The 244,795-nt window shown below is 42.1% G+C and overlaps 1 protein-coding gene and 1 long non-coding RNA gene across 5 annotated transcripts; one reads left to right on the forward strand and one right to left on the reverse strand.

Annotated features, from left to right (window-relative positions):
• The first annotated feature begins 8,111 nt into the window (after positions 1 to 8,111).
• LOC142652100 (phosphatidylinositol 5-phosphate 4-kinase type-2 alpha) lies at positions 8,112 to 123,982 on the forward strand. 4 transcript variants are annotated; one of them, XM_075827561.1, is made up of 11 exons: positions 8,112 to 8,238; positions 8,415 to 8,990; positions 82,118 to 82,215; positions 90,157 to 90,253; positions 104,433 to 104,585; positions 109,239 to 109,385; positions 111,830 to 111,868; positions 116,871 to 116,984; positions 117,673 to 117,913; positions 119,869 to 119,972; positions 121,712 to 123,982. In XM_075827561.1, the coding sequence occupies exons 2-11, from the start codon at positions 8,850 to 8,852 to the stop codon at positions 121,790 to 121,792; spliced, it is 1,215 nt and encodes a 404-aa protein (XP_075683676.1). In that variant the 5' UTR covers positions 8,112 to 8,238; positions 8,415 to 8,849; the 3' UTR covers positions 121,793 to 123,982. The 4 variants fall into 4 exon arrangements, with proteins under 4 accessions (XP_075683676.1, XP_075683675.1, XP_075683678.1 ...); XM_075827560.1 differs by having other exon boundaries at positions 8,112 to 8,990; XM_075827563.1 differs by lacking the exons at positions 8,112 to 8,238; positions 8,415 to 8,990 and adding an exon at positions 9,593 to 9,685.
• Positions 123,983 to 173,829: 49,847 nt separating this feature from the next.
• Positions 173,830 to 176,907, reverse strand: LOC142653019 (uncharacterized). Its single transcript, XR_012848015.1, has 2 exons — positions 176,741 to 176,907; positions 173,830 to 173,970 (listed from the first exon to the last, which is right to left on the reverse strand). It is a non-coding gene; the product is annotated as an uncharacterized LOC142653019 (long non-coding RNA).
• Between the last annotated feature and the right edge of the window lie 67,888 nt (positions 176,908 to 244,795).

Here is a 244,795-nt window from a genome sequence, read left to right on the forward strand (position 1 = left end):
AAGGGTCCTATTACACGGCCCGATCGCTCATCTACATACATTTTCATCATGTTGGCAGCACGTCAGGGAGATGTGCTGCCGACAACGATGATTTTTAATGCGGCATAAAAGAGCAGATCAGCCAATGAACGATGCACTGATCGGGAACAAGAATTCGTATGAACACTTGTTTGCTTGATCATTGGCCCGTATCATTTTTGTTTTTATCATCAGGGATATGTCATAAATGTCAGCTAGATGTGGGTCCCACCTCTGGGACCCGCATCTATCTATAGAACGGAGCCCCCTAAACCCCATTCTACCCTTTTTTGCTCCCGCTGCCTCCCGGCCACTTCCTGACTATACGGTCGGGAGTTACGAAAACAACGTAGCCCGCTGAGCTATGCTGTTTCCGTAACTCACATAGTAGTGAATGGCAGTTACGGAAGCAGCGTAGCATTCGAGCTGCGCTGTTTCCGTAACTACCATACAGTTCTATGGGACTTACGGAAACAGAGTAGATCAGCGAGCTGTGCTGTTTTCCTTTTCATATTCGGATATCACACGATTCTTCCGCAACACTGAGCGGTAGAACGGGGTTTAGGGGTCCCCTTCTAGAAATAGGTGCGGGTCCCAGCAGTGGGACCCGAATTGATCTGATATTTATAACATAAATGTCTCTGATGAGAAAACCCCTTTAAGAGAATATTTGCCCAATAGATTTGTCCTTCTAGCTGGTGAACTGGTGGATCAAGTAAATCTGTGGATTGGATAGATCGATAAGCTTATCTCTTTCCCTTATTCATGGACGTACGTATGTAAACAAATGCAGCAATGTCTAGAGCAGGGGTTTCCCTAGAACATATTTAGGAAGTCCCCGGAAGGCAGCAACAAGACCTGTCCCTTTTACAGTAGCAATGGCAATCTGCCCAAAGATGATCGTCATGAAGGCAAAACAGGCAAAAAATCTCATCCGGAATATAAAATGATAAAATGGTCCTACACCAAGCTTTTTGAGGTAGGAATGGGAATAGGGGTTTCTTGGGAGTGAAGACATTTTTCAGGAGTTTCCCTATGGTAATAAGATTGGGAATCACATAACGACAGCATATGGACGGTATTGCTACGCAGAATTGGAGATATTTATAAATGCAATTATCACAATGTTCGGGCATTAAAAAATGGAACTTGGGTTGCGCTCTATTTATGAAGCCGTTCCACCACTTATCTGCCCAAAACAACAATTTTATTTGTGACAGAAAAAGGGTGTTTGGGTCATTCATACTCTTTGAGAATCATTGGTCAGAAAAGGTGCAGCGAACCTCTCCAGCATCATGCGGTGCATTCAATTCCTAGCCTATTCCTATTCTTTATCCCTATTCTCTTTTCAAAAACCATACTGAACTCCAAAAAATAACTATTATATTTCCTAACATTTATAAGTGATTAAAATATTACAAAGAACACAGGTTTTAGCAGCTGTGCCCATTTATAAAGCTCACTATCACTTCTTATAAAGCTGTAGATGTGTATTAGATATAGTGCAGCAAGAAATGTTGTGTCTATCCTGCATATTTTTTTCTTCCTCCCGCTGGTTTCAGTAAATGTACATTTTATCTCCATTTTATCTTCTAGCCTTAAAGGGGTTGTCCAAATTCTGACAACTGATAACCTATCCACCGTATAGGTCATCAGTATGTCATCGGTGCGGGTCCGACACACGGACCTCCCACCGATAAGCCGCTCCGGTGGCCTTCGGGCACTGGATGTTGTGGCTCATAATGCTATGGACGGAGCTTGGAAGCAGTTGGCTCCGTACATAGCTTAGCGGCTGTGCTGCAGAACTGCAGGTTTGCTCCTATTCACTTGAATAGTACTGCAGCTTGGCCGCTATTCCGTGGCCGGAGCCAACTGCTTTGTGTTTGTACGTCCGGAGGCACCGGAGCCAGCAGATCTGTGCGGGGCCCGGGTGTCGAACCCCTCCCCCCCGCAGATCATGTACTGGTGGATAGGTCATCAGTTGTCAGATGCTGGAAAACCGATTTAAACACAGGCACAGGGACTGCAGCAGCATCCCCCTCCTCTCCCTTCCTCAATGTCTTGTATTTACTGTCTTATACTAGACAGATTTTTGGTGAGATAATCATGGAAATGGGAACTATATGCTACTGGAAGAAAATACAGATGTCAGGAGATATATATACATGTTATATATATATATATATATATATATATATATATATATATATATATATGTGTGTGTGTGTGAGGGTACTACAAATGATTGCTACACTTCAAGTGATTATACTCAGATATTCTCATCATCCATAAAGTAAAGACTCAGGAACATTCTGCTACCCTAAATATCTTTTCATGTCTCATGACCGTCATGCATTGCAGCAGGGGTTAACTTTTTATCGACCTCCCTCATGGCCTTGAGAATTCTGAGCACGCTATATGATAAATGAATGCTACATAGGATTAACGATACCTGGCACTATGAATTATATTAATCAGATATTCACAGTAAGAAAAGCAATGTATTCATCATGTATGATATACAAAAGAAAAGAAAAAGCATGAATTATTTATGTTAAACTCATGACCACTTATGTCTCCTGAACAACACATATCCTTTCCCTGACATCTGATGATCTCCCCTAGTCGTCTCCTGCACTTGTTTTAACAAGTTGACATTTTACCTGAACTCGGTCATCTCATGTATAGCAAGTATATATACTGAATTCTTTCCTCCTCTAAGAATACATAATGGTATGCTATATATGACAGTGTACCATGCATGTGGAGATACTGCATACAAGGAAATGAATATAATACAATAAATATAAAATAGCAAGAAAATGAAAATAAATATGTGATACAATTTTGTCAGAAAACACCAAACTCACAGTTTTCCTTGGTGTTTCTCCCTGGCCACTGTCAGGGGGACATTGAATGAATTAGTCCCCCTTTACATCAAATGTATGCTCTACATTTATCTTGTATGTCAGGAAAACTCCAAACATACACGCTAAACATACATGCCCACAAGGCTTCATATGGCCTTCATCTGGCCGGTATGCATCTTGGAGAACTAACCGCAGATCTTCTGTAGATGTAGGCTTCCTCAAATCCCTCTGTCCCTTCATTTAATCCTAGACAGACTCGACGATGTTGAGATCAGGGCTCTGTGGGGGCCATATCATCACTTCCGGGCTCCTTGTTCTTCTTGACGCTGAAGATAGTTCTTAATGACATTTGCTGTTTATTTGGGGTCGTTGTCTTTCTACATAATAAATTTGGAGCCAGTCAGACGCCTCCCGGATGGTATTGCATGATGGATAAATATCTGCCTGTATTTCACAGCATTGAGGACACCATTAATTCTGACCAAATCCCCAACTCTATTTGCTGAAATGCAGCCCCAAACTTGCAAGGACCCTCCACCATGCTTTACTGTTGCCTGCAGACACTCATTATTGTATCGCTCTCCAGCCCTTCGGCAAACAAACCGCCTTCTGTTACAGCCAAATATTTAATATTTTGACTCATCAGTCCAGAGTACTTGCTGCCTTTTTTCTGCACCCCAGTTCCTATGTTTTCATGCATAGTTGAATCTCTTGGCTTCGTTTCCATGTGGAAGGTATGGCTTTTTGGCCGCAATTCTTCCATGAAGACCACTTCTGGAGAGACTTCTCCGAATGGTAGATGTGTGTACCTGGATCCCACTGGTTTCTGCCAGTTCTGAGCTGCTGACGCTGCTGAACATCTTCTGATTTCAAAGGGAAGTAAGCATGCTGTGTCTTTAATCTGCTGCACTAAGATTCTTTGGCCGACCACTGCGCCTACGGTCCTCAACATTGCCCGTTTCTTTGTGCTTCTTCAAAAGAGCTTGAACAGCACATCATGAAACCCCAGTCTGCTCTGAAAGCTATACTGCATCAGCATGGTCTCTTCCAGGAACAACTATCTTGTTGCTGTGCTCAGTCTTGCCATGGTGGACCTGTGACATGAAACTGTCTTCCACAACCTCACCTTTGTAGTAGACTTTGCCTGTTCCTCATCCAGGTTTAAGCCTCTTACACAGCTGTTTCTGTTACAGTAAATGACTGTGTTTCAACCTTCATATGAAATTTCTGATTATTGTGACCTGTTTGGTATAATTGGTTAATCATACACCTGTCTATAATGCTACAAAATCCATGACTTTGTGCAAGTGTACCTAGAAGAATTGATGATGTTTTGAAAGCAAAGGGTGGTCACACCAAATTTTGATTTGATTTATATTTCTCTTCTGTTCATTCACTTTGTATTTTGATAATTGATAAAAAAAAAATATATGAATACTTCTATTTTTTCAAAGAATTCTTACTTTGCAGCATTTTTCCACAATTGCCTACAACTTTTGCACAGTACTGTGCATATATATATATATATATATATATATATATATATATATATATATATATATATATATATAAAACAAAATTATATATAAAAACACAATGCACTTTCTACCAGGAATATTTAATACCTGAATAATGTCATATAATGACAGATAATATTTTCATACAATTCCCACTCTATACAGCCATTAAGTGTCAAAATTATACTGCCATACCACGTTTAAACAATACTGCCCACATAACACTGCCGTGTATTTTCTAATTCTACCATTCAATGCTTAAATAAAATGACTTCATTTTGTCTGTATACATTTCCCTGATTCATGGTGTGAGGTATTTTCCTCATGATGACATCACCTCCGGCTTTGTAGCTCATGACACATCAGCAAGTTCAGCCGTCTTAGTTACTCGTGTTCCTGGGAGATGTAACTAATCACTCACCACATTTATGATTATAGGTGAGTAGGCCAGTTCAGCATGTTCAGACATGGCCCTTGGCATTCTGCTAAAATTCATGAATTCTATGAAGACATAAAGGAAAGTTCCCACTTATCTATATTGCACCTTGTATAAACATGATAACATTTTGACCATGCACAAGGATGCAGCATAGCCTACACAGATGCAGACTATCAATACGCGGGGCCACACAGCCTACATATGATTGGGAATTGCATTATCTATCTATATACAAATTATTTAAAGACATGTCAGTGGAAAATTATATAAATGCATAAATGTATGTCAGGGCTTATAGTGACCATTACCGTTTTATATTTATTTTTTTCTATTGGTCGGAATATGTATCGGACTTACTCAACAATTCTTAAATAAAGACAAGTTGACTGAGAAATGACAGGCAGGTCAAGTGTTGTATTGTTCTGATTTTTGCTGATTTTTCATGGTGCACTGTGCGGATTGTTGCATTGCTTGGTACATGTGGGTTAGGCCTGAGAGCTTGTGTGAAAAGTGAGATCTTGTTTTGTGGAACAAATGACTTAAAATGAATTTCATACAGCTTGAAAATGTTGTGCATCTACCTGTAAATATCTATCTATCTATCTATCTATCTATCTATCTATCTATCTATCTATCTATCTATCTATCTATCTATCTATCTATCTATCTATGATCTATGTCTTATGTATCCAACGCTGCCAAATTAGAAAACTGGAGATAATTCTAAGTACAACTTTTTCACATTTTTTTTTTTCATAGATGTTTCCTACATGTCTCACTTTTGTGGTCCCATTTGTGGTCCACTCCTGGAAAAAACACTCTTGGTTAACATAAGTGCCCTATGTCCCACAAAATCTGATAATGTAGATTACAGCAGTGTTTTTTATTTTGAAAAACGATAATTTTTGAGCAAGTTATGAGCAATTTGTAGGTTTATGCTAATTAGTTTCTTAATAGGCAACTGGGCGTTTTATACCTTTTGACCAACTGGGTGTTGTACAGAGGAGTGTATGACGTTGAACAATCAGTGACTAATCAGTGACCAATCAGTGACCAATCAGCGCCATACACTTCTCCCCATGCATGTCCATTTGTACTCAGCACAGAGTGATCTCGCGAAATCATGCTGTGCAGTCACTTACTCACACATTAACGAGCGCTACTTCCCCTTCATTCCTTATCTGCTCGTACTGTGAATCACTGACACACTTCTATGGACAGTATTACAGCCCATTCACTTCAATGGGAGAAGGCTGTAAGGGTATGTTCACACGCCCTATTTACGGACGTAATTCAGGCGTTTTTCGCCTGGGATTACGGCCAAAAAAATGGCTCCAAACCATTGGCAAACATCTGTCCATTGAATTCAATGGGTCTTACGGTGTTCTGTGCAGACAGGCTTTTTTTTTACGCGCCGCTGTCAAAAGACAGCGCGTAAAAAGCCGGCCGCCTCAAAGAAGTGCATGTCACTTCTTGAGACGTAATTGGAGCCGTTTTTCATTGAGTCCATTGAAAAACAGCTCCAATTACGTCCGTAATGGACTTGTGCACTTGCAAAAACGTCCGAAATTTAGGAGCTGTTTTCGCCTGAAAACAGCTCCGTAATTTCAGACGTATTTTACGTTTGCGTGTGAACATACCCTTATACTGTGACCCACTGATACAAGTGTGTCGGCGATTCAGTGTAAGCAGATGAATAATGAAGGGGAAGCTTGTACGAGCGCTGCGGCCCCTTCGAAAAAGCTGTGCGAGGGTGCCGGTAGTCAGACCCCAACCGGTCAGATAATGATGGCCTATTCTGACCTGAGGATAGGCCATCAATTTCTTATGATTGGAAAAGCCCTTTAATTGGCTTTTTATAAAAATTGGTCCTTGCATGTGTGTTTAAAATAGGTAAAGAAGGTTGTGAGTCCCATTGAAAACAATGAATGATGACAATCTCTGTACAGTGATATGGATTATGTTGGTGCTATATAAGCAATGGAAAAAATATAATGGGCAGAACAAGCATTTGTTAGAGAGTTATTGAATGTGTATGTGCTCTGTTTTTCCCTGAATCTGATTACTGTACAGCAGCGTTCTCCAACATGTGGTCCTCCAGCTTTTTCAAAACTAGAACTCCCAGCATTTCCTGACAGCCAAGGCATGGTGGAAGTTGTAGTGTTGCAACAGCTGGATAGCCACAGTTTGGAGTACACTGCTGTACCGTGTAAAGTTTAAAGTCCAAAAACAAACACATAGGGAATTTAGATTGTGAGCTCCAGTGGAGAGAGTGAATGATGATAACTTATGTACAGAGCTGTGGAATATGTTTGACGCTATATAAAAACCATATATAAATAGATAAATACTACACTCGCAAATCACCAGAATAACCTCTGTACAGACAATGAACAAGCAGGGAATACCGGGAGAGTTCAGCTCTGAAGCCTGCATATTAATGAATGCAGCTCTGGGTGGGATACAGGCTCAATACAAAATACATATATATTTACTAAATGACAATCTATACTGTAGAATTTACCCTAGGATGAAATAATAACTTGCAGAATATAAATAATTTCTATATGTAAACTGTAACATGGTGATAGGAGGTTATTCAGCCATGAATGCGCCCAGCACGCAGCTGACCGTCTTCCAGAGCATTGAAGATGCCCGGTCACCTTTCCTGACATGTTTAGTTTGGTAAAGACATATTTCCAATGAAATAACAATTCAACAGCAACTTTTGTTAGAAATCTGCCTGGGTCCATTCCTCTGTTATTCCTCCTAGAAATGTATACATAAATTGTCAACTGAGTGTTACCATTCTTCTGGTGAAATGGGTGTGTCTCTATTGAGAGCACTGATTGGACATTGTAAGTCTGTGTAGGGCCACCCCCCCCCCCCAACTGGTAACACCCAGCTGTTAATGTATTCATACATTTCTAAGGGGAGTAACAGAGGAACAACATAGTGCTCTCCGAAAAGATGCTCCAAAATTATTATTTCATGGGGAATACAATCCTTTACTAAAACAGACATGTCAGGAGACGTGATAGAAGTGCGAACACCTTCTTATATCGACATTTAACCATTGCCTTGTTGAGAAGTCGCCTCAAAGCCAAGAATCACATGAGAATAATGATTAAAAAAAGTCTTTTTTTTTTCACGCCCTCCCGCACGTATTCTGCCTAGGGCACAGGCTGATGAAACCAAGAATCCCTCGCTCGCATACATAGATAGGCCGGGCCCGCCCGCCCCTCCTTTCTCCGCCTCCGATGCTGTCAGTCAGAGAAGCTACAAGCGGCCGGAAGCGCAGGGAAGATGCAGCCAACAGCACAGCGAGCAGCCGGGGCCGGAGGATAGACGGGGGGGACAGCATTAAATATACAGGAGAGCTGTGCAGAGCCTGGTGAGGCCGGCTGGCAGGGGGCACTGGGGGCATGCACGCTGGTCTATGTATGTGGTGTCTTCTGTGCACTGCAGGGAGGGTTCATGCTGCAGTAGGAGGGAAGATCACAGAGTATGTGGGTGTACGAGCCACGAGCAGCAGCCGCAGCCGCCTATATCTGTCTGTGTCTTTTGCAGAAGGAGCAGCAGCTGGTGCAGCATCATTTGCTGTCATCCAGCAGAGAGGAGATGGATGGATAGGAGCCACTCCAGGAAGCAGAAGGAGGGAGCTGCAGTAAATCAAACCCATCGCCTGGCATGAGAGGAAGACAAGAAGGGGGCTAGATCTATAGTGGATGTGGGAGATAGAGGGAAACGCCTACAGATCGAGGAGATCCCACTCAGACCTCTATCTCTCCCCTATAGACTCCTTCCTATCTGGGCTGGAGCTACAAAGCCTGTGCCAGGCAGCTGACGTTGGCACAATATTGTTTTTATTTGCCGTCTATGAATCAGTGCAAAACTTTGCAGGATCGGGATCATTGTGGTGCTGGATGAAGGTTGGGGCACTGCAGAGAGCCCTCTAGGTGACGTTCTTGCGGAGGACAGAGGGGTATTTGGCTGGAGAAGACCATGGCGGCAGCAAGCAGTGTAGCCGCAACGTTGGCCAGTAAGACCAAGACTAAGAAAAAACACTTTGTGGCTCAAAAAGTCAAGTTGTTCCGGGCCAGTGACCCTCTGCTCAGCGTCCTGATGTGGGGAGTCAATCACTCGGTAAGAAAGAATGGCCCGTGAATGGGCATCACTTCTATCTAGTGGCTGTCACCATTATTTCTGATTGTGCCAGGGCATCCCAGTACAGCCCAGGTCTGATCACCATGTGCTACATGTGCTATACAGTACAATAGGTGGCATGGGGCAGATGGCAATGCACGGTTAAGGGTGACCATAAACGACACAACTGTTCTTGTGCCTTTTATTAAATGCCCTTTATGTGCTGCTGCTGGCGCTGTATTGTATTTGACAAGCTTGGCTGGCATGTCTTATTGTGACTCTTGGAAGTTTGAGATCATTTGTAGATATTTTATCTTAATTGGTGGCATGTTAACCCTTCTTGTGCTAAACCACAAAGGACACCATCCTAGTGTTACAGGTTGTTAGATATTGTCCAGCTTGTCCCCTGCAGAGGTCACTGCAGAACATCATTCCATAGGACATGTCAGGAGACGGAGGTCCTCACCCTGGTGACCGCTTAGTTCTCTGTCCCTCGTATATAATGAGGCTGGTGGTTTACAGTCAAGGCCATTACAACTACTGTCTATTGTCCATCTTGTCCGAGGTGGCTGCAGTCTGGTAGAATGATCCTTTCAGCGCTTGAGGAATAAGAGAGAAGTGTCGTCACCGTGGAGAAGAATTTGTGTAAATGCACGGGATTAGTAGTAGATGGTAATGGCTGCACACAGTCTGCGGTGAGATGATTCATACCGGCCGCTTAGATGAAGATGGACCCGGGGTCCGACGCTTATTATTTTTGTTGCATTTTTCATAGTGTGAACATCCAATGTGTCAAAAAATGTGCTCCCATTTTTGTGTTTGTTTTGATGTCTTTCGATACTTATTGTTGGGCCCCAAAAAGTCATATTCGGTCATGGACTCGTCTAACTTTATCTTAATGGCAATACTTTGTCCATTTCTCGTTCCGCTGTACCGTTTTGAACGTAACCAGGACAAATCCCACTTCCCATCTAGCCCGTGTGTCTTGAAGTTGCCGCCTGTGCGTTTTAGGGGGTGTTTTCTATTAATGTCTATGAGGCTACGTGCACACGTTGCATAATTTGATGCAGAAAATCTGCATCTAAACCGCAGGTCATTTCACAGGTAAAATCAGCACCTAAGGGTATGTTCACACGGCGGGGGTCCGTAACGGCTGAAATTACGGTGATGTTTCAGCCTGAAAACATCCCCGTAATTTCAGCCGTAACGGCATGTGCAGGCGCTTGAACGCCGCGTCAATTACGGCCGTAATTAGCGCTGCTATTCATTGGAGTCAATGAATAGCGGCTCCAATTACGGCCAAAGAAGTGACAGGTCACTTCTTCTACGCGGGCGTCTATTTACGCGCCGTCATTTGACAGCGGCGCGTAAATATACGCCTCGTGTGAACAGACAAACGTCTGCCCATTGCTTTCAATGGGCAGATGTTTGTCAGCGCTATTGAGGCGCTATTTTCAGACGTAAATCGGGGCAAAAACGCCCGAATTACGTCCGTAAATAGGCCGTGTGAACATACCCTAATAGTTCGATTTTATGCTGCAGATTTTGTTGCTTTTTATTTTTTTTATTTAGAAACTAGTCCGATACAATTCACAAACCGGAACGTAAGATAAATTGACATGCTGCGAAAATACGCACCGCAGGTCAATTTCCGTGCAGAATTTTTTATTGCAACGTGTAGATGAGATTTCTTGACAATTCATTTACTTTGCTGGTACGGAATTATGCTGCGGATTTGCAGCACAAAAATACGCGCAGCAAATTCACACTTATTACGCATCGTGTGCATTTGGCCTGAAAGTTCTTATTGTTGGGTCACATGTTATACGGTAGTTTCACCTGCTGATATTTTGTCCATCTTTGGGTCCATTGTAACCATGTCGTGCCTGCCCAATAAGCCCTGCGGTGAATTCTCATTCACCACTTGTCATATTGTCCAGTACATGTATTTCCATAGGATATGTCATAAATGTCCGATAAGTGGGAGTCCCAATGCTGAGACTACGGGTCCCATGTCCTCCTTTGTCCATTAAAACCCAACAGAACATGGCTGTAAAGGGGAGGACAAGCCGGGGAGAGCCCGCTACGTCTCTCTAGAGTAAGGCTAAGGTCACACTTGCATTGGCTAATCCGTTACTCTGATCTGTTTTTAGATTAAAAAATTAGGATCAAAACAGATCCGTTAAAAATTCCTTTGAAATCAAAATAACGGATGCAAACAAATTACAATCCGTTTGTATCCGTTTTACATTGACACCAATGATAAAAATAACCATCCGTTAGACATCCGTTTCTTTGAACTCAGTAAAAGTCCTGTACTCTGAACTTTTTTCTCCGTCAAAAAAACGTATGACTAACATAACGGGCGCAAACGGATGCAAATAAAAACCCCATCGATTTCAATGGGATGTTTAACGGATCCGTTTTTATCTTTATTGTGATCTAAGAACGGCTTATACAACGCAAGTGTGAACTTAGCCATACAGAAACAACTGAGCATCTATTTATCAATATTTAGGAACATGTTTGATACATTTTGAGTCAAAAGATTCAGATGTATCTGTTTTTGTGTGCGCTTTTTCTGCCAACTCCAAACCACTGCAATTCCTGGAGTGTCACCCGTGTAATTTTAATCTGATTAGTGGATAGGAAGAAATATGATCTCTTCTTTCTGATGGCTGAAGCCATGAAACTTTAAATATCTCTGCGGGTTTTTTCTGCCCGTGCTGTGACGGACTTAATAAGAATCGTAATGTTATTGGAAAACTCAACTACGAAGTGTTCTGACTGATCATTAAATGAAGCAGATGTTCAGTTTCTAGCAAACAGAATTATTGCAAACGCTCCAAGACATTATCTTAAATTAATACACTAAGGAAAAGCCGAGGTAGGCAGGAGAGGTTTTGCTTGGGTGGAACTACAAGTCTCAGCATGTAAGTCCGAGGCCGGCTAGACAATCATTAGGCCTTTGGTTGGCAGTGTATATGCTATTTGTAACAATGTGTTCTGGCTTTTGTTAGGTGCTTTGTATCCTTGTTTTATTTTTGTATAGGTGTTTACAGTCAGACAAAAATGAATGGTTTCCTTTATTTGGGGTTACAATGTTTATTTGTTTTATAATCTACTGCTGGTTTGTTACTAGTGAAATAAAATATGTATTGAGTCTCTTTCACATGATCGTTGTGCTACTTTGGCCGTTTTTGACGGCATCCGAGTGGCACCCGATAGTCTTCACAGACCCATGCACTTTAGCGGGTGAATCGGGTCCATGAAAAATGGTCCGAGTCTACGATCCGAGGAAAGATAGAACATGTCCTATTTTTCCTCGGATCACTGACGGCGCACTCGGTCGTGCGCATGAGCCGTTACTTTTCTACTTACAGTTAAAATAAAATTCCCTTAATCCGGCATTTTATAGTCCAGACAGTCCAGCACTTGTTTCCAACATAGTACTGAAAAATAATTTAGCAGATGAACCAGTTATGAGACTTATCCAATTAAAAAACAAGCGTTTTTCACTTTAGGCCTCATGCACATGACCGTATTGGTTTTGCGGTCCGCTACTGTCTGTCGGACCGCAAGTAAATCTTCGTTGTGCTTCCGTGTGTCATTCTGACGGTATTGGTAAATCCGCAAATCCGGACCGCAAAATTACTTGTCCTGCGTTTTGGCAGTCCGGATGTGCGACCCCCGCAACGATCCATGTGAATCACGGTCGTGTGCATGGGGTCATAAAAAAGAAAGGATCCGCAATTTAACCGCAAAAATGCAGATAAATTGCGGCCACACAAATCTGATTATGTGCATGAGGCCTAAGGGTTATCTACACACAGGAAAATGTAATCTAATCTTCTATGACTTTTAGGTAATCCAGAATATGTATTAATCTGGCATCTGCCAGGCTGCATTGAAGGGGTTTTTCTGAGATTCCCCCTACAAAAAAAAAACCTAGAAAAAAAAAGTTTCCCTACTGTAGCCAACATGATGAGAAAATTTGTATTAAAAGAAATAATAATTACCACCACTCAAGTTCCCGGGCGCGCTGTTTGCTTTCATTGCTTGAAGCATTTTTGTTTACTCAGCTTCATGCTGAGACTACATGTCCCAAAATGCCTTGCACACTCTAAGCAATGTGTATTAGGCTCCTATCTCTTTTTCCTAGGGACTTCAGATGGAGAGTACAGTAGGGACCGCGCATGCTGGTTCCACTAGTATGAAAAATGGGCTGCACAGCACAAGGACCATTGGCTGGATTTTAAATTCCATTATTGTCTACAGTATGTACAGTGACTCTCTTTAAAAAAAACACCTCTCATTCTGACTGGTGACCACCCTTTTTTGGGACCCCTTTTAAGACCGCATACTGGAGGCACCAGTTACTGGAGCTCTGTGTGCAGCTATAGGCTGCAGCGCACCCTGCCACTACCTGTTAAAGTAGACGCCACAAGGAAAACAAGTAAGCCATGCTGGGTAGAATGAGAGGGGAGGCTATGCAAGGGACTGAGGGGAGGCTATGCAAGGGACTGAGGGGAGACTATGCAAGGGACTGAGGGGAGGCTATGCAAAGGACTGAGAAGGACTGAGAAGAGGGGAGGCTATGCATGGGCCTGAGAAGAGGGGAGGCTATGCATGGGCCTGAGAAGAGGGGAGGCTATGCATGGGCCTGAGAAGAGGGGAGGCTATGCATGGGCCTGAGAAGAGGGGAGGCTATGGAAAGACCTGAGAAGAGGGGAGGCTAGCCAAGGGACTGAGAAGAGGGGAGGCTATGCAAGGGACTGAGTGGAGGGGAGCCATGCTGGTTGACCGGTGAGAGGGCAAGTCATTCTTGAGACTGTGGAGAAGGGAAGTCATGCTGGGGACTGAGAGGTAGAGTAGAGCTGTACTGGTGATTTCCAATGTGGTGGAGTCATCCTGGAGACTGACCAGAACAAAAGGGTTATCCTGGGGACTGAGAAGGAGAGTGGATCCCTGCTGGGGACTGAGGGGAGGGCAGCTATGCTGCGGACTAAAAAGGAGATTGGAGCCATGCTGAGGACTAAGTACTATGCTGTGCTGTGGTGTTTTTCAACCTGTGGCTCCCTGGTAGGGTAAACTGGGAAACCACAGGCAGAAGATCACTCTTGTATACTGTTTGAAAACTGAGTTTACATGTTTCATATAAGTTACAATACTTACCGGATGCAAAGAATTCACCCCAAGGTCATAATTCAATACTATACGCTGTAGACAAAATTATTTCGGGTTGTTTCATTATGCTGTGTGTTAATTAGTGTGCTGAACATTAAACACTTCTACTCTGGACTTTTTTTCTTTGCGGGGGCCAACGCGATAAAAACACAATTTTTCTGTGCAATTTTGGGTGGTCATCACAGAGTTTTCACTGTAAAGCAGGGGTAGTCAACTGTTTTTTAGTGAAGGTCCATTTACTTGGGTCTGTCGTCAGATGAAGGTCTGAGCTGAACCCCAACGGTAAGGCTATATTCATATGGGTCGGATTTACCATAGGCAGTTCTGACCCATGGATCTGCGGCAAAAATCCGAGGCTTATCTGCCACAATGCCCCTTTATATATAGTGCCCCTGTAGATCATGCCCCTTTAAGATATTGCCAGACAATGCCTCTTTTAGATAGTTCCCCCTGTAGATAGTGCCACACACACCCCTCTTACACATGTTAGACCTGCAGCCTGTGGGACGCTGAGACAGGCCCCTTGCAGTGGCCATTGCGATGCAGTGACGTCATGGTGCCGGCCTGCACAAGGATCCTGTCCCAGCATCTTATAGACTGCAGGTCTAACGTGGCCTTTAGCCTAGTGACTGGTGGAGCAGGGAGCTGATAGCTCCCTGATCCACCGTTGTATTCAATTGTATCTGCTTACTGAGGACTCTGATACAATTTGAATGTGGCAGTTGCCCGGGGATCCCCCTGATGACTCCACTAGTCCAGACAACTGGCATCCTCGGTCCGCCAGTTGAGGACCCCTACTGTAAAGTATAGTTGTCTTGGAATATACCCATATATACGGTCAATAGGCGAAATTCAATAGTAAGTGGGTTAGGCGCTTCATTGATTTTTAAAGTGTGTTCTACTGTATATAAACGGATTGCCATCTGGAATGATGCTTTGGTGGCATGTGTATTTGTAGCACTGCAGAACTGGAGATGGAGCAGGACCACATTCCCATTTTTGCCATGCTGGCTGCCTGCTATTTTTAGCAGCTGCCCATTCCTGTCTGTCACCCTCTACACCCTATTGCCCTTAAAACATTGTTACAGCAACATATACATTAAACTCTGTTTATGTCACTTTGGATTTCAATCATTGGCTCTTAGTCCTGTATCTGCTCTGTAACCTTGTACATGTCGACTTAGTTCATAAGTATGGATTATATCTATGACTATGACAGATGTATATGTAGATGTGGCAGTGCTGAATTTGTTATTTAAGTTCTTGGGGGCTTCACTGCTTGTGAATTGTGATGACTCTCCAAATATAGATAATGCAGTACGTTTTACTGCAGTCCTAAGAAAAACCACAGATGACAAATTACAGTACCGTGAATGATATATTGTGCCAATGACAAACTTAACTCTGCTGAATTTTACAAACTCAGAGCAGCTTCATCTGTACAGCATTTTGACTCTCTAGTCCCGCAGAGGCTGCTATATGGACAAACTGTGAGATTCTGTATCCCGGTGATCGTAGATGGGCAGACATCTTTCTGACACCAGGCGAAACCCTGTTCTCCTAAACTTGCTTTCTGCTCACTGTTCCTTCCTCTTCGATCTTCCTTAGACAAGGATTTTCTAATGGAGTGTAGGGGGGGGGGGGGTTTACTGTTGTGATACAAAGCTCCCTCCCCCACTACACAGTGTGATTCTTCCTTGATCTTCAGATTCGTCCATAGGATTGGACCATGAATTACCAACTACGGAAATTGAGGAGTGCAAAGGAAAATGAACACCTTGATGACATAAATTAGGGCATTTTGTTATTTCTTAGAATTTATTTCATAAGGATTTTCCAACCTCCTTTCTTCAGATCATGACCACTAAGCATCTGTGCTGAGCAGTGTCATCTATTTATTTGTGTAGAGGACGGGTTGGTTCATAACACAACTTTGTGCAAGTCATTGGTTACCATGATTTGGGGGAAGCAGCCAGCAAGGACGTCCACAGGGTGACATTGTGACCCATGGTTGTACCAAGTCCTCCAAACAGGGCAGAGTTTTTTTGCAATGATTTTCACACTCCGCTATTTAAAGGGGGTCCGGAAACCCCTTTAACGATTGTCGGTAAACCTTTCCGACCGTGATCATCCATTTATTGGTAGAAGCGTGGCTGCTAAATCAGTTCCTGTAAAGAAAATGCACACGCAGCAATGCACATGAATGATATCTTACATATTGGAAATGGAGAATAATTCCTGTTCTTATAACAGTGTCCAGATCATATAGGTGGCAAGACTTTATCTCTAAGACCAGCCTGATTTTTGGGTAGGAGAATGATCTTCGGCCCTGTTCACATCTGCGTCAGGCCATTCTGTTCTGCTCTGTCAGAGGAGCAGAACAAGAGAATACGAGAAGCAATGGTTTCGTTACACCACCGGCGGCCGACAGAACCCATTGACATTAATGGGTTTCGTCGGTCTTCCATTGGGGTGGCTGTGGTTTTACTGTAAACAATAGCGCGGCATGCTGCTCTATTTTTTTTCTAGAAATGTCTGCCAGATCTCCAACGGAGGCCCCTAATGGAGCCTCCAAAGCAGATGTGATCAGCCCCTTAACCTAGACCGGTCATTTTTGTTTTACCCCTGATAAAGAAATGACTCATGAGGAAACCCTACAATTGCCTCATCCCTACTGTAAAGGTGATGTCTTTTAATGTCGTTGTCTTCAGAGGAACCGCAATCTCCACAGATCCCTGGATGGTAAACCCTGATCGAGACAAATCCTGAAGTTTCAGCGTTTTTTGGAAATTTCACATTAAATAGAACAAACCTCCCATAAGACTCTTTTTTTTACTTAATTGAATGAGAAAAATAAAAAAAAATGTTGCTGACAACTTAGAATATTTTCCTGGTTCTTAGAACATTTTCTTGTCTTTGTGATCTGACATTTTTAGGGCATGAATACAAAGATATTTATAGCTGACAATTGTTACATTGGTGACATTGGCTTGTACAGATTTGTAACCAAATCTTCTGTCTTTGTTTTACTTCCACAGAAATGTTTAACATTTGTATCAGTCTGTGTTTATATCTGGTTCTTTTATGCATATCCTCATCTGTTACACAGAGGTGATAATAAAAGTTCAATGTAAAGTGGTTTCTGCATTCTATACATGTCGGTCTATGGGTCAGGTCAGTGTTAGGGCTTGTCCACACGTAATGGATTTGCTGTAAAAAATTTGCGGAAAATCCACCCCATTGCATGCGTTTTACTGCAGAAAATAGTGCAGATTTTTGTTGCGATTTTGTTTTTCAAGGTCTGAGTGATGGTGATATTTCTTCCTCTTGTGATGTCATTTCCACCCCCTGTAAGAAATTCTGCAGCATTTACGCAGCAAATTACACATTACATCAGAAAAACGCAGGCAATCAGTCCATATTCCGCAGCAATAATTGACATGCTGCGGAAATAAAAATACGCACCGCAGGTGAATTTTTGGTCTGAATTTTACACAGTATGTGGATGAGATTTGTTCAATCACACCCACTTTGCTGCTACTGTAATCCGCTGCGTATTTTCCATCTGCAATTACGAATGGAGAATACGCCGTAATTCTGTTACCTGTGGATGAGCAAGCTGCAGTACTTAATGCATTCCTATAGACAGCGATTTTGCATTGATTTTTTTTTTCGTAGTGAGATAAATACCCCTAGCCTTATACATTCTTATGGACCGCGATTAAATCGCTCACTTAAAAAAAAAAAAAAAAAGTCCAGGTCTAGCCCCAGGCTTAAAGGGAAACTAATTTTTGCCAATCCATTTTTGTTAGGAGGATCCTTTGGAAATAACCTGATCACATGTTGTCCTGCTGCTGGGACCCCGAGCAATCTGTAAAATGATAGCAAGTGTTTCATTTCCCTACAGCACCACCACAGGTGAAATGAGGCATTACTTTATCCCCGTTGAAATCGATGAAGTGTCCATGTAATGTGCAGACTTGCTGGGTTCTCCAGAATGAGAGATGCTTTTTGTAGCTGTCCGCATCTGAATCCGCGTGAATTCTGCTTGTAAAAAGGTTTCAATGGGAAACCGCTCCTTTGTTCAACCGATGCGTCATTTTCAGTGGACGGACTTGCAAACCGTCTTGCTGAAAACATGTCATGACATGTCACTACTTGACGAGTTTTCCCGCTGCGTGTAATGCCCAAAAAAGTGTTGGGAAGCCACCAATTTGTGGTAGCTTTTGGGTAGGTATTGCAAAACCGCAGCAGAAATCCAAGTGTCAGCCACGTATTTTTGTAAGGGATTCATGGCTAAATCCGTCGTGTTTACACCTTAGACTCTTATTGTTTTTACATATAACACCTGCATCATATTCCATACAAATGTCCTGTCTGAACACAGCCGAATACATTCATTATAGAAATAAAATACTAGATAATGATTATTATTTAGGATAAAAGTCTTTTAAGTAAACTTTTTAGTGCGGAGAGGTGTACAGTGTAGTCATTTGTATATTGCCACTGTGGGTAATAAAGAGCATTGAAGCAGGAGACGTGGTCCTCTGTTCCTTCTCAACCATCCAAACAGCCACGATTAGTTCAAGTGAAGCAAATCGGCTCCACGTGTATCTGCAAACATCACTGCCTTTCCTCCATAAGTGGAACACTCTGCAGAGTCATTATCTACTTCTCCGTATAGCTCTAATTTCATTGAATAGACTTTTACTGAATTATCAGCGTTACTAGGTCATTCATTCATTCATTCATTCGCTGCATGACCTGACAGTAGGCCTCATGCCCACTTCAGTTATTTTCTTCAGGGTGCTATCCGTTTTTTTTAGTGATGGCACCCTGACACATTCATTTCTATGGGGCCGTGCACACTTCTGTTGTTTTGACGGTTCCGTTCATCCATTCCGTCAAAAGTAGTGCATGTCCTACTTTTGTCAGTCGTTCAGTGACCATGGGGCCCATTCAAGTCTAAAAAAACGGACGGCACACGGCAGGGCTTTCCGAAGTTCCCAGCGTTCAACACACAAGATGGAATTTAACGGACCGTTTAAAACGGAAGACAAACTGAAGCACAGCGTCCGTTTAAAACGGAGGAACGGACACGGAGTGACAACGGAAACCACACGGATGTCACAACGGACACACGGAGCCGTTTTAAACTGACGTGAAAACGGTGAAGGATGTGTGCATGAGGACTGGGCGGACATGTAACATGGGCGTGAGCTGGATGCACCATGGCTCTGCAGCTCTTGTAATGTCTGCCTATTGGGAATTATCTGGGCAATGTTGTAATCTTCTATCTCAGAATACATTATCATGTTGTTGATAAGGCTACAGATCAGACAAAAAAGGGCGACAGTACACTGCGAACACCAATGCAACCTAAACATATATATGTGTGTGACAGATGGAGACATGCACTGGTAATCCTCCACCCCATGCAGCCGTGGTCCCCAATAATAGGGTCAGGGAGCAAATTGTACCCCACATATATTAGGAATTTCTATCATTAGACGTGCTCTGTTGGTTTAACTTTTTTTACAAGGTGGTATAGATGTTAGAAGCTTAAAGAAGCTCTGTCACCAGATTTTGCAACCCCTATCTGCTATTGCAGCAGATAGGCGCTGCAATGTAGATTACAGTAACGTTTTTATTTTTAAAAAACGAGCATTTTTGGCCAAGTTATGACCATTTTTGTAGTTATGCAAATGAGGCTTGCAAAAGTCCAAGTGGGTGTGTTTAAAAGTAAAAGTCCAAGTGGGCGTGTATTATGTGCGTACATCGGGGCGTTTTTAATACTTTCACTAGCTGGGCATTCTGATGAGAAGTATCATCCTCTTCTCTTCAGAACGCCCAGCTTGTGACAGTGCAGATCTGTGACGTCACTCACAGGTCCTGCATCGTGACGGCACCAGAGGCTATAGTTGATTCTGCAGCAGCATCAGCGTTTGCAGGTAAGTCGATCTTACCTGCAAACGCTGATGCTGCTGCAGAATCAACTGTAGCCTCTGGTGCCGATGTGGCCGTCACGATGCAGGACCTGTGAGTGACGTCACAGATCTGCACTGTCAGAAGCTGGGCGTTCTGAAGAGAAGAGGATGTTACTTCTCTTCAGAGCGCCCAGCTAGTAAAAGTATTAAAAACGCCCCGATGTACGCACATAATACACACCCACTTGGACTTTTGCAAGCCTCATTTGCATAACTACAAAAATGGTCATAACTTGGCCAAAAATGCTCGTTTTTTAAAAATAAAAACGTTACTGTAATCTACATTGCAGCGCCGATCTGCTGCAATAGCAGATAGGGGTTGCAAAATCTGGTGACAGAGCCTCTTTAAGGGCTCATTCAGATGAGTGTATAACTCGTCCTTGTGCTGTTTATGTTGAAATCACGCACAGCACACGGACGCGTTGATTTCAATGGGGCCATTCACACGTGCAGGAGTTGTCACGCAGCGAGAGTCCGTTGTTTGAAACTCGCTGCATGTTATTTTCACACCCCTACATGCCCATTGAAGTCAATGGGTGTGTGAAAAACACGCACAGAACACGGATGCACACGTGATTTGCGCATCAATTCCATTGAAAAAAAAGATGTTCTTTACAAGTTCATGAAAAATACATATGCACAGATGCAATAACGCAACGCACAGGGACCAGATTTATACATGTTTTTTTACGCGCGTAAATCTGTCCCGCTCGTGTGAATGTAGCCTAAAAGCGGAAATCCAGGCAAAAATAATCTGCTGATATCTCATAGACACATGTCATTGTCATAAGACCACGTTGGGAAGTTCACACTAAGGCTATGTTCACACAGTGTTTTTTGCAGGCGGAAAATTCTGCCTCAAAATTGCGTCTGGAATTTTCAGGCAGATTTTGATCTGTTTGCCGTGGCGTTTTCCGCCCACGGCCATGGAGCACCGCGTGCAAAAAAACACAGCAAAATACGCTTTCTCTGCCTCCCATTGATATTAATGGGAGGTCAGAGACGTAAACGCCGAAGATAGGGCATGTCCCTTCTTTTTCCTGCGAGACTGTTTTTCCTCTCGCAGGAAAAAAAACTCCTCCGCCTCCCATTGAAATCAGTGGGAGGCGTTTTCGGCCGTTTTTTGGCGTGGTTTCCGCATCACAAAAAGTGTCAAAAATCTCAGTGTGAACTGGCCCTAACCCTGCTATACAAACCTTATGGAGAAATTTATTGGAAAATGTCCGGCACAACATTTGTAGCAAATCATCGATGTGAATGTGAGGGTATGTTCACACACACTAATTACGGACGTAATTCGGGCGTTTTTCCCCCGAATTACGTCCGAAAATAGTGCCTCAATAGCGTTGACAAACATCTGCCCATTGAAAGCAATGGGCATACGTTTGTCTGTTCACACGAGGCGTATATTTACGCGCCGCTGTCAAATGACGGCGCGTAAATAGACGCCCGCGTCAAAGAAGTGACTTGTCACTTCTTTGGCCGTAATTGGAGCCGTTATTCATTGACTCCAATGAATAGCAGCGCCAATTACGTCCGTAATGTACGCGGCGTTCAAGCGCCTTCACATGCCGTTACGGCTGAAATTACGGGGATGTTTTCAGGTGGAAACATCCCCGTAATTTCAGCCGTTACGGACGCCCTCGTGTGAACATACCTTGATGGGAAATAAGATGAAGAGATTTTTGTCTCTTGTTTTGGAAATTGGTGGCGGTTGGAGCTCATAGGACCCACCAATGTCCTTTCCTGACCTACTGTAGGACATGTTAGAAGATCAGCTTTAGGTGAAGTTTCTTTTAAGTAACTATTAAGGTTACGTTGAGGTTTCCGTAACCATTGTTAAGGCCCTATTACATGGACCAATTATTGGGCAAACGAGTGTTCATGTGAACGCTCGTTCCTGACCATTGTCCTTTGTAAACAGGCCAACGATCACCCAAAGAAAGAGCAAACGCTCGTTCATTGGCTGATCTGCACTTTTATGCAGCAATAATTATTTTTGTTCCCGGCAATTTATCTTTTTGGGGGGAATGCCAAAACTTGTGGATGATCAGCCCTGTTACTGTCAAAATAAAACCACCGCACTATGCAAACATACCATAATTCTTATGAACAGGGGCGTACCTTTGGGGCTGCAGAGGTAGCAGTCACACCCAAACCCTGGAGCCTAAAGTGGGCCACATAAGTCATCAGTATCCTAAATAGCTCATGGCAGGTGGGGGGTCCTCTAACAGATTTTCCATTAGGGCCCAATTACCGCGATGGATAATAATGTCAATAGTGATTCATGAGTAAGGCGGGATTCACACGACCGGGTCGGGTCCGAGCCCGAGTGCCGGCCGGTAAAATCGGCCATTCTGCCCGGCCGGTTTGCATAAAGTTATGCATCCGTGCCGGGCCGGGCAGATCCGGACAGTGACATCAGCGGCAGCTCCTGAAGGGGAATCCCCATGTGTTCGGGGATTCCGCTTCAGGAGTTTCCCCTGATGTCACTGCCCAGATATGGACAGAGACATCAAGCGCTCTGTCCAGGAGCGGAATCCCCGAACACACGGGGATTCCGCTCCTTCAAGGAGCTAAAGTGCGGCTAGCACATAGCAGAGCGGGGAGATACCTCCCTGCTCTGCTATAGTGGCGTCGCTGCAGTAGTAGCAGCCGCAGCAGCTGCTGCTACTAGCGGCGCCATCTAAGGTGTCGCCGAGCCAGGGTGCTTTTAACAAGCAGGGGAAGGGAGCCAGCGCAGCGCTCCCTCCACCTGCTGTACACCCCGGCCCTGCAACACAGTGTGCAGCGATGCCATTCGTCAGAATGGCATCAACTCCTCCTCCTCACATGCACTCTGCGCTGTGAGGAGGAGGAGATAGAGCGCAAGCCACGGGAAACCCGGCCATCACTCGGAACACATTCCGGTGATGGCCGTGTAATACCCGGCCCCATAGACTTCTATGGGAGCCGGGCGGCCGGGTGCCCGGGCAAAGATAGAGCATGTCCTATTTTTTGACGGCCGGATTTTCCGGCCGTCAAAAAATCGGTCGTGTGAATAGCCCCATTAGGGGTCTATCATTCCTAATGCAGCCGGGTGCCGGCCGATTTATGAACGGCCGGCACCCGGACGGGAAACCCTGCCGTGTGAATGAGGCCTAAGGCCTCATTCACACGGCAGGGTTTCCCGTCCGGGTGCCGGCCGTTCATAAATCGGCCGGCACCCGGCTGCATTAGGAATGATAGACCCCTAATGGGGCTATTCACACGACCGATTTTTTGACGGCCGGAAAATCCGGCCGTCAAAAAATAGGACATGCTCTATCTTTGCCCGGACACCCGGCCGCCCGGCTCCCATAGAAGTCTATGGGGCCGGGTATTACACGGCCATCACCGGAATGTGTTCCGAGTGATGGCCGGGTTTCCCGGCTCTTGCGCTCTATCTCCTCCTCCTCACAGCGCAGAGTGCATGTGAGGAGGAGGAGTTGATGCCATTCTGACGAATGGCATCGCTGCACACTGTGTTGCAGGGCCGGGGTGTACAGCAGGTGGAGGGAGCGCTGCGCTGGCTCCCTTCCCCTGCTTGTTAAAAGCACCCTGGCTCGGCGACACCTTAGATGGCGCCGCTAGTAGCAGCAGCTGCTGCGGCTGCTACTACTGCAGCGACGCCACTATAGCAGAGCGGGGAGGTATCTCCCCGCTCTGCTATGTGCTAGCCGCACTTTAGCTCCTTGAAGGAGCGGAATCCCCGTGTGTTCGGGGATTCCGCTCCTGGACAGAGCGCTTGATGTCTCTGTCCATATCTGGGCAGTGACATCAGGGGAAACTCCTGAAGCGGAATCCCCGAACACATGGGGATTCCCCTTCAGGAGCTGCCGCTGATGTCACTGTCCGGATCTGCCCGGCCCGGCACGGATGCATAACTTTATGCAAACCGGCCGGGCAGAATGGCCGATTTTACCGGCCGGCACTCGGGCTCGGACCCGACCCGGTCGTGTGAATCCCGCCTAAGTGTGTACACCTTGGCTGTCTATACAGTAATTGATCTACAGTTAAGCCATTGAAGTGTTTTTTGGAGAAAGATTTATTAAAAGAAATGTCTCATACAAAGTTCCTGTTTTAACAGACAAATAAAATCCTCATTGTTCTTTGTATCACATTTATTCAATAAGTCTTTGGAGGGGATTTTTGCATTCTAGAGAGACCGTCCTTTGGTAATGTTCATATTCTTGCATCGAGGAACAGTATAACAAGTGGTGTTCTATCCTATCTATCTATCTATCTATCTATCTATCTATCTATCTATCTATCTATCTATCTATCTATCTATCTATCTATCTATCTATCTATCTATCTATCTCATATCTATCTATCTATCTATGCTGAAGTTGCACTTGGCACACTAATTCTTGCCCTGTCACTCCTCTGCTTTTCTAGTGACCTGGCGATAACTTCCATAGAGGTCAATAGAAAAAAAAAAAGGCAAATGTTAGGCGTCCGTAGCTAATTTAAGTTTGTGCAGCCCTGCCTATTACATGCTGCACTCAGCCGCACATGTATGGGCAGGTGAAAGGTTCTCTTTAATTTTGTGCAGCAGTGCATATTGGGAACAACTTCCTTTTCAAGTAACTAGAACACCGAAAAAGGTTGAAGGTGCACATCTTGTGATGAGGGTTTATTGTGATCTATATTACTTCACATTTTAAGCAAGAGTTGCAAAAAGTTGAGACTTAATTTAAAAGGGTTGTCCCACCAATTAAATATTTATTGTATAGCTTATAAAAAATAAACAATGTCTACTATTTATATGCGGTTACAAAAATGATTCAGTGAAGATTTCTGACATTTACTTACATAGCTCGGCACCACCTGGTGTTCAAAGTGTATAGGAATGTGCACGTCCAACTAATTAGTTAATTGTTGGTGGACACACATGCTCAATCACTCTCCCCAAATCCAGTTCCCTGCATAGTGATATTCTGTTCACTGCAGAGCAGCCAATAGAAATGGCTTCCTGTCCTGCTTGTCAGGGAAGGAGCAGAGCCTCTGCAGTAGCATGGCAGTATAGCTATGGAGACTTCTTCAAAGGAAGTAAGAAGGGACCATATCGTCAGCTACCAGAGGAGAAGGAGATTAATTTTGCTCAGAGCCCCTCCCCCAGCATCACAGATTAGCAGAAGCAGCAAGGGGGACACATAGAAGCTAAAAATGATGAAAAAGGTATTTCTTTATGCTAGAAACAGCAAATTACTTTAAAACGACTTTTAACAGCATTTTAGAACTTTGGATACAAAAACGATTTGTGAGATAACCCTTTAAGATAAACTTAAAGAGGCTCTGTCACCAGATTTTGCAACCCCTATCTGCTATTGCAGCAGATCGGCGCTGCAATGTAGATTACAGTAACGTTTTTATTTTAAAAAAACGAGCAATTTTGGCCAAGTTATGACCATTTTTGTATTTATGCAAATGAGGCTTGCAAAAGTCCAAGTGGACGTGTATTATGTGCGTACATCGGGCGTTTTTACTACTTTTACTAGCTGGGCGTTCTGACGAGAAGTATCATCCACTTCTCTTCAGAACGCCCAGCTTCTGTCAGTGCAGACACAGCGTGTTCTCGAGAGATCACGCTGTGTCGTCACTCACAGGTCCTGCATCGTGTCAGACGAGCGAGGACACATCGGCACCAGAGGCTACAGTTGATTCTGCAGCAGCATCAGCGTTTGCAGGTAAGTAGCTACATCGACTTACCTGCAAACGCCGATGCTGCTGCAGAATCATCTGTAGCCTCTGGTGCCGATGTGTCCTCGCTCGTCTGACACGATGCAGGACCTGTGAGTGACGACACAGCGTGATCTCTCGAGAACACGGCTGTGTCTGCACTGCCAGAAGCTGGGCGTTGTGAAGAGAAGTGGATGATACTTCTCGTCAGAACGCCCAGCTAGTAAAAGTAGTAAACACGCCCCGATGTGCGCACATAATACACGCCCAGTTGGACTTTTACTTTAAACACGCCCAGTTGTACTTTTGCAAGCCTCATTTGCATAAATACAAAAATGGTCATAACTTGGCCAAAAATGCTCGTTTTTTAAAAATAAAAACGTTACTGTAATCTACATTGCAGCGCCGATCTGCTGCAATAGGAGATAGGGGTTGCAAAATCTGGTGACAGAGCCTCTTTAAGTCATTACTAAATGTTGCTAATTACCAGGACATTTTAGAATTACTTTATATCCGTTGTATTTTGGGTTAATACAGACCTAACAGTAGATTGGTGTTCAGGTAGAAGGTGGGATGGTGACACTGTGCAGTGGGGTCCTTTTCTGTACCTATTGCAGTTATACGGATGGCCTGTATTTACGACTTTCCTCCATCCAGCTTCCTGGATGCCATGTCAAAGAATAGTCAGAAACCTCAACCAAATAATCGTCTCGTCCGCTGCAGTCCACGATAGTCCTATCACCACAGCAAATTGGAAATATTCATTTTCAACAATGAGACATCAAGATCCTTGCCGGATTCCTTCACTGTTGGAGAAAAACAGAATTGACACAAACTTATCTGGATAACTTTGTTTCAGGACTGGGGTAAGGCGGCCATCTTTGTCCCTCTCTGAAAATTGATTTCCACAAAATTACTCATTGATGGTGGTCTATAGGTTGGCATTAAAACGCATGCTATAGCATGTTGTAAGGGTGGTACTAAAGGTTTATTAAGTGGCATAAGGCTATGTTCAAACACTTAACAAAAATTGGCTGTAAAATACGGAGCTGTTTTCAAGGGAAAAAAGCCTCTGAGTTTTAGCCGTTTTTTGATGCATTTTTTACTGTCTCTTTTGTAGCTGTTTTTATATTGAGACAATGAAAAACGGCTCCAAGAACGGCTCAAGAAGTGACATTCACTTCTTTTTAATGGGATGTTTTTTCAAACGGCCACGTAAAAGAACGCCCCGTGGGAACGAAACGCCGGTTTTCCCATTGAAATCAATGGTCAGATGTTTGGAGGCGTCCAGCTCCCGTAGTTTCCCCAAAAATGGCTGAAAATAAGCTGTGTGAACATACTCTAAGAAGAATAAGCCCTGAAAAAAAAAAATGCTATACCTTCAGCATTCTGCATTTTGATAAAAACTCTACTAGCCCCAAAAAACTCCACCAAACCACCAAAATCCAAAACGCTGAGTATATAGACAGAATAATATTCTACTATAGACTTTCAACTAATTGCTGGCTTCTGCGTTTTTTCATGCATCATGACTCTTAGGTTTGTGGGCACACCAATAATACTCTGAAAGGAACGCTCCAGTCTAAACTTTATAGGCTGTTATGTCTAGTACAGGTTCCGAGGGGGCGGAGCATGACAAAGGGATTTAAAGAGGCTCTGTCACCAGATTATCAAACCCCTATCTCCTATTGCAGCAGATCGGCGCTGCAATGTAGATAAGAGTAACGTTTTTTTTGTTTTTTTTTAAAACGATCATTATGAGCAATTTTCTATTTATGCAAATGAGCCTTTCTAATGGACAACTGGGCGTGTTTTCTCTTATTTCCAACTGGGCGTGTATTGTGTTTGTAACATCTGGGCGTGTTTACGTGTTTTACTAGCTGGGCGTTGTGAATAGAAGTGTTTGATGCTGACAAAAACTTTACTGTTATCTACATTGCAGCGCCGATCACATGCAATAGGAGATAGGGATTTGATAATCTGGTGACAGAGCCTCTTTAAAGAACACCGAATACCTGTGTCATGCTCCGCCCCCTCAGGTCCTGCAATAGCATAACACAGTATCAGTTTTGCCTGGAGTGTTCGTTTTAAGATCTGAGGGGAAATAAATTGTTTACTTTGTAGTGAATGTGATTTTGACTACAGACTGTTATAAAACGGCATATAGTCTACGGACAGATCTGCAGAGATTCTACGAGGAATTTCAATTTCCACCTCAGCCTTCCAAATTTATTATCAGGTCGCTCCTGCAAAGAAATCACTACCAATAAATAACAGGAATTGTTATTTATGCGATTCCCTCATATATTGGAATAAGCGGCTGGAAGAAGGAGTTTTCATATAATAGAAAACATATGACTTGAGAAGCATAAAGTATAATAACTGCAGTGACCACTTGGGAGACCAAAATTTTTTTGTTACTGTAGAGAATCAACATTCGGATTTGCCAGATTCTAGAACAGTGTTCGTAACCAGGATGACACACGTCTGAGTCACGGGGCTACGCAGCACTACATGGACTTGGGAGCTTACAGTCTATTGTTCACATTTCCCAGTAAAATTCTGATACTTTGCTAATTTAGCGGCAGGAGCTTCTGTTGACTTTCTATAATTTTGTCAGTAGTAAATTAAATCGACAGCTGGAATGTGACCGTAGAAATGTGCAGAGTCTACACAGGAAGTGGTTTGGTGGGCGGATTTTAGAAAAGTTTTTAAAAAAGTAAAAGTTGCTTAGATTTTTTTTTTTTTTTCAGTCTCCTATTGCTTAGATCACTCTGTAGAAATGTGTCGCATAGGCTGTGAGTCAGAAACGTATAGGGAATGCTGTAACTTGTAGTTCTACAACACCTATGGCAAGGAAATCTGCTTTTGGTTAAAGCGTCAATGATGTGAAGTGTTTCCGGGTTTGAGCGGTCATTATGAAGTGCTCCAGATTTACTATTGTACATTTATATGACCCTTCTATTACACGTGAACCATTGACTGGTTATCAGTGTAACATCAAAAGTACTATAGTCGGAAGGATTTTTATTATTTATGCTGCTGCTATAATTATTATTACTATTTAACCCAAATTTCCATATTTTACTACTTTCTCCATTACATGACCAAAACCTACACGGGTACTTACATGAATATCCAAAGGCTATATTCCTTCCAAATACAAATCCTATTAAAAAAAAATGGAGCAAACAATCCGAAATCCATAAATTAATCTTCTCTTTATTGTATATCATGAAATAAAAATGATAATGCACAATAAAAAAAAAACTGAGTTAATGGATTTTTTTTTTTTTTAAGAAGGTCTATCAACAGTCACCAGATAAGGCCCCATGCACACGACCGTAAAAATCGTAAAGGCTCTTCTATAGCAGGTCTCCGGACAGAGCAGGACAATATATTGTCTTCTAGTTTCTGCGCTTTTTTTAAAATCTGCGCTAATTACATAATATTTGTATTTCAGTTTTCCAATTATATTATATTTTCTACATAAAAAAGGTTGCAGATAAATCACGTTACTCATCTTGTACAGATCCTGCGTTCCAGATTGTATTATATCCTAGAGCTGCATTCAAAGTTTCCTAAGGTTGGTATTGGAAGTGGACAAGAATCTTGTCGTCAGACACATCCTGAACCTCTAATGCTATGTTCACACAGAGTTTTTTGACGCGGAAACCGCGCCGCAAAACTCGTCAACGGCCCTAAAGTGCCTCCCATTGATTTCAATGGGAGGTGGGGGCGTTTACGCCTCTGATCTCCCATTGACATCAGTGGGAGGCAGAGAAAGCGTATTTCGCAGCGTTTTATGGCCGCGGGCGAAAAATGCCGCAGGGAGAGGAAAATCTGCCTCAAACTTCCAAACGGAATTGATTTTGAGGCAGAAATTCCGCCTGCAAAAATCTCTGTGTGAACATAGCCTACATTGGCTGGAATAACCTGCAAATCCCCAGAAAAAGCTCTGTGCGGGCATTTAGTCAATAAGGGATGCTGGGAGATTTCAGCTCTGAAGCCTGCAGGATTGTGAATGCAGCTGTGGATCATAATACCTGTAGATTATATATATATATAATCTTGAACTATCCTATGTATTAACACTTTCTGCATCTTCTCTTGAACTGTCCTCCATCCACATAGCCGTTGATCTGAATGCTCGGCTGTCAGCGGGCCGGTCTCCTATGGTCGGGATTACTTTATGTGATGTTTGGTTAGTAGAAGTGTCCTGCACAGAGGAGTTGTTGGGGTTCTATAAATAAATACTATGCAGTGTTTGGATAACGGTTTTGGAATACAGGATCACATCTCCATGGGATTTCTCAGGCTTGTTTTGTACTTTGCATGCTTTTAATATTAATCCTTTGTTGTTCCGACATGAGCTGTATGTGCTTTGCATGACTTTTCTTGTTTATTTTGTGCACTCCGCTGCTCCAAATTAATTTAAAAAAAATATATATTTTGACCAGTCACCATACAAGGGAAGGCGCTGAAGAACGCCTAATAGATGGGAATAAAATATTATCTGCTCCCCAGTTTTCCCTCCTTCCTTCCCTGCCCTTCTGGAATGAATCATTGTATAATACGTTGCATTCCTTTTTGTAAAACTTTCATTAAAAATCAAATTGATAAAAAAAATGATATATAAGAAATAATATAATTTTTAAATAATTACAACTTCAAATCGACTCCAATCTGGTCATACATTTCTATCTTCTTCTACAACTTCCACGGCGATCATTACTCAGCTTTCCCAAGCTCCTGAACACTATGTTTGGTTATACAGCAATACTGGAGCAGGGAATATAGTTGTCCATAGAAGGCAGATTTTTCATTTAGGGGCCTTGGAAAACAGACAAATCCGAACAAAAAGCTAAATGTCTATCTTAAATGTACACGTCCAACGTATGCCCCAAATGACATGTGAACAGAGCCTTATATTGTCAACTACAGGACGCCGTGCACCGTTTTGGCCCACTTTAGTGGCTCACGGGTTGGGACCAGTTAGAAAAGTTGTATTAATGTAGACAAATAGAACTAATACTGTAACATATAGGTTGTGTAATCTTGTAAATATAATTCTGACTTTGATGGTGCGAGTTTTTGTCAGATCTGCTCCGTGAGTGCTAAGAATTTGCACAGAAATATAAACTTGTTGAAGAGGTTATCCGGATTAACTTCCCTGTTAGGGTATACTTAAAGGGGGTCTCCGATTTCGACAATCCCTACTTGTTAGAAGGGTCGCTTGACAATAAACTGATCACAAAGTGTCCCCCTGCCGGGACCTCCAGGGATTAGCTATAATCTGTCGGGATAACTTCAGTAAGTGATAAATTTCCCTACAGCGCCACCACAGGGCAATTGAGGTATTACACAGTGTCTATTCATATCAATAGGTTGTCTGTGTAATGCAGGACAGGACAGGTCCTCCAAAGCGAGAGACGCTCTTTGTAACCGCTCTCCACTCTGGCCAAGAGATGAGGATCCTGAACAGAGGAACTCCTCCCCCCCCCCCCCCTAATAACTCACAATTCCATAAAAGGGTGTATGAAAGTAGTTTTCCTGAACTGGATTACCCCTTTAATAGAGTGGCCTCCATAAATTAGTCACAGCGGCTACAAAGTGCCCATTTCACTCTCTGTACAGCCTAGCATCTCCATGCATTAGATCCATTGATTTCAATAAGAATGTGTAATGCTTCAATGTAATTGTGGGGACACGGCAGAAGAATTGAACACAAACTATCGAGATGCTCCCACATTACAGCTATTCACTGGGGCCCCAGTGACGGGTCAACCTGGGATCGGCTTATTGTCAGCGGACCTTTCTAACAAAATAGGGTTGTCCAAAGCGTATAACTTTTTTTTAAAGACGACTTACCTGACATGTCTATTTTAGTAATGTGCAATTGCCATTCCTCTGTTATTCCTCCTAGAAAAGTATGGGTTTTACCAGTGCCTTGTCAAAAGGTGATTTCCCTTCACTGTCTCACTCTGGACATTGTCAGTCTGTGTAGGGAGACGCCCCTAACTGGTAACATCCAGTTGTTAATTTATTCATAAATTTCTAGGAGGAATAACAGAGGAACAGCACAACGTAGAGCTCTAAGAAAGCATTATTGTTTTATGGGGAATACAATACAATTATTTACAAAAACAGACATATAAGGAGAGGGGACAGGTCCTCTTTAAAGCGAATTTGTGACCTCAATATGCTTCCCTAGGTAAGGGTCGCATATTACAGTGATAGATCCATTCTCCTATTAGCCAAAAACGGCCCAAATAATATTGTGCCGTTTGGCTAATACGAGCATTAAAAGAATACGCTGGACTCCTAGTGATTGACGGCCTTCTGTGTATGGACACAAATAAATTTTGGACCCTGCAGCGTAGCCAATTGTTAGTCATTGGCAGACAATCGGCTGTCACCACTTACACTCCACTCGGAAGACCCTGCCAAACATAAACTTCAGTGTGGGAGATTTATTAATACTGTTCTCAATTTAGACCGGATAAACCTGGACTAGACAGGAAGAAACTGCCATATTTATCACCATGGCGCACGCTGTATGATAAATTGGCCGCAACTTGCTAGACGTTAGACACTTTTCGCTCTTCTTACACCACCTCGTTGCTGTCGTCATTTTTACGTAATTGTTTTGCACTGAAAAATTAATAATAATTAATAAATATGGCGCATTTCATGACTCCTTTTAGCCGCACCCCTTTTTCTAGACACTTTTCTAAACTTTCAAGGAAAGTGCAAAATAAAAAATTGCTGCATGCCATGTACGCCACTTTTTGGGCACAATTAAAGTCAGAGTTTTGGCACATTTTGCTTAATAAATCTCCCCCAGTGTTTGTTTGTTTTTTAAAATAAAGTTCCTACTTTTCCACAATGCAGGTCTTCATAACAAAACACAAAGACGATGCATTCACATAAATATATTTTATAAGGCAGCGACACTTCTGCTTTCTGAGGTCCCTTTTTAACAAATAAACGGGAACTGAATGCCAGTAAAACGTACAGATCATGTGCTCTATAGAAAGATACCGGGGGTGAGAGTTCTGCATCCGCTTGGGGACCTGTAGGCTTAGGGTATGTGCGCACGATAACTGCAGTTACATCTGAAATTACGGAGCTGTTTTCAGAAGAAAACAGCTCCTGAATTTCAGACGTAATTGCATGTACTCGCGTTTTTCACGGCGTCTTTTACGGACGTAATTTGGAGCTGTTCTTCTTTGGAGTCAATGAAAAACGGCTCCAATTACGTCCCAAGAGGTGTCCTGCACTTCTTTTGACGAGGCTGTAATTTTACGATCCGTCTTTTGACAGCGACGCGTAAAATGACAGGTCGTCGGCACAGTACGTCGTAAAGCCCATTGAAAGTAATGGGCAGATGTTTGCCGACGTATTGGAGGCGTATTTTCAGCCGTAATTCGAGGCGTAAAATGCCTCAATTACGTCTGAAAATAGGTTGTGTGGACCCAGCCTTAGGCCATGTTCACTTTTGCGTCAATGATTCCATTTATCTATTCTGTCATATAAACAGAAAAATGAAAATAATGGAATTGCCGGAAGAGTCACTTGACGTAATTTTTTGTTATTTTACCGGAAAAAATAGCGCTGCATGTTCAGGATTTTTTACGGAATCTGCGATGGCGTCTCCGATGCAGATGTGAACACCATCTATAGCATGAGTAGAAAGGAGTGAGGTTGTGGTCAAAAGTAAATAAAAAAAAAAAACAATCGTGATAAAGTCTTGCAACTTTTTAATGCGGTGGCACACTTTAGGCCTCATGCACACGACCGTAGCCGTGTGCACGGCCGTGATTTTCGGGTCGGCCGGCTGCGGACTGTCAGCCGCAAATCGTAGGACATGCACATGGCCACCGTCATTGTTTTCAATGAGCCAGGACCGCAGAAGACGGCCGTAATAGGACATGCCCGTTCTTTCTGCGGTGCGGGTTCCCGGGCCGTGCAAAGACCGCAAAAACTACAATCGTGTGCATGGCCCCATAGAAATGAATGGGGCCGCAATTCTCCCGTGGATTTTCGGGGGAATTGCGGCCGCAAAAACACGTTCGTGTGAATGGGGCCTTACTCACCCATTTTTCTGTGGCTCAATGGCCTAGTCCTGCTCACATAGCTGATGAGTTGCGAAGGTGTACAGGATATGTAAACTGAACACAGCAGCAGCACAGATCTTTCTCTTGTCACAAACTACAGAATGAAAACTCTTACCTGTTTCATCGGAACAAGGGTTTCAGCCATTCACTGATGGCAATCAGGGATCTTGAAAAACAAAGTATTTCAGGAACACGCATGATTTTTCATTAATCTGAGCTGTGTAGAACGCTACTGGGTTGTAGTAGTTTACAGAATAATTACAAAATCCATAATAATATTGTGGAGCATTTAAAGGGATCGTCGTATCACAGCCAACCCATTCCATGTTGATGCTGCCGCAGCACCGTGGTTTTACGTGGCCGACATTCAGACGAAAGCTCTCCACTCTGACTTATAGGGGGGCACCTGCGCGGAGGACTCCCCTCTATGACATCCATGTGCCATAATAGGGTCTGTCTACAGCTAATGTCCTGAGAATTTTATTTTGCAACTCAGTGAAAAACAATATTTGCATCAATAATGGTAGAAAAACTATACCCTAGACCCCGGCTTTGTACCTTCTAAACCTCTCCTATTTCCTAATTAATTTCCTTGTTTACAAACAGTCCATAAGATGTACACACAGTGGGTTTATTTTGTTGTGTTGAGATAAAGTCTTATCTGCCATCCACATGCTACATATGAGATGTGCGAGTTGCGATATCAGGTTTCGTTACTGCCAGACGACTTTCATTTTCTATTAGTCCATTCTTTCCTACTTCGTCTTTATATAGTCTTCTATTTGCATGACAAAAAATACAAAACAAGCAAAAAGAAAATATAAAGTGTCTGATGAAGATAGAATCTCCTCTGGACAGGGTGAGTCAAAAATCAGGAACCTGACCTCCCTCTCACTCTGAATACAAAAGAAAGAAACCCCCCCCCAACTGCATAATTTAAAGAAATAACGAATCACTCCCCTAGAAATTCCCTAGTGCTGGGGACTAGTGGTCCTCTTTCGGTATCGGCCGACAAGTTCCAGAGGCTGTAGTAATACGTATCAATACACCCGCTTCTCTACAAATACAGATCCGTCAGCGTCACCGGATGTCCGTAGCCTCTGTTGCTATGCAATAGTCCAAACTCCATGCTGCTGAACATACCAAGTAGATAAAAAGTCTTCGATATGGAATTTGTAGGGTCCCTAATGAATTATTACAATGTTTTTTTTCTTCTGTAGTTTCCCTTCAAGATGGCAGAGGGGTCGAGTTGCGTATGGTGCACCCACTGACTAGTATGTGACATCCAGCACCCTGCAACTTCAGCTGTGATCGGCGCTGCCTGTCAGGCTGTAGACAGTTCTCAGACATTCTATGTGAGCCGTCTGACATGGAGCGCTGATCAGAGCCGAGGGTGCAGGGAGCTCAGCTAAGCGCATCTAAACCTTTGTTTCAGCGTCGGTGGGGGTCTCGGGACCCGGACCTCTAATGATCCAATGTCTCTTTAAATCACCCGGAAGCCTTCCCTTCTCTAGCACTTGCTGTTTATATTCGCTCACATGTATCCAGCTCCGTGCACCACTTTTTTGGTGCATCAGGTGTTACAAAATTAGACTTATATTATGTTTATGAAAATATCTCCCATTTCATGATGAATAGTCTCAATTCAATAGGTAAGGCCCCAGGTTTTCACCATGGTCTCACTGCACTTACAGTAAAGAATCCCTGTCTATGATGGGGAAATCTTTTTTTTCTCTAGACGTAGTGGTCGCTCCCTTGTCATTGTTACAGTCCTGGGTATCATGACAGAGATCTCTGTATTGGCCTTTGTTATATTTGTACATAGTTATTACGTCACCCCTCAGTCATGTTTTTTCCAACAAAATAACCCCAATTTTCATGATCTTTCTGGGTACTGTAGTCACTCAATTAAGTTTTAGTTGCCACCTTTGAACCCGAACAAGCTCTGCTATGTCTTTCTTGTACACCGGTGCCCACATCTTCTCATTCCCGCAGTAACAGCGCTTGATGCGGAGTATGGCTGGGTTCACACACTTTATTTACGGACGTAATTCGGGCGTTTTAGCCTCGAATTCCGTCCGAAAATACGGCTCCAAAGCGTCAGCAAACATCTGCCCATTCATTTGAATGGGTTTTACGATATTCTGTGCCGACGGTCATTTTTTTACGCGCCGCTGTCAAAAGACGGCGCGTAAAAAAGACGCCCGTGTCAAAGAAGTGCATGTCACTTCTTGAGACGTAATTGGAGGCGTTTTCCATTGACTCCATGGAAAAACAGCTCCAATTACGTCCGTTATGGACGCCGCGAAAAACGCCTGCACATGCCATTACGTCTGAAATTCCGGAGCTGTTTTCTCCTGTAATTTCAGCCGTAACGGAGGCTGCCGTGTGAACATACCCTATTTCTTCTTACATAGTGTACAGCTCTGACATTGACCGTCTCCGGCTGGGGAGAGGCTGACTGTATTGTCACTGGGATTACCGGACAGGAAGTCTCCGGCGTCTAATAAAATATCACTAATGTGACGCTCATCAAGGAGCTGTGGAATGTTTTAATCTCATTTCTGTGAATAACATTAAAAAGTCTTTTGATGTGAAGATAACTTGTGGGGTAGTCGCTCATTACTCACTTTACTGACTGCATTGTCTCTTTTGCTCATTTTTTCCGTTCTATCATCATTTCTTTCAATTGCCCCCAGGCCTCATTAGAGAGACTGAAGGTGTAAGGCCGGGTAAAACTACGCAGTGTATCAGACCTGGAACGAGCAGCACATTCCGTGGTTCAGTTTTTTTGACGGAATTTCCGCTGTGAAAAATAAATCAATTCATACCCCCCCCCCCGGCCGTTGTCATGGTGACGCGTCCCCCCTTTGCCTTCCGGTCCAGCCTCCCTGGATGACGCTGCAGCCCATGTGACCGCTGCAGCCTGTGATTGGCTGTAGCGGTCACATGGGATGAAACGTCATCCTAGGAGGCTGGACTGGAGGAGGATGCAGGGAGTTCTGGGTAAGTATACAATTTTTTAATTTTTTTTCTGACTTTTTGAGGCGGAGTTGCTGCGATTCCTCCACAAAAGTAGCAACACTTTGCTATTTGATGTGGGTTCTGCATCCCTATTGAATTCAATGGGGGAAACCCGCAACATCATCCACTTTGCTGCTACTAAAAAATGGTGCAGGATTTCTCTACAGAATTCTGTTGCGAAAATTCCGCAGAGTTTACGCTACGTGGGAACCCGGCCTAAAAAAAAAAGCAAAGCTTCATATGTACTACCTGTTATTAGCTGGGTTTTCCTTAACCTAGGTTAAGTTCATGGTCTTAGACCTGTGTCTGCATGCTCTTGCCAAGGGAGTGTCTTGTTAACACCCTCTTTCCCCCACTTGGATCCCATCACCAGGGGCACATGCCATCGCAGCCCCTACCTAGCTACGCTCCTGATGCTACCCATGTCCGACTAGCATTTCCATAGCATGTGGTATACAAAGGACCGTAAATGGCTTAAAGCACTTTCTACAATCTTGCAGAGTGTATGAGACCTTATATTATTGTATTTATATCTCTCTTCCCAGTTCTTACTTCTTCTTTATCTTGTGGTTGGCCAACCTACTCTTTATCTCTTCCTCCTATCCGCCCATTGCTTCACTTCCTTTTTTTTTCCTCTTCGTTATGGAATTTGTAGGGTCCCTAATGAATTCTTACAATGTTTTTTTTCTTCTGTAGTTTCTCTTCAAGATGGCAGAGGGGTAGAGTTGAGCATGGTGCACCCACTGACTAGTATGTAACATCCAGCACCTTGCAACTTCAGCTGTGATCGGCGCTTCCTGTCGGGCTGTCGTCGGTTCTGAGACATTCTATGTGAGCCGTCTTCTGCCTGACACGGAGCGCTGAAGACGGCTCACCCATTTATGCTCTCTTCAGTTCGGTCTGCCACCCTTTCTCTGTTTGCCATTGTCTACTCTGTTCATTCTTTGTTCTCTTAGGCCCTGTTCACATCTGCGTTGGAGGCTCTTTCAGGGGCCTCTGTTGCAGATCAAGCAGGGATTACCGGAAACCATAGCGCAGAAATCTGCGCTGCGATTTCCGGTAAAATCACAGATACCCCGACGGAAAGCTGACGGAACTCATTAAAGTCAATGGGTTCCGACGGCCACCGGTCGTGTCCGTTATTTCCATATTCTGCTTCTCTGACGGACCAGAACAACGGAACACACCGTTGCGGGTGTGAACACAGGCTTTATTTCCTGTTTCTCATATATCACCAACATTTTCGTCAGTGCTGTACAGAGATTGTCATCAATCCCTGTCCCCAATGGGACTAATACTCTCCTACACACTAGGCCAATTTCATAGAAAGTGAATTCCCCATATGGTAAGTGTGTTTTTGAGGAGTGGGAGGAGCACACAAACAAGGGGAACCCTTATAAACTGCATGCAGATGTTGCCTGCGGTCAGATTCAGACCCAGAACCCCAGTGGTAGACGGCAGCAGTCATAACCACTGAGCCATGTATGGTCTTTAATTCGCTGCATGGTCTACTATTCTTGCCCACTATTTTTCTATAAACCTAGTCGAATAGGGTTTTTATTTGCGGGACGAGTTGCATTTTTAATGGTACTATTTTGCATTAAATACCTTTTTATTTTTTGGGGGGAATTGGAAAAAGCACAGCAATTCACAGCACGGTATAAATGACTTTAACTTTATTCTGTGGATCGTTACGATTACGACCATAGTAAACTTTTATAAAGTTTTTGTACTTTTATTTATTTTGCACAATAAAAGTAGTTCTATTAAAAATAATTAGTTCTTCTAGTGCGGCTTTCCAAGAGCCATAACTTTTTGAGAATTCTGTCAAGAAAGTTTTATGAGTGCTTGTATTTTTTGAGACGATTTTGTGGTGTTATTGGATTACATAGGACTTAGTGAATAACTTTTTTACCTCCTTCTTTTTTTTCTTTTTTTTGGGAAATGGGATAAACAAAAAAAAAGGGCAATTCTATCATTGTTTTTTAGGTATTGTTTTTTTACGGCATTCATCATGCAGGATAAATAACCTGTTAATGTTATTTTTTTTCTGTATTGAATTTCTCTTATTTTTCAATCTCACGATGGGACTTGATCATGCACTCTATTGATTGCTTCTGCATTGCAGTTTATTATGCTTGTCAGTGTTAGGGTATGTTCACACGGCCGAAAAATCTGAAGCAGAACGTCTCCAAACATCTGCCCATTGATTTCAATGGGAAAACGGCATTCTGTTCCGACGGGCCGTTTTGAAAAACTGCCGTGTAAAAAAACGGCCGCGAAAAAGAAGTGCAGGACACTTCTTGGGACATTTTTGGAGCCGTTTGTCATAGACTCTATTGAAAACCGATCCAAAAATAGCCGTAAAAAATGTCTGAAAATCAGGAGCTGTTTTCCCTTGAAAACAGCTCCGTATTTTCAGACGTTTTTGAGTTTGCGTGTGAACATACCCTTATACTGACAGGCGGCAGATTAGCCCCTGCCTACAGTGCAGTACAGTGGGAAGGGGTTAAAGAGCATATGCCACATTTTAATTAATGTAATTTTACAAAAAATGTTATGGGAGGATTCGATTCATTGTGTCTCCATGGTAACAGACCACAAACAGATCCTGTGTAGTCTGATCCTGCTGTCCTAATTCATTCCGTATGTCCCATAGTTCTTCCTAAGGGTATGTTCACGCAGTTTATTTTAGAAACTGGAAAAATATTCGCCAATTCTGCCTCTAAAATCAGCCTATCAAGGCTGATTTTCGCAGCAGATTTTCGAATGCAAGATGTTTTGGATGCTGTTTTTTTGGCTTTTCAGCACAAAAAAATTGCGCGCCAGCTAGTCTGCAATGTTTTTTTTCAGCTTCCAATTTTGAGGCACGGAATCCACACCAAGATAAGTCAGGAGGCTTTTTTTTTTCCGTGAGCTGTAGAATGATCCTTGTGTGATCTATCACACTGATTCCCATTGAAAGCAATAGGGGACCAAAGTAAGGTGTTTTCAACATTGATTTGGACGCTGAATCAGAGACTAAATCGGCTTGCAAAATATGCTGTGTGAACACGGTCTAACATACATTCGATTGGTTAGCAAGATTTGGAGGAGCGATGGATGGCAATGTGACTGCAGAATCAGACTACAAAAGGTTTGTTTGTAGTCTGTTACCATGGAGATATAAAGATCTGTATAGTAGCTGTAGACACAACATTTTAGGAGATTTTTATGCTCGCGAAGATAGACCTTTCCTTTTAAGAAGAGCGCTACTTTTGTTGAGCCGACTCTTGCACTTTCCTTGGGGCCATAGCCATTAAAGGTAAGGTTCCAACATAGTTTCTAGGTTAGGAATCACTAGTCTTGAGAAACTTTCAAAGTTTTCATGTGAACAACTTCTAAATAATTCTTCCCATGCCATTGTCACACTAATTCTACTTCTCTTCCCGCAGCATTTTCACACGCCCATTCTCGCCTGTGGTTTGTGAAATAAATATTGCGGCTTTAATGCTTCTTTCAAGAGAAGCTTTTAAAAAAATGGGCTTTCAAGGACTTAACTGCAATTTTTTACCTGGATCATACTCCGTCACACATGAATAGAAGTAAAAGTGTTCTCTCTGTCTCTACAAAAAAAAACAACCAGCTATTCTCCTCTTTAATTTCTAGTGTAAACAATTGGCTTCTATTCTATTGGTTTTACACCCAAGTGTAAATATCAAGTTTTTCCATCTTGAATAGGCATTGACTGAGAGACACAAGATTCTACACACCCAGACCTGCTCGGTCTAGGATTACAAGCAATACGGAAATGAATAACATGTTTATCTGCAAACATAAACATATAAAAATAACCCAAGCCGTTTCCAAATGGGTATTTTTAAGCTCACAACGGCCCTGAGGGCATATGAAAGTGAATCTTCAAAAGGTCACGCTCCTGTGAGCTTATATAAGCCCAATCGCTACTTGTGAATGTATGTTGCGTGGAGCTCTAGGTGCAGCAGGTCCCTCCATCCATCAGAATAATATAATATAGCCAATGTCACCGGGAGTTCATGATCAATAATGCGCCCTACAGCACCCGGCCCGGTGCAGCATGGAAATAGCCATTTATAGCGCCATTGTACCTGCTGCTGGCATCACTTCTTGGACCGGGTTGGGCAATATGACTATAACAATTTTGAGGTAGTTACTGCAATGATGCCTATTACAATTATTGATCCAACATTGGAGGGAATGTGGAAAAAAAACCATTGTTTTGTAATTAAAGGGTTATTCCAGTTTCAGCAAATGCAACAATTTCACAGGACAGAGAATTCTGTTGACTAATGTAACAAGTTGAACACCTGTGTGATCATCACATGACCAGGACAGATTTTCAACCTCTGGGAGTTCAGAATGAAGGTTGCCATTCCAAGTCTGCAAGCGGAGATGTTGAAAACTTTGAGGAATGAATAACCAAAACGTTACTGCATCATATATGAACTTTACTTTCTGAACCCGGAAAAATGTCTCATATTTTTTTCTGTATTTCCTCTGATATCAGGGCAGCATTCTTTATTGTATACAATGTTTGCTGCCCTGATATCTTATTTTATATTACATATCAGAAGGAATGAGCACAGCGGTCCGATTTAGGGGAAACAAGGATTGGCAATGTTGGATTTTGACATGCTAAGAATTTGTACTCAGCACACCTTGCTTGTGTTACAAAAATATATATTTTTATTATGGATGCCAGAGGCTGCATGTGCGACGTCGACGTTTCGGTCAGACAGACCTTCGTCGGGCACTAGAGAAATGTACAATTGATTAGATCATGGCATGGGTATAGGAGAACTATCACTTAAGATTTACATGATAACATCATAAAATATGTCATATAGGTGAAAAAACAGAGCGTGTAACTGGGTCAATTCAAACAAAATATACCTAACACATAGGACTATGAAATCAACGTGAAAATTAAAATCAAAAACGAAAACAAAAATCTACCCACAGACTATCTAGTCTGGAATATTGTTATTATATCCAACCAAGCGCACTATCTACAGTTATAGTGATATTCCTCTGCCCAACACAACCATTCCCTCTGAGCATGCGCATGCGTTCCACCGACGAGTCAGTGGAACGCACGGCCATCTTGGCCGATGCATTCCACACGTCTAGACACACCCACCATCTCACACACACATATAAACCAGGAAGTGACCAGGGTATACCAGCGCCAACACAGAGCGGTAAGCCGCCGGTTACTGACCACAGCTACGCTATATACGCATCATATTTTGTACCGATCCAGTCCCCAGCACGGCTCAGGTAAGATACACATCATCTGAAGATGTTTAGGGTACTACACCCCCGCTATTTCACCTGTATCATCTATTTGTCTCCACCTTCTGGTCGCTTCTATATGACATGTCTATGTCCATGCTTTCTTCAGTGATGCATTCTGTGTTCATTTCTGCATTGTATATACCTGCATTGTGTATACCTGAGTTGTACCTCCATATTGTCCGTAAAATATGACGACCGTATCTATATTTATGCCTTAAATCAGTACCATAGATCATCATGTTATTCCACCGCGCCTTGTGCTCGCACAACGATTCGTATCGTCCAAATTATGAGTTTCCTAGACAAAAGATTTCTCTCCATAGCCATATGGTACATTCCCTGATGTGTTGCATGTACCTGGGATCTAGGTCTCTGTTTCCTCCTTTTTGTTTTCGTTTTTGATTTTAATTTTCACGTTGATTTCATAGTCCTATGTGTTAGGTATATTTTGTTTGAATTGACCCAGTTACACGCTCTGTTTTTTCACCTATATGACATATTTTATGATGTTATCATGTAAATCTTAAGTGATAGTTCTCCTATACCCATGCCATGATCTAATCAATTGTACATTTCTCTAGTGCCCGACGAAGGTCTGTCTGACCGAAACGTCGACGTCGCACATGCAGCCTCTGGCATCCATAATAAAAATATATATTTTTGTAACACAAGCAAGGTGTGCTGAGTACAAATTCTTAACCTACACCCGGGTTGGGACCCTACCTCGAGCACCCAAAGAAACCAGTGCCATCTGAACACAACCATATATGGATTTTGACATGCGTCGTCCTTTCTTCTAAGATATTAGCAGCGCAAGAGGGGTATGTTAGAATCGTGTCGCCCTCCACCTATGGCAAAAAATAGGCATTTTCTACTGTTCTGAACATCCATGTTTATGGGGGTGACGGGGTTATCTTATTATCTATATGGTTAGCTTTAGGTATTATGGACTCGTGTAGCAAAACTATCCCGCATGAATGTATGTCCTTGTTGCTGTCGCAACCAAAGGTCCGTTTTTCTAAACTGCACTAAAAAAAATGAATGTGGACTCTGGTTGGTAAGGGGAACAAAGAAATATCCCTGCTCTGATACACCAGGCCCAATATATATAATGCCTACGCATTATTCTGTGGTCTATATAAAAGAGTAGCGCAGATGTCGCCTGGCTTAGTAGGTATCCATAGGAGTCTGAATGTTTAGCTCACAGAGGATTACATAGACTAAATACAATTGTAGCAAACTCTCAGCTGTGAAAAGTATTAGTTGTTTACGTGTTTTCACCCTCTAAATATGAACAGGAATGTTCCCCTTCACTGACAACAAGCAGAGATCTTCAAAATGGTGAGGAATTGAAACCCAAAGGGGTAGATTTATTAATACTGTCTTAAGGATAGGCCGGATAAAAGTAGACCAGGCAGAGAGAAACTGCGCCGAAATGACTCAGTGGCGCACGCTGGATGATAAATGTCTAGCAATATGCACCACGTTAGACACGTTTCTCTTCCTTACACCACCTTATAAATGGCATACTATAAATCAATATATTGCAGCAAAAAACACCCCATTAACACATCTGCTTCATTTTACGACTTTTTTTTAACACAAATTTCAAAACTGACGAGAAAGGGGCAAAAAGTGTCTAAAACATAATTTGGCACACAGCAGGTACTCCAGTTTTTTGGCGCAATCTGTGCCAGAATTCTACTAAATAAATTTCCCCCAAAGTCTATTCGAAAGGTGTGGACCTTTAGGCCCCATGCACACGACCGTACAATTCGTCAGTAATTGCGGTCCGCAATTACGGGCCCATTCAGTTCTATTGACCACAGACACCTTCCCGTATATTTGCAGGAAGGTGTCCGGGCCGTAGAAAGCTTCCGCAAAAGGTAGGACATGTCTTCTCTTTTGCTTTTTACGGACCATGCTCCCATACATTGTACGAGAGCATGGGCTGAAAATTCGGGGAACTGTCCGTGGCCGGCTGTGCCCGCAGTCACGGGCAGTGATTACGGGCACAGCCCTGTGCATGAGGCCTGATTTACCAGTGTCCTTTAAAGCATTTCTAAATGCAGATTCTTGATGAACACAGACGAAAAATAACTTTGAGGGATGTTCACACAGGGCGGATACGCTGCGTAAAAGCACATAGGGTATCTGCCCTGTGCGCCGCAGGGAATTCCGACCAAAAACTGCACCAAATTGTGGTGCAGTTTTTCGACCGGAATGTCCGCTGCGGAAATCTGCACCTAAAAATAAAACCTTACGTAACCATGGCGATGCGTTCCCCTGCCGTCCAGCCTCCTGGGATGACGTTTCTTCCCATGTGAAATATGAAGAAAACACCATACCCACAGCATGTGCTGCATTTGGGAAGAAATGCTACAAGCCATAAAATTGCCTCAAAAACGGCACAAACCGAAATGCAGTTGTGTGTAGTTCATTTGATATTTTAACATAGACTTTAATGTAACACCTGGCCGCACTAAAAAATGCAGCTATAAAAGGCCATGAAAAATGCAGCAAACGCTGTGTGTGAATCTAGTCTAAGGGGTTCTCTAAGTCAGTGGTTTAACTATTGCTGCAGCGGCCTCTAAAGGGCCTGCGGCATGAGGGGGCTTGTGCTGCTCGCCGTCAGCGGTAGCGACTCCACATTCAATAGTATCTGCATTCTTAGGACGCAGATACTCTTGGTAGAGATATCTCCCTGCTCAGCTATTTACTAGGCTACAGGCCACGTTCAGCCTGCAATTTATCAGGCGCAGGGACTGGATCCCTGCACAGGCCGGCGTGATCACGTCGGCCTACGCAAGGATCCCGTCGACATTGATGGGGCTGTTGAGAAGCTACGTTCCTCGTGGGAACGGGGCCTAGGTGAGTATATATATTTTTTTGTTTTATTTGTTTGGGGGGGGGGGTGGTATATACAGGGAGTTGTATGGCACTATCTTCAAGGGAAAGGTGGGGGCCGCTATCTACAGGGGCTGTATGGCGCGATCTACAGGTCAGAGGCTGTTTGGCACTATCATCAAGGTGGGAGGTGTGGGTGCTATCTACATGGGGGGGCTGTATGGCACGGTCTACAAGTGGGAGGTGTGGGTGCTATCTACATGGGGGGGGGCTGTATGGCACGGTCTACAAGGGGGGGAGGTGGGGCCACTATCAACAAGGGGGGGTGACATTGTCTACAGGGGGGGGCTGTAAAGCACTGTCTACAGGGGGGCACAATCTACAGGGGGCTGTGTGTGGCACCCAGGGGAGGGGCGCCAGGTTAAGAGTTTGCTATGGGGCCCAGTCTTTCCTAGTTACGCCCCTTCTCCAAGTCAATGATCACTTGAATGGGATGAGCAGCAGCACCGGTCACAGTCTCTTGTATGGATGAGCTGATGGGCCTATCCAAACAATGAAGGGGATGCGGCGCTCAATATGCTGATTAGCAGTTGTCAAACCCCCACCAATCTAACATTGATGGCCTATTCTAAGGATTGACCATTAAAAAACCCATGAAACACACTGCAGGGAGACTCATGCAGTCCCCCGCTTCTCTGGTTGGCCCCCGCACCACCACATAAAAATGACAATTGTAACGAGCCATGCACCTGTGTTATCACATGACCAGTAAAGTTCTTTCAGTAATGAACAATGAGGGTTCCCATTGAATATCAGCAAATGGAGATCTTGAAAGTATTTTGGAAATTTGTGTCAGTCTTCATTGTGCAATGACTAAAACCAGAATATCCTTTAAATAAAGGAATTTCAACTGTGATGTGTTCTTATAGGGCATGTTCACACTCAGTTTTTTTGCAGGCAGATAATTCTGCCTGGAAAAATCAGCTCTAGTCTTTTTGAAGTGGTTTTGCACTGCACGTGTTTTTTGCTACGTTTTTTTTAAGTGTTTTTTTCTCTCTATTTCTTGGAGACAAAATTAAAAATTTTTGGGCATCAATAATCGCAGCAAAAAAACATGTGCACACGACCTCTTTTCAGACGTAATGGAGGCGTTTTACGCCTCGAATTACGCCTGAAAAGACTGCTCTAATACGTCTGCAAACATCTGCCTATTGCTTGCAATGGGTCTTACGATGTTCTGTGCAGACGAGGTGTAAAATTACGCCCGCGTCAAAGAAGTGCAGGACACTGCTTGGGACGTAATTGGAGCCGTTTTTCATTGACTCTAATAAAAAGCAGCTCCAATTACGTCCGTAAAAGACGCCGCGAAAAACGCGTGCACTTGTAAAAACGTCTGAAATTCAGGAGCTGTTTACTCCTGAAAACAGCTCCGTAATTTCAGACGTATTTGGCGTTGTCGTGTGCACATACCCTAATAGTGATGAGGCGTAACTTGAAGCTCCTGGACTCCAATGCAAAATCTGTAACAGGGCCCCACCTACCATATATCATTTATAATACTTGTGGATATTTATGTGGCTGAGGGACTTTTGGGCCACCTCAGGCCCCAGGGCCTGGGTGTGACTGCTACCTCTGCTACACCCCTGGCGATCGGTCTACCTGCTGCTTTCTTCTGATTTTATTATTTTATTCATGAAGTTAAAAATGTTTACGGCCTTCTTCACACGAACGTATAATACGTTCGTGCTACGCGCGTGGCACGGACCTATGTTAATGAATGGGGCCGTTCAGACTGTCAGTGAATATCACGCAGCGTATGTCCGCTGTGTAAAACTCATGACATGTCTTATATTTGCCTGTGTTTCGCGCTGCACGTACCCATTGAAGTCAATGGGTGCGTGCAAATCGAGCACGGCACACGGAAGCACTTCCGGGTGCCGCGGGTGATGCTCGATACAGCAGTATAAACTATGAATGAAAGCCGAAAAGCACCACGTGCTTTTCTGTTTGTAAACATAAAAACAGAGTGTCATAATGATGCCGGCTGCGCGAAAATCACACAGCCGCGCACCATATGCTGATGCCACACGGACCTTTTGCGCGCGCAAAATGCACACGCTCGTGTGAATCTGGCCTAAAGGTAAGAGACACTAGTGAGGCTGGAACCAAATATCCTACATGGCCATGTACATAAAGTCTGCACACAATCCTCTTTCAAGGGGTTATCCCATGAAGGACATTTATCACCTAACCACAGGATAGGTTTTAAATGCCGGATTGTTGGGGGCCCCACCCACCAAACATTAGAACGAGGGTCCCGAGCCAGTGTACTCAACGGTTTCAGTCAGCCCCATAGACATTGAATGGAGCGCAGGGGCGTAACTAGGAAAGAATGGGCCACATAGCAAACTTTTGACTGGGCTCCCCCCTTGTAGATAGTGCCCCCCATAGATAGTGCCATGCTGCCCCCTGTAGATAGTGCCCATCACCTCTCCCTTGTAGAGAGTGCCATATAGCCCCCACCTCCCCTTTGTAGATAGCGCCCCCCAAACAAATAAAACAATACAATTATACTCATCGAGGCCCCGTTTCTTCGACGAATGGATCTGCTCCACAACGCCGATGGGATCCTTGCATAGGCCAGTGTGATCCGGTGACATCATCATGCGAAAGTGGCGTGTAGCCTAGTAAATGGCCTAAGGACGCAGATACTATTGAATGTGGCGTCACTACCGCCGTAGCGGACATAGTGGCTGCTATAGGCGCCACTGCTATGGCTGCTAAAGCGGTAGTTATGCCACTGATGGAGCGGCAGGGCGCATGCTTGACCACCACTCCATTCAAACTCATCCTTACTAAGCTTGCGCAGTAAGGCGGTACGGGGGTCCAGTGGCCGGTGGTGGTCCCAGCAATCAAATATTTATCACTTATTCTGTTGCTAAATCATATGACTAGTTTTTAAAGGAACTGATGCCTAGTGCTGGGCCTGGCTGAGCGGCACTGGGCCTGGCTGGGCGGCGCGGGGCCAGGCGGAGCGGGGCCAGGCGGAGCGGCACTGGGCCTGGCTGAGCGGCACTGGGCCTGGCTGAGCGGTATGTAAGGGTCATGCACCATTATCTCAGGCCTGCACTAGGTATAATACAGAGTATCCACCGCTCCCTGAAGTGTTCCTTTAAAAACACAAAGCAGTGACTGAATGCTGCAGATATCACACTCTACACGTAATACTACCGTCATTTAGTTTTTAGTACTAAATAGTGAGTATGATTCAGGTGAGTCCTACGTAGAGCGAGCGCCGCCATAATAGAAGTAACATTGGAATAGTTCACAAATTACAATGTCAAAGTCGGGGGGGTTGGATAAGGAATTTGTTAAGTAGTCAGTCGGCAGCTGCTTTCCATCATCTCTGAAAGACGGAGCAGAAAGGAAATGTGGTCTATATTAAGCCTGTGCATGTCTTTCCATATCCTGCTCTTGCTAGCGCTCTGGTAACATATCAGCTTGTCACCCCCAGTGAAGAATTGCTGATGTCATCGTCTGTCATTTCTAAAAACCAAGCGGCTTATTGCTCATTTCAGATTGAAACGTTGTTGTCTGTGTTTTATCTACTACAGGGTGGACAATATTGGGGAGAGTTGTTCCTTAAGGCCTTATTTACACAAACGTGTTAAATGTCCGTGGGACGGCCGTTGAAACAGCGTCCACCCCACGGACCTATGTAATTCAATGTGGCCGTTCACAAATCCGTTGTTTCAACGGACCGTGTGAATGTCCTATCTTTCCGCGCGTCACGCATCCCTCCATAGACTCTCAACTATGGTGGATGCGAGACATCGCGTCCCGCAGCACTGAGCACGGATGCACCTCGGACGTGAAAAACTGCAGTTTTTCATGTCTGAGATGCGCAGCGCTCGTGTGAATGAGGCCTAAAGGGTATGATCATCGTGAGGTCCAAAACATGTATAGTTTCCAATGCAACATTGCAAGGCATTGCATGGGATAGATACACTGTGCATTCTTCTGAATGTCTAGCCAAACACTTTCCACGTAGGCCTTATTCACACAGTGAAGTTTTGGTGCAGTTTTTTAGATGCACTTTTTAGACACAGCCAGGGGGGATCGTAAAGGAAGTAGAAGTATAAATTTATAAAGTATAAATTCTACATTTTTTTTTTTATTTTTTTTTTAAATCTACTCCTGGTTGTGGCTTCAAAAACTGCACCAAAACTGCATTGTGTGATTATATCCTAAGGGTGCCTTCAGACATTGCAGTTGAGGCGTGGTTCTCGCCGCACGTCCAAGAACAGCAGGTCAAAAACCGCAAGTTTGTACAACGAATTGCTGCAGTTTATCAGCCAGGACAGATGAAGAAACATTCAACAAACTTCTGACATACCATAGTGACATGTCAGAAGTTTGGATTGGTGGGGGTCTGAGCACTGAGACCCCCACCATTCGCTAAAAAGAAGCGGCAGAAGTGCTCGTGTGAGCGCTCAGCCGCTTTGTTTCTGTTTGGCTATTTCCAGAAAGCCAATGTATCGGAGTACAGGCTCATAGACTTTCTATTGAGTCCATACACCGATACATCGATTTCCGGAAAAATCCGGATTTCTGCCGCTTCGTTTTCAGCAATTGGTGGGGGTCTCAGTGCTCGAACCCCCACCAATCAAAACTTCTGACATGTCAGAATTTTGAACGTTTAGTTACCCTTTAAAACTGCTGCAATTTGCAGTAAAACTGCTTGCTTTTTTTGGCATGCAGTTATCAACCGCGCAGCAAAAACGGCACCTCAACTGCAATATGCTATGTGATATAAACTGAAATCACAACGCAAGTGTGAACCTAGTCTAAGCAATATACACTCGGGGGAACTATTAGCTACGATAGAAGCAGGTACTGAACTTAAAAGGTTTTAACAAACGTCTTGAGCTTCAGATGGCCGAAAATACTCATTTAAAGATCTTTCTGCTGACTATATGCGCCATTTTGTGGCATGAACGAGTTTGATAGATGCAGAACATGTTACAGAGAGATGACCGGAGATGGCACCTACACCAGTTGATAACACCCTCGCTAATATTGACGGCCCTGCCTAGAGTTCAGTGAGAACAGTTACCTCTACTAAGGCCCCATGCACACAAACGTGCTTTTGCGGCCGCAATTCCCCCGAAAATCCACGGGAGAATTGCGGCCCCATTCATTTCTATGGGGCCATGCACACGACCGTAGTTTCTGCACCGCAGAAAGAACGGACATGTCTTATTACGGCCATCTACTGCGGTCCAGGCTCATAGAAAATAATGGCCGCGGCCATGTGCATTGCCCGTGATTTGCGGGCGGCTTGCGGCTGACAGTCCGCTGCCGGCCGACCCGAAAATCACGGCCGTGCACATGGCTACGGTCCTGTGCAAGAGGCCTAAGTCTGTGGCTGACCTTTCAATATTAGTTGAGGCAGCATGCCGCTCATAAAAAATGTTTCCGGGGGCCCTTTGTTTTAGCAATTTGTGAGGATCGCAGCCCATTGACCGCCACCAATACGAACTGACTTGCAAGTAACTGTAACTTGAGATCTATTGAACGATGATCATCTGACCACACTCCCAGGTATAGGAAGCCGATGTTTACATTCCAGTATGTCACAGCCTCCGGGTGAAAGGGGTTTGCTGATGGGAGGTATTAATTGGTGGGTCCCTCTTACACACTATATGGACAAAAGTATTGGGACACACCTCTTTATCATTGCCACAGGTGTATATCATCCAGCACCTCGCCATGCAGTCGCCTTTACAAATTTGTGAAAGAATGGATCGTTCTAAAGAGATCACTGATTCCAGCGTGGTCCTGTAATAGGACGCCATCCTGGCAACAAGTCCGTTCCTGCAATTTCTTACCTCCTAGATATTCCACCATCAACTGTGAGTGGTATAATGGTAAAGTGGAAGCGTTTAGGAACCACAGCATCTCAGCCACGAAGTGCAGACCACGTAAAGTTACACAGGGGGTCGCCGAGTGCTGAGCTGCTTAAAAGTCGCCAACTCAACAACTGCAGAGCTCCAAACCCCCTCTGGTATTAATATCCATAAAAATGCTGTCCCTCGGGAGCTTCATGGCATGTATTTCTATAGCCGAGCAGCTGCATGCAAACCTAACGTCACCAAGCACAATGCCAAGGGTCGGATGGAGTGGTGTAAAGCCGCCACCGGACTGTGGAGCAGTGGAAACGTGTTTTGTGGAGTGATGAATCATCTTCTCTATCGGACAGTCTGATGGATGAGTCTGGGTTTGGTGATTGCCAGGAGAACGTTACGTGCCTGACTGTATTGTGCCAGCTGTAAAGTTTGGTGGAGGAGGGATAATGTTATGGGTTTTTTTTTCAGGGTTTGGCCCCTTAGTTCCCGTGAAGGGAAATCTTAATACTTCAGCATCCCGAGACATTTTGGACAATTATAGCTTCCAAATTTGTGTGAACATTTTGGGGTTCGGCCCTTTTCTGTTCCAGTATGACTGCGCCCCAGTGCACAAGGTCCATAATGACATGGCTGGTTGGTTAGTTGGTTGGTTGGGGGAGCTCGTTGTGGAAAACTCGACTACCCGCACAGAGTCCTGACCTCAACCCCATCCAACACCTTTGGTATGAACTAGAACGGAGATTGTGAGCCCGGCCCTCTCCTCCAACATCCGTGTCTGACCTCACAAATTCTCTTCTGGATGTATGGGCAGAAATTGCCACAGACACAATCCAAAATCTTGTAGAAAGTCTTCCCAGAAGAGAGGAAGCTGTTTTATCTGCAAAGGGGGGACCAACTCCATATTAAGGCCTATGGGATGTCATAAAAGCTCCTATAGGTGTAATGTGTAGGTATCCTAATACTTTTGTCTATATAGTGTATCTAGAGAAGTCGCTAACATTTCTCAAGTTCCTCTACTACAACAAAAGTTCTGTTTTTGGTTTCTGTGGGTAACCGTATATTTTTGTGTACATAGTGATATCATGTGAGTCTCTATATGTGAGGGATTTGTGCATTCATTTCAGTGATCACTTCCAGTAGCTACTCCCTCTGTAAATGAGCCATGTAGCCTGTAGGACGATCCATAGACTTGTGTAGTGTTCAGCAATCTGTGGACAGTATGGAATGCCGAAAATCCTAAGCATCACAGCAGCTGACGACGCGAGTATTATAACGGTCGGAAGTTTAGAGACCTGGTTCTTGAAGCTCGTAATGTGAATTGATGTATTTAAGCCACAATTTGTTCCGTTTGTTCTCTGTGCTTAAGATTTGCTGTTTTTTAGGACATGCTGCGTTTTTACGCAAACTATAACTTGTCATGTCATCGATGTATTTGTGCTCTTATTTCTGCCATTGACTTCAATGACTGAAAAAAAACAATGGCCCGAAGGTAAAGCTGCAAGTAAAAACCACAGTCACAAGTTTTACATGTGTCACTACGATGTGGTTTTACGTAGCATCAATATTAAGAATATTTCCTAGCACTACGCTTTTGGCTGTGCAGTAGTAGTATTGGCACAATCTCTAGCGCTCTTTCTTTGCAGCACTTTGGGGACCAGCCTTTGTCCCATCCCTGTTTTATTATAGGGCATATGAATGTGATAAGTGGGTTCCCTATTTGGGACCCTGTTATCCAGAGCAGCACCCACATTTCCATGACCCACTCTAAGTATGACTCTGGTCGCAAAGGGGGTATGCGTGGCTGTATGAGGCCCCCTTGAGTAACGCTAGATGAAGCACCCTGTTTAACTGCACAGGTCACACACCCCTAAGGCCGGCCCTGCAGGAGGTGACCCTGACTAATGTTCCCCTTCATCCTGGAGCTAGAGATTTCTTTTTTTAACACTAAACGGTCAAAGCACAGGAGTGTTGTCATGGGGACAAAGACAATGATACTTTTCTCATAGGAATAAGCTATTTAAAAATGTTTTCCTTCTGTGCCGAGTGATCTGGAAAGAGTTTAAAAGTGAAATGCACATTGCAAGCGTTTATAGGTTAAGATCAAAAACATTTTACGTCACTGACCAGAAGCAACTTCTCATTTTTATATTCATGAAAGCATTGCTGTTAATTTTTTTTCCTCTTCATGTTACTTGGTAGAACTTTAAAATCTCTTTCACAACCGCAGCGATCAGATAAAAATCAAGTTTCGACTATAGAAGTGTTTCTATGCAAGTGTCCTGCGTACCATCAGCAGATGAGGCGTGTATTACATGGAAAGTACTTTCCACTTCACTTTCCTACTTCCTCTCACTTTATGTGCATGTCGCAGGCGCACAGTGGATTTTGGAGACTGGACGATCATTTAAAACTCTGCTCGTACTGGGCTTTGGAGTTTAGTGGGTGGTCCTAATCACTAATTGACAGCTATCTGTATTCGCCCTCCTACAGTGAAGCTTGTCAATCACTAGATAGGACCGCCCATTTCCAAAAAGGGGTCTGGGTCTTAGCGGGCCTGACAAATTTATAACCATTTACACCAGAAAACTGGTGTAAATTATAGTGGAAATCTACACCAGTCCCTAGCCGGCATAGAGTCCACACTGTGGGGCATAGCAAGGTAGAGGCATGTGCTGGGCCCGGTACCTTGCCCCCCAGATTGGACAACCCCTCCCCCTCTCCCTTTAGACAATTAAAAAGAAGAAAATTATGCTCACCTTTCCGTTCCTCTTCTTGTACTTACGCCAGGCAGCATTCGGATGTTGTATGTGACGCAGCACTGATGACGTTGAGTTCTGGATCGCATATAAGGCCCTGATTCGGCTTGGCGTCAGGACCTTGTATGAGCCGTAGCATGTGGAGGAAGGGAAGAGGAGCGGTGAGGTGAGGATCGTTTTTTTGTCTTATTGAGGGGAATGGTTGGTGCACGGCCACTATTGTGGCACACGGCGGCGGTCACGGCCAGCAGGAAGATGAGACAGATTTATTAAGAGGTGTCTACCTCTTAATAAATCTGTTGCATTTTACACCAGCAGTGCAGATAGCGAATGAAATGCCAGTCTTCGTAAATCTGCCGCAATGAGCATGAAGGAAATATGTTCCACTTTTTAGTTTTACTCTAATTTTCAGTGCATCTCTTTCTAAACGGTCTCTGAAGAACATAAAGTTCGGTGCAGGGAATGCAGCGCTTTACAGTTCCATGACGCATGTTGACCATGAATATAATCCTCCCTTCCTGCGCCTAACTGCAGCATTCTCTGGACCGAGAAGAAGGAAGAAATCTTGGCAAAACAGAAGTTTTTTTTTACTGAGTAAAGTGACATGTTATTTAAAATGAAACGTAGATTTAGTGCTTTTTGGGCTGAAAGCCAACGTAGCCGGACACCAGCGCTGTGTTCAGAACTAGAAACCCAATCCAGACCCTCCACCCACCTAAACAGCGTTATTGGAATGCAGCAAACAAACAATGACATCACGTAACTCGGAGATGGAGCTTGCAAAAAACTTCTAGCATGATGGGCGTCTTACAGGATTTAGATTCAGTAGCCTGTTCACTCTTTCTAACTTTTGTGTTCTTCAAAGGAGTTTTACCATGAAAACCATTGACGGGATATTGATTTTATATGCCATGCATCACGTTACGCATCCGACCACTAATCCTGGAAACAGAGTTGACCAGTACTCCAATTCCAAAGGAGAGTTGGCTGCACGTGTGCTGTCTTTCTATTTAGGTCTTCAGACTGGAGTGACTGCATATGTGTGACCACTTCTCCACTGAGAGTGAGGACCGGGCACCATCATTCCCAGGACCATGGCGGCCTCCGCAATATGACATTTATGGCACATCCGACTGATATGCCATGAAAGCCTCTGATGGGAAAACCCCTTCAAGATCTCAGGTGCAATGGGCGAAAATATTTTGCCCCATCCCCTTAAGATCATTTTGACTTAACACTAACAGTAGGAGCCACACCAAGGAGCAGATCTCCTATCCTAATTTGAAAGTCTTTCCCTTTACTGTCTAGTAATCTACAATGCACCCCAAGAATGAGTCTCCTGGTTGTCAATAACCCATAATGTACCCATAAGAGTTGAAGGTCATTCTAGCCCAAAAATGTATCAATATCATAATATGCATGAATTTAGTAGACCGCTAAAATGCACCAGTTTATCAGGATGGCACATGTATTATATTTTGGCATATTTTAGGGCTCCTTTTAGCCATGTTTTTTTTGTCTGTTTTTCAACGTGGAGGTTAAGTTAAAATTTGTTATTTGTCAAACAGATCATATATTTGGCGCACACCATATACGCCATTATTACACAATTTTCTTTATGACTTTGCCGCATGTTGCTTATTGAATGGGCTCAATTTACACATGTGGCACAAACATGTAAAATACAAAGATTTATGGAAAACCAACACAATGCCTTTAACAGACAAACCTCGTTTATTGCAAATAGTGAAGAATTAAAGGGGTTGTTCAGGTTTAGTAAAAAGTCCGATTTTTATTTAATTTTTAATTTTTTTGTTTTACTCCCAGAAACAGCGCCACTTTTTTCCAAAAGGCTGCGTCTGGTATTGTAGTTCAGGAGAATGGGGTTGAGTTTCAATACCAGACACATCCAATGGACAGGAGCGGTGCTGTGTCTGGGGGAAAAAAGTAAACCTTTACTCCTAATCTTGAACAACCCTTTTAAATACCATAAAAGGCGGGTGCATTTTGAGCAATTCTTTAATAATAACTTCATTGCTCACAATACAATTCCCTAATACGTTAGAGCTTCCCTTTGAATGTAATAGTTCTTATATGTGTGGCTACGAGTATTAGGGCTCATTCAGATGAGCGTGATTCTCGTCCGCGTGCTGTGCGTTGAAACCACGCACAGCACAGGGACCCATTGATTTCAATGGGGCTATTCACACATGCGTGAGTTTTGACGCAGCGAGTGTCCTTTGCGTGAAACTCACTGCATGTCCTATATTGATGCATTTTCACGCACCTACGCGCCCATTGAAGTCAATGGGTGCGTGAAAACCACGGACAGCAGACGAACGCACATCCGTGTGCTGTCCGTGTTTGACGCATCAATTACATTGAAAAAAAAAAAAGTGCTTGCAAGTGGGTGAAAAACACATGCCACACGCAAAGCACACTGATGCAAAAACGCAACGCACATGGACAGATTTCCGCACGTAAATCCATCACATTCGTGTGGATGTAGCCTTAGACATGTGAGATCATATGTGAACTTACTGGACCAGTAAACTTCCCCCTACAGCGGACCTTTCATCCACGGTAACATTTTGTTTAATAACTACCACAGTTAAAAGGTAACTAAACGTTCAACAAACTTCTGACATCTCAGAAGTTTGGATTGGTGGGGGTCCGAGCACTGAGACCCCCACCAATCACTAAAATGAAGCAGCTGAAGTGCTCGTGTGAGCGCTCAGCCGCTTCGTGTTTGTTCGGCTTTTTCCCGGAAATCAATGTAGCGATGTACGGGCTCAATAGAAAGTCTATGAGCCGGTACTCCGATACATCGGCTTTACGGAAAGAGCCGAACCGACATGGAGCAGCTGAGCGATTACACGAGCGCTTCAGCCGCTTCAATTTAGTGATTCACTCAGTGCTCAGACCCCCACCAATCCAAACTTCTGACATGTAACTATGACATGTCAGAAGTTTGAACGTTTAGTTACCTTTTAATTTCACCCTTTCTCTGATTTTTCCGTGCTGCTGCCTTTGTGGTATGTTTGAGCTCAGAACTGGAGAAATATTAGCTAAAGGCATAGAATGACAGTGTTCTTAATATTTCACTGTTACTTGTACGATAAGCTCTGAGAGAGAAAGCCTTGTAGATATTGGAACAACACTTTTGTGTACCTTGGAAAGTGGCTGTAGGCGAGGCCAAGATAAACATTGTTCCTGTTTAGAGATCTAAATTAAGCGTCGACTCTGTAGGTCTTACGTTAGTAATCTAACTTTGCTAATTTCCCTCCAATTTTCCAGACGTGTTACCTTCGCTTACATTAAAATTTGTTTAAAGAGCATTTTCCAATAAAAACCTGGGAAAATACGTTTTTCTAAATTTTGTTCTCTTTTGGGAAATCTTTTAAAGTGGTGTTTTTTGTTTTCATTTTAATTTTTTCCTTGGAAAAAAATCCCACCAATTCTTCCATTGTTTTTTGGGTTTTGCTCTTACGGCGTTTACTGTGCAGTAAAAATTAGTTAAAAGGGGGTGTTCAGGGTAAAAAAAAAATGTTTTGTTCCTTTAAATGACAAGTAAAGACTACTTACTTATAGACGGACGCTGCATCGGTAACGCGACCCCCTCAACGCCCACAGTTCATTGGTAGTAAGTGGTTACGACATCCTGTCACCTACATCACTCGGCTAAACACGCAGAGTGAGAGGTTCGGGGAGCGTGGATATAGATGAGGAGAAGGAGGGACAGGCGAATAAAAAAAAACTCCCAGTTGCCCGAAACCGAGAAGCAGAGTTGTATGTGACCGCCACTGAAAACGGTGGAGCGTCGGATTTAAATCCGCACATTTTTTTTTTCCTACCTGAAAAACCACTCTAACTTTATTCTGCGGGTCGATTATGATCAGAGCGGTACCAAATGTGTAAAGGATCTGCCAGGCACAACTTCTGTGTATACGCACATAGGTAATCAGTCTGCACCTGAGTCTATCTCTCTGAGACTGACTCCATCTTCCACCACTCAGGATGGCAGGCTTAGGAGTGGGAGAGCCTATCACAGCCTGGCCAGACGGAGCTAGCTCCCGCCCTCTGTCTATTTATACCTGCCTTTCCTGTTCCTCCTTTGCTTGTGATTCTTCTCGTTTGGTTTCCTGGCCCTGCTGCGGCTTCTTGTACCATTGTCCTTGCTTCATATTGACCCCGGCTTGCTGACTACTCTCCTGCTCTGCGTTTGGCACCTCGTACTCTCCTGGTTTGACTCGGCTTGTTCACTTCTCTTGTTGCTCACGGCGTTGCCGTGGACAACTGCCCCTTTCTTCCCCTAGCTCTGTGTACCCTTGTCTGTCGTGCACTTATTGAGCGTAGGGACCGTCACCCAGTTGTACCCCGTCGCCTAGGGCGGGTCGTTGCAAGTAGGCAGGGACAGAGTGGCGGGTAGATTAGGGCTCACTTGTCTTTCCCTACCCCCATCATTACAAAATGTATATAGTTTTCTACCACTTTTACAAAATAAAAAAAAATAAAATATATATATATATATATGCGTGATTGGTCTCCGGATATGGAAACACAAAACAAATTATGTATGCGTGTGTATGTGTATATATATTTGTTTTGTGTTGCCATATACTGAGACCAATTACTTTTTTATTTTTATTTTTGGAGCTCTGTGAGGGCTTGTTTTTTGTGGGGAAAGCAGTGACACGCCCCCTTGCCAGTTCGGCAGAAGATTGATCTTGACAGCTGAAGAGTGAGAGCGCTCTCCTGTCTCCTCGCTCTTGCTGTAACTGTCCGTATCTGATTGGACAGTGTCACAGCCATAGTAACACGCCCCCTTGCCATTAAACTCTTTATTGACAGTTCAGGGGGTTATTTAAATATTGGCGCCAAATAGAACGGCACAGATGTCTAAATAGAGAGTAGAATTTTTTTTTTTTAAAGTGCCCCATGGTTTGTCCAGCCCTCCCCATTACATGCTGCACTCAGCTGAACATGTATGGGGAGGTGAAAGGTTCTCTTTAAATTTATTGTTAGAAATAAATCTGCCCCTCTGGGCAGGAAAATCATTTTAAATGCATTTAGGATATCAATGGATATATCTCAAAATGATAATATCCTGGTATTCATTTAATACCACTTTTTATTCAGGTATAATGAGATTATGGTTTAGCAGCTTTTACTGGTCTGACAATTTACAGATACTTTATGCATTAACAACTATATAATGAAAAAAAAAATGAATTCTCTCAATCCCTGAGGGACCTGTAACTGTACCTATATTGGTTGCCATCCAGAAACAGATGCAAGTGGCTAAGTTGTATTAATAGAATTTGTTGTTTTTTGTTTTTTTCCAATAATCCTTAAAGGGGTTTAATACTTTTGGTAAGATGACCCTTTTCCATAACCCCTATTAGGGCGTATGGACGTCATAGAGGTGGTCCATTTGAATAACCGGAATGTAAAACTACATTTTCCCTGTAAGGCCAGATGAAACTTTCCCTTCTATAACATCTGATCGCCAGAACTTCGATATGCCGGATCCGTGGTGATCACAACCCCTTTATAAAAATGTTCCTGATGTCTTTCCCTCTTCTTGGTCATAGAAGGATTGAATACTTGGATAACCCCCTCAAGGATTACTCCCCCCCCCCCCCCCCCCCCCCAGGACTATTCTCTTCTTGAAATCCAACACAGCCCTATTCAATTCAATCAAGTTGTTTCCCTTAGATTTCATAATCGGTGAAGGTCAGACCACCACTAATCAGAATGTGATAGCATATTCTAGAGATAAACCATAACATTCTTAGATGGGAGTACCCCTTTAAATCTATGGAAAACATATAAATAATTCATTTCAGCCCTGAAGACTCATTGAATAATATACTAGTCCTACTCAATGAATTAGAATATCATCAAAAAGTCAATTTATTTCAGTAATTCAATTCAAAAAGTGTCTCTCATATATTCTATAGATTTATTACACGCAGACTGATCTATTTCCAGCATTTTTTTCTTTTAATGTTGATGATTATGGTAACAGTTAATGAAAAACCAAAATGTAGTGTCTCAGAAAACGTGAATATTATATAAGACCAAATTCAAAAATAATTTTTAATACCGAAATGTTTTCCTACTGAGAAGTATGTCCAGTATCTGCCCTCAATACTCAGTCGGGGCTCCTTTTGCATGAATTACTGCATCAATGCAGCGTGGCATGGAGGCGATCAGCCTGGAGCACTGCTGAGGTGTTATCAATGCAGCGTGGCATTTAGGCGATCAGCCTGTGGCACTGCGGAGGTGTTATCAATGCGGCGTGGCATGGAAGCGATCAGCCTGTGGCACTGCTAAGGTGATATCAATGCAGCGTGGCATGGAGGCGATCAGCCTGTGGCACTGCTGAGGTGTTATCAATGCAGCGTGGCATGGAGGCGATCAGCCTGTGGCACTGCTAAGGTGTTATCAATGCAGCGTGGCATGGAGGCGATCAGCCTGGGGCACTGCTGAGGTGGTATGGAAGCCCAGGTTGCTTTGATAGCGGCCTTCAGCTCGTCTGCATTGTTGGGTCTGGTGTCTCATCTTCCTCTTGACAATACCTTATAGATTCTCTATAGGGTTTAGGTCAGGCGAGTTTGCTGGCCAATCAAGCGCAGTGATACTGTGGTTATTACACCAGGTTTTGGTACTTTTGGCAGTGCGGGCAGGTGCCAAGTCCTGCTGGAAAATGAAATCGGCATCTCCATAAAGCTTGTCAGCAGATGGAAGCATGAAGTGCTCGAAAATGTCCTGCTAGACGCTGCGCTGACTCTGGACTTGATATAACATTAATAAATTAACTTTTTGATATTCTAATTAATTGAGAAGGACTAATATATTCTGGCATTGATCACGTCTGAGTGAACTACCTGGCAGTTACTGGCATACTGGGCAATGTAGTTTAATGATGACATCATCAGGAGAGGAAGTTACTGCATGTAGGGGATTTAGACTCCTCCTCCTTTTCCAGAAGGCAATGAAGTATGCAGTTTATGTGCAGCCTAATGCATTCAAACTTGCAGACATTATTATTGTGGGCCACATGACACATGCCCAGAATATTTTGGAAATGCCCTTTAAATTTTCACTACAAAGCATAAGATTAATAACCCTGAGAGAGAACAGTCAATGAATAATTGAGAATGGTCTTCACCACTAGTTTTGTAACGTTTTGCTGAGTAGTCTATGATACGCAATGTTTGGGGTGCTCTTCTCAGCAGTTCCTCTGTCGTCTGGAGACAGAGAGTCTGGGTGGGTTAGTTCTTCTTGACAAACTGTCTGCTCACAGCAGCTCATACTGTCCAGAAGAAGCTTTTTAAAAGGTTTTGTTTATCTTGAGAAGACAAAAATACGGATTTACAAGCCCGTATTAAAAACACTGTGGTCCAGATGTAACAATAAGTGATCATTTTTCAGACTCCATTCCAGCATCCAGGAACGCGGGACACCTCAGTAATACTGAATTCCATACAATGTCGCACCATCGCCCTTGTGTCTGTGATTAATCGCTGGCTCCGCACTCACACAGCAATCCTGGAATTACATTATTTCCTATTTTCATTAGTTTTTTCGACACTTGCATTTAAGTCCTAAGAATTCCATCAGACACTCGCAAATCTTTGGTGTATAATCTCCTCATGGAACATGACATCCAAACGTGACTTGGATGTGAAAATAAAGTAAAAGTAATATTTTGTGTTATAACGTGTGCACCATCCCCCACTACCTTTTATAAGGCTATGGCTATAAGGTGACTCTGACCTTTTGTGCGTTTTCGCTCTGGTGGCCACATTGCGACCTGCAGGTCGCTGCGACATGACAGTCACAAGAAATCCTTCAATTTTGGATTTCTTGCAACTGTAGTACCGCAGTCGTGGCAACCTGTGGGTTGCAACACGGCCACGTTCACTTTAATTACTGCACGTAGTGCAACACAGCGATCCAGGCCAAAGTCGTTAACTCCAAATTCAACGTCCTCCGCCAAACACTTATGTCCTGCCTATAGATGTCCTGGAAACTGAGATATGAGGAGTTGATTGGCAGGCTCCCCACCAGGGGCGTAACTATAGGGGCTGCATAAATGATATGCAACAGTTGAGGGGCTCCTGGTACAGATTTGGCATTGGGTGCCAGGAGCTTCAACATATTACTTGGTCCTCACCTTGGAAAGCTGGTGGTCCCTGGAGATTTTCTTTCAAATATCCTACTCCCTCCATCTCTTATGTCATGCCTACAGGTGTCCTGGGAATTGTTTGGCAGTCCTCACCATGCAGAGTTGGTGTTCCATAGTGATTTTATCCCAGTATGGCCTCATTCAGACGAGCGTGTGTTCCGTGTCTTACACGTTTTTGGCATCTGTCATCCGTGTTTCTCGTCTGCTTTCTGGTTTCACTTTTTTTTCCCTATTTCCTTAGCAACGGTCTGTGAAAAACAGACAGCACACAATGGTTCATGAATGACTTCAATGGACGAAGTGGTCAGCAATAACAGACCAGAATAGGACATGCAGTGAGTTTCTCGCAACGGACATATGCTCTACAAAAAAACACGGATGTGTGAATAGCCCCAGGGCCGGCGTTTGCACCCGACGTAATCATCTGGGTGACTGCACCGCACCACTTGTTATTGTGGATGCGAGCGGCGCCAAGTACCAGTAAGAAAACAGTGACTGGACCATTCAGCTCATCATGGGAACGTGTTAGGTGAGTTTTTTTTAAATTTTATTTTTATTGGAGCAAAGGGACCAAACTGCGGGCACAAACTTGTGACCTAAAACTTTTACAAGGGGGCACAAACTGGGGGCCTAACTTTTTTATGGGGGCAGGGCAGAAACTGGGGGCCTGACTTTTACATAGGGACACAAACTGGGGGATTAGCTTTTATATGGAAGCACAAACAACAGACCAACTTCTATATGGGGGCACAAACTCGCGGACTAACTTCTATATGGGGCACAAACTAGCGGAATAACTACTATATGAGGGCACAAACTAGTGGACTAACGTCTATATGGGGGCAAAAACTGGTGGCCTAACTTCTATATGGGGAATAAAGGGGACCTAATTTCTATGCAGGGGCATAAAGGGGGCCTAACCAGGTTTGACGTGGTGCCCCGGATCCCCGGGCGACTGCCACATTCAGTGGTGTAGCTACAGGGGTCGCAGCAGTCGCAATTGCGACCGGGCCCCTGTTACTATAGTAATGACACTATACTTACCCTCCTCCTTCCTGAGCGCAGCGGAAGTCCTGACGTCTTCTCGCGTCATAACACCAAGACATCCGCTGCACCCAGAGCTGAAGAGGAGGGTGAGTGTAACATTACTGTCTGCTGGGGTCCTGTATCTAAGCCTTCCTTGTTGCAGACTTGGATACAGGGTCTAACAGACAGTATCACACATGGACCCCGTATCTAAGCCTACCACGTGGTAGTAAAAAATGACGTGGGCCCCCCACCCCAATTTTTCATAACCAGCCAGATACAACATAGCAGCAGGAGGCTAGCATTACCAGGGTGGGAAGGACCACCGTTTTTGGCCTCTCCCAGCCTAGTAATACCAGCCTGCGGCCGCCCCACTACCCGACCATCACTACAGATGGTCGGGTACTGGATCGTACTCTGCTCTTCCTGGCAAATCTAGTGGTGGTGGGTACCGGGTAAAAGAATGGGGGTTAGTGTTAGCCTTTTCACTGGCTAACGTTAAGCCTTGCCTTAGTAATGGATGCTGTCAATCAGCCAGCGGCCATTAATAAGGTGGTAGTAATAAAGTTGAAAGAAATACAAGGACATAGAAAAAATATTTTCTGAAATAAAAAAAAAACCCTACACAACCCTCATTAACCATTTTTTTGAGAACAAAAAAGTCATCGAAGTAGTTCTCGAATCCGACGCAGTCAAACAACCAAACCTGTAAAAAAAACACACACAAAAACAATTACAAATGTTTTGCACTAGTTTTTTTTTTTCAAAGTTCACGTCTTTTCAATGTTTCCAAATAAAATGTTTTCATATTGTCTAGTTTCTGCCTTTATACTGCCGCCGCTGAAGTTGCACCGCAAAGGGGCCCACTAAGGCTCTCTCGCCCAAGGGCCCACATAAACCTGGAGCCGGCCCTGAATAGCCTTATTAAATTGCATTGCTCAGTGTGCTGACCGTTATTTACATGGACAGCACACGGACAAGAAATACATTTGTGTGAATAAGTCTTAACAAAACTGTAGCACTGCATTGTAAAAAAAATATATATATTTTTTAACCCTGCAAAGCCACTAGTTTTTTCAGAGAAAACCATTAGATCAGTGACCAGCTCCCCAGTGCCTATACCTCAGCTTCCTTGAATTTGCGATTATGACAAGGAGGAGATGTCTTGTGCCGTAAGCAGCAATTACACTTGAATTTTTGAGTTTTTGTATACTTTATATATAGTTATAATTCTAAATGCGTTCCTTTGCTTATCTTATACGGATCATGATTTACAGCCTGTTACAGCCCTATCTCATCCACAGATGCATTTATATTCTGCCCGTTGCGGTGTTTAAGCTTCCCGGAATTCCTCTCTTTTTAGGCATCTATATAGGGTGTACTCTTATTTTTACACCAACTTCTGCTGCTCCATTGGTCGGAACAATTACCGTTTCTTTTCAAATCTTAGCATTTGAGAAAAATACATGTGGGGTTATGTAAATTTTTTAATCAAAAATATATATTTCCAAAGCGACCATGATCCTATTTAATTGCTAGAATGAATGAGCATTGGCACTGTGGTCATTCGGCGTGTGGCTTGAAAATCTTCCATTTCTGAAGATCTCCAAGCTTGGCATTCATAGATTTAAATGGGACTGTAATGTACATGGATGTCTCTATGACGTGTTAGAAGTTTTCCAAAACCAGAAGTACACTTTAAGGGGTTAAATACGTTCTTTTTATATAAGCCCTTCTTATGGTGTGGCTAGCTATGATATTAACTGATCTTAAAAGTCATTAGAGTCAATGGCAATAGTGAGGTCCTCAAGTGTTGAGAGCCCGGTGAATATGGTTTTCAGCTATAGCTTATAGGGGTTTGAAAAAGCGGGACTACCTAAGCCGTAACCATAAAGGTTTTTAGAGGCCCCAGAGCAAAAAGAAGTTGGTGATTGCCCCCCCCCCCCTTGCCGATAACCGTTATATAATGTATGGATAGCTTTAGCTGGCCATACACATTGGATAATTGTCGGCATATGCCTCTGAAATCCACAGGAACTGCTGACAAAATAATGTGTATGAGGCCGGCACCTCCTGTTTCCTGATCTATGCTGTTGGGGGAAACAAGGATCAGCATGCTAGATTTTATCTCCGAGAACACGAGGTGTATGGTAGGTGCTTATTCCTACCTCCCCAATAAACATTGTGCCGGTAGATTGAACATTGTAGCTCTGAATGAGGAGAAAGGAGTTCCAAAATCTAATTTTCTGCCACGTATTAAAACTTTCATTTTTATACTTTTTGTTATTGGAATACCTAAAAAATGGTCATACTCTTATGTTTTTGCTGTTTGCAGTGTCTGGGAAGCACTGTAGGGTACTGGGAGGTGAAAGCCCCTGTGCAATTGCCCCTTTAGTTCTCCCTATAATCCTGCCCTGAAGACCAGTGGTGTAACGATTGCGGTCACAGGGGTGCGACTGCAACCAGGTCCGGAGGGAAAGGGGGCCAAACCCAGATCCCCACAGGCCCACTGCCACGTCGCAGAAAATGTCCTGACACTGCTTGGCATCATGAACTTGTATCTGCTGAGGCAAATACCTTGTGTACCAGGCCCAAAAGATAAGAGTAGCCCGTGGCGTGGACAGTAAATTCCTGTTGTTTTTTCTTATGTCTGATCTGGGGGGGGGGTCCTTCTTGGGTGGGCCCGTTTGAAAGTGTGACCTGGGACCCAGCATGCTCTAGTTACGCCCTGCTAGGGAGGTTTCCTAAATTTGTACTATTAGAGCATAAGGCAGTGGGTTGCCTTTAAAAAAAAGTTCTCCTTTATTATCTTTTTTAAAATTTTTGGACAGTGACTTTCCTCTTGTTCTGTAGTGAATTACAATTCGTAAAGTCGTTGCCTCTGTGCGAAGTGTATTACTTTTCTTTTTTTCTTTGACAGATACTTTAATATGTGTTGCTGTTTTTTCTCTTTCGAGGTCCTCACTAATCGCACATACTGATCTGAATTTGAAATGTCAAGAAAATAACGAAAATGTCAAATGCGAAAGAGAATGTGTAGAAAGAAGGATGAGGATCAGTGGAGCGGGCAGGATGTTATTCTTGCATGTCTTTAGTGTAGGAATTTACCGAGTAATTCTTTATTCCTTGAGATGTAACAAAGAATGTGTAATACATAAATGATCTCTGTTGTGTTACAGCCTGGAAAATCGGACTTAATTGTGCATGAAAATGCGGCACTGACATTTATACGGTAAATTTGACATACTTAATTTAATATAAAAAATATGATCTAAAAATACAGAGAAAGCCAAAGTATGATAATGGAGGAAGCACGGACAACAGCGCCATGAAGGCCTATTTACACGTAGTGATCATCGGTAGAACGCAAAACGGAAATGACCAATCGCTTTGTGTGAACTGGGTTAAGGGATGAACAATAAATTTAACATTTGACCCCTTAACAACTAATATTCCGGCACTCTGATCGCGCAGGGACTGTTAGGCTATAAGCACAGTCTGCGTATTATGTGCGAATCTTCCACGCGGATTTTCCTGTCGCAAATAGACTACATATTAGAGTGCAAACTAAATGAGATTTCAAGTACTCTTTTTATGTACACGTTGCTGAATTTTTCACAGCTGTGTGAATATAGCCTTAGTGTAAAGGATCTGCCAGGCACAGCTTCGGGGTTAACGCCCATAGATAATCAGTCTGCACCTGCTTCTATGTCTGTGAGACTGACTCCATCTTCCACCACTCAGGGTGGCAGGCTTAGGAGTGGGAGAGCCTATCACAGCCTGGCCAGACGGAGCTAGCTCCCGCCCTCTGTCTATTTATACCTGCCTTTCCTGTTCCTCCTTTGCTTGTGATTCTTCTCGTTTGGTTTCCTGGCCCTGCTGCGGCTTCTTGTACCATTGTCCTTGCTTCATATTGACCCCGGCTTGCTGACTACTCTCCTGCTCTGCGTTTGGCACCTCGTACTCTCCTGGTTTGACTCGGCTTGTTCACTTCTCTTGTTGCTCACGGCGTTGCCGTGGACAACTGCCCCTTTCTTCCCCTAGCTCTGTGTACCCTTGTCTGTCGTGCACTTATTGAGCGTAGGGACCGTCGCCCAGTTGTACCCCGTCGCCTAGGGCGGGTCGTTGCAAGTAGGCAGGGACTGAGTGGTGGGTAGATTAGGGCTCACTTGTCTGTCTCCCCACCCCCGTCATTACACTTAGGGTATGTTCACACGGCTTATTTACGGACGTAATTCGGTCATTTTACGCCTCGATTTACGTCCGAAAATGTGCCTCGATAGCGTTGGCAAACATCTGCCCATTCATTAGAATAGGTCTTACGATGTTCTGTGCACACGGTCATTTTTTTTACGTGTCGCTGTCAAAAGGCGGGGCGTAAAAAAGACGCCCGCGTCAAAGAAGTGCCTGTCACTTCTTCAGACGTAAATGGAGCCGTTTTCCATGGACTCCATGGAAAACCAGCTCCATTTAACGTCCGTAATGGACGCAGCAAAAAGCGCCTCAACGTGCCATTACGGCTGAAATTACGGTGCCATTTTCTCCTGAAAACAGCCCCGTAATTTCAGCCGTTACGGACGCTGCCGTGTGAACATACCCTAACTATGCAGCAGGAGATCAGAGAAACCTCCGATCAGCATTGTTCAACCCCTTGCATGACACAACCAAAGCTGATTGTGGCATATAAGCGGAAAAGCAAAGGGGGGTGTCCTATAACATGATCTATACCTTTTACCTTATGTGGGTAGGTAGCTCAGGGTCCATTAACGGGTGAGATCAATATGGCAGCCAGCAAATATACCTACTTTTACAGTGGTATCCTTTTCCCATATCTAGGAAGATTTAAAGGGGATCGCCGGGACTTTAACATTGATTTCCTGTCCTTAAGACCATCCTTTGGGATCAGCACAATGATGAAGGGGCCGCGTCACTCCTGCAAGTGCTCTGTCCCCTTCATCGTTTACACAGGCACAGCGACTCATCCATACCGGTGGCTGTGCCTGGTACTGCAATCCCTGGTGGTCGCACATTTCCCCTGCAGCTCTCTGTGTAGTTTTTATGCCCTTTTATTTTTCTTTCGGCCCCTTTTTTCTCAATTTATAAATCTGCACACTTGGTATTATTTACTGATATTTTATGAAGGTCTGCAAGCCACTTGTAAGATCTGGACTTAAAAGAGGAAAATTTCTGCAGCCTATAATTATATTCCTTGTACGCAGACCTGTTTGGTTTTTTTTCTAGTCCTCATCTGGACTGCTTTTATTAGAGTTTTTGAAGTTATTTCTATGTTTCAAAATGTATGTGTACAAAAATCCTAATCATATGATCTGCAAATCTTTTATTTAACCCCTCATGTCATCTATCTATCTATCACTCAATCTATCTAATCTATCTATTCCTATCCTATCCTAATCTATCCATCTCTACACATACAGTGCTGTGAAAAATTATTTGCCTCACATCCTATTTCTTCTATTTTATAATTTGTCACATTTAAATGTTTTAGATTAAGACAACACGAGTAAATATAAAATGCAAGTAATTGCTGGCTGTGCCACCATTTTCAGTAACAACTGCAATCAAACGTTTGTGATAACTTGCAATGACACTTTTTCATCGCTATGGAAGAATTTTGGCCCACTGTTTGCAGAATTGTTTTAAATTCGGCTACATTGGAGGGTTTTCGAGCATGAACTTTCCACGTTTAAGGTCTTTCTGCTCCATCTATATGGGATTCAAGTCAGGACTTTGACTCCACCCCAAAACTATAGGGGTTATCCGGGATGTGAATTTTTTTTTTAGTAGGGTTTGGAAATTAAATGAAATGGACCAAAAAAAGCAATACTTACCTATTCTTGCCCCCAGCAATCTAGTGCTGTTACTCCGGCGGCACTCCCAGTGGTTGTAAAGGTTTGTGTGAAGGCAGCCTTAGGCTGGGATCTTATACACACATTTGTATGCAGTTTTTGGCTTATTTTGATGAGAAAACAAAAAACTGCATCAAAACTGCGTGTGTGTGATCCTGGCCTTACACTGGAATCACACGTGTAGTGTTTGAGCCAAACACAGGATTGGATCCAAAAAGAATAAAGGAAAGACTGATGCACCTCCTGTGTTTGGCTAAAAAAATTGCCTCAAAAACTGCATGTGTGATTCGGGCCTAAGCCTTTACGATATTGAAGTACATATTGGGGGAGGGGTTGCAGTACGTGGCGGCAAATATACAGATGAGAGATGTCAGTACTGTTGTCTTTTTCATAAGAAATTCAGGCCGTTCCCGTTTTCTCTCCCGCATGAATTTTTCAGACAATTTTAACAGCATAAAGCGAGGACACAGAATTCTGTATAAAGTAGATCACTAAATTAATTATGTGGATCTATGGATACATGTATTTTGTGGGACAATCCCTTTTAAGGCCCAAAATAGGCTGGTCACTTGAAGGGTTAAAGGAACAGGTTGCGTTTTTTTGTTTTTTTTAGGGGGGGGTTAAATGGGGAAATTCTTAGTCACTAAGCTTTTCTTTCATTGTGTTTAGATTAGACCGGAGTTTCACCTGCATCAGCTAAGTACATTTTGCGGTGAAGGGACATTACCTGGTATAAATTACATAACCGAATACCTGCAGCGACAGCCCGTCAGACAAGCAGCTGGGCCGCCTCATCCTCTCATTACTTTACAATAGTAGTGCAACTGAACACCGTGTTCGCCGTCTGTCAGCTTATATCTGCAATCTGATTCCTTTATTTTAAATATAAACATGTGGCACTCGCTTTAGTACAGCCAAGGTCACACGCTGCCAGGGCATGTCAGTGTACCCGTCTCTTACACGCCGTGGAAGGCGACATTTAGTGGACTGGATCAATATTTATGAGGCTGCAGAATATCGCTTATAAGTACAGATGTCAAAGAGGCATGAGTTACTGCGCGCCTCGGTGAGGACACTAGCACCTACTGCATTGATTGGCTGAATATTACCGCAGCCTACCTACCAGATCATTGTTTTTACTGACCAATAATTTTTTAATACATTACCTACAAAGAAATTGTTATTTATTATTATATATTAATATTTGTTAATTACATCAGTATCAAAACCAATCTGTGATGGAGGAAAATGGTGCCCAATATGCAAAACAGGGCCCTATAGGGTACTGAGGGCAAAGGCTTCTACTGCCAACATAGTGACATGACTCTGACACCCACTAAATATAACTATAGACTTCAAAATTTTGTTTATGGATCCCGCCAATTTTAGGCAGGACCCATTGTCAATTTTATGTCTTGGAGAAAGCCCGACCTACACCGGAGGTCTTTGGTCGTGTGAATTGAGTCAATAAGTTGGATTCTAATTTTCTTTCTTTACGCTCTGAAATAAGTGTCACCAGAGGTACCTGTCAGACACTTGGCTCCCTAACTCCATAGAAATACCATGACCATTTGGTAAACATAACTGTCGGACATTCTTTTAGCCAACAATACTTTCTGTCTAGAGTGCCATAGGGAGAGGTGCTACGACCAGCACTGTCAGCTGTTGCAGAATAAGAGCCCTACACATTTTCCTTGCATTGGGGCCCTCTACTGTCAGTTTCCATTTGTCTGTTCCTTGGGAAAAAAAATTGAGAATCGACCATAAAAATTATATATTGAACTGCTGATGCTTATAGAAAACGGCAGGATCTGCTGAAAAATGGCTAACATCTTTGGTCGGCTTTAGGTTCCATGCACAAAGGTTGGACGGACCCATAGGAACTGCTCCGCTGTATGGTGCCTCCGTACTGCACTTTCTAATACAGCATAGACCATGAGACAAAAACATCAGTGTGTCTCTGTATCAATTCGGGGCACATGGAGGTATAGTATGGTCCCATATCCGGCTTTGAGCAGCACAGATCCATACCATAAAAGGCCGGTTTCAGGTGATCGTAATACAGCTGCAACAAACGGAACTCGCACAGCGTCATCAGAGGGTTCTATGGTGATCTAAGTTTTGTTCATTAGGGCCAAGCGTGGTCCGGATCTTGCGGCCATTATGTGGATGCTAAAATGTGACCTTGTTATAACCTTCTGAAACCATCCTTAGGGTGGTAATCCTAGCCCAACCACAAGTCTAATTACCCAAAGTAATAGCATTATGGGGATCTAAATCGTCCATATTGTCATACATTACATATTGACTCAACCTACAAAACCACTTATGTATGTAACTTTTTTTTCCCCCAAAGATGGCAGCTTAACTTACTATTGTACGTGGTCCCCACTTATATATCCCCCCCCCCCAAAAAAAACACCATGTAGTGGCAGCAGGTTCATTATAAGGCCATTTTCGACAAGCGTAATATGGGTGCATTTCTGTGCCCATAATACGGCGGTAAATGCCGGCCCGACTGCGGGTCTAGTGACCCAAATAATCAGCATCATAAGTTCATAGGTGTAATATAGATGCAGAAATGAGCCAGTATTACGCTCATGTGAAACGGGCCTCAGGCTGGATTCACACAAGCATGTTACGTCCGTAAAGGACGGAACGTATTTCGGCCGCAAGTCCCGGACTGAACACAGTGCAGGGAGCCGGGCTCCTAGCATCATAGTTATGTACGACGCTAGGAGTCCCTGCCGGCCGAAATATGTTCCGTCCTTTACAGACGTAACATTCTCGTGTGAATCCAGCCTTAGTGTGGGATCTCATGGCGCTGCTTAATTTAGTTTTTTTGCCGCAATTTGCAGGAAAGACGCATCTAAACAGCGCCGTCCAATCCGTGCCTTAGGCCTTGTTCACAAAGTGTAGATTTGCTCCAGATTTTGCCTTTATTTTTCAAGGCAAAACAAGGGACGGAACCTAAACAGAAGAAATATATAAAGGAAAGCCTTACACCTCTTGCAGACGAACGAGATTCGGCTGGATTTCCCGGCCCGACCGCGGTATAGGTTAACGGGACTCCTGGCATCATAGACATTTTATGGTGCTAGGAGTCTCTGCCTCCACGCGGAACTGCTGTTCCATACTGTATCATTTTGTTTAGTACGGAACAGTTCCGTGGGGAGGAGCGACTCCTAGCATCAGTCCCGTTCACCTGTACCGCGGTCGGGCCAGGAAATCCGGTCAACACACTGACCATTTTTCACGGCCTGAATTCGGTTGTGTGCAAGAGATGTTATAGTGCCTCCTCTCCTGGATTCAATTCTGGTTTTGGCTTAAAAAAATGCATACAAAATCATCAGCTAATCTGCACTGTGTGAACAAGACCTAAGACTGGTTTTCGAAATTTGCATCTTTCTTTTAATTCGCATCATCTGCAATTACTTTCCAGTTATGAAGTTTATTGAAGCGTGGGGACAGTAAAAGTTCAATGATGTGTCCAGCAACTGTCCATAACTGTGGTTATACCTTCTTCAGCGATTAACATTGCAGCAGGTGCTTCTTATAAGGACACTCCAAATATGAGATTCACTATAGGAACATCTTGTGGTACGTCTCCGTTTATCTGTTTGCCTTAGTAAGCCTCCACAGTGATGACACGCGTCATACAGAATAATGCATCACTTCTCGCAGTTCTCCTTAATGGCAAAATTTCAATGTGGTTTTATCACCAGCAAAAACAAAATCCCTCCGCCTGCTCCTCTGGTGCGCAGCCACGCTGACGGTATTTTCTTTTTTGTTAATTAGTTAAATGACAGTTTTTAAAGGACGTAATTAATCATTGCAGGAAAATAAGACTAGCAGTGATACAGCTGCTCGGAGATTGGCACTACTGAGCACTAAGTGGCACATCCAGGGTAATTCCAGTTCATTGTCTTTCAGTTATGCAAGAAGGGTCTTCTTTCAACATATCGGGTTCATTCAGATGTTTCTTTTATTTATTTACAGATTTGTTTAATGAAATTTGAGGCCTGTTTCACACGAGGATATTGGTAAACGTCCGTAATACGGACGCATTAAAGATAAAATTGCATCAGTGTGTCATCAGTATATCACCAGGACTCCAGCAGTATTACTGATCAGTAAGGGTTAATTCACACTTCCATATGACTTCTATAGGCTAAAAGCGGTACTAATACGGATCCATTGGAGTATTATTAAAAAACTGCCATGCGCGTAAAAAACCGCGAATGGGAATAAAACTATTTCAATGTATTGGCACCATTTTTCATTGAAAAAAAGCAGAATTATTACATATCCGAAAAAAATAAACTGTAAATGAGCCCTTTTTTAATATTCTGTTTCAGATTTTGGGTCGTGACCACTAATGGCAGCCATTATAGCATCATGCAACTTTCTTGAAGACCCTACATGTACACATCTCTCTCTCCTGCCCCCTCTCTCCTAAAGCTTTGGTATAAGTGTCAGTCTTCACCAGAGTTCTGGCATTCTATTCATCAACCAGACAGATCAGGATGAACAGAGCTAAAGGTCACAGCAATTATTAGCAGATCTTTTTCTAGTGAAATGACAACTCTAAAAGCTCACTCAGACCTGAGAGTTTTTTCTGAGTTTTGATTGTAAATTGAAAAGAACTAACTATAGTAGAAGATATGTTGAAGAGAAGTTTAGTGGGAGAGCTAAACATCATCATATTATTCTCAAAAAGCACTATGAACTGTGATGGGATTGGTTAGGAGTGTATACTCCCTACTAAAGTTTTAAGTTGGCCTATCACTATTTTGTATTTTGCTTTGTATATGTACTATTGTATATAGTGCATTGCATTATGCCTCCAGCCAGTAATGAAAAGGAATCCTTATGTACCCAAGACTTCATGTCACCATTTTATCTTTCAATGGGCTAATATCTCTGTCACACGGTCACAAGCAGATCTAACAAGTCTTTGTCTGTGTAAACACTCCTAGCTTCTCCTCTACACTCCCTCTTTCAGCTCTTCCTGGCAAACAGTCTGTAATGTCCGTGACTGCAGGCTGTCAGCTCCAATCCCCTCCTGACAGCCGCAGCCACGAGTCGGCAAGCGCTGGCCCCAGCCTCCTCCTCAGGAGATGCCAGCGCTCGTGTCCACTCACCTCAGCCGGATCCTGTAGGACCATTTCATGAACTTTGACCCGTGAGTACCCTGGACTATAAGAGGGGTCCAGCCCCATGCTTCTATCCCTGAGCGTTGTTGATGTTTCCTAGTTTGTCTATGTGATGGCCTCCTAGTCTGTTTCCTGTTCCTGTACCTGTTCCTGTTCCTTGCATTCCATACCTTCCTGGTCTAGCACTGTGCTGTGCCAAAGTCTTGTCGTGCTGTATCCACGTCTGACCTGCTTCACCTCGACTGACATCTACCTGCTGCCTAGTCCTAGCCGACCTGCCCTGCTGCTGTCTTAGCTGCCACAGGTACCTATAGAACTATAGACTTTCACCTGCTCCCTGTTGGCCAGCTGCCTTACCGCCAAGGCGGTACAGCCCAGTAGGTCCACAGACCCTTCGTCACACAGTCACAATAAGAGACCCTCCTCTCCCTCCCTTTTGTGCAGAAGTAGTCCTACATTTTCAAGTGTTGTGAAAGAAGCCTAGAGTGTGTACCAATGCAAACTTCCACAGAAAGAAAGGCATATGCCTTTATATATTTAGATCAGTGGTTGGGCTAAGTTTGCAGACTGCCATGGTAAAAATATGAATATAACCCTAATCCCATAAATAATGCATGTGAGTGCTGTTTCAGGCCTGTGTTTTAGGATGTAGATTAAAATTGCTACATTTCTTAACAATTCCATGTAAAAAAAAAATCATGTGTAAATTTGTATACGCATGTATATGGCTGCCAGCTATATTGATTTCTGTGGAAATTTGATTAGGAGGAGAAGCCAACTACTTCCTACCTCATTGATCTCAACATTGTACTACACTTCCCAGCATTCCTTGCTTTTCAACGTTTAGGCTATAAATTGGGTTATAGTCACTGGTATATCTGACTTCTTCTGAATAAACAAACATTTGGTCACTGATACCAGCTCACTTTTCCGACTCAACACACAAAGATTAAATCAAGCATGGCTCGGAACAGTGAGATGGGTGGAAGGAGTTTCCCTCACTGTTATTTACTGCCAGGGAGTACTGAGAGAATAAAGGGATGACCCTCCTGGTGACCAGGTGACAGAAACAGCAGCTCTATGACTGACAATGTTAGCTACTTCCTGTCCCGTAAAAGCTGAAGGCAGGCGATGTCTGGGACACAAACTCTTAAAGGGGTATTCCCACTGCTAGTATATTCCATTACATAATGAATGGTGATTCGTTGACCAGAGCCTACACCAAAACAGGGAACTAAGGGACAGAGCGAAGGGACTGATTTCCCTTACACAATGACACTTCTGGCCACCCACTGTGCAGTGAACGTCAATACCGCTTAAAGGGATTATCCCAGAATCGACCATTATTATTTAACCACAGGATATGTGAGAACTGTCCAATCTCTTGGGGCCCCACTGCTGGACAGTGGTCCCGAACGCCACATGCTTTTCACTGCACCCCCCCCCCCCCCCCACACAGTGAGGAGGGGCTTGACTGGAGCAGAGGTTGAGCATGCGCCACACACTCCATTCATTGTCTATTGGACTGACGGAAACAGCTGAGTCCTGTACTCGGCTGTTTCTGTGAATTCCAGAGTTTGAATGGCGTAGCAGCACGCATGCTCGACCTCCGCTCCATTCAATGTCCTCCTCACTGCAGTCGAACAGAAAGGGGAATAGGTGGTTCAGGACCCTCGTTCTCACGATCGGTGGGGTGCCCTAGCAATCAGACAATTATCACCTATACTGTGGATAGGTGATAATTGTCGATATTGGGACTTTAGTCCAATTGACTGGATCTGTGTTGTAGTTCCCTGCACGTCATTGGAGCATCACTGTGCAGGGAAATCGGTGAAGGAGCTGCAACGCTTCACTATTGCAGCAACCTCTTCATTCTAAGGATCAATGGGGTTCCCGGCAGTCGAACCCCCATCAATCAGCAGGTGCCGGCCTATCTCAGCGATATGCCATTACTTACTTTAGTGGTTAACCCCTTTAAATATAATTTGTGATCCTCCCTGTGATATTATTCGGTATTATCCTGTTTTGTATTCGGGTGGAATGCTTTTACTGATGTAATACAGGGGACGCGGTCGCTTTTGATGAACTTATAAGAGACTTTTTTGATTGAAGATGAATGTACTTTTCATCTGTGTAAAATCAGGGAGTTTTGATATCGTGTCACTGGAGGGAAATGCTTTTGAGCAGTTTGAAGTCTACTTGGCAGAGGGCATGCATCTCCGGTTTGATGTGGCCCTGTGGCAGGGTTAGTTATCACTTATCCTGGGCAAGGCTATCCAGTGAAGTTTCCATTGCTAATCTGATATCTTCTTTTGTTACTGGATTTATAATTTGTAGCTTGAAAGTGCTTTTCACAAAATCATTTTCAAGGTGAGGGGAAAACCAGTTCTGTTTTAGCATCTTAGTAATCCATGTATTTAAAATATTGCTACTACTCCTAATATTATTTATATACAGTTCTTTTTGTTGCTTGTTTAGATGGATTTATGGATGTATTTTATGGGAAGAGGTTGTATGTTTCAAGGGGTTGTTCAGAATTTGCAAAAAGGATCTGTTCATTTTCCCCAGAAATAGTGCCCCTCCTGGGCAGTGTCTGGTATTGCAGCTTGGCCACATTCAACTGAATGGGGATGAGCTACAATTCTAGACACAGCCCATGTTTGCTCAGGAGTCTTGGTAAAATTGCAGCATTAGGCCTCATGCACACAACCATATTTTTGCAGCCGCAAGTTATCCGGATCAATTGCGGACCCATTCTTTTCTATGGCCCCATGCACATGACCGTGATTTACACAGATCAGTGCGGGGCCCTAAAACACAGAACCAGTCATTTTTACCGTCCGAAATTGACGATTCACCAATACTGGTGAATTGTTGTGGATCCGTGAGTCCAGATGATACACTGATGCACAACAAGGTTTTTTTGGACCTGTAGATTTGCGTGCCGCGAAAGCAATGCGGTTGTGTGCATGAGGCATTACCGTGACTCACACACAACCTCAACGTTTCCCTTTGGGGGAAAAAGTTGTGCAACAGTCTCAACTGCAACTTTTCCCCTTATAGGAAAAAATGTAAGTTGGATTCGAGGCATGCGTGCAGAACTTGTAGTGTCATGATTTTGTCCTCGTCAATGAACATGGGGTTGTTCATTTACATACACCTTGTTGGCAAAGTCTGCCATATGAATGGGACAGGTGCATTGCTATAGAATGTACCCACATAGAATGTACCCCACATCATTTCTGAATATATTGCCTATATATGACATATCGTGTGGTCCCGGAGTACTGACCAAGACCAAGTTTTAACATAATACGGTAAATGTCTAATAATCTGATATCCAAAAATCCTGGTAATCCAGTCTAGTGCTATCTTCCTTCCATCATCAATAGGACATGATCGGTACCGGATTATCGGATATTTTGGATTATTGTGCATTCATTAAAAAAGTTTATAAACCTTAACGACAATAATTGTTACCATAACTTTGTTGACCGCACATACAGTGGAAGTAGCTGCTCTGGGCTCACATCCCAGTTATTAAGGAAGTCCAATGATGTGGGTTTCACTGTCTCACAATTATATTGTATCCTGTTTATCTTTGCTACATGGGATGACCGGGAAATACGGCTTCAGAGGAGCCTTACATATTAAGCAATGAGTAGCTCTAAGCCATTTTTCTATAGGGGGTATATTAGTGATACACTATGTTGTTAGGTGTAATATCTAAAAATTGCTTCTATAGAAAACTCTAATATGGTGCTGAATGTTTGTAACCGTAATAATATATTTTTGCCTTCAGTTTTTAACCGTTTTGCTGCCATGGGTTTTTGCAACATTTGTTCCCACTTTTGGCATGCGCAAATAAGACCTAAATTACAAAAGAAAATTAAAAAATCATACTAAACCTCCATTATTGTGTTTTTTGGAAAGTAGACACCTGGAACATTGTCAAAATGTTACTCAGCACTTTATACACACAGGCACCGACATGCAATTTTGTATCAAAGTGCAATTTTTCATAAAAAAAATGCATAAAAAATTATATTTATAGTTAAAAGTGTGATTTTCAACCAGAAAATCAGATGCACCACACGTCCAAAATATGTGCAGTTTATCCACACCATTTATGCCTATGTCTACATGTACACATCTTCATAAAATCACCAGAATTAAGCGATCATGAATCTGTTTTTAAACTGTAAATAAATTTAAAAAAGTAACAAATATATAACAAATATCGATACTTGCGATGCCGTTCACCCTCAAACGGTTCAATACCGTTAAATCGTGTATTTCGATACACTGTAATACATGAATTGGAGCTGTGTTTGTGAAATACAGCCATTGCCCTGTTCCTGACAAGTATGCGCACGCGGTCAGCATGATATGTTGCGGCCGGCGCTGCACTAATGAGCACTGCCACGGAAGACAGAACATGGCGGGCGCACTGCAAAACACCCCCATGTTCTCTGTCTTCAGTTTCGGCGCCGCCACTCATTAGTGCTGCACTGGCCGCATCACCTTGTGCTGACCACGCGCGCACACTTGTCAGGAGCAGTGCAATCTCAGTATTACACGGCCGCAGCCCCGCTCTAACGGCGGAGATCAGAGAAACCTCTAATATCAGCGGCCGCAAAATTCATCACACCTCGCGCCTCACATCAGAAAATGGAAGAACTTTTTTTTATTATTATTGTTGGCAAAGTATCGTTTTGGTGTTGAATCGCAATACTACACAAAGCATCTGCATCGAAGTCCAAATTCTGGTATCGTGACAACCCTAGACTCCACACCTTAAAAAGTTAGCGCATCCCTAAACCCTATATGTTTCCTGAAAGTAGACAATCTGACGATTACAATTGTCTTGACATGCTGTTGGCAGCCATGTGCATCTTCATGTAACTTTGTGACAAACAGGAATTGTTTAAATTAAATAAATACATTATAACATACATACGCGCCTAAAACTCACATAGAAGCAGAGGTTTACACACAAAAAACAATGTCAAAATAATAGATCAAGGTGTGCAAAGTTCATATATACCACAAACGTCGACATCAACAAGAGCTTGTGTTCTTAAAAACTCTAAAACAGAGGCCATGCAATATTTAGCCATTATCCATAAATATGACAAAATATATACTACACATGACAAACCGCTACTATGCTACCAAAATCTTAATTTTTGGAAAGCACACAGCATACTGTGTAGGAAAATACAACATAATCCTATATACACACAACCACCTTCACACAACTTTGCATCAAACAGTAATTATAAGAAAAAATTGCATGAAAATTCTACTTTGTGCCCAAAATGCGTACTCAAGAAGACCCCTTATGCAAATGAAATGTACTCAGCACGGAGCTGTAAGATGTGAGGAGTTCATACATACCCCACATGTTTATGTTCACAGGTGTGTGTGTTAGGGCTTGTCCACACATAACAGAATTGCTGCAGAAAATAGTGCAGACTTTGCGGCGTTTTTGTTTTTTTTTCAAGCCTGTGTGATGGCGACATCTCCTCTGAATAACGCAGGAATTGAGTCCACTCTCCTCAGCAGGAATTGACATGCTGCGGAACGAAAAATACACACCGCAGGTGAATTTCCGGACTGATTATTTCCGCAGCGTGTGGATGACGTTTGCTCATTCACACCCACTTTGCTGCTGCTGTATTCTGCTGCGTATATTCAGTCTGCAATTCCGGACAAAAAATATGCGGCAATTCCGTTACGTGTGGAAAAGCACTTAAAGAGGCTTTGTCACCAGATTTTGTAATCCCTATCTGCTATTGCAGCAGATCGGCGCTGCAATGTAGATTACAGTAACGTTTTTATTTTTAAAAAACGAGCATTTTTGGCCAAGTTATGACCATTTTTGTATTTATGCAAATGAGGCTCGCAAAAGTACAACTGGGCGTGTTTAAAGTAAAAGTACAACTGGGCGTGTATTATGTGCGTACATCGGGGCGTTTTTACTACTTTTACTAGCTGGGCGTTCTGACGAGAAGTATCATCCTCTTCTCTTCACAACGCCCAGCTTCTGGCAGTGCAGCACTGTGACGTCACTCACAGGTCCTGCATCGTGTCGGCACCAGAGGCTACAGATGATTCTGCAGCAGCATCGGCGTTTGCAGGTAAGTAGCTACATCGATTTACCTGCAAACGCCGATGCTGCTGCAGAATCATCTGTAGCCTCTGGTGCCGATGTGTCCTCGCTCGTCTGACACGATGCAGGACCTGTGAGTGACGTCACAGCGTGATCTCTGGAGAACACGGCTGTGTCTGCACTGCCAGAAGCTGGGCGTTGTGTAGAGAAGTGGATGATACTTCTCGTCAGAACGCCCAGCTAGTAAAAGTATTAAAAACGCCCCGATGTACGCACATAATACACGCCCAGTTGGACTTTTACTTTAAACACGCCCACTTGGACTTTTGCAAGCCTCATTTGCATAAATATAAAAATGCTCATAACTTGACCAAAAATGCTCGTTTTTTAAAAATAAAAACGTTACTGTTATCTACATTGCAGCGCCGATCTGCTGCAATAGCAGATAGGGGCTGCAAAATCTGGTGACAGAGCCTCTTTAAAGAAATTCCAAAACCAAAGGAATGCATCATCCAATTTTTGCATGCAGATTCAATTGGGGATTACAAAATATGTATTTTATGACCGAAGGACATTTTTCCATTCATCATAAATGTATTAGAGATTTCTCTCCTAGTGTCCTAAAAACATACAGTGTTATAACATTATATTCACTACAATGGCACATTTAGCCTGTGTGGTAAAAATATTGCTGCAGCAAAACCGCTGTGTGCAACTTTAAAGAGTCTCTGTCACCAGATTATAAGTGCCCTGTCTCCTACATAATCTGATTGGCGCTGTAATGTAGATAACAGCAGTGGTTTTTATTTTGAAAAACGATCATTTTTGAGCAAGTTATGAGCTAGTTTAGATTTATGCTAATGAGTTTCTCAATGGACAACTGGGCGTGTTTTTACTTTTTACCAACTGGGTGTTGTACAGAGGAGTGTATGAGGCTGACCAATCAGTGATCAATCAGTGTCCTGCACTTCTCATTGTTCCAGCCCAGCATGATCCACAGCACAGTGTGATTGTGCAGTGAAAGAAGCTGGGCTGGAACAATGAGAAGTGCATGTCACTGATTGGTCACTGATTGGTCACTGATTGGTCAGCGTCATACACTTCTCTGTACAACGCCCAGTTGGTAAAAAGTAAAAACACGCCCAGTTGTCCATTGAGAAACTCATTAGCATAAATCTAAACTAGTTCATAACTTGCTCAAAAATGATCGTTTTTCAAAATAAAAACCACTGCTGTTATCTACATTACAGCGCCAATCAGATTATGTAGGAGATAGGGCACTAATAATGTGGTGACAGAGCCCCTTTAAGGTAAATCCACATAGGTCCGATTTGCAGTGGATAATTTGGTCCGCAAACCCGCAGAAATTTTCAGTGGCAAATCCACACCGAATACTGCAGATTTCCTACAGTGCAAAAAAAAAAATCGTAATTAATTTAAAATCCGGACATGTGGATTTTGCGGCGGATCCGCAGGTAATCCTCATCAAAATCTGCAACACTAGGATTTGATTGCGGATTTTAACTTCCCCATCGGTATAATCACCGAACACAAATGTTCAAAAAATCTAATCCTGTTACTTGGTCGCCTTCAATTTGTGTTTGAAGTTTGGAGCACTGAGATCAGAGACATGTAAATGTCAGAATCAAATCTTTAACCCGATCCCATCTTCGTAGCGCGGCATACGTAACAAACATTGGATATTATTTATTTCATGTTCTGACACGCCGGCTGCCAGATGGATCTTACTTATATTTACATTTTTGTAGCCGGCTTTTGTGATGAAAAAAATAAAATCTTCAATCCGGAAACTGAGAATCCAGGAGGGAAAGTTCTGCTGGATATTTAGTAGTGGCCTGTAATCTTATTATCCGTGTTATTCTGAAATGTCTATTTTATTTTTTCCTTTTATTACAGATCAATGAACTTAGCCACGTCCAGACTCCCATCATGCTCATGCCGGACGACTTCAAGGCCTATTCTAAAATTAAGGTGGACAATCATCTATTTAACAAGTAAGTTTACATATTGTTCGTGCTAAGGGCTTGTTCACACATAGCGGAATTGCTGCGTTTTTTTCCGTCCGGATTTGCAAATCTCATCCACACGCTGCGTAAATTCTGTGCGGAAAAAACGCTCAGAAATGGACCTGTGGTGCAGAATTTTATTCCGCAGAATGTCAATTGTATTTGCGTAATCGCTGAATATTTGCTGCGGTTTTTCACCATTGAATTCAATGGGGAGGTAAAACCCCCAACAAATAGCAGTTGTTGCGTTTTTGCAGTGTTTCCGATTTGCGATTTGCGATTCCGCCGCAAAAAACGCAACTCTGAGAAAAATAAACTATCTATACTTACCTAGGAGTCTGTGTTTCTTTCTCTAGGCCGGCCTCCTGGTTTGACGTTTCATCCCATGTGACCGCCGCTGCAGCCAATTACAGGCTGCAGCGGTCTCCTGGGATGAAACGTCACCCTAGGAGGCCGGCCTGTTAGCAGGTAGATTAATGCAGCATTTATCCACAGCGGACATTCAGGGCGAAAAATTGCACCACAATTTGGTGCGCTTTTTCGCCCGGCATTCCCTGTGGCGCACTGGGCGGATACACTGCGTGCTTTTATGCAGCGTATCCGCCCTGTGTGAACACGGCCTAATCCTGTCTACACACTATAGATGAACTACCTGGTCGTAATGACTGAGATTCCCCATAAAATTTTATGTTAAAAGGGTACCTGAACTTTTAAAAAACTTCTGCCATGTCATAGTGGCATGTCAGAAGTTTTGATGGGTGGGGGTCCGAGCACGGAGACCCCCACCGATCGCTAAAATTAAGCAGCAGAAGCGCTCAGGTGAGCACTGATTTGCTTAGTTTCTGACCGCCTTTTCTCGGAAAGCCGAGCAATTGGTATATGGGCTCGTGTACTTTCTATTGAGCCTGCACACTAATTGCCCCCACCGATCAAAATTCTGACACGGCATTTTTTTTTTTTTCAACGCCGAAATGTGCACAATGTTGGATTGTCCCACCAGAGGATCCACCACTGGCCCCAGCCACAGCAGGGCACAAACCCAACAGTGGGTATTCCCATGGGATTACAAATCATACTTCACTAATAAACCCATAAATAATTAAATACAGAGGATCATTTTTAGTTTTTTCATTATTAATCAAAAAGCAGCCAAATGCTGATTAAGTTACCAAATTGAATCCCTTTTTCTTTTCGGTCTTTTTAGGAAAATCAGGGGCAAACGCAGGAATTATAAAGGGGGTTTTAAAGCGCATTGGTGTCCACGGTGGAGGCGGTAAAATGCCCCCCTCTCCCCCTTATCCCATAGTGACTGTCCAGGAATTTAGACCAGTACTTTACACCTAATATTCCTGCTGGTTTGGGATAGTGCAGGGTATAAATGAGGTGGTTTGGGGTATATTTCTCTATTGGGGTCGGATCTCTTTTTTTTTTTCTGACACAGAGCTCCAGATCCCCTGCTTCCCTTTACACAGCCACAGAGCTACATGATCATTTTATTGTTGCCTGCAACCACCACTAGGGGGCGAACTCAATAAATCTATTCAGTGAGCTCCCCCTAGTGGCAGCATACAATTTTTTTTATTTACCCCTGCTTCTCATAAACTACTAGGAAGGGTGTTCCTAGTACCTGTAACACCCCCCCCCCCCTAGTGGCAGCATACATTTTTTTTTATTTACCTCTGCTTCTCATAAACTACTAGGAAGGGTGTTCATAGTACCTGTAACCCCCCCCCCCCCCCTTCTAAGTGCTTCCCTGGCAATAACGTGGAACCAGTTAAACAGACAAGGTCGTGTTTATTTGTAATACACCATAATCTGTGTCCTTCACCATAATTGACTAAATTAAATATCATCCAAAATGACTAGATGTGTTTCTTACTAAAGTTACAAAATGATTTATCTGCAGTTTAGATACTTGGTGGCTTTATTAGCGCTCGGCTGAGATTTACATTTCAAAGGCTTTTTCCGTCAGTATAAAAAAGCTGCTTGATCCATAATTTATGGCTTTAGAAATGTGCCTGTGTGGTGGAGTCTTCGGTTTGAAGATCGGGCCTGCATATATGTGTATATATATATGTGTGTGTGTGTATGTATGTATGTATGTGTGTATGTGTATATATATATATTTTATAAAACACATAAGTGAAAGATGAAAAGCTGGGAATTGCGCACCCGCGGCTCGGTATGGATTGTTTCAGCAGCAAATGATCGCTCGATCTGAAAGGCAAAGACACCGGATTGTGTTTGCGTTAGTGATAACAAACAAAAATGTCTTTGTTCTCCTATATTATATTGGTAGTTATTGTCGGAGTGTAGCGATTGATAGGACTTGAGTTATGAAGGGCAAATCACAATGGGTATATTCATTTTTCCACTAAGTTTTGATTTTTACGAATTGATTTTCATTATGTTAGGATTTCTGCAGAAATGAAGGCGTACAGGTGATATAGCTTAAACTGCGACTAAATAATGACATAAGTGTCTCACGCAAATCCAATAGAAGTCAATGGAAATGTTGAGCGCAATAGTATCACTTTCCATTAACCTTAATAGGAAAAAAAATTGCGTTACATTTTTTGGGCAGCTGCTGCATCTTAAACATTGTGGGAGTAAATTCATTCCGATGTAATATAACCATTACATAACTGTATTATGTAATATTACATTGTGCCTATTGAAATCAATGGGTGACCATGTAATACATATTTACGTCTTGCCCCACAGAGCGAGGGTTGCCCCTGGCAGTGACTTTCCACTGGGCCTATAGAAGGGGTCCAAAGCAGGGGAAATCCCTCACCCACATTGTTTTTATATTATTATTATTATTTCGTTATAATAATAATATTATTATTTCATATAATAACAAAACTTTTGACCACTATCCAGTACATTGTTTTAGGTCAACGGATCTGAATGCAGCTGTACACTCAGAAGTAGTTTAATTGCCTACTTGACCACTATGTGCAGTAACCCGTTTGCGCAAATGGGCATACCATTACATCCTTATTGCGGCCCAGTCGATGTGCCCCCGTCATCAGCAGCGGGTGCTGGCTGTAATATATCCTGTGGATAGGTGATAAATACTTTTTGGTGGGCCAATTCCTTTAAGCACTAAACTATATATATTTCTAGACCACCATTAATAATGAACATCAATATTAACCTCTTCATTACCCTAGACCATGAGACATACTAGGTATTAACTGCAAAGCTACTCTAGACCACCGGCGAAATTGCAGAAATACCATCACTAACCCCTAAACTAAAAATATGTGGTGTAGTGTAATCAGGGGTCGATGGGAAAGGAGGACAATTTTGCAGTCTTTGTATGCGGTACCAATGCACTTGGAACTATCTATAGTATGTATATGTGTTACATTATATGTGTGTGTGTGTGTGTGTGTGTGTGTGTGTGTGTGTGTGTGTGTATATATATATACTACCGTTCAAACGTTTGGGGTCACCCAGACAATTTTGTGTTTTCCATGAAAACTCACACTTATATTTATCAAATGAGTTACAAAATGACTAGAAAATATAGTCAAGACATTGACAAGGTTAGAAATAATGATTTTTATTTGAAATAATAATTTTCGTCAAAGAATGCTCCATTTGCAGCAATTCCAGCATTGCAGACCTTTGGCATTCTAGCTGTTAATTTGCTGAGGTAATCGGGAGAAATTTCACCCCATGCTTCCAGAAGCCCCTCCCACAAGTTGGATTGGCTTGATTGGCACTTCTTGCGTACCATACGGTCAAGCTGCTCCCACAACAGCTCTATGGGGTTGAGATCTGGTGACTGCGCTGGCCACTCCATTACAGATAGAATACCAGCTGCCTGCTTCTAGTGACCCTAAACTTTTGAACGGTGGTGTATATATATGTGTGTGTATGTATGTATGTGCATATATATATATATATATATATATGTGTTTAGGAATATGAGTTGTGTGGGAACTGAGAGACTGCTTGGTTAAATTGCACGTAATGATTAAATATTAGTGACCACCAGTGTTTGCTGAAGGCTTCCTACCATTTTTGAAACCTACAGCAAACAGGAGACACTAATCCATTAGTCACACCCATATTTCAATAGCCGCAGAGCTGACTGTCTAATTTCCACCGTGTTGTCGTTTCTTCTGACGTGACTGGTGGGGATCTGCTTTGGAACATCTGGTGTAACTGTAGGTTGTATCTTTTTCTGTTCCATTGACCACTTCTTGTACATTTTTATTTTTCTTTTGTGATATCTTTTGTTGCTTTCTTGGTTAGTGTTCCAGATTTTGTATCTACTCTTTGTTTTTCTGTATACTGTTATTCTATATCCAGTAAAATTCCATAAATCCAGCATAAAATAATTCTAAAAGTCTGTTTGTCTGGCACTCATTTCCAACACATATCTACACTATATTAACTACACTATTAAGGCCTCATGCACAAGGCCATGCCCGTAATCATGGTCCGCAGTTACGGGCAAGGCCGGCCGTGGACAGCCACCCACATTTTCGACCCGTGCTCCCATATAAAGTATGGGAGCACGGTCCGTAAAAAGCAAAAGATGGGACATGTCTTATCTTTTGCGGAGGCTTTCTACGGCTCGGACACCTTCCCGCAAATATACGGGAAGGTGTCCATGGTCAATAGAAATAAATGGGTCCGCAATTGTGGACCATAATTACGGACGAAATCTACGATCATGTGCATCCATAATTGCGTACCCATTCATTTTCATGGTTGACTGACACCGTCCTGCAAATATACGGGAAGGTCTTCATGGTCAATAGAAATAAATTGGTCCGCAATTACGGACGAAATCTACAGTCGTGTGCATGGGGCCTAATGTGCATTCATTTTTATGGTCGACTGACACCGCCGTATAAATCTTCTGTACAAAAATAGGAATAGGACATATCCTATTTTTTTTTATTTTTGCAAACTATGCTCCCATACTTTATAGTGGGAGCACGGCCCGCAAATGCGGACGGCTGTTTGCAGCCGGCCATGCCCGTAATCACGGACCGTGATTTACGGGCAAGGTCATGTGCATGGGGCCTAAGGTGGAATTTCAGGGATAAGCAATTAGCAAATATCTCTTATGACAAAACACTAATATTAGCATATTTTCTCAACATTTTTGGGGGCTTTTTTGTGAAGGTTCTCCATCCTTGAAAGTGATTTTTATTTCTATGCTTATCTTTGACTTTGCAATGATCTATAATAAATAAATGGGAATTCTGCAAAAGTTACTATTTTCTTCTGACTGTTAGGCTTCATTTAAAAAAGTATATGAAAAACATGGTACCATACAAAACTATTTACAGATGTGCAAACTGCAGCTCTGAAGCTCTGTGTGGTATAGCCTTTGTTCAATATGTGTTCTGTATAGGTAACCATATAAATACACTAAAAACGAATCATTTCAAGCTGTTTTTCCCAAGTTTTAAAAGGCTTTATTTACAAAACGCGTACAATATACATTAAAACCATCCAGACAAACAGAAAGGCATTATCACAGTGAACAAACATCAATCCAAAGCAGATAAATTGCATACACAGGACAGATAAATAAATAAAAAAAATAAAATGTAATAAAAAATGTACATGAGTTTAATGCCTGACTGAGACAAACTAACATCCAGACACATTCATCCTAGTGCTCTGACCCTCCCACCCCCCAACCCCTGCCAATGCGATAAGTAACAATTAGACCGCAGATTCCACAGTCTCTAGCCACCTTGACCAAATTTTACCAAATTTATCTGGGCATCTTCTGCGAAGATATCGTTTTTGATACACCAGGCAAAGTTTTCGAATGGATCTGTATACGTGGATCAGATTTTTCAGTCTTCGTTGAATACTAGTGTGAAAAATCATCAGGCGCTTGTACAGCATCTAGTGGTACACAGACTGAAAAAGAACTCTATGGATAATATAGTTGTGTAAATGAGACCTCCTTGACTGCCAAACAAACATTTAAACTCGTGGAAAAATCCCAAATCTTCGATCCTGATAGAGATAAAGCCTGCTGAAAATAATTGCCTGCTCTGCTGGGAGTCCAGGAGGTTTCCGCTTATTTTGGGAGTCTCTTAGACATCACATTGGAGTAGACAAGTGTGCACAAACATCTATCCGTACTAAGTGCTCAGCCTTGTCTATAACCTCTGAGATGTATGAAGTCTATAGGGCGATACTGCACTCGTAGAAGTCTATAGGGCGATACTGCACTCGTAGAAGTCTATAGGGCGATACTGCACTCGTAGAAGTCTATAGGGCGATACTGCCCTTCTATATGCCTCCGATTTCATACTAAGATTCATACAGAATCCAATAGAAAAAAAATAGTGTCATGCTCCATCGGATGCCATATTACAGAGCACCATACAGTAGCATGCAGAGTGCCTACGGACCTGTTGGGCAATAGAAATATTCGGTGGCAGTGACTTTTCTACGATTAGAACAATTTTCCTACTGGGAAGTCATTTTATGTGTAGCAATATAACTTTTCATGTATGGACTTGAAGTTGTCCATAGAAATAACTATTATTAACCTGATTTAATTGATGACAAGTCATTGAAATAAATAGTTTTGAGTATTGAACAAATCATTCAGATTAAATTCTACTAATTCTACTATTGTCTGAACAGTCAGAAGAGGATTACATCTTACTGCAAAATATCACTGCCACCTCACAATGACTGTTCTGATCGATCTGTGATAAATTTCTTATGTGTCTAGATGGATTATAGGTTAAAATTTCAATATCGGAATATTTTTCTGATTGTGACCATCTCTATTTCTATGATGAATTTATTTTCCCTGATATGATGAGCATTCTTACGTTTTTGCCTCATTCATTGCTAGGCCTAGTGTCAAGGTGCCCCCCCCCCCCCATAACCATGTCTGTAGCTCTACGGTGGGACACAACATGTGGTAATATGATGCTTTTATAAGAGACAGCGATACTGCTGCCATATTGTGAAAGTCTAGGGTTGGGGGGTAAGGGAAGACCATACATATAAGCTCAGGCTGAGAGTCTTCTACAATGGCAGTACCACCCATGCCCAAAAGTCTCGAACGCTATATTGTATATATTTTTTTTAATTGCAATTGTTCTTGATGATTATTATTATTATGTTGCTTCTTCCTGATGATGTTTATAGATATGTTATTATTATTATTTTATTACTATTTATTATTATTATTATTATTATTATTATTATTATTATGTTGCTTCTTCCTGATGTTTATTAGATATGTTATTATTATTATTTTTATTGCTACTATTATTATTTGCCTTCCTATTTATTATTATTATGTTGTTTCTTCCTGATTATTAGATATTATTATTATTTTTATTACTATTATTATTATTATTATTATTATTATGTTGCTTCTTCTTCCTGATATTTTTTATAGTAGTCATGTTATACTGTTGTTGTTGTAGAACATGTCTACTATACAAAATCAGGAAGAAGCAACATAATAATAATAATATGTTGCTTCTTCCTGATGATGTTTATAAGATATTGTATAATATTATTATTATTACTATTATTAATTATGTTGCTTCTTCCTGATGTTTATAAGATATTGTATAATATTATTATTATTACTATTATTATTAATTATGTTGCTGCTTCTTCTTGATGTATATTAGACATGTTATACTATTAATTAATATAATTATTATGTTGGTTCTTCTTCCTGATGATGTTTATTAGATATGTTCTATTATTAGTTGTGGTTATGATTCTAAGGTTAGCAGTTATAATAATTATATGCTACAAAATCTATTTTTGCTAAAATTCCCCAAATGCTTTGTAATATTTTTGGTGTACCTTCTGAATACATTTATAAACTGTCCACCCATTAGAGAAGTGAACTACTTAAAATGTACATTTTCTAACAAAATCCTATTTACATTTCAGAGAAAACATGCCTAGCCACTTTAAATTTAAGGAATATTGCCCCATGGTCTTCCGAAATCTGAGGGAAAGGTTTGCAATTGATGATCAAGATTTCCAGGTAAGATGATCTTACAGAGAACATCATGTCTCATCCAGACAAAAGCTTTTTCTTTGCACATTGTGAATGAATAGCTGTCCGAGAGGTTACATATTTACATAGTTAGTGGGTTGAAAAAGACCAAAGTCCATCAAGTTCAACCTTTGATTCTTACAAACCCCGGCTAAGTTCCCCAGTGGTGTTTTATAATGGGATTATAATAGGATGGTTTTGGTCAGTAATTTGAGGTCAGGCATTCCCGATTTATTCTCAATGGTACAGTTATGGCCCTAAGAAGAGACACTGTAAACTGTAATATTTATGTTTATTGTAAGGTTGGTGATAAGTCTTTGCTGTTTTAGTGCTGACTACTTATCTATTTCCACCTATGAAATGTCCTGGTTAGGCATATGGAAAAGGAGAAAAATTCTGACAAAAAATACCATAATATTTATAGCAGCAAGAGATGGGGTCTGAGAACTCTGATATACGATTGCGGGGTAACTTTTTGTCCAGACAAATTGACGTGGTACTAAATGACTGGACGACCATACAATACATGACCGGAAGCCACTCTTGAGTTATATTCACACGTAACGTAATTGCTGTGGAATTTACATCAAGATTTGCGTTTCGAAAAATCTGCAGCGTATTAAATTAGCAACAAAATGTATGAGAATAAACAAATCTCAGTCATACACTGTAAAAAGTTTCCATGTAAAAAACGTACCGGCGGTGCAGATTGAAAAAATCTGCAGCATATCAATTCATGCTGCAGGATGATTGCATATTTGTTGCAGATTTTCCACATTGAGTTCAGTGGGGATGTAATAATTTGCAACAAATGTCATGACTAGAAGGGGAAAAAAAACTTTTTCCCGCTTTTTAAAGTAAAATGTTAAAAAAGACCATACTCTGCTCCTATGGCGAGGCGTCCCTGCTCCTTGGGCCCGCCTGTGTGGAGCCGCCCTCCTAGGATGACGTTTTGTTAGATAAACTCAAGCACTCCTATACGCATACCCCTGGTACTAGCTACTAGTTTATTAACCAGCGGTGATCGAGTTTAACAAAGGCCGGATTGTGGCCGAAACGTAACTTTTTTTTTTTTCTCTCTAAATATTGCCTTATTAAAATAAATCATCTTTTGCATAGTTCATCTTAGGCTATGTTCACACGGAGTATTTTGGGGGAGGAATATCTGCCTCAAAGCTCCAAACGGAATTTTGAGGCAGATATTCCTCCCCCAAAATACTCCGTGTGAATAGCAATGATCGCGCCGTTTTTCGCCCGCGGCCATTGAGCGCCGCGGGCAGAAAACACGCTTTCTCCTGCCTCCCATTGAAGTCAATGGGAGGTCGGAGGCGGAAGCGCCCGAAGATAGGGCATGTCGCTTCTTTTTCCCGCGAGGCAGTTTTACTGCTCGCGGGAAAAAGACGCCGACGCCTCCCATTGAAATCAATGGGAGGCGTTCTCGGGCCGTTTCTGCTGAGTTTTGCGACGCGGTTTCCGCGTCAAAAAACTCGGCAAAAGACCCCGTGTGAACATAGCCTAAAGGAGTTCTTCAGTTTATTTTTCTAAATATTTACAGGGTGGGAACCCCACCTACAGCACCCAGACGACCTGCAGAGTTCCACAGATTTGATCTACGTTTTGTCACATGTGACCACTGCAGCCAATCGCAGGTTGCTTCGTCATATGGGACAAGACGTATTCCCTGGGAAATTGGGTCCAGATTTGCTGCGGAGTTATCCGCAGCTAATGCGATTTGTGTGAATGTACCCTTACTCAGTAGTTCTTTGCTTTGGCGAATAAAGAGTCAGAGACATCCTATGCCCCAATAGGGTATATGGACAGGGGCTTTAATAGTGGTGGAGAATTCCTCAGAGGCGTACAGTCATACAGTAAGGGCTCATACACCTGTATGTGTCATTTAAAAAAAAAAAAAAAAATGATGACATTTAGACATTGTCACGAAAGGGTTAAATGCGTATCTGCTGATCTCTGTGTCATCTGTTTAGCACAAAACTGAACCGTTATTGATATCAATTGTGACAATTCTCCAAGGACGCTGGAAACAAGAAATCAGAGCTCTTCTGAATTTACACTTTTATAAAGTTTATATGGAAATTATCAGCAATTCCACCATTCCTTTATCTTCATCCTTCCGACTTGTTTCTTTTCCTGTTTAAATTGTGCAGACGGGAGGAAAGAAAATGTCACTTTTCCAGAATAGATTTCTAGCTTAGAGGACAATAACAAAGACCAAACGAGTTACAGATGTCACCTGACATTCGGGCAGAAATTTCCGTAAATACAGTGTTGCGTAACCGTCAGATCGAAATTTATGTCGTTATTGTCTCCAACTAAACGCGGTTATATGGATCAGCGAAATTAACCGATTTTATTTTCATAAGGGTTGTTTTCTGGTTTCAGAGTCCTGTATGGCAAACCTCCCTATAAGTGGTGCAGTGCTTGAACATGGTATTCGTCTCTGCATAATTGGGCAAATTTGACATCCAGGACCCTGTAGCAGTTTTTTTGGTGGGTCTATTGTCACCCAGAAACCAATGGGTTTGTGTCACATGGATCCTGAATGTAATGCCTATAGAATTCTATAGATTGTATACTGCACCTCCACATGCTGCCAATTTTGCACAGAGGCACATGGAGTTAGTGAGAAAAAATGTTTGCCATTGGATGCTGTATTGCAAAGGTATTTAAATTTTCCCTAGAAGCCACCCTTAAGGCACCCCGCAGCAGCACGGAGCACTAAAAAAAGACTTCGGGATATTGGTGGAAATTTAGCAGCCAGTGCCAGGCAGCTGCTGCCAAGGCAAATAAAATCATGGGATGCATCAAAAGAGGCATAGATGCTCACGACAAGAACATCGTTTTGCCTCTATACAAATCACTAGTCAGACCACACATGGAATATTGTGTAAAATTTTGGCACCTATGTATAAGAAGCACATGGCTGAACTAGAACGGGTGCAAAGAAGGGTGACCAAGGTTATTAAGAGAATGTGTGAATTGCAGTACCAAGAAAGGTTATCAAATTCGGGGCTATTTAGGTAAAAAAAAACGGCTAAGGGGCGATCTAATTACAATGTACAGATATCTAATTGGACAGTACAGAGATCTTTCCAAATAATTTTTTACACCTAGGCCTGTAACAGTGACGAGGGGGCATCCTCTACGTCTATTTGGATGAAATAATATTTCAAGGTGTTCTTAACTCTCTGTAGTTTATCTAGTATCATCAAATAATGTGATAAATAAAGAGTGCGAAGAATGACAACTGGAATCTGCTTCATTGCTGTGGGATACATAACTAGTGTTGAAAAGGCCCTAGGAAGTTTGCCTAGATATTTTTGGAAGGCAGATCTCAATTGTATCCTACCAATATGCTATCATTTTCGATGATGGAAATAACCTCAGAATATCCTAATGTTTATTTGTCCAAATGATCAGGTTCACCCTGCCATAAGGAATAACCAATATGTTCGCGCTATGTAAATAACGGGTGATTACACATGTATGCTTCCTTACCTTTTTCTCTTCTCTCGAAATGTGTGGTGCAAGATGAGCTTTGAAAAAAATAAAAGAAAAAAGATTTCACGATACTCTGTCGCGAGATGTCTATTATGTGTGTCTGTGTGGCCACCCAGTGGTTGTGATGTGAGTTGCAGTCAGTCAAGCGTTTTGTTAACATGTCATGATACTGTATTGAGTTTGTTTCATGAGAAATTGAAGTCTTTAACCAAATTCACTCAAAGGTAAGGGAGGACACATCTGTATAATAATTTTTTCTATGCCAGGACAAACTATAAATGCCAGGTAGTCCATGTGCATAGAGACTTGCTGTTGGCACCTAGTTTTTGTTGGTTGCCTTATTTCCACCACCTGGACTGGTCTGATGGGTTGCCCAAGCCTGCAATGTGTTTTCTATCCCTGATTTGCTGCAGTAAAGCAATTGGGATACATTAATTCTTCCAGAAGTTGATAATGGTTGGCTTACTAAGAAGTCACTGAACCGACTTTTTTTTACCAAAATTAATGGAACAGCGTGAAATTCCAGATAACGGAAATTAAATTCTAATTTGCCACAGTGTTCAATTATTTTAGTGTCAAGACCGCATTTTTTTTTTTCATGTTCAAGAATGAAGCCAATGGACTCCCTTTATGATGGCAATACATTACTACCCTTTAATACATTGGTGAATAAATACAGTCTCCCCAAACATGACCTGTACAAATATTTTCAAATTCCCCATATTTGAGGTATTCCCTATTAGCGCATATACGGAATTTTACTCCGGCATCGCCGAAATCTAAAGGGATCTCTTTGCTTTATTCTGGGGTCTCCAGATCTCAGGCATTGATCGAGCCAGGGTACTTGCTAAAGTGGGAAGCGGATTTGCAATTGGATATTCCGTTGAAAGAGTGGTATACTGCCAGACACTGGGTTTCCAGAATCTCCAGGGGTGATAGCCATAGAGGAACTGCGCAAAAAAATATTACTCAGATGGCCCAGAACTCCTTCCCAAATTGCCAAGTTTAATGCTACTTACTCTCCTCCTTGTTGGAGAGGATGCGGCACGATTGGTAATTATATGCATGTGTGGTGGAATTGTCCTTTTGGTATTTTAATTTTTGGAAATCAGTATTCACATTTCTCTCTTCTGGTTTCAAGTTCACTTTTTCCCCATCCCCCGCACTGGCACTATGTTTTATTGGTCTTGCTGATATCCCTAAAGAACTCTGGTACATTGTCGGTCATGTCATTATGGCGGCTCGACTGTACATATCTAGATCCTGGAGATCCCTTGATCCCATTACTTTAGCGGAGCTATCTAACTCGGTTCAGTTCGACTATATTATGGAGAAGATAGCTGTTTGTTTGAATGCATATGACAAATTTCAGACACATTGGGCAATATGGTCTGAATATATAATGTCTGCAACCCCCCCCCCCTTCTGTACCGCAATTCCCGTCGGAACAGAACGCTGTATTTCCCATTGAAATCAACGGCCCCAGAAATGGCAGAAAATAGCCCATGTGAACATACCCTGATGTAGCAGCTTTCTGATTGTACATTATACTGTTACCAACGTATAACTATAGTGATTTTGGAATTCTTTTGTGTATTGTACATGAATATGTCTCTTTGTTATAGTAAATATGCAATAAAAATTTATGTTTAAAAAAAAAAAACAAGAATGAAGCCAACGCAATGTTTCTGCACCTGCGTGTTACACAAGGGATGAAGTCACATTCAAATTTACAGGTTTCACGGTTGTAAAAATGACTTTATGAAATGTTCGTTTCGTTTAAGAGTTATCTGAGTATGATAAAGCATTTTCGGTACGTATAGAAGCCTAAATGCTGTACGAAGATTGGTGCACCAGATGAGCGGTCCACCAGTCTGAGGGAGCATCATAGTATGTATTCCCCATAACAACACACGACTGTTGGGAAATGCGGCCAATGTGCTAAACAATACTCAAGATTTAGGGAATCCGTCATAATTTGTAAGACTAGAAGCAAAAAAAAAATTAGACAAAATTTTTCCTGAAGCCCCTTTTTGTATTACAGTTAGGACCGGTAATTGCCGTGGTTTGGAGACTGCAAATTATAATCTCCGTGGCATATGAAAAGGTTTTTTGTTTATTTAAGGTGAAAATCCCTTAATGTCACTATAAAATGCGTTCTTTTTAGGTGCATTTGTCATTCGACAGAAGATATTATCATGATAGGTTTCCCCTTTAAATCCGAGCTTTATTTTCACCGCCTGGCGTACGTGCCCAGCAGGAAGCTGGTGCTTACATGTTGAACGTTGCAGCCAATATAAACAATGCTTTCCTGTTATAATTATACAACCTATAAATGATTCTGTAACATTATAGATTATTTTTATTGTAGACCCTGCGGCAGATACCACATTGTTGAGGTCTTCCTTTTAGTTGTCGGTAAGGCGTTCCACGTGGTCTATGCCTAAGGGGGCAAATGTTTTGTTCAATATTTCTATGGATCTGGCTGGTAAATATTATATTTGATCACGGTTGCCTCTCCCTTTTTTTGTAGATATTAAATTTTATATGTCCCATTTTTTTTATATTTTTTATTTTTTTTGCTGTAGGTCGCTTGGCATTTAGAAATGTGCATGTTAAAAATATGTGTAATGCATAGACTGGTCGAGAGGGGATGTTATCACACGTGCTCTTTTTACACTTATTACTGTGCGTGGTACAAATATTATATAATACACATTATTTTTTCGGCCTCATCTGTCATGTATCAACAGAGGATATGTATGGGGATGAGCGCTCGTTACTACGAACATATCCATCATGTCGGCAGCACATCTTGTTTTGCCGACAACGGTAATAATTTATGCTACCTAAACTATACAATCAGCCGATGAACGAGGGTTTTGTGAACGCTCATTTGACAGATAATTGGCCGGTGTAAAAGGGCCCTAAGCGTAATCGTTCTCGGCACCACATCTCCCTGTGTAAACTATGGATGTGTTGCATGATTGGTTCATGTAAATGGAGATAAACAAGTGCTGATCTACGTGCTCTATCTTCAATCGGCGCTTGTTTACCGGCAAATCTGCCCGCGTAAAACCAACCTGAGGCAGGGGTGGACTGACCATTCGGGCATTAGAGCAATTCTAAAGGGCCACTGGCCAGAATGGGCCCATTTCCCCTTAGTCACATACACCAGTAATTACAGTTTTAGTGCAGGTCCTGTGCTGTAAAAAGGATAAAAATGCAAGAAATAAGACTATGATGGTTGGTAAAGAGCCATGACCTATATGATCCGGGGGCCCAGACCATTCTCAGTCCACTCCTGGTAACAAGGGCCAAACATTTCCACTGTCTATGGAATGAATTTGTCTATTTTTTCCATAGCAACAAATTAGAATCTAGTTACAATTCCAAATGACCCATTTGTCTCGGCACTATTGTTGATAAATAAGCCCCTCAATGTCTATTATTACGTCAAGTATCCCACATGTTCCTATTGTGAAGCTAAGACGTCTCGCATGTTTCTTCTTGGCGGCAATGTCACTTGATGTATGTTGTTCCCAAGAAGAGCAAGAGTCTTTAATTGGTTATTCCCTTGTGTTATTACGTTGCCTGTAATCCCCTAGAGTCTGCCAGACTGATACTAAGAAAACCACTTACCACTTGTATTCATCTGCTGTCTGCTCGTAGGTAAAGAATGTAACGAGGGAAAAGATTATTGACATCGTTTCTCTGCCTTTTTTTTGTTTTTTTATTTTCTTTCAAAATATTTTTACTAGTGGCACCAAGACAAAAATCTCACTGTATACTATACTAGAAAAAAAATAATTTGTGCGTATACATATATATATACTTGACAGCTTTCAAGGTTATGGGCTAATCTTCTTATTCCTATATGATGTCTTAAAGAGGACATGTTCGCTCTCCTGACATTTCTGTTTTAGTAAAATACAATTCTTGAGCTTTTTTTTCTTAGAACTTTGTGCCGTTCCTCCGTTATTCCTCCTGGAATGTGTGAGTAAACTGACTACTGAGTGTTAACATTCCCATTGTCATTTGGATGTATCCCTACACCGTCTGATAATGTGCAACCAGTGCATTCATTTACGCTATTGACAAGAGGAATGGTAGCACCCAGTTGACAATTTATTAGTTCATTTTCAGGATGAATAACAGAGGAACGGCATAACATTGAAAATATTACCAGCATATTATTATTTTATGAGGAATACAAGTATTTACTAAAATACACGTCAGGAGAGGTGACCGGTCCTCTTAGAACTGTATTCACACATCTCGTATTTGTTGCAGATTTTTATGCGGCAGTGGTTTTTAATAGTAACGGGAAATATAAAAGAAGAACTCTTACTTCTAATTCTGCTTGGATCTACTTCTGACTTTGGCTCAAAAATCTGTATCGAAATCCACAACAAATATACAATCTGTGAATCTAGCCTTAGGGCCTGTTCACATCAGCGTTCGGTTTCCGTTGATGGGTTTCGTCTGAGCTTTCCGTTGGAGGAACCCGTCAACGGAAAGGCAAACGGAAACCATAGTTTCCATTTGCATTACCATTGATTTCAATGGTAATACTTCCGTTGCTAATGGTTTCCGTTTGTCTCCCTTCCGTAACGGTTCAGTTTTTTCAGCGGAAATAATAGCGCAGTGCATAAAAAAAATATATCAATGGTAATGCAAACGGAAGCTATGGTTTTCATTCGCCTTTCCGTTGATGGGTTCCTCCAAAGGAAAATTCCAACGAAACCCATCAACGGAAAGCAAACGCTGATGTGAACTCATCCTTAAATTGGTTGTCCGGCAATGGGGCCTGATTTTCATACTGATGACCTATCCACAGGATAGGTCATTAGTATATGATCGGTGGGGGTCCAACATCAGCACCCCGCACCGATCAGCTGCCTCCGGGCACTGTATGTTATGCAGTGTTCAGTGCCGGAAACAGTTGGCTCCGGTCAAATTATAGTGGCCGAGCTGCTATACTGTGACCGGAGCCAACTGCTTCCCGGCACGGACATCCTGTAGCCGGAGCAGCTGATTGATGCGGGTGTCGGACTTCCACCGATCATATACTGATGACCTTTCCTGTGGCTAGGCCATCATTATGAAAAACAGTCCAGTGGCCGGACAACCCCTTTAATATACAGATAGGGAGATTGTGAGCTTCACTGGGAACAGCAAGTGAGGATAGCTTCTGTACAGCGCTGCGGAATATGTTGGCGCTATATAAGTAACAAATAAATCCTAAAATAAATGCTCCGATCAGTGTATTACCAGTACATAATACTTTTTTTTACTGCATTCCCTGGATTTATCTGTTCGGTAAACCGTTCCTTGCGCATGTTTAGGTTAGGATTTGTGCTACAATTATGCACAGGAGTCATATAATATACATAATATACATCATACAGCGATTTATTGAGACGTTTCTTTTGTGCTTAATGCTCCATAGCTGCTGTATCTCCAGTCTCAGATGAATTATACTATTTATATTTTATTCACCTCGAGCCGTTCCAAACTATCCAGATTGATTATCGGCAATAACCACATTTAATAATTGATGTTGTGTAATAATAACATATGATTCAGACTGTAACTCCGTCATGTAAGATTTTTAGTTTAGCTTAGAAGGCCATAGAATTTATCATTTAGAGCAGTGATCGTCAACCTGCTCCGTGATGGGGCACACAGATGTGATCCTTGAACCTATCCGATCCAGCCACGATGTTCCCCCATAACAGATCCAGCCACAGTGCTCACACATAACAGATCCAGCCACAGTGCTCACACATAACAGAGCCAACCATAATCTTTCACCATTACAGAGCCACAGATGCCGTTTTTGCACCATTTTTTTGTGTTGTTTGGTAAAAATAATAGAAAAATAAGAAAAGGAAAATATGCTAAGGTCATTTTTACAAAAAACACACACAAAAAAAGCAACAAAAGCACCATGTGTGAACACTGGCAGCATTATTCTTGTATGGCATACTGGATTTGTAAAAGAAATTGAGGCATAGAGGGGTTTGTAGTGTCTCTATCGCACAAGGGCCCACATAACGCTGGAGCCGGCCCTGCCACAGTGTTTCTCCAATACATAGCCAGACAAATTGTTCCTCCATAATATAGCCAGCCACGGTGTTTCCTCACAACATTACCAGCAACAATGTGCCCCCATAACATAGTCACAGTGTGCCCCATAACAAATCCAGCCGCAGTGTTCCACCATAACAGAGCCAGCCGCAATGTTCCCCATAATACAGCCAGTTACAATGTCCCCATAACATAACCAGTCACAGTGTACCCCCACCATATAGCCAGCCACAATGTTCCCCCATAACATAGCCATTTGCCCTGTTCCCCATAACACAGCTAGCCAGAATGTCCCCCATAACAGTCAGCCGCAGTTCTTCCCCTGTAAGAACTAGCATGGCAGTGCCAGCAGCCATATAAACTTCTCGCCTACTTCCCGCAAGCTTCCACGCGGTTTTGTACTCGGCTAATGGTAGTCGGTTACATGTGAGTGGACAGGGAAGATGAAGACAAAGTGTGAAGAGATGAATTCATTGTTTCATAAAAAAAATTGTTACATACATTGAAGTTGCTCCTTTTCTCTTCAAAGTACCCGAGCTCTTCTCAATATGGAGGTCATTCACCGTGACCTGTGAAAAACCCACAATTCCCGTTAAATAGACCTGATTGATCTCATTGTCCGCTCTTTTGGCCACATTACCCATGTGTCTATGGAATCTGTAACCCCCCCCCCCCCCCTGTCTAGTGAGATCAGATGTCACTGGTTCCAGACCTTGACTTTGAAGTTGAAAATGTTTATTTCAGGGTCATTTATTGCAACTATCATACGAGATTGAAAAGGCTTGTGGCCTCTGACTACCTCGTATGTTCAGCATCATCTACATAGAATCCAGAAAATTCTTTATATCTATTTGCTTTAATCTTACTGAAGTGTAACTTGACCTGTGCATTTATCTGGCACTGGATTCCTGCTTTCATCTTCTTCTGTGGATTATGGACTCACCTGCCACCTGGTGGACATCATAGGACAAGTACTTTCTGGTCACTCGCTGCTGTCCCCAATAAGATCAGTCCGCACATCTGGCTTGACGCTGCACAGTAGACTGTATGAAATGTAGCAGCTTATGAATATGTATGAGTCTGATAATACAGCTGTGTAAGTAAATAAACCTAGCGTCTCGTATACGGAAATGGTCAAACGCGAAGCAAGTAATGGCTAGAGGGAGATTAACTGGTGCAAAATAATAATATGAGATGTTGCTTATACAACTGTACATTACAGGAAAATACATACACTGTGCCGATCACCGATCTATCTAAATATCATAACTATTATTTTTTGGAATTGTAGCATGTATAGTCATCATATGCCATGGATTTATCGGTTGCTGTAAACTGGAGACAAAAGAATTTAGGAATTTTTCAGTAAATAATGTTCCAGTTTTTGAATGGTTATTGAACAAAAAATAATGCATGTGTGAAGACGACTGAGTAAAAAAAGATATTCTATTAAATTAAAGGGACACTCCAGGAAAATCGGATACTGTGTTATGGCTAGTCCAGGGCCTGAGGGGGCGGAGCGTGACACATGCATTCTAAGAACACCAAAGAGAAGTCATGGCCCTGCACTAGGAATAACAGAGTATCAGGTTGTTTTTTTTTGTGGGGTAATAATTTTCTGGTGCGTTCCTTTTAAATATTAATTTACTAATTAAAAATATGTTTATTGGATTTTTTTAAATCATTCAGGAAAGAGAGAATTAAAGAGGCTCTGTCACCAGATTTTGCAACCCCTATCTCCTATTGCAGCAGATAGGCGCTGCAATGTAGATTACAGTGACGTTTTTATTTTTAAAAAACGAGCATTTTTGGCCAAGTTATGACCATTTTTGTAGTTATGCAAATGAGGCTTGCAAAAGTCCAAGTGGGTGTGTTTAAAAGTAAAAGTCCAAGTGGGCGTGTATTATGTGCGTACATCGGGGCGTTTTTACTACTTTTTCTAGCTGGGCGTTCTGATGAGAAGTATCAACCACTTCTCTTCAGAATGCCCAGCTTCTGGCAGTGCAGACACAGCCGTGTTCTCCAGAGATCACGCTGTGACGTCACTCACAGGTCCTGCATCGTGTCGGACACATCGGCACCAGAGGCTTCAGTTGATTCTGCAGCAGCATCGGCGTTAGCAGGTAAGTCGATGTAGCTACTTACCTGCAAACGCTGATGCTGCTGCAGAATCAACTGTAGCCTCTGGTGCCGGTGTGTCCTCGCTCGTCTGACACGATGCAGGACCTGTGAGTGACGTCACAGCGTGATCTGCCAGAAGCTGGGCGTTCTGAAGAGAAGTGGATGATACTTCTCATCAGAACGCCCAGCTAGTAAAAGTATTAAAAACGCCCCGATGTACGCACATAATACACGCCCACTTGGACTTTTACTTTTAAACACGCCCAGTTGTACTTTTGCAAGCCTCATTTGCATAACTACAAAAATGGTTATAACTTGGCCAAAAATGCTCGTTTTTTAAAAATAAAAACGTTACTGTAATCTACATTGCAGCGCCGATCTGCTGCAATATCAGATAGGGGCTGCAAAATCTGGTGACAGAGCCTCTTTAAGGTATGTTCACACGGCAAACTAAAAACGGATATAAAATACAGAGCTGTTTTCAGCCGTTTTTAAAGCATCAAGCTTTTTTTGATGCGTTTTTTACGGACGTTTTTGGAGCGGTTTTTCTATTGAGACAATGAAAAATGGCTCCAAAAACAGCTCAAGAAATGACATGCACTTCTTTTTACAGGGCGTTTTTTTAAGCGCCGTTTTTATGAATGGCCGTGTAAAAAAACACCCCGTTGGAACAAAACAGCGGTTTTCCCACTGAAATCAATGAGCAGATATTTGGAAGAGTTCAGCTTCCATTTTTTCAGCCGTTTTTAGGGCGTTTACGGCCTGAAAAACGTCTAAAAATAAACCGTGAGAATATACCCTTAGGCTGTTACAACTTTACAATTTTTATTGAATGTTGGATCTGCTTTGCGAATTTCATAACATTTTTATTTTTTAGTATTCAGAGATTGCAAAAAAAATAATAAAAAATCTAAAACTTTTGCCCAAAAAAAAAGTCGTTCAGGATCAATTGTTTGTAGTCTGTGGTTTGCATTACGGCTTGCAGTTTTTATTTTTTGCTAAATATTTGGTTTAAGAATTGAAATGATCACACGTATTGTGATTGATCTTCCCTACATTTTGAATTTGAGAAATTTTAAATCCAATAATGAATTATAAAAATGTATCACATTAGTATTAGAATTTTTGCAATATATACAGTGACAACTCTCCATAACTCCACCTCTTTGGGAAGAAAATGCCTAATCTAGACCAGATTTATTTTAGTGAATTTTAGTTCGTTGTCTCCCCCAAAAAAAATTTTTATTTAATTGTTTGTCAACTACAGCTCCCAACATCTTATAAGCCGCAGGTTGCCTGGTTTGTCTTAATAAATATTTTATTATTGAAATCCGAAATGTATTTGTGTGTCCTTTTTTTAATTATTTTTATGAGAGACATCTATTTATATTAATGTGAGTCATTTGTATATTTGATTTATGGCAGCTGCAAAATTGTATTAAGACTTTAGCATGTACAATAACAGTCATCATAAGAGGGGTTTTATAGATTTATATAGATAATCTCAAAATCATTAGATTAACCTTTAGATTTATCCATAATCTCCGCTCAATCCATGGATTTTCAGAGAGTTAAAGTGGTATTCCAGCCACAGACATTGAATAGGTGATAATTGTTAGATCAGTAGGGATCTGACCGTCCTAGTGATCGTTTTGGGGCCCCATCAGTCAATCGATCTTACATTTATCAGCTGTTCAGTGGACAGATGATAAATGTTTGGGGCTAAAATACCTCTTTTAGCAAGGGCCATTGTCACCCAGATGGATTTGTCCAGGATTTCTTTGTTTTATCCACAACAATGTTATGGTGAAGGTCACATTTCTCTTCTTATTCCAGTAGAATTCCTATACTCCGGTGCCCCAATGTCTGGAAACCTCAATAACCCAATTGTAAAAAATAAACCCAAAAGCCTGTTTAGTCATGAGACACCTTGTAGGATTAGTGGCAAAAAAATTTGCGTACTCTTGGTACCAAGTGTAGAAATTACGTAGACTATATCAACTTGAATCTGGTTAATTTTATAAATAAAAAGGAACACAGATAATCCCAAAAAATCTGTTAATCTTATTGCTTTTGGGATTTTAACATCCCAAACATTCAACATATTTTGGTGTATGGACCACTTGAAGGATAACCCTTCATGCAGTGGATAAATGGGGGATGGGATAACTTCCACAGCAGATGTCGTCGTTAGGAGTTCTCCAGAATATTTTTTTATTTAGCTATTATATATATATAAATAAAGAATAACTGGGCTTTCTTGAAAATTGATTGAAAAGTCCTCTTATTCTTAATGAAAGTCTAAATGAAAAAAAAAAATCCTGGGGAACCCCTTTCATCCTCAACGTCGATGAGCATAATTACATTATAGTTTTATTTGTGTTTTTCAGTATATCGTGCTGTTTTTTAAGTCATTATTTCTTTTCATTTACAGAACTCCTTGACAAGATGTGCCCCTTTGGCTAATGACTCCCAGGCTCGCAGTGGAGCAAGGTTTCACACTTCTTGTGACAAGAGGTATATTATCAAAACTATTACCAGTGAAGACGTGGCTGAGATGCACAATATACTAAAGAAATACCACCAGGTAAATCCAGGATGTTTCCAGGAATATGAGTCATTGTTGCAGGATATGCTGCACCGACTAAAAAAGAAGTGCTTGTCTGCAGCTAACTGGGACTAATTTCTAATCACATCCTCTCATTTTCCATTGCAATTAAAGGGGTTGCCTCACAATGACAACCCCTTTCCATATGACCTATTAGGGGATATGGACATCATAGAGGTGGATAATCTGCTTTGAACCCCCATTATTAGACCGCGTAGTACTTCTACAAACAGTGGCTCTCGGTCTGGTGGACCCGTCCCAGTTCTTGTATTACATGGTTGGCCATTTATTTAAATTGCCGGTATTCAATACTTCTTCGTGACTGCAGGAGAAATGTATGGCCAATACTATTGAGGTGTATTGTATTGCTGCTCAGAGATAGAAATGTTACAAAAGTTGGCACTGTAGAAAGTAAGGGCTTTACTGACGGACTTTGTAACCAAAGACAAAAGTCAATCAATATAGTCTTATATCTTGGCACACTTGTGAAGTCAGCAGCTTTTGGAAATTCACTATGTGCGATATTCGCATTTCCAACCCTGGGAAACACTTGTTAGGGGATTTAATCGTAGAAGAGATAATCTCGGGTTAATGCCATGTCTCTCTGGGCTTGCTGGGTAAGTGGGCATCTGGGTAAATATAATTTACACTTTTAATGCCAAGATTGGGGTGTTTGCCAATTTCCCACATACACTTGGTGCCAGACCAGGATAGCACATGGCTTTGGAAAATCATACAAAATTAGAAGGTGTTGCACAAATGATTATATAGAACTTATTGATTAGTTAACAGGATCGAAACTGACACAAGTTCAACCTATTTTCTTGCTATCTTCGTCCAGCTGATGCAAATATATACCTCCTGTGGGATACAGACGTAGCAGAGCGGAGATTGTCATATAACTGCTTACTTTTTTTTTTTTTGCAGAGAACGCTGTAAGTTTACATTGTGATATAAGATAATTGAAAAAAATGTAGCTCTCCTGCGTTGATAATGTCCGCTCTACTAGGTCTATAGTTGACGTCCTTATAAATCATTCCTGTATCTAATTCTGGACGTTTGAAATTTAATAGCCATATTAATGCTATTATTGGCGGCATCCAAACAGGTTTTAGATTCATTTACCAAATAACCATCAACACTTCCCTTGAGACATCCCATATCACATAGATTTTTTTCATGCATGCAGGACTATCTGTGCAGATGTTAAAGCCCCTTGTTATGTTTAGAGGCCGGGGTATGAAGAGCCTACTACACGGATGCGTCTTTGTTGTCGTCCATATATTATACAATATTTACTATAAAATGATACTTTAGCTGTAGAGATATGTCAGGTTATATTTGGAGAGTATATGTTACTGTGTTAATAGCAAAAATGTATCTTTTGTTGTTTTTTTTGGGGGGAGGGGTTCATTGTATTAGCAAATGTCAAGGATCATCTTAAAATCACCACTTACCAGTCATATGTAGAGGCGTAGCCAGGTTTTCCTGCACCCGGGGCAAAGATTCAGATTGCCCCCAGCCCCCCCACTTCTTTCCCGACATCTCCTTCCCCCTCGACATGTTTGCTTCCTCTGCCAATCAATGAGGTGTAATTTTTTTTTCACTTTTTTTTTATGTAACTTGAGCATAAAACCAGTTTTACATTTTACAAGCAATATAGTTATATAACAATAAATTAAAAGAAAATAAATTAGAAAGGCCGCACACAGCCCCCTATAGGTAGCGCCACACACAGCCCCCTCTAGATGTTGCCACGCCGCCCCCACTTGTAGATGGTGCTACACAGCCCCCAATGTAGATGGTGCCACACAGCCTCCCTTGCAGATGGTACCACCCCCTCCTTGTAGATGGTCCAACACAGCCCCCCCCCCCCCCCGTGTAGAAACAAAAATTACTTACCTAGCCCCGCTCCCTGCGCCACGCCAAGGCTGGACCCTTGCGTAGGCCGGCGTGATCGAGTGAAGTCATCATGCAGGTCTGCGCTGGGACTCTAGGCCTGCAGCCTATAAGATGCTGGGACAAAGTGGCCTGTAGCCTAGTGACGCCACGGGGCATGAGGGGTCCCATGCCGTCCGTCCATAAATGTAATGTTCCGGCCGGCGCGGACCCAGTAGCAGCAGTGGGCCCCGAGAGGTTGGAACCGCCACAGAGCAGCCGTATCAAAACCGCTGATCGCTGCTGATAGGCGCCCTGTATGCCGGACGGCTGCAGAAGCGATCAGCTGTAGTGTTAAGCGGCAGCGTTACCAGCGGCGCCCCCTTCTTTACATCCTAGTTGCCCCCCCCTAGCTACGCCCCTGTCATATGTTTTCATAAAGACTCACTTTGTTGACTTGTTGTCATTTTATCTTTAGATAGTCATAGGTTAAGTTAATAGGAACATTTTGGGTCAGCTGGGCTAGAGCTGAGAACTAAAGTAGGGAAATAAATAATTTGCAAGCGTGTACGTACCATAGAGGCAGGCCGTGTGACAACTATTGTTGGTCCCATTCCCTCAGGTGACAAGTATTTATGCAGAATTCGCTTCTACAGAGGAACTGCATTGTTAACAAACAAGGGGGTAGATTATTGGCCCAAGGGTCATGGGAAGGGGAAAAACTATAACCAGGCCTTGCAAAAACCAGCAACAAAATTGGGGCCAGGTTTGATCTGTGCTATGGTACCCTCTCTCTTGCATGTAGGCTACTAATACTCAAATGAGTTGTACAGGATTAGAGAAACATGGCTACTTGGGTTGTGTCCGGTATTGCAGCTCCGCTCCATTGAAGTTAATACGTATGAGCCACAATCTCACACACAATCTGTAAACAGGTGTTGAACTATTTTTTTTTTTTTTAAAAAAGGCATCCATGCTTATCTAATACTGTATAATCCCTTTAAAGGGTCGGTACACATTCACAATCATTCTTTTTTTATTGTCTCCATGCATCTGAAACAAAAATTGAAGAAACTTTGTAAATGATCCTAATTAAAAATCTCCTACCGTTTAGTGTCACCACCTCTTGTGCAGACCTATGCATCTCCATGGTAACAGAATACAAAGAGTGTGTAGCCTGCAGTCATACTACTTCCATCTTTCCACTACTTCTTGCTAACATACATTTAAAAAGAAGTAGGGAACAGGGGAAGAGAGTATGACTGCAGACACAGACTACACAGGTTGTTTTTTTTTTGTAGTCTGTTACCATGGAGACGCATAGGTCTTCACCGGAGCTGTGGACAGAAAACAATAAGAGATTTTTAATGAAGACTATTTCCAAAGCTACTTAATTTTTGATTGGAAAAAAAAAAAAAGACTGCAAAAGCCTCTAACTAAAATGGTGGTGTTTAATGGACTATCTAATATACTCTGGGACTAAGCTATAAATGGGAAGTTACAATAATTCTGCTAAAATACCGGAACAAACTACTTGGGGATTTATGAATCTGGAATTAGACTTGGGAAAGTGAGACCGGAGCAAGACTTCGGGATTTATAAAATCTAGTTGAATTTAACAATCTCTTCCTCAGTCCATGGAGTTGCATTCGTTTATGCCTTGAAACATGTATCCGGATAGATGTAAATCCCTTTCCTGTATCTGCAGTAACCTGGATTTTGAGAAAACATTGTAATTCTTTCAGTTCAGAAGTAGTCATTTGTTTCATGGGCTTGGACAATGTTCTCTTGAGATATAAATAATGTATGTAAAAGGCATCTATATATTCAGAGCAGCTAAGCTTATTGTGTGCAGGTCTGTGCAGTGGAAAGTCGTCCGCGCTTAATAAACTCTCAGAGCCCCCACTGAGCGCATTTAGGATGGAAAATGTGCTGAGTTCATCATCTGCTGCCTGCACTAATATGATAAAAACAGACCGGAGCACGCCAGAGGTCGTTCATCACGCTAAAGGTTTAACACGTGTTTTATGTGTGCTTAATTGCTTGATATATTATATGCAGTTTAAAGGGGAGCTCCGCTTGTAAAGTACTATTATGTATTTACAATACTAATGAATTCAGCTCTTGAGAAAAAGGGTGCAAGTCCAGTTGTCAGGACTTGTGTTGCTAAATATTCTAAGCAGTATCCGTACATGTAGTGGGGAGTGGTCAATCAAAAATTATAATAAGTATATATTAAACTATTTTGTGTACGTAATATTATGTGAAAGACCCAATTCCGGAGCTTAACTTTCAATATGATCCTGAGTTACAGTCTGTATTCTACTCCAGAGATGACAATTCTGCGATCTTCAGAGCCAAGGAGCTCACCTAAGCTGTTAGGGGGCGTGTCTGACAACAAGCTTGTCGACTGTTTCTAATGACAACTAGCAGAATTGTGAATGCAGCTCTGGACTATAGTATAAGATAAGTAAAGCAATGTATTTACAAGTTCATCCAGTCTGAACTCCACTAGAGGTCAGGAAGACATTTTCATTGCCCTTTAGTGCAAATTGGACCTTGCTTTGTTACGTTTTTTGGCCTCTCGAACATCTTAATAAATTCCATTGTGTATTCTTTAAACTTTGAGCACGGTTTTAACATAAATTTAATAAAACAGACAAATTTTAAGTTGTCTTTTGGTAAAATGCCTTAAAAGTAATGTTTTGTGTTTTAGACTTCGTTATAATTTTTATTCTTGTGTTTTGTACTTAGTTTATTGTGGAATGCCATGGAAACACTCTTCTCCCACAATTTTTGGGAATGTATCGACTAAATGTGGATGGTGTAGAGACGTATATGATTGTCACAAGGAACGTTTTTAGCCATCGACTTTCTGTGTATAGAAAATATGATTTAAAGGTAAGTACAATGTATATATTCGTATATTGATTACATATATTGTGTAGGTCACTAGACTATGTAAGTGTCGGTTGTGACTCTGTGGTCTTATAATTGTGACAAATCTGTTCTACTTTAAAACACCTTTGCCTGTGAAGGACATTATCAAGGTGACGCTCAATGTTCGTGGTAATTGGGCTCACCATTTTCTATATGGGCATGTAAAACAATCAGAATGATTTTGCTGTAGGGAAGAAAATGATCCTGGTTGTAGTGAAACATCTAAGAAATAGAGAAAGGTAAAGTATGTCATGTCGAGCCTTCTTGTCGAGTTTCTGCATTCAATTCAGTTTTAATTCTGCCTTGAGCTGAAGACCTGAATAATCCAAAACAGACTAGTTACTAGGGATGCACTGCCTGGTAACCCCACTGAGAAGACTGTGGTTGTTAAGCAGTGTATCCCTAGCACCCAGACTGTCAGACACAACACAACTCGTCAGTTCTAAGCTGTATTTGGAGTTTACTTGCAGAGGACTACTTGGCAGCACAGCAATCAACCCCCATCTTAGGCTGCAGTACCAGATTTTTCTAACTATAAATTCTAAATTTATTTGAAATCCCAGAAATCATATGGAGAAATACAGAATTCAATCTTGTGGCAGTTCTGGTGGAGTGTATCTCGGCGCACTGGTCCTTCTACTGGGTCTTAAGAGTATGAAGACCCTGTAGCGGCACCCCTTAACCGTGACCCCTGTTGCTAAGCAGTGACCCACACTTATTTGCACGGCTTAGCAGGCAGTTCAGACTTAAAAAAATTGAGTGGGGCGTCAGTGATTTTACCAAAGTGTCTCTTTAAAAAAGTATATGGCAGTTTTACTACCTGCATATAAACTTTATCTCAAACAGAAAAGGATCATTGTGGCAGAGTTTTAACTACCCTGGCCGAGGCAGAGTGGCGTATTGGCAGACCCCCTGGTACCCGGGACACATGCCCTGCCCCCCTTAGCATTTTGTTCCCATGTGTCTTTATTTATTTATGGCCACTCTATAATCACATGATTTCCTATCATTCCATTAAGTATCTGGAAAAAAATAAATCTTGCTGATTAAACACTGATCAGAACATAGAAAAATCAGGCTTCTAGAGATACCTCCTATACAGGTAAGTTTCCTATTATCCGTCCTTGTGGAATTTTTCTGCAATCAAGCCGAGACGTATTCCTCAGACAGACGTCCGACACACTGGGATTGTGCTCTGTAAGTGAAGGGGACGCGGGACGAGCGTCTCTTATCCTGCAATCAGCACACAATCTTCATTTCGACTATTTTGTGAAGTTTGTGAATTATTAATAGCAACTTTCTCAAGTCTTGCCCCACAAATAATGATTTATTCTATTGATGCTCAGCAATAACTTGTATATGTTGAATAAAAGCAAAATGGAATTAACCTTTGCAATTAACTCATGGAATACTGCGACTCCCGTCTGTCACAGAGGGAACTATACAAAACAAGGGTTCACATTGAACATAATTTGGAGAATATTTTAAAGAGGTATTCCCATTTTAGACATTTTTGGTATATCCACAAGATTTGCCATGAGCATCTGATATTTAAAGCCTAGACTTTAATGAAGGGAGACGCTCCCATTTGCACAGCCACCTTTCCATTCATTCTTCTGCTGTATGTGCCCACCGCCAACCCCCTCAGCTGGCGAAACAGAGGTCAGGGGAGCTGAGGCTGTGACCCCTGAGGGCAGTTCTCAGGGAATACATTTTGATCGCTTTTAATATTGTAAAACTTGAACAGAATAGTTTCTACTTTACTATTATGGAATAATTCTTTCCTCTTCATTCCTCTGTGTTCTTGCCTTATTCTGAAGAGGTGCTTGAAATGAAGAGGTGCTTGGAATTCTAAGGGTATGTTCACACGCTGAGAGGCAGTTACGTGTGAAAAGACAGACTGTTAACAGCTGCCTCGTTTCACACGTAAAAGCTCCTCCTCGTAATTTACGAGGCGTCTGAGACGCTCGTAAACCTTGAGCCGTGCTTCATTGATTTCAATGAAGAACGGCTCAAATTACGTGGCAAAGAAGTGCCCTGCACTTCTTTGCCGAGGCAGTATATTTACGCGTCGTCGTTTGACAGCTGTCAAACGACGACGCGTAAATTACATGTCGTCTGCACAGTACGTCGGCAAACCCATTCAAATGAATGGGCAGATGTTTGCCGACGTATTGCAGCCCTATTTTCAGACGTAAAACGAGGCATTATACGCCTCGTATACGTCTGAAATTTGGCCGTGTGAACATACCCTAAGAAACCCATCCGTATCCGCTTAAGCAGTTTTTATTTTTTGTAATTGGAAGTAAATTTGAGTGTATTTTTCTGTACAGTATATGATATAGTTAATATTCTAGGATGAAAACTATCAATAATGTTTGAACCAATCCCCTTCTACTTCATAGGGATCCACTGTGGCAAGAGAAGCCAGCGACAAAGAAAAGGTACAATGCTTAATTATTATTATTATTATTATTATTATTATTACAAAATCCATTGCTACCAGAGTCTGTTACTAACGTTATGTGAACAGTAAAGTGCTTTGATCATGTAAGAAGAGAATAAATGTACTAAAATGTTCCCTAGAATGAAGGGGAAGCAGCGCTAGGTGAACTGCAATACCAGACACATCCCACGGACTGACATGGCGCTGTTTCTGGGAAGAAAAAAAAAAAGATCCTTTTTTCTAATTCTGGACAATCCCTTTAAAGGGGTTATGTGGGGTTAAATTATTAGCAGTGTAATCCCTGCAGTATGTGAGTACACTCACTAATTCCGGTCCCCCGTCGTGCTGATTCTGAGATTTTCATAGATATTTATAGCGCTGCCGGTGGACCGGAAGTCTAGTTGCACAGCCTTCTTTGATGACGATACGACTCTTTGTCACGTGACCGACCCCGCTGTACTCTATGAAATCGCTGTACTCTATGAAATCGCTGTACTACTGCTACTGCTTGTACATGGAGTACAGCGGGGACGGTCACATGACGAAGAGCCGTATCGTCATCAAAGAAGACTGTGCAATTAGACAGCCGGTCCCCTGCCAGCGCTATAAAAATCTATGAAAATCTCAGAATTAACGTGATGGGGGAACGGAATGTATAATCGCGAGTGTATCACATACTGCAGTGAGTACACAGCTAATACTTTTTGTTCCCCACATAACCCCTTTAAATCCCTCCTGGAAAAAAAAACAAATACCCTGTTCTCTGCCTAGTGCAGAGCCCAAGGGGGACTTCTCTGTTTGACGTTCTTTGAACCCTGTGTCCTGCACTGCCCCCTTAGGCTTACACTAGGCATAACACCGTGTATCAGTCTCGTCTGGAGTCTTTAGAACTTATAGAAGAAAAGCTGAAAAAAAGCAATTATCTGTTTTAAACAATTAGAAACATTCTAGCGTCGGAAAAATAAGACGGTATTTTTTTATACTTTGTGGTATCCCGGCATGATCCAAGATGAACGTGGATATCCATGGAGAATTATGCAAACCCTCAAAAATACAATGTACATTTCCTATTCTTTAGGGCGCATACGAAAGTAAAAATGAATCTGCCGTAACCCATCCAGCCCTATCATATCCACATTTTCTTGTCATTCAGAAAATGAATATGTGATTGGTTGATTCAGGTTGTTGAATTGTTTTCCTGCGCACATGTTCTCCTGAACTCGCCCCTATAACGTGCCACATTGTATTAAGTATTTATAGCTGATTGTCTCAAAATATGTTCCTCGGCAGCCGTCCTCCACTTCATCTTAGCCGACCTCCTACAATTGACACATTCTTGCATCTGTTTTGACTTTTTCCCTTCCCCCAGAAGATTCATTGTTCGTTGATGGGACATCACTCAGGAACCCATTGCTCAGACAGATTAGTCTTCTCCACGGCATGCGAGGAAGCACTTAGCTCCCCGGTGGCCTGTCTTTTCAGAGAGGAGGTGCAGCGCCAATATGGTATAAAATTAGTGGTTTTAGTTCAGCTTACTTCTTTTTTAGTACTGACAGTCTGGGCACTGTGCCAGGACATAAGAAGTCAGCTGCTCGGTGGAGAATTGAAAATGGATGAAAGAGTAAAAAAAAAAAAAGCCGATTATAGGCAGGACACATTCCCCTGGGATGGAACATCTCACTAGATTCATTGTATTGCGCTTCCGAACGGTTCAAACACATATTTTTATCCAATCAGTGCGTGTCATTGCTTGTAAATTGCTTGTTTCTCCGCAACATTGCCCTTGCATATTGTTATTGAATCTAAATATGTAAGGAAGAAAACTATACACACAATGTAAAGATAAATTCATATGCGCATTACCTTTACAAATCATTTAAGATTTTGAAAGTCAGCCTTAAAAGGGGTCGGCCAGGATTAAAAAAAAAAAAAAATTGCTTCTTTCTTGCCAAAACAGTGCCATGCCTGTCTACAGGCTGTGTGTGGTCCTCATTCACTTCAATATAGCTAAGCTGCAATACCAGACACAACCCAAAGTCAGGTATGGTGCTGTTTTTGAAATAAAGAAGCCATGTTTTTCTAATTCTGGACAACCCCTTTAAAGAGAATGTTCATCATTAAAGACCAGTTTTTTCTATCCTTTACTTAAAGAGATTCTGTCTCCTCCGAAACCCCCCAAAACGACAGAAATCCGTAAATAGCTTAAGAGACGCTGATTCTGAATCTGCAATTTTAATCTTTCTACTCACTTGAATTCCCCCGCTGTAAGCCCGCAAACGAGCCGTGTGCTGCATGCGGATGACGAGTCCTAGGAGTCCTCTGCATTACATCGCTGAGCTTAGTAGCCCTCTCTATGCATCAGCATGCAGCGCACGGCTCGTTTGCAGGCTTACAGCGGGGGAATGCAAGTGAGTAGAAAGATTAAAATTGCAGATTCAGAATCAGCGACTTTTAAGCTATTTACTGATTACTGTAGTTTAAGAGGCTTTGTGACAGAGTGTCTTTAAGGCCCAGTTCACACTGTGTTTTTTGGTGCTATTTTTGACTCAGAAGCTGCGTTGGAATCAGCGCCCAAAGTCCCCCTCCATTGATTTCATTGGGGGGGGGGGGGGCAGAGGCGTTTTTTTTTCCTCTCACGGAATAAAAAAGGAGCTTTCCCTATCTTGGAGCGGTTTCCACCTCTCAACCTCCATTGAAATTAATAGGAGGCAGAAAAAACGTCACCGTTTTGTTGGAGCTGGTTTTGACGTGGCTTTTCACCAAAAACTTTTATTCCATTTGCTAACATTAAAAAACCGCCTCCATAAAAAAAAATGTGTTGGCAAAAAAAGCGTCAAAAAACGCTTGCATTTCAAAATCTGCCTCAAAAGTCCAGAAGCAATTTTGAATCATATTTTTTCAGTGTGACAAAAAAAGCTGTGTGCTCATGCCCTAATATATCTTTATCGCAATGTTTTTCTGATACAGAGCTTTAAATAGACATAGATATAACAGATAACAGGCTGACTACCTGCAGACACCACAAGAGGGAGCTCAGGAGCTTACTGCATACATTGAACCCAATAATAACAAAATACTGTAAAGTCCCTCTAGTGGTAACTTCCGGTAGCCAGCCTGTTCTCTTTTTTAAATCTGTTTCTATGCAGGAGACTTGGAGCTCTGCTTCCGAAATACTGAGCTCCAACAGCTATTCAAATACCGGATATTAAGAACTTAATCAGCACAGAATTTTCTACCTAAAAATGACGTGCTAGTAAAAGGGATTGACTTTAATCATTACTATGCGTTAATTTCCAAGGCAACTTTTCCTGAAGTCTCTTCTCTAAAATAGTTCATGACAGTTACCTAGTTCAAGCTTTGCAATCACTGAGGAGCATAACTTAAAGGCATTCTCCACCTACTGACATACCAAATGTATATTAGTAAGAATTAGGGGACGGAAGGAAGAGAGCGTGACTGCAGAATTCGACTACACAGTGCTTGTTTGTAGTCTGTTACCATAGAGACACATAGGTCTGTATAGGAGCTGTAGACCCAAAACGATAGGAGATTATTAATTAAGACTATTTACAAAGTTGGCTCATTTTTCATTTGATGCATTGGAAAAAATGGTTGCAAAGGTGGACATTCCAACCCCTTAAGGACCCGGCCAATTTTGACCTTGAGGACAGAACAATTTTTTTATATCTCCCTTTGCATCTCGACGCTCATAACTCTTTAATTTTTTGTACGACGTAGTTGTATGAGACTTTATTTTTTGCGGGACGAGTTGCACTTTATGTAGGTACCATTTTTTGGTACAAATACATTATCGTTTAATTTCTATACATTTTTATTTGGGCGAAAATGCAGAAAAAAAGCAGTTCTGCTGCAGTTTTAATATTTATTTTTTTTACACCATACACTGATCATCATAACTAATGTTAGACATTTGTTGTTACGGTCATGGCGATACCAAATATGTCTATTATTTCATGTTTTGGGACTTATATTTTAAAAAGTTTATTTATTGTAAAAAATGTATATTTCTGTGTATTTTTTTTTTACATTACATTAATTCAACTTTTTTTTTAAATCCCATAAAGGGTTTTTTTTTATTTAGATTTTTTTAACGGTAATGTACCAGCATATATCTATATGACAGTACATTAGCCTGTGTACTGATTGTACACAGGCAGTTGTTAGGGCATACCTTAGTATGCCCTAACAACAGGGAATATGGTCAGACAGCACTGAGGTCCTTCAATGGATCCTGGGCTGTCTGGCCATACAAGTTATGGGCTTTGATCGCGTCACAGGGATTTTCTGTGACGTGATCAAAGTGCAGTCCCCCCTTCTCTTATTTACTTTGAATGCTGCGATCAGCTTTGATCGCGGCATTCAAGAGGTTAACAGTGGAGAGAAGAGGTTTCTCTTCTCTCCGCCGTTAGAGCGGGGCTGTGGCTGTGTATTACAGCCGTTGCCCCGCTCCCCATCGCGCACGGACACAGGCTGTCACACAGGACGAGAATGCTCGTCCTAATGCGCGAAGTCCCCGCCGCTCAGTACGAGCATTCTCGTCCGGTGTCGGCAACTAGTTAAGAACATAAAAAGGAAGAGAATACATAATTGCCAACTTTCTAAAATAATTTCTCAGAACCCTTTGATGTTGAATTGCTGAAGGAAAGCTATTACGCCCAATGCTGTTACATAAAACCACCCACCATCACATTCCACATCATGAAATGATTACTGAAGAACTATCTAATTATAGACATATATATCCTTAATTAAGAATATGAACGGTCACCTAGAGAAAGCGGATGCCTCCATACTGTGATCTCTTGTCCTTGTAAAAGCAGCTAATTATATTGAATTGGTCACGATATGTTATAGCCAGGAAACCGGTGGCTAGTGAATTTTTAGTATAGAGTATTGTTACTGTTGACTACATGGCAGATCATACTCATTAATACATCAATTCCACATAGACTCAGAGGTTGTCTTGCATTTTATTTTAGGCCAAAGAGCTTCCAACATATAAAGATAATGACTTCATAAATGATGGCCAGAAAATCTACATTGATGACAACAACAAAAAGATGTTTCGTGAGAAGCTAAAGAAGGATGTAGAGGTAAGACTCATGGTTGTTTAGTCTACACTACATCAGGTACTGGACGTATATTGAGTCCATTGAAACCTGCAAATGGAGTGGAAAAGAAAGAAAAACAAAAATGTGGATCAACCACTAACAAGTCACCGCAGATCCCCGCCGTTCTAACCTTATTTTACTTGAAGGTGTTGTCTGGTTTAGAATGGGTTAAAATATGGGTCAATACCCTCATCTATTAGCCAGAATAAAAAGCAGTTTCAAATATCGTCTTTCCCTCTGGAGGACCCGGCACATCATTGATTGCTAGGAGAAATGTGTAATGCCTAAACTCCCCTGTGGTGGCGCTGAAGGAAAAATTGAACACTGGTTGCTGGGTACCACCATAGATTACAACGGATTGCAGGGGTTCCCAGCAGTGGTATACGTTGAGATCATCTTATTGTCCAGGGACATTTAACATGAAGGCATTGTCCAAAGTGGACAACCCCTTTAAGCTAAAAGATCCCTATTTGCAGTGCTATTGAACAGAACGCAACTCCGATATTATATATCTTGGTCTCTTTTTTTTTTTTTACGGCAACATGTTTAGAAAAGCTCAATTTCTTGGTTCCGCATCTATTCTGATCTGTGACCTTACAAATTGTGGATTATCTCCACTTCACTTCAGTCATCTTAAAGTTTAATTCGTAATTGTATTTTCTTCCAATAGTTTTTGTCCCAGTTGAAGCTTATGGACTACAGCCTCTTGGTGGGTATCCATGACGTGGAAAGGGCAGAGCAAGAGGAAGTGGAGAGTGAGGACAACGATGGTGAAGAAGAAGGGGAAAGTGATGGCACACACCCTATTGGCACGCCACCAGACAGTCCTGGGAACACATTGAACAGCACAAGACTTCCTCCTGGAGAGTTTGACCCAGCCATTGATGTATATGGAATTAAAAGCCATGAAAGTAGGTTCTCCTAATATCACATATCGTTCTGATTATTCCATATATAGGACATCTGATGTATGGGGAGGCAGTGTTTGTGGATCAGGAGCTTTCCAGGGAGCAGTTTGCGTGACTCCACCAACTACGAAGCTCCACCTTGAAGTTATTAAAATTATTTGGAGGAATCCTTTGTATGGGATTTTCTTATGATGCAAAACCCCAATATAACATTACATAGAAAACAGAGCCTTCATTTTTGGCTTGTTACTGTCCTTTATTTGCACTTTTTTTTAAATTCTCGTTCTCCATTCTCCCTCAGTGAGTGGTCTCCTCTTGATGTGATATAAGAGCTGTGTTGTATTCTCTCAGCCAGTCCGATGTTTCCCCCTGCTGTTACCACTCCGCCTCCTGCTGTTTTACTGCAGCTGCATCCCCCTCCTCACCTCTTATCCCTAGACAGATTTTTAGGTGGCTGAGGAGGTTTCTGAATATTTACAGAGAGCCTGGAGGCAAAGGAAAAGGGATTCCAGACTGCTGGACTTTTACATCTGAACTTATTTTTAATTTGTACATACAGATGTGTCCGCCCTTAGTCTAGCTTCACACTGTGCGTTTTTTGTTTTAACTGTGCATTTTTTTATTTTTTTTTGGTAGGTAAACTCCCATGTTACTCAATGGGAGTTCATCAACCAAAACAAAAAAAATATATGCATAAAAAGGAAATCGAAACACAGTGTGAACCCAGCCTTAGTTTATCTAAATCCAACATAACTTGAAATGTATGGCATGAGATGTTAAACAAACATAAAAAAGTATAAACCTCCGATAAATGGCATCCGTCAGCCGTGTGTTTCCCATAGAACTCCCATGTTAAAGAAAAAGAAAAGCATACGCCACAGCCATCCAGTAAAGAATAAATTATATATATATATATATATATATATGTGTGTGTGTGTGTATATATATATATATATATATATATATATATATATATATTATATATATATATATACACATACATACATACATACATTAAATGTATCCTTTTTTTTTTTTAACATGGGAGTCTATGATAGCATCCATCACAGACATCTGCCAGCCATCAGTCACCACATAGACTCCCATGTTAATAAAAGTAAATCTTTAACAAAATCTGCCTCAAAATTCCTTCAGTAATTTTGAGCCAGATTTTTTCTGCCTGCAAAAAAACTCAGTGTGAACTAGGTCTAACAGAAAAACCCCCCAAAAAAACACTTAATATGTTCTTGAGACATCCTCTTCTGTCTTATAAATATTCTCTTCATCTATTTCTTGGGATTTTTCGGAGAAAGCCGAGTGACAACCAGTACTATTGTCAACATCAGGGTTTGTATATCGGCTTTATCAAACACCTGAAAGGCAGATCTGCCTTGTTTTGCCTCAATATGTCCATATCCTGTATCATTATGTAATTGGGTGTATTTGCTTTTCACAAGTCTGAGGCCCCATGCACACGAACGTGTTTTTGCGGCCGCAATTCCCCCGAAAATCCACGGGAGAATTGCGGACCCATTCGTTTCTATGGGGCCATGCACACGACCGTAGTTTTTGCGGTCCTTGCACGGCCCGGGAGCCCGGGCATGTCTTATTACGGCCCTCTTCTGCGGTCCGGGCTCATTGAAAACAATGGCGGCGGCCATGTGCATGTCCCGCGATTTGCGGGCGTCCTGCGGCTGACAGTCCGCAGCCAGCCGACCCGAAAATCACGGCCGTGCACACGGCTACGGTCGTGTGCATGAGGCCTAAGAAAGCCTGGTGGCAGAGGTGTAAGATCGGCCATATTGGTTGTCACCCATCTGTACCAGAAACAAATATAAATAAGATCTCAATGAACAGAATTTTTTGGAATTTGACATGAGGACTACTGTGGGCTTTATATTTACTGTTGATTTTTAGGTGAAAATGCTATATAATAATTTTTCTGTCTTGGTTTACAGTTGCACCCAGGAAGGAAGTCTACTTCATGGCCATTATTGATATTTTAACTCACTATGATGCGAAAAAGAAAGCCGCACACGCAGCAAAAACTGTTAAACATGGAGTAAGTATCAAACCTAAATCCAATGGGGATCCTTTCTCATTGGCACAACCTCTATATTTATATGAGCTTGTGGTCCTACAGAAAATTGTAGAGCACACAGGAGAGCACACTGGACGTCTTACTCCGTTAATACCCTCCTACCGTATGTGTGATGCGCCTATGTTATAAGACACCACCTCCTGCATGAGATGTAGAGGGCATGCTCTTCTACAGCGCCACCTACAGCAAACCCCACTATTGATGCTGGGAGGCAGAATATGAGCAGGTGGAATATTCGAGAATTCCTCCCCACACAATTACTGCCCATGGTGCATGTTTTTTGTTAAAGTTCTGTACTCTTTTAAGGCCTCGTTCACACGCACATTTTAACTTTGAAACATTTTAAACATGCTTTTTATCTGCCATTTTCTTATAGATAAGAATATGGGAAAAACACCATACCCAGATCATGAACCCAAAAATACCACTGAAACTTTTCTATATTTTACTATAGACTTTAAAGTTACATCAGCGTTTATGAAAAACGCCATAGAAAAAAGCAACAAAATTCTGTGTGTGATTCCAGCCTTAGGCTTCCTTCACACAGTGTTCTTTTCTGGCTTTTTAAAATGCATGAGAAAACGCATTTTAAAATGTCAGCGTTTTAAAAAAAACAAAAAAAAAACGTTTAAGCGTTGTTCTGCCGTTTCTAGTGGCATTTTTTAATTAGGGTAATCTTGTGCATGTGTTTTTCCTGGCAATTTGCTAGTCCTATAGAGAGGCCAATGGGAAAAACATCAGAAAAAAATGCCGCACCCAGAGTTGACAAAAAAGCGCCACACACTGACCACAAAACGCAACAAACCAATGCCACAAACTGAAATGCATTATATGTAGTATTTTTTTTAAAATATTTGACTTTAGACTTTAATGTAACATCTGATCACACCTAAAAAACAACATCAAAAATGCAGCATAGCGCTGTGTGTAAATACAATTTTAGGGCCAATGCAAGATTTAGGATTAATGCATACAATATACTGTATATGTTTGCTGGTTGAGGTTTTGACCATTCTAACTATTATCTAACTATGATCACAAAAAGCGGTGGTCCTGGGTCCTCTGTTGCACACGTTGGTGCTGAGAAGAGAGAACTGCAGAGCTGGCCTTGCGTGAACTTCCATTATAGTCTATTGGAGATTGCAGAAACAGTCGTGAGCACACTCGGCTGATAACATATCCCCCATATGTGCAGCCCGGGTCTTCTCCTCCCCGGTCTACTCAACTTCTATGTGTACAATGGGGGACATGGGACTCCTGTTCTAGTGATCGGTGGGGTGCTACCAGTTGGACCTTTTACCATACAAACATTTGTAGTCTGAAAACCCCTCTAAGGCTCTGTACACAGGCAGAAAATGGAATTTTGAGGCAGATTTTGATCTGCCTGCACGCCGTTTGCCGCGTTTTTCGCCTGCGGCCATTGAGCTCCGCGGGCAAAAACGCTTTCTCTGCCTCCCATTGATGTCAATGGGAGGTCAGAGACGTAAACGTCCGAAGATAGTGCATGTCGCTCGCGGGGAAAAAACGCCTCCGCCTCCCATTGAAATCAATGGGAGGCGCTTTCCGTTTTCTGGCACGGTTTCCGCATAAAAAAACTTGTCAAAAAACTCTGTGTGAACAGGGCCTTACATTGCAGTCATGGAAGAGGATGTTGTAGTGATACAAGTGTTGTTAAAACTGTAATATTCTTTTGTTTGCAGGCAGGTGCAGAGATTTCCACTGTTAATCCAGAACAGTATTCTAAGCGCTTCTTGGACTTTATTAATAACATCCTGACGTAACCTCTTCCGACACCAAGAGAGTTCTAGGAGACGAGACAGACGTTGATGCAATATGGGTGGAAAGACAGACAGACCGTGCTGTAACTTATGCTCACCATGCAGACAAAGACCCCAGCAACTTCCATCTTCTGGCAAAGATGACCTGTGCGGGGAATTGCTAATATCCGTCGCTTCCTGACATAGTCCTAGTTATTTTTTACTTTTTTCATGTTTTAATTGAAGAAGGAAAACTGAATCTGCTTTACAAAGTTGCACAAAAAGCAAAATAAATATAATGCACAGACGCCAGCCGCATTAAATCAATGGATGAAGAATCCGGAACCCTCCAGAGAAACGGGCATGTGTCCTTTATGAAGATGGTACAGTAAACTGTGGATCGGTTTATTTTATTTTTGTTTTGTTTTTTATTAGATTGTTGAGTCAGTATTTGTTGCAGATAATAAAGGAAAGAGAGAATGTTTTAAGATCTGCAAAATATCACTGAAGAGACCTGGTGCACATGCAAGAACCGTGGTGGCGGGGAAATGAGATTCGGGATGGAGCTAATTTTTTTCACGGACAAGAGACTGCTTAATGTCGACACATTGGGAGCATTGATGCCATAACGACAATGTACACAAGTCTTTACACTTTTGCCACAATAATCTGCACTTCACTTTAACAGGGATTGCATTGTCATTTTTCGGATGAGTCGCTGTACCATCCACTTAAATGTTACTGAGACATATTTGCTTGCATAGACTTAGACAAGTACCAGTAACCTGTTGATTGTTCTATTCTTCTAGCTTTCAAACAGACAAGGCCATCTTGGAGATTGATAAAGAACAACCGTTTACATTGTAACTCGAGGGCATTTCTATTCATGTTCTCATTCCGTGATATTCATGTCTGTATCCAGTATGTTCAATAGACTTTTTCAATTTATGTGTTACAAAAAAAATACAGCATCGAACAATGAAGTGGACTCGGTGTCCTGGCGCTTGCTAATTTTGTCTTTTTGGTCCTTTTAAAAGGCTTACAAGGTTACATTTCCATGATTTCTGTTACAATATTACCAGTAATTAATAAAAACACATTGAAACGGTATAAACACCCCTTTACCACGCATCTGGATTGTTAAAGCTTAAAAGTGTTGCCCACTACCGGACAACTGATGACCTATCCAACAGTGCAAGTCCAACACCCGAATCCCGCACTGATCAGCTGCTTCGGTGGCATGCGGGCACCGGATGTTATGGCCCATTATGCAGTGTACGGAGCCGGAAACAGTTGGCTCTGTACATTGCATAGCGGCCGTGCTGCTGAACTGCAGGTCTGCTCCTATTCTCTTGAAGTACTGTAGCTCAGCCGCTATTCCATGACCGGAGCGATCTGCTTCCGGCATGGACGTCCGGCGGCAGCCGGAGCGGCTTAAAGGTGCGGGTTCCAGGTGTCGGACCCCCACAGATCATGTACTGATGACCTATCCGGTGGATAAGTCATCAGTTGACCGCTAGTGGACAACCCCTTTAATTTCATCCATTATATAATATATATTCATACATGGTTGTCTGAGTAGGACAGTGGTCTCCGTCCTGTGTCTCTATATTGTAAAACTACAACTCCCAGCATGCCCTACCAGCCTGTGGTTGTTCGTTCTTGCTGGAACTTGTAGCTTTACAATAGCTGGAGAGCCATCCAAAAGCCATAACTTTTTATTTTTCTGTAAGCATAGCCGTATGAGGTTTTGTTTTTTGCGGGACGAGTTGTAGTCTTTAATGGCACCATTTAATGTACTGGTAAACTGAAGAAAAATTCTTTGTGGGGTGGAATGGGAAAAAAACCTGTGATTCCTGCATTGCTTTTTGGGTTTCATTGTTACTGCATTTATCTTATGGTAAAAACATCATGTTAACCTTTTTCCGTGGGTCAATACGATCATGGTGATACCAAATTTATATATTTTCCTTATGATGTACTACTTTTACAAAGAAAAAACAATTTGTTCAAAAATATATATGTTTTGTGTCGCCATATTCTGAAAGCCATAACTTTTTTTAATTTTTTCATTAATGAAGCAGTGAGGGCTTGTTTTTTGCAAGGTGAGCCATTAGTACCATTTTGGGGTACATACAACTTTTGATCACTTTTTATTCCATTTTGTTTAGTAAGTAAGGCGACCATAAAAAAAATAAAAGCAATTCTACCATTTTTTTAGGGTTTTTTTTCCGAGTTTTACAGACATGGCAATACCAATTATGTTGCGATACCTATGTAGTGTATTGTCATTTTTATTGGCTCCTATTAAGCGCTGGCTTAGGAGCAAAAATATGGCTGACCTGGTGGGTTTTATTAGGCCCACAGGCTGCCCCGACAACCCTGCAACCGCATCGTGGGGGACGACGATGGGGTGACTGCTGCATCTAAGTGCTTAAACAGCCTGGATCCGAGTTACAGTGACATGTTGGCTGTAACATATGAGTGGCTTGTCAGCCTGCTCTATACTCGCCCTTCCCGGCCATGATATACAGTTACTTCACAGGTCATCAAGGGGTTTATTGAACGGGCACCATGTAATACAATGTACGGCTGTCCGTAGCTTTCCCGGGGGCTAACAGCTGCCAGCGGTTCAAGCTGCTGGACCCACGACAATCGGTCGTTTGCCAGAGGGTTCTCATTTAGAGAAGGAATTATCCAGATAGGACTACCCTTTTACATTTTTTCAGGCTCTTAGGACAATCTTTTTTTGTGGGATAGCTATGCATATTGACTCACACAGACAACGGTGGACGATTTCTTCCTCACTGCTGTTCTAGACACCCCAAAAATACATAGGTATCTGTCACTTTTTTAAGAGTCCATACCATGGAGGGAACCTGCAATGCATTTTTTTTGTTTTCTTTTTTCATCTACTGGTGGAATGATGCCTTAAAGGGACTCTGTCAGCAGTTTTGCGGCCTCAAAACTGACAGAGCAATGTAGGGGAGCGGGAGATCGCTGTAAACATATGTTTTGTCTCAGCCATACAATTTACATGACAAACCAACGTTTTATTTATTTCCCCGGCGCGGCGGCCAAAAGTGCCACTCTCTGCTCTGAGTGACGGCTCTACCGGGCAATCAGGAGACCACTAGAGCTGTCACTCAGAGCAGAGGGACGGGGCTGGCAGCGTGCAATGCACATGAAGTCCCGCCTTAGTGGCACTTGCGATTGGAGCGCAGATGGAATGAAACATCGTATATAATACAGCACCAGGTAAGTGAATACAAATCTAAATAACACTACATTTCATTTGCAAGGGGGGGGGGGGAATCTAGAGTGCTTCTTTCACACTATAGGCTCGAGGTTCAGTTATAAAGGGGAGGTCTTCTCAAAGAAGTGGTCTTTTAGAGAGGTTTCAGCGTATATATAATTTTTTATTTTTTTTTGTAAATTACAGGTTAATTGGTTGTTGTAGGTAATTTCACTTCTACGATTTACACTTTCCTCCACAACATCTGTAAGTACAAAGTCATGGTGGTATTTAAAAAGGATAATTTCCCTTCCGTACAGGTCTTATCTGTTTTACAGAAACCAGCTTATTATAAACCCTAGACTTAATCCAGAATATTCAGGAAAGAGATTCGATGCTGTATTAATATGTCTTCAACTTTATCAACACATTTTTCAAAATGTCTCGTCTTCACAAAGTGAAGCTTTAAATACTGTAGACGGGTCTAAAATCGGCATAAATTTTGTTTGGATACTGATAAATATGGCAACAACTGACTATTTTGAGGTTCATATCGTAAGACAGAAGTAACTAGCGTCATGATATTTTCTGTAGGTGGTGCCGGACATCATAAACTAGATTTTATTTGACTATCTCATTAGTCGTTGGAATTGTTTTTCAAACCATTATTATATTTCTTTTTGGAGGAGGGGGGCCAGCGCCAACAAATCCTCTTCAAAAACTTCATTCACAATTCCGAAATTGGTGCTAGGAGGAGCCGAGGCTCCAACTAATGACCACAACTCTTTCCATCTAGTAATGCTGCAGAGGTTAACACTGATCTTGAAGGAATGGAGTCATCGGACATGAATTAGCTGCATAAGTTAGGAATTCTATTTAGGTTTCGCTATTGAGCCCCCTCCTCTGTGTACAGCCTTGCCTACTGCAATAAAATTATGCAAACAATGTACCAAAGAGTTCCATGGTCTCACCTCTATTACAGTAAAGAAATCCTCTTTTATGATCTCAAAACCTTTTTTTCTTTATATGTAGTGAATGCCCCCTTGTTATAGTCATAGGCCTAGGATTAAAAAGATCATTAGACAGCTCTCTGTACTGTCCGATAATGAGATCGACCCTCAGCCGTCTTTTTTTCCAAAACTAAGTAACCCCAATTTTTATAATTTTTCTTGTTACTGCAGTTTACCCATTTCAGTATTAGTTGCCCGCCTTTGAACCCGCTCAAACTCTGTGTCTAAATGTCCTTCTTGAACACTAGTGCTTACAGCTATACTAGGCAAAACCATTTTCTAAATATTTGTTTCTATTCTTCTTTTGATGCATACCATTATTTTGGCTTGGCAGCAGCTGCCTAGCCCTGGTTACTAAAGTTCAGTTTACTGTTCACCAATATCCAGTGGAGGATTAAGTAGACCATAGGCCCTGGGCTGTCCCACAAACTTGGGCCCCCCTTCCCCACCGCCGCTCCGCTGTGTCTATAGTGAACACCTTTTTGTGCGAGCATTGACAAATGGGTCTTACTGTCCCTACATACTTACTCTCCAACCATCACTGACTGTATAACGCTGTGTAGGGACAAATCCTCTTGACAATGGGAATGGTAACACACGTTTGTCTATTAGTCCTGGGTACACAAAGATTTTATGTGGAATACCAGGATTTCCTACAGAAGACATGTAAGGAGAGGGGACAGATCCTCTATGGATCCAGTGACTCACAGGTGACGTCTTCTCTATTGGGAATCGTCTTTTCTTCTCCATCTGACATAGAGCAGTATGGCGTCTTCTCCTGATGAGACATCTTTGCTCATCATTTCTGCAGCCATTTCCAGCCTCTATAGAAACACAAAAATTCAGACAAGAAGGCCCAAGACCATACATTAAAGGGGTTGTCGGGGCACAGACCGTTTTTTCATACTGATGACATATCGATGTGCCCGGACAACCCCTTTTACTCAGACTAATAAATTAGAATGCATACAGACCCCAGACCTTCTAAACTATTGCCGTCTCAACACCAGACCCCTCTAGGTAGGCAAATACAGACACCAGAACAAGCACCCTAAACAAATACAGACCCCAGAACAAGCACCCTAAATACAGACCCCAGACCAGACCCCTAAATACAGACCCCAGACCTGACCCCCTAAACTAATACAGACCCCAGACGAGGCCCCCTAAATATAGACCCCATACAAGACCCCTAAATATACAGACCCCAGACTAGACCCCCTAAATATACAGACCCCCAGACCTAATAAATACAGACACCAGACCCCCTAAACATACAGACACAGACCTCCTAAATACAGACCCCTTAGACTAATACAGAACCCCAGACCCCCTAAATACAGACCCCTTAAACTAACAGACCCCAGACCAAACCCCTTAAATACAGACCCCAGACTCCTAAAACTAATACAGACCCCCTAAATACAGACCCCTTAAACTAATACAGACCCCACATCAGACCCGTTGAATACAGACCCTAGACTAGACCGCTTGAATCCAGACCCCTTAAACTTATACAGACCCGATAAATACAGAACCCAGACCACCTAAATACAGACCCCAGACCAGACCCCTTGAATACAGACACCAGACCCACTAAACTAATAGACCTCCTAAATACATACCCTCTAAATACAGACCCCAGACCTCCTAAATACAGACCCATTAAACTAATACAGATCCCCTAAATACAGACCCCCTAAACACAGACCCTTTAAATAAATCCATGATCCCCTTATACTTACATAGCAGCTCACCTCACGGTATTCTCTCTTGCTGCTGTTGTAGGAGCTGCGGTCATGTGACCAGCAGGTCTCTAATCAGTAACAAGAACTGCAGACATAAGGTCACGTGACCTTTATGTCTGCCAGTCCTTTACAGGACATACACAATGCCGTTTTGTCGCGGTTTTTGCCGCAATTCGCAGTAAAACCGCTGTAAAAATGCATTGTACTTGGGCCTCTGGCCCCGGGCGGCCGCCCAAAATGTCCAATGATGATCCGCCATTGCCAATATCCTTTCCAAAAGTCCCTTCCAGTTTCAGTTCATGGTAACTATTTCCTCCATCATGCCATCGTATCTGCTAAAGTTAGGAACATTTTTGTAATCTCACTAGTTATTGATACATTGTACATTTTTACTAAATTTGAATGACGTCCTTTAAAAAGCGGTAGCGTAATTATAGAGGGTGCAGAGATGACCTCTTCTGCTAGTACTATAAATTCTACATCAGGGCCCAGGAGCTTTAATCGACACCTCTGTACAAAAGATCGCGAAATTGGAGAAAATTCTTGTGAAATTGTTAATTGCAAATATGTATTAACAGCAGTGTAAAATCTAGAAAAAGCAGGATTTAACCCATTTTATCAGTCTGCCTAAGAAGTGTCCCCATGTAGTATAAAATAGACTCTAATAAAATGGTACAATGTGGTAAAGTTGCTTTTTCCAATATTTAAGGGTCTGTTCAGCTTAGACAACGTGTTGCTTTGTGTTCTATTACAAAAAGTGGAACTTTTCTAGAAGCAAGGAAGTTAGTTTCCGCCTCACGCTACGTTGTCTATTTTATTCCTCAGTTATTTTCTCGATGGACAATCATTCATTGTTCTTATAAAAGGAGGAAGTTGGAAAAGGAAGATTTTTTTTCTAGGAATCCGACACAATTTTGGACATCGTCCCTACAGTAGTAAACATATAACTGAAAGCTTTCATTATTATACCAATACTAATTTACTACAAGGAGATATTTGTTGGGCTGTTATGAGCTATAGCAACTCTTTGTTGTGTATGGCATAAAATAATTTTAACGACCTATATGCTACATATTGCCCTGTCAATCAAGTATAGGACATAACATGGTACCGGCCATAACATGGTTTCTCAGAAATCCTGCTGCTCCTACTCCCTGGTGTGGTCCATACATTGTCCTTTCTGTCATTCTGGTGTCCGTTGTTCTGCTTGCCGTAGAGAAAACTTGCTTGAGCTGTTTAAATCCAGTAGGGGGCAGTGGACAGGCTACATACTGAATTATTCTCACTTTTGGAATCACTCTTCTAGTACTGGAGAAGTCCTATGTACACACTGTACAGTCTAGTAATGAGTAAGTTACACAGTGTAGTCGTCCTCATCCAGTAAAAAAGTAAATATCCATAGGAATATGTTGCATATTAAAGGGCCTGTCAATAGACTCACTGCGGACATCTATAATAGGCTCTAATAAATACAAGCTCGTGAGTAATACTCTACCAGTTAAACAAACATTCTTCTACAAAATCCTCTAGTCATGGTTCTGCAAATTTTGTTATATATCCCATTGCTTAAAGGGGTTTTCCACCTTGTGACAACTGATGACCTATCCACCGGATAGGTCATCAGTACATGATCTGTGGGGGTCCGACACCCGGGCCCCGCACAGATCAGCTGGTCTGGTGCCTCCGTGCGTCGGACGTACATGCTGGAAGCAGTTGGTTCCGGCCACAGAATAGCGGCCGAGCTGCAGTACTATTCAAGTGAATAGGAGCAGACCTGCAGTTCTGCAGCACGGCCGCTAAGCTATGTATGGAACCAACTTCTTCCGCCTCCGTACGTAGCGTTATGTGCCATAACATCCGGTGCCTGCAGGCCACTGGAGCGGCTTATGGGTGTGGGGTCTAGGTGTCGGACCCGCACTGATGATATACTGATGACCTATCCAGTGTATAGGTCATCAGTTATCAGAAGGTGGACAACCCCTTTCTGGCCAATCAGATGCACCGAGAAACATCATAAGCGTGTATATTCACATGGAAATGGATTGAAAAATAAATTCTATACATATAAATGGGGTTGTTCCTGCAGCATATGCATGGATTTCTTCAAGCCCCGTTCATATGAATGGGATTTTGCCCAAAAATCTGCAATGTGTACATAGACTAAGGCAGCTTCTTCCAGCTGTGAAAATTTATTTAATCTCTTTGCGAGATCCGATGTACATGTACGGCGAATTTGTGTTACCCCAATATGGTGCAGGCTTAGGAGCTCAGCTGTTAAAAACCTCAAATTCTGCCATGGAAACTAAGTGGTTAGACAGGGGGAGGGGGCTCCCTCTGTCTGCCAATCGCCCCTGATCAACAAAAATTTCAGGGTCCCGTTCAGCTGCCATGGCAGCCAGAGGCCTGTTGAAGGCCTTCAGGTCTGCCATCAGGGCTCTATTAATAAGCCTTGCGAGAGGCAGGGCTTAATAATAGAGCACAGATAAATGCAATACAGTGCAATACATTAGTATTGCATGAGCGATCCATAGATCAGATTGGATGGTAAAGTCCCCTAGGGGGGGACTAAACAAAATGTTTAATGAAAAAAGAAAAAACCTTAAGGCCCCATGCACACGACTGTAGATTTCGTCCGTAATTACAGACCCATTCATTTCTATGGCCGACTGAAGCCTTCCCGTATATTTACGGGAAGTGTCCGTGCCGTAGAAACGTTCCGTAATAAATAGGACATGTCCTTTTTTTTTATTTTACGGACTGTGCTCATATACTTTTTAATGGGAGCACGGTCCGCAAATGCAGATGGCCGGCTGTGCCCGTAAGCACGAACCGTGATTACGGGCATGGTCGTGTGCATGGGGCCTTAGAGTAAAAAAGAAAAAACCTTTTCCCATTTTTCACAAAAAATAATGTAAGCAATTAAAAAAGTAATCATAATTGCTTTAATATTCCGTTATTTAACCCGCTGGTTGAACGCTGTAGGAATTTATTTTTTTATTTTTTTACAAAGCCAGGATTGCTGTATTTTGGTCACCTTGCTTCCCAAAAAAATGGAATAAAAAGTGATCAAAGTAAAAAAAAGTTCTCAGAATATGGTGACAAATTTTTTTTTTTTACTTTGGAAAAGTAGTAAAAGACCAAAAAATCTATACATTTGGTATTGCCTTAATCGTATAAAGTTAAAATGTCATTTTTATCGCACAACGAATGGCATAAAAACAAAATCCCAAACAAAAACTATGGCAGAACTGTTTGTTTTTTAAATTCTACCTGACAAAATATTATTTTAAACTTTCTCAGTACATTATATGGTAAACTAAATGATACCATTAAAAAATGCAACGCGGCCTGCCTCAACAGAAAAATAAAAAGCTATTGATCTTGGAATGTGACAATGGAAAAATGAAAAATCTAAAATGAAGGAGCTGACGTGTGTCTTCTCAGTGCATCTGATTGACAGATCTATAGCATAGCTCCCAACCGTCCCGGATCCGGCAGGACAGTCTCGGTTTCTCACCGCTGTCCCGGGCTGTCTGAAAAATGTCCCGCTGGGCGCTGCAGCTGTATCAAAACAGAATGAGGCAGGAGGTCTTGCGGCAGTGTTCTGACTGGTGTTGATGCCGGCCCGGGAGTGGACCAATCCAGCCACCTGACCTGTCATCTGACCTCACCGGTCAGGTGACTGGACTGGTCCGGTCCACTCCACTCATGGGCCAGCATCGACACCAGTCAGAACGTCGCTGCAAGACCTCCTGCCTTCTCCTAACGGTGAGTGACGTGAAGGCAGAGTGGAGAGTGGTAGCAGTATGTTACCTCTACCGCTCTGACAGCATTGTGACACAAGGTATAAGGGGGAGGGGGGTTGTGTGGCATAAAGTATAAAGGGGAGGGGGAGTTGTGTGGCACTATGTACAAGGGGGAGGCGGTTGTGTGGCGCTATCTACAAGGGGGGGCTGTGCATGGCGCTATCTACAGGAGGGTTATGTGTGGTGCTATCTACAGGGAGCCGTGTGTGGCGCTATCTACAGGGGGGCCTTGTGTGTGCCGCTATCTACAGGGGGGCCTTGTGTGTGCCGCTATCTACAGGGGGGCCTTGTGTGTGCCGCTATCTACAGGGGGGCTGTGTGTGGCGCTATCTACAGGGGAGCTGTGTGTGGCGCTATCTACAGGGGAGCTGTGTGTGGCGCTATCTACAGGGGAGCTGTGTGTGGCGCTATCTACAGGGGAGCTGTGTGTGGCGCTATCTACAGGGGAGCTGTGTGTGGCGCTATCTACAGGGGAGCTGTGTGTGGCGCTATCTACAGGGGAGCTGTGTGTGGCGCTATCTACAGGGGGGCTGTGTGTGGCACTATCCACAGGGGGGCTGTGTCTGGCACTATCTACACACAGCCCCCTTGTAAATATTACTAACTTTAGTTTTTTGTTTTGCAGCTTCTGCTGGACTGTTTGGACTACTACAATGGTCTATTACTAAGGTGGGGCTTAGTTTTAGCCAGTAAAAAGGCTGCAACTAACCCCCCCATTATTACCCCTTTACCCACCGCCACTAGGGGTGCTGGGATGAGCCGGGTATGATCCAGTAACTGACCATTTGTAGTGATGGGCGGGCACTGGGGCGGCAGCAGGCAAGTAGTTTGAGGCTGGAAAGGGCCAAAAACCGTGGCCCTTCCCATACTGGTAGTACTAGGCTGCTGCCGCTATGTTGTATATGGCTGGTTATGAAAAAAATATTTTACAAAATGAAGAAAACGACATTGTGTCACCCCCATTTTTATAACCAGCCAGATACAACACAGCAGCAGCAGCCTGGTATTACCAGAGTGAGAAGGGCCACTGTTTCTGGCCTCTCCCAGCCTAATAATGCCAGCCTGCGGCCGCCCCAGTGCTCGCCCGTCACTACAAATGGTCGCGTACTGGATCGTACCCGGCTCTTCCCAGCACCCCTGGTGGTGGTGGTGCGTACTGGGGTAATGGTGGTTAGTTTCAGCCTTTTTACTGGCTAACCCTAAGCCCCACCTTAGTGATGGACGTGGTCAGACAACTGCCATTACTAAGGCGCTAATAAAGTATTAAAAAAAAAACACAGACATTATTTTTTATTGAAATAATAACTCCCTTACACAATCCTCTTTCACAATTTTATTTAAAGAAAAAACTTAGCTAATCGCATTAGTCCAACGAGTCTACGACATAGTCCAAACAGTCCAGCGGAACCTGCAAAACAAAAAAAATAAAGTTAGTAATATGAAGACTAAAAAAAACTTCTCCTCGCCTCAAGCAACTTCTGTCTTCTTCCCTGCGCTGCAATAGAAGCTAGACATTAATGAAAAATGATTCCCCTTCATGTGACTCTGCTACCTGTCAGCTGAAAAGTCATCCACCACAGGGAAAAATGTTTCCCCATCATGTCGGATTCTCAGGTGTTTCTCTGTGGTACTCCGCCATGGGGAAACATTTTTCCCTCTGGTGGATGATTTTTCCATTGACCGGTAGCAGAGTTACACAACTGGAAATAAAATTCCCCATCATGTAACTCTGCTACTTGTCAATTGAAAAGTTACCCACCATAGGGTCTCATTCTTGACTTTCAGGCTGGATTCACACGAGCATGTTCGGTCCGTAAAGGACGGAACGTATTTCGGCTACAAGTCCCAGACCGAACACACTGCAGGGAGCCAGGCTCCTAGCATCATACTTATGTACGATGCTAGGAGTCCCTGCCTCGCTGCGGGACAACGGTCCCGTACTGTAATCATGTTTTCAGTACGGGACAGTAGTTCCACGGAGAGGCAGGGACTCCTAGCGTCGTACATAAGTATGATGCTAGGAGCCCGGCCCCCTGCAGTGTGTTCGGTCCGGGACTTGCGGCTGAAATAAGTTCGGTCCTTTACGGACCGAACATGCTCGTGTGAATCCAGCCTTATTGTTCTCAGCCTTTTGGTTTGTCTTGCAGCTGCTGCCGTGATGAGCAAATGTTATACCCAAGTTAGGAAAAGTAACAAAAGACGACATAACCTGATCCATAATATCTGTGATATCTAGACAGTCTAGAGATCCGCAGTGAGAATGTGTGCTTGTTATTTGAAGAAGGATCTGGTCGTGATTTGAAGTGCTTATGTGGTATATTGGGGCGTGGTTAGGGGCGTGGTTTAAAACTGTTCCTCTTTTCCGAATTCAAAAGTTGGGAGGTATGCTATAGACTTGTGGTTGATCTAGAGGTGCCTAATCCCACTAACTTTTTTACAGCATTTCATAGATGTCCTAACAGTACAATGTCTTTCTGGTAACAAAACCATTATTAAAGAGGCTCTGTCACCAGATTTTGCAACCTCTATCTGCTATTGCAGCAGATCGGCGCTGCAATGTAGATTACAGTAACGTTTTTATTTTTAAAAAACGAGCATTTTTGGCCAAGTTATGACCATTTTTGTAGTTATGCAAATGAGGCTTGCAAAAGTCCAAGTGGGTGTGTTTAAAAGTAAAAGTCCAACTGGGCGTGTATTATGTGCGTACATCGGGGCGTTTTTAATACTTTTACTAGCTGGGCGTTCTGACGAGAAGTATCATCCACTTCTCTTCAGAACGCCCAGCTTCTGACAGTGCAGATCTGTGACGTCACTCACAGGTCCTGCATCGTGTCGGCCACATCGGCACCAGAGGCTACAGTTGATTCTGCAGCAGCATCAGCGTTTGCAGGTAAGTCGATCTTACCTGCAAACGCTGATGCTGCTGCAGTAAAAGTAGTAAAAACGCCCCGATGTACGCACATAATACACGCCCACTTGGACTTTTACTTTTAAACACACCCACTTGGACTTTTGCAAGCCTCATTTGCATAACTACAAAAATGGTCATAACTTGGCCAAAAATGCTCGTTTTTTAAAAATAAAAACGTTACTGTAATCTACATTGCAGCGCCGATCTGCTGCAATAGCAGATAGGGGTTGCAAAATCTGGTGACAGAGCCTCTTTAAGATATATATTATATGGTGGATCATTGAGGGCAGCAGAGATTGGTGTTTGTCTGTGTACACATCCGCAAGTACCTACCGGTTTCTTTGTCTTCAGACGGGACAGACCCCGATCCCTGCTGCCATTACTGAACCACAAATTGCGTCATGATCGCTCCTGATAACAGATGGCAGCACTGTAGCTGTTTTTTTTTTTTATTATTTGTGAATTAACCCATAAGAAATAGATCCTAGTGGCAAGTCACTGGCTCCAAAGTCTCAAAATGGGGTTGTCTTCTGCTGGACCTTTTGGGGGAAATAATTGTATGAATATTTTTTTCCACTGGTACACAAGTGGGTCAGACGACTCAGTAACCTCTAGGTTTATATTTTAAATTAAAATCAAGAACTTGTACCCCTGGCCCCCCTCCCTTCCTTTCTTCCCAAATGACTTGACCTAGGAAGTAGATCTAGAATGCCAAGAAGTCTGAAGCTTCATATAATAAGTAGACATCGCTGCTCACAAAGCCGATATCGATACTAGACGCCGACTGACCTCTACACAAATCTTCTCACAGACGGGTGCAAACCCTGGAGAGGCTATTGTAATGTGAAGGGGACTCACGGCCCTTAATGGTCCACCGGAAACGACCTATTTTCCATCTATGGCCGATAAGTTCCCCACTGCATCTTCTAATTGCGTTTTCAACAATTTGACGTAACACAAAAATTAGAATGATTTAGGAAAATGATGTGTTATGCTGTTGTTTTTAAGTTAAGAATATGCGAGGACAGAATATGTGTGTGTATAGAATAAACTGCTGTGTGCCATTTAGTATGTATTCTTCTAGTTTTTCCAAAAATTTAAATTGCCACGATTTTATATCTCCTGTGTATAAAAATGTAACTGCTTCATTCGAAACAATATTTCTTCACATAGATTTACATACGTTTGTTGTATGAGGTGGGTGCATAGGTATGCATTGCACTATATGGCATTCGATCAAGTGATGGGAAAGACAAAAAGGTAAGAAAAAAAATACTTTCTCTAAAAAATATTCTGGAAATAAATGTCAACCGAAACCAAAAATTGCTATGGCATGTTGGTCTGGAGTAATTATTACAGCACGTTTGGCCTTTGCCTGTGATGGGAAAAAAATGCACCTGGCCACTAGGGGGAGACAAACGACTTATCCAGAAGAAGATTCTCATGGTGACACTGGTTAAAACAAAGATTAGCATTCTCTATTTAGATAATAGAATTATTGACACAAATCTGTATGTACATTTTTGTGAATTTTTTTTTTTTCAAGCAATTTGAAAACTAAATGAGAAAATTCACATTCTAGCTCATAATGAAAAATATAGAAAATGTTCCTAGAAACTATCAATAATAATACTATATTGTCACGATTACATTATTCTCGTATGCTGACCTGGATTTATTCCTAGGTTTATTTGATTTTTATTAAATTGGTCCTATATCAAACATGTATAATATTAATACTGTACCTTTCTTTTGAATAAGCACACACACATAGGACCTTAAAGGGGTTCACCCATTTGATCGTCGAGGGGTCCCACTGCCGAGACTCCTTTGATCGCTTTTAACATTAGGGGAAGCAGCCAGCTACAGCAATGGTGTCGGAGAAATAAAGCGTAAGATAGTGCTCATTTGAATCAATAGGCCGTCTGTGTATTGCAATAATGAACCGTGTCCTCTAGAGGGAGCTTGTCATTTCAGAGACTTCACTGGCTAATAGAGGAGGATCCTGAACAATATTGATATAGGTAAATGTGTCAACATTTTTTTACTGGTTTGTCATGTGGACTATGCAAAAATTGTGAAAAGAAAAAAAGTTAAATGAGGACCTCGGAGCAACTTTGAAAAAACCCACAATGTGTCTACTGAGACTTTGCAATTACTGCATTGGTCTCCATCCAGAAGTGACAAATTAACATAAGACAGTAGGTTTATCTGCAGTCTTATAGACAGCCCAGAAATAATGCACCCTGATATCATAAGATGCTGTGTCAAATGACAAACCCAACTCTGCTACATTTGCATAATGACCAAAATATCACTGTCTGAAGTGCAAAAATCCATGTCACTGCATTCATCATTAGTCAGCGATCAGCTGGGTCATAAATGGCCGCCTGTCCTTTAGGCAGCTAATCTTGTGTAGCATGTCAGTAGTTTACAGCCGCTCAATCACCAGCCATAAACTTGTCAGGCCCCAACACCACTGATGGCCGATAAGATAACACCTTTTGTGTTTAGCCCATCACATTAACTTTACATAAGGCACTAATGTCTATTCAACTGTTTTATTGTTCTGACCTGACTTTTGATCACTTTTTTTTTTGCCCCTTAGAGGGCCCAACAAGGGGCAATGAGGCACTAATTGTCACTATCTGTAGTCAATCCAAGTTAGACTTCACGGAGTAGGTAAGATTTATCCCTATACACCGTTCACTCCTAGGCAAATAATCATAGAGGGTGGGGAAATGTTCCTTTGTGCCCAGTGGCAGGGGCGTAGCTAGGGGGAGGCAGACGGGAAATGTGCCCTGGGCGCATTTAGGATTTGAAGACGGGGGGCGCCGCAGGCACAGTCTGCAAAAACAGGTGTTTTTTTTCTAATTCTCCCGAACCATTGTACTGTGCATACACAGTGCAAAGGGAAGAGCACGCGGCCGGGGGCTATGTATCACCATCTACAAGGGGGGCTGTGTGGCACCATCTACAATTGGGGGGGGGGGGGGGGAACTGTGTGTGGCCTCTTTAATTTATTTTCTTAACTTATTATTATAAAACTATATTGCTTGTAAGATGTACAAAAGGTTTTATGCTCGAGTTACATTCAAAAAAATGTTTAAAAAAAATTACACCTCATTGGTAGAGAAAGCAAACATGTCAAGGGGGAAAGAGATGTCGGGAAAGAAATTGGGGGCACGGGTTGCCAATCTGAATCTTTGCCCCGGGAGCAGGAGAACCTAGCTACACCTCTGCCTGTGGTCTACTATGCATTCGGAGCATGCCATTTATTTTCACTTGCATACAACGTTTTCAAACTTGTTTCCCTCATCAGTGCAAGATATGGAAACTTGCAGCACTAGGACACTAAGACAACCCCTTACCTTATTCCCTAAAAGGGCATATGGATGTCATAAAGTGGGGTTACCGGCTTAGGACCCCTCTCTATAAGCCAGTGTAGAGTCACAAAGTATCAGCACTCCTGCTCCGGAAACCCGTCCTTACATTGGGGTGGATTCACACACAGGGTTTTTAGGAAAAACACCACTTTTTTTATGTAGTGTTTTTCCTGGCGTTATTTGCGGCATAAACCACAGCCGCCAGATGTTAGCTAAGAGTCAATAGGGAATTATTAAATACACCATATTTTTTTTTTGGTCTTGTGTTCTTCGGGTCAGAGGCGTTTCTACAAAATCACAGCAAACCTGGTTTTAACAGGGTTTTTTTTCTAGCATTTAGTGGCGTTTTCCCCAATTGCCTTCTAAAAAAAAAATGCAAGGGTCAATGTGTGTGGCGCATTTTTCTACCGTTTTTGGTGGCGTTTTTTCTGAATAAATCGTGTTGCAAAGAGGAATCTTTGCATCGAATACTCTTTGACAACATGTTTTGCAATGTGAAAAACGACACCTAAAAAATGCAGGTAGTAAAACACTCTATTGGCAAAAGATGCTGCAAATCTACACCAACTACAAACTAGAGATATGCGCTATAACTTACGCCGGTTTCTGGCACAAACGATAGTAAACTTGTGGGGCGGCTGAAGGCTACACCACTTATGTTAAGCTCTGCCCACTTTAAAGTAAAGAGCCGTGAGAGAGGTCCTTAATCCTGGACAACCCCTCTAAGTGATAAAAATCTCCTTGTTTTTGGAGGTGTAATGGAAGTGAGCTCTGTAATTACCTTTAGTATTGTGGATGTCTTGCGGTGTCTGTGATCAACTTATAAGCAAAATAATTATTATGTTATATAGTTTTTTATTTTCACAAAAAAAACTACTTTTTACTAATGTTTATGTGGTTAGCCATATTATCCATATATCCGTGGAGATGATGTTCAGTGCTGTGAGCAGGATTAGCCATGGACATACCTTTTGGCAAGCACAGAAAATAAGAGGATTAGGACATAGAACGCGTCAACCTATTGTGCATTTATTAGCCAGTGTGAGAAGTGTAAAAAAATTAATTGGCCAAAAATTTTTAATTTCCCAATATATGTATTCTTTTTTTTTTATTGCCAATTGGTCACGCTGTGCTTGTACCATGTAAGCAATTGATGGCCAAAAACTGCTATCTCAGTGCATAAGAAGAAGCTTGTTTGGCTATGGTGGGAAACAAAAATTTGTTTCTAGTGTTGCAAAAAATAAAATAAAATGAATCTCTAGCTCAGTTATGACCAATGTCCTCATATTGCAGTAGTCATAGGTTGGTCAAAATCATCCAATTAAATTGGGTCATTACAGATTAATTACAATTCATTCCTATGCTAGAATGTGAAATAGTTCTCCAGGCCTTAATTTATAAAATATTTTATTCTTTTTAGGAAATTATTTTATTTTTGATCACTAAACAAAGGGAGAGGTCATAATCAATCCCAAGGGCATACACACTATAGAAGTAGAACATGAGGCCTTTGGAGGAAGGTGTTTTTGCCCCTGGTTGTTCCATGGTAGACTAAGGCTGGATTCACACGAGCACATTACGTCCATAATGGACGGAACGTATTTCGGCCGCAAGTCCTGGACCGAACACAGTGCAGGGAGCCGGGCTCCTAGCATCATAGTTATGTACGACTCTAGGAGTCCCTGCCTCACTGCAGGACAACTGTCCCGTACTGAAAACATGATTACAGTACGGGACAGTTGTCCGGCAGCGAGGCAGGGACTCCTAGCGTCGTACATAACTATGATGCTAGGAGCCCGGCTCCCTGCAGTGTGTTCGGTCCGGGACTTCCGGCCGAAATACGTTCCGTCCATTACGGACGTAACATGGTCGTGTGAACCCATCCTAGGAGTGAGAACCTTTTCAGAACTCTCTTGACCTAAAAAAAAAGTTTGGGGTAACAGGCCCAAAGGTCATGAAAAAGGTAGGGAGGGGGTAACAATTTTCAGACACTTCTGTCCTGAGTTGCAAACAATAATGGGGGACCCATGTTAATCTTTGCTATGGTCCCCCTTTTTTCTATGTACGCCACTGATTATCCTCGTCACGTAATATTTTTGTGGGCCAGTCGTAGCTTTTTTAGTAAATGTTATGTATAAGAGCTGCATTAATATTGTGTATCTTTATTATGGACCGTTTTACTATATTATAGTGAAAGTTCTTTAATTCTGCATCTGATCATCTAGAAGTTATGATAATCCAGCATTTATTTTTATCATAGATTTGTATTATAATGTGGAATTTTCACAAGAACAAAAGCAGAAGACTGAGCACAGAGAACCATGGATGAACTTCCTCTAATTAAAATGCAGAGTTATAGTAGAAGATTTTCACGTTAATTTGGGTTTTCTTCCTGAAATGTCCCAACCTTTACAAGTGAGTTGTGAGTTTTATATATTTTGCTATGACTGCCCGATAAATGATAATCCGGCACCTATCAGATCCCAATGATGCTGGATTAGAAGAATTTTACTGTTTTATTTTTAGGGCTAACATTATAATTATTTAGAAGCAATTTTGATCTTTTTTTACAAAATATTTTACTGATAATAAAAAAAGTTTTAAAATTGACTTTCTAATCACTAAATATTCTATACCAATAATAGCATATCTTCAATAAACCCTTATTCACATAAAAGTGCATAAACCAATAAAAAGAACAAAAACTTAAACTTTCATGGTAAAATACATTTTGTTCTAGTGATGCTTTTTTCATCATTTATTATGCACTTAAAGGAAATATTTGTATGTGGTTTACATACACATTATATATATATATATATATATATATATATATATATATATATATATATATATATATATGCAGCCATTTCCTAGTCTGCAGAAATGTATCTATTTTGATTGAAATGCATAGACAATAGAATATCTAATGGTCCCATGAATGAAATGATTATTTGCAAAAAAGTCTATCCTATCTATCTATCTATCTATCTATCTATCTATCTATCTATCTATCTATCTATCTATCTATCTATCTGTCTGTCTGTCTGTCTGTCTGTCTGTCTGTCTGTCTGTCTGTCTGTCTGTCTATCTATCTATCTCTATCTATTATCTATATCATTTCAAATTTGTATACCATTGGCAAGCCATATACTCTAAATACAAATGTATATTTCTGTAATTGTATACATAGTTATAGCCAGTTTTAAACCAGCTTTTTCTAATATGATAGAACAAAAATTTCATTTATATCTAGGTTTGGAGAACCACATAGACCACCCAGGACATACCAGGGGAAATGAATATGACTAGGACTTCCTGGTGAATGTGTTTCTTGACTCCATAAATTAAACACCCAACTCACCTTACAGTGGTATGAGCAGCAGCGTAAATCAGCCACCCCGGGGCCCCATATTTTCACTGCTACTCTTCTAATGGATAAAACATAACTGGAATGTCAATAAAGTTATTACATGTGTACGAAAATATAAGTAATTGTGCGATAAAGATTGAATTTTAAAGATATTTGCCTGGAGTTTCCCAGGAAATCAGCCAACATTCCAGGCTTCCCAAGATGTGAGATCCATTAAGGAAAGGGTTACCAGTCATTTATTGACAACTCAACCCTAATAAGTTCCATCCAAGCCCTCGATCATAAGTTTTTAACCCTGTCATGTGTAGGAGGGAATGTTCTCCTAATAGATCGCGTGTGTGTGTGTGTGTGTGTGTGTGTCTGTGCGTGTGTGTGTGTTATGTTTATGTATGTGTGTGAAACAAGGAGAAGTTTACAAAAATATATGTTTCCAACTGAACACATCTCCCTCGAGGTTGTACTTTGTGGTGCCCAGTTATCAGTGATACCACACAACAGAAGTACAATTAGTTCCAGTTATTTCTGCTGTGTATGGTAATTACAAAAAATAAATATGTTATATCGGCATTTTATCAGCTATTATAACTGGGCTTATGTTTTTGGAAAATGCTTTAGTGTTTGGATTCCTCTTTTTTGCAACATAATCTTTAGAACTTGTATGTGTCTGCATCAGAACAATAGTGGTATATAGTACAGGTTCTCATGTATTTAATTATCTATCTTTCCATGATCTATATTATCTATCTATCTATCTATCTATCTATCTATCTATCTATCTATCTATCTATCTATCTATCTATCTATCTATCTATCTATCTATCTATCTATCTATCTATCTATCTATCTATCTATCTATCTATCTCATATCTATCTATCTATCTATCTATCTATCTATCTCATATCTATCTATCTCATATCTATCTATCTCATATCTATCTATCTATCTATCTATCTATCTATCTATCTATCTATCTATCTATCTATCTATCTATCTATCTATCTATCTATCTATCTATCTATCCCATATCTATCTATCTATCTATCTATCTATCTATCTATCTATCTATCTATCTATCTATCTATCTATCTATCTATCTATCTATCTATCTATCTATCTATCTATCAATCCAAATTTGAGGCAGACCTCCATTTATAGTAAAAAAGTGATTGATCCTTTTATTCAATACTCAAATGCAGCGTTTCAGCAATTTTGTCCCGTGCACCCAGCGCGCATCAATGAGACAGCTCGTTGATCGGCGCTCGTTGCCTCCTTTTACAAGGTGCTAGTACAGGGACAAGCGCCCGTTACTCAGATCGCTCATCCCCATACATTACTATCATGTCGGCAGCACGTCTCCCTGTTTACACAGGACAGGAGGTGTGCTGCCGAAAATTATAATATTTTGAGCATTTAAAATTATTTAGTCAGCTTAACGCTCGTTTGCTCGTTAATTGGCCAGTGTAAAAGAGCCTTTACTCTATGGGGACTTTCTCAAGACGGAATAAGACTGCAATGTTGCATTTGAGTAGATAAAAGGATCATTTACTCTTTTCATATTTGGATTTTTTGCTGCTATTAAGGGACACTAGTCCAATGCCTGGTGAGGATTTGCTCCTACTACAATAGGTTTAGCTGCTATCTATCTATCTATCTATCTATCTATCTATCTATCTATCTATCTATCTATCTATCTATCTATCTATCTATCTATCTATCTATCTATCTATCTATCTATCTTCTGCCTAACGTATTTTTATTGTTGCAACAAAATGCATAACACAGATGACAATCCATAAGGCATTGAAATGCAATCACATTTATCAGTATAAAACATTGGAATTTATTAATATTAGGAATAAGACTCTTGCTGTCTAATTAAATTATTTGTCCATATTAATAGTATACAATTTTTTGGGATGCAGCATTTAATTGATTGTCTATATTTTCTTATCAATTATTTGTATAAGGATTACTACAAAACCCAAAATTTATACATATGTATGTATATATATATATATATATATATATATATGTGTGTGTGTATATATATATATATATATATATATATATATATATATATAATAGATTTACATTCTATATTTCTAGATTTGTAATGATCTTGTTATGGATGGTTATACTTAGTTAAAATTAGTAAAAATGTTAATATAAGTTTATTATGGCTGTCTTATTTTTTTTTAAATCTTCTTTATTTTAAATTTCTAAAATATATTCATTTATGATAACAAGAAAAATACAATCCTGATGTGTTTTTTAATTTAAATCTAATTACAGACATTAATTTCTAGTTATATGAGTAATTATGTTACTTCACTTTTTATTGAAAAAAATTTCATTTAATTTTAATTACAAAAAAGTAAAAACAGCCTATTTTATTCTTATTTCTTCTGTATCGAAATGAGCTATTCTATAATGTCTTGCTCAGAGGGAGAGACTGGTCAGAGAAATGAGGAGAAACTGCTAAACACATGGGGTTTTCTATGTGAAGAAGCTGTACACTGGCTACATAAAGCCTTTAGTATTTGTAATCCCATTCACAAACAATCAGTTGCTTATTGGTGGAGAGAAGTCTTGTGTCTTCTTTTGCCCTCCCGATGACCCCACTGGGAAACCCTTCAGGTCTAACGTGTAAATCAAAAATTCAGTCCATGCAGAGTTTACAGCTCATCTGTTGCCCAAACCCATGACACAGTTAACTACCTTCACATTATTTGCATACATTTGGAAAGAATGTTAGAAATCAAAATGTGTCCACATTTCTATGTATTTAGTCAAGAATTTGCAGATTTTATGACTTTTCCTTTCCTTTTTTGAATTTAGAATATATATCTAGACCACCAATCTAGGTCCATCTCCATTCTCATGGTGCTTGATGCCCTTATAAATAAAATAGCTATAATGCTAGTCATTTGCATTATGTGGAAAGTCTAGCAGCTAACAGACATTGAGCTGACAAAATGAAACATCTGTAAAACTGTGATGTCATGCCATGCAGCTAAAAAGTTTCCACGTTATTAGGTGTGAATAGATTTGTCAGATTACTGACAGTGAAGAAACATGTCATGAATTCGGAGGATTCAGACTCAATCATGAATGAAACCATCTTAGAGGAACACCTATCCACTAGCCCACAAAATGAATTTACTAAGTTAAATTTTATGGAACAATTAACGATGATGACACTACAATCACTTTGTCAGGACGATACTACAAACAGTGTATATATACAAGGAGATCACAGACCAGCCAGAATCCCTAATCCTTCCTCCTAACCAGTGAACTCTAGATCCACAGCTATGGAGGACTTCCAACATTTAGTGGAAAAAGCTTTATCAGAATTGCACAATACGAATGCAAATATTACAGTCAATTTAACTAAAGGGGAAGAAAAGGCTCTGAAACAGCTACGCAACAATGACAGTATTGTGGTCCGGGACTCAGACAAGGGAGGATCAGCAGTAGTTCTGGATGCCACACTATATGTTCAAGAAATGTTGACTATGTTGGGCGACAGTTTAACATATCACAAATTAACTAGTGATCCCACCAATATTTTCAAAAATAAACCCACTAAACTCCTTGAAGAAGGTCAATCCATGGGCATTTTCAGTCAAAAAGAAGTTGAATATATGAATAAGGGTTTTCCAATCGTACCGACATTTCATGCTCTACCTAAAACTCACAAGGATCGATTCCCCCCGCCACTGAGGCCCATAGTATCCGGCGTTAGATCGCTTATGGAAGTTTTGGAAGCCTGGCTAGATAGGAAACTACAGCCACTTGCCAAAAGGACGCCTAGCTATATTAAGGACAGTACAGCTGTTCTAAAGATGATGGACCGAATCTCGTGGCAGGAAAATGATACGTGGCTGACGTGACATCATGGCACTATATACCTCAATATCACACGAGAATGCCTTAACAGCTTTGGAATACCATCTGTGCAATTGCACCGCCTATGAAGACCAAATGAAGCAATACATCCTACTAAAACACAATTATTTTTCATTTAATTCTTATTTTTTTTTACAGTGTGTAGGTTGATCTATGGGAGGCAAATTTTCCCCATCACTAGCGAACATCTACGTAGGTTGCCTGTAGCCATTCTCTGTGGTAAGGGCAGAAGGGCAAAGACTATACTTAACCTCATTCTGTGGACCAACCTGCTAATATTTTTGAATGGTTGTGCTGAGAGTCTTAGCAGTTAATGAGTTGGTGGAATATGGATTTAACAAAGTGTGAATAAGAAATAGCAAGTCTACTTGAAGTAATGCTGGTGCATGAAACCCACTCCACCATTCCAAGACCGGAAGACTCAAAGCTTGCTGACCCTCCTTCATACCTCCCAACTTTCCAGTTTTTAGTGGTGTTGTCCAGTGAAAAAGACCTTGAAGGGACCTGGTACGGTTTCTGCCAATTCCGATTGGGGTGGCTTAAAATGTCCCGCAATTGGGGATTCAAAAGTTGGGAGGTATGCCTCCCTCCTCTTATCACTTGTAGGAAATATCAAATATTATCCATTTTCTCTACCCTGATACTCTATTCTGATCCATCATTTATCTCCTTGAGAATTGAAACAGCGCCGGAGAACTGTTTTAGGTGGTATTATCCTTAACCCCTTCTCGCAAACTGCCGTACTGCCACAGGAAAGGTGTCCCCGCCATCACTAATGGGTGTCAACTGTACGATACAGCTGACATGGCAAGTGGTTTTCACAAAATCAGGGGGAACCTTCTGCCAGCCCATCGGCGCCCCTGTGACACGATTGCAAGTACTAGATGGATTGCTCTGCCTCATATGCATAATATATAGCAATACAGTAGTATGCCAATGTATTATTTAAGCGATCAAAGTTTAGCAAATTCAAGTCCTCCAGTGGGACTAAAAAAGGTTATAGAATATGATAGAAAAAAACAAAACAATTTCTAAAGTAAGAAAATTATTATTTTTAAAAATAAATAGTGCTTTTATTGTGTAAAAAATAGTAAAACATTAAGAAAATATATTTGGTATCACCGCAATCATAACAAAGCATAGAATAAAGTTAACATATTATTTATACTGCATGGCAAATAGCGTAAAAAAAACAAAAAAAAAACAAACAATTGCGGATTAGGTTGTTTTTTTTATTCCCCCCTCCAAAAAAATGTTTTCTAAAATTGAATCCATAACTTATAATGTTACTATTAAAATCTATAACTCGTCTTTCAAAAAATATATATATATAATTTATATGTCTCTTACTTTTATGATTGGAACTAAATTCACTGGACAAAAATAACTATTACTATTAAACCGTTAAAAAGCAATTTTACTCTTTTGCATTCATTTTCTTTTTTCATTGAATGTTTTAGGTGCTTCTGAACATTTTTAAAATTAATTTCTATTAAAAGGACCCGTTCTCAGCAGAGCTGACGGTTCAGCTGAACTGATGGTATCGACTCAGAGCAAACAATACAACTTCTATGTATAGAGGACACGTAGAAGCTTTATCGGAAAAACGCTGAAATGAATTATTAAATGAATCATTATTTAGCATCGCGCTATAGAGATATGGAACAGGCGCTATTGTTGTACTTGGTGAACTGATGTCTCCTTGTTTCCTCAGGTAAAGGATCAGTGTGATGATATAACCTTTATTTTCTACTTGCTTCTTTACAAGACGGGACATGCACTGGAGCACGGCAGAGAGCCTCGCCACTACTCAGGCTAGCTTAGATCTGTCTGAGGAAACGTCTGAGCGCAGCTGAGAAAATAATAGGCACATAATTCTTCTGTAATGTCAGCCAAGAATCCTAGACATTCTATGTGTCCCTATGTGTCAGCGGTTGCAATGATCACGGCGGCCTCTCTGGGTTTTCTACCATATTTGAGGGTAATTTACTAATAGTAATGGACATTTCTGTACTCTTACATTTGCATAATTCCAGTTATGGTCAATTACCGCAAGAGCTTGATATGTAATCGTCTGGAAATAATAATAAAACCATAAAGGGGTTGTATGAGATTAGAACAACATGGCTGTTTTCTTCCAGAAACAGCGGCACCGAATGGGTCTAAGCTGCAATACCAGACACAGCCCATGGGCAAAAGTGGTGCTGTTTCTGGAAGAAAGCAGTCATGCTTTACTGATCTATTAAAACATATTTAATAATTAATAGTAACTTTTTTTTATGTCTATGATAATTGTTCCATTGGTTTTCCCAATGTGTATATGAACAGCAAAACTCAGCCATAAACTCACACTGTATTTGTAGAGGGGGATCTTTACTCTTTTGGCAAGTATAAAATGGGGTGCATTGTTTAGGTTCCTTTTTTCTTAACCAAAAGAAGAAACATGGATCCCGACAGGGAAAACTTCCCAAACTTTTTTTTATTCCCTTACTGGGATCTGTTTCTTCTATGGTTCTAAAAATGAGAAGTGAGAACAGCCCTCCCAGATAATAGTGCAAATTGATCCTAAATTAATATAGTACAGCTATTATATTACATCACCCCTCCCCCCTTTAAAATGTCTGCAAACACAAAATGAATATCAACCCTCCAATAGTTTAGCTTGGCTGCCTCTCCTGGGACTCCACCATTCCCACATTGATATTGATCACTACTATCCATGGTGGTCTAGGATGGTTATGGGTTAATATTTAATATCCCTGGAGGTCTTGAGTGATATTGACCCTAAGGCCTCATTCAGATGGGCCTATTATACCATGTTTAATTGTTTATACTCGTGATGTAACACTCTTCCCGTGTTACTACTGGCCTAACAAAAACAAAGTTCCCCACAGTTCTGTAAGTTCAGTTCTGTAGAACCAATGGTGGAGGGGCATGGGTATAACATCCAGAATACAGATATTTAAACATGGTACAATATGTCCGTTTAAACAAGACATGGTAAATACATCTTGAAGGAAATCAGTGACTGCCAAGTACTAACTTTATTTAGCATTAAACAACTTTTTATGCCCTATGGGCAATGTTAAATACTTGTGTGTCAAACAAGACAAAAGAATTGTAGGTGCCCTATGGGGAAATTGTGAAGAATTAGTAAACTTTTGCCCACAGTTGATCTGTATCTGAAATCAATGTGCACAGGGGATCTCAAAGTCCTGAATTTTACAAGTTATTTAGGGTCTATTTGTCCCTATCATGAACAACAGTCGTAACACATCCTCCGACAATCATTTTATGCTTTTGATTATATTTTATTTACCATCTTATTCTGCAGTGCTGGACAGAGATGCCACTTACATTATTGGCCCCTCAGTAAGGTTCACAAACTAATATCCTCTGTCAATAATTCACTTTAATAATAGGGCCAAATTTGCAAAAAGACAATAAAAAAAATAATAATGTTTTTAATACGGGAGGAAACCACAAAAACACAAGAAAGACTCAAACTCCAAGCTAGACCATTATATTTAACACAAAGGACTTTATTTATATACTGCTGGTGGAAAGGAGTTGGATGACACATTCATATTACAAACTTTTGGGTTTTTCTACACAGTATTAAGTTGAGGCTGAAAAATCAGAAGCAGAATTTGCCTCCAGAATCAGTGTTTTCCACGCTGATTTTGGATGCTGATTTCCAAATACATGTGGATTTTGACCCATTTTTTTCATCACAGTTTTTTAAAATCAGCCCACTAGAGGTTTTGATTTTGAACAGTGAAACTAGAGCGCGATGCTTGGCACTTTTCAGAGCACAAAACAGTGAATTTTTTCACTAGATAGGTTAGAATACTTTTTTTTCACCACCGCTGATTTTGATTCAGCAAGCGGAAAATTTAGTGCCGTATGAGCGCCAATTCCTATTGAATGTGATATAATTTTCCATGCTATTTCTAATGTAAAAAAAAAGCACCAGAAACAGCGTGCAAAAAACAGTGCGTGACTATACCCATACTTGCTATAGAATTGATTATAAATTATTTTAAAAAAATGCACAGGAAGAACATCTGATAATCCAGAAGGTGAGCTGATCTGGCACTTGGTTTATATTTACCATATTAAAGCACTATTCCCCCCATAATTTTTTTTTAGGTAGAAATAGAACAAATTGAAAAATTCTCTGGACTCAACGGCATCCAAAGCCCTTGCTGACCCTCTAGTTATTGAAGGGTTAAAGGACTGTTTTCTCTTTCCATCAGCACCTAACTTTGAAAAGAGGGTGAAGTCAGCAGTCCTCCACCTGGACTTTACTCTGAATAGTCCTTCGAATAATTGCAGAAAAAATATGATAAATCCGGAGTTTTTTAATAAAGTATAACTTTTATTTTATCATTTAACAAAACAATTTTTTGGACAGACATATAAAACAATTACGTAATCATAAATCCAAACTTTATAGATTTGTGTATCACAATAATTTAATAATGAGTTTCAAATAGATTATGTTGTGTCAAGAGACGCTGCACGTATAATACGACATACTGATGAGGTTTTGTACGATTTTACAAGTTCCTGGTATCTCTATACGCTGTTATTCTAAGGCTGGGTTCACACAACCTATTTCCAGATGTAATGGAGGCGTTTTACGCCTCGAATTACGTCTGAAAAAACTGCTCCAATACGTCGGCAAACATCTGCCCATTAATTTCAATGGGTCTTACGATGTACTGTGCCGACGACCTGTCATTTTACTATTATTATTATTGCAGTTATCGTGTGCACATACCCTTAGTATCAACTCCGCGTGTCTAGATAGAGTTGGACGTCAGACACTGGAAATTAAAAAATTGTTCTTTTAAATGATAAAGTAAAAGTTATATTTTATTAAAAACTCTGGATTTATCAGATTTTTTTCAACAGCACCTAATGCCATATTTATAGATGGAGGCTGATTTATATACAGGGTGTGGGTGGAAACATCCCATGGAATTTAAAAATCTGAATCACAGGATACCAATATGTGGTTAGTTCTTATGAAGATTTGCTTTAGAATTGACAATTTTAACCAACAAAAAGATAAACAAGAAAGAAAAAAATAAAATTGTTTTCTCTCTAAAATTTTAACTTCTAATTTTAGAACTGCTAAAATAGTGATTTGTTCATAAAAAGTCTATAGAGTCTCCAAAACTTAAATTGAACACACGAGAACTGGTAAATTTTTACTTTGCAGAACTTTACCCAGTGTCTTTACCCAGAATGTGTTGGGTAAGTATTTAACTAACAATTAAGATTTATTTTATTGACTTTGCTCCCTCCATTATCCTGTCCTATCTTCTAATTAGTTGTAAGGTAATGAGGTGGTGTTTATGACCCTGCTGCCGCCTTGTCATTAAGCGGCCCATTCTCTACAGCACAGTTACTGCTTTCATTGCCATTAGCTTTGAACAGCTGGGAAACTTTTAATTAATGCCCCCAGCCCATTAGGTCTCATAGGGTCTAAAACTTTCCCTACACATAGACTATTTGAGTTTTTTTGACCAAGCACCTAACTTTTTTTTAAAAGAGCATTTCCACCTGTAAACAAAAGATTACCAATGAATATACATATGCAATATAAGACCTTCAGTGGTTCTAATCCCTAAGGTTTTTAAAAATTCTGTTTAGCCTTTTAACCTATAAGGAATAACAATAAATGACAGCTGTTACAGCTCCTAGACTTGTCTCAATACTTCTCCTAGACAGGATAAATCTGGCTGGTTATGAATGAATGTATTGCTAGGCAGATTTGGCATTGAGGAGCCTCAAAGGTGTAGCTATAGAAGGTGCAGGGGTAGAAGTCGCCCCTGGTGTCTGAGTGGGCTCAAACGTGAGAACCTGGGTCCACCATCATCTGGTTGTAGCGAACACCACCGTACCTCTCTCTCCTCCACTCATACTCACCTCTTCACGGTACCGCTCCATTCACTCCAGGCTGCGGTCTGGCCTCCGTCCACGCAGTACGAGCCCTGGTATTGCTGAGGACAGCTCACACTACTAGTTACTTAACTCTCTGTACCTGCTGTCCTTGGCTCTGGAGTAGCAGCATGCACTGATTGGTCATCTTCAGCACCTGTTGCTTTCCTATATAAAGCCCTCACTCTTAGGCCGGATTCACATAAGCGTGTGCATTTTGCATTTTGTGTGCGTTTTGCACGCGCAAATGGTCCGTGTGTCATCAACATATGATGCGCGGCTGCGTGATTTTCGCGCAGCCGGCATCATGATGACCCTCTGGTTTTATGTTTACAAACAGAAAAGAACGTGGTGCTTTTCTGTTTTCATTCATTGTTTGTAGTACTGTTGCGCGAATCACGCGCGGCACCCGGAAGTGCTTCCCTGTGCTGAGCGCGATTTGCACGCACCCATTCACTTCAATGGGTGCGTGCAGCGCGAAACACGGGCAAATATAGAACATGTCATGAATTTCACGCAGCGCACATACGCTGCGTGAACGCGCGTGAAAATCACACTCATAGCACGGACGTATTATACGTTTGTGTGAATACGCCCTAAGTTTAACTTTAAAGCCTGGTTCTCTCTGCGGTTATTGATCTATTGGACTGTACCTTAGATTATTCTTGTTTGCCTCCTACCTACCGACCCTGGAATGTGACCCCTACTATTCTTCAGTACCACTGCTTACAACTACCGCTACGGATCCGCACTTGAGACTGTACACCTAAATAGTAAGTGTGCCATTTGTCACTTCTATTTCGTTGGTTATTTATTGGCTGTTGTATCGGGAGACTATTTTGGGGGTTCAGTGGTCAGTGAATTCCTCGCCCTGAATTCCAAGACCCTAAACAAGGGTTGGAGGGTAAAAAACCGAGGGTCGCCCGGAATCCGCTCCCCGGTCTAGCTACCAGAAATCCCGTACGACACGATGTGTTCACTATGCCCCCTGCCGTCCAAAAATATTATTAATACGCTATATTGGACGGAGACCGTCATACTGGTACTCTGGTGGGCCAGTCCAACCCTGAATTGCGGTATTTACTGTTGTGACATTTGCAAAACACAAAAGGAGGGATGAATAGACAAGGAATTAGAATTAAATGCAGCAGTTAAAACGACAGCGTACCATATAGTGAATAGTGTATTGTTAGAAGTTCTCACAGGATATGATATAATGCTGCGATAAACAGCCTGGACTATGTCTGGACTTATTGCCTATGAGTTCCCATTAAATGTCTTATACATCACACTGTACAGGATCGATATCTAATACAGATATTGCTTTTTGATTGATATGTCATCACTACTTTGGTGCATGGTTTTTATGTGCCAAGGCGACATACGGTCCCATTGCTGCCTCTGAAATCCTTATAGCTACGCCCTTCATGTTGCCTCTTTTTGAGTGACAAATGTCTAAAATCTGTAGAAAAACCCCCCACAAACTTTACGGATTCTAAGGTCTATGTTAGGTGCCCCACACATTTTTAAAGTTTAATACTTTCTAATGAACAGTATCTTTTGGTGTTCCCAATGGGAATGGGAATATTGTAGCTTTTACATAATGTCTCCGACACCTCAGTTCAAAAGTTTAAGATGTATTAGATGGCACTAATCCATGTAACATAATTAAAGGAATTTTCTGTTTTCCAGACACTTTCAATTTATTTGCATACATGCACTTAATGCATTCCTAACCTTTCATGTGATTGTCAGAATAAGCTGTCATATGTGTGTACACACTATTTCTGGCTATTAAATGACTTGTATTCTCCAAAGATTTATCCGTTTTCCCATCTGGCTCTAATTCTCAGTTGTCTCAGATCTAGTGGGTGAAGCCTAACTGCTATCATGTCCTCTATACACAGCACACAAAGAGGAGGATAATTCTGCTCTCCTATTTCTATCGATTATATATATAAAAGCTTCAGCAACCGAACCAGCACCGGGATGACATATAACACTTACCAGAAGCTGCAGTGTCTTTCTGCCTCTCTGACTCTGCTCCTGCTCCCTCCTCCCTCTCCATAGACTTTTATGGCCAGCTGTAACCTGATCAGATGGTAAAAGAAGTAAATTCAGAGTGAGTGAACAGTTAGAGGAGGGGGGGGGGCTGATAAGTGAAGAAAGAGGCACTTTTCTCTAATAAGATATATTACAAGATTTCATATATTCGCTTGTACTATTGATTTATGAAAAGTTAGTGACCTAAAAAACAAAAAGCCACCAAATGTGGAGAAGTTCCTGATTTGGTCCAGTCTTTAAAACTGGAAATCAAACGAATTAGAACATGCTAAGGTATTTCCATTAAGCATTTTTGAATAATTTTCCAGGGATACTTTTTAAGACCTGAACCTGACAGTTCAATGGACAATGGTTTCTATTTTAACCCCTTCCCGACATTTGACGTATCTATACGCCAAAGTCAGGTAGGGGAAGTATGGAACAGGCTCACGGAGTGAACCCGCTCCATATGATTCCGGTGTCGGCTGTTTCTTATAGCCGACACTTCAGAGTAACGAGCGGCATCGCGCTTGAGGGCGATCCCGCTCATTTAACTCGTTAAATGCCGCGGTCAATAGCGACCACAGCATTTTAATCGTTAGAAAGAGCGGGGCGACCCCCTCTAACAGCTCATCGCACCCCCTGCAACGCAGGGCTTAATAGAGGCCTGTCAGAATCATGATATACTGCAATACATTAGTATTGCAGTATATCGTGCAAGCGTTCTAACGATTGCTGGTTGAAGTCCCCTAGGGGGACTAATAAAAAAAAGTAAAAATAAGTAGAATAAAGTTGTTTTTTTATGTAAAAAAAAAATACAAATTAAAAGTTTCCCCCTAGAGCATATTTAAAAAATAAATAAATAAACATAATTGGTATCGCCGCGTCCGTAAAAGTCTGAACTATTAGGCTGGGTGCACACAGAGTTTTTGGACAAGGTTTTTGACGTGAAGACCGCGCCGCAAGACTCGCCAAAAACCGTCCGAAAATGAGAAAGCGTATTTCACTGTGTTTTATGCCCGTGGCGCTCTATTGCCGTGGGCGAAAAACAGCGAAAAATGCTGCAAAAAACGCCGCAGGCAGGCAGAGGAAAATCTGCCTCAAACTTCCAAACAGAATTTTGAGGCAGATTTTCCACCTGCAAAAAACTCAGTGTGAACCCAGCCTTACAATATATCATTATTTAACCCATACAGTGAACGCCGTAAAAAAAAAAAAAATGATAACGCCGGAATCTCTATTTTTTTGTCACCTCATCGCCCACAAAAAATGTAATAAAAAGTGATCAAAACGTCGAATGTACCCCAAAATGGTATCATTAAAAACTACAGCTTATCCCGCTAAAAATAAGCCCTCATACCACTTAATCGGCGGAACAATAAAAAAGTTATGGCTCTCGGAATTTGGCGACACAAAATAAATGTTATTTTTTACACAAAGGTTTTTACTTGTAAAATATAGAAAAAACGATATATATTTGGTATCGCCGTAATCGTATTGACCCAGAGAATAAAGTTAACATGTTATTTTAATTGCTAAGTGAATTTCGTCAAAACGACGCGCGAAAAACAAAGGAGGAATCGCTGTTTTTTTCATTTTCTACCCCACAAATATTTTTTTTTCCCGTTTCCTAGTACATTATATGGCACAATAAATGGTGCTACGAAAAATTACAACTCGTCCCATAAAAATCAAGCCCTCGTAGGACTAGATCGACCGAAAAATAAAAAAGTTATGGCTTTTGGAATGTGGGGAGGATAAAACGAAAATGAAAACCTGAAAAAAGGGCTGCGGCGGGAAGGGGTTAAACTTGGATAGTCTCTGGATCAGGAGAACAGTTAGCAGGTAGGTCAATGATAAAGGAGAATAGGAATATACTGTGGGCTGTTCATAACTATGCAGTCAGAGGCAAAGCGTCCTGCTCCTTCTACTAGGCGTCTTTCTCCAGCACTGCAGCCGGAGCTGTGGAATCAGGTTACATTCTACATGGCTAATTCCTGTATTGGGGATGGTCGTGACTGGTCCGTGCTGCTATAATCCTTTTTTACACATAACTGGAGGTACTACCCGTTCTCATCACGTTTGGTTTGAATTTAGCATATACACCGGGAAAAGCTCCCGACGTGCACGTTAAACGTAGGCTGCGACAGATGCCTAACATTGGCATCCGTCACCTATAGGCTGTTATAGCATCCGTTTAAGGTAAACCCTAAGAAGTATCATGACCTTTTCTGTTAAACATATGTCATGAGATTTTCAATGGTTTTCATGACGTATATGTTAAACGGATGCCATAATAGTCTATGGGTGATAGGTGCCACTGTTAGGGCCTGTTCACATCACCATTCGCTTTCCGTTCCGGGGTTCCGTCGGAGGTTTCCGTCGGGTGAGCCCGCAACGGAAAGTGAAATTGAAACCACAGCTTCCGTTTCCGTCACCATTGATATCAATGGTGGAAACATTGCTAATGGTTTCCGTTCATCACCATTCCGGGAGGTTTCCGGTTTTCCGACGGAATCAATAGCGCAGTCGACTCCGCTATTGATTCAATCGTTAAAACTGGAAACCTGCCGGAATGGTGATGAATGGAAACCATTAGCAATGTTTCCGTCACCATTGATATCAATGGTGATGGAAACGGAAGCTGTGGTTTCAGTTTCACTTTCTGTTGCGGGGTTCACCCGACGGAAACCTCCGACGGAACCCCGGAACGGAAAGCCAACGCTGATGTGAACAAGCCCTTAGGCATTTGTGGCAGGCAGTCACTCACTTCTTGAAGCTTTTTACAAGCTGGTTTTCCTTTGACAGTAAAAAAAGCGCTTAGAAAATACGCCTCAAAAACTATTGCAAAAATCACAAACGCTTTGAAAATCAGCTACAAAAATGCCCGGATTCAGAGGCTGTTTTCTTTTTAAATCAGCCTCGTATTTTTCTGCCTCAAACATATGTCATGTGAACATACCCTAAGGGTATGTTCACACGGCCTATTTACGGACGTAAATCGGGCGTTTTTGCCCCGAATTACGCCCGAAAATAGCGCCTCAATAGCGCTGACAAACATCTGCCCATTGAAAGCAATGGGCAGACGTTTGTCTGTTCACACGAGGCGTATATTTACGCGCCGCTGTCAAATGACGGCGCGTAAATAGACGCCTGCGTCAAAGAAGTGACCTGTCACTTCTTTGGCCGTAATTGGAGCCGCTATTCATTGACTCCAATGAATAGCAGCGCTAATTACGGCCGTAATTGACGCGGCGTTCAAGCGCCTGCACATGCCGGTACGGCTGAATTTACGGGGATGTTTTCAGGCTGAAACATCCCCGTAATTTCAGCCGTTACGGACCCCCGCCGTGTGAACATACCCTAAGTGTGTACGTCTGGAGCTTTCCTGGCATATTTGCTAAATGTACATCACAAACATGATGTGAACAGGGCCTAAGGGCATGTTAAAATGTTTCCGTTTAAGTAATTCTCTGTGGGCTAAACACTGCACCTCTCTCCTTTTCTAGACTCTAACCTTATACAATGTAACAAACCCAGTCAGGATGTGTTTTTAACCTCTGAATGTAAATATGAATGATTCCATCCACAGGCAGCAAACAGAGATCTTGAAAATGGTGAGGAATAGAAACAAAGAAGAAAGTATATAAGAACTTTTCACTACACAATTTACATACCACTGGACAAACATTATGATATCCCATTGAACTGTCCCAAATGACTCTCTTGGCTCTGCTGCATCTGACAAACATCTGTATCTCCTCAGCAGCTCTATCTAGATATACAAGACTCCTGTCCAACCTGCTGGGAATGTCAAGATGAAGTTAACACATGTTTTTTAGATGTTATATTAGATGTTGGTATTGTTAGACTGTTAAGCTTAATACATTGTGTTGTTTTAAATGATCTCAGATGATAGAGTGAATATTATAAGGGCATATCTGGGTAAAGCGGGCAGACAGGTTGGGCATTGTTCAAACACCTGTTTAGAAAGCTTGCCAAACTATTTCAAACATCAGAAAATATATCAGAGGTGTAATTAGGAGTAAGCAACAACGAGGAACCAAAACCATGTGTATTTTATTTAAAGAGCAATCCAGTCTGACTAATAAAAATCATATATTTGACCATAGGTGGCAGTATATAGCCATCGCTGGCAGAATGAACATATTAATTTTAGCACTTCAGGAGTCAATTGCTAATTTGGGTTTTAAAAGTGGCAACCACTTTTATGTTACAAAAATATGCTCAGAACAGTTGTCAGTTCACTTGGCTTGGCAGGTCATACAAAGTGTATAACTCAGCAGGGGGCAGCAATGAGCAAAGCAGAAAACACCTCCCATAGTACAGAAAATTGTGCTATTTGGTCATGGGAAGGAAATACTATCCAATTTTGATGGAAATATTCCTTGTGATTGGATACAAGTTAGATGTGGAATATCTACCAACCATCTGGAAGTTTAGTGATGTGCCAAATCCCAGGTAATATTGATAATTCATATAGATACTGAGGAATTGACATCTTCCCGCAACACTTGTTACATTTTGAGTATTTGTTCCCACGGGTCATAACACAGAATATATTAAATAGAATAATTGTTCACTGGAAATTTATGAACAGTGCTTTTATATATTTTATATGGTTTTATTTTTTAATTCTGTATCCTCAATATTTAAATGGGATATTCATGTTGAATCATATATTAATATTCCACTGCAATATGTCAAAAGTTGTTAATGGTGCAGCGATATGCAGGGATCAGTTCAGACTTCTCAGCCAGACTGAGTGTGCCAGACTGCTGATATAGGGTGCGGTCTAACCAATACAAGAATATATAATGATCTTCTGGGGATGGTCAAGACAATACATCCAGAAAACTTTTATTTTTTAATAATAAATTAGTTGGTTGCTACATGACTAGATGTGTAATCTGGAGCTCCCCTATAACAGCAGTCTAGATGTGTAGTGTGGAGCGCCCCCTATAACAGCAGTCTAGTTGTGTAGTGTGGAGCGCCCCCTATAACAGCAGTCTAGATGTGTAGTGTGGAGCGCCCTACAACAGCAGTCTGGCTGTGTACTTTAGACATACCTCTATAATAGCAGTCTAGATGTGTAGTGTGGAACGCCCCCTATAATAGCAGTCTTACTGTCTAGTGTGCAGCTCCCCCTATAATAGCAGTCTTACTTTGTAGTCTGGAGCGCCCCCTATAACAGCAGTTTAGATGTGTAGTGTGGAGCGCCCCCTATAACAGCAGTCTAGATGTGTAGTGTGGAACGCCCCCTATAACAGCAGTCTCGCTGTGTAGTCTGGACCTCCCCCTATAATAGCAGTCTAGATGTGTAGTCTCGAGCTCCCATATAACACCAGTCTGGCTGTGTAGTCTGGACCTCCCCCTATAAAAGCAGTCTTGCTGTGTAGTCTCGAGCTCCCCCTATAAAAGCAGTCTTGCTGTGTAGTCTCGAGCTCCCGTATAACAACAGTCTGGTTGTGTGGTCTAGACCTCCATCCATAACAGCAGTTTGGTTGCATAGTCTGGAGTGTGCCCTATAACAGCTGTCTGACTGTGTAGTCTGGAGATTTTTTCAAATTTATACCCATTTTTTTTCTTGGGTGTGTTTTCTCCACACCCAAGTATCCACAGCTCCAAGCAGTCAGCTGCTATTGCCAGGGAAGTTTCCTCCAGCCACATGTCACCCATTTAAATGAATAGACGACCATGTAAAAAATGACTTGGGTGAACCAGCCAGAACAAGAGCTACTCTAACTTCGGATCTCAACACTCTGACTAATAGTGGGGAATCTCCAGTGAAGGACCCCCTCCCCGATGTCCATTTCCACTAAAGTGGAATTTGAACAGGGTTTGGCTTCAAGAGAATTTTGCTGAATTATCTTCTGCTTCTCGGCTGGCAACAAACAGGCAATAACCATTGAGTTCTGGCTGATAATAACACTTTTGATCCTACTTCGGCCAGTCTTTTTAGGGATAAAACTTCATCTATCTTCTTTTTCTTTGAAAAACAACCATGGATTATTGTCTTACCTCTCAATTACCGTGAGCTCAATATCTCCTACACTGGGGTAAGATGGCAGTCTTTACTTAACAATCTCCTGCAGTTTTCACAAATCCTCTGTTAGGATTTTGCAGCATCTGAATGACAGTTCCGTCCCGGTATAATAAGTGATGTCTTCACCTTACGGACACACCCTAAATAAGTCTACCACCCACTATCAGGTTCTGCAAGTTAGATGCAAAGGTTTTTTTAAATTATATTCTTGTCTTATATGGCAGCCATGATGATATTTGATTAGTTAAGACTAATCTTGATCTTTTTTAGGTCATTGGGAAGACTACAATTAAGTTTTAACAGGCTTATGAATAGGCTCATTACACAATGACAGGGTGACATGATTTAATGGTGCTCGACACCCTTATGTTGAAAGAACTGATTATTTAATCTATTGAAGGAAGATGCATTTTTATGTGTTGGGAAACTATAGCAAGGGCACATTTAGAAAAATAAAAATACTTTTAAGTTAGAGAGTTTCCAATAGGCTACATGCACATTTAACGATTGGTGCTCATTAAAGCTTGCAGGCAAAGGTGGATATGGCGTAGCTAGGGGTTTAGCACCGGGGGGGGGGGCAAAACATATCTGAGTGGGCCCCAACCAGTGGGCCCCCCAACGCATGTAACATGCAGGATCGAGCTGTTACCGATCGCATCTAAGGCTTTGTTGATATCTGTGTCGGGGTTCCGACCATGGGAATATACCAGCCTGGCTGGTATATACAGGGATGATGGTTGGTATATACATGGATGAGGGCTGCTATATACAGGGATGATGGCTGGTGTATACAGGGATGATGGAGGTTATATACAGGGATCATGGCTGGTATATACAGGGATCATGGATGTTATGTACAGGAATTATGGCAGTTATATACAGGGATCATGGTTGGTATATACAGGGATGATGGAGGTTATATGCAGGGATGATGCTGGTTATTTACAGGAATGATGGTGGTTATATACAGGAATAATGGCTGGTATATACAGGGATGATGGCTGGAATATACAGGGATGATGGGGGTTATATACGGGGATGTTGGGAGTTATATAAATGGATGATGCCTGGTCAAGCTATCATCACTGTATATAACCCCCATCATCCCCATATATAACCTCCATCTCTATATATAACCCCCATAATCCCTGTATATACGTACCAGCCATTATTCCTGTATATACCAGCCATCATCACTGTATATAAACCCCATCACCCTGTACTTACTCACCCTCTCCTCACACGCAGGCTTCTTCTGCTCCTGACAGGCAGTGTCAGAGGCGTGCTCTAGCAGACTTGCCCAGCGTGTGGCAGGTCTGCTAGATTGAATAATACTGTAGCGTGGCCGCGCTGGTCATAGTGGGGGCGGCAGAGCGGTGGGACCCACCATCTCAGTGGACACTACAGAATTTGGACGACCGAAAAATGGCAAATTTAGACCATTTTCTGCCAACTGTCAGAACCTTTTCATGACATGAACAAGCTTGACAGATGTCGACCCCAGATAGGTATCGGAGAAAAAGTTGAACAGCTATGTTGCATTTTTTGGGCATTGTCGGGTACAGTCTTGTAAAGTCATTCATGCCAAATGACAGATCTGGATCCCATCAATGGAAGCCCAGACCACCCACAGATTAAAGCAGATATTGACCGACATTTAAACTTATGGTGTTGTCGCTTAGAAAGACAACCTTCACAGACGAACCATGAACGACAAGTTATTTAGAAAACAGCCGCCTGAGGCAACGGATATAAAGTGCAGAGTGATGTGACAAAGATAAACAAATGATCAGTGACCAGGTCAGATTGTGTATGGGCCATGGACTATGGTTATGTGACGTAAGCCTCCTTGAAAAAATTCATTTTCAAGGAACTGTGAATGTTAGAAGCAAGTCTGATGGTCAGGGGCAGTGAGATCCAATATTAAAGGAAATAATAAATAGTCGGTTTTGATACACTAATTGGAAAATAAATATATTTTTTTCTACATGGGCACTGTCAATATTTATTTGGTTATCCCAATTAATAGGGAAATTAGCAAATGCCCAGCAATTTCATTTGGTAAACAAATGTAAATAAAATATTAATTCAAAAGTTCAACATGGATTCATTCAATATTAATAATAATTAAATAGTAATTTTGAACGTACATAAATAAACATGTATAATCTTGAATGTTTGATAAAATAGCATTTTACTAAATAATTAATTGGGCTTCAGAACAATAAGAACTTGGTATAATTAATGACCTTCTGGCAATACTTTATTAATATTCAATTGCGAAATGTATAAATATCACATAGCAACAATTACAAGATGTGCCTGATAGCGAAGGGTTGAAATGCTCTCGCTATAAGGGCGGGTTCACACATGGCGGAATTTCACTTAAATTCCGCTGCGGACACTCCGCAGCGTTAATCCGCAGCGGAGCCGTTTCTCCATTGACTTTCACTTTAATTTAGCAGTGTTCGTTTACACGATGCGTACAATTCCGCTGCGGAGCATAGGCTGCGGAGCGGAATTTGGTGTCCGCAGCATGCTCTGTCTGTTGCGGAGCAGTGGCGGACTCATGGCGGAATTTCTCCATTGACTTCAATGGAGATTCAAAGTTCCGCAATGAAGTCCGCAGCTGTCATGCACATGTCATGTGTGCTGCAGATGCGTCTTGCTTTTTTAACTTGACATTTCTTCATTCTGGCTGGACCTATGTATTTCTAGGTCTACAGCCAGACTGAGGAAGTCAATGGGGCTCCCGTAATGACGGGAGCGTTGCTAGGAGACGTCAGTAAATAGTCACTGTCCAGGGTGCTGAAAGAGTTAAGCGATCGGCAGTAACTGTTTCTGCACCCGGGACAGTGACTACCGATCCCAATATACATGTATCTGTAAAAAAAAATGAAGTTCGTACTTACCGAGAACTCCCTGTTTCTGTCTCCAGTCCGGCCTCCCAGGATGACGTTTCAGTCTAAGTGACGGCTGCAGCCAATCACAGGCCAAGCACAGGCTGCAGCGGTCACATGGACTGGCGCGTCATCCAGGGAGGTCGGGCTGGATGCCGAAGGAGGGACGCGTCATAAAGACAACGGGCGGTAAGTATGAATTTCTTTTACTTTCACTAGGGAAAGTGCTGTCCCTTCTCTCTATCCTGCACTGATAGGGAGAAGGGAAGCACTTTTCCCGCAGTCCGCAGCAGCTAGTCCGCATCAATTTTCTGCACATTTTGTGCAGATCCGCAGCCGTAATCCGCAACCCGGATTAGGTGCGGCATTGATGCGGACAGTTGCGGAGGAATTCCGCCATGTGTGGTCATGCCCTAAGGGCATGTTCACACGTGGCGTATTTCTGCAGACACTGTCCGCATCAATGCCGCACATAATCTGCGTTGCGGATTCCGTTACGCCTTTGCCTAAAATGTGAAGTAAATTGCTGCGGATTAGTCGTTGCGGATTCAGGTGCAGATCACATCCTGCTGTCTTTTAAAAAATTACATCTCAGTCTGGCTAAAGACCTCGAAACACACAGGTCCAGCCAGAATGATGAAATATCCTGTTCGTAAAACCAATCCGCAACGCAACACACATAACATCTGCGGATTTCATTGCGGAATTTTGCAACTCCATTGAAGTCAATGGAGAAATTCCGCCACAGGTACGCATCAAGTCCGCAACAGCCAGTGTATGCTGCGGACAACAAATTCCGCACCGCAGCCTATGGTCCGCAGCGGAGTTGTCCGCAACGTCTGCACGAAGATAACTAAAAAGGTGTGGAAACCAATGGACAGACTGTCCGCAGCGGAATTCCACAGCAATTCCGCCACGTGTGAACATGCCCTAAATGGTTAACTTTAGATTAATTTCTGTCTGCTCACATAATTTCCGCTTTTTTTTCCAGTCATCGCTATTTAAAAATTTTATTAATACAGACAAAGCATTATAATAGTTCATATACCTTTAACCCCATAAAGACCTGCGGCATACTATTATGACACTCTGATCACATGGGCATCGCCACTGTTGTGCCCGAGTTCAGGCTGCTGACCTGCTCTATCGATGGAGATCAGAGAAACCTCTGAGCTCCATTAATTAACCACTTGCATGCCACAATCATAGCTGATCGCAGCACATATGATGGAAAGCAAGGGGATCCTCTTTTGATTGCGTCACAGGAATTACTATGGGTGGACAGCACAGGGTCCACTGTAAGATTCTTGGGATGTCTGTTTATGATGCCGGTTGTTAAGGCATACTAGTGTACTTGAATATATATATATACACACACACACACACACAAATGCATTATTATGTAAAAATATTAATAATTATGGAAATAAAAAAAAGTTAATACAAATTTATGAAATGTAGTAGTAAAGAAAAGTAAATAAATGCAAACACAATAATTTTACATTAAATAAATTTGGTATCACCCATATTTGATATAACCATACATTAACAAGTGCCGAACTATAAATCTATAACACTATTTAAGGTAATCAAGTTTTTTCTGCATTTCTGTCAAAATGCTAATTTCTATAAATGAATGACTGACATATATGTACTGGTACATTAACCTTAACTTATCACAGTCTGCAATACACATAATCCACATAGCTCCAATTCACCCATTTACTTGTTCTTGTAGAGATCAGCTGCTCATAGGTTTCTGGTGAAAATAATTCACATCAGCTATTGTGAGACGATCGTCAGCACCTATGTAGCGAATGGTTAATGTGCAGCGTAAACTTGTATATAAATCTATTTTTCTCTACAATTCATTAATCGCAAGAGGGAAAAACCACTAATAGGCATTGCCTGGACAGCAGGCAATATAAGTTACCAATGAGATCCATGTACATGTTCAAGTTCACGTGCTCAGGTTAATTTCCATTTTTTCACTGCCTTCTTTGCGGCCTGAAAACCACAGCAAAAAAAAAAGCAGATGCAAACCAATGAGATGTGACAATTGTAGTTCACATTGTGGTTATCATGTGTGCAATTTTAAGGCTGCATTCAATTTTTTAAATCCGCGGCTTATTATTTCTATCTGATGATAATCACAAGATTATGAAGCATTTTTCTTCTATAGACCTCTATGTGAAAATCCGCATGCTGCATTAAAACCGCAAGTATTCAATTAGAATGTGTTTTAATGCGGTAATTATGTGTCTTTAAAAAAGCAGAGCGAGTAGAAGGGCTGTATGGAAGAGGAAGAGAAAAAACGCACAGAAAATGCATTGAAATCGCATGTAATTTTAGTGCAGTTTCAATAAAGCGCATTAAGGGCTTGTTCACACGTAGCGGAACTGCTGCATTTTTTTCCGTCCGGAATTGCGGATGGAAACAACGCAGCAGAATACAGTAGCAGCAAAGTGGATGAGATTGAACAAATGTCATCCACTCGATGTGTAAATACGGAGCAGAAAAAAACGTTTAGAAAACGACCTGCGGTGCGGAATTTGATTCTGCAGCATGTCAATTGTATTTGCGTTATGGCTGCATATTTGTTGTGGGTTTTCCCCACTGAATTCATTGGGCAGGTAAAATCGCAACAAATAGCAGTGGTTGCGTTTTTTTGCGGCGGGTTTGCACAGATTCCGCCACAGAAAACGCAACTCTGAATAAAAAAAACACTATACTTACCTAGGAGTCTGTGTTTCTTCCTCCAAGCCGTCCTGCTTGGATGAGGCTTCATCCCGTGGGACCGCCGTTGCAGCCAATCACAGGCTGCAGCGGTCTCCTGGGATGAAACATCGCCCGAGGAGGCCGGCCTGCTAGCAGGCTGGCTGAGTGCTGCAGTTTTCCGCAGTGGACATTACGGGGGCGAAAAACTGCACCACAGTTTGGTGCACTTTTTCGCCCGGAATTCCCTGCGGCGCAAAGGGCGGGTACCCTGCGTGCGTTTACACAGCGTATCCGCCCCGTGTGAGCACGGCCTAAAACCACATGAAAAATGTATTGTATATTAAACTATTTTCTGCATTTTTCCTGCGGTTCTTATCTGCGTTGTCCTGGCAACATGCAAACATTGCGTAATTTGGTGCAGAAAATCAGCATCAAAACCGCATATAAATGCAGGTAATTTTGCAGGTAAAATCTGCACTTAATATACGTATTTGATGTGTTATTAGGTGCGTCTTTTACATTTTGATGAGGAAACAGGTGCCGATTTTATGCTGCGTATTTTGTTGCATTTTTTTCATAAACTTGTCAGATACAATTCTGAGATGGAAGATAAACTGACATGCTGAGGATTTTCAAATACGCACGATAGGTAAATTTACGTGCGTAAAATTCGGCAATGTATACATGAGATTACTTGAAATCTCATTTACTGTGCAGGTACTGTATTACGCTGCAGATTTACCACAGGAAAACCTGCACTGCAAATCTGCACGTAATACGCGTCGTGTGCATGTGGCCTAAAAAAAAAAGAACTGAATGTGTGAACTAACCCTTCAAAGACAGTAAAGTTCTTTACATTTTCCAGATACAGTCCCATATTTGATGATGATGATGATGATGATGATGATGATATTATTATTATTAGTATTAGTACTATAATAATTATTATTACTACTGTTCTGCTTATTATTCTTATTTTTCTTTTTGTTATTATTCTTATTAATGTAAGTAACCACTCTTCTAATTATGGAATTAACAAATAATTCCAGTAAAAGGTTAAAATGAATACATTGTATCATATCATATACATTAAAACATTAGCAGCACTAATAATAATAATAAAAGTAAATTAAACAAAACATAAACAATACTGAATAATGATGCTGATAATAATAAAAATAATAATAATTATAATAATTACAATGGGAATAAAAAAATTCAATAATGCTAAAACGTTCCCAAGAAGCCTATAAGTGTTGCGGCTTTCATAAGACCAGCAGCGTCACTGATGTCAATTTTCCAGATATTCCCTTCCCTTTCTGCTGTCATTAGACTCTTGCTGATCAATTCTGATGTTAATAAACAAATCATTCTACAAGGAGATTCTATCGCGGTTGTCATGCCAACAACACTTTGACTACACGCTTTGACTGGGCTTCATCCATTGGTCTAAAGAGTCTCCAATATGTAAAGAGAGCCACTGCCGGAATCCCCACAATATTATGTGAGCGCCAATATATATTTTACCGGATTAAACTGGCAGCTCTTCTTGCTGGCCAACGCGAACACAAAAGATTACAACGGGCAGCAGTACTGCATGAGTTTAACCCTAAGCCTGACAGAAAAACGATTTGGCGACTTTAATGTTATCTTATCCTTAATCTACAACACATGAAATGAATGTTAGTTTTTAAAGTATTAATTTATTACTATAATCAATGTAAGAGACGATTATGTAAACTCCAAAAATAAAAGTTACATTTAGCAATTCATTCATTTTACTTGGCAACAACATTGTTTTTATAAACTGTGAAACTATAAAAGAAAATGCTAATCAAAACTGCATGCAGAAGTGCGGTAAAGGACTATAAAGTAAATTGTTGCCAACACCCTTCACAGCACTGCATTTCTGTAAGAAAATTGACAAAGACCGTTGCTAAAAGAGATCAACTTCCTCCATCTGCTACATTACCCATATACTATTATGTTTTAAATGTAGAAATTCTTGTGAGCTTCTCTCCCTGTCTGTGTAAGATGGATCGCTTGCATGGGTTCACACAGGCCAGCCAGCAAGGGCGTAGCTATACTGAGGCAGGGGGCCCAGGTGCAGAGGCAGCAGTTGCACCCAGGCCCTGGTGCCTGATGAGACCCAAAGATCCCTCTGCCACATAAGAAGAATCTAGTGTTATAAATGGCACATGACAAGTGGGGGTCCTGTGCTGAAGGGCTCAGGGGATTCATGTTATGCCTCTGCCAGAAAAGAAACATACGTACACCTTTGAACTCAGGAACTTAGACGTGATCGTTATTAGCTGGATTCTGATGACCTGACGGAATCGGCTTCGACGGCAAGATACAGCTTCTTTGTATCCAAGACACATAGAAGCTGTATCTGAAAGAGTAAATCAAATTTTTATTAAAAAACTATTTAAAACTTGCTTAAAATTACCTAAAACATTCCAAGGTGTACATACCCTCTAAAGTTTACAAACTCCGCTATAATCCATGTACATACATGTGTATGGTTGGGAGACAACTGCAACAATAGAGTGCAATTTATATTAAACAAGAAAAAAATTATAATGAAACTTCTGCTAGATCCTACCTGAGGAGCAGAAATGAGCAACTTTTCTCACTTGATTAAGTTTTAAAGATTGTGTTTCGCCTGCAAGTACAATGCATTGGCAAATCAATATGTTGGGTTTGAGATTCACTTTCTGCAAACTTAAGAAAATGATAGGTGAATCGATTGTCCCATTGTATACTATGGACTGGTGAATCAAGCAAAACGATTTGCTCCAAATAATTTTTTGGAGGAAGCAAAAGTTTAAGTCACAAGAAATAATTTTTTGGAGGGAGCAAAAGTTTAAGTTACAAGAAGTAATTTTTTAATACCACATGCCCTAAATATTTATATTTGTTTATAATTCCTTACATAAAAGTCCAACTTCACATCTAGGAGTTTACAGAGGGCTCTCCAGAATTTCGAGGTGAACTGAACCCCCCGTTCAGACACGATATGAAGAGGCAAACCATGCAAACGGAAGATGTGCTGAATGAAGAGATTTGCCAGCCGAGGAGCCGAAGGTAGGCCGGTGAGCAGGACACAGCAGAACGGAGCGGAAGTGAGCGCAGGCGTCTCCTGTGGAGGAGATGCGGGCCAGCGTTCACCGATCCATGGCTGCGGCCGTCGGTGGGTTGGTAATCATGACAGTCCGCGGTCTTGGACGCTACAATAATGCTTAATTTGTGGTAATTTCATGCTTACCTTAAAAACTCAGCAGACGAGGCTTCCACAGAACTCTTGAAAATCTTTTCATATCGGAAAACTAAAAGTAAACTTATTTGAAGTGGATTTCTCACCATGAGTCAACATTAATTATTTTTCCAAGCCAAGGGTACGTTGAAAAGCTATCTAGAAAGCATGACAATGCTTGTTTTATGACGGCTTACTTCAATAATGCACCTTTAGTAAATTAATCTCCTCACTACTTTGCTGGCAGATTTTACATAGTGCCAATGGCATTTTTTGCAGACAGTACAGTAGTTTCAAAGAATGATGTATCTACAAACATCCACATGTAATAAGTAGATGGTGAAACAAAGAAATATTTGTCCAAAGTATTAAACAACCACTAACCCTAAAATACAAGAAGGCTTTTATTTATATGTAATGTGTGTGTGTGTGTGTGTGTGTGTGTGTGTGTGTGTGTGTGTATATATGTGTGCGTGTGTGTGTGTATATATGTGTGCGTGTGTGTGTGTATATATGTGTGTATATATATATATGTCACAATGAGTTGAGGGGTTACATTATATATATATATATATATATTTATTATTCACCACGACTACATGTGCCAGTGACAGTGTGCTAGATCATCCTGGAAAGTGAAAAATCAGCAGATTTTTCCTCTATTTGAAAAAAAATTGTCACTTGAACCCAGACTGATGTATAACGGTACTGTATAAATGCTTGATGCAGAACAATATGCCAACTTTTGTTGGCACTATTAGATATATGCAAAACAATAAATTACGTAACGTCCGTGACATCAGTTTCAGAAGGCAGCGACACGCTATCAACACCAGGGTTAATAACATTAAAGATTTGTGAATGATGTGATGAAGATTGGTAATTCACAAATTAATGGAAGAATTATATAGCTGCAGCAGCACTCACTCACAGCAATGGCTGCCTGTGTCGCCTAACTAACACACTTAGGGTATGTTCACACGCAGTGAGCAAAAACGTCTCAAAATACGGAGCTGTTTTCAAGGGAAAACAGCTCCTGATTTTCAGACGTTTTTTAAGCCACTCGCGATTTTCGCAGCATTTTTTACGGCCGTTTTTGGAGCTTTTTTCGCTAGAGTCAATGAAAAACGGCTCCAAAAACGTCCCAAGAAGTGACCTGCACTTCTTTTTAGCGGCCGTTTTTTTACACGTAAAAAACGCAGCGAAAAACGGCAGAAAATAGGCCGTGTGAACATACCCTAACACTGACTGACTCCTATCTCTCTCTAAAATCTCCCTTAGAAATTATTATACATCTATTCTAACTATCTATTCTCTAATAACGTCTCCTTACTATGAAACACCCTCGCTGACACTAATCCACCATCTATCTGCAGCAGCAATTCCTGGTTGGGCTGTTTATAGAGGCTATGACTCATATGACTGTCATCAGAGGGAGGGTTGTTCATCACATGACCATGAAAACAATTTTAGTTACTGGAAGAAAACAATGAAAGTTCCTACTGAATAACAACAAGCAGAGATCTTGATAACCGTGAGAAATGAATACTGAAAGTATATTGGAAAATTGTATAACTTTTATTTACTGTATACAAAAAAATAACATTCATTTGCTGAAACCAGACAACCCCTTTAAGGGGAGTTCCAAGAATTCGCTGGCACCGTCAGGTAATTACCTTTTTAGGACATGCCTTAAATCTAGATACTGTATATATGAAATGTGTTGTGAAATAAATTGTATTGCAGGGCACTTCTTTGAAACGTAATTTGAGCCGTTCTTCATTGAAGTCAACAACTCAAGATTACGGGCGTCAAGGACGCCTCGCAAAATGCGAGGAGCTTTTACGTCTGAAACGACGCAGCTGTTTTCTCCTGAAAACAGTCTGTCTTTTCAGACGTAAAAGCCACTTCTCGTGTGCACATACCCATACTGTAACAAAAACATATTCTTCATGGCTCTTAAAAATAAATCCATTTCCCATGAGCCTCATCATGCAGTTGCTTTGAGTAGTCTCAGATGCGGGTGGGCATGACTGGAGTGGATCCAAGAACAGGAATACTGTCTGAGAAATATTACCATGTTCTTTGGAGCTCTTAACCGTCTTTTATGGCAATTTCCTAATATACTTTAATTAGCAAGAGCCTGATCTTAATGCAATCGCTAAATTCTATGCAGCCATATTTGTTTCTGAACAATTTATGTGACAATCAGTAGGATCACTCGGACTTCCCAGACTCCTGAATAGTAAATCTGCCTTATTATACAGTAATTCCCCACTCCTATACCACTGCATTATACAACAGACTTGCGATAGATAGATAGATAGATAGATAGATAGATAGATAGATAGATACACTGGCGTAGCTATAGGGGTCGCAGCGGTCGCAATTGCGACCGGGCCCCGAAGCCAGGGAGGCCCACGGCCCCACGCACCACATCAATAAAAAGTTACTATAGTAACTCGGGCCGCCGGCCCCTGTTACTATAGTAACATACTTTACTTACCTTCCTGGTTCCGGATGGCAGCGGAGGTCCTGACGTCAGGCGCTGTGCGCAGCGCATGACGTCACCACGCTATGCGCCGCGCACAGCATCGAGACGACAGAACTCCCGCCGCGGCCGAAGAGGAAGGTAAGCTTAGCCCTGACTGGCGGGGTCCGACTCCCGGGACCCGCCAATCAGCTGTTTTGAAGGGGCCGCAGCACTCGTACGAGAGCTGCTCCCCTTCATTCCTGTCACTTCATTCCGGTCACACTGTGAATCGGTGTCGGCGATTCACAGTGTGAGCGAGTAGTGAAATGAAGGGGAAGCAGCTCTCGTACGAGTGCTGCGGCCCCTTCAAAACAGCTGATTGGCGGGTCCCGAGAGACACATCAGCTATCGATGGCCTATCCTGAGGATAGGCCATCAATGTTTAGGGACTGTACAACTCCTAAGCCTACGATGTAGCAGGCTTAGGGGGCCCATGAGACAGGATCACAGATTGTGTGATCCTGTCTGCTGGGCCCTGTATCTAAGCCAATCACATGGTAGGCTTAGATACATGGCCCATGCGTGATCCTGTCTGCTGGGCCCTGTATCTAAGCCAATCACATAGTAGGCTTAGATACATGGCCCATGTGTGATCCTGTCTGGTGGGCCCTGTATATAAGCCTACCACACTGTAGGCTTAGATACATGGCCCATGCCTGATCCTGTCTGCTGGGCCCTGTATCTAAGCCAATCACATGGTAGGCTTAGATACATGGCCCATGTGTGATCCTGTCTGATGGGCCCTGTATATAAGCCTAACACACTGTAGGTTTAGATACAGGGCCCCAGCACACAGTAATCTTATACTGTATGAGATTACTGTCTGCTGGACCCTGTATCTAAGCCTACGTTGTGGTAAGCTTAGATACAGGGTCCCACAGACAGTATCACACATGGGCCCTGTATCTAAGCCTAACACATGTGTTACTAATAGTTTTTTGTGTGTTTTCTTACAGGTTCGGTCGTTGGACTACGGCGGATTCCAGGACTACTTCGATAACAGCTTTTTTTTTTATTATCAATAAAATGGTTAATGAGGGCTGTGTGGGTTTTTTTTTTATTTCAATAAAATATTTTTTCTATGTCTTTGTGTTTTTTTTTAAACTATATTACTACCGCCTTAGTAATGGCCGCCGGCTGATTGACGACGTCCATTGCTAAGGCGGGGCTTAGCGTTAGCCGGTGCAGCGGCTAACACTAACCCCCTTTATTACCCCGGTACCCACCGCCACCAGGGGTGCTGGGATGAGCCGGGTACGATCCAGTACCTGACCATCTGTAGTGATGGTCGGCCACTGGGGTGGCCGCAGGCTGGTATTATCGGGAGGGGAAAGGCCAAAAACAGTGGCCCTTCCTACTCTGGTGATGCTAGGCTGCTGCTGCTTTATTGTATCTGGCTGGTTATGAAAAATGGGGGGGGACCCCACGTCATTTAAAAAAAAATAAAAATCATAACCAGCCAGATGCAACACAGCAGCAGCAGGCAGCATTACCAGGGTGGGATGGGCCACTGTTTTTGGCCTTCCCCAGCCTAATACTACCAGCCTGCGGCCACCCCGGTGCCTGCCCGTCACTACAGATGGTCGGGTACTGGTTCGTACCCGGCTCTTCCCAGTACCCCTGGTGGCGGTGGGTACCGGGGTAATAATGGGGGTTAGTGTAGCCTCTGCACCGGCTAACATTAAGCCTCGCCTTAGTAATGGAGGTTGTCAATCAGCCAGCGGCCATTACTAATGCGGTGATAATAAAGTTTAAATAGATACAAGCACATTGAAAAAATATTTTATTGAAATAAAAAAACACAACCCTCATAAACCATTTTATTGAGAATAAAAAAAACGCCGTCATAGAAGTCCTCGAATCCGAAGTCCAACAACCGAACCTGTAAAAAAAACACAAACACACAAAAATAATCAATAACACATAAAGAAGCAAAATTATTATTCTTACCTGTCCTGGGCCCAGCGCCGGAGCCGCAATGTCAGCGAGCTGGGCCCTGTATCTAATCCAATCATGTGTGATACTGTCTGCTGAGCTGTGTATCTAATCCAATCATGTGTGATACTGTCTGCTGAGCTGTGTATCTAATCCAATCATGTGTGATACTGTCTGCTGGGCCCTGTATCTAATCGTATCTTGTGTGATACTGTCTGCTGAGCTGTGTATCTAATCCTATCATGTGTGATACTGTCTGCTCAGCCACTGTATCTAATCCTATCATGTGTGATACTGTCTGCTGGGCCACTGTATCTAATCCTATCATGTGTGATACTGCCTTCTGAGCCACTGTATCTAATCCTATCATGTGTGATACTGTCTGCTGGGTCCTATATCTAATCCTATCCTGTGTGATACGGTCTGCTGAGCCACTGTATCTAATCCTATCCATAGTTTTTAGGGTCGTAGTGCTATAGATATGCTATGCTGTCTCATATACACACTTTTTTTGGGGCGGACACATATGTATTGGGGCTATTTCCCTGACATTTTAAGCCCTGAGGGTATGTTCACACGGCAGCCTCCGTTACGGCTGAAATTACGGTGCTGTTTTCAGGAGAAAACAGCACCGTAATTTCAGCCGTAATGGCATGTGCAGGCGTCTTTCGCTGCGTCCATTACGGACGTAATTGGAGCTGTTTTTCTATGGAGTCCATGGAAAACTGCTCTATTTACGTCTGAAGAAGTGACAGGCACCTTTTGACAGCGGCGCGTAAAAAAAATGACCGTCGGCACAGAACATCGTAAGACCCATTCAAATGAATGGGCAGATGTTTGCCAACGCTTTTGAGCCGCATTTTCGGACGTAATTCAATGCTAAAACGCCCGAATTACGTCCGTAAATAGGGTGTGTGAACCCAGACTTAGTGACGCCCCGGCTGCTAGTGCTGCATTGTTGGGTCACTTAGGAGACCCAGCGATGCAGCTGAAAACTGCGGACCGTCGGCCATGAGAAGTTTGCGGGGGGGGGGGGGCCAGTAAGAATTCTTGCATCGGGGCCCATGAGCCTTTAGCTACGCCCCTAGATAGATAGATAGATAGATAGATAGATAGAGATAGATAGATAGATAGATAGATAGATAGATAGATAGATAGATAGATAGATAGGAAAATCAGCAGCAAATCTGCTACTTATGAACATAGCATAAGGGTATAGTTACATATTACGTTGTTTTTTTTATGCGTTTTTCAGATAAGAGCAAACATCTCCAATAATATCCAAAAAGTGGTATTTATTCATCACACATCATAAGCTAAAAAGCAACGTTTCGCCCCATCATGCATAGCCTATTCTGTCATTTGGCACAAAAATTGCAAAAAAAAAAATGATGTGAACATAACTTTACTTGATTCCTGCATAAAAAAAATAGAATATATTCTTAATATCCAAAGGGGAAACAATTATAATTGCTTACTAATGAAAACAGAATATAAGATAACGACAGAAAGCAATGTGTGTATCAATGTTTTATTACCTAGTTTGCTTATTTGCTCTACCACTTTTTTGTGTGTTATCTACAGGAATTCATGAATTCCCTGCCATGTCTTTACATAATGAATGATTAACAGCAGGCGGCTGGCAAATCACTTTGATGCATACAGAAAGAGCAGACTTGTCAGAAATGCTGTCAGGTGACAGTCACTTGCTGCCATTCCTGTCACCATCATACTAATGACCTGACCGGGCACCTCTTATTACTGCTGCACAATTTGCAGGCACAATCAATGCAGAAGTGCACTCTGTCTACTAGTCATTTGCATCTCATACATGGATTTAATAAGAGTTGTGAAGTCAAGCAAATTAAGGCAAACATTTAGTTTACAAATGTTTCCCAAAAGCAATGCAAATTTAGGCATCTAATTCAGGACAAATCTATGATTCTACAATAGTAAGTAAGGCGATCAGTTTAGAGATTTATTTTTATAATATAGAGACTGACCCAGATTATTTTTTTTTTTTTTGAAAAAGCTTTTCTTTTTCCTTTAGGGTATGTTCACACGGCCAAATTTCAGACGTATACGAGGCGTATTTTGCCTCGTTTTACGTCTGGAAATACCTCTCAAATACGTCGGCAAACATCTGCCCATTCATTTGAATGGGTTTGCCGACGTACTGTGCAGACGACCTGTTATTTACGCGTCGTCGTTTGACAGCTGTCAAACGACGACGCGTAAAAATACAACCTCGTCAAAAGAAGTGCAGGACACTTCTTTGGACGTTTTTGGAGCTGTTTTCTCATAGACTCCAATGAAAACAGCTCCAAAAACGCCGTGAAAACGCTGCGAAAAATGCGAGTTGGTAAAAAAACGTCTGAAAAGCAGGGTCTGTTTTCCCTTGAAAACAGCACTGGATTTTCAGACGTTTTTGTTGACTACGTGTGAACATACCCTTAAGAAACAGCACCACTCTTGTCCATGGACTGGTATTGCACCTCAACCTCATTTAATTGAATGCTCCAATACTAGACACAGAGTGGAGAAGAGTGATGCTGCGTCTGGAAAAAAAACTAAAAAGTAGACCCTTTTTTCTAATCCCAGACAAAACCTTTAAATAAAGGTGTTTTCCCAAATACATGTTTTATGATGTGTCACAGGAATGGCCGTCTTGCTTCTTGTACACCAAACAATCACAGTAACATAGTTGGGTTGAAACAAGATATAAAAGTCCAGGCTATTGTCCTTCAATGTTGATCCGGAGAAGGCAAAAACCCTTGTGAGGCCGAAGCCGATTTTTCTCATCTTTTCAATAATAAATAATAAATCTCTGGATCAATAGCCCATCTACAGTGATCTAGTAACCATAACTCTTTTAAAATCTTTCAATGAATTAACCATTACAATTTACTCTGGCAGAGAGTTGCATTGTCTCACTGCTCTTACAGTAAAGAATCCTCTTCTATTTTGGTGTAAAACCCCTCTTTCTACTAGACCTACAGGATGCCCCCTCTTTATAGTAAGTCTTGGGTATAAATAGATCATTAGACAGATCTCTGTACTGTCCATTAATATATGTATGCATAGTTATAAGGTCACCTCTCAGCCATCTTTTTTCAAAACTAAATAACCCAAATTTTGATAATCTCTCTGGATATTTTAATCCACCCATTCCATTTATTACTTTGGTTGCCCCCCCCCACCTCCCTTTTAACCAGTTCAAGCTCTACAATGTCTTTCTTGCATATTAGTGTCAACAACTGTGCACAATATTCCATATACGGTCTTATTTGCCTCTGCAGCAGCTGCCTGACATTGGTTGCTAAAGTTAAGTTTACTGTCCACCAATATTCCTAAATCCTTTTCCATGTCAGTTTCAACCAGTGTTTTCTCATTTAGTATGTATTGGTGATATCGTCCTCATAATGAGACATTTGAGTGTTACAAAGATTTAGATGTGATCTTCACATTCATGTCATGCTCTGCTGAAATTAGTGGGGTTTTCATGAACAGCCAAGTTCTCATTCATTTCAATGGACAGTGTCCACATGTGCACAGCCATAACTTCACTGGCCAAATGGCTTGTTTTCGGTATATGTGGGTATCGCAATGTCTGGAACCCTTTGATCACCGTTTACTCTTATCTAGTAAAACCACTTTACCCATTTCAGGGACACATAAGATAATGTATTCACATCTGGTGTTATAATTACATGCTTTGAATGTAGAATTAAGTGTTACTTTCTAATGCTTCCCATATACTGTACACCAGAAGTTTGTCAGCAGATTCTCTCTCTTTCAGTGCAATATGCGGAGATTATATTACCTCTAGGCACTGACAGACCATGCTGGTCATTCTTTTTCAAAGCAGATGAAGATTGGCTAAAAAAAAATTTGACCCCCCTTTTTATGGCTAGATAAACTAGTTATATGCTACAATTAATTCATTCATTGCTTGTCTGACAATAGGATTAACATTCATGGGTCATTGTAGCAGGTAAGGGGCAATAAAGGAACTCTAATCCAGATTTTTCACATGCCCAATTTTTGACTGAGTCTTAGTGTCCCCACATGTGCCAGCGCCAGATTCTACTCAACAAAGCAGGAACATTCCCGCATGGTGTGACACTCTGATGCGTTATGAGCCATGGGACCACTGCTACCTTAAAACAATAATAGTATGTCCTACCGTCCATTAGATCACCCAGTTGGGTTTGGTACAGCAGTGAGAGATTTTCTGGAGAGTCGCGAATGCGGTGGTCTATGGATATCACCCAACTGTCATCAAATTAGCATATTCAAATTAAGAAACCCATATGCATTACTTGTACAGGGGTCGTCTGTTGTTAGTGTCTGCCCCTGGTAAAGCTACTATGATATTGCAAGAGTGTTTCAGTCAGTTGAGCAGCTGTGACATCACAAAGGGTTTCAGTCTGGTCAGCTGCTGTGACATCACAAGTAAGTTTCAGTCAGGTGAGCTACTTTGACGTCACAAGTCTGATTTTGTCAAATAAGCTGTTGTGATATCACAAGTAAGTTTCAGTCAGGTGATCTACTTTGACTGTCACAAGTCTAATTTTGTCAGATAAGCTGCTGTGACATCACAAGTGAGTTTCAGTCAGGAAAACTATTGTGATATTACAAGTGGGTTTTAGTCAGTGTGAGTTTATCTGTTGTGACATCACATGTTGGCTTCAGGCTGGTAACTTGCTGTGACATCACAAATTTGTTTCTGTCAAGTAAGCTACATAGTTACATAGTTTGTACGGTTGAAAAAAGACACATGTCCATCAAGTTCAACCAAGGGATGGGAAAGGGGAAGTGGGATGGGAAAGGGGAAGGAAAAAATTTCTACACATAGGAGCTAATATTTTTTTGTTCTAGGAAATTATCTAAGCCTTTTTTAAAGCCATCTACTGTCCCTGCTGTGACGGCTCCTGCGGTCGGCTATTCCATAAATTCACCGTTCTCACAGTAAAGAAGGCTTGTCGCCTCTGCAGGTTGAACCTTTCTTTTTCCAGACGGAGGGAGTGCCCCCTTGTTTTTTGAGGGGGTTTTACATGGAACAGGATTTCACCATATTTTTTGTATGTGCTATTAATATATTTATATAAGTTAATCATGTCCCCCCTTAGTCGTCTTTTCTCAAGGCTAAATAGGTTTAATTCTTTTAATCTTTCCTCATAACTTAGATTCTCCATGCCCCTTATTAGCTTCGTTTGCTCTTCTTTGTATTTTTTCCAACTCCAGGGCATCCTTTCTATGAACTGGAGCCCAGAACTGGACTGCATATTCTAGATGAGGCCTCACTAATGCTTTGTAAAGTGGTAATATTACATCCCTGTCCCGCGAGTCCATGCCTCTTTTGATACACGACAATATTTTGCTGGCCTTTGAAGCAGCTGATTGACACTGCATGCTGTTATTTAGTTTATGATTTACAAGTACACCCAGATCCTTCTCAACAAGTGAATCCGCCAGTGTAGCTCCCCCTAGGACATATGATGCATGCAGGTTGTTCGTACCCAGGTGCATAACTTTACATTTATCTACATTAAACTTCATTTGCCAAGTGGACGCCCAAACACTTAGTTTGTTTAAATCTGCCTGCAATTCACAAACATCTTCCATAGTCTGAACTATATTGCATAGCTTGGTGTCATCTGCAAAAATAGAAATAGTGCTATTAATCCCATCCTCTATATCATTAATAAATAAGTTGAATAATAGTGGTCCCAGCACTGAACCCTGGGGTACACCACTTATAACTGGGGACCATTCAGAGTAGGAATCATTGACCACAACTCTCTGGATACGGTCCTTGTGCCAATTCTCAATCCAATTACAAACTATACTTTCTAAACCTATAGTCCTTAATTTACCCATTAGATGTCTATGGGGGACAGTGTCAAATGCCTTTGCAAAGTCCAAAAACACTATATCCATAGCGGCCCCTCTGTCTAGGCTTCTGCTTACCTCTTTATAAAAACAAATCAGGTTGGTTTGACAACTTCTGTCCTTAGTAAAACCGTGCTGGCTTTCACTTATAATACTATTTATTGTCACATAATTCTGTATATAGTCCCTCAATAGCCCCTCAAACATTTTCCCCACAATTGATGTTAAGCTTACTGGTCTATAATTACCCGGCGAAGACCTAGAGCCCTTTTTGAAAATAGGCACCACATTTGCCCTGCGCCAGTCTCTTGGCACTATACCACTCATGAGAGACTCTCTAAATATTATGAAGAGGGGGGACAGAAATAACTGAACTAAGCTCCTTAAGAACTCTAGGGTGTAACCCATCTGGTCCCGGGGCCTTGTGTACATTTATTTTATTTAATTTAGCTTGCACCATATCTACATTCATCCAATTCAGTATATCAACTGATATATTAACAGCACTGGCAGCGGCTACATCAGCTGCTCCTTCTTCTGTTGTATATACAGAGCGGAAGAACCCATTTAGTAACTCTGCCTTCTCTTGATCCCCTGTGACCAACTCCCCATTACCACTATCTAGGGGTCCTACATGTTCAGACCTTGGCTTTTTTGCATTTATATGCTTGAAGAATTTTTTAGGATTTGTTTTACTATCCTTGGCCACCTGCCTTTCATTTTGTATTTTTGATGATTTTATTATCTTTTTACAGATTTTATTAAGCTCTTTATATTTTACAAAGGCTACAGATGTACCCTCAGATTTGTATTTTTTAAATGCCCTTTTTTTGTCATGTATTGCCCTTTTTACAGAAGGTGTAAGCCATGTGGGGTTTAATTTTAGTCGTTTATACTTGTTACCTGTAGGAATAAATTTTGCACTATAATTACCCAAAGTAGATTTGAAAATCTCCCATTTATCATTTGTCCCATTATTTAACATTAGTTCTTCCCAGTCTATATCCTGAATTTCAGCCCTCATCCTGGGGAAATTGGCCTTCTTAAAATTAAATGTTTTTGCCCTCCCAGCCTGCGTTTGTTTTTTACAGTATAGGTAAAATGTAACTATATTGTGATCACTGTTACCGAGGTTTTCACAAACATTGACATTCCCAACAAGATCTGCATTATTAGAAATGACCAGATCCAACAGAGCTTCACCTCTAGTCGGGTCTTCCACAAACTGGCCCATAAAATTTTCCTGCAACAGGTTGAGGAAATGTCTCCCCTTTGCAGTTGAAGCCGAACCATGACACCAATTAATATCCCGGAAATTAAAATCTCCCATTATCACTACAGTGCCCGCCTGTGCAGCCTGCTCCATCTGTTTATATATTTGACCTTCTATCTCTTCAGTTATATTGGGGGGTCTATAGATTACACCAAAAGTAATTTTTTCAGTGTTTACCTCCCTTTCTAGTTCCACCCACAAGGTTTCAACCTCCTCACAGTATTCACCCACTATTGTCTCATTCACACTCGCCTTCATATCGCTTCTCACATACAGACATACACCACCACCTTTCCTATTTGCCCTGTCTTTCCGAAACAGTGTAAAACCCTGTAGATTTACAGCCCAATCATGTGAAGAGTCCAGCCATGTCTCAGCAACACCAACTATATCTATATCTTCTTCCAGTATCAAGGCCTCCAGCTCCCCCATTTTGCTTGCTAGACGTCTGGCATTTGTGAACATACACTTTAACTTGCCTTTAAATGTTTCACTTTCAGTATCAGAAATGTGATTATTTGACATTTGGGCCTTTTTATTTTCACTGCTGTTTTGTAACGAAAGGATCTCCTTATCTTGTTGCATAGTCCTCTCCCCAATGTCTGTTTCTCCCCCCACCAATATAGTCTGACCCCTGTCTAACCTAACTACCCCTTTATTTTCTACATTGGTCTCCCTCCTCAGCCCTAGTTTAAACACTCCGCCACCCCAGCTAGAATTCTCTCCCCCAGCACCGCGGACCCCCTTCCATTTAGGTGCAAATCATCTGCAGAATACAGTTTGTACCCCAATGAAAAGTCAGCCCAGTGCTCTAGGAACCCAAATCCTTCTCCTCTACACCAAGACTTAAGCCATGCATTTAACTCCCTGAGCTCCCGCTGTCTTTCCTGTGATGCGCATGGCACAGGCAGTATTCCTGAGAATACAACCTTGGAGGTCCTTCCCTTCAGCTTGTAGCCTAGTTCTTTAAAATTATTCTTAAGGCTCCTCCACCTACCATTTATTCTGTCGTTGGTACCGACATGGACCACAACAGCTGGATCATCACCAGCCCCTCCCAGCAATTTGTCCACCCGTTCCACCACATGCCGAACCCTGGCACCAGGGAGACAGCAAACCATTCGGTTGAGGCGGTCTTGGCGACAAATTATTCTATCCGTCTTCCTGATTATAGAATCCCCCTACAACTATCAAAGCTATGAGATTAAACGCGAATTTCAATCAAGTAAGCTGGCTGGGACATCACAACCAGTTTCAGTCAGGCAAGCTCAGGGTGGACATACCATATGTACTATGAAATTAGAAGTTTAAAATCAAGAAACCCACATAATGTTCTTGCACGGGGGGGGGGCCCTCTGTTGTTGATATATGTTTTTGTGACATTAGCCATGTGTGACGACCTCTACAAGAAATAACTAGATTTATACACTCTTTACACTTCTTGCTTTTACACATATGTTGCTGTGAGGCATTTCTACATGATCTCTGACTGCTGCTTCTACTGTCTTATATTTTTAAATGAAGGGAAAAGTTTCTAACTTTACCAGGTGCAGGGCTGCACCGTCCATGAGGCGAGATGAGTTCCCCCTCCTGCACTATAATTGTATCTGCGTCTATAGGAAGTAGATAAAATTGCATAAGCATGCCCTGCTATTTAGCGCCTTTCAATGATGGGAGCGGCACAATGACATCATCGCGCCGCTTGCGACGTTAAATGGCACAGGGCAAGGCACCCTGCTAATCAGTAACTTTTGACATCCCCCTGGCTGTTATACATCACTACCAGCATCCTCCAACTTTCTCGGATGCTCCATTGCCTTGTACTAGTTGGGCACGCACCTTGCAGCGAGGTGTATTCTGCTTGGCTTCATCGCTGCACTGCGCATGCCAGGGGAGTACAAGGCAACTGCGCATCCACAAGAGTTAGAGGAGGCTGGTAGTGATGTAGAACAGCCAGGGGGATTTTAATCAAAATCAGGGGGCACCATTTCAATATTTGCCTCAGGCAGCAGAAAAGCTAGAATCGGCCCTGGTCATGTGTTCATACAAATTAAAATTGTCCTTTCTGAAACTGAAGGCATCGGAGTCTATAACAGATTCAGAACTGTTACCATACAGATAGTTTGAGTAGACATGTAAAGGTGTATTTACACTAGGGCTGGGCAATTAATCGAAAAATAACAAACCGAAATTCAGCGCAGATAACCGATGTCATTTTCACATTTAGTTTTTTTTGGTTCAGCCCAGCCTCTGCCGTCAGTAACTGTATTCTACCCAATTAGACCCGCTGCTATGTGATTAACATATCAGCGATTCTTATTGGATAGCATACAGTTACTGACGTTTGGGATAGCCAATGGCAGAGCATGCTTAATGTAACGGCATCGACGCTACTCCTCCAGAGCGCAGAAGGTATGGCTGCCTGGAGTGCAGGGATTATCATATGAGCTCAGGCAGTTACAGCAGCTGCAGGCTGGCTGCTGAGGCAGATATACAGGCAAAAACATATACAGGCACAAGCAGACCCACCAAATCCCCCGGTGGGCCCTGCCTGAGCCAAGAGTGGTCCCCCCCCAACCCCTACACGAGCAGCGCACGGCAGTGCTGTCGCTGCACTATTTAGGGTATGTTCACACAGCTTATTTTCGGCCAAGAAACTGCCAAAAAATCGAAAGCAGAAAGCCTCCAAACATCTGCCTATTGATTTCAATGGGAAAAACGGCGTTCTATTCCGACGGGGCGTTTTTTTTTACGCAGCCGTTTTGAAAAAAGGCTGCGTAAAAAAACGCCTGCGAAGAAGAAGTGCATGTCACTTCTTGAGCCGTTTTTCATTGACTCTATAGAAAAACCGCGCCACAAACAACCGTAAAAAACGCAGTGAAAAACAAAAGTTGCTTAAAAAACTTCTGAAAATCAGGAGCTGTTTTCCATGTGAACATACCCTTACAGTTAGTCCACTAACACTTTGTTTAGGTCAGCCATCCCCGCTCACCCCCACTCCACTTAGACGGTCCTCACGCTGGGAATGAGCGGCGACGGCAGCAGAGAGCATGGGGAGCGTCCGGGGGGAGGGGGGGAGTTGATATTGTGCACCAAGATGCCTCAGCCAAGTGTTAGCGGAATGGTATACTTCTGTATATAATATATACCCCCTGAGCCTGCCTGCTGTATACTAATATATATATATACAAAAATAGAACCCAGCAGCACAGGCTTACATGAAAGGGGGTGCAAGCCTTAGGAAACTGACCACTGTCCCTCTAGACAAAAAACAGTAAATAGGCTGCACTCACAAAGTTAAAAAAGAGGGTGCTTTACTGACCCCAAAAGTGCGATGTTTCGGCTGACACAACCCGAGCCTTTCTCAAGCCTTTGTGAGTGCTGCCTGTTTACTGTTTATATATATATGCTGTATGTATACCCCCTGACTCTAAACCTTCTGTATACTAGTAGTATACAGCAGGCTCAGGGGGTATATTTTATACAGTAGTATGCAGCATACTCATAGTAACATATATAACAGCCGTCGGTCTGTATATACTACATTATTCATCCTGCTCATGTATGTCTGCTATATGCACATGTATATACATGAGCAGGGTGTAATACATTATAAACCGGCCGCCGGTAGCAGTTATATATATTATACTATGTATGTGGAAGCTCAGCAAGTCTTGTAGTTTTGACCTTTGAATATAAGAAATGTGACCTTTTTTTATAAGGCAATGTATGAGGCGTCTGACGACATAAGACGTCATCAAGCAATGTATACTTTGATTTCAATTGTTCTAAATATTAAATACATAACCATAAATAATTAATCTGTGGTGTTTCCTTCCAATATTTTGAAATCGCAAAGATATGCAAGATTTGTGACTTTCTATTGAGTCCGTACATTCATTTCCGGAAAAAGCCGAACAGACACGAAGCTGCTGAGCGCTCAAACGAGTGCTTCAGCTGCTTCGTTCTAGTGATCGGTGGTGGTCTCAGTGCTCGGACCCCCACCAATCCAAACTTCTGACATGTCACTATGACATGTCAGAAGTTTGTTAAACGTTTAGTTGCCCTTTAATAGTTGAGCACCTGCACACCCATCACCCGACCTTGTTGTCAGTGAACTATGAAGTAGGGCTGGTCAAATAATCAAGAAATAACCAAAATTCAATAGCGTGGTATGCAAAATAAGGGGTGTGGCATGCAAAAAGAGGGTGTGTCTTGTAAAACGGGGCATGACCTAAATAATCGTTCATTAATAGTAATCGAGACTACATGTGCAATTAATCGTGATTTTGATTTCGAGCATAATTGCCCAGCCCTAATTTACACTGCAGTTTTTAATGTCTGTACTGTGTATAGACCAGGACAGTTCCCGACGCATACAGCAAACTAATCCATAAGCCCTCATTTACCTGACGGGTGAAACAGTGTCCTTTTGGCATATACCCGGCTGGTATACCTTTTTTTGCAAATGTACGGAATAACGTAGTCTACTGTGCTATTCCATACAGCGGCATCCAGTAAAAAAACAACAACCAGATACCACGCTGTGTACGATGTTATTTTTACAATGGAAGCCTATAGGTGAGGTATGCCTATACAAAGCATATATTGGAGGTTTATGTCAGAGCTATACATTGGGAAATCCTGCTGACTTATAGCTCTTACATACACTACGAACATAGTGTGAATAGACCATTAGGAGTCATAGCCGGGATCTCAGCCACTATAGAAACGATCAGGCAGGTTCAACTCCAACATGTCCTATACTTGCTTCTCCCTACGGCAGTCATCATACACAGGATCACGGACTGCTTGTCATGTGACATAAAAACCCTTTCATAACAGTGAAGGTCATATGACAGCAAGTCCATGCACAAAAGAGTTAAAGGAACATTATGGACAAAGCGTATACACTGTGCTATTCCTAGTGCAGGGCCTGAGGGTGAGGAGCTTATACAGGGGGTGAATAAGTGCGTTTACAGTATAAATAGTATTTTATAGAATAACACAACAATTAAGTACAATCTCCTATATGTTCACATTGGCGCCCTCACTATTTACACTTTGCTGTTTACACTCAAACTTTGGCACAAACTTCTTTATTGGCATCATTTCTTGGATTCTTCTTGTATGAACTGCATCATCTTATCATCCGTGTGTGGTTTTCTTGTATATATCTTATGTTTGATAACTCCCCAAAAGAAAAAGTCCATCGGGGTAAAGTCTGGTGATCGTGGTGGCCATTCAACCGGCCCTCGTCTACCTATCCACCTATTGCATAAAGCTAAAGCATAGAGAGGAGGGCTTCATCTTGCTGAAAATAGAAGTCTTCATTTTCATGCTCCAACTACAATTGTAGTATTTCATTTTCTCGGAGCATGTTAAGGTCCAGGTCTGAGGTAACGTTGTATTGTAGAAGATCGGTCCAATCACCCCTTTACATGAAACGGCCGCCCAAACTGTAACCCCAGGTTGATTCAACTGTTCTTCAATCATTGCAAGGGGGTTTTCTGTTGAGTAATAAACACAATTGTGCCTATTATCAGCAGCTGAAAGTTTGGAGTTGGCTTCATCGGACCAAGTTAATTTTCTAATAATGCCGTCTCCCTGTGTTTCTTCATTCAAAATTGCCTCACAAAATTGTAGTTAGACTGTTCGAAAATCTCCACCTGTATACCTACTTATGCATCTCCCTGTAAAGATACATAGCTATATACAGGGCCTTCTGCCATGAGGCGAGATGAGCCTCTCACCTCAGGCAGCGGCCTACATGGTCTCTGATGGAGCGAGGCTGAGCTTACCTAACATCTACCACCGTTTGCACAATTTGCACCCAAATTGTATCTACATCTATAGGACGATACAATTGAATAGTGTTTTTAGCCCCGGCAGAAGCAAGGGAACCAGGGAAAAGGAACCACGATGATCTCATCGCGCTGCCTGCGCAACTCCTCAGTAGGAGAGGCCTGGTCTGTGTCGCTGCACAGTATGGGCATGGGGACAGGTGAGTATGTTTATTTATTTTAGATAGGCACTGTGTGTGGCACTATCTACAGAGGCACTGTGTGTGGCACTATCTACAGGGGGCACTGAGTGTGACACTATCTACAGGGGGCACTGTGTGTGACACTATCTACAGGGGGCACTGTGTGACTATCTACAGGGTCTACTGTGTGTGGAACTATCTACAGGGAGCACTGTGTGTGGCACTATGTATATAGTTACTAGTTATAAGTTGGAAAAAAGACACATGTCCATCTTTTTCAGATCAATTATACATCATTTATTTCTAAATTATTTATAACTAAATGCCATTTGTTATTGGCTAAGCATTTTATCCCTCTTTTTTTTTTTTTTTTTTTTTTTTAAATGCTGTTACTGTATCTGCCAAAACTACCTCTTGGGTTAGGGAATTCATAAGCTGGACTCTTTCCTATATTGATGTTTAAAACACCTTTCCTCAACACATAATAAATGTCCCCTGAGCCTTTATATAGTTCTTCAAAATAATAAATCATGTGCAGGTTTTTTGTATTAAATTAGATCAACTCTAAGGTGTCTTTTTTTCCAAGCTGAACAAGCCCAAATGTAAGAGAAATCTTCCATCCCATTTAATGATCTAGTTGCTGTATACTTTTTATAATGTGGATCAAGAAACTGAATCCCATATTCAAAATGTGGCCTTAATAGGGATTTATAGAGGGGCAATATCACATTTGAATCCCAGATTTTTATCTATCTTTTTATACACCCTAAAATCTCATTTGCTTTTTCAGCTACTGCTTGACATTGAGTAATGCTGCTTAGTTTACTTCCAACCTGAGTACACCACACCTTCTCTTAGGGTATGTTCACACGCAAACTCAAAAACGTCTGAAAATACGGAGCTGTTTTCAAGGGAAAACAACTCCTGATTTTCAGACGTTTTTTAAGCCACTCCCGATTTTTGCTGCGTTTTTCGTTGTGTTTTTTACAGCAGTTTTCGGAGCTGTTTTCTATAGAGTCAATGAAAAACGGCTCCAAAAACGACCCAAGAAGTGACCTGCACTTCTTTTTCACTGCTTTTTTTTACACGGCCGTTTTTCAAAATGTCCGTGTAAAAAAAGCCCATTAGAGCAGAACTTCGTTTTCCCATTGAAATCAATGGGCAGATGTTTGGAGGCGCTCTGCTTCCGATTTTTCGGCCATTTTTCAGGCGTTTACGGCCCGAAAAATGGCCGAAAATAGGCCGTGTGAACATACCCTTATTCTGTTAGCCCCTGTTTTATGTCACAAGGATAAAAAAACAACAAAGAAAAAAATAATTTATTTGGGAAATACTATCACTTATTTTAAGTATGGGGTTGTTTTTTTAGGGGCGTCATTCATTCAAGTATTGTGTTATGATACATTTTAATTGGTATACAGATATTAATATTATTTTTATTTTAGGTTTGGTCATTTGAAGTGGATACAGTAAAGAGGACAGAGATACCGGTATTAGGAGACTATTGAATGGGATGCTGATTGGATAAAAGATATGAAGATAGTGAAGAAACATGATTATGTGTATTTTCATTGGTCTATGATACATGGTGGTGATAGAATTAATGTGTTTTTTTGATATTTTTGTATTTTTATTATTTATGTAGGATTTTGAAATTTATATTAATAGGTATTTTCACATGTAGAATGGAGGTTACTCCTTTACTCACAATTATTTTATTACACTTTATTGCACAGCAGAGGTAGGAATCACATATTATTTTATATATATTTAAAAATAAAAAATAAAATTTTCACATTGCACTTTATATATATAATAGTAATAGCACTTAGCACATAGTGGTATTGTTTATTTAGACGTCATTGGCATAATCGCCAATATTTGAGTCTTGTGTGGTTCGAGTATTTTTGACAATATTAGCACTAGCACTTTAAAGATTTGTCCTTTGAAATACACAGTATGTTTATAATATAAATGTATTATATTCAACTGTTATATTTATTAATTTATGGTATTAGTATAGTGGATAATTGTGGTATATTATATCGATTTATTCAAGGAGTATTATATGGTTCTGTCCACCCTTAGGGCACGTTTAGACGTGGCGGAATTGCTGTGGAATTCCGCTGAGGACAGTCCGCAATGGAATTCTCCAGCGGCCGTTTTTTACATTTGTTTCTATACATTTTTAGGCAAGTTAGTTCAGACGTTGCGGAAAACTCCGCTGCGGACCATAGGATTCTCCCTCCGCAGCATGCACTGTCTGTTGTGGAGAAGAAGCAGAATATCCCTGCGGATTTCAGCCTTTGCAATGCAAAAACTGAAATCTGTGGCACGTCCGCTGTGATATCGGCAACGTCTGATTTACCGGTCAAATATGCAAGTGTTGCTGCAGATTCGTTGTGTAATTGCCCCAAATCTGCACCAACATTTGCAGCGGAAAAACTCTGCCACGTCTGGGCATGCCTTAACTGTGAGGTCCTGACAGGTTGATAAGCTGACTCCTTGAGCGCATCGGACCGCTGGCCCGAGGTAGACGCTTCGGATCTGCCGCTGCTGCGGACTGCACCTGTCTAATGCTGAGCCAAGGGGGATGCATCCCCATGGTTACAGCCTCGGACATGCGCAGTTTGAAGCGGAGATCTGAAGGAGCCATTTTTGCCTTGTGATCATAGGTGCGTATGCACCACTCGCGTTCAGCTGCTGTCATCATTTAGATCACATGATTGTATTTTGATCGCTTCATTGGCTATATTGCCTCTTAAATTGCCAGCTGTAATCCCACCTCTGCACGCCTCCTGATGAAGCAGATGCGAAAAGCGTGTTGGGGCAGCGCAGTAGATATCATTGACAGGTAATGAAACCACAGGATATTTGTTGACATATGATATTTTTTAGAATGTTTAGTGGAATAGCGTGATCACTGAGATTGACATTTACACAGGGTTACTTTAAGTTCTTGTATTGTAGTATTAAATTTACATGTCATGCTCCATTACCTATGACAAAATTTGTCCTTATGATACTTATATAGTTTATTTTATGGGAAAACACTCAGATCTTCTTTATAGGTAATATACCTTTAAGTTTCAGTTTAAGGTCCTAGATTGCATCTTATGTGGCATCTTGGTTTAATAAAAAATAAGAGTGGTTTTATTTCTATTATACTTTATTGATGCTAAGACATATTATTTGAGTTTCCTTAATAAAAAAAAAGAGGTATGGATTTACTAGCTGAAGGCACGATTAAAAGATTTGCAATGGTCAGCAGTCACTATTGGACAATACCACAAGGGAAATAACTGGGACATCCAATACTTAAAGGGAATTTTGATGATAAAAAATGTAGAAGCTTTCGAAATCTGGGAAAAGACATTCAATGGTAGTAGTTCAGCCAACAGCAATCAGCCCCGACTCCTTGATATTAGTGCACATTTTGCCAATTATTCCATTATGAGAGGGATAAGAGGCTGTCAGACACCTCTGCCACCACTTATCTCAGGGACAAAATATTGAATTTTAACCTGTCATATACCAGTCTACCCCGATCTGTGACATTAGGGGACTATCAGACAGCCTCATAGATACTAGATCGTTGGCAGATCCTTGCAAGAAAATTGTTATCTCTGGTTTAGCTAATAGTCTGATAAGACTATGAAGTTTGCAAATAAAGCATGGCATATCATTCAATCTCTTACCCTAAGCGTATATGGTGATGACTCCCTTAGGTTTCGTTCACATCTGTGCTAGGTCTCCGTTCCGACGTTCCGTCAGAGCTTTCCGCCTGTTTGTGTCAGTCAGGGTCCCGTCCCGACGGAAAGCTCTGACGGAACGTCGGAACGGGACCCTGGCGCAGATGTGAACGAAGCCTTAGTGTATTGTGCAACCTCCATTTTTTTTTCATCTAAACCTGCTGTGACTGTGATCTGTACGGGTATTACATTCTTAAGTCTTTTTGTACTATGTTGTACATGGTCATGGAATATGATGGCACTATAATTAATAATGATCACACATGTACACTATTTCTGGAGCATAAATAATATACCACAATGTTTAGTCACATCTATCGCTATAACCATTAGTAAGGACCTTGAGGTGTAATTACTGGAAGGGAGCGTCCTTGAGTACATTGATCTAGCTAAGTAAATGAAAAGGACTCATATTGGCGGTTCTCATTTCCATCCATTAACCTTCTTTAATATGGAGAGGTGCGTGAGGATGGACTAATTCCACGTCTTCTAGGAATAGAGGGCACTACAGGAGACATCTGAAAAGTCAATACTGCTTTAAAAAGAAATTTGATTTGATCAAGTATCAGTGTTGATGAAATTTACTTTTATTACCGCTGTATCAAAATAATTGCCATGGTCAAAACATTTTATCTATACCTATATATAGCAATCCACCCTAAAATAAAATAAAAAAAAATAAAAAAACACAAACAAACAAATCTTTAGTAAATGTTTCTTCTTGTGTCAAGTTTTGAAATAATAAAGCTGCTCCTAAGCTACAACTCAACCTGGGAAAGGTAAGTGAACAGCAAGGCGGCCACCATTACAGCTCCCATAGTATTCATTTGGAATTGCCAGCGTCAAATCAAATCTACCTGGTTATTTGGTGGGATATGGATATGCAGTAACATATGTATCATGGTTAGTTGGGTCACACAAATGATACAAGACTTCTACTGTCTTAAAAAGAAATTATCACATGAGGAAAATGTTCCTTTTTATCGATGTCTGTTCTACCATCGGCACTTCTGGTGCTAATTGAGATCTCTTTATTTTTTCAATCCCAATAAATATGCAAAAGACCGACCCGTCATATCAGCCATGTACAGTATCAGTGTTTTGACGCTAACATCATAGGAAGGAGGATAGTCTTCCATATAAAAAGAAGTAAATACCGTTTGTCTTCCCTTTAAAGAGAACCTGTAACATCTATTGAATCGTCTGTTTTAGTAAATACTTGAATTCCCCTTAAAATAACAATTGCAGAGCATTTTTTTTCTTAGAACTCTGCGTTGTTCCATTCCTCTGTTATTCCTCCTAGCAATTTATGAATAAATTGACAACTGGGTGTTACCATTCTTCTTGTCAAGGTGGCGCACAGTGTGATGCTGTCCAATCTGGGCTGACTGAGTCAGGCTGTGTTGGGTACCCCCTTTCAAATTATATAAGGGGGCCCCAGTGGGAGTCTTGTGTCCAGTTCCATCATAGAATAATCTATATCCAGCCTATGTTTTACAGATAGTGTACAAGTTTATGTACTGAGCCATATAACTTGCAAAGTAAAAAAAAAAAAATCTTAATTTTTAATTAATGCTCCCATAGGAAACTTTCTGGAAGAACTTAGTTATTCACTATTCACTCACCGGAGGCCGAGCACTTCACATCCCAAGCAAATATTTGGTTTTCAATCAGATGCCATTACAGCATGTGGTGCTTCTCTCCAGCTCTCCTGTGCAGTAGCACGGACTCAGGCACGGAATCAGCAGAGATTAGCAATGTGTCGTCCCCCCCCCGGTCCAGGTAAAAAATAGCGCAGCCGTCACACTGGACCCACAGCAGAAGCATGTGAACTTACAAGACACTAACCTCAACAGTAACTTTTTTAATTTAGGATTTAAAAACAAAGAACAAAATAAATGGTTAACAGCTATATATTGTGACTATATCTAACTATGATTTCATAATAATTGGGTCAAACTTCATAAAAGGTGGAGCACCCTTTAAGAATGTAGTTTCTCTAAATATAAATACATGGTAAAGATCATGTTTTAGTTTTTAAAGTGAAAGTCTATATATTAACACTATATCATTTTTAGGTCCAAATTCTGTGCCGATTAATCTCTTATATCTTTATAGCGGTCAGACCATTGTTTTTCTGATACAGACCACCAAATCCCTGCATAGGCATAGAATAAAAACATAAAATTCTAAATTCTTGCAGGTACCACTAAGGGGAGCTAACAGCATACTGTTTTATCATTAAGTTCACAGTATGCAGTAGGCTCCTAAGCTCCCTCTAGTGGTGGCTGCAGCCAGACAGAAAATTATATTTTAACTTTATGGCTTGGCAGGAGATTGGAGCTTTGTATCAGAAAAAGGGAGCTGCGTCCTCTATAAAGAAATATTAAAAAAAAGAAAAAATGATGTTCAAGGTGGAAATTTATTTTAAGAGTCTGAAATATTCTCCTGTAAAGGATTACACAGAAATAAGTGTGCCTGTCAAGAAATGCCTTGTTCTTTCCTTAAAAAGAGGTTAATCCAGCTATCAGCAAGCTGCCTATTCAAGGAAGAATCCTGAAAGATTTCTTGCAGCAGGGACAGTACACAGGATTTTTTTTCTGTACATACAGAAGAAAACAGAGAATCACAAGAATGATGAAGACGAGGAACAGACCCAGCCGAACAGCTGTCTCTTGCTTCCTACAAAGATTACTTTCATAAGCCATGTGCGGTGACCTCTGGCCTTTAGTAAAAGACATCCTAGTACTAATCCCACCTTCAGAGCTCTGCATTGCTGGACAAGAGCTCATTTTAAAAGCCTGCCAAGAGCAACCTAATAGGAGAGCTCTGTTCACTACCCTGACTTTTCACAACCTGGATGTTTTTCTTAGCTACACAATCAGTTATGTAAAGTTGAGTCAGGCTACCAAAAATAGCTATTAAATTTTTTTTCTCTCCGCTCTGGAATTTTAACCCTTTTATGAACAGAGTTGTTGTTTTTTAGATGCTTTGGTTTAACTACTAGTTTATATACGTTTATTGCATTCTATCTTCCATTAAAGTGACCCTTTGGGAAAAAGCTTCATATTCGTCGGAAAGGCATCCACTTCACCCTCAAAGCTATACTTACCTAGTACCCGCCATTCTGGATATTTAAATGGGTCCTTATACGGTTGGCTCTTTCAATCAGTGGATGGAAACAATCTTGCTTACATCCAGAGGCTAAAAACCCATACAATCCTATTACTTCTCACAACTGAATGCTTGCTACAGTTGTATCCAGTCTAGGATAGGCTAAGCTCTGAATGTATCTAAAATCCCTCTCTCTCTCTCTGCTCCCTCCTCCTGCTCCCCCTCCCCTCTTCATAGACTTGTATAGGCAGGCACTCAGGAGACAAACCCCTACTTCCTGAAGTCAGTCTCTACTGCTCTGGATCTAGGGATAGATTTTGCTCGAAACAGGGGGTGGATAGCTGATTACATGAAGGGAGACACCTAGTGGCAGTAACTTCACACAGAATTTGTGGATAAATCAATAAAATTTCTATAACAGGTATACTATAAGAAACTTAGAGAAAAAGAAGTCATTACGCTAACGAATGTAGTAAAAAATACAAATTTTATTAGGACATACAACACAAGATAATACATATATAAAATTCAATGGGATCTGAAAGAAGAAACAGTGTGGTGGCTTCAAACAGGTGGAGTTTTTAGGATATCCTACCCATCAGACAAATTCCCTGGCAGTATGTATGTGCCTGACATTGACAAAAACATCTGAGTCATGTGAATAGAGGCGTATCTGCAACCTAATGTTAACAACACAAATACAATGGTTGAGGGAAACACAGAGTTCAGCATATAGCTGTGTGTTTTACAGAGTGCCCAGATTCAAAGGATTGCATAAAGAATTACGCCATAATAGTAAGGATAGGTCAAGACAAGAGTTTCATAGTCAGGCAAAAAGCTGCCAGGTTAGGATATAAAAGGTATTGTGGTAGGCTTACCCATAAGAATAAATGTTGAAGTGGCCACACACTGCAGCCTGAAATGGTAGCGCCCCGACGCGCATTTCGCCACGTTTCGCCAGTCTAGCTTCCTCAGGGGGTAGTGTATAATGATCTAGCACTGTCATGCTTTATATATTGCTGGGTGGGTAATGTTTATTATGTTCCGGTGTTCGTCCTCCCGTTCCGGTCCACGGCGCATGCGCGAGAGTCCGACTCGAGCCGCGAGATTCCCGCTGTCTGTCGTCACGCTCGCACTGCGCCTGCGTGCCCCCAAGGACGCGTGTCCATGGAGACAGAGCAGGCACAGCACGAGCGCAAAGACGACAGAGAGCCGGGCGAGGCTCCCAGACTCACTCACACACGCGCAACCCCGGGACAGGAAGGCATTAGAGTAAGTGTAATGAAGAGAATCTGTACTTAGACCCAAATTATGGATAAAGCGGTAAAGAATGTAATATTGTGTCCCCTGTTCAGGAAAATAGAAACGAGAGAGAAAATGAAAAAACAAGAAAAAGAAAGCCACAGAAAAAGCACAAGAAAAAGAAGAGCAGAGAAGAAACAACAGAACAGGGGGAAAAAACAAGGTAAGTGCAAGTGACCATAAGGGACATGTCCACAATAATTATAACAATTACATGTATACATTAATAGTAATATAAGAAATGGTTGGCAAGCTCTACATTAGAATGCAATAAAAACCACTGTTGAAAAATACCTAACCTTAGATTAATAAGTATATTGTTTACTTTTATAAAAAATCACCAATTATAAGTGAAAAGGAAGATCATGGACAACATGAATCAAGGACGCAAGTACGCAAATATATAGCTTGCGATAAGTGACGTACAAAAAAGAAGAAAAAGAAAAGAAATGGTGAAAACCGTAACTCAAGTAAATATGTGACCATAAAGGAAAAAAAGGATCACAAAAGATTATGTCATACTCTGTAACAGAGAAACCATACATTGGTATAAGACAATATCAAAGCAAAATAAAAAATAAAAAATAATAAAAAATAAGAAATAAAATCAATGTGGACAGATATAATGGATACACTTTAAATAATCAATTTAATAAGTCTCTTCTTGTCCTTGGTAGTTGGTCACTACATCAGCAGATGTAGTCGCGGAGTGGTCTGAAAAACGACGATTGGAAGTCACCCAGTCATCTAGATATGACACTGCAAAAAGAACAGGCATTAATACCAATTTAAAAGAACTTAAAATTCAAGGGAATATTTAATAAAGGAGAGAGATTTGCTAAGTGAATTAGGCAGTATTCAAACAGATAGTGGATCTCATAAGTAAGCAGAAAAGCTCAAATTTTCGTTAAGACCATAGGGTGTCATAGTACCCAATGTGATAATCAACCTGCACTCTTTTTGTGCAAGTGTCCTTTTGACATCTCCACCTCTGACACCGCAATGTATTCGATCGATACCTCGTACGCGGAATGTTTTGGGATCACATCCGTGTTTTAGTTTAAAATATCTCGGAATGGTTTTTAAAGTCGTCAAGTCGGCTATATCCTTTGCTGCCGATATATCCCGTACGTGTTCTCGGACCCGTAATCTTAATTGCCTAGAAGTTAAACCCACATAGACCTTGGGGCAGTCGCATGTAGCATAATATATCACGTGAGTAGTGCTACAAGAAATATATTGCAGAATTTTAAAACGTCTATCTGTCTTGACAGAATCGAAGGTTGTAACCCGCAGAATGTTCGGACATGCCACACAATCCCCACAGGGAAAACAACCCAGAACCGGGCCTCTAGCCGAGAAGGGATTCTCTCGTTTAGGAACATAGTGGCTCTGTATCAGAAAATCTCTCAAGTTCCTGCTTCTTCTCGCTGTCATAAGGGGATGGGGAGGTAGGGCTGGGGTAAGTGTTGGCTCTAATTGCAGGATGGACCAATGTTTCTGCAAAATATCTCTCATAGTCTGCCATTGGTTGTTATGAGTCGAGATGAACCTAATCACGCCAGGTGTTTTGTCCTTCTGTTCCAAGGGCAGTGGATTGAGGAGATGCTTCCGTTCCACTCTCTTAGCCCGATTATAGCCCTGTTTTATACATCGATGGCTATAACCCCTCTCCCGAAAGCGTTCCTTTAGATCTTGTGCTTGATTTTCAAACCCACTATCTGAGGAGCAGATCCGCCTCATCCTCAGAAACTGACCAACCGGGACAGCTTTAACTGTAGAATAGGTGTGTGCCGATGTCGCGTGTAGTAGGGAATTGACTGATGTCTCTTTCCTAAAGACATCAGTCTGTAATCTCCCCTAGTTATCAGCTACGATTGATATGTCAAGAAAATCCACCCTTTGTCTGTCATGGACAAACGTCAACTTTATGTTCCAAGTATTGATATTCAGATTATGCATAAAGTCGACTAATTGTGTATCAGTGCCCTGCCAGATGATGAATGCGTCATCAATATAACGCAGCCAGCACTGCACATGGCTAGCGGCGTAGGCGCCATCACCATGTACAACCTGTCTCTCCCAGAGGCCCAGAAACAGGTTGGCATATGACGGCGCGCACGCCGCCCCCATGGCCGTGCCTTGTTTTTGGACATAAAAGTTGTCCTTGAAGACAAACAGGTTATGAGTCAAAATGAACTCCAACAAATCAATAATCAGGTCACATAACTGGCTGTCCCGGTTGCTCATCCCGAGGAAGAAGCGGACCGCTTTGATGCCATCTTGGTGTCTAATACACGTGTACAAGGACTCCACATCTACTGTGACCAGTAGCATGTCCGCCTCCAATGATATTCCATCGATTCTTTTAAGTACCTCTGTGGTGTCTCTAACATATGATGGTAGGCACTCGACTAGAGGTTTCAAGTAAAAATCGATGAACTTGCACACTGGTTCACATAGACCTCCAATCCCTGACACTACAACAGGTATACTATAAGGGCATGACCACACATGGCGGAATTCCTCCGCAACTGTCCGCATCAATGCCGCACCTAATCCGGGTTGCGGATTACGGCTGCGGATCTGCACAAAATGTGCAGAAAATTGATGCGGACTAGCTGCTGCGGACTGCGGGAAAAGTGCTTCTCTTCTCCCTATCAGTGCAGGATAGAGAGAAGGGACAGCACTTTCCCTAGTGAAAGTAAAAGAAATTCATACTTACCGCCCGTTGTCTTTATGACGCGTCCCTCCTTCGGCATCCAGCCCGACCTCCCTGGATGACGCGCCAGTCCATGTGACCGCTGCAGCCTGTGCTTGGCCTGTGATTGGCTGCAGCCGTCACTTACACTGAAACGTCATCCTGGGAGGCCGGACTGGAGACAGAAACAGGGAGTTCTCGGTAAGTACGAACTTCATTTTTTTTTACAGATACATGTATATTGGGATCGGTAGTCACTGTCCCGGGTGCAGAAACAGTTACTGCCGATCGCTTAACTCTTTCAGCACCCTGGACAGTGACTATTTACTGACGTCTCCTAGCAACGCTCCCGTCATTACGGGAGCCCCATTGACTTCCTCAGTCTGGCTGTAGACCTAGAAATACATAGGTCCAGCCAGAATGAAGAAATGTCAAGTAAAAAAAGCAAGACGCATCCGCAGCACACATGACATGTGCATGACAGCTGCGGACTTCATTGCGGAACTTTGAATCTCCATTGAAGTCAATGGAGAAATTCCGCCATGAGTCCGCAACCAGTCCGCCACTGCTCCGCAACATCCCTTGCATGCTGCGGACACCAAATTCCGCTCCGCAGCCTATGCTCCGCAGCGGAATTGTACGCATCGTGTAAACGAACACTGCTAAATTAAAGTGAAAGTCAATGGAGAAACGGCTCCGCTGCGGATTAACGCTGCGGAGTGTCCGCAGCGGAATTTAAGTGAAAATCCGCCATGTGTGAACCCGCCCTAAATTGTTTGAAAAGTTAGTGTTCATTTAAAGATTTATTTCCATAAGGTTGCGCAACAACTTTAAGGGTATGTTCACATTGAGTTTTTTGACGAGTTTTTTGACGCGGAAAGCGCTCCACAAAATTCGGCAAAAAACGGACGAAAATGCCTCCCATTGATTTCAATGGGAGGCGGGGCGGTTTTCTCCTGCGAGTAGTAAAACCAGCTCGCGGGAGAAAGAAGGGACATGCCCTATCTTCGCGCGATTACGCCTCTGACCTCCCATTGACATCAAGGGGAGGCAGAGAAAGCGTATTTTGCCGCGTTTTATGCCCGCTCAGCTCAATGGCCGTGGGCGAAAAACGCCGCAAAAATCATCGTGTAGGCAGAGGAAAATCTGCCTCAAACTTCCAAACTGAATTTTGAGGCAGATTTTCCGCCTGCAAAAAACTCTGGCTTAAAGGGGTTTTCAGGTTTTATGGATATAAAGCTTAATCAGCCTATAAATTAAAAGATTTACAACTTTCTAATATACTTTATGTTTCACTTGCTTACCATTTTCAATATATTTGTTTGTTGTTAGTGAATAAAAACATTTTTGTTTGCATTCAGAGGCAGTAAACCTGTACATAGCTAGTCGTGGAGAAGTGGAGACAATTGTATCGAGTCTAGATGTTCTGAGAGCAAAACAGCCTGTCTGATACATTGTAGCAAATTATCAGTGAGATTTGTGCAGCTGCTGATGATGTAATTTGCTGGCAGAACATTGCCCAGACCAGGGGTCTTAAACTCGGCCGGGTAAGTGGGCCACATGTAAAAAAAATATTTGAAGTTGACAGGCCGCATTACTTTCAAATTTGATACAATGCAATTAATTATTTGAACTACTATAACAATACTACATTACTATAATACTATATTACTATAACAATACTGCATTACTGTAACAATACTACATTACTAGAATAATACCACATTACTATAACAATACCACGTTACTACAATACTACATTACTATAATAACACTACTATATTACTATAATACTACATATTACTATAATAATAATAATACTACATTGCTATAACCATAATACTACAATACTATAATACTACATTACTATAATAATACTACATTACTATAATACTACATTACTATAATAATACTACATTACTATGATAATACCGCTAGGTTTAAACTTAACGGAAATTTGCGAGATTTCTCCACGTGCTTATTTCAACAATCCAGTTTTACAGTTTGAGCCACTGGACTGCATTTAGCGACACTTAGTTGGCAGCGTTTGGAAGACACACAAATGTCAAGATTAGGCAGCCCCTTTTTAGATAGTGCCAAAGAGCCCTCTAATAGATAATGCCACAGTGCCCTCTGTAGATGCTGCCACAGTGCCCTCTGTAGATAATGCCACAGTGCCCTCTGTAGATAATGCCACAGTGCCCTCTGTAGATAATGCCACAGTGCCCTCTGTAGATAATGCCACAGTGCCCTCTGTAGATAATGCCACAGTGCCCTCTGTAGATAATGCCACAGTGCCCTCTGTAGATAATGCCACGCACCCCTAGATAATGCCACAGTGCCCTCTGTAGATGCTGCCCCAATGCCCTCTGTAGATGCTGCCACAGTGCCCTCTGCAGATGCTGCCACAGTGCCCTCTGCAGATGCTGCCACAGTACCCTCTGCAGATGCTGCCACAGTGCCCTCTGCAGATGCTGCCACAGTGCCCTCTGCAGATGCGGCCACACACACCCCTTGTAGATAGTGCCACACACACACCCCCAGCAGATAGTGCCACACACACCCCCAGTAAATAGCTCCATTGGGGCTCCCTCTAGGAGTGGAATCCAGAGCCAGAGGGTTGCCAACACTTTGGCCAGGGATTCCTCTGCTGGAGAAGCCCCTGACGTCAATGTCCATACACAGTGACGTCAGGGGCAACCCCAGAGCCGGTGTCCCAGAGCGGAGCACTAGTATAGGCTCTGCTCCGGAACTCTGGGGAAGCCACTGACATCAGTGTTCATATATGGACAGAGATGTCAGGGGCAACCCCAGAGCTGGAGTCCCAGGCAGAGTGCTAGTAGCGCTCCTACTGGAACTCCAGCTGTGCTCCTGACATCACTGTCTGGCTTTGGGGAAGCCCTAGACATCGCTGTCCATATGTGGACAGCGATGTCAGGGGATTCCACAGAGTCCCGGAGCAGAGCCTATGCTAGCGCTCTGCCCGTGACTCCGGCTCTGTGGAAGCTCCTGACAACACTGTCCATATATGGACAGCCATGTCAGGGAATTCCACAGAGTCCCGGAGCAGAGCCTATACTAGCGCTCTGCCTCGGACTCCGGATCTGGGGAAGCCCCAGACATCGCATGTCCATATATGGACAGCGATGTCAGGGGATTCCACAGAGTCCCGGAGCAGAGCCTATACTAGCGCTCTGCCCAGGACTCCGGCTCTGGGGAAGCCCCAGACATCGCATGTCCATATATGGACAGCGATTTCAGGGGATTCCCCAAAGTCCCGGAGCAGAGCCTATACTTGCGCTCTGCCCGGGACTCCATGGACAGCGATGTCAGGGAATTCCACAGGATCCCGGAGCAAAGCCTATACTAGCGGCTGTGTCCCGCGGGCCGCAGATGACAGCCTCAGGGGCCACATGCGGACCGCGTGCTTGAGACCCCTGGCCTAGACTATATACAATTGTATCACTACTCAGCTGGTAGCAGGACTGGAGATGTAACAGTTTGCAGCCTCTGAATATAAATAAGATTATCCTCATTCAGAGATAAGCAAACAAATTTGCAACTTTTGGGCCGTTTTCAACTCTCTTACCATTTTTCCAAAAAGTGGTTTGAGATTAGTGTAAAGGGCAGCCCGACGCAGAAACTAGCGTGAATTATAGCGGAAATCTACGCCAGCTCTTGTTGTCTATGTTCATTCAGTGGGGCACACAGCCGAAGACTTTTTGTAGTGCCACAGATTGATTTTAACTAGGTGGAGCCCTGGCCTAACACATCTGCCCCTAGGCATATTAGTAAATCGTTCATTTAAAGAAAATAGGAAATTATGAGACTTCTCCGATTAAATTTTTTTTATAAATAGCAGCAAACTTTGAGTTAGCATTTTACAGCACCCACACACAAACAGAATTTCATGCACATTCTCCGCAGTGTATCCGCAGCAAAATCTGCATGTGTAGGCCACATGTACACAATGCGTATTATGTGTGGCTTTGCCGTGCAGATTTTCCTGCGACAAATCCGCAGTGTAATACAGTACTAGTAGGGCTAGTCTACACGTGTCGCAAATACGGCAGATTTTCCGCAACAGATTTTGAACGTGATATGCGAAGATTCCACACACAAATTGACCTGCGGTGTGGTTTGTTTTGTAAGCAACAGCATGTCAGTTGTGGTTGCGGAATCGCCGGTAGTTTGTTGCGGGTTTTCCCCATTGAATTCAATGGGGATCTAAAACCCATAACAAACAGTCAAGTGTTGCGACTTTTGCGCTGGTATCACAGCGATTATGTCGCAAAAATCGCAATTTAGAAAAAAATAACTCTGACTTTCTGCAGGCCGGCTTCCTGGGATGACAGTTCATCCCTTGTGACCGCTGTTCCAATCACAGACTGCAGCGGCAGGGATGTGGGATGAAATGTCATCCCATGAAGCCGGCCTGAATGAAGTCAGAGGGTACCTTATAATGTTAAATATGTGCAAAAATGACACCTGTGACTGGTCAGTGTTCATACAGTATTTCTGACATGTTAGTAGGACACTACTGGCAGTACTGACACTACTACTGGGATACGGACAGCGTACAGGCTGGAGATCTGTTCTCCCGTATATCATTTTACATCAAAAGAAGGATCAGAGGGCTCAAAGGAGAGGGGAAACATTCGCGTCCCAGTTTCTCTGGTATCTACATATGTTTATTGACATGTCAACTTTTGAGCAAGTGTCTTCCATTACCTCAGACCAGGCACACATGTTCCCAAGTACGATATGGCACTGCTGGGCTTAACTTCTGATATATCGCACAGTTTATGGGTATCTTTCTTTCTTTACCAGTAGACAATATTCTTTTAACCTATGTTTGACATTCATTTAAATGTTAACCCCTTAGGACCGGCCTATTTTTGGTCTTTAGGATGAAGCACCTTTTTTTATTTTATCATCGTCACATTCCGGGAGTCATAACTTTTTTATTTTTCCGTTGATGTAACTGTTTGAGGGTTTATTTTATGCAGGGCGAGTCGTGTTTTTTTAATAGAACAATGTTAAGAAACATATAGATTATTGTTTAACTTTTATTAGCTTTTTAGGGGGGAATGGAAAAAAGAGCAATTCTGCTATTGTTTTCTTTGCGTTTTAAATTGACGTCGTTCTCCATGCAGCATAAATAGCGTGTTACCGTTATTCTATGGGTTGGTACAATTACAGTGATAACAAATATAGGACGTTTTTTTTTGTTTTACTACTTTTGCACAATAATAACAAACGTCATAGAAAAAAAAGTCGTTTTTAAATTCCTCAAGCCATAGCGGTTTTTATTTTTCCGTCAATGTAGCCATGCGTTTTTTGCGGGACGAGTCATATTTTTTAATAAAAACATTTTGGGGTACACATAAATTACTGATTAACTTTTATTCTTTTTGGGGGGGATGTGAAAAAAAAAAGCAATTCCGCCATCGTTTTCTGCTTGTTTTTTTTTTACATTATTCAACTTGTGTTTAAAATAACATGCTTACTTATATGGGTCGTCATGATCGTGGCAATAAATTTGCCGGGCCGTGCAAATAGGCATAGACATGGCAGGCCTGGGGCCTTTGTTAAGCTTCCAGCCGTGTTGCTGGGGTGCTAATGGGGAAACTGAGGGAGCCTTCTCCCTCTGTGAAACGTATTAGATGCTGTGGTCGCTATTAACCGCGACATGTAAGGGGTTAAATGGGTGGGATCAAAGTTATCTCTGATTCCAGTCATTGCAGCGTGAAGTCGACTCTATAGTACCATCGACAATGCTGATGGCGCAGGCACATCATTTCTACGTAACTGTACGTCGAGATGCGGGAAGTTAGACCTCACCACAACGTACAGTTAAGGGGAGTTCGTGTTAATTTTTCTTGTGTTGCCCACCAATGCAGCTATGTACAATCAAACCTCCTCACTGTCATTATTATTATGGGTTATTTGTGTAACATTTACATTACATGATCAAGGGCCAGCTCCAGGTTTTTGTGGGCCATTGGGCGATAAAGTGTTAGTGAGTCCCTTTGCTGCGTGTCACAGACGGCAGTAAAACTGCATGTGTTGTGGATATGGCGGAAGATTTCACCTATGTAATACTGTAATAAGTACGGCTGAATCTGATAATTAAAGGTGGACACACGTTAGAAAAATGTTGGCCGAATTTGCTGATTTCAGCAGGACCGGCCGACCATCTAACATGTATGGGATTGTCCTGACAATCCCACGATGGCAGATGTTAGCATGAAGAAGGGTCGGGCATGTTAGATTTCAACATGCCCATCCATTTGTTCTTACGAAAGATATGCTTTGCCCGCCTCAAAAGAAAAAGTAAAAATAAAATAACATTTATAACACATGGCAGGTTTAGATACAGCACCTCAGCAGTGCACTGTCCCTGAATAGACTTTAAAATGAAAATATGAACTGTGGGGCCTTCAAAAGCAGTAATCTATGTATGATAGTATATCCCTAAATAATACAGTCATACAGTTACCAAATAATACCACTATACTAAATAAACGGCCTCCAAACGGCCAAAAAATCAGAAGCCGAACGCCTCCAAACAACTGCCCATTGGTTGCAATGGGAAAAACGGAGTTATGTTCCGATGGGCCATTTCTTTACGTAAAAAAACGGCCGCGAAAAAGAAGTGCAGGTCACTTCTTGGGACATTTTTGGAGCCGTTTTTCATAGACTCTATTGAATACAGCTCCAAAAACGGCCGTAAAAAAAGCAACAAAAAACGCGAGTGGCTTAAAAAACTTCTGAAAATCAGGAGCTGTTTTCCCCTGAAAACAGCTCCGTATTTTCAGACGTATTTTGCTAAGCGTGTGAAGATACGCCTCGAATTACGGCCGAAAAAACGGCTCCAAACCATCTGCAAAAATCTGCCCATTGAATTCAATGGGTCTTACGGTGTTCTGTGCAGACGGGCTTTTTTTTTTACGCGCTGCTGTCAAAAGACGGTGCGTAAAAAGACGCCCGCCTCAAAGAAGTGCATGTCACTTCTTGGGACGTAATTGTAGCCGTTTTTCATTGACTCCAATGAAAAACAGCTCCAATTACGTCCGAAAAATACCTAATTTCAGACGTAATTGGCGTTGCCGTGTGAACATACCCTAAGGCCTCACTCACACGAGCGTGGAGTTTTTGCGCACGCAAAAACGCGGCGTTTTGCGTGCGCAAAAACCACTTATCAGCTCCGTGAGGCAGCAGCATATGATGCGCGGCTGCGTGCTTTTCGCGCAGCCGCCCTCATTATGACACTCCATTTGGATGTTTGTAAACAGAAAAGCACGTGGTCATCCTTTTGACAGCTGTTGCGCGAAGGGTGCGTGATTCTCGCAAAACGCCGAAAGAACGGACATGTCGTGACTTTATTTCAGCGGACTCACGCTGAGTAAAAATCACGCACATGTCCGCACAGCCCCATAGACTAATATAGGTCCCTGCGACGCGCGTGAAAAGCACGCGCGTTGCACGGACGTGATTCCCGTTCGTCTGAATAAAGCCTAAGGGATGTGCAGGTCATACGTGCTCCAGCCTGCACTCCACCCAAGTGTACTCCTCCCTCCTTCAGTTTTGCTTAATTGATCCATTCAACCCGAATACAGGAATGTCACTTGTGCAGTCTGACAAATGATTACAATACACTTCATTTCTAATTAGTTATACATGGAATGTAAGTAACCAATAGAATTGATTGCCCTAGAGCTTTTTAAAAATGTTCACATATTGTTTTATCTGCTCTCAGTATTGGCTACTTATAGGCGGCTTTTTTAATGTAAAGAAAAAGCATAATATTTATTCCATTTCATACTAAGTTTAGTGGCCCTTTAAACATAGAGATATTTCCTGTTAAAACGAATGTATCATCAGCAAGTTACATATTATTTAAATCAGGTTTTTAGTATATATATATATATATTTATTTATTTATTTATTCTATTTTTTTTTATTTTTTGTTGCTTTTTTATTTTTTTTTTACCTTTATGCTCTTATCTATATAAAAAAAAATCTAGAAATATTACAGTTTAAGGCTATGTTCACACAGAGTTTTTTTGCAGGCGGAAAGTCTGCCCCAAAATTCCGTTTGGAAGTTTGAGGCAGATTTTCCTCTGCCTGCACGCCGATTTTCATGGTGTTTTTCGCTCGCGGCCATTGAGAACCGAAGGCATAAAACGCAGCGAAATACGCTTTCCCTGCCTCCCATTGATGTCAATGGGAGGTCAGAGGCGTAAACGCACGAAGATAGGGCATGTCCCTTCTTTCTGCCTCCCATTGAAATCAATAAGAGGCATTTTTGGCCGGTTTTTGGCGAGTTTTGCGGCGCGGTTTCACGGCGTGTGAACATACCCTTAAACAGGGACAGAGATTCAACTTCCTATTTTTTAGGCTGATTCGCAAGCAGCATTTTGCGGCATTTTTTTTTGCGTTTTTAATGGCGTTTTTGTAAGCGTTTTTGAGGTGCTTTTTTTGGTGCGGCCACATGTTACATTAAGATCTTTAGTAAAATATAAAAGCACTACATACAATGCGTTTTTTGTTTGTGGCAATTTTTAGGCGAGTTGTGGTCATTGACGTCTTTTTCCAAATGCAGCATGCTCTGGGTATGGTGTTTTTTCAGATGTTTTTCCCATAGGCTTCTCTATAGGACTTCAAAAATACCAGAAAAAAGCATGATGCATTTTAATAACGCTGGTGTTTTAGAAGCGTTTTTTGATGCAGTTTAAATTGACAGAAAAAATCAGTGTGAAGGAGGCCTTAGCGCAATTTGTACTGTGGCGCCGTAGAAAAACCCTGAGTTGTTTGGAGCTGTGATACAGAACCATAGAAGTCTATAAGCCCATACTGTACCTTTGTATATAACAAAACAAAAAAGAGATCCACATGCATCAGATGCCATATTATGGATATATCTTCCCTTAACCCCTTCCCTCTTTAGCCACTTTTGACCTTCCTGACAGAGCCTAATTTTTCAAATCTGACATGTTTCACTTTATGTGGTAATAAATTTGGAATACTTTTACCTATCCAAGCGATTCTGAGATTGTTTTCTCGTGACACATTGGACTTTATGTTACTGGCAAAATTTGCTCGATACATTCAGTATTTAAATGTGAAAAACACCAAAATGTAGCGAAAAATTGCAAAAATTTGCATTTTTCTAAATTTAAATGTATCTGCTTGTAAGACAGGCAGTTATATCACACAAAATAGTCGCTTATTAACATCCCCCATATGTCTACATTAGATTGGCATCGTTTTTTGAACATCCTTTTATTTTTTTAGGACGTTACAAGGCTTAGAACTTTAGCAGCAATTTCTCACATTTTCAAGAAAATTTCAAAAGGCCATTTTTACAGGGGCCAGTTCAGTTGTGAAGTTATATATTAGAAACCTCCAAAAAGTCACCCCATTTTAAAAACTGCACACCTCAAAGTATTCAAAACAGCATTTAGAAAGTTTCTTAACCCTTTAGACGTTTCACAGAAATGAAACCAAAGTAGAATTTACAAATTTCATTTTTTGTTGTTGCAGAAATAAATTTTTAATCCATTTTTTTTGTAACACAAAATTTTACCAGAGAAACACAACTCAATATTTATTGCCCAGGTTCTGCAGTTTTAGGAAATATCCCACATGTGGCTCTAGTGTGCTACTGGACTGAAGCACCGGCCTCCGAAGCAAAGACGCACCTAGTGGATTTTGGGCCTCCTTTCTATTAGAATATATTTTAGGCACCATGTCAGCTTTGAAGAGCTCTTGTGGTACCAAAACAGTGGAAACCGAGGAATTTATTTAGTGGTATAGTGAGCATACTGACTGGACAGTTTTTTTGCAGAAATTTTTGGAAGTAGGCCATGAAAATGAAAATCGACATTCTTTCAAATAAAATGTAGGTTTAGGTAATTTTTTTTAATTTCCAAAAGGACTAAAGGTGAAAAAGCACCACAACATTTGTAGAGCAATTTCTCCAGAGTAAAACAATACCCCACATGTGGTCATAAACTGCTGTTTGGACACACATCAGGGCTGAGAAGGGAAAGAGCGCCATTTGGCTTTTGAAGCTCAAATTTAGCAGGAATGGTTTTTGGAGGCCATGTCGCATTTGCAAAGCCCCTGAGAGACCAAAACAGTGGAAACCCCCCACAGGTGGCACCATTTTGGAAACTGCACCCCTTGAGGAACTTATCTAGGGGTATAGTAAGCATTTTAATGCCGCAGGTTTTTTGCAGAAATTATTGGAAGTAGGCCGTGAAAATGAAAATCTACAATCTTTCAAAGAAAATTTAGGTTTAGCTAATTTTTTCTCATTTCCACAAGGACTACAGGAGAAAAAGCACCACAAAATTTGTAAAGCAATTTCTCCCGAGTAAAACAGTACCCCACATGTGGTAATAAACGGTTGTTTGAACACACGGCAGGGCTGAGAAGGGAAAGAGCGCCATTTGGCTTTTGGAGCTCAAATTTAGCAGGAATGGTTTGCGGAGGCTATGTCACATTTGCAGAGCCCCTGAGGGGACAAAACAATGAAAATACCCAAAAAGTGACCCCATTTTGGAAAATACACCCCTTCAAGAATTCATCTACGGGTGTAGTGATCATTTTGACCTCACAGGTGTTTCATAGAATTTATTAGAATTGGGCAGTGAAAATAAAAACAATCCTTTTTCTTCAATAAGACGTAGCTTTAGCTCAAAATTTTTCATTTTCTCAACAAATAAAGGAAAAAAAGAACCCAACATTTGTAAAGCAACTTCTCTGGAGTACGACAATACCCCATATGTGGTCATAAACTGCTGTTTGGGCACATGGCAAGGAACAGAAGAGAAGGAGCGCCATTTGGCTTTTGGAGCACAGATTTTGTTGGATTGGTTTCTTGACACCATGTCGCATTTGCAAAGCCCTAAGGTACCAGTACAGTGGAAACTACCCAAAAGGGACTCCATTTGTGATACTACACCCCTTAAAGAATTAATCTAGTGGTGTAGTGAGCATTTTGACCCCACAGGTGTTTCATAGATTTTATTTGAATTGGGCAGTGAAAATAAAAATTACATTTTTTTCCAATAAGACGTAGCTTTAGCGCAAAATTTTTCATTTTCTCAAAAAATAAAGCAGAAAAAGAACCCAACATTTGTTAAGCAATTTCTCCTGAGTATGGCAATACCCTATATGTGATTATAAACTCATTTTTGGGCATACGGCAGGGTTCAGAAGGGAAGGAGAGCCATTTGGCTTTCGGAGTACAGATTTTGCTGGATTGGTTTCTGGTCGCTATGTAGCATTTGCAAAACCCCTGTGGGACCAAAACAGTGGAAACCCCCCAAAAGTGACCCCCGTTTTGGAAACTACACCCCTCAAGGTATTCACCTAGGGGGTGTAGTGAGCATGTTAACCCCGCAGGGGTTTTGCATAAACTAGTGTGCACTCGATATTGCAGAGTAAAAATGGGATTTTTCAATACATATGCCAATATGTGGTGCCCAGCTTGTGCCACCATAACAAGACAGCTCTCTAATTTTTATGCTGTGTTTCCCGGATTTAGAATCACCCTACATGGGGCCCTAATCTTTTGCCTGGACATTTGACAGGGCTCAGGAATGAGAGAATACCATGCGAAATTGAGACCTAATTTGGCGATTTACACAGAATTGGTTCACAATTGCAGAGGCTCAGATGGGAAATAATAAAAGAAATCCCCCCAGAAGTGACCCCATTTTAGAAACTACAACCCTCAAGGCATTTATTAAGGGGTGTAGTGAGCATTTCACTTTTCCATAAATGAATACGCTGCGTATGATGCAAAGTAAAAATTACAATTTTCCCCCAGAATTGCCAATTCAGTGGCAAGTATGTCGTGCGCAGCTTATGCCACTGGAGACACACATGCCAAAAATTGTTAAAAGGGTTCTCCAGGCTATGGCGGTGCAACATATGTGGAAGTAAACTGTTGTTTGGGCACACTGTAGGGCTCAGATGTGTGGGAGCGCCATTTGGCTTTTGAAGCGTAGATTTTGCTTGGTAGTAGTTTTGTTTGAGTATTACTGGTGTTTCAGTTTATAATGTAGGGGCACATATATGCTGGGCAGCGTATATCAGGGGCATAGTGAGGGGGTAAATTAATGGGGTAAACAATAAAATGATCCATAGACAGGGGCGTAACTAGGAAAGACTGGGCCCCATAGCAAACTTTTGACTGGGGCCCCCCCTCCCCTGGGTGTCACACAACCCCCCCCCCCTTGTAGATAGTGCCTTTTTTACAGCCCCCCCTGTAGATAATGCCATACAGCCCCCCCTCTGTAGATAGCGCCATACAGCCCCCTGCAGATAACGCCATACAGCCCCCCTGCAGAGAACACCATACAGCCCCCCCTGTAGAGAACACCATACAGCCCCCCCTGTAGGGAACGCCATACAGCCCCCCCTGTAGAGAACGCCATACAGCCCCCCCCCTGTAGGGAACGCCATACAGCTCCCCCCCTGTAGGGAACGCCATACAGTCACCCCCCCCCCTGTAGGGAACGCCATACAGCGCTTCCCCCCTGTAGGGAACGCCATACAGAGTCCCCCCTCCCAAAAAAATGCGACCTACAGTGTGCCGTACAAGATACATGTATCCCCTCTCCACAGGATCTCCACAGGACAGGGGATACATGTGTGATCGCTGGCAGCGATAAGGAGAACGGGGGACTGAAAGTCCCCTGAAGTTCTCCATGACTAACCTCTGACTTCCGGCGTCTGCGCAGCTCAATAAAAATGAAAGGAGCGCTCGTCACACATGCGCGACTGGCGCTCCATTCATTTCTACGGAGCTGCCGACACAGACCCCGGAAGTCCGAGGTTTGTGATGGAGAACTTCAGGGGACTTTCAGTCCCCCGTTCTCCCTATCGCTGCCAGCGATCACACATGTATCCCCTGTCCTGTGGATATCCTGTGGAGAGGCGATACATGTCCTGTGGAGATCCTGTGGAGAGGGGATACATGTCCGGTGGAGAGGGGGGGGGGGGGATACATGTCCTGTGGAGATCCTGTGGAGAGGGGATACATGTCCTGTGGAGAGGGGGGGGGGATACATGTCCTGTGGAGAGGGGGGGGATACGTGTCCTGTGGAGAGGGGATACATGTCCTGTGGAGAGGGAGGGGATACATGTCCTGTGGAGAGGGGATACATGTCCTGTGGAGAGGGGATACATGTCCTGTGGAGAGGGGGGGGGGATACATGTATTTTGCTCTATTTTGCGCCTTCAGGACCAGACACCGTTTAGCCATTTTTAGCACGTGTTCGTTAAACGGCTATAACTTTTTTATTTGTTGGGCTAACGACGTGATTTTTGCGACGTTTTTTCCGTAGACAATGCAGGTTTAATTTATTATCGTTTTTATACACACCTTTTTTGCTATTTTAGAATTTTTATTCATAAACTTTGAAAATAATAGTAAAAAAAAAAGCTTTTTTACATTTCAGCTATTTTTTTTTGGGTAATAACATAGTTTTACCCTAAAATAGACCTTTTATTTGTGACCGTCATTGTCTACCGTAAATTTTAATATATTACATGTCTATATTAGGGTAATTGGGTCAGCGCTAGCGTTACAACAATGTTTGGCGGGGGGGGGGGGGGACGTTTTTTTTGGGGGTGGGTATTTTATGTGTATTTATTATTTAAATTTTTTTTGCACTTTACTTTATTCTTTTTTTATTATTATGGTCTGTCCCCCAAAGGTCAAAAAAGACCTTTGGGGAACTTTATATATTTTTTTTCTTTCTTTTACACCATGTTTTTCCACTGTAACTGGAGCTGCACAGCAGCCCCAGTTACAGGGGAAATAAGCCCTCTCATAGTGACGATTGTCACTAATAGGGCTGTGCTGGGTCTAGTAAGACCCAGCAGCAGCCTGCCACTAACGGCACCCGGCGATCATGTGACCAGTCACATGATCACCGGGAGGAATAGAGACAGCGCCGCTGCTGCTGTCTCTATTCCTATACACAGCGTTCATTGAGCGCTGTGTAAGAAGACATCGGAGAAGACAGAAGCAGCGAAAGCTGCTTCTATCCTCTCCTCAGGGTCCCCGGCAGTGACTGACTGCCGGGGACCCGACATTCAGCTGCCCGATCGCGCGGGCAGCAAGTTAAAACCCGAGCCGTAGAAAGTCTATGGCTCGGGTTTTAAGGACCCTGACCGCTGGCCGTAAAAATACAGCCAGCGGTCGGGAACCAGTTAATGGCAGAGCGGGGAGATACCTCCCTGCTCTGCCGTAGTGTTCAGTGGCGTCGCGCTGTAGCAGCCATAGCGGCTGCTAGCGGAGCCTCCGGCCATGGTGGGGGCCCGTGCCGGCGGGCGACACGGGCCCCCTCATGCCGCGGGCCCCGTAGCAGCCGCTACTGCTGCTACGGCGGTAGTTACGCCACTGTCCATAGATGTGTGTTACACTGTGAAGCAATCATTTCTGCACAGGCCGGTGTCGCACTGATAAACGGTGTCTTTACTTATCCCCCTTTTGGTCCACACTCCGCACCTTTGCAGTTTGGGGAATTTTGCTAGGAAGTGTTGTCCTGGTATAATACGGGCACCTTCGCTTCTAGCAGATATGTTTGGGCCCCCCTTCCTTGTTCCCTAATTTTAGGGCCCTGATAAATCGCCTCTTGAAACAGACAAAATGTTCCCCTCTGATATGCACAACTGCATATTTTTTATTTCCTGATTTATGGAAGCCTTAACCAATTTTATTTTTTCATAGACGTAGTGGTATGAGGGCTGTTTTGTTGTGGGACGAGCTGTGGTTATTATTGGTACCATTTTGGGGTACATGCAACTTTTTGATCACTTTTTATACTATTTTTTGAGAGGCAAGGTGACCAAAAAACTGCAATTCTGCCATAGTTTTTTAGTTTTTTTTTTATACAGCGTTCACCATGCGTTATAAATTACATGTTAACTTTATTCTGCAGGTCAGTACGATTCTGGCGATACCTAATTTATGGCACTTTTTTATGTTTTACAACTTTTTGCACAATAAAATTACTTTTGTAAAAAGAATGTATTCTTTTTGTCGCCAAGTTGTAAGAACCATAACGTTTACATTTTTTTGTCGACGGAGCTGTATGAGGGCTTGTTTTTTTCAAGACGCGCTATAGTTTTTATAGGCACCATTTTTGGATACGTGCGACTTTTTGATCACTTTTTATTTACATTTTTGTAGGGCAAAGTGACCAAAAACCAGAAATTCTGGCATTATTTTTTACGTTTTTTTTTCTGCCGCTCACCGCGTGGAATAAATAACATTATATTTTTATAGTTTAGACGTTACGGTCGCGGCTAAACCAAATATGTATGGTTTATTTTTATTTTTTTCAATAATAAAGGACTTTATAGGAGAAAAAGGGCGATTGTGCTTTGTTTTATTTTATTACTTAAAACTTTTATTATATTTTTTACAACTTTTTTTTCACATTTTTTTACACTTTACCTTAGTCCCACTAGGGGACTTGAAGGTCCAACTGTCAGATTTTTTTTCTAATACATTGCTCTACCTACGTAGTGCAATGTATTAAATCTGTCATTCACTGACAGCAAGCCGATTAGGCTTCGCCTCCGTGCGGGGCCTAATCGGCTTCCATAATGGCAAACAGGAGGCCATTGTCAGGTCTCCTGGTGTCATAATAGCAGTCGGCAGTCGTGTGATTGCAGTGCACAGCTGTCGATCTGCTAGCAACCACAAAGATGCAGCAATCGGATCCAATCGCTGCATCTGAGGGGTTAATGGCAGGGATCGGAGCTATCTCCAGTTCCTGCCGTTACAGGTGGATGTCAGCTGTTACATGCAGCTAATATCCAGCGCTGATGACGCCGGCTCATCTCCTGAGCCGGCACCATCTTGCCAGCGGCTACGGAAGCCTTTCAGGCCCCACCTCCGGACGGGGGCTGAAAGTTTTCCGTGCTAGGCACACCGGGAGGCCAGTATTAGGCCTCCGGTTGCCATTGCAGCCACCGCCCCCCTGGCGATTTCATTGCTGTGGTGTCGATGAGCTCCAAACACCTTAATGTAGCGATTGGCTTTGACGGCTCCATTTAAGGGGTTAATGGCGGGGATCGAAGCTAACTTCGGTCCCCGCCGTTACAGCAGGATGTCAGCTGTCGGATACAGCTGACATCCGGGGATGATGACACCGACTCAGCTTCTGAGCCGGTGCCATGCATTTGTCGTAAGTATACGACATTTTGCGGGAAGCACTGGCTTTCCATGTCGTATACTTACGACAAATGTCGGGAAGGGGTTAAAGAGTAGCTGTCCCTTCTGCTGACATGTCTATTTTAGTAAATACTTGTATTACCCATGAAATAACAATTTGTGAACATATTTTCTTAGATCTCTGCATTGTGCTGTTCCTCTGTTATTCCTCCTGGAAATGTATGAATAAATTGACAACTGGTTGTTACTATTCCCTAGTCAAAGGGGCGTGTCCCTACACAGTCTCACTCTGTCATCACTGATATCATTTTGTGCATTATACCTGACATGGTGACATCACTCTGTGGTTTTCCGTGTGCTGTGCTATCACTGGGATGTCACATTTTTTGTGTGTGTTATTCGTGGCATAGAGTGAAGATTAAATTAATCATACACTTTTATGTTTCACCTTTGAAGTTGGTCATAGTAGAGTGGGGCCCCTTTGCATGCTTTGCTATGGGGGGGGGGTCTGTGGTAACTTTTCCACCCTTTGCTTCCATGGACACAATAAGTTTACCACCTCTTTCTCAATAAGCACAGAAGTTTTTACTTGTCTTGACTAAGCTGTTACAAATAAAAATTGTGTTAGCCCTAAACAGTGGCAGCCACAATGTGCCCTCAAAGAAACGTCAGTCTCATCGCAGCCAGTTGTAGCCAATGTCAGCCACAGTGTCCCCCTAAAATACAGCCGACACTTAATGCTCACCTCGCTGATGCCACTGATGTTCTTCTAGAAATAACATCTGAATTGCCAGTCAGTGGCCACTCACATATGAAATCCTCTACCCGCATATTGAATGTATTGTATACATAATGATTGCGGACATAACCCAATGACATTGTTTTGTTTCTTACAGAAGCCTGATTCAGAGCCCGTTTCCTCGTGTAAATACATTGTAAAATATGGTGTTCATGCCGGACGCCATATTTATGAAGCCCCTGCTCCATTTTTCCGTCGCATACAAAAGTGAAAACTAATTTACTAAAGATCTCCGACACTTTTCTAACCATTTGAACGTTGTGCCAGTAATAATAAATCTCCCCCGGCGTGTATATTTATGTCTGGGGAATACAACCTGTGTTTTAAGTCACAGCAATCACAGCTGGTGTTGCCTTTGATCTTGTGTGAGAGTGCAAACCTAAAATACCTAATGAATACAATGTAGCAGAGCTGAGTTTGTCATTAAAATATGTCTTTCGTGCGCCGTGATAATTCGCAAAGCTAAGAAAACACAGTAGGTTTACCTGCAAAGGAAAGTCCTAGTTACATATTAATGAGACCCCATGATTTGAGTCAAATGACAAATACAGCGATACTACATTGAAGAGCTCAGCCCTGCTACACCTGTATATATTTCCTTATTGTAAATGACAGTAATATTGACGTTGGTGGCAATAATCTTTTTCTAACACTCAAAGGTTGTCTGAGAAGAGTCTTACTACTGTAAGGGCGGATTTACACGAGCGTGTACGTTTTGCGCATGCAAAAAACGCTGCGTTTTGCGTGCGCAAAAGGCACTTAACAGCTCCGTGTGTCATCACATAGGATGTGCGGCTGCGTGACTTTCGCGCAGCCGCCATCATTATGACATCATCATTGACTTCAACGGGTGCGTGATGCGCGAAAAACGCAGAAATATAGGACCTGTCGTGAGTTTTATGCAGCGGACTCACGCTGTGCAAAAATCACTGACAGTCTGCACTGCCCCATAGACTAGCATAGGTCCGTGCGACGCGTGTGAAAAACACGCGCATTGCACGGACGTATTACACGTTCGTGTAAATCCACCCTAACGCTGAGCACAGAACAATCAATAATGTGGGATTCTTCTACCTCGATCCTATTAATATCCGAGAAAGGAAATATTGCTGGAGATATCACGCCCAATTGTATGTTCCACGTCCACCATGACATCTCCGAAAGGCAGTTCTGCCTCAGTGACTTTTTCAGCAACATTTAGTTGTGAAACAAAGTCAGAAGTTTAATTGTATTCTTTGATGTTTCAGCCAACTTTCTGGATAACTTTATGTCTTCCACATGCAGCTAATTTTGTTTAAAGCGACATGCCACCCAAATGCTAAATTCATATTATAAGATCTCAACCACCCAGTAATCTTTCCTAAAAGAGCCTACCAGGTGATTCTCAGCCAATAAGCTTTCCATTCAATATGCAATTCCCTGGGCATCTAAAAGATGAGCAATTTTAACCTGTTAGTGACTGTCAATACGCTTTTTCATGGTGGCCACTAACGGGCTTTATTCTGATGCATTCACGGTGTTGTATCAGAATAAAGCCGCGCCGCCGGCAGCAGTAAAAGCTCCCTGCTCTCAGCTACGTCTGGTAGCTGAGGGCTTGGAGCAGTGCTGCTTGAGCAGGCGGATTGATATCCGCCCGTTTAACCCCTTAGATGCGGCGCTCAATAGCGAGCTCTGCATCTAAGTGGTTTTGGAGGGAGGGGGCTCCCTCTCTCACCCCACTGGCACCCTGCCATGCGATCGCAGAGTGTCTGTGCTTTCTATGGAAGCCGGGAGCCTTAGAAAGGCCCCCAGGTTTGCCTCTAGTTAAGGACAGGCAATAATACACTGCAATACAGAAGTATTGCAGTGAATTATAAAAGCGATCAAACGATCGCATAGTGAAGTACCCTAGTGGGATTAATGAAAAACTCTAATAAAGTTAAATAAAAAAATAATTAAATAAATAAAAACCCCAAAGAAAAAAACAAAACACTTTTTCCCCTTAGAAAATGCTTTATTATGAAAAAAAAAAGTTAAAAAGTTACACGTTTGGTATCGCCGCATCCGTAGCAACCCCAACTATAAAGCTATTATGTTATTTAACCCGCTTGGCGAACACCGTAAAAAAAACTATGGCAGAATTGCTGTTTTCTGTTTATCCTGCCTTACATTTTTTTTTATAAAAAGTGATAAAAAAGTTGCATGTACTCCAAAATGGTACCAATAAAAACTACAAGTCGTCCCATAAAAAAAAAAAAGCCCTCATATTGCTGCATTTGCAGAAAAATAAAAAAAGTTATGTCTCTTCAAATATGGAGAAACAGAAAATAATAATTTTGAAAAGACTGTGTTTTTACTGTGTAAAAGTAGTAAGACACAAGAAAACGATAACATTTTGTATCATCGCAATCGTAAAGACCCGCTGAATAAAGTACTTATCTTATTTATACCACACGGTAAACTTTGTAAATTAAGGACGCAAAAAAAGAGTGGTGAAATTGCTGTTTTTTTTCTATTACCCCCCAAAAAAAGTTTATAAAAGTTAATCAATAAATTACACGTAGCCCAAAATGGTGCTATTAAAAAATACAACTTGTCCCGCAAAAAACAAGTCCTTATACAGCTATGTCGACGCAAAAATAAAAAAGTTATAGCTCTTTGAATGCGACGATGGAAAAACGAAAAAAATAGCGTAATCATTAAGGTTTAAATTAGGCTGGTCATTAAGGGGTCTATGTCTGATGTGGAAATAAATGAATTGCTTACAATCTAAGTATCACTGCCTATATGAACGGTTAAAATATAAATTTTATTATAGAAATCAAGAACTAAAATAAGGCTAAATAGCCAAGAAGCTATTAGAGGCGTAAGCACGATGTCCAGCAAGGGGGGTGCATATGGGTACTATTAGGTCTGTGTACCACACGATGCAAGGAGATGTCTCCCCCTCTTGATTTATGTCATAAACACCTGGTCAATACGTGCCACTAAAGCTGTGTCCCTACGCGTTTCCGCACCACTTAGTAAACAGGGTGCTTCATCACGGGTCACAATAATATTGAATTAAAACACCTAATGGCCGGTATGCACCTGTTGCGTGCCTAAAACATTAACCCGGCTCGTGCACGACACTTGTCAGCAGGTCGAACACGAGCCGAGTTAATGCCGGACATAAATAGTACTAGTCCCTCCGCCTCCCCACAATGACGCGGCGCCCGGGCAGCCAATCCGCCACAAGCCACGCTGATGACGTGGCCCGAGCAGGACAAGCCCCCGGATGCACACTGCAATCGCGGACAAAGCGTCCCTAGTAACCAGGGATCATAAGGCAGCTGTAGAACAAGCTAGGACAGGATTAATGACCTAGGAAGAGGTAAGGAACAAGAAGACCTATCATCATCAAACTGTTTAGATGGTTAAGGAGGCGGCTTGAGTAATATCCAAAAGCAGCCCACGTTCACTAGCAATGGAGTGACGAATGATAAATAGAAATAAATAAGGATTGATAGAAGAATGAACAGGAGGCATAGGATAGGGTTGAAACTATGTATATATGGCCCGGAGGAACATATTAGATGAAAACATGCGGCTCAAACACATGGGGATAAGGATCAAAGGAAACAATTATATGATATTTGTTCATTGAGGCCCGCAGGTTTCATGGTATGCATGCAGAAGATCCATTGGGCCTCTTCTTGTAAGATCCTTTTATCAAAACCCCCCCCCCCCCCCTAGCAGATGGTCGTATATGTTCGATCCCCTGGAATTTAATAACATTTGTGTCGCCACCATGGCATTCCCAAACATACCGTGCCACCGGAGTATCCTCGCTACGACGGATGTCACTTATGTGGTCGCTCACCCATCTCCTAAACTCTCTGATGGTCTTGCCGACATATTGCAGTCCACACACACAGGAAATAAGATAGACTATGCCCTTTGTTCTGCAATTGACAAAGGACCTGTTATCAAACGTCCTACCAGTGGTGTAACTGCAGAATTTTTTGCGGCAAAGTATGGACTCACGGGCTTTACATGATCCACATCTGAATGTTCCCTTAATGCCGTGTGTAAGCCAAGTGGTCGGTATAGTAGGCTGCAGATGGATGTGTACTAGACGATCCCTGATGTTTCTACCCTTCAGTTATGTCACCAGTGGTCTGTTACCCACCAGACTTCCAATATCAGGGTCTGTTTTAAGGATCCCCCAGTAGGCCTGTAGGACCTTCAATACTTAACTATTGGATGTCATACGTTCCTATAATGCGTATCTGGTCATCAGTCGAGTGCTTCCTTGGATTTAGGAGATCACTCCTATTACAGTTAAAAGCATTTTTATAGGCTGATCTAAGGATTTCACGAGGATAACCCCTCCGAAGGAATCTCTTCTGTAAGTCGGATGCAGCTATTCCGAAGTCTGTCATGGTGGAGCAATTCCTCCGCGCCCTCAGGTATTGACCCTTGGGTATCCCCCTTTTCAATGGCGCAGGGTGCCAGCTCTCCCATCTCAAAAGACTGTTAGTCGCTGTATCTTTCCTAAATATACTCGTTTGAATATATCCCTGTTCCGTCTTACAAATATTGATGTCTAGAAACGTCATTTTACTGTCATGGATGACGGACGTAAAAAAGAGCCCCATTTCATTGACATTGAGAATGGCCACAAATTCATTAAACTCCTCTTTCGTTCCAGACCATAGAATCAGGACATCATCAATGAATCTTAGCCAGAGAAGAATCATTGATGTCCATTTGTCTGTTTCCTCACTAAAAACAACCTTCTTCTCCCACCAGCCCAGGTAGAGGTTGGCATAGTAGAGTGCGCAAGGACTTCCCATCGCTACCCCCCTGAGCTGGTGAAAGTATTTGCCATCAAATAGAAAGAAGTTGTGTTTGAGGACAAATTTGAGTAAGCTAACCACAAACTCATTATGGGCCTGAAATTGTAGTCCCCTTTCACTCAGAAAGTCCTCTACAGCTCTGCACCCAGAGGTATGGGGTATAGAGCTATAGAGGGCCTCGACGTCCAGGGAGGCCAATTGGACACCGGTATCACATTTGATGCCCTCCAGCCTTCTGAGTACATCCATCGTATCTCTGATGTAGGATGGAAGGGCCAGTACGAAAGGACTAAGGATTCGATCAATGTAAAGACTAGCCTTTTGGGTCAAGTTGTCAACCCCTGAGACAATGGGGCGACCTTTGAGAGGAGACGTGCCTTTATGCACTTTCGGCAGACTATAGAAGGTGGCATACTGTGGATGATCAACCAGAATGAATCGTTGTTCATTAGTGCTCAACAGATTAAGGGATTTACCTTGATTTATTAATTCCTTTAGTTTATTCCCAAAAACCTTCATGGGATCACTAGGTAAAATCCTGTAGCAAGCTGTATCGCTCAAAATGCGATGGCACATGATCTTATATTGACTCCGATCCATCACTACAATATTGCGACCTTTGTCTGAGAGCTTGATGACGATTGTCTCATCCTGCTCAAGTGCTTGTAGACCTGCCATCTCCTCTCTAGAGGTGTTGAATTTGATTGTATTTAGGGTAACCACTCTCCTAAAGTTGATCCACCACTACCTCAAGAAATACATCAATTGGTGTATTGTCATTAATGGTTGCATTTCTTGTAGATGGTTCCCTTAAATTAGTGAAGGGTCCATCACCAGTATTTCTTTGACCCTCTTCCCATAATTGATCAAGGGTTCTGAGGTGTGGCAGATCCTCCTCAGAAATCCCCAATTCCAAGCATTCTCGCCTGTCATGGGTTTTAAAAAAAAAATTCCATTTGAGTTTGCGCACAAAGAGATCGTGATCCTTAACCCATATAAATAGATCAAATCTATTTGTGGGCACAAAAGACAAACTCTTCTTCAAAATGCTAGTCTCTTCAGTGGTCAATATTCGCGATGAGAGATTCATTATCTGCAAGTCATCCTCATGATGAATGAATGTTAGACTTCTCTCCAGTCTCGTAGGAGGTACTCTGAGATCGGATGTTGAGATGTCAAATCGCTTACAATCTAAGCAGCTAAATTTGGGACGGTATATGATTGACAGCTTTGCTCTCAAGTGCCGTTATGCCACAGTCCTGCGTTGGGAGATAACTGCCCATATCCAGCAGCTCAAAACATAAGTTTCACAGAAATAAACCCCTATAGTTACACAGTATCATCGGCGAAGAGGATGATGGTGGTGACAATGCGCTAAGCTGTGAGCAGTGATTTCTTATCTTAGCAGCAACGCATGCACTTACATAGCAGCACCAGCAACAAGATGAATTTTGAGTTTTTTGTGGCATTTTTAAGGCCTCCTTCACACACAGAATTTTTCTCGCATTTTAAACTGCATCAAAAAACTGTAGCGTTTATTTAAGCCATTTTTAGTAGCATTTTTGGGGTCGTTTTTGAAATCCTATAGAGAAGCCTTGGAAAAAAACGCCACTGACCACAAAATTGCCTCAAAAATGGCACAAACCAAAACGCAGTTGTGCATTTGATATTTTACTATAGACTTTAATGTAACACCTGGCCGCACTAAAAAACGCATTAAAAAATGCAGCAAAAATCACCAATGGCACCAGACATGGATGTCCCCTGTCACCCCTGCTGTATGTATTGGTTATAGAGCATCTGGCTGTGGCATTACGGAGTAACCCCAGCATTAAAAGCATTCAAGTTGGTACCCAACACCATAAACTGGCACTTTATGCTGACGATCTTGTCTTATATATCACAGACCCTATGATCTCTGTACCCTCATTGATTGGGGAGTTTGAGCGATTTGGCCAATTGAGTAATTTAAGTAAATTACACTAAATCAGAGGCCCTGAATATATCTCTGAATGCATCTCTTGCTGCCCATCTCGCTCAGGTCTTCCCGTTCAAGTAGCAGGCTACTTCTCTGAAATATTTGAGCATACAAATTCCCACCCACTTGCCTAATTTATTTAAGCTAAATTACACTCCTGTTTTACAACGCACCTAGCTGGACTTGGATGGGTATGGCTGTGGGCGCATGTCACGGCTTGGTCGCATCAACACTATTCAAATGAACATTTTACCAAAATTTTGTACATATTCCAAACTGTTCCTATTGTGGTTCCTGCCACCTTTTTTAGAACGCAGTGTCGGGCCATTACTAAATTTGTATGGGCTCTTCGAGGCCTCGTGTTCAGTTCTTTTTTCCAAGTCGTCCTAAATTAGCAGGGGGCGCGGGTTTGCCGGATTTCAAACAATAGGCCGCACGTCTGAGGTTTGTGGATTGGTTCCGTTTGTATACCGGTAAGCAATGGGTGCACATTGAGAGAGGAATGTCTCCTCTTGCATTATCTTCTCTGCCATGACTAGATAGGTCGCAAAGACCAATGACTTTACCCTTTCTCACACGTCAATTTCTTTCAGTCTGGAAGTGTGTTATTTGTACTTCTGACCTCTCCCACAGACCTGGTCCATTGACCCTCTCTTTGAAAATCCTTCCTTTCCTCCAATGGTTGCGATGGATACGTTACTCTGTTGGGTCAGGCAAGATGGTATTTGCTTGGCTCAGACCCTTTCATCCACTGGGGATATTCTTCCTCTTAATACTATTACAGACTCCTGTCCGGGGAGGCTTGCAGTATATTTTCAATTAAGGTCATACTTATCCTCCTTTGGGGACTGTACTATTTTTCTGCAAGATAGGACTCCTATGGAGCTTTATCTATCACTATCCTCTTCGCCATCGCACATATTGTCTTATTTGCATGGGATCCTCTAGCCTTCTTACTCTCCTGCTCAGTTCACATTCACAGGGGCCTGGGACAGGGAGATGGGGATTGAACATTCTGATGAGGATTGGCAAATGGCATTCTTGTTGGCTGACAAGTTACCGGCCTCCTGTTTTGCACAGGAAAAAAACTATAAAATTCTCACAAGATGGTACCGACGTCCTTCTTTTCTACATCGGATATTCCCTAATGTGTCGTGGGATTGCTGGAGGTGTGGCAGTGCCCCTGGAAATATGCTGCACATTTGGTGGGATTGCCCGAGGCTTCGTCTTTTCTGGGGGGAAAATCTTTGACCTTGGAAATAAACTTATAAATACTTCCATTATTGCCTCTCCTTCTGTTGGATTGCTTTTTATGATTTCTGGGTCACTCCCACACCTTAAGAGGGACATAATTCATCACTTTCTAACTGCAGCTAGAACTGTGATTCCTCACCATTGGAAGTCCACTACTGTGCCTTCCTTACAGGAATGGGTAAATGAGATGAACATCATCATGACAATGGAGGATTTGATGGAAGTTGATTGCGGTAAATCTCACGCTTTTGTCCGGAATTGGGCAGTCTGGTCCATGTTTCGGGATATGGCTGACCTCGCTCGCTGGTTAAATGGCCTCTTCCAAAATGCTTACTTGCTCGCTGCTCCGCCACCCTTTTCTACTTGTATCTGTTTCTCTATATTGTATTTTTTCTTGTGTCCTTTGTCTTATCCCTACCCTTCGTGTTGATTATATACTATGGTATATATATACATGGCCGGCCTTAGCTATGTTCGACCAGTGCGGTCACACAGGGCACCAGCCGCCACACGGCAAGAGGGGCGCCAGCGGGTGTGTGTATCCCCGCACCGTTGCAACTACCAGCGGGGATACACACACTAACTGCAGTCGCACCCGGGCGCTTCCGCACTTAGTGGCCATCGCTACCGCTGTAGCAGCCATAGCTGCTAGTGGTGACACCGGGCTTGAGGGCAGTGGCGCCGCTAGCAGCTGCTGTGGCTGCTATAGCGGTAGCAACGCCACTATAGCAGAGCAGGGAGATATCTCCCTGCTCTGCTGTCTACTAGCGCCACTGTAGCTCCCTTCAGCTACAGCGGCGCTAGTAGACAGCAGAGCAGGGAGATACCTCCCTTGCTCTGCTATAGTGCCCCCCTGTAGATATCAAGCGCCCCTGTAGCTCCCTGAAGGAGCGGAATCCCCATGTGGCCGGGGATTCCGGTCCTGGAGTGCTGCTTGATGCCTCTGTCCATATATGGTCAGTGACATCAGGGAAAACTCCTGAAGCGGAATCCCCGGTCACAGCATTGCCGACTCTATGATCGAGGATTCCACTCCAGGAGAAGCCAATGACGTCATGGACACAGACGTCAGGAGCTTCTCCTGGAGTGGAATCGACGGTCATAGCGTCTGCAACGCTGTGACCGGGGATTCCGCTTCAGGAGTTTTCCCTGATGTTACTGTCCATATATGGACAGAGGCATCAAGCAGCGCTCCAGGACCGGAATCCCCGGCCACACGGGGATTCCGCTCCTTCTGGGAGCTACGGTGGCGCTATCTTTACTGGAAGGAGGGGGGGTTGCTATCTACAGGGGGGCTGTGGGCTGTGTGGCACTACCTACAAAGGACAACTGTGCAGGAGCACACAAAATACCCAGCTTTCCCGGGTATCAAAAAAACAGTGTGGAAATAATCTAAGATATAACTTTTATTTAATCTAGCTAAAAGGATTAATCCTTTACTCAGACTAAATAAAAGTTATAACTTAGTTTATTTCCACACATTTATTTGATAGCTGGGAAAGCTGGGTATTTTGTGTGCTCCTGCACAGTTGTCCTTTTTTGAATGTCTATTGCCCGCCAGCTATCGGTCATTTCGTAGTCCTTGCACTACCTACAAGGGGGCAGTGGGCAGTGTGGCACTACCTACCAGGGGGCTGTGGGCTGTGTGGCACTACCAACCAGGGGGCTGTGGGCTGTGTGGCACTACCAACCAAGGGGCTGTGGGCTGTGTGGCACTACCAACCAGTGGGCTGTGTGGCACTACCTATTAGGGGGCTATGTGGCACTACCTACCAGGGGGCTGTGGGCTGTGTGGCACTACCAACCAGTGGGCTGTGTGGCACTACCAACCAGGGAGCTGTGGGCTGTGTGGCACTACCAACCAGGGGGCTGTGGGGCACTACCAACCAGGGGGCTATGGGGCACTACCAACCAGGGGGCTGTGGGCACTACCAACCAGGGGGCTGTGTGGCACTCCCTACCAGGGGGCTGTGGGTTGTGTGGCACTCCCTACCAAGTGTCTTTGCGAGACTTCCTACCAGGGGGCTGTGCGGCACTCCCTACAGGGGACTGTGCGGCACTCCCTACAGGGGGCTTTGCGGCACTCCCTACAGGGGGCTTTGCGGCACTCCCTACAGGGGGCTTTGCGGCACTCCCTACAGGGGGCTGTGTGGCCCTCCCTACAGGGGGCTGTGTGGCACACTCTACAGGGGGCTGTGTGACGCTATCTACAAGGGGGCTGTGTGACGCTATCTACAAGGGGGCTGTGTGACGCTATCTACAAGGGGGCTGTGTGGCGCTATCTACAAGGGGGCTGTGTGGCGCTATCTACAAGGGGGCTGTGGGGTGCTACCTACAAGGGGGCTGTGTGGCGCTACCTACAAGGGGGCTGTCTGGCGCTACCCACAAGGGGGCTGTGTGGTGCTACCCACAAGGGGGCTGTGTGGTGCTACCCACAAGGGGGCTGTGTGGTGCTACCCACAAGGGCGCTGTGTGGCGCTACCTACAAGGGGGCTGTCTGACGCTACCCACAAGGGGCTTTGTGGTGCTACCTACAAGTGGCTGTGTGGCGCTACCTACAGGGGGAATCTGTGAGTGGGGGTCTGATGGTCATTTTACTGAGTGGTGGGCTGATGGTCATTTTGCTGTGAGTGGGGGGCTGATGGTCATTTTTCTGTGAGTGGGGGGCTGATGGTCTTCAAGTGGTTTCCTCCAATTGAAATTAATAGGAGGCAGAGGATACCTGCGGCGCTCGTTTGGAGCTTTTTTTCCTGTTTCTTTTGCATTCGCTTCAACAGCTTAAGAAAAAACACAAAAAAAGGTCACACAACGCTGTCAGTCGCTGAAGGAATTTTGAGGCATATTTTTTTTGCCTTACAAAAAACGTGTGTGAACATGCCCTACGAGTGGAGTGCTTGTTCTTAGCCGTTTTCGGTCTTTCGCAAAAAATTTTTGGTAGGGGGGCCCTGAGGAAATGTTGTTTTTCCAGTGCTGCCTCGAGTCCGAAAAGGTCATCGAGCAGCTCAGTTCGTCATGGGAACGAGGCCTAGTGAGTACAATTTTTGTTTGTGTTTGGGGGCACTGTCTACAAGGGGGAGATGCGGAGACTGTATGGCACGATCTACAAGGGGGAGGTGGGGGACTGTATGGCACTGTCTACAAGGGGGAGGTGTGGGAGGCTGTATGGCACGATCTACAAAAAGGAGGTGGGGGATTATGGCACTGTCTACAGGGAGGCTATATGGCAAAATCGACAGGGGGCATTATACTGTGTGGGGGCCACTACGCGCGCAAAACGCAGCGGTTTTCTTTCAAAACGCTCACGTTCGTCTGAATCCGCCCTTATACTGACACATTAACGTTACTGAAGTGCCTTGACAGTGAATAAACATTCCTTCCAGCCAGGACGCGATGTTTATTCACAATCCAGTTGGTCAATAGTAAAAACATGCCCAGTTGTCCATTAAGAAAGTCATTAGCATAAAGCTAAAATCGCTAATAACGTGGTGAAAATAGATCATTTTTCTAAATAAAAAGCACTGCTGTCATCTACATTATAACGCCCATCTCCTTATGTAGAAGATAGGGCACTTATAATGTGGTGGCAGAGTCTCTTTAAAGCCTATTTAAATTGCTAGGAGGCCTAAAGGGGTTTTCCAATGACCACCATCTTGTTTGTGGCCGGATTTCCCTCGTGTGAATTCGATTTTTCAGCGTTCACGTCATTTCCCAGACTTAGCAGCAGCCCATCTTACAGGCTATGAATGCACAATACAAGAAAGTTGAAGATATGCAGAGCTCATGAGCGTGCTCTGCAGACAGAGGAGCTATGGGACTTGTAGTCTGCAGCACATACTTTTTGGCCCTGTTAAGACGGCGTGTACTTGACATGTATTTTGGTGCGTTTTACGTGCCAAAATAAGCGTCAAAAAACGATTCATAAGGCTTCCTATTCAAATCAGTGGGAAAGCACACAGTACAAACAACGCGTTTTTTTACACAAGTGTATTTAAAAAAAACGCGTTGTGTAAAAAGAAGTGTCAGGTCAATTCTTTGACATGTAAAACGCGCCAAATGTTCCCATAGTCAATGGGAGTCCTATTTGCATGCCCAAAAACATGCAAAAAGTCTGCACAAAACGCCTCAAAAAACACATGGAAAACGCATCACATACTTAAAAAAAAAAAAGCGCTTCACAAGAAATTCTAGCGTAGTAGACACGTTTACACATCAGGGTTTTTGTAGCGCCATGTGAACATGTCCTTACAGTCATGTGACCACTCACTCTATGCCCGCCCATAGAAAGGAGATTTGCAGTGAGTTGGAGTGGAACTGCTGTGGACCGGACAGAGCGAAGTAACAGTCATTATACATAGTAAGCACCTACAAATTATATTTACAAATGTTCATTAGGATTTTTACAGTTAGGTTAGTTGGTAAATGCCTTTAAGCTACGTCTGTGCCCATAACCAAAGCATGGCATTGGAGGGGCAACTAGGTAGCAGTAGAGATAAGCGACAAGCTTAGGTCTTTATAATTTACATGGTCTAGTAAAGACGATTGTCCTGGTCCAGTTTCTTGGTCCAACACAGCTAATTTAATAAGAAGGAGTAGTAAGTCATAATATTCTTAAAGGGGTACACCCACATTCCCATGGATATGCCATAAATGTCCAAGGTGAGAATAACCTTTCTGGAAAACTTTCACAGTGCATATTACTGTATATGGACAACAACACTCAGTATTACAATGCTACATTGCTTTATATATATCCTTCTCATTATAACCCATCTATATTTTTACATTAATGCACATGGAAGTATTCAGCATGGCACCAAGCCCCATAACTGACAGATGACAAGAAACAGATCCTCTCTTAATGACTAAAAGATGACGCTAGTAAAATGTTTGCCATAAATATAGCAAGAGGGATAAACACAATGAATATTCCATAAAGTTTTTTTGCTGTTCTTAAAGCCATTGAGTGAGATGCTCCCAGATATTCTCCAGAGATCACAAGTTTAATATGTTTCCCTTTTTATTTTTAGAAAAGGTTTTAGACAAGTGGAGTCTCTGCAGCCAGTAAGTCTTCTATTATTCCAGTAATTAATTCATATTCACTATAAATTCCCTCTTAAAGGGCCGGATGGGATGAGAACTTTATATAAAAGCTGTGATTACATTAGTTCAGAAAACTTTTTATAATAATATATATAATAGTTATTAGAGAAAAATGATGATGTGAAAATAAATAAATAATGGACCATTAATTGATTTAATTGTAAACAGTGTAATGCTTCATTTCCCCTGGGGTGGCACTGCAGGAAAATGTAACACTTTTTTTTTTTGTTTCCCAACAGATTACAGATGGTTGCTGGCGGCCCTGCAGCATTGCACATTGTAATCAGGTTATCTTCAGAACACATTTCTAACAAAAAGGGATTGTCCAAAGTGCACCACTCTTTAAATAAGTCGCCTGTTTGTGACGGCAGCACTTTGATACTACCTGAGTGCAAATGTATTTTTAGTACCATATGGGGAGCAATGAAGAAAATTTCCATATTTTAAACATCACATGAAGACATCAGTTTACATGATACTTTCGCTTATAATCAGTGGCAATGGTAGTTTTATTAGAATTGCTACCAAATATTTCGCTCTGTTTATTGTATGTAACAACATTTGATTGGGACACTGACCACAAAAAAAACAAAAAAAATTCAAAGCACAAAATATCTACACAGATTTGAGTTATCTCTCTATATACTTTTAAGGGCTTGTCTTGTTTAGAAAACCCATGTTTAAATGCCCTATTAGATAACTGTGAGATAATAACGAGGGATTCCTTCTTTCAGAACCCTCATGTTTTGGATGAAACCAACTACAAAGAGTGTCTCGCTCTGGAGGACCCAGAATGTTAGTGCATTACACTGACAGACCATTGCCCTTAATGGGCACAGTGTAGTACTTCTTCTCCCCAGCAGTGGCACTACATGGGTAAAGAAAACTTGCTGCCCAGTTCCTCCACATTTACACCTGATTGGGGTCAACTTATCATCAGGGGAATTTCCTAACAGAAAGGGATTGTCCAACGTGCCTGGCAGTGGCAGCTGAAATATTCAGTAATGTTTATATGGTAGTCGGGAGAGATAACTGTTTGGCCGACAGCTTTCTAATGTGTATGTCAACTTATAGCAGTCCATAGTTCTACATTGGCGTTGCAATGTAATACAATATTGGGGAAGATTTATTAAAACTGGCGTACTTAGCTTTCTGCTCTGCTAAAGTGAGATGCCACGGTTATATTAAGAGGCGCATCTTTTTGCTGGCTGCGTGGAACAATCGTGATCGCACTGGCGAGCCCCATCCCTCTTTGATGCCCCTTTTGTGTCTGAAGTACCTTCATAGAGCATTGTTGACAATCGATAGAGGATGTTGCATTAATATATGCAACATAATGAAAGTATATGCAACTGCAACACGACATTTGCCAAAAGTTACAGCTGACAGCATCTTTTTGAATCTGTGAGAAAGAACCCCTATGTGACTGTATAGAATCGGAGGCACACGGTGGTACAGTGTAATCACATAGCAGTCCGGATGCACGAGTGTCAAACTACAGGTGCATGATGTGCAATACAACTTGAAAAAATGGGCCATACAAAACTCATGCTAAACAAGTATGGTACCACATGGAACTGTGTATGATGTTATACTTTTCATATGGTCATATGCTTGAGCAAAGCTGAGTGCATAGATCCTGTATGGTGGCACACAATGGTGGCAAACAATGTCCATATTACAGACCTTTAGGCACTCAGTGAGCCCCTGAGAGGCGTCCTATCCTTTCCTAGAAGAAATGCTTCTGCGGAGAATATCTTTCTAATAGAGCTCATAATTTGATGTATAATCATTGATACTTCCCTGACAAGATGGCACTAGTATTGTGATATTATGTACTATCGATCATATACCCTGATTTATCTTTTCTAGTCACATGTTGAACAGTTCTGTAAGACGTCCAACTGAGTCAATCAATGCTCCATTCTTTCTACTAAATATTTCAGCAAAATTGTACAGTTTATCCTTGCGTAGACATCTGTTTTTTTTGTTTTGTTATACTTTTGGAGCATTTTCTGCAAACCATGACATTAATACATAGAACTACCTGCAACTCAAAGTATTGCAACCACCTACAGCTAGAAAGACAGGGTATAAAGAAAGAATGGGGGCATTTAAGTGTGAACACACATGTCCCCTGGTAATACGTAATGGATGTGTATGGGACCCTACTGTACCTCTCTATACTTCTAATTTCATACAGAGAGATATAGAGATTTTTTCTGACAGATTCTGTACGAATCAGACAGGAAAAAAAATAGTGGCATGGTCCATTGGATGTTGTATTATGGAGATATATGGAGGCTCTGCTGTGTGCATGATTGAAACCTGTTAATGCACAAGGTGACATCTTAATCATAATAACTTAGGCTTCGTTCACATCTGCGTGAGAGCTCCGTTCCGACGTTCTGTCTGAGCTTTCCATCAGAACGGAGCCCTGACTGACACAAACGGAAACAATAGGTTTCCATTTGTCTCTGCTATACCAGGGTTCACGGAACCCTTGCACAACGGAGACAAACAGAAACCATTGGCACAGGATCCGTCACCATTGAATCAATGTTGATGAAAACGGAAACCTTGGTTTCCGTTTGTGTCAGTCTGGGCACCATTCTGACGGAAAGCTCAGACGGAACGTCGGAACGGAGCCCTGACGCAGATGTGAGCGAAGCCTAACAATTATGACAATGATAACAACTTAACTCAATTTAACTTTTGCAGCATGTGTGCTTGGCAGCACCAAGAAACATAATACACAGTTACACTATGTTGCTGACATCATAGAAGAATCTTAAGACAAAAAAGACCAGTTCACCTGGTAATGATATGAGAGCCGATGCGGCAATCGTGTGGGTAGGACAGACTTCAGAACATTCCGACACTCAGCATGTTTGTGAGCCAGCAGAAAACAATTTGGAAATACATTTAGGTTTCATGCTTAATGCCTCATAAATCTCTGAGTGATAAGACTTTAAACGTCATTTTACAAAAGGGAAATTATATTAATACATACTCAAGGCAAAAGCATGAATTATTCAAAATACAGTTTAGGCCTCGTTTACATCTGTTCCGTTAGGGGCTTCCGCCACAGATCCGGCCGAAAATATGGGAAGCATGCTGCACTGTTGTGTCTGGTAAAACTACGGACACCCTGACAGAAACCATTATATTGGTTCCGTCAACTGCCGGGGGTTTCCGTCTTACGACGGAGCCAGGACTCCTGGTATTTCTGTTGTTCTGCTCCTCTGACAGAGCAGAACAACAAAAACTTCAAAACAGGTGTGATGATTAAATTCATCCAATCTTGCCATTTTTGGGAGGATGGGTTTACAACCTAATTTTTATTGTGGCAGCGCAACTGTTTGCACATGTCTGCCATTGGGGGAAAGAAGGTTTAAGCTTTTTTGGGTTTATGACTGGACTGAACACTGGTTCCCCTGCAGAGGTGTCTGCCAGTGGCTTATTCTCCTCTCCTCTTTGAACCGAACCTTTATATTTATAGGGGGGGGGGGGGGGGTGGGTTGAAAAATGTAGCTACTTATCTATCTAATGTGTATGGTTAGTCCTTCCACTGGTACCCTGAATAAAGAATCAACAATGGCAACCAATACAAGAACTCATCACATCATAAAGATGTAAGGCCACGTTCAGACGTGGCAGAATTGCTGTTGAATTCCGCTGCGGATATTCCACATTGGTTTTCTTCAGCAGCCGATTTTTACATTTGTTTCTATACATCTTTAGGAAACTTAGTTCAGACGTTGCGGAAAATAACTGCGGAAATTAGGCTGCGGTGCAGAATTTTCCCTCCGCAGCATGCGCTTTATGTGGAAGTGAAGCAGTGGAATTTCACTGCAGATTTCAGCCTTTGCAATGCAAAAACTGAAATCTGTGGCAAGTCCGCTGTGATATCTGCAAGGTCTAAATTACCTGTCAAATATGCAAATGTTGCTGCAGATTCATTGCGTAATTGCCTCGAATCTGCACCAACATTTGCAGTGGAGAAATTCTGTCACGTCTGAACGTGGCCTTACAGATAGAACACTGTGTTGTGCTGAATAACAAATTCAACTCTGCTGCATTGGCAAACTCACATTTGCTACAAGTAAGGGTAAAAAAAACAGAAGTACTGTAAGGGTATGTTCACACGGGCTATATTTCTTCAGCCATTTTTGGAGCCATTTTTCCATAGACTATAGAAGAAAAAGCTCCAAAAAACGGGCGTAAAAAAACGCCGCAAAAAAAGCGAATAGCTTAAAAAACTTTTGAAGGCTTTGAATTGGAGTTTAGTTTTGTTCACTAGGCTGGGTTTTGGCCGTGTTCTCAATGGTTATACATGGCTTTTAGGGAAAGATGGATCCGACTCCCCGACTTTTTGACACCTTAGCTCATCTTAGGCATAGCCCAATAATATGAAAATAGTTTCATGGAACGTCAAGGGGCTTAGATCCCCACAGAAAAGGACCAAACTCTTGCGACATATGAAAAGATTGCATCCAGATGTAGCCCTGTTACAGGAAACTCACCTTACCGAGACAGAATTGAAATATCTACAAAAGTTCTGGGTGGGTCAAGTTTTTGGCTCGGCTGCTAGAGACGGTAAGGCGGGAGTTATAATATTGATGCACAAAAATTTTGCTTTTACATTGGTGTCCCAGGACCGGGATGATGAGGGTCGTTGGATCCATCTAGTGGTGGAACATGCAGGGGAAACTATTAGTATCCATAATGTTTATGGGCCAAATGCGGCCAACACAGGGTTTTTTGGTCAATTGGAAGCTCAACTCCAACAGGATCGCACTAAATTATTGGTACTAGTGGGAGACATTAATACTGTACGGTCCTCTAGGGAAGATAGAAGTGTAGGGTCCATTTCGCATAGACAGAGGGATAGGATCTTGCCAGACTTTTTGAGACACACTGCCCTTACAGATGCTAGGGAGTACACACACTTTTTTCATGTACATCAATCGTGACCACTCCCCGATTACCATTACTCTGGCCGACACAGTAGCTAAGGGACTGGATTTTATATGGAGGTTCCCCTCCTTTCTGACGACGGATGAGGGCTTTTTACAGACGCTAAGGGGATGGTGGACGGAATTTGACAGGGACAATGTGTCGCATCGTACGGACCCGTCGTTGTATTGGCGTACAGCTAAAGCGGTAATTCGCGGGAAAATTATACAATTTATGGCTAATCTCAAACATAAGACCACCGAAGGGTACAAGACGGCGAGCGAATGATTAAGGTGTGCATACACAGCATTTTTACAATCTCCGTCAGCGTCTCTGGGGGAGGCCTGGAGGGAAGCCAAGCGGCAATTTGATCAGTGGCTAGATAAAAGAGAAAGTATTTATCGGTCCCACGCCTGGCAAAGGGGAGGTATACACCGTCGCACATTTTAACCCTTAAAGACACCAACGTCCCTACCGCGGATCCAAAAAAAATTAACACTATTTTGCGTACATATTATCAAGCCCTTTATTCAGACACGTCCATTGACCCCCAAAAAGGTAGGGAATTCTTGGAGAAGGTAAAGTTGCCTGGACTCACGCAGGAGCAGAACGATCTGCTGAGCGCAGAGATAACGGTGGAGGAACTCACGAGTACCATTAGGACCTTATCTAACGGAAAGGCCCCGGGCCGGATGGGTTCACGGGAGAATTTTTTAAGTCCCTAAGAGAGGAAATCAGCCCCATTTTGGTGCATTATTATAATATTTTACTAAAGACCGGTACTTTCCCAGCGGAGGCCAAAATAGCGCATATAAAAGGTGCTGCCCAAGAAGGGGAAGGATCCTCTTGACCCGGGGTCATATCGTCCTATCTCATTGATAGACCAAGACCAGAAATTACTCACAAAAATTTTAGCTTGGCCATGTATCTACCTACATTGGTGGGCAAATCCCAAGTGTGCTTTGTAAAGGGTAGGGGAGCAGTGACTAATCTGCGTAAGGTGTTGACGGTGCTAGAAACAGTCAGGCACGATCCCCAGCCAGGTACCCGACTGGCACTCTTTGCGCTAGACGCAGAGAAAGCTTTTGATAACATACAGTGGGAATGGCTGGGGATGGTGCTGGATAAGATGAATGTCCAGGGAGCCTTTCGGATCTTTTTGAAAGGGGTCTACACTAATCCCCAAGCCCGCGTTTACTCCTCGGGATTTTTGTCGGCTCGCTTCCAATTGTATAAAGGGACCCAGCAGGGATGTCCCCTGTCGCCACTTTTATTTAATCTAGCACTGGAACCTATGGCTAGATTTCTGGAAGAGTCCGCAGTATTCAGAAATATTCAGGTGGGGTCTTTGGCGGTTAAGTTAGCCTTGTTTGCTGACGATGTTATACTGTTTATGTCAAATCCTCAAGAGCACTTACTGCCGGTCTTTCATTTTTTGCAGGACTTTGGGCAATGCTCGGGATACAACGTCAATATAGCTAAAAGCGAACTGCTGGAGTTGGGCAAACCGTTACCTGGGACTTTTTGGCAATCCTTGGGATGCGGGATATCCCTGGTGAAACAGTGCATAACTTATCTAGGCATTAAGATAGGGAAGGTGCCTGAAACACTGTATGGCCTGAATTATCCACCGCTGTTTAAAAAAATACAGGCGGAACTCACCAGATGGTGTCAGTTGCCGTTATCCCTTCTGGGGAGGTGCCACTTGATTAAGATGGTTAGTTTCCCCAGACTGTTATATCCCTTTCAAACACTCCCACTCTTGCTGAAACATGTGGATGTCTCCAAACTAAATTCCGCATTTACAAAATTTATATGGGCAGGAAAGAGGCCTCGCATTGCAGTCACTAAGCTCATGATGGGCAAGCAGAAGGGGGGTTTCCTAATATTAGGGGATACAATGTGGTATGTCTCTTTCGTCATGTAGTGGATTGGCTCCATGAAACGAGCCATTATTCCAATTTAGAGCTGGAAGGGGAGTACGCCTCACCCTGGAACTTAAAAGCCTTGTTACACTGTAAAGTTGCTTCTCTTCCGTGCCATCTCAAAACCTCCATTGTTCTGAGAGATACAGTCCTAGCCTGGAAAGCGGTTCGTAAATTTTTTGACTTGCCTCACCTGCTCTCCAAGCATATGCCGTTGTGTGGACATCCGGAATTCCTACCGGGAGTAGACAGTGGGGATAGATTTGCCTCTTGGGGGGATGCAGGTATTAACAGCGCATATAAATAAAGATTATTATTATTATTATTATTATTAAAGGAGATGGTTAACCGGGTCGGAAATTAGAGCTAAACTCAGACCCTTAGGGGGCAATGTTAATTTTAAAGTTCTCCAGGTGCGTTCATTCTGTACCTCTAGGCTCAGAGATTTGAATACGGAAGCCACCACTCATACTCTAGATGAGGTCATAGGCCCAACGACTCTTCGGGCGACTATCTCGAGGTTGTATAGAGCACTCGGGGATTATTTTGTCTGCCCGCGACCACGGGCTATGTTCATAGCCTGGGAACGATGGACTCAAGATCTGGCTATAGGAGAGATCATATTGGAGGGTTGGGAGACGGTACAGAAGGTGATCATGAACGAGAGCTGGAGGGAAACCTATTTTAAACTAATACATTCGGCTATATATGGCTTCAATATTTTACCTTCGCAGTCCTTCCCCGATCGCATTACGAGTTGTCCCAAATGCAACACCCCCCTGACGAATTTGTGGCACGGAGTATGGGGCTGTGCTCATACTGAACGATACTGGGTGATGGTACACAGCTATATTTTGGATCGTTGGAAGGCGAAACTTCTAATGACGCCTCAACCGCTGCTGTTCCATCAGGCGAGACCGCCAGAGGAAGAGGGTGCTCGAGGGATGAGATCTCCTCCCCCCTTGGTGCACACAATTTTGCTGGTGGCCTTGAGATGCCTTCTATGTAAATGGCTGGAAACTGATACACCGGGTCTGGACATGATCGTGTCTCGCTTGAAACAATTATTAGCTCTTGAGCGGGTGGAGGTAGAAAGAAGAAAAGAAAAGGGAGCCAAGAAGTTATTTGCTAAGTGGCAAATATTTATAGAAACGCAATGCACAGCGGCTGAGGTGGTGGAAATAGTTACGCCTTTTAGACACACAGCGTGGTATCATACGCAGCTTCTGGCTGGCACTTTAGGAGGCTTACAACTTCAGTCTAGATAGGGGATAGATGGGGCGGTGCTACTCTTTGATGACCTAAGTCATGTTCAGGGATAGGGGAAGTCATGTTTTTAGTTGCTAAGCAGATTCAAAAGTATATGCCATGATTGTATGTTATTATTTTGTTTTTGTTTTGTTCGCAGTTGCGTGCTGTTCTACTAAATACTAAATTTCTTTACTTTTATATTTAGTTGTAACATAATAACTAGTAGAAAGAGACAGAGCTCTACTATTGTCTCTCCAGTGACCGTTATCTTTTACTATCACCCCCCAAGAGAATTAGCAGTAGGGAATATGTGTTCTATATCAGGCAAAAGAAAATATTAGTTTAAGGCTAATACACACTTTGTGTGCCACTGTACAGGGTGGGCCATTTATATGGATACACCTAAATAAAATGGGAATGGTTGGTGATATTAACTTCCTGTTTGTGGCACATTAGTATATGGGAGGGGGGAAACTTTTCAACCTGGGTGTTGACCATGGCGGCCATTTTGAAGTCGGCCATTTTGTATCCAACTTTAGTTTTTTCAATGGGAAGAGGGTCATGTGACACATCAAACTTATCGAGAATTTCACAAGAAAAACAATGGTGTGCTTGGTTTTAACGTTACTTTATTCTTTCATGAGTTATTTACAAGTTTCTGACCACTTATAAAATGTGTTCAAAGTGCTGCCCATTGTGTTGGATTGTCAATGCAACCCTCTTCTCCCACTCTTCACACACTGAAAGCAACACCGCAGAAGAAATGCTAGCACAGGCTTCCAGTATCCGTACTTTCAGTTGCTGCACATCTCGTATCTTCACAGCATAGACAATTGCCTTCAGATGACCCCAAAGATAAAAGTCTAAGGGGGTCATATCGGGACAGCCACTGATGTTTCTTCATTAGTGACAGTTTTCATGCGTCCACATTTGGGCAAATCCAACACTGAACCAGTTTCACGAAACTTGGCAAGCAGTTTGCAAACTGTAGCATGGGAGATGGGTGGTCTCGTAGGGTGTCTTGCATTGAAATCTGCTGCAATGACCCGGGTACTGCGTTCACCAGACATCAACACAATTTCTATCCGCTCCTCACGTGTTAACCTCTGCGACATGTCAATGGCTGTAAACAAAGAGAAGCTTGTAAATAACTCATGAAATAATAAAGTAATGTTAAAACCAAGCACACCATTGTTTTTCTTGTGAAATTCTCGATAAGTTTGATGTGTCACATGACCCTCTTCCCATTGAAAAAACTAAAGTTGGATACAAAATGTCAGACTTCAAAATGGCCGCCATGGTCAACACCCAGCTTGAAAAGTTTCCCCCCTCCCATATACTAATGTGCCACAAACAGGAAGTTAATATCACCAACCATTCCCATTTTATTTAGGTGTATCCATATAAATGGCCCACCCTGTACAATCCTCCGCCAGGCACCGACAGAAAAACGATGCAGAATTTCCACAACAGGATTCTGTGCGGAAATTTAGCAGCATTTACAGTAGCAGCAAAGTGGATGAGATTCAGAAAATCTCATGCCCAAGCTGCGTAAAAAACAAACAGCCACTGGCGTAGCTATAGGGGTCGCAGCGGTCGCAATTGCGACCGGGCCCCGAAGCCAGGGGGGCCCACGGCCCCCCGCACCACATCAATAAAAAGTTACTATAGTAACTCGGGCCGCGGGCCCCTGTTACTATAGTAACATACTTTACTTACCTTCCTGGTTCCGGATCGCAGCGGAGGTCCTGACGTCAAGCGCTGTGCGCAGCGCATGACGTCACAGCGCTATGCGCCGCGCACAGCATCGAGACGACAGAACTCCCGCCGCGGCCGAAGAGGAAGGTAAGGTTAGCCCTGACTGGCGGGGTCCGACTCCCGGGACCTGCCAATCAGCTGTTTTGAAGGGGCCGCAGTACTCGTACGAGAGCTGCTCCCCTTCATTCCTGTCACTTCATTCCGGTCACACTGTGAATCCGTGTCGGCGATTCACAGTGTGGGCGAGTAGTGAAATGAAGGGGAAGCAGCTCTCGTACGAGTGCTGCGGCCCCTTCAAAACAGCTGATTTGCGGGTCCCGAGAGACACATCAGCTATTGATGGCCTATCCTGAGGATAGGCCATCAATGTTTAGGGACTGTACAACCCCTAAGCCTACGATGTAGCAGGCTTAGGGGGCCCATGAGACAGGATCACAGATTGTGTGATCCTGTCTGCTGGGCCCTGTATCTAAGCCAATCACATGGTAGGCTTAGATACATGGCCCAAGCGTGATCCTGTCTGCTGGGCCCTGTATCTAAGCCAATCACATGGTAGGCTTAGATACATGGCCCATGCGTGATCCTGTCTGCTGGGCCCTGTATCTAAGCCAATCACATGGTAGGCTTAGATACATGGCCCATGTGTGATCCTGTCAGATGGGCCCTGTATATAAGCCTACCACACTGTAGGTTTAGATACAGGGCCCCAGCACACAGTAATCTTATACTGTATAAGATTACTGTCTGCTGGACCCTGTATCTAAGCCTACGTTGTGGTAGGCTTAGATACAGGGTCCCACAGACAGTATCACACATGGGCCCTGTATCTAAGCCTAACACATGTGTTACTAATAATTTTTTGTGTGTTTTCTTACAGGTTCGGTCGTTGGACTACGTCGGATTCCAGGACTACTTCGATGACAGCTTTTTTTTTATTATCAATAAAATGGTTAATGAGGGCTGTGTGGGGGTTTTTTTTATTTCAATAAAATATTTTTTCTATGTCTTTGTGGTTTTTTTTAAACTATATTATTACCGCCTTAGTAATGGCCGCCGGCTGATTGACAGTGTCCATTGCTAAGGCGGGGCTTAGTGTTAGCCGATGCAGAGGCTAACACTAACCCCCTTTATTACCCCGGTACCCACCGCCACCAGGGGTGCTGGGAAGAGCCGGGTACCATCCAGTACCTGAACATCTGTAGTGATGGTCGGCCACTGGGGTGGCCGCAGGCTGGTATTATCAGGAGGGGAAAGGCCAAAAACAGTGGCCCTTCCCACCCTGGTAATGCTAGGCTGCTGCTGCTTTATTGTATCTGGCTGGTTATGAAAAATGGGGGGGACCCCACGTCATTTAAAAAAAAATAATATAATAATTGGAAAGAACGATGTGGGGTCCCCCCCAATTTTCATAACCAGCCAGATACAACACAGCAGCAGCAGGCAGCATTACAAGGGTGGGAAGGGCCACTGTTTTTGGCCTTCCCCAGCCTAATACTACCAGCCTGCGGCCACCCCGGTGCCTGCCCGTCACTACAGATGGACGGATACTGGTTCGTACCCGGCTCTTCCCAGCATCCCTGGTGGCGGTGGGTACAGGGGTAATAATGGGGGTTAGTGTAGCCTCTGCACCGGCTAACATTAAGCCCCGCCTTAGTAATGGAAGTTGTCAATCAGCCAGCGGCCATTACTAAGGCGGTGATAATAAAGTTTAAAAAGATACAAGCACATAGAAAAAATATTTTATTGAAATAAAAAAACACAACCCTCATTAACCATTTTATTGAGAATAAAAAAAACGCCGTCATTGAAGTCGTCCTCGTATCCGAAGTCCAACAACCGAACCTGTAAAAAAAACACAAACACACAAAAATAATCAGTAACACATAAAGAAGCAAAATTATTATTCTTACCTTTCCTGGGTCCAGCGCTGGAGCTGCAATGTCAGCGAGCTGAGCCCTGTATCTAATCCAATCATGTGTGATACTGTCTGCTGGGCCCTGTATCTAATCGTATCTTGTGTGATACTGTCTGCTGGGCCCTGTATCTAATCCGATCATGTGTGATACTGTCTGCTGAGCCACTGTATCTAATCCTATCATGTGTGATACTGCCTTCTGAGCCACTGTATCTAATCCTATCATGTGTGGTACTGTCTGCTGAGCCACTGTATCTAATCCTATCATGTGTGATACTGTCTGCTGAGCCACTGTATCTAATCCTATCATATGTGATACTGTCTGCTGGGCCACTGTATCTAATCCTATCATGTGTGATACTGTCTGCTGGGCCACTGTATCTAATCCTATCATGTGTGATACTGTCTGCTGGGCCACTGTATCTAATCCTATCATGTGTGATACTGCCTTCTGAGCCACTGTCTCTAATCCTATCATGTGTGATACTGTCTGCTGAGCCACTGTATCTAATCCTATCCATAGTTTATAGGGTCGTAGTGCTATAGATATGCTATGCTGTCTCATATACACACATTTTTTGGGGCGGACACATATGTATTGGGGCTATTTCCCTGACATTTTAAGCCCTGAGGGTCTGTCCACACGGCAGCGTCTGTTACGGCTGAAATTACGGTGCTGTTTTCAGGAGAAAACAGCACCGTAATTTCAGCCGTAATGGCATGTGCAGGCGTCTTTCGCTGCGTCCATTACGGACGTAATTGGAGCTGTTTTTCTATGGAGTCCATGGAAAACGGCTCCATTTACGTCTGAAGAAGTGACAGGCACTTCTTTGACGCGGGCGTCTTTTTTTACGCGCCGCCTTTTGACAGCGGCGCGTAAAAATAAATGACCGTCGGCAAAGAACATCGTAAGACCCATTCAAATGAATGGGCAGATGTTTGCCAATGCTTTTGAGCCGCATTTTCGGACGTAATTCAATGCTAAAATGCCCGAATTACGTCCGTAAATAGGGTGTGTGAACCCAGCCTTAGTGACGCCCCCGGCTGCTAGTGCTGCATTGTTGGGTCACTTAGGAGACCCAGCGATGCAGCTGAAAGCTGCGGACCGTCGGCCATGAGAAGTTTGCGGGGGGGGGGGCCCAGTCAGAATTTTTGCATCGGGGCCCATGAGCCTTTAGCTACGCCCCTGCTCAAAGCGTAAACGTTAATAAATTTACCTGCAGTGCGGAATTTAATTCCGCAGCATGTCCATTTATGCTATGTTTTTGCTGATTTTCCGTTGCAGATTTTCCCCATCGAATTCAATGGGGATGCAAAACCTGCAAAAGAAAGCCATGTGTTGCAACTTTTGCGGCGTATTCGCAGTGCGTATGGCGCAAAAAATCACAATTATGGAAAAAAATACTTACCCAGAACGCCCTCCTTCTTCCTGGGATGACGTTGCAGCCCATGTGACCGCTGCAGCAAATCACAGTCTGCAGCAGTCACAAGGGCTGCAGCGTCATCCAAGGAGGCCGGGCCGGACTGCACAGCGCAATGTGGTGCAGTTTTCGGACGGATTGTACTGTGGGTTCTAGATCGTATATGCTGTGTGGTTTTTACGCAGCGTATCCATCCCGTGGGAACCTGGCCTAATACGCCTTGTGCATTCGGCCTTACTATGCTAATTTGTACTGGTTCCCCAACTAGTGGTTTGCAGATCCTTGCATGTGACTCCTGGGTTGTTCACAGTAAGTTACTCCGATGCGCCAATGACATCACCTGTATTATAGCTAACACCTACATTACTTCTAATGCCATAATGTTGCCCATATAGGAATGTATAGGGACCTGGACTGGCATGAGAATGGCCACATTTGACTGGAGTTTCTCAATTATACGTGATCTCATACATATTCCTGATCTGTGCAAGGATTTCACTCATGTGTGTGGTGTAATGTAGATTTTCCCATAGACATGGGAATATAGTCACAAATATGGTTCAATAGATGTTAGAAACTGCCAAAATAGGAAAATAACATATGAACATTAAGAAAAAGAAAAAACTCCTCTTAATTTTCATGATTTGACCCAGACCCTTAACTATAGAATTTAAATTGCAGATGTAGAAAATGAGGAAATTAAATTAACAATTCAAAATTTTTTTATTGCCCAGGATAGCCGAATGATTGCACAGGCTCTTCATCTTCCAGCCCTGACATCTTCCTTATATAACTTCTTAATCCTCTACTAGTGTCCAAAAACTAAAATTAGAGAAAAGTGAAAACCTGCCAAAACTCTCACCGAAGCCAAACTGCTGAATATCAGCGCGGCCAATATACTCACTATGCAAATTATAGACTTTTATAGTCCAAGACCCCACTCCCAGCTATCAATTCTTATAAAAACTTTAGAAATAATTGGGATAATCGGTGAATTCACTTCTCTATATTATATATATTGTTATCTTTAGAGCTGGAGGTCACCATTATCTTTACAATGAATACTTTATAAAAATCCCTCGACACATTTTGGCCCAGTCTAAGCAATCTACTATATTTTTATATTCCGACCCTGTGGGAGACCCTGTACACATATGTGATAATGTGACGGTGCTGCATGCCAGGATTATAATGTCATAAATAAAGTGAGGGCCCGGGAAGTTTTCATGGATGCGACACTCTCGATAAAATTAACTATCAGTATATAGAACAAACAGGATTTGAAAGTCAAAAAGAAATGTAAAAAATGTTTAAGGTCTATGGGGGATTTTTATTAACTTTCTAGAAAAGTACAAAAAAAACACAAAAGTCACAATTTGCAAGGAAAATGCAGGTGGCTGTCCACGCCGCCAGCAGCCAGCCGTGCCCGTATTCGCGGACCGTGGTGGGACCCACATCTATCGGATGTTTATGACATGCTATAAATGTCCAAGATGGGCAAACCCCTTTAAAGATTTCACACACTGCAGTTGCCTCCTCAAGCACTATATGGGGTGCCACCCCCACTTCACCACCACAAATACACTTATTTTATTATCGGTTTGCTACTTTGGTTATAGTATTTCGCTGTATAAAGTAAGTTTACTTATACTAGTGTATTGGTTATTAGAATTGTAAGTATTTCTTTTTAAAAATGTAACTTTTCTGTCATCACTTCCTCGGTTCAGCACTATTGAATTCCTATAGGTGAAGTATCGCAAGTTAGTCCTGCTTGATAAGTGACAGTGCAATGAGCAAGATAAAGTCGTTATAAGTCAGTTACACGAGTGCTTCGTGTTATACCCAGTTGTTAAACATGGAGATTATTTGCATTATTTATGTTTGTTACTTCTGTTCTAAACTAATAATAAAATGTGCAATATAGATTTGTATAGTTTTATATGCGCGCCGACGTGGTTAGGTTATGGGGGGCCCGGGCACATTCTTTGCACAGGGGCTCTCTGCATGCTGTGTCCGTCTCTGCCAACAACAACCTAAAGTGTTTGGTGGCAGCCGTACTGTCCCCTGCTGTCTGCTGTACGGGAACGCCAGGTTCAGCATAAAGGATTTGAGCATGCCCCATCCTATGAAGATAAGAGGAGTCAGAGGTGTCTGACAGCTGCTTATCCCCATTTCTTTATTGCAATAACAATGCATGTTCAACCACCAGATTTCTTCTAGTTGCAGCCAGATGGAACATCTGAGCTCCAATCCTTAGTAATATATACTGTAGTAGTAAAAGTTTTTTTGTCATCTTACCTGTGGTGATCATTGGTGCCAAAGGACCTGGAGCACCAGGTAAAAAGACGGGCATGTGCCCCTGGTGCCAGGTGTTAGCAACAGCACTAGTTGGATGAATGCTTTAAATTTTTTCCAACTCTGACAATGGAGTCCCCTGAGCAATTGTCCGTTTTACCCTCCCTGTAATGCGTCCCTGAATAGTTTACACATGCTACCAGCACAGCCACCCCCACCCCCTCTGCATTACACATGGGAACATGGCCAGCAACTATTTAGCATAGGCAGAAGGAGGGGATAATTTGGAGAGACATTGGGGCATTGATGTACATGAGCTTCATATACCCTGTTCTGCACGACACCAACAATGCTGAGAAGCTAAGCATCGATTTAATGACGCTATTGATAAACGATCCCTATTGTCCCCATGCTGGAGAGTGTTTTTAATAGATAGATACACCCTGATCAAATGGGCAACTACAACCCTGGAGGTTATCGGAGCCCTGCACATGATACAACCCTGCTTACTTGGTGTCTTTAGTCTAAAAGCATTGGTCGCAGGCACAACCTTGTGGAATTTATATTATGATTTTATTTATTTTATATTTTTACTTATTTTATATTTTTATTTTTTTAATTTATTTTATTTACTTTATTTTTTTTTTTTGCTGTTACTCAAAAAAAAGGGTTCAGGTCAAGACATTTAAACTATAAGGTTATGTTCACACGCTTAACAAAATACGGCTTTCAAGGGAAAACAGCTCCTGATTTTCAGCCGTTTTTTAAGCAACTAGCGTTATTTTGCAGCGTTTTTTTACACCCATTTTTTTACGGCTGTTTTTGCAGCTGTTTTTCTATTGAGTCAATGAAAAATTGCTCCAAAAACGGCTCAAGAAGTGACATGCACCTCCTTTTACTTGGCGTCTTTTTACGCGCCGTTATTTAAAAATGAGGCGTAAAACAGAACGCCGTATTCCGCATTGAAATCAATGGGCAGATGTTTGTAGGCGTTCACCTTCTGAATTTTCAGCCGTTTTTTGGGACGTTTATGGCCTTAAACGCCCCAAAAAACGGCTGAAAAAGATGGAGGCTGAACGTCTCCAAACATCTGCCCATTGATTTCAATGGGAAAAACGGTGTTTCATTCTGACGGGGTGTTTTTTTACGCGGTCGTTTGTAAAAACGGCATGTAAAAAAACGCCCCATAAAAAGAAGTGCATGTCACTTCTTGAGCCGTTTTTGAGTTATTTTTCATTGTCTCAATAGAAAAACAGCTCCATAAACAGCCGTAAAAAATGCAGCAAAAAACACCTGATGCATATAAAACGGCTGAAAATTTTCACCTGTTTGCTGTCAATGAATGAGAACATTTTTGTTTACATTCAGAAGTAGCAAATCTAGTCCTGCTCTCAGCTGAAAAGTGAAGACAACTGTATACAGTCTAGATGTTCTATGAGCTAAAGGGATTCCAGACTGATACATTGTAGCAAATTATCAATGAGATTTGTGCAGCTGCTGATGTATTTTGCTCACAGAGCATTGTCTAGACCGGATACAATTGTATCCACTTTTCAGCTGAAAGAAGGACTAGTTATGTATCAAGCTGTAAGCAAGAGTGTTCTCATTCACTGACAACAAAATAATGAGGAATTAAAACACAAAGTATAAAAAGTTGTAGTAATTTTCATCTCCGTAATGATCAAATGCGCTTATATAAATGATCCGAATTTGTTTTCAAACATTTCAATTGACATCATTTATCTATAAGGATCCCTGAACTGAGATCTCGGGGATAGTGGATTTGAAGTCTCTGCACGTATTGTGCCCATAGTCTGCAGTAGGTATAGCAGTAGGCATATAATATGTGTGTTGGGCTAGGTTCACACTGTGTTGAAGCATTTCGTTCAGTGGGAACATTTGTTACAAACATCTGCCATTGACTCCCATTGTAAAAAATCTCTATACCTTTTCTTTTCTTTTTTTTTGCATACAGTGGTAATGAAAAGTCTTTATAAATTACCCTTTATAATAAAGTGGAGACAAAAGTATGACAAGGTATACCGACTAACAGGGACTGGCTGGCAAAATTTAGCTTGGGAGGCAAGAAAACAGCGCTGGCCCATGAGTAGCGGCCCATGCTTATTTACCATAGAGCCCCAACTTGCAGTATAATGACATAGACCCCCTTGCAGTATATTTCCGCACTCCTAGAGCTCTAAGCACCTAGACTCCTATGTGCAGTATAATACTTCCCCCCATAGATCACTCAGCAGCTAGACCCCCCCCCCCCCTGCATTGTAATTTTCCCGCCATGGAGCCCTCAGCAGCTAGACCCCGCCCCCCCCCCCCTGCAGTATAAAACTTCTGCAATGGAGCCCTCAGCAGCTATACACCCCCCTCTGCAGTATAATACTCCCTCAAAGAGCCCTCAGCAGGGAGACCCCCCTTTGCAGTATACTGCTCCCCCATGGAAACTTCAGAAGCTAGACCCCCCCCCCCCCTCTACATTATAATACTCCCCCCATAGAGCCCTCAGCAGCGAGACCTTCCC

The sequence above is a fragment of the Rhinoderma darwinii genome, chromosome 5 (genome assembly GCF_050947455.1).
Source record: "Rhinoderma darwinii isolate aRhiDar2 chromosome 5, aRhiDar2.hap1, whole genome shotgun sequence".
Lineage (NCBI taxonomy): Eukaryota > Metazoa > Chordata > Amphibia > Anura > Rhinodermatidae > Rhinoderma > Rhinoderma darwinii.

Excerpts from the sequence above, each read along its gene's own strand:
- LOC142652100 (XM_075827560.1), top strand. The coding sequence starts at position 8,850 with ATGGCGGCAGCAAGCAGTGTAGCCGCAACGTTGGCCAGTAAGACCAAG. Across the intron at positions 8,991-82,117 it reads TGTGGGGAGTCAATCACTCG|ATCAATGAACTTAGCCACGT; the intron begins GTAAGAAAGAAT and ends CTTTTATTACAG. Across the intron at positions 82,216-90,156 it reads GACAATCATCTATTTAACAA|AGAAAACATGCCTAGCCACT; the intron begins GTAAGTTTACAT and ends TTTACATTTCAG.